Source organism: Canis aureus, chromosome 19 (genome assembly GCF_053574225.1).
Source record: "Canis aureus isolate CA01 chromosome 19, VMU_Caureus_v.1.0, whole genome shotgun sequence".
In the NCBI taxonomy this organism is placed as follows: domain Eukaryota; kingdom Metazoa; phylum Chordata; class Mammalia; order Carnivora; family Canidae; genus Canis; species Canis aureus.
In genome coordinates, this window is record NC_135629.1 from 6,923,950 (window position 1) to 7,172,141 (window position 248,192).

The window sequence follows — 248,192 nt, forward strand, 5'->3', positions numbered from 1 at the left end:
AGAAAGTAGGAAGTCAGGGAGAGGCACGGGAGAGGGAAAGGAGGAGAAGGAGTGCTCCCTCCCTGAGCACCTACCGCGTGCCAGGGCCTGTACTTTCCTGTTTCATTTCCTTCCAATAAGCTCTTATGGCGAGTCTTCCTACTCCTGCACCACCTGAGGAAGAGGCCAAGAACCCACCCCATGAGGGCAGGGCTGGGATATGATCTCCTACTTGCCTGACTTCAGAGCCCCGGCCCACCCCTCTGTGCAGGGGAGAGATGAAGGGTTGGGTTTATCAAGGAAAAAGTGTGTGTTCTCAGCAACTCTACAGTGGGAATCTGATGGAAGGAAGGCAGAAAACAGGGGCTCCTGTTGGGGGTGGGTGGTCAGCCCTGAGGTGTGCAGTCTGACACCAGGAGAAGGCCGGCAGAGGTTAGCCAAGGAAGTGGTGGGAAGGGCTGTGCACTGGGCATGCCCCAAGGCAGGTGGACCACCTCAGTTGCTGCATGTGAGGCTGCCTAGGCAGGGGCAGGGCGCCTTTTATTTCGGGGCTCTGTAGCTGAGGAGCTGGCCTAGGAAAGGGATGTGGTTCTGGACAGTGGGAAGAGGTGGTCCAGGTACCGGAGGCCATTGCCTGAGGCCTAGCCCTTAGAGTCCTGGGTGGCTAGTGTCCTGGTGAAGGTCACACTGAGTTGGGGACTGGGGTAGGTAAGTATATGTGGAGTGTGAAGGATGGAGAAGGTGGGAGGGCTGTGGGACAGAATGTTGAGCCTCCTCTCCTTCTGTCTTTTTTTTTTTTTTTAATTTACTTGACAGAGTGATTGAGCACAGCAGGGGGAGAAGCAGGCTCCCCACTGAGTAGGGAGCCCCACGCCGGGATGGATGCTAGGACCTTGGGATTACAACCGAAACCAAAGGCAGATGCTTAACTGACTGAGCCACCCAGGCACCCCTCCTTTCTGTCTCTTATTTCCCCAGTCTGTCTGTCTGTCTCTCTCTCTCTCTTTTTTTTAAGATTTTATTTATTTATTCATGAGAGACACAGACAGAGAGAGAGAGAGAGAGAGAGAGAGAGGCAGAGACACAGGCAGAGGGAAAAGCAAGCTCCCTGTGGGGAGCCTGATGCGGGACTTGATCCCAAGACTCCAGGATCACGACTGGTGCCAAAGGCAGACGCTCAACCACTGAGCCACCCGGGTGCCCCTATTCCCCATTCTCTTATTTATTTATTTCATTTAAATTCAATTTGCCAACCCAGTGCTCATGTCATCACTTGCCCTCCTTGGTTGCCTGTCACTTGGTTACCCTATCCCCCCTTCCACTTCTGCAACCCTTTGTTTCCTAGAGTTAGGAGTCTCTCATGGTTTGTCTCAACCTCCATTTCCAGTGTGGACCATTTCATTCCTCCTCCAGGCTTGTTTTTGTTTTGTTTTAATTAAATTTTTGGGGATGGCCAGGTAGCTCAGTGGTTGAGTGTCTGCCTTTGGTTCAGGTCATGATCCCAGGGTCCTGGGATTGAGTCCTGAATCTGGCTCCCTGCAGGGTGCCTGTTTCTCCCTCTGCCTGTGTCTCTACCTCTCTCTTGGTATCTCTCCTGAATAAATAAAATCTTTTAAAAAAAATAAAAATAAATTAAATCTTTGAGTGGGTAAGGCCTTCACATGGTTCTGCAACTAAAAATTATTAAATGTTTAGGAAAAGGAAAAAAGAAAAAAGCTAAATGAATACAAATAAGATATAAAAATGTTTAAAAATTAAAAAGGAAAGAAAACAAAAGAAACAGAAAAGAAAAAAGTAAATAAAAATTATAAAAGGTAAGGCAATGCAAACTATTTTCCCCTCCTATACTCCATATGCCCAGCTTCCACCTTCCCCTTTTCCTGTGATCACCATTAGTAACATTTTGTGTGTCCTTCAGACTTAATTTAAGCAAATGTTTTTCTTCCTTTTCCCAAAAAGTAGCATACTGTTCACACTGTTTTGTCCCTTGGTTGGTTTTCTTTTTTCCTTCAACAGTATTTCTTGGCTATCTTTCTGTATCAGTACAGAGAGAGTTCAGAAGAGTTCAGAGTACAGTAAGAGAGTTCATCTTTCACCTAACTGCATGACATTTCTTTGTTTAGATTGCAAGCAATGCAGCAAGGAATAACCTTGTACATACATCATCTCACACACAAGTGTATCTGGAGGATACATTCCCAGGAGACTTTCTTTGACAAAAAGTATACACATTTATAATTTTGATATTACGAACTTGACTTCCATAGAGATTGTTCCAGTGTGTAAGCCTTAAGTAATTTTTGAGAGAGCCCAGGTATTAATTTTGACTTAGTTTCCAAGATGACTGCACTAGTCTTTCCTGTATATGACACAACATGTATTCTGGTTGACACCCCACTAGCTAGCCCCTTAATCACTTCCCCACCTCCATTAAGGACTGCCTCATTATGGCTTAAGAGAGACTGACCCTACGGGAGGCGTCTTTTACCCCTCCAAACCTCCCCTTTACCATTCTCTTCTGCCTCCAACTGAGAACTGCTTGCTGTTTCCCAACTTTTCTGCAAAGTCACATCTCGATGCCTTTGCCCATGTTGTTCCCACCTCCTTCCCACCTTTCTCAGTCTGGAAAATTCTGACTCTTCCTTTAAGACTTAGCTGAAGTGTTGCCTCTGGGGAGGCCTCTGACAGACCAGTCACTCCCTCCCTTCTCTGGTGTGGTACCACATAACTCCGGTCAGCTTGCCCTTAGAGCACATTTGGATCACCAGGTGGGGTAACTGTTTGTTTACAAGGCTCTGTCTCTCCAAGCACCCAGCCCAGGTCAGGCCCACACTTCAAACTCCTCTGTAACTAAAATTAAACTCACTGGAGAGGCAGGGTGGCATGGAAAGACATGGAAGTTGTGGGAGTCAGACTGGGTATGACTCTGTCCTTTGTCCTCTTCCCACCTCGCCCTCCCTCATTCTCTGTGCTCTGACCACACTGGCCCACACTCCTTTCCCACTTGATGGTCTTTCACGTGCTCTTCCTCTGGTTTTCTCATCCTTTATTGCCTAGCTTAAGTCTTACTCCCTAAGAGAGGCCTTCCATGGCTGCTGAGCCTAAAAGCACACCCTTTTCCTATTCTATCATTCTCTAATCATTTCCTGTTTTTTTTATTATTTATTTATTTATTTATTTATTTATTTATTTATTTATTTATTTATTTATTTATGATAGACACAGAGAGAGGCAGAGACACAGGCGGAGGGAGAAGCAGGCTCCATGCAGGGAGGCCGACATGGGACTCAATCCCGGGTCTCCAGGATCAGGTCCTGGGCTGAAGGTGGCGCTAAACCGCTGAGCCACCAGGGCTGCTCTGATCCTAGTTCTTAAGTCAGTTTATCAGTTTGCCACATGTCCTCTCCCTCTAGACCTTCAAGTCATTGAGGGCAAAGACCTTGGATTATTCACTGCCATAGGTCCAGGGCTAATACAGGACCTGGCACATGTTAGGCACAACAGAAATCTTTATCAACTGAATGATGAATGAATGAACCAACGAACAAGTCCAAATCCCTTCTCCATCACTTCCCAGCTTTGTCCTTGGATTAATTACTCTCTCAGAAGGGTTCCTCATTTGAAGATCAGACATTTCAGGTAGTAATGTTTACTGGCAATTGTATAAAATGCCTGATAAATGAAAAGCCTCCATAAATGGTAGCTATCACTTTTTTTTTTCTTCACCTGAAAAATTAATCTTTTTTTTGTCAGGTTTAAAGACTTATTATACATCTTTTGTTGTTGCTGTTTTTGTTTATTTTTTAAATGCATCTTTACAAAGAATTTTTTATTGAGGTGTAACAAATGTATAGAAAGAACACATATCAATTTCTACACACACACACACACACACACACACACACACACATATACACACCCAGGTAACCACCTCCTAAATTAAGTAGAACATTCCAACACCCAGGTAAGTTTCCATATTAGCCTCCCCCAACCAATGACTCCTGTTCTTTCCTCTTCTGTTTGAGATCACGGCATGACCATTCTTCCTTCAAACTATTTCCTCTTTCTTTTCTAAAAATCTAGCTCTTTTGATCTTTCCTACCACCAAACCAGAGGTTTTTAGAAGACATAAAAGCCAGTGGGGTGCAAGATGATGCCTGCAATTCTACTCTTAGGTATATGCCTGAAAGAAAATGGGTACTCCAACAGTCTATGTATATGCACGCTCTCAGCAATACTATTATTCACAATAGTCTAAAGATGGAAACAGCCCAAATGCCCATCAACCAATTGTGGTATATACTTATGGTGGAATATTATTTAGTCATAAAAATGAAGTACTGATACATGCTGCCACATGGATGAACCTTGAAGACCTAAGTAAAAAGAACTAGACACAAATGGTCATATCTTGTATGATTCCATTTATATCAAATATCCAGAAAAGATAAATCCTCAGTTATAGAATGCATCTTCATGGTTCTCAGGGACTGGGTGGGAATGGGATGGGAAGAAACTGCTTAATGGGTAGTCGGTTTTACTTCAGAGTGATGGAAATATTTTGTAATTGGAAGCGATTAAATGCTACTGATTTGTTCACTTTAAAATGGTTATGTTTGTGTTTTGCCTTGACAAACTATTTTTGAAAAAATTGAAATAGCTACTCTTGTCAGCTGAGAGGTGTGAGTGAAGCACAGGCTCCCTAAGCTTTCTCAGCTGTGAAGTGCTGGGCAAACACCAGCTGGGGGCTACTGAAGGAAAAAATGGCCCCAGGGGTCAGCAAGTGTGTGTGGTTTTGCTGCTCTACTCTACATAGTAATATTATGAGAAGAGATAGCTATAATAATTACAGCTAACACTTCTATGTTTAATATAAGCCAGGCACTGTTCCAAATGCCTTATATCTTAAACTCACAAAATCCTTGTAACTCTTAAGAGGTGGATACTATTATACTTTCTTTACAGATGTGAAAACTGAAGAACCAAGGTTTATTTTTCTAAAAATTTTTAAAAGATTCTATTTATTCATTCATGAGAGACACACAGAGAGAGAGGCAGAGACACAGGCAGAGGGAGAAGCAGGCTTCACGCAGGGAGCCGGATGCAGGACTCGATCCCAGGACTCCAGGATCATGTCCTGAGCCAAAGGCAGAGGGTCAACCACTGAGTGCCGCAGGCGCCCCAGGAACCGAGGTTTAAATCTATCTGAGTCACAGATGGGGGAAGCAGCAGTCCAAATTCGAAACCAGGCAATCAGACTCCAGGTACTCAAGGTCTCATCCCCCTGGCTCTGGGCTCAGTGCTTTCCAAACTTTATTTCACTTAATCCTGTGAGGTAGACATATTACTCTTAAAAAACAAAAAAAAACAACCAACCAACCACTCTCATGGACCTTCTATATTCAATGCCCTCTGCTCTTTCCTCTGTATTTATTCTCCTGTCGGTCCTCACGGAGTTGTCTTTATCTCACATCGCTTCACCTTCATTTTTCTATACACTGCACGTTATTACTATTTGAATTTATTATTTTTACTTTCGGTCTCTGTTATAAACTAGAAGGTAGGGCTTCTGATTGTGGCTTTCCCAATACCCAGAACAATGTGTGGTATACAACAGGCTCTCATAGAACATTTAAACAAATGAACGTTGCACACGGCATTGGGTAGTTTCGTGTGCCTGTGTTGGAACGAGTAAGAACGTAGCATACAAAACGTTCTACTCACAAAAAAAAAAAAAAAAAGTAATGTTTTGGATTAAAAAAAAAAAATCCGTGCATAGATCCTGCTCCTTCCTTTCTTTCATTTTTCAGAGATCCATTTGAGAGAGAGCACAAGCTGGGGGGAGAGTAGACTCCCGGCGGCGCAGGGCGCCCCAGGCGAGGCTCCATTCCGGGACTCCGGGATCCCGACCTGAGCCCGGGGGGGGGGTGGGGGGGGGCGCCCCGCCCCATCCCCCGCCCCTGCCCCCCGCGCTGCGGATGTAGCGCTGCTTAGTTATTCCACTCAATTAACTCACATCTTTTCCAGTGTCGTGTCTAATGCAAACAATAGGGCAACACACATCTTAGCACATGCCTGCGTGTGCCATGGGTACACAGGTCTCTAAAATTAGCATCTTAGAAAAGCGAAGTTGCTAGAAACTGAGGCTCAGACAACTCCTCTGGTCGGGATGCCTGGCGGGCTCCGAGCATGGGACTCCGGATCGCGGAGACTCGCGTTCGCCTCCCACGCAGGCTGTCGGGATTACTTACTTATATAAAGAAACTTAAAAAAAAAAAAAAAAAAAAAAAAAAAGGAGAGACGTTCCTCTCGCCACGACGCCTCTCGCCCTCCGGGGAGTCCAAACCCCGGCCCTTCCCGGCCTCCTACCCCCTCTCCCGGGCGCCGGCCACCACCGCTCCCACCGCCTCCACGGCCCCGAAATGGCGACGGGCGACAGCGCGAGGCCACGCCCCCCGGGAGGCGGGGCCCGCGTTCAGGCTAGAGTGATAGATGCCCGAGCCAAGTGTGCCGTCCGCGGCCAGGCCGGCTCGCGCAGAAGCAGAAAGCCGGTGGCGCCGCAGGTCGGGAGGAGGAGCGCCGAATGCAGGGCTTCTTTGCCGGGGCCGCCCGAGAGGCTCTTCGTCGCGGGCGTTGGGGCCGCCATCTTAGATGGCGGGAGTGAGACGAGGGCGAGCGTGAGACGGGAAGGCTCTCCTGCCGCTCTCCTTGGGCCCGGAAGAGGGCCAGCTGGCCCGGCTTTGGGGCGTGTGCCCCGAGGCGCGGAGCGCGAGTGCGACGATGCGGGGACTGCCCGGGGCCCCGTCCCCTGGGCTGGGGACGCGCCGAATGTGACCGCCTCCCGCTCCCTCACCCGCCGCGGGGAGGAGGAGCGGACCAGACGCCGCCGCCGGACGACGGGACACGGAGGCGGCTCGGCTCCTTCAGGTGGGCGGCAGGGCCGGGCCCTGGGTGCCGGGGGAGCCAGGCGGCGGGGCCGAGGGGGCAGAGTTCCGCGGCGTCCAGGCCTGGGCCGCGCTGATGGAGCTTCCCCGCGGCTGCCGGGGGAGCGCCGGGCCAGGCCGCTGTCACCCCGGGTGGCGCTGGGCGGGCGGGCGCCCTGGGGCCCGGTGTCATGGCCGGCGAGCCGACTTTCCACATCCCCACTCCAATTTCCTTGTGTTTCGGGGAGACGTGCTAGCGCCACCCTGTACTCGGTGCACATTCCTTCTATTTTGGCCATGGGAGAAGTCCGCCCCAGAATTGCCCTGTTATAGGTGTTGTCATTCGGAGGGACTAATTCCTTTTTCTTCTGGGCGCGGAGGGGGTCGCGGTCGCGCATCTGGTCCGAGGCCGTCCCTCAAGTGACACCCTTGCAGGGGGGACGAGAAGAATCGGGGACGAGAGGAGGAGGTGGGTCAGTGCCCCACCAACAAAGGCATAGGGGGCTTTGCCCTGGGTTTGGGGACTCTGTGGGTCACTGATGAAAGGTTTGGAATGCGTATCTTGAGGTTTGGCCCTGGGATGCTTTGGAACGAAGATCCAGCGCTGTCTTTTGTGTAAAGTGAGATCCGCCAGGGCGCTTCGGTTCTGCAGCTGCAGAGGTTTTGCAGAGCTAGTCGATGCCCAGAAAGAGTTTGGACATCAGGAGCGGAGAGGCGGCTGTGTTCATTCATTGTTCTCCTTCCAGGGCCCTGGGTGTGCCCTCTGGTATTCATTTCTCCGGTGGGAAGCGTGTTAGAAGCCCCTCTGTCTGCTTGGGATGTGACCGGGTTCTAGAGGGTCTAATCCAAGGGACGAATTCAGCTCACGTTCATGGAGTATTTCTGCTTGCCTCGTCCTCTGTGGGCTGAGTGGAGGGAACCTGCTCGTCTTTCTTTCCCAAGGCGTGAAAACAATGCACTGTGATAAGGATGGACTTACCGAGCGTAGTGGGAGTTTGGAACTGCTAGTTTTGCCTGGGGGAGTCGAGGAAGCCTGAACACTGGAGGGAACTTTTGCGGCCAGTTTTGGACTGACTGATGAGTAAATGCTTACCAGGTGAGGAGGCGGGGAGCGCAGTCTAAGCTGAGGGAGCCGCTGGTACAGAGGCACAGACACGCAAGAGTTGGGATGACTTTGGGGCGCAGCAAGTCATCTAGGGCTCAGGAAGGAAGCGGTGAGGGAGGAAGGTCTAAAAGAAAGGTTGTAAAGGGTCTTTGTTGGAGAGAGTGAACTAGTTGATTTAATTTGGATTATTTTAAATGAATATTCTAATTTTTTCATGGTGATGACTCATTTTCCTCTTGTCTTGATGTTGAAGCTGGTAGAAATTGAAAAGATTTACTTTGTTAAACTCATTTAAGAACATTTTTGATAAGCGCTTTATGTCAGATGTTTTGCGCTTACACAGCGGTGAATCAACTGATCTTCATATTCTTAGGTGTTCTAGTAAAAGATTTTTCTAAGGTTTTACTTGCTCACCAAAATGTTGACTTTATGCATGTAGTGCACGCTGCTAATACTGTATTTTAAATGGCCGTTGGCAATAAAAACCACACTCCCCAGTCATGTAGGAATTGGGAGATTATGTGAAACAGTTGAAAGTATTTTTAATTTATTAAGTATGTTGTATATAGTAAACTTGCTTTGCAATGATTCCGTGGTTTGCAATTTTGTTATAAAGTCATTAGCTCTATAAGCATAATTTACCCCAAATCGTTGTATTGTTGTGATTAATGCATATGCTAAAGTGCATTTATTTTGGTCTTAACAGACTTCAGTTAGCAGTTCCTGAGTTTTTCTTGGGTTGTGATGATTATATGCCACTGAAGAACGCTAAAATACTTTTGGCTTGTCTTCATCCTTATCACTTCATGGGCTGTGCTGTTTAAAATGCAACAGAAACATTTGACCCAATTGAACACTGGATACTTGGGAAAATAAACCTGTTAGTGTTTCTGCTGGAAAAGCTTATCTTTTAGGTATGTGGTGTTTGTGATTAAAAATTGTAATGGGGTTGCTTAGCCTTGTTAAAACTTTTGTCAGTAGTTGAAAAGTGTAAGCTTTCAAAGTAGGCTTGAGTGAAATACATTTGAATATATTTTGTGGGATTTGGTTTAGCAGAAGAAAACAGGAAAACAGACTAAGCTGGTTATTTATGATGAAAAGTATCTAAAAGATGAAATGGAGAATGGAACATCACGTATTGTATTACAACTGCTCTGAAACTAGTTGTGTTTAGTTTAAAACATGCCATTTGTGAAATCCAAAGTAGATGGTTTGCTCAGAACATTAAACATCAACTTCTTGGAAGTTAAATTTGACTTTTCCAGAAGTACTAGGTTACTTATTAAATGGAAAATACAGTTAATAACTCTAAATTACTATTTCAGGTATTTTGTTAGTAGTAGATTATAGTATATTTTAATTTCAGATAAAACTGTTAGTAACCTGCCTAAAAATAGAAAAATGTTACATGAGGGAGGGCTTTTGTTTGCATGTTAGGAACATAATAGGCCATACATAATAATCCTGGTCTTGGGAGGAGCTTGTTAGCCAAACAGCATGCCTTAATGTTGACTTGCAGAAGAGAATTTTAAATATTGCTTTTGAAAGGCAGTGGACTGTGTGACAGTAGGGGGTTTATGAAACCACAAAATCAAGCTTGCAAAGGTTTTTTATTTTTCAAATTGTATAGGTCATGGAAGTCATTTCTTTAAAACTATAGTTGGAAAATTGTTCACTTTGACTAAATTAATTGGAAAACTAAGGAACAGTAGGTTTATTTAGGATAAAGTTATATAGAGTTTGAAGTTGTCATACTTTGTGTGTATGTGTTTATGTGTATGGACGGTTAAGAATTCCTATTTGCTAAACTGATTAGGTGCTAAATGTAACGCTGGATTTTTTTTTTTTTTTTAAAGATTTTATTTATTTATTCATAAGAGACACAGAGACAGAGACATAGGTAAAGACCTGCAGGGAACCTGATGTGGGACTGGATCCCAGGACCTGGGAGCCAAAGGCAGATGCTCAACCACTGAGCCACCCAGGTGTCCCAATACTAGATGTTTGTGTTACACTTTAGTTGGTATTTCTGGTGTAGGGCTTAACTACCTTGCCTGTCATCTCTCATTATGGTAATGGCTGGGTATTTTATCCTTGCCTTAAAAGGTGGAATAAAAATACCTTACTTTCATATTAAGATTTTCATCTTTTATTTTTCAGTGGTTGAATCATTTCATCCCTCCATTTCTCCCAGAATACTTGTGTAGCTTTCAATGATTTTAGTGGGTAGCTACAGATCTTTTAGCCTTTTTTCTAAAATTGCTTCTAAAATCTCAGTTTAGGGATCCCTGGGTGGCGCAGCGGTTTGGCGCCTGCCTTTGGCCCAGGGCGCGATCCTGGAGACCCGGGATCGAATCCCACATCAGGCTCCCGGTGCATGGAGCCTGCTTCTCCCTCTGCCTGTGTCTCTGCCCCTCTCTCTCTCTCTGTGACTATCATAAATAAATAAAAATTTAAAAAAAATTAAAAAAAAAATAAAATCTCAGTTTAACGGAGGAAAATGTCAAGTGGGTGTTGTTTCTTTGTTATTGGTTTTGGCCCAGGCTATCTGAAGTCTCTTTGGCAAATCACTCACAAAGTGTGTTAATTGCTTCACATTCCAATCAGTGTACATAGTTTTTCTTGAGGAACACTTGACACATAGTTTTATTTTTAGATCAGATTCTAAGGGATCTTAAGGGGTGAGGATTAACAATCCTAAAGCTAGTTTCGAATTTGAAAATCCTTGTGATTTTGAAATTGTTGGCATTTTTGGTTAATGAATGGGAAGCAGTAGGCAACAATAATCAATGTTTTAAGGGACCCAGTGTGTTTAAATGCTGGTGAGACCTTGTAGACTTTACTGGTGGACTTGCCTCACTTTTATCTGTTCCTCTTCTTTCTACCTGTTGGATTCCATTTATTGTCATATAGTAACAAGCATAAGTACATTTTTACTGTTGGAATCAAGGTCTTCTATTTTCTTCCATCCTGCTACAGAAAGCAAAAGTAGAAAAAAAAAAAAAGAAAGCAAAAATAGTCTGATTTCTTTGAAGCTACTAGGCAACACATTTGGACAGTTTAGTTTTTTCCATCCGTGTACATTGCTGATGGAAGAGTCAGGCTAGTTAACATTTAACTATGTTAATATGTCTGTAAAATTATGAGTTTTTATTTCTCATTTCTTTCTTTTTTTTTTTTTTAAGATTTTATTTATTCATGAGAGACACAGAGAGAGAGAGAGAGAGGCAGAGACACAGGCAGAGGGAGAAGCAGACTGCATGCAGGGAGCCCGATGTGGGACTCGATTCCAGAACTCCAGATCACGCCCTGAGCCAACGACAAATCCTCAACCACTGAGCCACCCAGGTGTCCCGTGAGCAGGTTACTTAAAGACACTAGCTGTGTATCTTTCAGTAAAGTCTTAGATGGCAAGTAGGTTCAGGCTAGTATGCTTGGTACAGGGTGAACGAAGCAAGTTCCTGCCTTCAAAGACCTTATCTAATGAGGAGAAATTGACACAATTTCCTTACTTTTATCTGTTCCTCTTTTAAGAGCTGTTTTGAACACTATCTTCTAAATATCATCTGATCTTTTTCTCCTTTTCTCATTATTTTGTTTCCTCCCTCGAGCCCCACCTTAAAGCTTCACTTTGCATTTATTTTTCGTATAGCCTTTATCATGTAATCATTTGTGAGTTTACCATCCTGTTGATTGTAAACTGAAATTAATGCTTTCTACTCCATATGCAGTTCCTTCCTATTTATTGATATTTGTAAAATACTTTCCCTTTGAGAGGCTGAGGGACCAGGCTTGTGTGCGTCAGTGAAAGTGTTGAGTCTATATTCCAACACTTAGTATTAAGACTAAGTTTTATAAGACCTTTTATTTAAACTTAAATGTTTTCTTTTTTGGTATTATGCACTATAGATTTTATATGTATATATTGTGATGCCTATTAAAGTATTTGTTTACTCCTTTTCCTAGAAGATTGTATCTTAGTCACTTTTGACTACCAAGAGTTTAGCATAATGGCTTACACCTGATTGCAGCCAAGCTGTTGAATGTAAGATGCTAAAGAGTATTTATTGAATTTAATTTTTTGTGTAGGTACCCTACAATTCTGGCTAGTTCCTTAAAAGTAGGGCATATCTTATTCTTGTTTATAAATCTCCAATTCTTAAAACTTTGTCTTGATTATATAACAATTATTAACTAACTGAATGAGTGGAGATTCAGAGGTTAATCACCTGTGGACTTAGTTCCTTCCTACTGTTCATCACAAATACACAGATGCTTACTATTAAGAGGATATGCTTACTAACTTAGCACTTTGTTGTGTGTGTTTTTTAAAGATTTTATTTATTTATTCATGATAGACACACACAGAGGCAGAGACACAGGCAGAGGGAGAAGCAGGGTCCATGCAGGGAGCCCGATGCGGGACCCGATCCCGGGACCCCAGACTCATGCCCTGGGCCGAAGGCAGGTGTTAAACTGCTGAGCTACCCAGGGATACCCCAACTTAGAAGAACTTTGTAACTTAGGATATCTTTTGAACAAGTTATCTTGCTTAGCTTCCCCTTCTTTTTTTTTTTTTTTTTTTAAGATTTATTTATTCATTCATTCAGAGAGAGCAAAGAGAGAGGCAGAGACACAGGCAGAGGGAGAAGCAGGCTCCATGCAGGGAGCCCGATGCGGGACTCGATCCTGGGTCTCCAGGATCACACCCCGGGCTGCAGGTGGCGCTAAACTGCTGCGCCACCGGGGCTGCCCTTAGCTTCCCCTTCTATAGGGCATTATTTGTAGACTGCTCTGGGTTCTCACTGCTAGCTCCTTGAGGACTTTTGCCTTCTTTAACAGCTCCCTGCTTCATTGGCTCAAGCACTCTTGTCATGCTGGCTATTTCCTTCTGCATTCATAGGCTTTATACATGGAAGAGAATTTTAACCAGAGAGAATGTGAGGGGATATGTGATATTCTACCTTCCTTCAAGTTAGTCTGGACTGGAATTAGAGTGCAATTGTGAATTCTGAATCGTGAGAGTAGAGATCATGACCTTCATGATTCGTATTTAGCTGACCATATGAAATGGGCCCCTTAGGCTTTTTGGGGGGAGTGTGGGCAGGTAAACTATACATAAAATTTACCATTTTAACAATATTTGAGTATACTGTTCATTGGCAGTAAGTACATTCACGGCATTGTGCAACCATCACCACTCTATTTCCGCAATATTTTCATCATCCCAGGCAGAATCCTGTACCCCTTGAATGGAACTCCAATCCTTCTCATTTATTTCTGGTAAATTCTACTTTCTCTCTATGAATTTGCCTATTCCAAGTACCTCACATAAGGGAAAATCATACAGAATTTGTGATATTGCATCGGGCTTATTTTACTTAATGTGTTTCCAAGGTCCATCCATTTTGTAACATATATCAAAACTTAATTCCTTTTTATGAATGAATAATATTCCTGTGGGTGTGAGTGTGTGTAAAATATTTTGTTTATCCATTCATCTGATGGATTTTTGGGTTGCTTCTACCTTTGGCTGTTGTGAATAATTCTATGAATATTGGTTTACAAGTATCTTTTTGAGTCTCTACATTCAATTCTTGAGTGTATGCCTTGGCGTAGAATTGGTGTATCATATAATAAATTGGTTTTAACTCTTTGAGGAACTGCCAAACTATTTTCCACAGCAACTGCATCATTTTACATTTCCACCAATAATACATGAGGGTTCTAGTTTTTTCACATTCTTTTTTTTTTTAATTTTTATTTATATATGATAGTCACAGAGAGAGAGAGAGAGAGAGAGAGAGGCAGAGACACAGGCAGAGGGAGAAGCAGACTCCATGATCCCGGGTCTCTAGGATCGTGCCCTGGGCCACGCCAAACCGCTGCGCCACCCAGGGATCCCGTTTTTTCACATTCTTGTCAACACTTGCTATTTTCCATATTTTGATAACTATCCTAATGGATGTGAAGTGGTGCTAGGCTTTTTTCTTACTGCTAATTAAATCTAATGAGCAAACAAGAGACTTAAAAGTTGGCTATATTTGCATCTTTTTTTTTTTACCCTTATAAATGTATTTGTACATAATGTTCTTTAAATAGATATCACACAACTAGTGACTCATCTTTTTTTGAAAAGAATAAACCTTTTTTAAAAGATTTTTATTTATTTATTCACGAGAGACACAAGAGAGAAGCAGAGACGTAGGCAGAGGGAGAAGCAGACTCCCTGTGGGTAGCCTGATGGAGGACTCACAATTCCCAGGACCCTGAGATCCTGCCCTGAGCCGAATACAGACGTTTAACTGCTGAGCCAACCAGGCGTCCTAGTGCAGTTACCTTCTTAATACCTTATATCCTTTAATCGAAAATGTTTTCTGTGAATCAGTGAAAGATGATTTCAGTTAATCCTGTGTGAAAAGATTTATTAAGTGGAAGAAAAGATTGGATACATATGTCCACAAATGTTGGCAAGGGCCATCTATAGGTTGTTATTTTTTGTATTTTTTCATATTTTTCAGACCCTCCCCCCCATGAACATGCATTATGTAAATAGTGAGGGGTTTTTTTTTTATTTTTTTTTTAGATTTATATATTTTTTAGAGCACTTATGTGTGAGCACAGGGTGGGAGGGGTAGAGGGAGAGAGAGAATCAGCAGCAGACTGCTTGCTGAGTACAGGGCCCCACGTGGCGCTCAATTCCAGGACTCTGAGATCATGACCTGAGCCAAAAATCAGGGGTTGGCTGCTTAACAGACTGAGCCACGAGATGCCACTGTGATTAGTGTATCTTTTAAGAAACTAATTGGAAAATATAAATTGTCATTAAAAGAGTATGTATTATGTACATATGACATCTGTACAGGATTATAAGCATGAAGAAAATACCAATAATAATAGATTGTTAACATAGGTTACTTGGTGGGGTTAGATGGGGGAAGATAGGGAAGGGTAAAGCAAAGACGGGATTTTAAAAACATGTAGGTGCTATAGAAAAAAAAAAAGCAGAGTAAGAGTTTTAGAGGGTATTGAGAATGGGGAGGAGTGCTATTTATATAGTGTTTGCAAATCATTAAATATGAAGATTTAAAATAAAAAGAAAAGTTGTATAAAAAGTAAAAGACTAGGGGATCCCTGGGTGGCTCAGCGGTTTAGCACCTGCCTTTTTGGCCCAGGGTGTGATCCTGGAGTCCCGGGTTCAAGTCCCACGTCGGGCTCCTGGCATGGAGCCTGCTTCTCTCTCTCCTCCTGTGTCTCTGCCTCTCTCTCTCTCTCTTTATGTCTATCATAAATAAATAAATTAATTAAAAAAAAAAAAGTAAAAGACTACACTATTCTTCATCAGACTTGTTTCCAAGCTTTTCCTGTACTCTTATTCCCTGGATATGCTTTGGCTTTTGTTTTACCTCTGTATCCTCTGTTAAAATGTTACCCCTTCTAGTTCAAGTACTATAATGAAGTCATCCTTGACTGTCCACCTCTTTCTTCACTCAAGCTAGAAGTGACCTTTCCACACTTCAATTTCAGAATTTTCTTAAGGGGCACCTGGATAGCACAGTGGCTTGAGTGATCTGCTGTTGGTTTTGGCTTAGGTTGTGATCCTCAGGATCCTGAAATTGAGTTCAGAGAGGAGTCTGCTTCACATTCCCTCTCCCTCAGCCCCTCCTGCTCATGCTATCAAAGAAATCTTAAAAAAACAAAACAAAACAAGCTCACCCCCCTCCCAAAAGGCTGCCACATTTTGTTGTAGAGGAGTGCCTGTTACCCTGAAAGTTCTTAGCACAATGCCTAGCATATAGTCAGTCTTTGGTAAATGATGGTTCTTTTCTTCTACATTAAAAACTTCTGGAAGGCAAGGGGCAATGTCTTTCTGAATTTTATATTCTTCAAAGCTGCTAATAGTTGAAAGTAGATTCTTAGAAATTGTTGAATGAATAGTGCTCCTTATTCTTTTTTTTCTCTCAGTTCTGTACCTGGTTGCAGTATATAGAAGCATCTGATTCCTTCGATTATATATTAATATTTTTATTTGGTAGATGGTGATTTAGTAATCATGAAAAAGGGTTAGGATAAATATTGTAATTATATCTTTTCTCCATTAGTATTTTATTCAGATATTTGAACACCTAATTTTATGTAAGATGTACTATACTGGATGATGGAGTATGACAAGATGTAGCAAATACACATAGTTCTTTTCCTTAAGGCATTCATACTTTGGTATATAATTACATAGGTTACATTTTCACATTTTGTTTTTTTAATCCTTGTTTTCCAAGTAGTTGGGTATAATTTAGAGCTTTAATGAATTAATGGTCTAATTACGGGGGAAACTTGTGCGCATGTCCTTTTTTTTTTTTTTAAGATTTTGTTTATTTTTTCATAAGAGACACACACAGAGAGAGGCACAGACACAAGCAGAGGGAGAAGCAGCAGGACTCGATCCTGGGTCCCCAGGACCACACCCTGGGCTGAAGGTGGCGCTAAACCCCTGGGCCACCCGGACTGCCCACATATCCTTGTTTTAAGAAAATTATTCTTGAAAAGTTGGTTTAAAATATACTGAAAAGGGATCCCTGGGTGGCGCAGCGGTTTGGCGCCTGCCTTTGGCCCAGGGCGCGATCCTGGAGACCCGGGATCGAATCCCACATCGGGCTCCCAGTGCATGGAGCCTGCTTCTCCCTCTGCCTCTGTCTCTGCCTCTCTTTCTCTCTCTGTGACTATCATAACTAAATAAAAATTAAAAAAAAAAAATATACTGAAAAAAAAATACTATCAATTTTTACAGGTGCCGCCTTATAATTCTTTTTTTTAAAATTTTTAAAATTTTTAAATTTATTTATGACAGTCACACACACAGAGAGAGAGAGAGAGAGGCAGAGACACAGGCAGAGGGAGAAGCAGACTCCATGCACCGGGAGCCCGACATGGGATTCAATCCCGGGTCTCTAGGATCGAGCCCTGGTCCAAAGGCAGGCGCCAAACCGCTGCGCCACCCAGGGATCCCCCACCTTATAATTCTTAAAAGCTCTTCAAGCAAGGAAGGTGGATACCTTTGGCAGTACCACTGAAGACTAAGGAAATCTTTATTATATGAGAGCCATTGACTCTGGAAGGAATTATAGGAGATTTGACTGACTCAGATGGTTACTTCTTGAAATTGTTCTGCCAAGTTGTAAACCTAAAGGAATACCTCCCATCTCCAGGACAAATTCCAGTGTCTGCCTGTGCCAGTTTGCAGAATAGTGGATTTATTTATTTTTTGTTTCATGTCTCTTTTTGAAAGATTTTATTTATTCATGAGAGAGAGAGGCAGAGACATAGGCAGAGGTAGAAGGAGGCTTCCTGCAGGGAGCCTGATGCAGGACTTGATTCCATGACCCGGGGATCACGACCTGAGCCAAAGGCAGATGCTCAACCACTGAGCCACTGATGCGTCCCTATATTTTATATCTTTATTCTTGAGGAAGGCAAAATGCTATCTTTTCAGTTACCTGTTGATTATGCAAGATTTGCCACTAAAATTCATGCTTTTTATGTGGACTATAGGGTTGCCTGGCTGGCTTGGTTGGTAGAGCATGCAACACTTGACCTTGGGGTTGTGCGTTAAGCCCCACATTGGGCATAGAGCTTCAATTTCAAAAAAATTATAAATAAATAATTTAGTGGTACAAGGTTAATTAAGTCTGTGTGTCCAGGTATTAGGGTAAAATATCTGGGTGCTTTTTGTTTCCCTTCCTTTCCCTTTGACTATGCAGCCATCTTATTACCTCATTATTACATGGCCATCAGAATGATCATCCTTAAACCAGATTTTATTTGTGCATTGTATATTTTGGTACTTTTGTTAATGGTGTACTTTGTAAATGAGTGTGTTCATTTTAGAATTAGCAGTCACTGTCTAAATAAAGAAAGTGACAGGTTTGGAGATGAGAAGTAAAACTTGGGCTTAAAAAGTGTTAAATACAAAGTGACTTAAATAAAAAATAATGAAAAACTGATTTGTAGCAAGAGTTAAAAATGAAATTGTTCCCAGAGGTCTTTTACTGTGGGGCTGATTGCTTTAACATATTGTTTTGAGCTAGCTGATTTTTAACTTGTATTTTTATCCCAATTACTTTTTAAAAAGTTAGAGTCTTTTCTAAATTTGGGCAGCCCTGGCTTGGTAACTTTTAGAAGGGTAAAGTGTCACATTTCCTCATGTGCCTTTATGCTGCCCAGTCATCTGATGAAGTTGCCAGTTTGTGGTCAGAAATTGAGAAAGAGGAGTGAGGAAACTCAAAATATTGACACACACACCACCTTGCAGTGCATCAAAGTGCCCTTTTGGACTGGTTGGAAAACTGTAACCTAAGCCTTTTCCAAACTAGACATATGATTATTTCCTAGCTTGGATGAGATGACATTTGAGTTTTTAAGTGTTTGAGCATGTCTGTCAGCAGAAACTTTGTGTGAGGGTGATTTTTTTTCAGCGTTGTGTGACCAATTGAATTAAAACAACACTCAAGGAAGCTTGGGGAAATCATGAAAAAAAAATTGATCACCTGATCTCTCAGGTGGAGCAAGACTGGACTGAAGAAAGGAGTGAACTTAAGGGAAAATGAATAGTGAAGTTGCGTTATAAGCACTTTAAAATATGAGTATTCAATTATGTTTTCACTCTGCCAAAAAAAATTAAAAGTTTTTTTAATACTGCAGGCAATTTCAGCCACCATTACTCATACTGAGTATATGTTGTGAGATTTTGATTGCATTTGAAAAAAGTGTTCTATTCTTTTGTTATTTTCAATTCTCACAATCTTTTAGTTTGTGGTGCAGTAACTTTCTAAAGATACATTAAAAAAAAAAAGCTATTATAAATAATAGCTTACCTTAGTAGGCTACTACCTGCTGTGTTCTTTTAAGAGCTGACCTTAATTCATTTAATCTTCCAACAGTCTGATGATATAGGTAAAATATGATCTTTAAAGAGGAAGAAAGACATGGAGTAAATACTCTAAATATAGGCCATCTACTTAAGGAGAGATTAAAGGGATTTTCTAGGGTAATTTTGATTCTATCCTAAACCCTCTTTTCACTCTAGAATTTAACCCCTATGTATGATGCAGACTTAGTGTTTTTGTTAGAATTCTGGGAATGCCTTCAACTTCATAATTTCCTTTATGATCCATGGTAGTTTTATTTCCTTCTTACAGGCCTTATACTATTGACCCCGCCTAATCCCCATATTTCTTTTTAAACTAAATTCTGAAGGTAACTGAAGGCAGGGATCCAAGTTTTTTGTTTTTTTAATTTAAAGATCTTATTTATTTATTCATGAGAGACCTAGACAGAGACACACCCAGGCAGAGAGAGAACCAGGCTCCAGGCAGGGAGCCCGACAACAAGGCGGGACTCGATCCCAGGGCTCCAGGACCACGCCCTGGGCTGAAGGCAGGCGCCAAACCGCTGAGCCACCCAGGGATCCCCTGGGATCCAAGTTTTAAACTGATTTGCCTCTCCCAAGCCCTCATTTTTCATAGAACCCTCAGAGATAGCCCCTTTGAAGAGTTTTTTTTTTATCAACTTTCAGTGACTTAAGTGGAAATACTTACTTCCATTATTTTTTTTTTCTCTGTAAGATGATAGTCATTTGGTGTAATACTTTATATGTGAGAACTTTTCTTCGATATTTGATTTAGGGATTTAGTTTAATACTAAATCAAAAAATTCTTTCTAAAATGTTTTCACTAATCAATGTTTCATAAACTTTTAAGAAACATCGTTATCACTTGTTTATGTGTAAAGTGTATCCAGTATATGCAAGCACTTCGGGTGAGGATTGTGAGCCTACATGGAAGCCTTTAAAACTTGGAGTGATTAGAGGTACTCCCTTGATGTTTTATCTTAAACATTTAACATTTAATGGAGGGACTTCTCTTTTTGAAAGTTTTCTCTGCAAATTTTGCTAATTCTTATGAGAGTGTTTAGAATGCTTGGAATTTTAGAAGTGTCTGGGTGGCTCAGTCAGTTGAGTTTCTGACTCTTGATTTTGGCTCAGGTCATGATCTGAGGGTCAGGAGATGAAGATTGAGCCCCAGGTCAGCTTCCATGCTGGATGTGCAGACTGCTTCAGATTCTTCTCTCTCTCCTCCTGCCCTTCCCCCTGCTCGTACTCTCTTTCTCTCAATAAATAAATAAATGTATAAAATCTTAAAAAAAAAAAGATGCTTGGAATTTTATATGATAGATAATGCTATTAGTCTTTAAAAATTATGAACTACTTTATTTCTTTGTTACCGTTTTTCCTACTTTAAATTCCCAGTCTATTTTCTTTCTTTCTTTTTTTTTTTTTTTAAAGATTTTATTTATTTATTCATAGACAGAGAGAGAGAGGCAGAGACACAGGCAGAGGGAGAAGCAGGCTCCATGCAGGAAGCCGGATGTGGGACTCCATCCCTGGTCTCCAGGATCACACCCCAGGCTGTAGGCGGCGCCAAACCGCTGCACCACCGGGGCTGCCCCCCCCCAGTCTATTTTCTAATTTTATGATTTATCAGAAATGATACTTAAGTGTTAGATACTTGAATTAGTTTACTAGTTAAAATATAAACTGACACATAGTGTTAATAGAGCTACTGTTACCCATATTTTACTTAAAGAGCAGTGAGTTAGGATATTTTATATTTTTCTTAAGCATTAAGTCACTATAAGTTATGCATGGCATTTGGCTTATTTTCTCTTTGATATTAAATCTTATTTGTCCTATCCTGGCAAAGAAAAAATAACCTTTTGAGGAAATGATAAATCGAAGCAGAGACTATTTTCCAATAAGTGGTATTGGTTAATTGTAAGTAATTTAGCAGTGTGTTGATGTCATGTACAAGTCCAAGATAGACTAATGGGTAAAGTATCCAGAATTGCCCCATGCAAGCTCTACATAGGATTTCTGGGAATATAGAGACATGTTGCAAAGCACAAATGAATAAGATAGTGTATAGTTAATGTTTTTTTTTATTTTTTTTATTTTTTTAAGATTTTATTTATTTGAGAGAGTGATAGAGCAAGCATGAACAAGGTGTTTGGGGGATGGGCAGAGGGAGAGGGAGAAGCAGACTCCCCTTTGAGCAGGGAGCTGATGCAGGGCTTGATCCCAGAACCCTGGGATCATGACCTGAGCCAAAGGCAGATGCTTAACCACCTGAGCCACCCAGGCACCCCTATAGTTAATGTTATTCTAGTAACGTGAAAGCTAAACAAACCTTTCATAGTTAGTTGATCTGTACTTTGGACCTTGGGGTTTAATATTTGAGTACAGTATACCATAGTGGTTAAGAGCTTTAGGTTTTCAATTTAGAAAAACCTAGGCTGGAGGTTTAAAGGCTATTGGGCAGAGTTCTTGATTATTATAATCAGTAGAACCACCATTGCTTGTATAATGAGTGATAATGGATAACATTTTCTATCTCAGGCTAACACTATGTGCTTCTCATATATTATTTAACATTAGCATGTTATAAAACATGCCAAGTAGAGGGGAAAGAAATACAAGTAAATCTTAAATTTAGATGTCAGTGAGTAACAGGCTATTTAAAAATATAGACATCTCAAAAAATAAATAAATAAATAAATAAATAAATAAATAAATAAATAAATAAATAAAGGTGGGACGCCTGGGTGGCTTGGTGTTTGAGCATCTGCCTTTGGCTCAGGGCGTTAAATTCTTTCAAAAAACCAATAAATAAATTGTGTTATATAAGGCATGGTATGTATTTTCCTGTCTTCCACATACAGATCTGATGTATTCTTTTTTATTTATGTTTTTAAAGATTTCATTTATTTATTCATGAGAGACACAGAGAGAGAGGGAGAGGGAGAGTGAGAAGCAGGCTCCATGCAAGGAGCCTGATGTGGGACTTGATCCCGGAACTCCGGGATCATGCCCTGAGCTGAAGGCAGGCACTCAACTGCTGAGCCACCCACGCGTCCCTGATGCGTTCTTTATAAACAATATTTATTTCAAAGTAGTAGTATAGTAACATCAAGTATTTTTTTGATTTTATTTTTTTAATTTTTTAGAGATTTTATTTATTTGAGGGGGGCGGGGTCTGCGTCAAGGGTGTGTGCACCAAGAGTGTGTGCACATGAGTCGAGGAGGGGCGGAGGGAGAAGGAGAAGGAGAAGCAGACTCCCTGCTGAGCAGGGAGCCCAACACAACACAGGGCTCAATCCCAGGACCTTGAGATAATGACCTGAGCTGAAGGTGGACACTTAACAGACTGAGAGCCACCCAGGCACCCCTAAGTATTTTTTATTTTTTAAGTCAGTGTATTGTAATAGAGCTGTAATTTACAATCTGAGGATTTGCAGTTTTGTTTTGCTTCTTTTAATTGTGACTAAACCTTTTGAATTTCACATTTTCTTCATCTAAAAAAGAGATAGGAATAGTACCTGCCTTAGCCTAATTCGAACAATCCTGTGAGGTAATGGAGAGGAGAGCTGAATAAACCGTGAAGCTTATAAAATTTTAAGTTCTCTTTACTGAAAGAGACTTTCTGAAATCAGTCTCAACCATGTAGAATGCATTGCTATATTCTCAGAAATTAGCTTTTAGATAAATTGCTAAGTTCTTAAAACCTTATTTAACACCAGCATGCTGGCTACCTTGAGTATATTTGCTTTACCAATTTAATATTTTTAAGTGAAATGTAAGATAGTATTTGAAGAACTCAAAAATGAGATTTTTTCAGAGTGTCTGATTATGGAAGAATATTTAAAAACCGGTGAAGTTTTTACATTGTTTGGGGGTGTGTATGTGTTCTTAGAAAGGCAGTAGTAAGATTTATTTGTCACATTGTCTTGGCTGAGGTAGGGAAAAGGTAAAACAAAGTCAGCCTTAACCCCAAGTTTGCCCAACTGCTTCTTGACCCTTAGGGAGAAGTTTAGGACTTTTTGACTTTTTTTAAAAAAAGATTTTATTTGGGCAGCCCCGGTGGCTCAGAGATAGCTCAGAGGTTTAGCGTGCCTTCAGTCCAGGGTGTGATCCTGGAGACCTGGGATCAAGTCCCACGTCGGGCTCCCTGCACCTGCATGGAGCCTGCTTCTCCCTCTGCCTGTGTCTCTGCACCCCCCCCCTTTTCTCTCATGAATAAATAAATAAAATCTTTAAAAAAAAAAAGATTTGAGATAGAGCAAGAAAGAGTGAGCTGGGGGAGGGGCAGTGGGAGAGGGAGAAGCGGACTCCCCGCTGAGCAGAGCCCTACTGGATCTCAGGACCCTGGAATCCTGATTTGAGCCAAAGGCAGATGCTTAACCACCTGAGCCACCCAGGCACCCTGTCTTTTTGATTCTTGTATGCTGAATTCCTCAAAAGCTTCCTGGTTTAATCAGGATTGTTAAAATTTATTTTTCTTAACCATGGTTCGAAGGAATGTAACCCAATCTTTCAGGAGAGGAATTGTGATAAGATAATCAATGAGAGGTGTTCAGTGAGTGCTCTAGTTTCTATCTCCAGAAGTTGGTAGAGTAGCATTTCCAGACAAACATTTATGCCTCAGATTAAGCTTTAAGGTGGGAGATGGACCTTGAAGCAGAAGACTCAAAACACAATTATACCTGAAGTACTGGTAGTTGCATTTTCATAATTGTAGTCTTTTCATACTTGACTGTCCTGAGGCTACTTAAAAGTACTTAGTATGTGTGCTGCTTTCTGATAATTTTTTTTTTGCTTTCTGATAATCTTGTGCCTTAAACATAGTCTTGTTTTCAGAACATTTTTTATACCATTTGCTATACTCAAAATGCAAAAATGAGACTTCCCAGGGCTTTTGAACAGTTTATTTTGTTTTCTAACTTATGTTTTATTAATCTTTCACAATTTATTCATTTTTGGAAAAGCCTCTGAATGCAGCAATTCACTGAAATTATTGCTGGAGCTGGGCCACAGGGTGAGAAAGCTGAAATGAATGTGTTGAGTTTAAAATGCCTTTATCACAACCTGGTGTTCTCCTGAATTATGAGCATCAGAATGTATTATACAAATAGTTTTTCTAAGATCACTTCTCAACAGCTTATTAGGAGTTGTACTAGGAAATAATTTGATGTCTTTAACATTTTTCACATAGGTGGCCCTTAGATTTACTACTCTCTTATATTTTGTTTGATCCTTAACATGTTTACATATCCAGAATGTTTGTTACCTGCTGTAACCGGTTTCTCAGCTACATGGTGCTTTGATAGATTGAGGCATGAGGATTGTGGGAACGTTTCTCAGAATTCTGCAGACTCTTGGGACGCCTGGGTGCCTCAGTGGTTGAGTGTCTGCCTTCAGCTCAGGTCGTGATCCCGGGGTCCTAGGATCAAGTCCTGCATCAGGCTCCCTTTTGGGAGACTGCTTCTCCCTCTGCCTGTGTCTCTGCCTCTCTCTGTGTATCTCTCATGAATAAATAAGTAAAATCTAAAAAACAAACAAACAAACAAACTTAAAAAAACTCTGCCGACTCTCTGGAAATATAGTACTGCTTTTTGCCTTCCCCAACAAAACTGAAGAAGAGTGGGGTTTGAGTGGTATGTACTATGCTCTTAGTACCCATTTGATTTGTTGCTTGAGGACAGAAGTGCATGGGGAGAATTTATACCTCACCTTACCATTTAGATATTTAAATAGTTAATCTTACTTTTGGAAAGTGTCGAGATAAAAATCATTGGGCAACCAAGAGAGGTTTCTGCTTGGCATATAGTAGAAAACCTATTGGCTGTACTGGTGTGTGTTCATGGAAATCCTCAGGAATATATTCCTGATTAAAAAAAAATATGAATTTATTGTAAGAGTTGAGTTGTTCTTAATATTCCTGTATTTTTTTTTAACCATTCAGGAAGGAGTTTGAGAAAGTTATGTTGAGCCATAGAAATCAACTAGTTAGTTCTGGCTGATCAAACTGTTGATATTCAACAGTCCCTTGTTTTTATTCATTGAAAAATTGGTTTATCCTTTTACTAAAATGGAGAAGAATTATTCTTAGGGCTCCTATTATGGCCTATGGTATTTGAGCCATAGCAAATACAGAGAAAATAATGACTACTATCCAATTATAGAATCATTTGCAAGCATAATGTGAAAATGTAGCAGCTTCCTCAAACTTTAGCTTTTGCATGTTTTGGAAATTGTTTTTTTCTCCTTAATTTTACTGACCATCTAGGGGGATCCCTGGGTGGCTCAGCGGTTTAGCACCTGCCTTTGGCCCAGGGCATGGTCCTGGAGTCTTGGGATCAAGTCCCATATCAGGCTCCCTGCATGGAGCCTGCTTCTCCCTCTGCCTGTGTCTCTGCCTCTCTCCCTCGCTTTCTGAATAAATAAATAAAATCTTAAAAAAAAAAAAAGTTTTTTTACTGACCATCTGGTTGGATTTGTGGTTGATAACATATATGAAGAACATGTTAACATCCAAGAATCTAAACTTTAACTAGTATTGTATGATTATGCTTAAGAAAGCATTCTTGTTTTGGGATATATACTCGGTATACTTGGGGATTGTCATATTTTTTTTTTAAGCTGAACTCTTCCCATTCCCTCATATGAAACCCTTCTCTTTCTAGACATTGTTGCATTCTACGTGATCTTATGCATGTTTAAAAACACATTTCTACATTTCTTTAGTAGGGGCACTGTGGTTTAACACCACTTTTTATTTTCAGTGGTGTATATTTAGGACAAATTGGATATGTGTGTAGGTGGAAAATGTTTATAGTTTGTGTGACGGAGCAGGTGAACAAGAATGGTACTTGGTTTAATTTTTAAAATAAAACAGCTGTGAAGGGAAATGCCAAACAACACTAGTAAATCAAACTTTGTAAATAACTCCAGCATTGTAGAATTCCATAATGGCTTCCATTGGGTGTTAACAGCTGGTTTGTCTATTTGGAATCTGTATGCTGAACTCTTATATGACTTTAGCTGACTGCCAGTCAGCGGTTGTACTGCGCATATCCTACAGTTGAAGAATTCCACAATTGCCAGTGTTCTAGTCCTAGAGTGTAGCCCCTCAGCATAGTGTGGTTCATAAATGACTGCACTGATGATTTCTTTGAGAACTCTGTACTTGGTTGGACTCAGTTGCCAGCATTTGTTATTCAGGAATTGAGGCCAGCAAAGTCTGTATAGGTCATCTCATTGTAGATGTAGAAACTTATTTATGGGCTGGGTTGCATAGTTTAGATTTAAACTCTGGTAAGGCAAAATTATGTAACTTATTTTATGGTTTTATCCTTAATTGAAACAAAGAACATCTTCCTTAGAACTATGTGGATTAAATGAAATAGTGGACACTTGTATACATGCTCGGGGCCTAATTCATAGTAGTTGCCTGGAGGATGCTGGATTTTGTTTTTCTTTATCAACTCTTTTTTATGTCTCATATTACACTTTTTGGAAATTTTGTTTCCCTGGTCCTCATGACAGATGTGTTCCAGAGAAGCAGCTGAACAAGAAAACTTCTGGTATTATGTCCCCTGCCTGGTCATGAGGCTTTAGTCTTCCATATATCATCCCCTGAGATTTGCTGGAGTACAGAGCCAACAAGGATTTAAGAAGATCCATGTTGCTTGCTTGTTTGTCATGGGTGGATGTTATATGAACAGTGGCAATATTTGAGAAGCTTGAAGTTAAATGTATTACCTGAATTTTGATTGTACCTTTTTTGTTTTTAAGATTTTGTTCATTTATTTGAGAGAGAGAGCGCGTCGGTGCACGAGTGAGCTTGTGCAGGCTCATGCCAGAGCATCAGCAGGGGGAGCGGCAGGAGGAGAGGGAGAAGCAGACTCCCTGCTGAGTAGGGAGCCTGATGTGGGGCTCAATCCCAGGACCCTGAGATCACAACCTGAGCTGAAGACAGATGCTTAACTGGCTGAGCCACCCAGGTGCCTCTTGGTTGTACCATTTAAGAGTATGCCCAGTAGGCTAATTTAAGGATTATTTCTCTAAGTTCCCTCCTTTAATCCCTTGATTTCAGTAATTGTCACCTGTAAACTACAGAAGTAGACACCTATTCGTTTCTATCCCCCTCCCCCTTCATGGTAACTGTATCTCATATTTTTCTGTGAGGAAACCCTAATTCCTTGTTACATAGCCATTCAGTTTTTATTTATTTATTTTTTATTTATTTATGATAGAGAGAGAGAGAGAGAGAGAGGCAGAGACATAGGCAGAGGGAGAAGCAGGCTCCATGCACCGGGAGCCCGACGTGGGATTCGATCCCGGGTCTCCAGGATCACGCCCTGGGCCAAAGGCAGGCACTAAACCACTGCGCCACCCAGGGATCCCAGTTAGTTTGTTTTTAAAGATTTATTTATTCATTTGAGAAAGAGAGCACACTCATTGCAAGAGTGTGCAAGTGGGGGGGAGGAGCAGAGGGGAGAGAATCTTGAGCAGACTCTGTGGAGTCTGATGCAGGACTCATCACCAGATACCATGACCTGAGCTGAAACCAAGAGTCGGATGGATGCTTTAACTGACTGAGGCACTCAGGTGTCCCACAGCCATTCAGTTTTAATGACATTGACCTTATCCTTAGCTTTTTAGAGGAGAGTTTGATTAGCTTAAAGCAATCAGTAAAGCCCCGCTATTTGGACATAATGATTTGCTCACAGTGACTCACTGAAGGTCAATGAGATGTGAAGTCACGTTTGGGGGTTGCTTAATCCTAAGGGTTTCCCTTTTTTTTTTTTTTTAAAGATTTTATTTATTCATGAGAGACACACAGAGAGGGAGAGAGGGAGAGAGAGAGAGAGAGAGAGAGAGAGAGGCGCAGAGACACAGGCAGAGGGAGAAGCAAGCTCCATGCAGAGAGCCTGACGTGAGACTCTATCCTGGATCTCCAGGATCACACTCTGGGCTGAAGGCGGCGCTAAACTGCTGAGCCACCTGGGCTGCTCCCCTAAGGGCTTCCTTGAGAAATGCTGTTTACCTCCCAGACTTAGATGAGAATGCATGTAGCTCTTAGAATCTGCTTGAAGTTACTAATACTTATGGCTTGGGTTGGGGGATTGCTAGCCTTAGAACAAAACAAACACCAAAGAAGGCAGAGAAGAGAAAGCAGAGGAAATCAGATCTTTAGTGTTATCATTGGGTCATTGGACCAAGCTTTCCTGAAGCCATTATACCTTTGGTCTTGTTATGTTAGTTAAATGACCCAGTAAGTTATTTTTATGTATCCAGTTTGAGTTAGTTTTCTATTACTTATAGCCTCAAAACTTTTATTTATTTTTTAAAGATTTTATTTATTCATGAGAGACAGAGAGAGAAAGAGAGGGAGAGGCAGAGACACAGGCAGAGGGAGAAGCAGGCTGATGTGGGACTTGATCCTGGGTCTCCAGGATCACACCCCGGGCTGAAGGCGGCGCTAAACTGCTAAGCCACCGGGGCTGCCCCCGCATCAAAACTTTTAAATAATAGCACCCAGCTTACTCCTAAACCACCTGTAATTCATTTCAAGTATCTGGGAGCCCATACTTAGGAAGGAGCATGGTGCCAGGTGAGTTAAATTTGTCAGCACATACTGGTTGAGCTGCTCATCCATTCATTCTGTTGTAAGTTTGAGTCCTACTCTGTGTCAGACCTCATGCAAGTTGAGGGAGCTGAAGATTCCTTGCCCTTAGGGAACTGGCAGTTTAGAAGAGGCAAGCCCTATAGGACATTCAGGTAATAAATGTCTTTTTCTTGAAATAAGCTTCTCCCAACCATTGTTTTAATTTTCTTTGTTTTAGATTATGCTACTTGGTCTCTTTTGTATCTCTTTATTGTAATATTTCTACCTTATAGTAGAGTGTATAGTTTTACTCCAGTTACTTAATAAATATGTATCCCCCATCTCATTTGTTAGTCTCCATAAAAATATAATGGGTAAATATACAAATGTACTTGAACTGTTAACGTGTTTACTGGCATATAAAACAGCAAATCAGAAATGAGCAAAGGAAGAGCTGGTCAGAGGGTTTCTAAATTGCTGCTAATCCTTATTCTGGTGATAACTCAGTTCCTTATGGATCATGCATTGCTTTCAAATGTCGATAGAAGCTAAGGATACTCCCTAGAAAGATGTAAATGCACACATGCACAAGATTCCGTATTCAGTTTTTGGGAGTTCTTGAATTCAATAAAACTCTCAGAAGTTGAAGGTCTCAGGTTAACCTCCATACCTGCCACTAAATGATGCTCTAGTTTTTTTGTTTTTTATTAAAGATTTTATTTATTCATTCGAGAGAGAGCGAGACAGAGAGAGGCTCCATGCAGGGAGCCCGACGTGGTACTCGATCCTGGGTCTCCAGGATCACACCCTGGGCCAAAGGCGGCGCTAAACTACTGAGCTGCCCGGGCTGACCAGATGCTCTAGGTTTTTTTTTTATTTTTTTTTTATTTTTTTTAAAGATTTCACTTATTTATTCATGACAGGCAGAGAGGCAGAGACACAGGCAGAGGGAGAGAAGCAGGCTCCACCCAGGGAGCCTGACACGGGACTTGATCCCAGGTCCCCAGGATCACACCCGGGCCAAAGGTGGCGCCAAACCGCTGGGTTACCAGGGCTGCCCAATGCTCTAGTTTTTAAGCTTGCTAGTGAGTATAATACATGAACTCCTTCCACCCCAACTAAGTTCAGCTTCCTACCTAAAAAATTTGTAATAGGAGAGTTCCACAATTTTTGCTCACTTTCAGAATTCTCTGTACTAGACACTAAGCTAGGTACTTTGCATACATTATCTTATTTATTTGTCACTGTGATTTGGTACTGTCTGTACTATTACTGTTTTAATTTTATAGCTGAGGAACTTGAGACCCAGGTAGTTTAAAAGTAAGTCGCTTAAGTTTAGACAAGCCTGTTAAGTAGTGAAGTTGGATTTCAAACCCAGTACCTTTCTTCTTTCCACTAACTGTACTGGTTCTTAAGTAATTGTTAGTGCTTAGTTTGGTCCCCAGAATGTAGTAAGCAATCAGGTGGTTGCTGCTGCTGCTGTTCATTTATTTAGCAAATATTTTTTTGGGTGACTGCTCTTCATATCTTTACTTCTTAAGGATAGAAATGGTTTTTTCTCAGGACTCTTAGATGCAAGGAACAGAAACCTTTTCAAATTAGATTAAATATAATAGTGAATCTTGTTGTGGGTGGATACTGATGTTTGGGGCAAGAAAAGTTGCAGGATGTGAGAGAGTGGAGTCAGGAAATAGAAAGTTCAGAAACCCATATGGTCCTTACTGAATTACTACAGACCTGCTTTTTTTGCTTTTTAGGTAACGGTTTTATTGAGGTATCATTCACTTACCATGTATTTCACCCATTTAAAGTATAAAATTGAGTGTTTTGGGGGGGTATATTAACAGAGTTGTACACTAATACCACAGTCAAATTTAGAACATTTCCATCACCCCCCAAAAAGAAAGTCCTTAGGTATAACCCTCCAAACCTTTCTATCTCAGCCAGCCCTAGACAACCACTAATCTACTTGGTATCTCTATAGGTTTACTTGTTCTGGGCATTCATAGGAGTGGAATTATGTATTATGGATTTTTGTGATTAGCGTATTTCATCATCCATGTTGAGACATGTATCAGTACTTCATTCCTTTTTATGACTAAGTGATATTGCATCATTTGGATATTCATTCCTCAGTTGATTGGGTGTTTTTGATATTAGGAATAATGCTTCTAATGAACGTTCTAGTATTCTAAGGTTCTAATAGCCTACAAGTACAACCTAAAGGCCTGTAATACTAATCTGTAGAAAAGAGAGAAGCCTGATGTTTTTTATTGCTTTGGACAGTTTGGAAAGAATTTTATTAGGTTTTATTTGGAAATACTGAAAGTAACGGGATACTTTTTTTTTTTTCTTTAAACATTGGAGTCCCCAGGGGTTGCGAGACTCTAAGCTAGGAGTAGAATTTACCTCATCTTAATATAAGATGAAATCACAAAGTCCAGGAAGTGTATGGGCTTCCCCAGTGCTTCCAGATTTAGTATCAGTGACTTTAATAGTTTTTTGATCTGTAATAATTAACATGCTATTTTTTTTAAATGACAGTAGATTTAGGTAACTATAGACATTCTTTTCTTAAAAACAGTTTATCGTGGGGCACCTGGCTGGCTCAGTGGTTGAGCATCTGCCTTCGGTTCAGATCGTGATCCCACGGCTTTGGGATTGAGTAATGCATCAGACTCCTTGAGGAGAGCCTGCGTCTCCCTCTGCCTATGTCTCTGCTTCTCTCTGTCTCTTTCATGAATAAATAAAATCATAAAAAAACAAAAAACCTTTCTGTGGTAAAATATACGTTATGTAAATTTATTCCTTTAACCATTTTATGGCATTAAGTACTGTTTTGGACCTGCATGAACCAACATCATATCTTTTAGCTTCTGAGTTTACGTGTTTTCAGTTCAGAGGACCATTCATTCTATCTAGTCTCTCGATTTCATATCAACTCCCTAGCCTGGATTCTTGCTGCATTCAGTTGTAGTGTGGGATCTAGAGGGACAGGGTCATGAATATGAACTTAGAAACATTGCTGCTCTGGGCTTATTCCTGTGGATGAAGGAAGTTCTCAAAAGAGGAGTGTGGGGTTGTGAAACAACATGGAGTTGTCCAGCATGCTTTTCACTAATGGAGGCAGTAATTCAGGGTAGAAAAGCTGTGGAACACTTGTAAAATACAGTGAAATAGAGCCTTGCAGTATATCCATGGTTGAGGTAGGAGGAAGAATAGAAGCCAGCAAAACAGATGGAAGAGGTACAGTTGGAGACAGAAGAAATCCCTGGAAGTGCAGTATAATGGAAGTCTGTCTCTGCCTTTAAATTTTCTTTTTTTATTGAAGTATAGTTGACATACAATCTTACCTTATTTTCAGGTGTACAGCATAGTGATTATATGTTTTGCTATGTTCAACACAAGTGTAGCTACCATCTGTCACCATACAATGCTATTAAAACACCATTGAGCATATTCCTGTGTTGTACCTTTTATCCTCATGACTTACTCATTTCACAACTGGAATGAAAGTCTCTTCAGGAGGAAGGCAGAAGGAGCATTAGGCTGAGAAAAACCTCCAGATGTGATTGCTAGGACTTTATTGATGATTAGACTTACTTAAAAGCCTGACAAAGGGGCACCTGAGTGGCTCAGTGGTTGATCATCTGCCTTTGTCTCAGGTCTTGATCCCCAGGTTCTAGGATCGAGTCCCGTATCGGTCTCCCCGCAGGCAGCCTGCTTCTCCCTCTGCCTGTGTCTCCGCCTCTCTCTCTGTGTCTTTCATGAATAAATAAATAAAATCACTAAAAAAGCATGACAGATAAGTAATGGCAAAGTAAAGACTTGTTTATTTACAGAACACATTGCCTGTTTTAGACAAAGATGTTCAACAAAACTAATCAGAGAAATGTGAATCAAAACCACAATGAGATTATCACCCCACTGGCAGAATGGCTATTATCAAAAAGACATGAATTAACAAGTGTAGGTGAGGATCTGGAGAGAAGGGAGCCCTCATATATTGTTGGTGGGAATGTAAATTAGTACAGCCACTATGGAAACTAGTATGGAAGTTCTTTAAAAAAATTAAGATGGGGTGCCTGAGTGGCTCAGTCGATTGAGCATCTGCTTTTGGCTCAGGTCATGATCCTGGGGTCTTGGGATGAGTCCCTACCATAGAGTTCTCTGCTCAGTAGGGAGCTTTCTTTCTCTCTTCCTCTGCCCCTACCCACCTCCTCCCCTCCGTCGTTCTCTTTTGCTATCTCTCTCTCTCAAATAAGATCTTTAAAAAATTTTTTTAAAGTAAAGATAGAACTGCCAAATGATTCAGCAGTACCTCTTCTGGGTATTTATCTGAAGAAAATGAAAACACTAATTTGAAAAGACCTGCTCTCCAATGTTTTAGCATTATTTACATAGTAGCTAAGATACGGAAGCAGTGTAAGTGTCCATCAGATTAATAGATAAAGATGTGGCAAATAGATGGAGGGGATTAAAAGGTACAAACTTCCAGTTATACATAAGACATGGGATATAATGTATGGCATAGGAAATATAGTGATATTGTAGAAACTATGGATGGTGACAGACTGTAAGTAGACTTACACAGTGATCATTTCATAATGTATATAAATAATTACTATGGTGTATACCTGAAATTAATATAATATTGTATGTCAAATATATTTCAATAAACAAAAAATGTATTGCCTTTGCTATTAGTGTTTTCACTGACTTCACTCAGGTACTACCTTCCTTTACTAGGACAGAGAATCACCTATTACTTAATATTTAAAAGTATATATTTATTTATTCATGAGAGACAGAGGCTGAGGCAGAGACACAGGCAGAGGGAGAAGTAGGCTCCATGCAGGGAGCCCAATGTGGGACTGGATCCTGGGACCCTGGGCATATGCCCTGAGTAGAAGGCAGATGCTCAACTGCTGAGCCACCCAGGCGTCCCACTTATTTAATATTTTATTTTAAATAGTTTATGTTTAAAAATTAAGTACATTTATTTACTTATTTATTTTAAGAAGATTTAATTTATTTATTCATGAGAGAAAGAGAGTGGCAGACATAGGCAGAGGGAGAAGCAGGCTCCCTGCAGGGAGCATGATGTGGGACTTGATCCCAGAGACCTGAGCAAAAGCAGACACTCAACCACTGAGCCACTCAGGCGTCCCAGTATATTTATTTTTTAAAGGAAACTTTATTTTTTTTTTTAAGATTTTAAAATTTATTCATTTGAGAAAGAGAGACGAGAGCACAGGGAGAGGGAGAAACAGACCCTGCTAAGCAGGGAGCCCCATGTGAGGCTTGATCCTAGGATCTGGAGATCATGACCTGAGCCGAAGACGGATGCTGGCCATCTGAGCCACCCAGGTGCTGCATTAAAGGAAACTTTAAAACATTATCATATGTAGAAAACCTGTATAGGCATTTCTGTCACAATGCGATAAATGTTCCTGAAAATCCACACATTTTGTTGAATCATACAACAAAAATAACAGGGCTCATGAGTAAAATGAGGACAGACTACTTATACTTAACATCTGTTCAGTTTAAGACTCCTAATATAATGTAATATAAATTCTAACATAAATATTAGTATAGTTCAAAAGAGTTTAAATTCTTAATAAATATATAACATAGTAAATATAGAACTTTGAATTTTTTTTAAAGATTTTATTAATTTATTCATGAGAGACACAGAGAGAGAAAGGCAGAGATGCAGGCAGAGCGAGAAGCAGGCTCCAAGCAGGGAGCCTGACGCGATCCCGGGTCTCCAGGATCAGGCCATGGGCTGAAGGTGGCACTAAACCGCTGAGCCCCCCAGGCTGCCCTGAAAGTATTTTTTAAAGAACTTTAACTTTTAAAAAGGTGAAAGTAGTTTGATACTGTTGAGTTACAGAGTTAAGGGCAGAATAATAATGTTATCCTGAAATGCGGAAGAAAAGCAGGTGCCAGCTTCTTTGCTGGAAATGTAGCGATGTATTGAGGGTGGATGGATGTGACTCAGTATGGCATGTTATTTCTTTTTTGCAAAAATGGAGAGAACCATGCTAAAATTCATGATTCAGGGGCTCCTGGGTGGCTCAGTTGATTAAGCCTCTGCCTTCGGCTCAGGTCATGATGGCTCAGGTCATGATCCTGGGGTTCTGGGACCCATCCAGCCTGGCCTTGCCGGCTTCCTCAACAGGGAGTCTGCTGCTCCCTCTGCCCCTCCTCACTGCGCACACTCGCACTTTCTCTTTCTCTCCTCCCTTTCTCTTGCTGTCTCAAATACAAACATACATAAATAAAATCTTAAAAAAAAATACACGGTTCAAAATACATAGTTAAAATGAACCCAAAAGGAGCTGCCTGGAGAATAGGAATTACATGTAGTACTAGATTGCTTTGCTGCTGTTTTAGTGAGACAACACTATTAATTTTTAGTTAGATATTATGGTCTGTCAATGGCTTTGAGTTGAAAATCTTTTTTTTTAAATTCCTTTTTATTAAAAAAAAAGATTAGGAAGAAGTATTAAAGATAGCAAACTGAGACTTCTCCCTTAACATGATCTTTATCTGTGTTATTTTATGTCCTGTCCACAAATTTCCTAAAATTATTTTGTAAGCCAAGAATAATATATAGGCCATGCCTTGGGAAACCCTATGCTGTTAAGACCTTTTCATTGATATTGTTTAACTATATAGAGTATCGCAAGATCCAGCACAGGTCTCACTACTTTCTCTATAAGAATATACTTAAAGGGGCATAGGATCATGTAAAACTTTAAAAATGTGAGCTTTCCTGCTACCTTCTCTATAAATTCTCCAAAGAAAAGAAAAAGCCATCCTATGGATAAGTGCTGTTGGTGGTAGTTAGAGGTTGCTAATCATGTAGTTATGGCTTTTTTGTCTTTGATGCAAAATTGTTATCTAGGGATTTCCCTCTGGTGGCCTCCTGGCAATTCTGTTTGCTTCTTTCCTGTGTGGATGCCATTTCCTAAGATCTCAACTTTTTCTCTTTGTTGGTTTACTTTTATTCATCTAACATTCCTTTTTTTTTTTTTTTAAACTTTATTTATTCATGAGAGACACACACAGAGAGAGAGAGGCAGAGACACAGGCAGAGGGAGAAGCAGGCTCCATGCAGGGAGCCTGACGTGGGACTGGATCCCCATCCTGGGTCTCCAGGATCAGGCCCTGGGCTGAAGGCGGTGCTAAACCGCTGAGCCACCTGGGCTGCGCCCCGCCGCCCCCCCCCCCCCCCCCCCCCGCTTTTTTAAAAGTCATCTAACAAACTCCTTGAGAAAAAGATCGTGAAGAGTAAACATTTTGTAATTTTGAATGTCTGAAAATAGCTCTCTCTCTTCTACCTTTTATTGGTAGTTTGCTGATTATTCTATGTTGGAAATCATTTTCCTTTAGAATTTAGAAGACTTTGCTATGTTATGTCTAATAGTGTTGGGAAATTTGAAGCCATTCTTTTTTTTTTTTTTTTTTTTTTCTTTTTTTGAAAGATTTTATTTTTAGGGTGCTTTGGGTGGCTTTTTCTGTTAAGCATCTGCCTTCGGCTCAGGTCATGATCTTAGGGTCCTAGGATCCTGGGATTGGGGCCCCACATCAGCAGGGAGCTTGCTTCTCCCTCTCCCTCTGCTGTTGCCCCTTCCTTTGCTGTCACACACTCTCTCTAGTAAATAAAGAAAATCTTTAAAAAAAAAAAAAAGTTTTATTTTTAAGTCTGCACTCAATGTGGGGGTCGAACCCACGATCCAAAAGATCATGAGTCACAGGCTCCACTGACTGAGCCAGCCAGGTGCTCCTGAAGTCATTCTTACTCCTGGTTCTTTGTATTTTTTTTCTCTAGAAGTTTATAGAATTCTCTGGTCTCCTATTGTAAAAGTTAATGTAGTAGGCATTTAATAGGCTCTCTTCTGATAGCTCAAGTCATTCAGTTGTGTTTTTTTTTCTCTGTTTTGGTCCTTTTCATCAGTGGTAGAGGCTTTCCTGAAATGTCTGGTAATCCTTAGTAGTCCGTATTTTTACTTTTAAAAGGATAGGATTAAAGAGCTGATTGGAATCTTTGAGTACAGTGGGTGGGCTCAAGGCTTTTTGACTTTGGGCTTTATTGTAAGGTAGGGAAACTCCTATCACTTTCATTGAGCCTGGTTGCCCAGCTCTGAAGAAGCTGTTGGTCTCTGCATTCAGTTAGCATTGTTTTTAGAATGGTGTGCATGCTTTTTCACCTGCACCTGGCTTTCTGTTTTACCTTTTCCAGGAATGAAGACCTGGGCCATCTTATTAGAAGGGTTTCAGAGAGCTCTTTGGGGACTAGGCTTTGAGTTCTACTTCTCTTTGAAGGAGTATAAAAATCACAAAATAATCTCACTCAAAACTTAACTTGTTGATGGAAAGCTGACCTAGAATGAAATTCTTACAAATTGTACGCCTACTGATGTTGGCCTTTATCAGTCTGGATCTTTACCCTTTCTAAACTTTTAGAAGCTATTGTCACTTCTAAGAACTTGAAGTAGCATCACAACCCCCCTTTTCTGGGTTAAACCTCCCCCTACCAAAAATAAAAAAGAAAACAGAGTGGCCAGTTACTTCAGAAAATGAACCTATCTTAAAAACAAAGTCACTCAAGGCCAATTTTAAAATATTAAAAATATGACAGTAGCACCCTCATATGTAATTTTTTTTTTACTGAGTAATTCCATGCCTAGGGTGTTAGGCAAGATGCCTCTTATCTGAAGGTGTTTATTTCATGTTCTCTGTTAGGACAAATCACACTGTTGTTTGTAATTTTGTAAGATGGGTTCTGATTTCAGAGATTTTAAAATTTGAAAAAATATGTGACTTAATAATAGTAAGAATTACATCCACAATGGAGTATCATTACAGAAATAATGATGGAATATTTAAAATTAAGTTGGAAAGAGAATAATGTAGCACAGAATTTGGATCGAAAATGCAGTTGTGCATATGGATGGATGAGGATTAAGACCCAACTAGCGAAGGCAACATTGCTAAATAGCAAAAGGTTCATAGCTCAGATAGCAGGGCTGCTGCCTTCATATGAATTAGGAGAATCCCCTTCCTCTAGATTGATGCTGAGTATTGGGCACATTGCTTATCAAATGAAGCATGCGCTGAATTTCTACTTTCATTTCCTATGCTGGGTGTGCTTGTGTAAGGCAGAAGCTATAAACAGTTATCACTTACTATCTGTAAGGTACAATGCTTAGTGCTTACAAACATTGGACAATTTTCATAACAACTCTGTGAAGTAAGTGTTGTTATCTTCTTTCGCAGTTAATTCTTCAGGTCAGGCATCTTCTGAACTCCATAATTATGTACCTGCTGCTTGTGTAGCTAATTCGCAGTATAGCAGCTAGAGTTAGTCCTTTTATTAACATCTAAGACAGATTGTGTGTCTTCTCTGCTCCGAAGGCTTCCCATTTCACTCAGGAAAAGGTAAAGTCTTGACAGTGACACACAAGGCAATATGTTATCTGCTTTGTCCCCCTCCCCTCAACTGTACTTTGACTTCACTGAATTTTATGATCTCTTTGCTGTTCTTTGTGCACAGGACACTCCTGCATTAGAGTTTTCTCTGGCTGTTCCTTGTGTCTTGAATGTTCTCTGAGCTATCTGCAAGTCAAACTCCCTGACTTCCAAGTCTTGGCTCAGCTGTTACCTCCTCATTGAGGCCGCTCTGACAATATAAATTGCAACTTCCCTTTATTCCCCCAGCAGCGATTATAACCCATTATCATATAATTTACCATGTGTGTTTCTGCTGGAAGATGTACTTCTAATACCAGGGATCTTTGTCTCTCATTCATGAGGTAACCTAAGCATCTAGAACAGCAATCTAGTTAGTAGTGAGTGTTCAGTAATGTTTATTGCATGAATGATTGAGTGAAAATGGTGTGGGAGAAGTTAAGCATTTTGGCAAAAGTCTGCATAGCTAATAAAGGTGGAGGTAGATTTTTAAAAAATTATTTATTTGAGAGAGTGAGCATGAGAGAGCACAAGCCTGGGGGAGGGGCAGAAAAGGAGAAGGGGAAGCCAGCATGGGGCTTGATCCCAGGACTCTGGGACCATGACCTGAGCTGAAGGCAGACACCCAACTGACTGAGCCACCCAGGCACCCCAGTGGAGGTAGATTTTGAAGTGGTATTTGTGTGTTGTGTTTCTACTGTTAGAAGATAATATCCAGGGCAGCCCTGGTGGCGCAGCGGTTTAGCGCCGCCTGCAGCCCTGGGTGTGATCCTGGAGACCCAGGATCGAGTCCCATGTTGGGCTCCCTGCGTGCAGCCTGCTTCTCTCTGCCTGTGTCTCTGCCTCTCTTTCGCTCTCTCTGAATAAATAAATAAATAAATCTTAAAAAAAAATAGAAGATAATATCCAAAGAGTGTGTGTTAAGATGAATAAGATTATGGATAACTTTTTTCTTTTATCCTCCCTCCCCAAATTTAATTTCTATTATGTCCTATTTTAAATGAAAGTATAATTAAAAAATAAGTTACCTGAGTAGAAGGAAAAAGCCAGCTATCAGGAAGCTAAGAGCAGGCAGCCACAAAGTTGAAATCTGGTACCACATCTGAGAAAGAGCTTGTCTCACAAATCCACTGATCTTATCTGCCTTAAGAATAAAGAATGATGGTGTGATAAAGTCCTGGTAAAAGTTGTGAGTGCTTTTGACCTTAGATATTTTGTGAGTAACCATAGACAATTTCATTTAACCTTTTTGGCCCTTCAAAATCAGGATAATAGTCTTGCTTAGAAGAGTTGTTGGGAGGATTAAATATGGTATGTGAAGAACTGATACTTATGTACATATTGATATGTAAAGAGCTCAATATTATTATACATAATTTCTCAGTAGTGTTGTACACACTGAAATGTAAAGAACTCAATAGCTATTAGCCAGTGTCATTATTATTTCTATTGCTGCTACTTATTTGGTACAGGATTTTTAGAAATTTTAGAAATATTTGATGTGTGTATCTTGTTGTCTAGTGAGTTTTGGCACATGGTAGAGAGCAAACTAATATTGTTCAGACAGCTATACAGGCTTTGTTAAACTTGTTTTTTGTGGATACTTGTTTGGGGTTCTAATTCTATATCTTAAAATTAGCCATTGTTTCCTTAATAATTTACATAAATTTTAGATTCTATAACTACCATCCATTGGTTTTGAAGTCTTGGTTGAGTAACTCCAGTGGGTCAGGTGTCCTACTAAGTTCTAGGAGAGCAAAGTAGAATTAAGAAGGCATGTACTGTATCTTTAAGGAGCTTACAGGTAGGGACGCCTGGGTGGCTTAGGGTTTGAGCCTCTGCCTTCACGCTCGGGGCGTGATCCTGGGGTCCTGGGATCGAGTCCCGCATCGGGCTCCCTGCATGGAGCCTGCTTTTTCTTCTGCCTGTGTCTCTGCCTCTCTCTCTCTGTGTCTCTCATGAATAAATAAATAAAATCGTTTTTTTTTTTTTTTAAAGGAGCTTACAGGTAGATATGTAGGCAGATAATGTAAGTAAGTATAATACAAGGTGGGAAGTGCTCTTAATACATATGTACATAATATGACTATGAAAAAGTAGAGAGTAGTAAATGCTTTATGAATAGGGAGCCAAGAAGGGAGGCTTTATGAGGGAGAATTTCAGGTGCTTTGCCTAAAGAACATTATAGAGGACCCAAAGCCTCAATAGGAGCATACACAATTCTGAGGACTGCCTTCAAAGAGACCTCTGGAAACCAAGCAGGGAGCCTGATGTGGGGCTCGATCCCAGGACCCTGAGATCATGACCTGTGTTGTGTCAAAGGCAGATGGCTTAACCCACTGAGCCACCCAGGTGCCTCAAGACTGCAATCTCTGAAACCATCCAGAAGAGACTTTTTTTTTAATTAAAGTTGCAAGACTAAATGAGTATAATCTTTTGTTGTGTGCACTTTGGAGAAGGATATAAACTGGGGAAGGAATCTAAGTAAGTTCATTGAAATAGTTAACACCACACTCTCATTTGGTATTTTCTTTGAAAGCAGAAAAGAACATCATCTCAGCAGGCAGGAAATAGAAGGCCTCGTGGCAACAAAGATCGTTATAAGAAATGATCAGCGGAAAAAAAAAAAAAGAAATGATCAGCGAGAAAGAGGAAGGCCTATTTTTAGAGATGAATATTAGAAATTTAATACTTAATTTAGTAAATAAGACTATATATAGTGTAAGAACCATGGGTATATACTTTCCATGCCTTAAAGATGGTGTATTATTGGGGTGCCTGAGTGGCTCAGTTGGTTAAATGCCTGAGTTGGTTTCCACTCAGATCATGATCCTAGGGTTGTGAAATTGAAGCCTGCATTGGGCTCCACTCTCAGCATGGAATCTGTTTGAGATTCTCTCTCCCTCTGCCCCTCTCCCCTCTAAAAAATGGCGTATTAATTAAAATCTAGTAAACCATGTAACCCAGTTAGCATTGGAGAAGTCTCAGATTATTCAGTGTATACATTATTAAAGTAGATATCTTCATAGTAAATTTGAATGATAAATAATGACACAAAATAACTGTACCTGAGGAAAGATTGAGAGTTACATTACATAGCAATGTAATACAGGAATATGGGAAGAATTGCATAAAGTAGGAGATACTACTATTTCTAAATGTAATGAAAGGTAGAATTAGCACACATAGAGAGTTCATTGGAAGGGCTAAGAAAGACACTTTAGGACTAGATGGATCCTTAAAAAAGTGATCATTCAAGTGTAAGAAGATGTATTTTGTATGGGTTACTGCATTTGGAAAGATTGATGTAAGGTCTCCTAGGGATTCTGAACTTTCAGACTTAGTGGTTTACACTAAACAGTACTTAAATTTTTTTTTATTAAAGTAATTGCTGCACCCCACATGGAGCTTGAATGCACAACCCTGAGATCAAGAGTCACCCACTCCTCTGACTGAGCCAGCCAGGCACCCCAAAATGTACATTTTTAGAATGTGTGTGTATCTGAATCAAAGATTCTCAAAAATGTAAAAAAAAAAAGTAATACATTCTGTTCTATCTTATTTTTGAAGAAAGCTGGTTAAACTCACCAAAATGATTTCCTGACAACTAATGGAATATATCCCATAGTTTTAAAAAGTACTAAGTTACACTCTTGAAAGAAACGGACTTGAGTTTATGAGGTCTCTTTTCTGAACAGTCTGGCTGTTAAAGTGCTGATTTTTGGGGTGCCTGTCTGGGTCAGTCAGAGCATGTGACTTTTGATCTTGGGGTTGTGAGTTGGCTGTAGAGATTAGAGATTACTTAAAAAGTTAAAAAAAAACACGATACTGATTCTGTCCCTTTTTGAAACCATATTGGTACTATATTAGTTATACCCCAAAAGGGGCTCAGCCTGCTTCACTAAACAAGTGTTTAAGGTCAGGGAACTTTTGTGATAAAAAAACTTCTATTTTGGGGATCCCTGGGTGGCTCAGTGGTCTAGCGCCTGCCTTTGTTCCAGACGTGGTCCTGGAGTCCTGGGATCAAGTCCCACATGGAGCCTGCTTCTCCCTCTGTCTCTGTCTCTGTCTCTCTGTCTCTCATGAATGAATAAATAAAATATTTAAAAAAAGAAAAAAGCTTCTATTTTGTACATATGAAGAGAGTTATCTAAAAAAACTTATTTTAAAATTAGATTCCATATAAACTTGTTACCAAATGATCTTCAAATCGTGTACTTAACAACCCTCTTTTAAACAATATACTTTTATATAAGAGTTGAAAAGACTGGATAAATACCAAGAAATACATTATGAGCAATTTTAATTTATCTTTTTTTTTTAAAAAAGATTTATTTATGTATTCATGATAGAGAAAGAGAGAGAGGCAGAGACACAGGAGGAGGAGAAGCAGGCTCCATGCTGGGAGCCCGACGTGGGACTTGATCCCGGGACTCCAGGACTGCGCCCTGGGCCAAAGGCAGGCGCCAAACTGCTGAGCCACCCAGGGATCCCCAATTTATCTTTTTTTTTTGATGTTTACTTTTGACACTACACAACATGTGTAGTCTTTTATTATTTTTTTAGTTAATTTATTTTAGAGGGAGGGAGGGAGAGAGAGGGAGAGAGAAGGAATCTCCCCAGACTCCCTGGTCAGTGAGGAGCCAGATGTGGAGCTTGATCTCACAACCCCGAGATCACGACCTAAGGCAAAATCAAGAGTCAGATGCTCAACCGACTGAACCATCCAGGTGCCCTTATAGTTCTTTTTTTTTTTTTTTTCTTATCGTTCTTTAAAGTATTTTTTAAAAGATTTTATTCATTTATTCATGAGAGACACACAGAGAGAGAGGGGCAAAGAGGGAGAAGCAGACTCCTCATGGGGAGCCCGATGTGGGACTTGATCCCTGGACCTGGGATCATGCCCTGAATCAAAAGCAGAGGTTCAACCACTGAGTGACCCAGGCGTCCCTTTTTAAAGTATTTAAAAAATTTATTGCTGGCAGACACATGACATTGGCTCTGTTCTTTTTATTTTTTTTTATTTATTTATTTATTTTTTTTTTTAGATAAAGTCTTTTTTTTTTTTTAATTTACTTATGATAGTCACAGAGAGAGAGAGAGAGAGGGCAGAGACATAGGCAGAGGGAGAAGCAGACTCCATGCACCGGGAGCCTGACGTGGGATTCGATCCTGGGTCTCCAGGATCACGCCCTGGGCCAAAGCAGGTGCTGAACCGCTGCGCCACCCAGGGATCCCTGGCTCTGTTCTTATTATGGAAAATAATTTACCATTTTAGCAGTGAAACCCAATAGTTTTTTCCCCCCTTTACGTGTGAAAGTGTATAAAATACTCCCTATTTAAAACTTCAAAAATTTCTTTTTAAAAAGTCTTCTCAGACAAAACAAAGTAGGATTTTTTAATAACTTTTTAAAAAATATTTATTTATTCATGAGAGACACAGAGGCAGAGACACAGGCAGAGGGAGAAGTAGGCTCCATGCAGGAAGCCCAATGTGGGATTCGATCCCTGGACTCCAGGATCACACCCTGAGCTGAAGGCAGACGCCCAACTGCTGAGCCACCCAGGCATCCCTTTTATAACTTTTCATAGTGTTTTTTCTTAGGGAAAAATAAGTCTGGTTAAATATTCTTTATTTTTAAAATTTAAAAATTTTTAGTTGACGTGTAATTGACTAATAGTTTCAGCTGTACAACATACTGAATGGGCATTTATATACATTACAAAATGTTTACCATGGTAAGTGTAGTTCTAATCTGTCACCATACAGTTATTACAGTATTATTGACTATATTCCCTAGTGCTGTACTTTTCATCCCTGTGACTTGTTTTATAACTGGAAGTTTGTACTTAATCTCTTTCACGTATTTGGCCCATTCTACCACTCCCCTCTCCTTTGGAAACCACCAGGCTGTTTTCTGTATGTAGAGTCTGTTTCTGTGTTTTGTTTTTTAGATTACACATTTAAGTGAAATCATACGGTATTTGTCTTTCTTTGATTTATTTCATTTAACCTACTACCCTCTAGGTCCATCCATGCATCCATGTTGTCATAAATGGCTGAGTGTAGTATTCATGTAGGGTGTGTGTGTGTTTGTACACCACATCTTGATCCTTTCATCTGTCGGTGGACACTTAGGTTGCTTCCATATCTTGGCTGCTGTAAATAATGCTACAGTGAATATAGGGGTGCAATATCTTTTTATATTCATCTTTTTGTTTTCTTTGGATAAATACCCAGAAGTGAAATTACTGGATCATGTGGATCATCATCTATTTTTACTTTTTTTAGGAACTCCCATATTGTTTTACATCGTGGCTGCACCAGTTTACATTTCCAACAACAGTTGCACAAGGGTTCTCTTTCCTCACAGTCTCACCAATATATGTATATTTCCTCACAGTCTCACCTATATATATATAAATAATTAGAAATGTCTTCAAGTCCTCTGCCCATTTTTAAATCAGATTATTTGAGGCTTTTTTTTTTTTTTTTTGTATTTGAGGCTTTTTTTGGTGTTGAGTTCTTTGAATTCTTTATGTATTTTGGGTATTGACCGCTTATTGGATATGTTATTTGCAAATATCTTCTCCCATTTAGTAGGTTGCCTTTCATTTTGTTGATAGTTTCCTTCGCTATGCAAACACTTTTTAGTTTTGTTTTTTTTTTATGGTGAAAAAATTTATATTTAGATTTATAGCCGGCTGGACTCAGTTTAGGTGATCCCAGTTTTGTTGGCAACATCCAAAGCATCATAGTCAGGAGCCAGTCGAGCATATGCTTTCTTCTCTCCCTCAGGCCTGATCAAGGTGTTGACCTTGGCCACATCAATGTCATAGAGCTTCTTCACAGCCTGTTTGATCTGGTGCTTATTGGCCTTGACGTCCACAGTGAACACAAGTGTGTTGTTTTCTATTTTCTTCATGGCTGACTCAGTAGTTAAGGGGAACTTGATGATGGCATAGTGATCAAGCTTGTTTCTTCTGGGGGCGCTCTTTCGAGGATATTTGGGCTGCCTTTGGAGACACAGGGTCTTGGGTCTTGGGTCCTTGGAATGTAGGTGACTGTGCACGCCTTTCAGCACCGCTTTCTTAGATTTCAAAGCCTTTGCTTTGGCTTCTGCTTTGGGAGGGGCAGGGGCTTCCTTCTTCGCCTTCGGTGCTATCTTTGTGAAAGGGCAAACACTTTTTAGTTTGACGTGATCCCAATTGTTTAATTTTGCTTTTGTTGCCCTTGCCTAAGAAGACAGATCCAAAAAATATTGCTAAGACCAATGTCCAAGAATTTACTGCCTATGTTTTCTTTTAAGAATTTTATAGTTTCAGGGCTTATATTTAGGTCTTTAATCCAATTTGGGTTTGTGTGTGTGTGTTGTAAGAAAATTTCACTCCAGTTTTCCCACCACTACTTATTGAAAAGACTCTTCACTATTGTATATTCTTGCCTCCTTTGTCGTAGATTGATTGCCGGTATAACTGGGGGTTTATTTCTGGGTGTTCTATTCTGTTCCATTGGTGTCTGTTTTTGTGTTAGTTTCATACTGTTTTGATTATTATAGCTTTGTAGTATGATTTAAAATCCATCTTTTTCTTTCTCAAGATTGCTTTGGCTATTTGGAATCTTTTGTGGTTTTATATAAATTATAGGATTATTTGTTTTATTCTGTGAGAAATGCTGTTGATACTTTGTTAGGAATTGCATTGAATCTTTAGATTGTTTTGGGGAATATGGGCATTTTAACAATATTCTTCCAATTTATGAGCATGGTATATTTTTTCATTTATTAATTGGCTTCATTTTCTTTCTTCAGTGTCTTACAGTTTTTAGGGTACAGATCTTTCACCACCTTGATTAAATTTATTCCTTGATATTTTGTTCTTAAATTTTTTTTTTTTTTTTTTTTTTTAAGATTTATTCATTAGAGAGAGAGCAAGGGAGGGAGGGCGAGAATTCTATGGAGTCTCCCCTCTGGACATGGAGCCCAATGCAGGGCTTGATCCCAGTACCCTGAGACCATGATCTAATCTGAAACCAGAAATCAGATGTTCAGCCGACTGAACTACCTAGGTGCAACACTGGATATTTTATTCTTTTTAATGCAATTGTAAATGGGATTATTTTCCTAATTTCTCTTTCTGCTAGCTTGTTATTAACGTATTGAACAGCAGATTTTTGTATAATGATTTTGTACTGAATTCATTTTAAGTTTTTTTTTTTTTGAGGGGGGGAGTGGTCTTCAGGGTTTTCTATATATAGTATCATGTCATTTGCAAATAGTGATAATTTCACTTCTTCCTTGACAATTTTGTCACTTTTATTTCTTGTCTGATTGGTGTGGCTAGGACTTGCAGTGCTATGTTGAATAAAAAGTGGTTATAGTGGACATCCTTGTCTTGTTCCTCATCTTACAGGAAAAACTTTTAGCTTTTTGCTGTTGAGTATCATCTTAGTGGTGGGTGTTATATATGGTCTTATTATGTTAAGGTTTATTTCCTCTGTATCCACTTTATCGAGAGTTTTTATTTTTAATCATGAATGGATGCTGAGTTTTGTTAAATGCCTTTTCTGTATATATTGACATGATTATATGATTTTTCTTTTAAAGATTTTATTTATTCATGAGAGACACAGAGAGTAGAGAGAGAGAGACACAGGCAGAGGGAGAAGCAGGCTCCATGCTGGGAGCCCAACATGGAACTTGATTCCGGGTCTCCAAGATCACACCCTGGGCTGAAGGGGGCGCTAAACCACTGAGCCACCCGGGCTGCCCTGATTATATGATTTTTATCATTGACTTACTAATGTGGTGTATCAGATAGTTGCAGATATTGAACCATCCTTGTATCCCTAAAGTAAATTCCACTTGATCACTTGAATGATCCTTTTAATGTCTTGTTCAATTTGATTTGCTAATATTTTATTATTTTATAGCCATGTTTATTGGGGATATTGGCCTGTAGTTATCTTCTTTTTTTTTTTTTTTTTTTTGGTAGTGACTTTGGTTTTGGTATCAGGGTATGCTGGCTTCATAGAATGAATTTCTTAAAAGCATTCCTTTCTCTTCAGTTTTTTGAAATAGTTTGAAAGGGATAGGTATTAAGCCTTTAAATGTTTGGTAGAATCTGAGGCACCTGGGTGGTGCGGTTTGAGTGACTCTTGATTTTGGCTCAGGTTGTTATCTCAGGATTGTGAGACTAAGCTCTGCGTTGGGCTCGGAGCTGAACACAGAATCTGCTTTAGATTCTCTGTCCCTTTCCGTTTGCTCCTCTTTCTCATGTGTGCGAGCTCTCTCTCCCTCAAATAAATATATCTTTTTTTTTTTTTAAGAAAAAGATATATAGTAGAATTTACCTGTGAAGGCCTGGGTCCTGAACTTTTTGTTTTTTAGGAGTTTTTTAAATTATTGATTTCATTACTAGAAATGGTCTATTCAGATTTTCTGCTTCTTCCTGATTTGGTTTTCTAAGTTCATGTATTTCTAGGAATTTATCCATTTCTTCTAGGTTGTCAAATTTATTGGTATATAATTTTTCATAATCTCTACATCTTTTCTATTTTTGGGGGGGAGTCTCAGTTTATTTCTGCTCTTTATTATTTCCTTCTTTCTACTAACTTTGGACTCTTATTTTTCTAGTTTCCTTAGGTGTGTGTAAGATAGGATTGTGATTTTTCTTGTTTCTTGAGATAAGCCTGTATTGCTATAAACATCCTGCTAGCACTGCTTTTGCTGTGTCCCATAGATTTTGGAACATTGGCTTTCTACTTTCATTTGTCAATTTTTTTTGTTGATTCATTGGTTTGTTGTGCCCAAGATTGTGAATCCGAGAAACCACCAAGGAGCCCGCACCGATGCAAGCGCACAAGGGTTTATTAGCAAGCTCGAGCTTGGGTCCAAGTATACCCGACACAGCGGAGCAGGGACTTGAACTCCAAAGTGGGTTACAGCTGGGTTTTTTATAGTCTGGTCTAGGGGATTTTCAGAAGGGGTGGAGGAATTTCTCAAGTTCTGTTTACATTCTGATATGGGGCTTAAGGGCATTGAGCTCTGTTCTCATTCTAATATGGGACTTTCTACCAGGGGCGTGGGCTCTGTTGTCTTTCTGATATGGGATTCTCTGCCCAGGGCAATTCTGAGCTCTGTTGTCTTTCTGATATGGGATTCCCTGCCAAGGACATTGAGGACATTCTGCAGTTTTTCCTGTAAAGTTCAGCTCTTATTCACAGGGGCCTAAGATGGCTGTACTTGTGCTAATGCTAAACTTTAGGTGGGATGGCCTTAATTTTTCTCGGCCTCCACAGGTTGTTTAGTAGCATATTGTGTAGCCTCCACATGTTTGTGTGTTTTTTCCTGTAAATGATTGCTAGTTTCATTCCTTTGTGGTCAGAAAAGATGTTTGATAGGATTTCAGTCTTCTTAAATTTATTGATACTTGTTTTGTGGCCTACCGTGGGATCTATCCTGGAGAATGTTCCATGTGCATTTGAAAAGAATGTACACTCTGCTGTTGGATGGAATTTTCTGTATATACACATGTTAAGTCCATCTGGTAATGTGTCATTTAAAGCTACTGTTTCCTTATTGATTTTTGGTCTGTATGCTCTATAATTGATGTAAATGGGATGTTAAAGTCCCTTACTATTATTGGATTACTGTCAATCCTCCCTCCCTCCTTTCCATAAACTCTGTGCCCAACATGGAGCCTGAACTCACAACCCTGAGATCAGGAGTTGCATGCTCTGCTAACTGAGCTAGCCAGGTACCCCTGTCAACTTCTTTCTTTATGTTTGTTAATATTTGCTTTAAGTATTTAGGTGCTCCTATGTTGGGTGCATAAATATTTACAATTGTTATGTCCTCTTGTTGGATTGATCCCTTTATCATTATGTAATGCCATTCTTTTTTTTTTTTTTTAAGACTTTATTTATTCACGAGAGACACACACACAGAGAGAGAGAGAGGCAGAGACAAAGGCAGAGGGAGAAGCAGGCTGGCTCCATGCAGGAGGCCTGAAGCGGGACTCGATCCTGGGTTCCCAGGATCAGGCCCTGGGCTGAAGGCAGTGCAGAACCGCTGAGCCACCCAGCCTGCCCTGTAATGCCCTTCTTTGTCTTGTTACAGTCTTTTGTTTCAAAGATTATTTTGTCTGATACATGTTGCTGCTCCTCCCTTTTTTCATTTCTATTTGCATAAAATATCCATTTTTACCATTCACTTTCAGTCTGTATTTTTAGGTCTGAAGTGAGTGTCTTCTAGGCATTATATAGCTGGTTTTTTGTTTTTTGTTATTTTAATCCATCCATTCATTCATTCATTCATTCATTCACCTTATGTCTTTTGACTAGGGTGTTTAGGTCATTTACATTTATAATTATTGGTATGTATATACTTATTGCCATTTTGTTCATTGTTTTCCTGTTGTGTAGTTCTGTTCCTTTTTCCTTCTCTTCCTCTCTTTTCTTGTGACTTGGCGACTTTTTTAGTGTTATGCTTGAAACCCTTTCTCTTAATTTTTTTGTATCAGAGGTTTTGGCTTGTGGTTATCATAAGGTCCATATATAATGTCTTTTGTATATAGCAGTTTCTTTTAAGTTGATGGTCACTTAAGTTCATACGTTCTAAAAACACTGCCATTTGTATTCTTTCCATTTTTTTTTTTTAAGATTTTATTTATTATGAGAGACAGAGAGAGAGAGAGAGAGAGGAGGAGAGAGAGAGGCAGAAACACAGGCAGAGGGAGAAGCAGGCTCCATGCAGGGAGCCCAACACGGTACTTGATCCCAGGTCTCCAGGATCAGGCTCTGGGCCAAAGGCGGGCGCTAAACCACTGAGCCACCCGGGCTGCCCTGTTTTTTGTTTTTTGTTTTTTTTTTTATTAATGTATTTATTTATTTGAGAATGAACGAAAACAATTGGGAAGGGCAACGGGAGAAGGAGAGAGAATCTCTAGCAGACTCCGTGTTAAGCACAGATCCTGGCATGGGGCTTGATCTCACAAATCTGAGATCAGAACCTGAGCTGACACACCAGGAGTTGGATGCTTAACCAACTGGGCCACCCAGGCACCCCCTCCCTCCATGTTTTATGAATATTATGTCATACTTTACATCTTTTTATTTTGTCTGTCCTTTAACTGATTATTGTAGATATAAATGATTTTTTTTGTCTTTTAATCTTTATACTAGCTTTATAAGTGATTGATTTATCTTTATCTTTACTATGTTGACTTTTAGCAGTGAAAATTTTCTTTCTCTCTTTTTAAAAAGTTTTGTTTATTCATGAGAGACACAGAGAGAGAGAGGCAGAGAGACATAGGCAGAGTGAGAAGCAGGGTCCCTGTGGGGATCCTGATGTGGGACTCAATCCCAGGGCCCTGGGACCATGACCTGAGCCAAAGGTAGATGCTCAACCACTGAGCCACCCAGGTGCCCCAGGATAGGAAAGTTTTTATTGTAGGCTCCACACCCAGCATGGAGCCCAATGTAGGGGTTGAATTCACAACCCTGAGATTGAGACCTGAACCAAGATTAAGAGAGTCAGAGACTTAACCAACTGAGCCAGCCACCCAGGCACTCCCGGGATGGGGAAATTTTTAGTTGTTACTTCTTCAGATAAGTTTTCTGCTCCCTTCCCTCTCTCTTCTCCTCTGGGACCCCTAATGTTATTACAGTTGAAATTGTTTCAGAGTTCTTTTAACCTATCTTCATTAAGAAAATTTTTCCTCCTTTTTTGCTATTTAGTTTAGTGATCCTGCTACTCTGTCTCCAGATTAATGATCTGTATTTCTGCATCCTCTGATCTGCTGTTGATCTCCTCTAGTGTATTTTTCATTTATTGTATTCTTCAGCTCTGATTGGTTCTTTTTATATATTTTCTCTTTGTTGAAGTTCTCACTGAGTTCATCCACTCTTCTCTCAAGTCTTTATAACCATTACTTTGTTTCATTTAGTTTTTTTTTTTTTTCTGAGGTTTTATCTTATTCTTTGATTTGGAACATTTTCTTCCATCCCCTTATTTTGTCTGAGTCTCTGTGTTTCTGTGTATTAGAGAGGTCAGCTGTATCTCTTGGTCTTCAAAATAGTGGCTTTAAGTAAAAGGTGACTTGTGGATCCTAGTAGCTCAGTCTTGCCTGGTTACCGCAACCAGGTGTTTCATGGGTGTCTCATGTGTGGCCTTCATGTTACAACTGGGCTGTGACTGCTCTAGGCATGTTAATGGTTGGTTCTAGTCCCCAGCTCGGCTGGCTGCAGTGACTGGGTGTGATAACTGTGTCCTACCCTGGTTGGTAGGACTGGCCCCTGGCACAGCTGGCTGTTGCAGGCATGCTGGTAGGAGGGGCACTAGTCCTGTCTGGAGCTGCCCCACTGGGTGTGGTAGGCCAGTAATTGTTTTAGGGTATTGCTGGTCTCCACTGAGGGTGTCCACTGGGTGTGGCAGGGTGGGAGCAGCTTTGGAGTGATGGGGCCGGTCCATTGGGAAGTGCTGGAGCAGGTGACTGTTGGTAACAAGATGGAAAGAGAGTGTCAGGACTAGTTCCCACCAGTTAGGCTGAAGGAAGGCAAAAAAAAAAAAAAAAAATGCCCACCAGCCCTTTCCTTCCTGAAGAAAGTTCCTACAGATCCTGCCCCTTTAGCACACACCCTAAAATTAGTCAATAAATCTCCTTCACATATAATCCAGATGCTTTTCAAACTGCTGCCTTTGTGTTGGGTCTTGGAGTGACTGATAAAGTATGCTGGCCATTTAAGCCAAATGTCATGGGGGCTTGTCTTGTTGATAAAGATCTGGGGTAAGAGTTGCCTTATGTAGGGCTAGTTTGGTTTGCTCCCCAGGGAAGACCTGTGTGCCTGTGAAATCCATCCTATTTGTGAGTCAACGACACTGGGGGTTTCAGAGGTTCGCAGGGTCTCTGCCTCTCTTAACCTTTTCAATATGGCCCTTTAAAATATATCTTTAACTGTGAAAATACTACTTTGCTAGTCTTTGGGTGGTTTTCAGAGGGAGTTGCACTTACGTAGTTGTAGCCTTGATGTGTCTTTAGGAGCAGGTGAGCTCAGAATCCTCTTGGAGCAGGTGAGCTCAGAATCCTCTTACCTCACTGTTTTCCTGAGCTTCCCTGGATAAATATTCTTTAAATTATACCTTTAACCAGTGTGTTTGGGTAGCCATCCTTTCCTGGGAGGTCTTGTTTTTGTAAACTAGTCTTACTTTAAATGGTTTCTAGTGTAACTATCATGAATAAATAAATAAAATCTTTAAAAAAAATGGTTTCTAGTTTTATGGCTTTGGCTCTGAAGTGGTTTGGTTTATTGACATTACAAATAATGCTGCAGTAAGTATTCCTTAATAGTGCTAGGTATTTCTGTAGTGCTGGCTGTTCTGTTCCCCCTGTAGGATAGATTGTCAGATGGTATAGAAATTCAATATTTAAACAGCTCAGAGACACTATTAGATAGACTGTTGCGGTTTACATTCTTATCAGCAAGTAGGAGAGGTAGATTTCCTCAAATGCCTGTGATGGGTATTTTCATTTTCAGTCTTCTAAATTTTATGAATCTGATGCTAAAAATATTATTTTGCTTTTCAAAATTTGCAGTTCTCTACTACGTATGTATATATACACATAAACACATATGTGTTTCTATTCTGTGAATAGATAAACACATACATGTGTTTCTATTCTGTGAATTTAATTCTCAGTTTTTCCTGTGACACTGTTCATGTTTTTTGTTAATTTTTAGGAGTTCTTTGTATATTAGGAGTAGTAATCCTTTATATATAGAGAGAGGTAGCTTTTGAAAAATGGATTTCTTCCAACATAGTGAATTTCTCCATTCATCAGAGAAAGCATTTGTTTTGAAACTTTTCTTTGGAATAGTGAAAGATTTCACATTTAGAATCTCATTTCTTTGGGCTCTCTAGTTTTAGTATGTCTCTAGGTATGTATTATGAGTGTATATGGTTTTTTTTTTTTTTTAAGATTTTATTCATGAGAGACAGAGAGAGAGAGAGAGAGAGAGAGAGAGAGGCTGAGACACAGGCAGAGGGAGAAGTAGGCTCCATGCAGGGAGCCTGACTTGGGGCTGGATCGCGGGACTCCAGGATCAGGCCCTGGGCTGAAGGCAGCACTAAACCACTGAACCACCTGGGCTGCCCCGTGAGTGTATGTGTTTTTTTAGCTGAGATTTGGTCAACATATCAGAAGGAGAGATCAGAATATTAGCTAGGTTTGCATTTATGTTACAGTTGTATATTTTTTCAAAGATTTTGAGAGTGAGAGCACAAGCAGGGAGACGTGATAGAGGGAGAAGCAGGCTTCCTGCTGAGCAGGGAGCCGGAAGTGGGGCTTGATCCAGGGCCCTGAAATCATGACATGAGCCAAAGGCAGACATTTAACTGACTGAGCCACCCAGGTGCCCCATTTATATTTATTTGAGAGTAGAATCAATGGGATTTCTGAATGTCTCCAGTTAAGACAAGCGTGTTGATGCTGAATGGCTTTTAGAAACTGACTTTTTCTTGTTTTCAGATGTGTGCCCTTTAGTAAATTGATTAAGGAAAACCTTAGAATAGAACTTCTATAATGAACAGATTAATGGTATATCCATCATCCTTGGGGCAGTTGGTAGGGCCCTTGGTCTTCCTAGCCTGTCTGCTGATCTCAGCATTCCTTACAAATATGGTTCATCATTGTGTATGAGTGACATGATAAAGGTTGGAAAACATTGACTTAACATGCTTCTTAGCCTAGTAAGTGGTCTTAGAAAAATAAAATAATGAAAGAATTTAAGTGGGTTTGCTTTGATCACTTTTAATGAAGTTATTGTAGTATGTTCTATACTAAGCACCAGCACTATTTTGTAAGTGCCTTCAAGACTTAAAATTCATCATTAAATAAGTATGCTCTTGGATTTAGGCCGCATTTAAGCCTTGTAAGTGGGTTCTTTAGCTAGTAGTTTATAGTACAGTCTCTACACCCCCTCCCCCAATTAAATACAGTACGCTGCTTACTGCAGTTCGTCATCTGCTGAATGGTAGATATTTTTTAAAGATGTACCACTAAATGGAGATTTAACTAACATTTACTAGTTCTGACAGGTCTATTCTATTAAAAAATTAAAATCAATCAAGCAGTTTATCTTTTAAAAAGTAAGAGTGGGGGGGGGCACCTGGGTGGGTCAGTTGGTTGAGTGTCTAGCTCTTGATTTTTGGTTCAGGTCAAGATCTCAGGGTCCTGGGAATTGAGCTCTGTGTCCAGCCCCACACTTTGTGGGGAGTCTGCTTGAGGACTCTCTCCCTCTCCCTCTGTCCCTCTTCCTGCTCATGGATGTGTGTGTGCTCTTTCTCAGTAAAGCTTTAAAAAAATTGTTTTGCAGCAGTATTCTGGTTTCTAACCTAATTCATTTAATAAGTATTTGAGTGCCCTCAGGTTCTAAGTACTATATTAAGGACTAAGAATACAGTAGTGAACAGGATTCGGCAGTGTCAAAATCAAAAGCATCTCTAAAGTGATCTTTTAGGTGAAGGCCTTAATAATGGGAAAGGCCTTCCAGGTGGAGGGAACAAGAAGTTCAAAAGTCCTGAAACTTTCAGCTTGACATGTTTGTTCAGAAAGGAGTAGTTTAGCTTATATTCTGAGTCTTAATTGGGGAAGAATATGTTGAGCTGCATCTTTAAGATAGATTGCTCTGGTTGCTCTGTATCTCTAGATGAAGGGAATCATATCATTTCAGGCTAATGGGATGCTCAGATGAGCCCTCTTCATCTTTTTCTGTCATCTGGTTCTAAACTTCATCTCTTCCTTCTTTTAGTTGGGGGAAAAAAGATCTAGGGAAATGAGGTGCCCCTAAAAAGTGACCTTATGGTAGTGAAAGGATGCCTCTAAAAAGTGACTTGATGGTAACGAATGAATAGAATTAGGAGTGTGAAGGGCCTCGGGTTTAGGTGCCAGAGGAGGTAGAAGGCAGTATGCCATGGTCCTGCCACTTGAAAGCTATGGTATCTTGTCCTACCTCTGTCCCTTACACAAATAAAAGACTTTATAGACGTTACTGTTGTAATAGTAAAACACGAACAGAAAGTAGGATTTAATATATAGAAAATAAAAATTCCTCACAATCCTGCTGAATTAATCACTGATCTAATCTAATCTAATTCTAATCTAATTCTAGATTTTCTCACCTCTTTATGATTCTGCATTTTTCTTTTTCCTAGATTAATACAAAAGAGGTTCAAACTATATTTTTCATTTTTTGTTTTGTCTTGGATAGCTTTTTTCCATCTGCACATATAGAGTACTTCATTTATCACATAGACATTAGTATTTAATTCCCTATTAGGTATTTGGTCTTCCCCCAGTTTTTCAAGGATATGAACCGTGCTATAATGAAGATGCTTGTACATGTAGCTTTTCTCTTTTTTAAGTTTTTATTTAAATTCCAGTTTTTATTTAACTTACAGTGTAATACTAGTTTCAGGTGTACAATTTAGTAGTTCAAGATGTATATACATCACGAGGTACTCAAAACAATAAGTATACTCCTTACTCCCCATCACCTATTTCACCCATCCCCCTGCCCACCTGTCCTCTGGTGACACTCAATCACTTTGTTCTCTGTAGTTGAGAGTCTCTGTCTTGGTTTGCACCCTACCCTTTTTTTCCTCTATATTTGTTTGTATATATCATTATACACTTGCCTTATACTTCTGTAGGTTAAATTCATAGAGTGCAATTGAATTACGAGGTCAGTCTTTAAATTTTCTCATCTATAAAGTGGAGATGTAAGTCTTACCTAGAGTGTTTTTCTCTAAGGATTATTTTGGATAATATGAGTGGGTTGTATGCAGTATATACTTCCTCATAATATTAGGCACATAGTAAATGGTAGGTACTATTAATAAGACAAAGCAAGTTTCTAAGGGAAGAAGGTATGAGAAGGATGGGATTTCCTGTCAACCTTACCATTTTCTAAAGAAGGAGAATAAACCTCACTTCTGCATGATTACTGACTCCCAGTCAATACCACAGTATGGTGTGTCCTGACTGTACAGTATCTGACTTTATCATCATTGTGTGACTGTTGTGGACTTCTATTGCAGTTTTCTTGTTCCCCACTTAAAACATTTGATTATTTTTTGGCTAGGTGTCTCTGCTTACTCCTGTTTATAAGTTCATTTTTGTACCAAAACTGAACTGTGAATGTTATGGAAAACTCATGGACTTTAAATTTAAATATACATAGAATCTGGTTATTTTATGTATGTATATTTAGATATACATAGAATCTGGTTATTTTACGTATTTTATGTATTTTGAGTTCTTGGACAAGTGTGATTTCTTTGTACCTTATTTGTTTAAAGGGTGAGTGGAGGATGGGATTTAAACTCTAGTTAAAAAAAAAAAACTCTAGTTATACACATTAAATGAGATCATTTATATATCAAGTTGTTTAATACACATCCTAGAAATAATTTACCTTCCTTTAAGCAGAAAATTGTGGCTTACAGTTCTTTTTTTCTTTTAATTTCACTTCTCATCGTACTTAACATGTTACTCATACCCAAGGGTAGTCACTTGCACTTAATATACAGTAACTAAAGAAGAAGAGAAATGTAATTTAAAAAATATTAGACTAGAAGTCAGGAGACCTGGGCCCATGTTCCAGGTTGGCTTTTAAATGGTAGTATAACCCTTGATGAATCTTGATTTCTAGTCCCTATTTTGCTCATTTTTGAGTTGTCTATGAAATATTTTTATAGAAATATATGAATATAGAAGTTTTCTGACTTAAGCAGAGAATGTCACTTAAGAGAAAGTCCACATACTATTTTCTAATTATATATTATATCGTTGAATTGGTTGCTTTTGTTCTAGATTAAGTTTTTTTTCTTTTTTTGAACAGGTTTAAGTGTTGTGTAAGCTGCATCAATGGAGCACATACAGGGGGCCTGGAAGACGATCAGCAATGGTTTTGGATTCAAAGACACAGTGTTTGATGGCCCCAGCTGCATCTCCCCTACAATAGTTCAGCCGTTTGGCTTTCAGCGCCGGGCGTCAGATGATGGCAAACTTACGGACTCGTCTAAGACAAGCAACACTATCCGTGTTTTCTTGCCAAACAAGCAAAGAACAGTGGTATGTAAACATTCCTCTCAGAAAATTTTGCTGTCCATCTACCTATAAAAAACATTTTGGATAATTTTATTCACCTTGTAGATGGGCAAAATCTTCACTGTCATTTAGGTCTTTATTAATTGGATTTCCAGTTGCAGATTTTATTGCTTTATATTGCTGTATTCCTTTTTTTTTTTTTTTTTTAAAGATTTTATTTATTTATTCATGATAGTCACACAGAGAGAGAGAGAGGCAGAGACACAGGCAGAGGGAGAAGCAGGCTCCATGCAGGGAGCCCGACGTGGGACTCGATCCCGGGTCTCCAGGATCGTGCCCCGGGCCAAAGGCAGGTGCCAAACCGCTGCGCCACCCAGGGATCCCTATATTGCTGTATTCCTTTCACACTCCCAACTTTCGTCTCACTCCTTGGCCTTTTATTATTATTCCTGCTTGGAAGTCATCTTATCTGCCACTTCATTCAAACAATTTGTACATTTTTATGAGGGTTTTCTTGATTTTTCTTTTGAAAAGCTCCCTTAAACCTTTCCAGCTAATTTTATGTATGTATGTATTATGGATATTAAAATGCCCACTAAATTTTTTTTGATGTTATAGTCAAGTATACAGAAGAAAATAAAATTACCTAGAAAAAATGTTGGTAAATTTTGTAGGCCCCAGGCAAAGCTGGAGTGCAGGTAGCTTAGAAAGTACAGCACCTTAGAAACTGCCACTTGGTTTTCTGACGCAGAATCCCAACTTTTCCAAGAAATTACTGCTCAAAATAGTTTCTTACTATCCCAGTGGAAAAAAACTCACCTGGTTAAAACAGGAAAGTAAAGTTGTGCTAACTTTGTTTGGTGGGACATTTCAGAAAACCTTAGTTCAAAACTTTCATGCCTCCTCCTTTCCAGCCCCTATTTGAGTAAAATCAGCGTATTGTGTTTTTTTCTTTGTACCTGGATGAGACAAAGTTCTGAGGTTGGGAAGTCCAGTCCAGAATTTTTTCTTTGTTTCTGACAGTTCTACTCTCTCCCCAGTTTACTTAATAAAATCCTTTATACTACTTTTTTGAACTTCAGGACCCTGCCAGTTGTAGTGTTGTATAGTCATGTGCATTTTGAACTGAAGGCAAACATAAGAGGTATTTAAAGTTTGAGTACATTTATTTTTGTTTCCCTTCCTAAAAAAAAGTTTAATGGCAAAATAAACAGTAATCTCCTTATTTCAACAGTGGCCTTTCATTTGCAAGGTGATTTTGCCTATTGTTACTCATTAATTTTCTTTAACCTTAAATGGAGCCCAGATGGGAAGTGTGAATGTAACGGGAAGCTGAAGGCAGGCTGAAGACCACAGGAAGTTAGTGTACCTGTCTCTCTGATTCTTTACTACCACGTTGCCTAGAAGAATGAAAAACTTTGTTTGGCATAATGATTATGTGTATGGACCTCTAATACAACCAGACCCCAATTTAAATCCCTATATTGCCTTCTATTAGCTGTATCATCTAGACAAGTTACATAATATTTTGAGCCTCTTTTTGCTGACCTTAATGAAATGAGGCTCATGCTAACTAAGTACAATAGCTAATTTATAAGTAAAATGGTAGCTATGATTATTTGAGTTTTTTCTACATCTGTGTAGCTTTCGACAGCTTTCAGTTGAGCACAGCTGGTAGTTTGGAACCAGTGATTTAGAGGCTTGACTCCTCTTACAGCTTATGAGAAGGCTCTAGCAGATAAAGTTAGTTTCTCCTATTCCTTTGATCAGAGATGGACCATTGCTCTCTGGAAGAACCATATTCTTTCAGCAGGCATCCATCTTTAGGGAAGCATAGGAGGTAGGAGTCCCTTGCTGGCCAGCAGGTTGAGTTAGTATTTTCTAATCATCCTTAGGTTGCTTCACTGCTTGGAACCCAGAATGACTCATAATCACTTAGTGGGTTCCAGAAATTAGTCAGATTTAACTGAATTCAACATGTGTCCACGGAGAGTTGTAGAGAGGAAAGTGACCAAAAGGATATGTATATTATTTAAATAGTTGTAGATGTATAATTGGTAGTTGATTGAAAAACCTTGTCATTTATTTTGTACATATGTGTACAAATATGTACACTGCCTACTTATTGGGTGGGTGCTTAGACCACAGCTGAGGACCATTAATGACCATTAGAATCAGGGGATCCCTGGGTGGCGCAGCGGTTTGGCGCCTGCCTTTGGCCCAGGGCGCGATCCTGGAGACCCGGGATCGAATCCCACGTCGGGCTCCCGGTGCATGGAGCCTGCTTCTCCCTCTGCCTGTGTCTCTGCCTCTCTCTCTCTCTCTCTCTCTCTCTCTCTCTCTATCATAAATAAATAAAAATTTTAAAAAATGACCATTAGAATCACCTGACACAGGTTAAAATATAGATTCTTGGGCTTCATTCAAAATCAGGTGAAGCAGAATCCTTGGATGTATTGGAGTGGGGAGGCTGGGAATCTATATTTTCATAAGCTCCTTGGATGATTCTAATGCCAGCCACATTTGTGAACCCCACTGAATTGGAGGATATTTATTTAAAGAACTGTCTAACTCTTAGAGTCTGTGACTTTTTTTTTTTTGGTACAGATTTTATGTATTTATTCATGAGACACACAGTGAGGGGCAGAAACACAGGCAGAGGGAGAAGTAGGCTCCTCGCAGGGAGCCTGATTTGGGACTCCGTCCCTGGAGTGGGATCACGCTGTGAGCCAAAGGCAGACACTCAACCACTTGAGCATCTGGGCGTCCTTAGAGTCTGTGACTTTTAATGAAGATTAATGGTATAACACAGCACTATAGTTTTCAAGGCCCTGTTGCACAGTATTTGATGCAAGTAATGATTTGGTTAGTGTGTATGTATTCCTTTTCATTGTCCTCATTCTTGATGTCTTGTCTTCATAGTTCAGATTCATATATCTCACTTAGTTTTGTTTCTGAAAAGCAAGAAGTTAATGGATCTGAGAGTATAACTGCTTCAAGAAATCTAAAATAAAGTTGCCATGGAACATTTTAAATACTTCAGACTTTTAAAATGGATCCAAACATACACTCACCTCCTCTGGATTGGCCACTGTCAGCTGTCACACTTTCACTGAGCACAGGAACTCTACTGTGGGCAATTCACAAGCCCTGCAAATCTATATTCTGTTCTCCTACTGGCCGTACTGACTCTAGTTGCCTCACTTTTAATTAACTTTATTGCCTTTGAAAACAAAATGTATGAGGGGCTCCTGGGTGGTTGAGTTGGTTGAGAGGCCAACTCTTGATTTTGGCTCAGGTCAAAATGATGTTGATGTTGTGGGATCGAGTCCTGTGTTGGGCTCTGTGCAAGGTGTGGAGCCTGCTTGGGATTTTCTTTCTCCCTCTTCCTTTTCCCCTCCCTTTCCACCCCCCCCCCCCCTTTTGCGTGCTCTCTCTCTCTCTCTCTCCAAAAAATAAAAGAAAAACAAAATGAATGGGGCTTTTATAAAAACTTTTAAAGTCTTAGTCGAAATTTTATATAGCTGCTATTATTAGCACCCTGACTACTCACACTTACACTGGGTCTCTGAGTACCTGCCTAGCTTTTGAAGATTGGGTATGGAAGAGTGTGGAAGGACATACACTGAGGCTACCTGGAATGGTGTGCACATTTATTTAAATTAGTAGTGTTTGTTTTTGTAGCAGGGCAGGAGCTCTGTTTCCTCTCCTTGCTTGCCCTTACAGTTGTGAAGTGTGTATGAAATGGAATTTTTGTCAGGAAGATAAATCATCTTGTTTCAAACAGGTTGAAATACAAGTTTTCGTCAGAAAAACTCTTGTTTGCTTATAGATTAGATTGGTTTATTTTCCTTTCTGGTGGATGTTCATGCTTGCATGTACATTTCAGCAAGTTTTTTTTTTTTAAAGAGATTTTATTTATTTATTTATTTATTAATGAGAGACACAGAGAGGCAGAAACGTAGGCAGAGGGAGAAGCAGGCTCCCCTCAGGGAGCCCGATGTGGGACTTGATCTGAGCTGAAAGCAGAGCTTAATTGCTGAGCTATCCAGGTGTCCCTCAGCAAATTAAAATAGAGTTGTGTGAAGGGAAGTTTGATCATTTTATCTCTCTCAGCCACTCTCTTGATGTTAATAGCTAGAGATATATCTTTTCAGACTCATACAATATATATAAATATATATAGGTTTCCTGCCCTTTGAATAATCTCTTTGTATTATTCTGAAAAATATTTTCTCATAATTAACATATGGGCACCCCTCCCTCTAGGTCATTGTAAATAATATAGTAGTGACATACACACATATTCTAGGCTTTATCCAAGCCTATTGGACATTAGGCTTTTACCTATTATTGGACATTCCAGCTATTTTCTGTGTGCATTTATATTTACCATTACAAATAATGCTGTCATAAATCTGCATATATCTTTATAGACTGGTACATTTATTTCTTTGCTCACCAAGGGATGTGCAGCTGTTGTTGGTTCTAAAGATGGTCTTTTGTTTGTAGGTCAATGTGCGAAATGGAATGAGTTTGCATGATTGCCTTATGAAAGCACTCAAGGTGAGAGGCCTGCAGCCAGAGTGCTGTGCTGTGTTCAGACTTCTCCATGAACATAAAGGGTAAGAACTTAAAAGTCAACTCTTTTTTCATACAAGTAAGGAAGCTGATGACTTCAAATAATAATAGTTCTTTTTTTAAAAAGTATACTAGTTTCCTATAGAATATTATGTATTTATATTCCCTTGTGCATAGACAACTCAGAAAATTAAAATATTAAGAACTTGAAATTATTGTTTAAACATTGCATTGAGAAAAAGAATACATATTAGGTGTTGATAATATTCCATAAATGGAAGCAGTAGTGTCAGGTAATGTTTTCTTTAGAGTAAAAAATTTTTCTGTTTCCTGGAATGCAGTGGACAGAATGGGTACTCAGAAAGTGTTTGCATTATTATTTATAGTTAAAGAATCTTATCCTCAAGAGAGTAATAACTCTTATATAATTCATTTATTTAAAAGTTTTTACCTAAGTTATCTCTCCATTCATTGTGGGGCCTTGATCTCAGGACCTTGAGATCAAGAGTTGCATGCTTTTCTGACTGAGCCAGCCAGGTGCACCTCATTCATTCATTTATTTATTATATGGTTAATGCTTACTGAGTCCCTGCAATTTGGCAGACATAGGACTAAAAGATGCAGGAGAATTTCTGCTTCAAGGAAGATCCATAGTTAATCTTATTTCTAATGGTGGTGGCAAGATAGAAGCATCCCATCAAAGGCTAGGAGCAATATTCCATAGCTTCTATTATCCATTATTATCCCCCTGAATTTGGGGGGAGTAATCTCTTGGAAAATGCTAGTTTCTTCTTTCTTCTTGGAAAATGCTAGTTCTGCTACTGATCTCCAGCTTGCATTTTTTCTGTTTCAAGGAGTTCTCCAGTTTGAGGGAATAGTCTAGGAAATGAGTCAACTCAAAGGGGCCAATTTAGATTCCGCTATACTACTCCCTCTATCTTAGGAAGCAGTTTGTTGAAGTGTAGATCTTTGAAGCAGCAGATGTCAGCATTATCTGGGTTTAGGCCCCAGGTTGGTCCCAAGCTAATCTCTAGTGCCTATTAAAGACTAGAGGGATTCTGGGACAGTGAGGGGCTGTCCACTCTCCTCTAAGGCCACACTGGTGTAGAGGTGCCTTAGCTTTTCTCTTAGACAGATGGAACCTGAAGACTGATGGAAACACAGAGCTGCCCCTCTCTCTCTTCATTAGGGCAAAACATGATCTTGGAGTCCTTGTATAGGGAATTATATTAAGGAATGAGTTATTTGCTATGGATAACCAAAAAAATGGCTGGAATAGGCTTCTGGTAGGCAAAGGGAGAAGTTTGAATGTGTATGTGTGTGTTCTCTCCCTACCTGAGGATATTCTTCCTTCATTCAGGAAGTGGGCCTGATGAATTAACTACATAAGACATGAGAAAAGAGCATTTTTTTTTTAAAGCTAATTTTTAATTCATTGTATCTTTTTCTATGTTGTTTAGGCACAGATTGCTAGGTTGAAGTCTATTGAAGAGTAAATATTGCTATTACAGCAGTATTTATACCCCCTTTAGGATTTTAGAATTTTTATAGGATTTCAGTGTCACAAAGCCCAACTTACTGCATATTTACTTTATCATGAGATTGTTATTGTTCATCTTTTTATACTTTTTTTTTAAAAGAAAAAGAGTATGACACATCATACCAAAATCAAGAGTCAAGACACATAATGGACTGAGCCACTTAGGGGCCCCATTATAGTTCATTATTTTAAAAGAAACTTTATTCTGAGAGCATAAGCTTTGAAGTCCACCTGAGCTGGGTTCCAGCCTTTACACTCACTGTATGGTCTTAAGCAAGTTATTTTCTTAGGGTCCCCATTCTCTCATTTTTAAATAAGATGGGGATAATCGTACTTTGTAGGTTTGTCATATGAATTAAATAAGATAGTGTTGTATGGGATTTTTATGTTTATGTAGTATGAGGTAAATGGTAGCCATCATTACTATTGGCCTTGAACTCTTACCTTGTTTAAACATTTCCTTTTTATTTTACGTTTAAAAAAAAAAAATCCCCTTCAGTAAGAAAGCACGCTTAGATTGGAATACTGATGCCGCTTCGTTGATTGGAGAAGAACTTCAAGTAGATTTCCTGGATCATGTTCCCCTTACAACACACAACTTTGTAAGTAGCAGAGCTCTTTTTGTGGCATCACAAAAAGTTGTTGGATGCTTTGGCTGGTATAGTAGCACTTTCTTGGGGGTACTAGGCATATGTATTGTTGGATTGTTTAAAGCTGTCATTATGCCATTGTTTACAGTGAGACAATTTAGGTTTAATTAGGCATGAATTTTACAAATGTCAGACATTAACTACCTTCCTTCCTTCCTTCCTCTTTATTTATTTATTTATCTATTTATTTATTTATTTATTTTTTACAATTCTTCACATAAGACCTCTTGGAAACCAAGAAGGAAATTACTTTGTCTTTTGTAGTCTTTCCTTTTTTTCAACAGAATTTATACCTGTGTTCCTGTTCCAGGCTCGGAAGACCTTCCTGAAGCTTGCCTTCTGTGACATCTGTCAGAAGTTCCTGCTAAATGGATTTCGTTGTCAGACTTGTGGCTACAAATTTCATGAGCACTGTAGCACCAAAGTACCTACTATGTGTGTGGACTGGAGTAATATCAGACAACTCTTGTAAGGCACCATTCTTATTTCAAGGAATATAAGTAGTATAAACTCTTTTGAAGGTGCTTATTGTATATTTGGCTGACAAGTGTGGGTTTTAGACTTACTAAATGAATTATCGTGAACTGGCAACCATCAACTTTAGAAACATGACAGTTCTGAAACTAATGAGTTTTAGTGTGGTATCACTTCTAAAACAAGCAGGTAGGACTGTTAACAAATAGAGATTGACTACTGTGATTCAATAAGCAAAGAACGAAAGGATATGAAAACCAAGACTTTTGGCTTTTCTCTCTCAGTATCATCTATTAGATTGTTAGTAGACACTACTCTTTATTTTGTTGAATATGTTAAACAGACCTTTGTTATTGAGAAGGAGCAGAAAGCATAGTTGGTGCTATTTTCTTCACCTCAAATTGGAGAAAACATTAGTTTTAAAGTGATATAAATGTAAAACCTCAAAAGATACTTGTTTTTAGTAAGGTTTAAATTGAAAATACATGTTCCAAATTGCCTTTTAAGGACTGTTAATGGGGGTATGAAAAGTCAGTTTTATCTCTTTTTGAGAGTACTAGAAAAATAAAGGGAGTGTTGTCATTAAATTGCAGTGGGAATGCCTTTTCTGCTTTCATGTTTGTCACATTGCTTTTGTTCCTCTGACCTAAGTGGCACAAACTAGGAATTAGCAGGCATGAGTGAGAATCTCAGCCTTACCATTAATAAACTGTAACCACCACTAAGCCTCAGTCCACCCATCTGGAGAAAAAGAGTATTAGCTTCCTTGCAGGGTTCCCTTGAGGATTAACTGGGGTAGCTAACCTGTGAAATTTCTGAGCACAAGTGCTCATGTCATGGAAAAAAGATGCCCGTTGATGCTAATATCATTTTTCCTCTTATTTATGATGTTTGGTTCTGAATGACACTTATTTTCCATATTCAGTCTTCTCATTGTGTGTTTCCAAGAAAGAATATTTCCAGAAAAGTTCAATGTGATTTACGTTATCATGTGCCCTATAGTAGTATTGTTAAAACACATTATTTGATATAACTGGATATTGGCCCAGTGCTTTTTAGAAATGCTCACTGGATCCTATATGTTCATTGGCAGGTCAGTGTTGTTAACATTTTGTACTCATTCAAACCCAGATATTTGGGTAGTCTAAAATGGCTGAGGAAGATGAGACTAGAAAATGTTCACTTTGAGTAACTGTTAGCAAAAGTTGCAAGGCAAGCCAGTCTGACTCTAAAATTACTGTAATTCTAATAAACCTACTTTCCTCTGATTTCATGTAGATTGTTTCCAAATTCTACTATTGGTGATAGTGGGGTCCCAGCACTGCCTTCTTTGACAATGCGTCGGATGCGAGAGTCGGTTTCCCGGATGCCTGTTAGGTAATTTTTTTGGTTACAGCTTTTCTTTGGAAAAAACTATGTTGGGGTGGGTGGGACTGAAAGTCTGAATCCAAAAGACCAGAGTGCCTTTGTATCCCCTTCTCTTCCCTTGTGAGCCCCTCATTACTTCTCTGGAACTTACTATTGGTGCTAGAGCAAAATGTGGTCCTGTAGCCTTTACGTTCTGGAAAGTGACTCTGACTGCAGTTTTCTTCTGTTATCATAGCCTGTCCTTTAGTAGCTCATCCCATTTTAAAACCTTCAGATTTTGCCTCCTTCAGGATGGTAGCAAATTGAGCGTCAAGGGAAGGGTCCCAAAACTATCTACAGTGATCCAATAAAAATGAAACTTCTGACTGAAATGCTAATCATGGCCTTGCATTGCCAAAACCATGGTATTTAATAGACTGTGATCCCTAAGAAGAATCTAATTAGATCTTTAATATAAATATCCTTTCTAACGTGCCTGTGAGTTTATGAGAGACATATTTTCCCCTCCCCTCCCCTCCCCTCTTTTATTTATTTATTTATGAGAGAGGGCAAAGACATGGGCAGAGGCAGAAGCAGGCTCTCTGCAGGGAGCCTGATGTGGGACTTGATTCCAGGACCCTGGAATCACGACCTGAGCCAAAGGCAGACACTCACCACTGAGCCAGCCAGGTGCCCCCATGGCTTTATTCTGTTCTCCACTTTTATTTTTATTTATTTATTTTTTTTATTTATTTTTTTTTAAATTTTTTTTTTTTATTTATTTATGATAGTCACAGAGAGAGAGAGAGAGAGAGAGGCAGAGACACAGGCAGAGGGAGAAGCAGGCTCCATGCACCGGAAGCCCGACATGGGATTCGATCCCGGGGCCTCCAGGATCGTGCCCTGGGCCAAAGGCAGGCGCTAAACCGCTGCGCCACCCAGGGATCCCTGTTCTCCACTTTTAAAGTCAGAGCTTTGTTGAGTTCACTTGTCTTGTTCAGTGTTACACATGAATTTGGAACCCAGAATAAAATCTACATTTTTGTCAGAATATCTGTCTTTACTGTATTTGAATAACATTTAATAACCTTTTAAAAACTACCATGGAGGGATGCCTGGATGCCTCAGTGGTTGAGGATCTGCCTGTGGCTCAGGGCAGATCCTGGAGTACCAGGATTGAGTTCCACGTCGGGCTCCCTGCATGAAGCCTGCCTCTGCCTCTCTCTCTCTCTCTCTCTCATTCATTCATACATACATACATACATAAATAAGTAAATAAATAAGTATCTTAAAAAAATAACTACCATGGAAATTGCTAAAGGCAGCATATCTTAGAACAAGGACTGGGTATACATTTGTGTAGGACTTATTTTTCTTGATAATTTGAAAAGCAAGTCTGACCAAAAATTGTACATGCTTCTGAAGATTTCATACTAGAAGACAAGCTTCTGAAGGCTTCAACATTCAGTTACCTGAAAAGGCAATTTTTCAAGGCAGTAGAACAATTTCTCATAGAAAAACTAGCATTTTATTCCTTAAATTTGTGTATGGTGTTACTTGAATCTGAACAAAACTCAAAATAATCTGTAGAGTCAATAATGAAAATGTTTTACTCACTGCATGTTCCCAGTGTGGTTGATGGTGGAATGGGGTTGGCTGGAAGAGACCAGTGATTATTTCACAGTTGGGCATTAGCATCCTGAAAACTGAAGTCACATTACCTGACTTTGAGAGCCTGTTGAGTAGGGAGATGGTGCATAGTGGCTAAAATGCTGACATTTTTGCAGAGATGCTCAGTAGTCTGTCTTAAATCTAAGACTCTTCCTTCAAGCTCTCTAAATCAGTCTGTAAACTGGGCAGGTGCTAACTAGCTTGGGAGATGGTGGCATGGTTGGCACATATTAACCTGTTCTTCCTAGAGATGGTCTAAAAATTTGGTGTATTCTGTAGAGGGGATTTATTAAAAAGAAGGCATCTTAAAAATGTATTGTTTTCATGTGAATTCCCAGCGGATGTATTATTTCCTTTTCAGAAATTGGCATGCAGGGGCGTCTGGGTGGCTCAGTCGGTTAAGCATCTGCCTTTGGCTCAGGTTGTGATCTCAGGGTCCTGGGATTGAGCCCCAGGTTGGGCTCCATGGGGAGTTTGCTTTTCCCTCTGCTCCTCCTCCCACTCTCTCAAATAATACATAAAATCTTTAAAAAGCAAAACAAAAAATGGCATGCAAAAGCACCTAGATATAAGAAAATTTTAAATGGTGCCTGTTGAAAGAAAGGAACATTTTGTCCAAGGTTTTAGTACAAGTAGAATTTGCCCCTGAGTGTCTTACTGAAGTAAGTAGCTGAAAGACTTTACCAGTGGGGAGGCCAGAGTGTCATTCACAGAGTTTTCTTTCTCCTCATCTAGTTCCCAGCACAGATACTCCACACCCCATGCCTTCACATTCAACTCCTCCAGCCCCTCCTCTGAAGGTTCCCTCTCCCAGAGGCAGAGGTCGACATCCACACCTAATGTCCACATGGTCAGCACCACTCTGCCTGTGGATAGCAGGATGATCGAGGTAATGGGGCCCCTTGCGGGTGGTGAGGAGTATCAATTGGTTATTGAGGTGGGGTTGACTGTTGTGTCAGAGTTTTGGGTTTCAAACCTGATAAAGAATGTAGCTGTACTTTCTCAGGACCCTGGGCTTTGTGAATTTATCTTTTAACCACTACTTATGTAGACAGGCTAAATAATCCAATTGTGAGGTATATATCATTCAAGTGGAAAACTAAGATTTTCTGAAGAAATGTTAACATTTGAACTCATTCTTCCCATTTTAGATTTGAATAGGACTTGAGTAAACTAGTGAATTAGCTATATAAAGAGTAGTTTCATTTTGATGTGGGAAAGAAAATAATAGTGATAGAGAACTACAAACACTGTGAGAGACTCTTTATTTAAAAGGGCGGAGTCATTGGATTACTAAACCGGTTATTTAGGGAGATGTAAAAGTCTCCAAAGGTAGTGTTTTCAAACTGCTTTTTCTTTTCTTGGCTTTTTGGTGTGTTCTATTTGTTTGGTTTGCTTTCTAATTCATCTTTAATAACAACTGAATACACTTAAAATACTTCCTTTGTTCTTTATTCTTCTTTATTTCTCATTGCTTTGGACTAGAATAACAGCCTGAATGCTTCTCCCAGGGCGTGGTCCAGACGATTTTGTTTGAGGGGAAGAGTAGGTATTCTTCTTCATGCCTTTGCTTTCTTGTAAATTAACAGGATTGCTAAGACTGTCAGACAGTAGCCTATCAAAATTGAAACAGTCACTAAGTTAAATTTTATATTTCTTGCCAAACTTGTTTTCCTGTTTCTTTTTTGACAATAGAGTATATAGGAGTTTTTGGGTTTTTTTTTTAATACTGTATGTGGGATTGCTGACAGGTGAAATGAGTTTCTCGACATTTTGAGGCCAAGTGCATTAAAATAAAAAAAAATTAATTCCAGCTAAAGACTAATGCTAGATTTATTTAGTTGATGCTCAGAGCATCACTATTGTATTTATACCTCATTTAGAAACCTGGTGTGTCCATTTGGTTGATATGCCCTGAAAAATCTTTTGCTAAAAGCATATCAGAGACCAGTGTGTTCTCTCTGCATTATGAATTGTTCCTTGAAAAACCTTAGGGACACCTGCCACTTTGGGTACAACTGTACCTAATTTAGACCTTGAATTACTTTCCATATGCTTGTCCTACAGCTCAGAAGTGGCAGGGACTCAATAAAAATGTTGGCTTCTGAATGTGGGGCCTGAACTGGCCCATTTGGAGGGCACTTTTAATATCACAAGATTATTGTGAGGAGATCGTGTGTATGCAAGCTATGAATTTTGTTATTTCTATTCTATCACGATTAGCCCCAATAATAAAATGATATACTAGTGACTTCTGTTATAACAATGATTTCTGTGTAAACACTCTAATTAAAAGTGAAAATTCTTGAATTTTTGTTAAAAAATAGCATTATTGTGTTAATTCTCTCTATACGTCAGAGGTAGAGCAAATTTTGATTCCTTTTTTTAAATCACCTGATTCAGGCTTTTTAAAGTATACATTCTTTATTTAAACCATTTGTAGTTCTCTCTAATATTTAGATTCCAAGATGTTTGAAAATTTCCTTTTGGATAAATCCAGCTGTAGAAATTAGCACAAAATAAAATATGAGGTATATAATGGATACAGGGAAGAAAATTACTGTGACATTAAAAAAAAAAATCTAGTGCATGGGAATATGATTCTGGTCAGTAAAAATATATTGTGACATTCTTTGACTAAAAACAAAAAAATAGATTAGTTGAATAATAAAGCTTTAGCTGGTGAATATTCTTTTGAAGTTCAGGTTACTTTTGGCCAGTGTTTTGCACACCTGGCAGTCATCTGTCTACTTAAAATCAGATTCCTGGGCTTCCCTCTTCTGTCCCAGAAATACATAATCCTGGTTGAGGGGAGGAGGAGACTGTATTCTTAAACACCTCTCCAAGTGATTCTGAAAGACTGGTCAGGTTTGGGAACCCCAGATCCAGGCTCTATTGCTTGGGTGGGGCTGCCAGAGATTGGGGGAGGGGTAGCTTCATTTATGATTCCTTTTATCTTGTAAAAATGTTAATTGAGTAGAAACATTCCATTAATAGTTGGGTGAAAAACTTTTCTTGTCTTTCCTGTGGCTACACAAAGAAAAAAGAGTTGGGGTTCCCAGAAAAATACCCTTTTGACAATATGGAGGAGGCCAAATGGTTTTATATAATAATTATTTATATATTCCAAGTGAGGATTTATAAAATGAGTATTTAGGTCTATGGAAGGCCTTGTGATTTGAACTGCTCTACCCAAACAGTTTTAATAAGTTCTAAAGGTAGCCTTGGACTTTTCACCTAAGTAGAATTTAACTAATTTCAGAGCTTACCCATGTGGTAAATGAGCTCAGGGCTGAGGTCCATGGGTGATGGTTTCTGGTTCTGCCACTTACTGGCTGTGTGATCCTGGCCAAGTCTCTTTATCTGTTTATATGTGTTTTCTTATATATAAAACATAGGTTTTGGACTAAGGGATTTATGGTTCTTCCAGTGTTTCCTGATTTTAGGCTTGGATACAGTTACGTTGTCATGGTACTTATTACCCTTATCAAATCCAGCTTCTGGTCAGTGTGCCCTGAACTCCTAGATAGAAGAATAAGAGTGAACTTGCCACCTAATCCCCAGGTTTTGTTTTGTTGTGGTTTTTTTTTTTTTTTTTTTTTTTTTTTTTTTTTTTTTGCCTCAGTAGAGCAAGGTCCCCTAATCATTGGAAAGATCTCAGCTGATAGTAACTTTGCTAACATTCCTGCATGAATATCACTTTGCTATATGCATTGCTTTCTTCTGAGAAAAAGAATGTGGTATATGAAAAGCTAACATCAATTCTAATAATTGATGATAATCTTGGAGATAATTGGCCACTGACATTTGGTAAATTTAATCAAAGGAAAGTTAGAGTATATACTTAGACCTTTTGTATTTTAGAGTTTTTATAATTTACTTTGTTCCTGCAAGTTCTCCCCCCACCCCCTTTCCTTCCCCCAGAGGACATCTTTTCTGGTGCAGAAATTGACCAGCTTTCCTTTTTTGTTTCAGGATGCAATTCGAAGCCACAGTGAATCAGGTACTTGTCCGAAGTTACTTAGCAAATAATAATGAGCTTTTTCTCTTTATGCTGTGTATCTTCTGTTGGCTTATCCACGTGTGGATTCTGTTTGTCTTGTCTATTAAGCCTCACCTTCAGCCTTGTCCAGCAGCCCTAACAATCTGAGCCCAACCGGCTGGTCACAGCCCAAAACCCCTGTGCCAGCACAGAGAGAGCGGGCACCAGGATCTGGGACCCAGGAGAAAAACAAAATTGTGAGTATGGCTTACAGTATCTCCTGCCTGGAGGTTTTACTAAGGATTTTACTAGGATTTACTAAGAAAAACCTGGTTAGAAACGAGAATACTTTTAATTGGGGGGGGGGCTCTAATAAAAAAACATTTAATGAAGGATATTATAAATGTCAGCACCGTTTTTGGCATGCTTGCATTGGAGAATTTGTTGGCTTGCTGTAAGGCAGAGCACAACTAAAAAAAATTTTTTTTCTTCGAAATATCGGAAATACAGTTAGTGTCCATCTTTAAAAGATGGAGGAATGGGTGGATTTGGGTTGCTCTTTTCTTTGACACCCTTCCTAAACAGAGCTTTACCATTCCATGGAGTATGTTAATGATCTCTGCTGGTTTCAGAGGCCTCGTGGACAGAGAGATTCAAGCTATTACTGGGAAATTGAAGCCAGTGAAGTGATGCTCTCCACTCGGATTGGGTCAGGCTCCTTTGGAACAGTGTATAAGGGCAAGTGGCACGGTACGTTTGGGGCACTCCCTCTACCACAAGGCCCAGAGAGGGCGAAGAAGGGGATACAATTCACTGTGGGTGCAGCTCACTGTGGCGCTCTCCAGGGACACTTGATTGCATCTGAAGATTGAACTCTTAGTATCTCAGTGATATTTCATAGCATTCTTTTTAGATTCAGTGATGCTATAATTGATATGATAGGGTTTCTAGGATAATTAGAAATTGATGAACAAGAGTTGAGCCTTAGAGTCAAGTTTCAGGAACTGATTAAATACAGGCTACATGATGGACATGCTTTCAGGTTCCTTAGTTGAGCAAGATTCTGCTGCTGTGAGGCGGGCATGGATTCTAGAAACAAAATTGGAAAGAACCTTAGAGATTTGCATGCAGAAAACTGAGGTTCCAAAAGGGGAACTAACATACATGCCTATGGTCAAAAAGCTGGGCTCAGGAAGGCCAGGAGTCTCCTGAAGCAGGGTTTCTTTGCCCTGCTCTGGGTTGGAGGAGGGGGGGATCCCCATCAAGCAGGGAACCCATATACTTCATTCTTGAATCTATGTGGAGTGTTAGTGTTCTTATTGTAATGGAAACATTTTGTCACTTGGAAGAAATGTACTATTTTAATATCCATGGCCATAGCTTGTATATTTTGGCAACACACTTAACATTTCTTCCTCAGATTTTTAATGCCTCTGGCTTTAGGATGTTAGCAAATATAGGGAGTATTTTTTTGAAAATACTACGTTTCCCAAAAGGCATCCTTCTAAATTCACATTTTAATGAAGAAAAAAAAAAACAAAAAAACCCTAAAGTGCCTACATACTATGTTTCTAGTTTGGATGGTATCATGCTTATCTTTATACATACAGGGGCAGAGATTGAGAGAAGTTAAGATCATCACATGAACAGAGCATTAAAATCAAGGTGTTGAAAACTGAGAAACACCTCCAGTCTTCTGAGTACCTTAATGTTAATTAATATATATGGTTTGCAAATTTAATTAATCATCTCATAAACTTGTTCTTTAAGGAGACTGGCATGGGACTTTTTGATTCCTTTTCCTTTGAAAATTGCATCCGGTATACTACTGGCCTTCCTCCTGGGTCAGAGAGAATTTATGCTATTGCAGAATATTTCCCAAATAGATAATTAGGGATGCCTGGGTGTTTCAGCAGTTGAGTGTCTGCCTTACTTAGGCTCAGGGTGTGATCCTGGAGTCCCAGGATCAAGTCCCACATCGGGCTCCCTGCATGGAGCCCACTTCTCCCATGTGTCTCTGTCCTCTGCCCCCCGCCTTGTGTCTCTCATGAATAAATAAATAAATAATCTTTATATATATATATATTTTTTAAATTTTTATTTATTTATGATAGTCACATAGAGAGAGCGAGAGAGGCAGAGACACAGGCAGAGGGAGAAACAGGCTCCATGCACCGGGAGCCTGACGTGGGATTCGATCCCGGGTCTCCAGGATCGCGCCCTGGGCCAAAGGCAGGCGCCAAACCGCTGCGCCACCCAGGGATCCCATCTTTATATATTTTACTACTGAAGTATAGTTGACCTACAATGTTCTGTAGTTTCATGTGTACAACATAGTAATTTGATAATCCTATACATAATGCTCAGCACACTAAGTATAGCTATCATCTCTCTGTCACCATATAGTGTTACCATGATCTTATTGACTATATTCCCAATGCTGTGGCTTACTTATTTTATAACTGGAGTTTGTACCTCTTAATATCCATCCCCTGTTAGGCTGTTCTCCTACTCCCCTCTGGCACTGCCAGTTCTCTGTATTATGCCTTTTTGTTGTTGTTGTTCACTTCTTTTTATTTTTTTAGATGCCACATGTAAGTGAAATCATGTGGTATTGGTCTTTCTCAGATTTATTTCACTTAGCATAATACCTTCTCGGTCCATACATGTCATTTAAAATGGCAAGACCCCCCCCCTTTTTATGGCTGAATAATATTCCTCTCTCTCTCTCTCTGTGTGTGTGTGTATATCTCAATCTCACATCTTCACTCATCTATGGATGAACACTTAAGTTGCTTCCATATCTTGGTTATTGTAAAAAATGTTGCTATGAATGTGTGGGTGTAGATATCTTTTCTGAATTAGTGTTTTTGTCTTCTTTGGGTAAATACCTAGTAGTTATAATTACTGGATCTTATGATAGTTCTATTTTTAATCTTTTAAGGAACTTCTGTACTGTTTTCCACAGTGGCCACACCAATTTACATTCCTATAAACAGGGCACAAGGGTTCCTTTTATTCCATATCTTTTCCAACTCTTGTTATTTGTCTTTTTAATTTTAGCCATTCTGACGAGTGTGAGGTGATATTCCATTGTAGTTTTGATCTACGTTTCCCTGATAATTAGTGATAGAGCACCTTTTCATGTATCTGTTGGCCTTCTATGTATCTTTGGAGAAATGCTTCTGTATAGCCTCTGTCCGTTTTAAAATCAGATTGTCTTTTTGGTGTTGAGTTGTGTGAGTTCTTCATATTATTTTGGATATTAACCCCTTATCATATAAACCATTTGCAAATACCTTCTTCCATTTGGTAGATTTTCTTTTTGTTTTGTGGATAGTTTCTTTTGCCTTGCAAAAGCTTTTATTTTGGTATAGTCCCATGGAAGAACAGAATTTTATGGGATAGAGTGCTTGTATCTGAGACAAGGCTATTAGTCATTGTAGGAGGTAGAGGAGTGAATATTGCTTTTAATGCTTTCATTAGGAGTACTTAAGCATTTTTTAAAAAGATACATTTTAGAGGGGGGGAGGAGCAGAGGAAGAGGGAAAGAGAATCTCCAGCAGACTCCCTGCTCAGTGCAGAGCCTCACATAGGGCTTGATCCCAAGACCCTGAAGTCATGACCTGAGTCAGATGCTTAACCAGCTGAGCCACCCAGGCTCCCCTGCACTTAGTAATTTTTATACTACGTTTTTAAAGCATCAGCTGAAAGCCAATAGATATAATTAAGTTGTACTCTCAACTTGAAGCTGCTGCTTCTTGAGGAATTCATAATTTTTCAAAGCATTGGTTATATTTGCCACAGTACTACCTATGAGCTTATGTTTTCTCTCAATTCTGTAAGCTTTTGTTGGACTATTGTAAGGGGATGTATTTGTTATAGTGTTACTTCCATAAAGACTTGTTAGAATGTAGATCACATGTCTAATACCTTTAAGATTCTAGTTTCTTCTAAGTTAAATGTTTCAAAAGTCAGAGGAGCAAGAAGCAATGGACTTTTGTGTCTGCCCCTCAGAAAGCAAGCCAGTGGTCTGTCTATAAATGAATAAAACAAGAGGTCCAGGGAAACCATAATTTCTGGATTGTTTGTGCTATACTACTTTGTGTGTTGGGGGTATGTGTGTGTGTGTAGTTGCTGCTTTTCTGGTTCCTGTATACAATATAATATTCAGTTTCTTAAAAGTTACAGTTGTTATTTTTCAAAATTTTGGTTCTGCCTGGGAGCTGTGAAAGTAGAATCTCAGAGCAGTCAAGATGGGGACCTCAGATCCATGAACTAAAGCTCACTTACTTGGTGTAAGGAAACTGACCTTGGGCTCACACACAGAGCATAAGTTTGGGATCTGATTTGCCAACCTCTGCAAATGATAGACAGCACATTACAAGGGATGCAGACAGTAGTACTGATGGTAGCCAGGACTGTGACTGATGGCATGAGGAGAAGGTAGTGAACCCCTTGGTCTTGAGCCACTTAGTGTTGAGGCCCCCAGCCTGGTGGAACCCACATCTAAGTCCCCATCCCAGCCTAATGCTGAGGTTTATAACTTTTGAGTCAGAAGAGTGAGAGTGGTGTTCATTCTGTTCTCTTCTAGGAAGCAAGGATATACCTAACAGGTTTTAAATAACCCTAAATGTTTAAAACAGGAAATGGGTGTTTAAAAAAAGGTAAAAAATTCCAAATTTACCAACTGATAAAGCTCTTTCTTCTCCAGTGGTAGCTGACTGAGATATCAACTTAAAATCTTATTAAAAACATGATAATCCATAGGAATGTGTCTTTAGTTATTTGTACTACATTTGCCTCTGACTTTACAATCAAGGGAAAATAAGAAGTTCTGGTGTCATGAAAAGTAACTACTTCTGGGGCACCTAGGTGGCTCAGTGGTTGAGTGTCTGCCCTCAGCTTAGGTCATGATCCTGGGGTCCTGAGATTGAGTCCCTCATCGGGCTTCCTTGAGGGAGCCTGCTTCTCCCTCTGCCTATGTCTCTTTCTCTGATGTCTCATAAAAATCTTAAAAGCAACTACTTCCTGCAGTTTTTACCTATCCTCTATAACATGTTTCCTGGCCATTTACATCTGTCATTATATTACTTGCTAAAAGAAGTAAGTACCATCCCTCTTATGTTGTAAGATTGCTAGCCATAAAGGTGTGTGGATAATTCCAGAAGGAAAAGAAATGTTAATACTGGACAATTTTCTGGTCATCTTAGAAACATGCCCAAAAGAAGAGATTAGCAATAAGCAGTATTACTGGATGGAGTGCTGGAGAGGTGAACTTGAAAGGTGTACTTGGCCCTGAGGACTGCCAGGGCAGGTTGGAGAGCAGCCTTTGTGTGAGGCCCAGACCTGATTGTGTACGCTTGGGGGCCTTCTGTTGGGCACTGTGTCTCAGCTTCCCTGCCAGAAACTGACTCCTGACCTGTGCTGCGAGCAACTGGGGCCCTAGTATTGCGTGTCGGCAGCAGTCCCCGTTGCCTACTCCAGAGCTCCAAAAGAGCTTGTCAGTTCATAATATGCCTTGCTGACTGTTGCACCTTAGGATTCATTCGTTTCTTTATCTGGTGTTTCCTGAACATTCTTCTAATACCAAGCATTCTTATAGGGGCTACAAGTGAAGCAGTGAACAAAACAGATAAAAATTCTTTCTCTTAATGGAGTTTCTATTCTGGTGGGAACAGTAACCAAGCAAAGTAAAGTAAAAACTGTGTTATAAGTGCTAAAGAGAAAAAAAAAAATGGAGGAAAGCAGGTAGGGAGTGGCAGGCTCTGTGCACCGTTTCTGGTAGAAGTTAGTAGGGAGGGACTCTGCTGAGGAAGTAGCACTTGCATGATGCTCAGGTGTGGGCACATACCCAGGGAAGCAGCAACGGGGCTATGAATTGGGCTACTCACCTGACCTGTTTGAGGACCTCAAGGAGGCTAATAGTGAGGTCCAGGAATGGAGAGTTGTAGGGTTCCTTAAAGACTTTGGATATCAGTGGGTCTCAGACTGTGCAAGACCTTCAAGAGTCTTGGTGAGCCTTGGCCTGAAATTCAGAATATTGGGGAGCTTGTTACCCAAGAACTCGTTCTTCTTTGAGGCAGTCCTACCAGTACAAAACTGTTCTTTTTTTTTTTTTTTAATTTTTAATTTTTATTTTATTTATTCATAGAGACAGAGAGAGGGAGAGAGAGAGAGAGAGAGGCAGAGACACAGACACAGGCAGAGGGAGAAGCAGGCTCCATGCAGGGAGCCCGACATGGGACTCGATCCTGGGTCTCCAGGATCACGCCCTGGGCTGCAGGCGGCGCTAAACCGCTGCGCCACCGGGGCTGCCCCTACAAAACTGTTCTTTACAGGTATTGAAATCCATTTTCCTAGCAGATTGAATCCCTATTAATGCAGTGCTTGGACTATTTGCATGAAAGTGAAGGAATGCTATAGTTTACAGTCTCTGGGTTTCAGTCAGAAATTGCATATAATCTGTTCTTTTAACTCTTCACTGTGAGCTGTCAGGCAGGATGGGGCCTTGTAGGTGCCATAGGGGCCCTGTCTTTGGTTCGACCCTGTTGAGTCTTCTCACCAGTGACCTGCATGAAGGCATAGGTGTAGCAGAGACTTCTGCAGAGCCATAGTGCAGATTTGAGTAACAGGGTTTAGAAAGATGAGAGGATTTGAACTGGCTTTGGTGATGGAACAGACTGTATGAACTCTGAACAGGGATAAGAAGTCCTGCTCACTGTGCCAAAAAGTAGAGGCTGGAGGTGGAGGATGTTCATCTGACTGCAAGGTCAGAGTGAGTCACTATAAGTGGGCTTTGGCTGCTGGTGAACCTTCTGAGCTCTGAGGTTACATTATGATCAGGTCTAAAATGGGTGAAACAGAAGGCAAGTTCAGTGACAACTGGAGAGCGCCCCAGGGAGAGCTGTAAAAAAGAGGGAGACCTTGCAAAACTAGGCTTGTGAACTAGGAAGGTCCCAAGGAGCAACCCCCTCCTGAGGGCCTATCCAGCATCTCTCCAAGCCTTCCTCTACCCACCCTGGCCTATCCCTTTAAAGCCCTGCCTAGTGCCTGGGGCACCACTATTGTCATCTCCTGGCCCCGCCACTCAGTTGACTGCCATGGCAGATCAGCCTACCTTCCTGGGGTTTCTTTTTTTCTTTTTTAAAGATTTTATTTATTCATGAGAGGGACAGAGAGAGAGAGAGGTAGAGACACAGAGGGGAGAAGCAGGCTCCATGCAGGGAGCCCGACATGGGACTCGATCCCAGGTCTCCAGGATCACACCCTGGGCTGAAGGCAGTGCTAAACCGCTGGACCACCGGGACTGCCCCTACCTGGGGTTTCTTGCCTACTACCCCCCTCACTGTTGCCTGTATGTTGTCTGCAGATGCAGGGCTCTTGGGGCAAGACTTTTCCCTGGCCTTTGTCCTAGTCTGCAGGGGCCCGGGTCGCAAACTAGAGTTCCCCCAACCTAGCTCCTGTTTCTTTCATCCCCTTTACCTTACCTTTGTTCCTGGTGTATCTAGTTTGGAACAGCTTGTCCCATTTAGTTAAGTCCTTCCCTTGGCTTCTATCCCATTTGTTTCAGAAAACCTTTCTACGTCCTCCCTCAGACACATCTACTGTCCTCTGTCCCTTGCCCCCAGCATTCTACCTTGGCTCAGACTGCTCCAGAATGAGCAATTCTGCAGAAGACTCTTACCCTCTTCCTCAGTCATCAGGAACCTTGGGCCGGGGTGGGGGGGTGGCAAATGGTTTACCAGCTCCATCTTCCTGGATAGTAGGCAGCCCTGACCGTAGCATGTATCTCTTCCATCCAAAGTCAGCAGCACCTTCAGAGGCAGCCCTGGGCCCTCAGTAAATCCGTGTGCTGGTGAATTGCATGAACTCCTGCTATTAAGTGGGGACTTTAGCTTGCGATGATAAAACCAGAGATCCCAGGGCAGCAGTTTGGGACCTGTCATAAGAACCATCTCTTTACCAGTTGGCACTCAAGGGCACTGCCGAAGGGACGTGTTTGATGAGTGGAAGGATTCCGTTACCTCCAAGTTGTCATCAGCTAGCTCCTACTTTGTTTGATCCTCAGAAGTCTGTGTTTTAGTAAAATTCATTTCCCTAGAGAATTTGAGGTCCTTATAGAGCTTCATGTAATTTATTATAATTACTATTATAAATTTAGCATAGAAACACTTCGGAAAGTGGCTTCTAAATCTAGTGGCTTCTAGCACCATAGAGTAGAATCCATCTCTGGATGTTTCTAAGGCTATGTAATAGGCTAACAGTGTGCAATCTGTTGTCAGTATGGAAGTTAGAAGGGCAGCCGTTGGAGTTAGACTGGGGTTCTGATCCAGGCTCTAGCACTTATGGTTTTTGGCTGCATGACCTTGGACGTGACTGAGCTTCTGTGTTGCCTGTGAAATTAGGGTAACAGTATTTACATCATAGGGCAGCTATGAGGACTGAAGGTGATAATGCCTGTGAGGGCACCCGCTGTGCCAGGGCACAGTAGGCAAGCAGTGTGAATCACGAGGATTACTTCTTTGTAGTATTAAAGGCAAAGAAGCTTAATTTCAATATTATCTTTGAATTCGCACAAGGCATGGCCTCAGGTCTCATTAAAATGTGGTTGCTGAGTTTGGCATCAGCTACTTGCTAAATGGCCTGTCTCCTGGCCCCGAAGACCAAGTGTTTGCTGGCCCACTCCACACCTGCCTGCCAGCGCCACACTGTCACAGTCCTGCGTTTGACCCGTCACACGTGACTTCACGGCTGGGGAGGCCAGGCTTGATAGGAAGAGTTGAAACCAAACCTGTTCAAGGCTTGTGTGGTGGTATTTAAAGGATAGTAGTAGTGGCTTTTCTCAGCCACTTGTGTAATTTAGAAATTTGCGTGTTCCATTTGTGTGGTACATGTTATCTGAATAAGTGATTCACTCTGTCTTTTTCAAAACTAGGGTATATGAAAAATAACAAAGTAAGGTCATTCAACTGATTGCACTGACTACAAACTAATTTGCAGGAGATGTCGCGGTAAAAATCCTAAAGGTTGTTGACCCCACACCAGAGCAGTTCCAGGCCTTCAGGAACGAGGTGGCTGTCCTTCGGTAAGTAGGAAGCTGGCCTTTCCAGCCTCCCTGGAGCAGCAGGGGATGGGTGTGGGTGCTGGTCTGTGAGCCAGAGGAAGTGGGCTGCACAACCTGTGGACTGGTCTCTGTGGGCCCGTGGCTGGGGACTGGTGCTTAGCAAATGTTTGCTGCAGAGTCCTATGGTTGAAACTCCTTCCTCAGGAGGGAAAGGGAGTGGGAGGTTTCTTTCCAGCTTACATGGTTGTCCCACCTCTAGAAGAGCCGCCTTTGAGGAGCACCTACTCTTCCACTCCTGCAGGTATCTGGGCTCACTATACTCAACAACAGCCCAGGGTCTTCTTGGGGTTTTGGTTTGAGATAGGGAGAAATGGGTTCTATTTTCACATTTATTCCTAAGAGTTCTTTTTATGGCTAGTTTCCCTTACTCTGGACTTCAAAACCTTCAGCTTTTAAGTCCTTGAGTTGTTATTTAGACTTGTAGGAATAAGGTGAATAATGATGGATTTCACAGATGAAGGGACCTGTGGCTCCCATGGGAGGAATCGTAGTGTTCATTGGAGAGAATGTCTTCTCTCTAAAGGCCAGCACTGCGGTGAATAATGGTAGGGCCCTTTGTCGTAACACCAACTCGATTATCAGCAGTCTTGCGCATTTGCTTTGCCATCCACCCAGATCATAAGCATGGTGGCGTGTCAAGGACACAACGGGATCCTGCATCAGTGGGAAAGCAGAGTAGATCTGTCTTCTGCAGCAACTGAAGATTCACAGCCCTTTTTCTCCTCCCTCCTCCAGCAAAACACGGCACGTGAACATCCTGCTCTTCATGGGATACATGACGAAGGACAACCTGGCAATTGTGACCCAGTGGTGCGAGGGCAGCAGCCTCTATAAACACTTGCATGTCCAGGAGACTAAGTTCCAGATGTTCCAGTTGATTGACATCGCCCGCCAGACTGCTCAGGGAATGGAGTGAGTAGATAGATGGCTTGTGGACTAGAGAGTCTGGGGTTCAGGTATCAACCTGCCCTATATTGGGATCTGGGCTAAGTGGTTTCTGTGCTGTTGTTTCACATCTGGAAAGTAAGCCTCTGGGGTGGGCCAAAGGAGTGAGAACTCCAGGTTCCTCACCCAAGCTGAGGCCACCTGCCTTGGGGCTCAGATTCAGGTTCAAGCCACTGCCCTCAGAATTCACCCAGACACCCAAGAGCATAGTTGTGGGCTCAGAACCCTCTGCTTGGACAGCCGTGGCACTGCCCTCTGCAGGTGGGTGTGCTCTGAGGCATGGCCCCCAGCAGGTGTGCTTGTTCCACAGGAGGGTCTGAGCAGATGTTTTTGGAGAATTCATTTTCCTTTTGGAGAATGCTTAAAAGTCATCCCTAGTAGCTGTAGGTAACACTACCTCTTTTGAGTCTTTTGCTTGAACACATTTCTCTGTGTAGGGGTGTGGTGGTGGTGTGTGTATGTGTGTGTCAAGGTCCTTTTTACATGGAACAGCAGCAACTCCTCATAGCCCCAGATGTCTGGAGGCATAAGCTAAAGCTGCGCTTGCCAGTACTATGTAAAATCTCACATTCTACTTAAAAATTCATATGAGATTTATGTACTACACATTTTAAGAAATAACTAGTCAGAATTACTTTTTAAAAAATGGATATAATCCACATATTGTAAAATTCACCCCTCAAATGTGTACAAGTCAGTGGTTTTTAGTACATCACAGAGTTGTACAGATGTTCCCACTATCTAATTTTAGAAGATTAGTCAAGATGAGGTTGGGACATATGGGTGGCTCAGTCGGTTGAGCATCTGACTCTTGGTTTTAGCTCAGGTCATGACCTCAGGGTCACGGGATTGAGCCCTGCATCAGGCTCTGTGCTCAGCATGGAGTGTTTATCCCCGTTTCCCTCCCTCCATCCCCACTTGCTCACTCTCTTAAATAAATAGATGGAAAGAACCATGAGGTCTTTTGTGTCTGGCTTGATTTAGCATAACGGTGTTGAGCAGCTCATCCGTGCTGTATGTAGCACGGGTCAGTACCTCACTCTCTTCTCTAGCCGAGTAATACTGTTATATGGGTAGGCCACCCTTCATCTCTGCATTCATTAGCTGATGGACATTTGGGTTGTCAATTACTTTGAGTAGAAGTGATGTTTAAATCACTGTGGACTCACCTCCAGATAAGGTGCGATGTGGCCTAGCCTGCTTCAGTGCCCACCTGGTCCCCACCTTTAGTTCCTCGCCAGGTGACAGGCTTTCAGGTGGCTTCCTTCCTAGCTGTAATTTGAAGCACTTTCTACCCATGTCCCTCAGACTGTTTTTAATAGATTTATTTTCCTTCACAGCTATTTGCATGCAAAGAACATCATCCACAGAGACATGAAATCCAACAGTATCCTTTGATGGTTGTTTCATTGGACTGCTCAGTTCTAAATATAGAAAAACAGAAGGGAGACTTTAAAGTTTATCCCAGCAAAAAAGTGACTTTCGAAAGATTTCCACAAGAGTAGGGTTGAGATACATGTTTGGGTCATGCTAGAAAGTTTTATTATACTACTCGTTACTAAATTTAACTTAGAGGGATGGGGCTTTTGTCTTCCATGTTTATTTCTAGCACATAGATACTGTGTATCTGGTCAGAAGGTAGCTGCAGGCCAGATGTTGCGATTGTCAAAGCAACTACTAAAAACTGTCTTTTTTGAATGTACAGAAATGGTTTCTTTGGTCACTGTCAGAACCAGCCCGTCGCCTTTCTGAGACTTACTGTGTTCCTATAGAAGGGGAATGAACACTGGAGTTTTCATGCTGTAGGGCAGGAAGCATAACCTGGGAACATCTGCCTCCCCCCTGCAGCCTTTCTCTTGTAGAGGAGTGTAAGTGGCATTATAGCCTCACTCTGCTGCTTGGCCAGTGAGAGGGCAGCAGCCTCTGAGTCGGATTGTACGATGTGGCTATTTGGGCAACGTGTCTGAGGCACGGGGTACCTTTTAGTGATAAGTTTTTGGGAGCGACACGTAAGCCATCATGAGAGCAGACCCCGCAGATTTTGAAGGAGGTATTGGGCATTGGCAGATCCCAAGTCGGCCTTAAACTGCCTGACTTCTTTATCCAGAAATGAGGTGAGTTTGGTCCTGGTTGGAAGTCCCCAAGTGGTACCTATTAGGACAGCATGCAGTGCTCAGTGAGGGACTTGCTGTTTTGTTCTTCACGTTTCAGTCATTTGAGGGCACAAAGCAGGCAGAAACAAATATAAGCAAGCCATCACAGGCCAGGCCTGGCTCCAAGGTGCAGCAGATGGCAGCCCATGCTCTTAGAAATCTTGGGGTTTGGGGATCCCTGGGTGGCTCAGCGGTTTGGCGCCTGCCTTCGGCCTGGGGCGTGATCCTGGAGTCCCGGGATCGAGTCCCACGTCGGGCTCCCTGCATGGAGCCTGCTTCTCCCTCTGCCTGTGTCTCTGCTTCTCTCTATATATATCTCTCATGAATAAGTAAATCTTTAAAAAAAAAAAAAAAGAAAGAAATCTTGGGAGTTTAAGGCACCTAGGTCCTATGGGAAGGTCAGGCCAGCAATCTAGCACCTAGATATGGAAACAGGGAGAAGCAGCACAGGGAAACTGCCTTATTTTTGCCTGGAGCCAAATAATCTGGTGCCCTGAAACAATTGCTGTGTGCTTCCTAGAAGGACTATTTCAGAGGCATTTTCTAAAACTAGAAATTCAAGCAAATCAGTGCAGAAAAGGCTGGAGACTGATGGGGGACAGAGAGATGCTGTGCTCTTTAACACCTTTGGGAAGTGTTTCAAAATTAACTTGACCATTCTTTTGAAACCAGAGTCCTTAACAAGCATTGAGATATATTTCTCCATGAAGGCCTGACGGTAAAAATCGGAGATTTTGGTTTGGCAACAGTAAAGTCGCGCTGGAGCGGTTCTCAGCAGGTTGAACAACCCACTGGCTCTATCCTGTGGATGGTAAGGAGGCGACACTCATACTAGCAGGGTGCAGGGCCAAAGGGGTGCCCTGGATGGAGGTCTATGTGCAAACTTACCGAATTCCTTGCCATTTCCCCGAAGTCCAGATACCTCAGGGAGGCAGCCTGAGGCAAATTTGGGTTTCCCAGAAGCTAGTGATCAGAACCATGCAGAGGCATAGGTGCTGAGTCCCCGTGACGAGGCTTCCTGAGCTTGTGTTAATCTGACCTGAGGGGGGAAGGACTCTCCTACCCAGGGGGAGGGACAGCTTGGTGCCTAGATGTTTGTGGGGCTCAGATGGTGAGGACTGAATGTGTTTTGTTGCGTAGGCCCCCGAGGTGATCCGAATGCAGGATAATAATCCATTCAGCTTCCAGTCCGACGTCTACTCCTACGGCATTGTGCTCTATGAGCTCATGACGGGGGAGCTCCCTTACTCCCACATCAATAACCGTGATCAGGTATGGGCCCTGGTGCTGGCCGGTGGGACCGGGCTGCGGGAGCCCCTGGGCCTCCTGCCGGCTTGAGCAGCAGGAGGGTTAGAAATTGCTGCTGTCACTCTTGTCCTCCTCCCCGCCCTGTTTCCTTCCTCCCAGATCATCTTCATGGTGGGCCGAGGGTACGCCTCCCCAGACCTCAGTAAGCTATATAAGAACTGCCCCAAAGCAATGAAGAGGCTGGTAGCCGACTGTGTGAAAAAGGTGAAGGAAGAGAGGCCGCTTTTTCCCCAGGTAAGACTTGGCTCAGGTGCCCAGCAACAGATTCGAGTAGGACTTCCTAATGAGAGGAACGTAGGGGTGGGCTCGCCAGCTCGGCCAGGCGGTGCAGGTGGGGTGGGCAGGGCCTTTGTTTGGGCTCCTCCCTCTGTGACACCAAGGCCACCTCCTGACACTGCATTTCAGATCCTGTCTTCCATCGAGCTGCTCCAGCACTCTCTGCCGAAGATCAACAGGAGCGCTTCTGAGCCGTCCCTGCATCGGGCGGCCCACACTGAGGACATCAACGCCTGCACGCTGACCACGTCCCCCAGACTGCCTGTCTTCTAGCTGACTTTGCACCTGCACTCAGGCCACCAGGGGAGGAAGGGCAGTCGGCAGGCACCACCTTTCTGCTCCCTTTCCATGGAGGCAGAGAGCTCATTTTCAGAGAAGCTGCTGCTAAGGACCTTCTAGACTACTCACAGGGCCTTAACTTCATGTTGCCTTCTTTTCTACCCTTCCTGGCCCTGGGAGAAGGAAGCCATTCGAAACGCCGGTTTGTCCTGCTCCCTTTCCCTGCATCCCCCGTTCTCTTGAGCCGATGCACCCATAGCTGCCAGATGGCAGTATGTGATCTGGGGCCCCAGCTGTTGGCTGAGTATTTTTAGGGCAAGGAAAAGCACTCAGAGGGGAAACGAAGGTAGCAGACAGACCAGCCCTGATATGGACACGTGGACCGTGGGTATCAGCCCTCGGAGGAAGGCTTATCATGGGAAGGACGGTTCTTCAGAGATAGCGGTGTGGCGTCAAACAGGTAGTTTTGCACATAACACACCAAACGGCCCAGTACAGGACTGTCGAGAGACCACGGCCGCCTGAAGGAGCCTGTGTTGGTACTAATGGACCTTGAATTTGGGGACACTCCTTGGAGGTCTCCAGCGCAGTGGGACGGTTTTCCAGAAGAGGCGAGTGGCCCGCCCCTCCCAGTCTCCGCCCTCAGGGAGCAGTCCTCCATCGTGCTGAATCTGTCTTCCAGGAGCTGCCCCTGTGGGGCGGGGTTGCCGGGCCAGCCTTTCTCTTCAGCCACATCTTGTGTATGCAAGGAAGCCAGGAATACAGGTTTTCTTGATGATTTGGGTTTTAATTTTGTTTTTATTGCGCCGGACAAAATACAGTTATCTGATGGTTCTTCAATTATGTTATTTTAATAAAATAAATTAAATGTAGGTTTAATGGCTGTTTCTTCCTTTTACTGAGCTCATAGCTTGAGCTCTCCCATTTGCTCATCCCTCCTGGAGCAAGAACTCAAGCAGCAGGAAATGGGCCCAGAGCCTCTGCTGGGAAGGAATCTAAGCCTTTGTGCTGTCACCCTCACTAAAGACAACTATAAAAATTACGCAAGCACTCTAAACTCAGGTAAGAATAGACCTTTTTCTACCCACACTTTAATGCATTTTATAAAATATTTGGTATCTATAACTGTTTATAAAAATAGATTAATTCAGGCTTGGGGTGGGTTTGTTTTGATTCACAAAGTTATTATGTTCCTTCAGTTAAAGTCACAAGACAGATGACTTGTTTTCAGGAGCACTGCCACCAGGTCATAGAAACTTTGTTGGGTGCTGTTAACTTTTTACAGAATTTCAAATCAAAGCCAAGCTTTACAGGTCGAATACATGGCTTTGAGTAGGGGCCACACATTGAGAGCATGTGTGTGCCGAACCCAGTAAAATGACCCTTGGGGCCTGAGCCCCAGGAAAGCCCACAGGTGACAGTCGGGGATGTGTTTCTTTTTGTGGAGCATGCGGCCCCACGACACCAACCAGAAATGAGGGGCTAGGCCTCTGCTTTGCTGCCCTACACTTGCTGCTACTCCAAGCACCCCCACCCTTGCAGGGAAGGTTTTTACTAGTTTATTGAACACACAGACGACAAGACTCCTGCTCTGATTTGGGACACAAGAACACGCTACAGGTTTTATGCTAAGGTGTGCAGTGCCCACATTAAGTTGATTTATACAGAGCTTTTCGAGAAACAGATTTTGACTACACACTATTTAGGTACAGGAGGGAAATCCACTATAGAGGAATCGTCTTACAGGGGTGAAGAATCCTTTGTTGTCAAGAAAAATCTGCTTTAAGGGCAGTTACAAGGTGACTGTTTCTAGGGAGCTAAAGCTCACGAAGGACAGGAGCCAGGCTGCTTTTAAAAGCAATCAATCAAAACTCTGGCTGGTTAGCTGGTCCCCTCGAGGAGCTTGGGGTGCACTAAAGAGATCAACTATAAAAGTAGCAATTCCATATACGTGTTGGGTTATTTTATATCCTCACTCCTCCCACGGCTGTAGTAATGGAGAGGGGATGAGACCGAGTAAGTACAACTCCCTCCAACCCAAGCATCGCGCCACCTCAGGTTGCAGTAAAGGAAGCTCTGCACGCTCTAGCTTGGGGAATGCTCGGCCGGCAGAGCCAAGGTGCAGGGGAACCCATCTACTCCTTAGGGTTCTGACGACTCCACTCCAGAGAGGTGCATGAAGAGGTCCCCGAGCTCTGTCATGTCGACATCTTCAGTGCTGGGCACATGCTGGCTTTCTCGATTCTCGATGAAATCCCAGAGCCGCACTGAATTAAAGAACTGCGGAAACAGCCAGCAAACATGCCTGATGTTACTAATGGCGACACGAAGGCCGGACAGTTTATTTTTCATTGGCTTGCCCCATTCCTGCTGCCCAGGCAATCAGAAGGAGCTAGGAGCAGCACCTGGACATGCCACCAGGTAAGTGTCCTTGACCGAGATGTCAGAGTCCTTACCCTCACGGTGCCCTCAGAACTGAGCTGCTTCCGGGGCTTCTCAGGCTCTGCCAGCCGCCCGTCAGGGTAAGCGTGGCGGTAAAGGCATTTGCTTCCAAATGGGCAGGTCCCCTTGCCTTGCTCAAAGTATTTACAAGCTTTTTTTCTGAAAAACAGAAAGGAAACGTCAAAAGGATATTGGGAGAACCTGGGGCCCGGGAGAACCAAGGCCGCCTTCCATCCCTGCCTGCGATGCTGGAGCTAGATGAGCCTTATTTTATTGGTGGGGAAGTTGAGGCTCAGTGAAGTTGGGACGCTGATTCCCAATCTGCCACTGTGATAGGCAGCCGCACACAGAACATAACCTGCACAGGGACCCCAGTATTTTGAGCTCCCAGTGCTCCTCCACAAAGGCCTTCAGGGGAGTACAGGCCTGACGGCTCCTCTGGGCCAGCTGTCTGGGCTCTATGCTCCTAAAGCCTCAGCTAGAAGTCGCAGCAGGAGCCCCACCCAGGGACATTTCCCTTCCTCCTGGCCAGCAGTGATGTCAGGGGTGAGGGAGACTTGACTTAGGCACAGAAAAGCCAGGACTATTAGCTGCCCAAAGTTACATGTCTCATTCCAATTTTATTTGGTCTTCACCTTCTAGATCTAGAGCAGGGCTTCTTAACTCCGTATGTTGACTATGGGCCCCTTTCTTGGAACAGTGTTTTTAAATGGATAAAATAAAACACACGGTAAAAAAAATTAACTTTCTGCTGTTTTATAGACCGATCTTCACATTCCATTCATAGATCTCTATGTTAAGAGCCCCTGCTCCTGAGGAAAAATACAACCAACTAGAAAATTACCATTTCTTGCTTAAATGAAATTTGACTTCTACGATCATACATGATCCCATGGTGGAGACACCCAAGTAGGCAAGAGGGCATCTGGGAGTGCCAAGGAAGGGAAGTGGCGCAGCAGAAAGGGCAGACCGCTACCAGGGGTAGCTGGGGTACGTGACCATGGCAGACAAGGATGGGGATCTTCAGTGTTGGTCTATCTTCTCAGACAAGGGGATGGCAGAGACCGGTGACGAGGACCTCTGAGACCCCAGAGCAGCATAGAGAAAGCTCCCCAACAACCATCCACTGAGGGAAACAGCACGGTGCTAGCTGGGGGCCCGTACCTGCCACGGCCCCCACCCTAGCGGCTCAGAGTAAACCTTCAAATGACTGCTCAAGCAGCCAGTTCTCACCAGGTCGCTAGACACTGGATTTAATAAACCCAACAGGTTGAAAAAAATCACTCTCTAGTCCTGCCCCCCCCCAAATAACTCTTCCTCCTTCCCCAGCCTTACCTGGTCACCAAGGATAAAAGCCTCTAGTGCACGCAGACTGCCTCTTTGTTCTCAGTTCTCCTATCCAATTGTTACCCCTGCTTACAGAGCCCGTTCCCAGTCACCCCGTCCCTCCTGTCCCCACTGCCACAGTCTTTTTTTTAAGATTTTATTTATTTATTCATGAGAGACACAGAGACAGAGGCAGAAACACAGGCAGAGGGAGAAGCAGGCTCCATGCAGGGAGCCTGACGTGGGAATCAATCCTGGGTCTCCAGGATCACACCCTAGGCCGAAGGCGGCACTAAACCGCTGAGCCACCCAGGCTGCCCTGCCACAGTCATTTCTTAACTGGCCTCCTTCCCATCAGGTTCTGGTCTTCACACTACGACTGAGGAGTGTGCCAGTGTGTCACTTGGTCTGTCCCCTTAGATCTCACTCCAGTCTGTCTCTGGACATCCTTCCACACACACCTCTTTTAACCCCAGGGCCACTTGCACTGCTCCCCAAATGCAGCATTTGTATCCCTCCCTCTCACATAGATCGTTGTTCATGCTTCATGGCTCAGCTTCCCATACTGCTTTCTCTGATGCTCCCAGAGGGATCCAAGTGCTCTCTCTGTTGTGACGTGTGGCTTGGGCCTCTCATAAAGAATTGTCACCAGAAAACATGTATCACAATTGCCATTTTGCAATTTCCCATGAAATTATCTTACTAATCTATACTCTATGTCCCCCACTGTGCTTAGCTTGAGGGTGCCTAGCCTCTACTAGGTGCCCATTAAATGTGTGAAATTCATAACACCATCATCAATGAAAACTAAGGCCAGGAAAGACCTAAACAGAAATAACAAGAATTTCCAGACCATTCCAGCATAGCTGCTTCCTACAGGTTGGCCCGGCTGCCTTGCCACTCCTGCCCTCTGGTGGACAGATAACTTCACATGGGCAGGGACACTGGTAAACCAGGAAAGTATTAAGCCTTTAGTTAATAGGCAATCTGAAAGTGACATATGGTATCCTTTAGTAGTACTGCCAAGCACCCTTCTACCAGCCCCGACCCTCCTGCAGATAACTAGCAACAGAAATTTTTAAAAGACCTGAAGGCACTGGAGAATGAACAATAGCAGAAGGGCTGGAAGAACAGGATGGCAAGAAGGGAGTTCTAGCTTTTGGCCCACAGCAAGCCGAAGTCAGGTGTCTAAACTAGAGGAGCAAATCTAGTCTCCCTGGCCCGAAGGACCAACAGAGGTGGGAGGAAATCACCCACTGGAAAGCGAGGAAGCAATCCTGCTCAGAGAAGGGCGGGAGTGGGAGGACTCCAGATACTATGTATTAATTCAGCCCAATGGCTGACTGGGACATCAGTACAGCAGAGGCTCATAGCAACTTAGTGGAGGATAAGAAACCAAACAGATTAGAACTGCTGCCCAAGACCTGGAACTTAAACACTTTTACCTGCATATAAAAGCATCAATGCTTTATTGTTTAAGAGAATCCAGGATTTCTACCATCCAGGTTAACATTGGCAGTGTTTAGGCTATGATCCCAATCATTCAACATATGAATAATCAGGAAAACATGACCTAGAAATGAACTTCTAGATGACAAGGAGTTCAGCTACTCTTGGAGAAGATGAACAGTGAGGTGGAAAAAATTTGAAAGAAATTAACAGGGCCCAATGCCTGTGGGGCAGTAGCAAAAAGTCTAGTACATGTTATTAAGAGTCCCAGCAGAGGAGTACCTGGGCAGCTCAGTCGGTTAAACCTCTGCCTTTGGCTCAGGTCATGATCCCAGGGTCCTGGGATGGAGACCAGCAGCAAGTCAGACTTTCTGCTCAGCAGGGAGTCTGCTTCTCTGCCTCTGCCATGCCTTGTGCTCTGGGTCAAATGCTCTCTGCCTCTGCCATGGCTTGTGCTCTGGGTCAAATGAATAAATAAAGTGGGGGTGGGGGAGCAAGAGAAGAAAAAACAGGGCAGGAGAAAAATTTGATGGTCAAAATGATAAAATCTTATGGATTCAGAGAAAACCACTCCCAGGCAAAAGAGCAAACTGCTGATAACCAAGATAAAGAGACAATCTTGAAAGCAACCCCAGAAAAATGACATATTACAATCTGAATTACCACTAACTTCTCAGAAACTAGAGGCCAGAATATAGTGGAACAACATTTGCAAAATACTAAAAGAAAATAAAGAAACAAACTATTTAACCCAGAATTGTACTGAAAAAGGAGACAAAGATGTAAACAGGACCAATCTGACCAAAATATTCAATGAAAATATCCTTTAAGGATGAAAAGAAAAGCTCTTTCTGCTAAAAAGAAAACTACGACTTCATCACCACATCAACAAATGCTGAAGGCAGTTCTTGAGGCTTAAGGTAAAATTATATACCAAATCAAAGAGCACTGGAAGTAGTATCTCAGTAAATATAAAAAACTTTTATTTTTCTCTTAAATACATAAGCTTTCAAAGGCAAAAATCATAGTATTACCTTGCTGGGTTCTAATGTATGTAAATATTACATCCATACCTTATAATAGTAAAGTTGCAAGATACAAGATCAATATATAAAAAATCAGTTGCCACTATAGACTAACAATGAACTACCAGAAAGAGAAATTAAGAAAACAACCTCATCTATAATTGCACGAAAAAGAATAAAATACTTAGGACTAAATTAAGCAGAAGTGAAACTGACTTGTATGCTTAAGACAAGATGAAAGAAATGAAAGGCATAAGTAAATGGTAAGTATCCCATGCTTAAGGACTAGAAGAATGCTGTTAAGATGTCTACACTCCCCAATGCAATCTCCAGATTGAAAACAATCCTATCAAAATTCCAAAGGCATTTTTCTCAGAAATAGGACAAACAACTCCAAAATTTGTATAGTGCCACAAAAGACCCCAAACAGCCAAAGCTGTTTCTGTTGTTTTCCTGAGAAACAACAACAAAGCTGGAGACAGCCCATTTCCTGATTTCAAGCTGTACTACAAAGCTATAGTAATCCAAACAATTACAGTACTAGCAGAAAAACAGACACACATATCAGTGGAACAGAACAGAGGGCCCAGAAATAAGCCCACGCAGATAAGGTCAATTTATCTTGACCCTGACAAAGGAGCCAGGGACATTGAATGAGGAAGAAACAACCTGTCCAATAAAGGATGTTGGGGAAACTGGACCACTGTCTTCTACTATACACAAAAATCAGCTCAAAATTGATTGAAGACTTGAATGTAAGCCCCGAAACAATAAAAACTCCTAGAAGACAACAAAGACGGTAAGCTCCTGGACATTGGTCTTGGTGATGCTTTGTGGATTTGCCACTAAATACAAAGGCAACAAAAGCAAAAATAAACAATTGGGACTACATCAAACTAAGAAGTTTCTGCACAGCAAAGGAAACCAAACAAAATGAAAAAGCAATCTGCTAAATGGGAGAAAATATTTGCAAATCATCTATCTGGATAAGGGGGTAATATCCAATATATTTAAAGAACTCATATAAGAGCAAAAAACAGGGACGCCTGGGTGGCTCAGCGGTTGGGCACGTCTGCCTTTAGCCCAGGGCATGATCCTGGAGTCCTGGGATTGAGTCCCACATCGGGATCCCTGGGAGGAGCCTGCTTCTCCCTCTGCCTATGTCTCTGCCTCTGTGTCTCTCATGAGAAAATACATTAAAAAATCTAAAAAAAAAAAAAAAAAAAAAAAAACCCACCACCACATTCCACCTAAAGATGGGCAGAGGAACCAAACAGACATTTTCCCAAAGAAGACATCAAAATGTCTAACAGACACATGACAATGTGCTCAACATCACAAAAAATCATGGAAATGCAAATCACAACCACAATGAGCTAACACTTCATGCCTGTTAGATATCTACACTTCCATATTTGCTGTAACATTAATCATAACAGCCAAGACATGGAAACGACCCAAGTGTCTGTCAACAGATGAATGGATAAAGAAGATATGGAATATACATGCAATGGAATAGTATTCAGCCTTGGCAAAGAAGGAAATCTTGTCACTTGTGACAACATGGATGGACTTTGAGGGCATTATGCTAAGTGAAATAAGCCAGACAGAGAAAAACAAATGCTGTATGAGATCACTTACATGTGGAATCTAAAAACAAACCCAAACACACACAGTCAAACTCACGTAGTAAAAAAGGAGTTCCCGGAGAGGCCAAGAGGTGGGGTTAATAAGGAAAAAGTTGATAAAAGGATACAAACTTTCACCTATATGAATAAAGATCTCATGTGAAACATGGTGACTATAGTTAACACTGTTTATAAAACTGAAATTTGCTAATAAGAGAGTAGAACTTGGAAGGTTTTCTACACACACACACACACACACACACACACACACACAGTAATGGATGTGTTAATTAACTAGATGGGAGTATCCTCCCACAATGTTGATCAAATCACCATGACACTTTAAATATCTTACAATTTTATTTGTTAGTTAGAACTCAAAGCTGAAATTTCAAAAATTACATTATTACCTTGTGGGGTTCAAAGGTATGTAAATATAATGCATCTGCCAGGCAGGCACCGGGATCATGTCTAAAGTCAAAGTACTTACCCCATTCCCTGTTTGAAAGCTTCAATCAACTCATTCTTTTTATTCTGATCTTCTACCCAATACACACTTGGAATTACAAACTCTGATATCACACGGCATTCTGGACAAGACCTGAAATTACAATCAAGGTTAGTATGGGAGAGATGAAGTTACAAATCCTGTGTACACTGAACCAGCAAACTCCTTGCTCAAATACATGACCACTCCAGATGTTTCCTAACCAAAAATTCCAAAAGGTGCAATCATAATCACCTAAGAACCTTCTTTACTGTTTTCTTTTTCAAGTTTTATTTAAATTCCACTTAGTTAACATATAGTATAATATTAGTTTAGGTGTAGAACCTTATTTACTGCTAAAAACATGTTCTTCTCAACAATAAGAGGACAACCCAATTTGGGGCACCTGGCTGGCTCAGTCAGTGGAAGAAGCAACTCCCGATCTCAGGGCTGTGAGTTTAAGCCCCACCTTTTGTAAAGTGATTACTTAAAAATAAAATCTTTAGGGGCACCTGGTTGGCTTAGTTGGTTAAATGTCTGCCTTTGGCTCAGGTCATGATCCCAAGGTTCTGGGATCAAGCCCCACATTGGGTTCCCTATTCAGCGGGGAGCCTGCTTCTCCCTCTCCCTCTGCTGCTCCCCCTGCTTGTGCTTATTCTCTGTCAAATAAATCTTTTTAAAAAATTAAAAAAAATCTTTAAAACAAACCCAATTGTAAAATGGGCAGGAGATTTAAGTAGGCCATTTCTCCAAAATGGCCAAAAAATATAGAAAAAGATGCTCAAGATCATTAGTTAGCAGGGAAATCCAAGATACCACTTCAAACCTGACAGGATGGCTAAAATCAGAAATAGAGTAACAAGAGTTGCTGAGTGTGGGGAGCAGCTGGTCCCTTCCTGTGTTGATGGTGTGGCCGCTGTGGAAAGCAGCCCAGCACTTCCTTAAAATGCTGAATAGTTACCGTATGGCCCAACAATCCCACTCCTAGGTATCTACCCAAAAGAAATAAAAACCGTCCACACAACAACTTGTCCATGAGTATTCACAGTAGCATTATTCACAATAACCAAAAGAAGGAAACAATCCAAATGCCTGTCAACTGATGACAAAATAAAATATGGGTATCTACACGAGGCCATGTTATTTGGCTAGGACCAGGAACAAGGCACCAGCACACACATGGCAGATGAGTGAACTCCAAGGGTAGTATGCCAAGGGAAAGAAGCTGGACAAAGAAAGGCTACATACTATATGACTCCATTTCCAATCAGCATCCAAACAGGCAAAGCTGGAGGGCAGAAAGTAGAGGAGGGGCTGCCAGGGGCTGGAAGCAGCAGGGAGGAAATGGGCAGTGAAGGCAAACAGAGGTTTCTTTTTGGGAGGATAAAAATGTAAAATGAGACTGAAGTAATGGTTGCACAACTGTGAAAATACTAAAAACCACTGAACTACACACTTTTATCTCAATAAAGCTATTTTACCACACAAACATGTGACTCTGGGCACATTACTTGACTTCACTCTACCACAGTTTCCTTATCTGTAAATGAGAATGATCACTGGGTCTGAGAGAATTAGAAGCTAATTTACGTGAAGAGTTTCTAACAGTACACAGCACACATTAACTCTTCAGTATGAGTAAGCTCTTCCCCTGTCCCTCTGCAAAATTTAAGACTCCTGTGTTGTTATATGTCAGATATCTCAATAAAGCCAGGGGAAAAAAGAAGCTTGTGCTGGCTCCATGGAGCACATCCTATGTATCATACACTACGTAAAATGTGTTAGATGCATTATTCCATTTAATCCTCAAACAATCCTATTTTATAGATGAAAAAAAAAAAATAAAGGCTGAAAATATAAAAGGCAATCAGCCTAAGGGACAGCCACTACTAACTGCTGGTGTTGGAGCCAAAAGGCCAGTGCCATTAACACTTTCTCACACAGATGATCCCTGCCGAGTGGCCCCAATCACCCTGACAGTTGGCAGGAGCTGTTACCCATATTTTAAAGGAAAAGGCACATATTTTAAAAAAGAAGGCTACTTGACATGCCTAGGCTCCTGCAGTTAGGGGCTAGGACTCACTAGTTATTTTCACACTGGAGGCCAAGGGAGAAATTAAGAGTAGATAGAAGAAGGCCCCAAATCTAACTCCCCAGGTCCCACACCTAAGACCCCTAGTTGGACTTACTTAATGATTGGGTTCTCAAACTGCTTGGCACATCTCCACTGCCGGATGCAGGACAAGCAGTACGTGTGATTGCAGTTGGAGAGAATCCCAAATCTCCTCTCAGAAGCAGATGCCTTCTCAAGGACCACTTCCATGCAGATACTGCATACTTTATCCTGACTTGCTTGGAAGGCAAAGGCCTTTTCCATCTCGTGTTCGAATGTCGACATGCAGATCTGAAGTACAGAGAGAAAGGAGGGCAACGCTATTAGGCTGCTGGGGAGAGGCAAGAGCCAGGGAGCAACGGTGGCCACACTGCCACACCCAAGATCAGGAAGGCACGCACACCATGAATGCCTGAGGTGGAGCCCAGCAGCCCCTGGCTTCAAGACACAAAGCTCTCTCAGACCACAAAAAGAACTTCAAACATCACCTGCCCAGCCTCTTGTTTTCCTAGCATGCTATGGTCACCGCCAGTTTAGAGGACCAGCCTGGGATCAGAGTTCACAGAGCCTAGGACCCCCATTTCCAGGCTTTTCTGGGGCATTGTCTTCCCACTCTGATTTATACCAGTATCAGAAATGCTGAACAATCCTTAACTTAAAACACTAGGATGGTCGTTCAGAGTCAGAGGTAAGCAGCACCACTTCTCAAGAGAACAAGTCATTGGGCAGCCCGGGTGGCTCAGCGGTTTAGCACCGCCTTCAGCCCAGGGCATGATCCTGGAGACCCAGGATGGAGTCCCACATCGGGCTCCCTGTATGGAGCCTGCTTCTCCCTCTGCCTGTGTCTCTGCCTCTCTCTGTGTGTGTCTCTCTTGAATAGATAAATAAAATCTTAAAAAAAAAAAAAAAAGAACAAGCCATTTAATGAATGTATTCATTCAGTAAGTAGTTGCTGAATACCCCCCATGTGAGGCACTGTGTATCAGGCATGAGAGTCAATGCAGAGTCTGAAGCCCCAGGTTCTGCCCTGGGAAGCTCATGGTGGACACGGATGGGAGATAAACCAATACGTGCAGCACAAAAACCTCAGCACACCTGGGCGCAGAGGAAAGCTCTAATTTCGTGCTCTCCTGAACACCCCTAGGAAGGCAGTGGGAAGGAACAGACTCAGCCCTCAACACCCCATGGCCTGCTCACCGTCATAAGCTCTAACACTGTAGCTATGGGCTCCTTTCTATCTCTCTTACCCATCTTCACACTGAGCCTAGTGTGAGGCAGAGCCTCCAGAAATATTGCGGACCTGATGACCTGAAAGGTCCCTTCCAATACTTGGCTCCTCAAATTCTCCAGAACTCAGCCAGGCTGAACCTCAAGCATGAGGATATGTAAACATACGGAGGATGTGTATGTAATGCATCTCTCCTCTTTTATACACATACCCACCCATCCATCCATACTCTTGAGTTAGATTTGTTCTCTGAACTTTGCATTGCTTTGTTTCTGGTGCCTCTTCCCTTTTCCTTCATTCTAAATAATTAAAAACGGTCAAAATGACAACAGGGAAAAGGACTTGAAAATAGGGTTATGGGGTGCATGGGTGGTTCAGTTGGTTAAGCATCTGCCTTTGGCTCAGATCACGATCCTGGGGTCCTGGAATCAAACCCCACATGGGGCTCCCTGCTCAGTGGGGAGTTTGCTTCTTCCTCCTCCCCTGCCCTCCCCCTGGCTTGTGGTCTCTCACTCTGTCAAATAAATAAAATCTTTAAAAAAAAATAGGATTATAAATATGCCAGGTACATATTGCAGGTATTATTGGCAGAGGGATGCTTATAGGAACACCAACAATTTTGTCACTTAGTGTGTTTCAAATTTCTTAAAAATAAGTTCATGCAAAGGCTTGCAATTTTACCTTCTCATGAGCTTTCCTTTGCTCTGGGTCGAAGGGATGCAGGACTCGTAACCTACAGATTTCACACACTTCCCCATGCAGGTAGACACAAGCATCCCCAAACCGGCACTCCCCAGCAGCTGCATAGGGGCACAGCTGCTGTTCACTGCTGTAGGAGCTGCTGGCTTCTAAATCATCAAGGCCACTCCTGATCGCATCGAGGTAGGAATGCGGCTTCATTTCTGGGCTGTTCTGGAGATCACTGCAGCCTCCTGAATTACTCACCACACTTGGGCAAGTCTTTTCTTCAGCCATGCCAGAGAGATCTTAATACAAAACATAATAACACACACACAAGTGAAAACTGGCCCAAACTTTCTGGTAAGCAGTTAGTCAAAACCTAACAAATTAAGTAACCCTGACCTTGGGAATTCCACTCTTTGGATCATACAGAAAAAAAAACAGGCCAAGAGGGAAAAATAGAAGGAACAGTATAATGTTTATAATGATATTATTATGATTTTTTTTTTAAAAAAAAGGAAAAAACATAATTGGCAATACAGGAAATTAGCAAAACGGACCACGATCTATTTAAATGAAAGAACTATAAAGTTTCTATTTAAAAATGACAAATATGGAAATGTCAACCCATGGACCAGTTAACACTAAAAAATTAGTAATAATTTTTTTTAAACACCAAAATATACGTCAATGGGGATTTAGAATGAAGTCAATAAAATACAGCATTTTCCTTTATATTAGAAGTTATCTATCATTTTACAGTAAGCTAGAATGAAAATTTAGTGAGTCTTTGGGTCCTGAGGCCAGTGTGGAACTCCTCTATGGCATTCCCACCTCACACACTTCTGGCCTTTTTAGAAAGGACATTGGACTAGAACAATTACTTGTTTGCTTAGGATGGAATCTACCTATCTTATGTCACACAATTCCAAGAACCAGAAATCCTTTTACTCGTTGAGGACTAGCCAATAAAAATAACTTTTATGATTTGTAGTCCTACCACCTCCTCCCCAAACCCCGGTCCAAGGTACAAACCACTCCCGAAACCCCAATATTATCAGAGTTGCAACCTAAAATACCAAATACTGGCTAAGCATAATAACTAAGACTTTGAACTGACCTAGAAATAAAACAGTGAAACATGTACTTTATCAAAATATGTAGCTTTGAAATGAGCAGCCGGGTGCTTCTCAGAATTGGGGAAGCACCCCATGGCAGCCACACACTGACAAAAAGTCACTCTGTAGCTCTTGCCAGGCCAAATTTGGCAGTGACCCAGCCTGTAGGCCCAACGCATCACCTGCATGCTCAGCAGCCAAATGAAGCTGTTCTCAGGACAGTTCTGGGGTCTACACTTGAACAGCTGGGAGGGAGACTAGGTTAGGAGCCCTCTGACAAGGGAGGGCCAGAAAGAAGCATCACGAGCAAACAACACTGCTTTTCAAAAAGAGGCAATGAAATGACTCTGCTCACTCACTTCGGTCTCTAAGTACTAATGTTCTCTTCTCACGTTTCCCAGGCTCGTGTAAGTTAGTTTTCACAATAGATGCAGTGAGGTCGGAAGCAGAGTGAGGACTATGGAAACCCGGGGAGGACACACCGTGAGGCATGGTGCCCACAGCACCACCAGCTGCAGCAGAAGGCCTCGTGTGATCATATCTAAACAAAACACACAGAAAATGCATTATGGACACAGCACCTGCGCATGCCTCCCACACTTCTAGACGTGGACCATCTTTTCTTCTGTTCCATTTGTGGAGGTGGAAAATGAGAATCTTTTCCCACATGTTAAATGATAAAAGGCTTATCAATTGGTAAGAAATGCCTGGTGATTCTAAGAGAGTAGTAGGTACACTGCTGTCTATCATGTACACTTAAGTGTCCTAGGGGGATGTGAGTGGGACAGGCAAAATATCCCAGAACACAGAGAAATCCTGAGAATTCCAGCCAGATGTTGAAGTGAAATCTCTCCAAGCCAGTGTTCTTCTGGCAGAAGTCCCTGAAAAGTTAATGATGGCCAATGTAATAGCTGGAGACCAGTCTTCCTGGACTCTCCGGGGTACCCACTGGCATGGCAGGGCCAACTTCTACACCCTCCAGTCAGCACAGGAAAGAACATATAAGCTCTTCAGTATAAAAGCACCTGATCAGGTTTCTGGAATGTTTTCCTGTTTAGAATTTACAAAATTTCCCTACAGACACTGAGTGGGAAAAAGGCAGACTCTGTATGCATATAAATGTTCACTGCAGGGGCACTCACAGCAAAAAAAAAAAGAAAAAAAAAAAACCTGGAAACCACTTAACTTTCTTTCTTTCTTTCTTTTCTTTTTTTTTTTTTTTTTTTTTTAAGATTTTATTTATTTATTCATGAGAGACGGGGTGGGGGACACACGACATAGGCAGAGGGAGAAACAGGCTCCATGCAGGGAACTCGATGTGGGACTTGATCCCTGAACTCCAGGACCACGCCCTGAGCTGAAAGCAGAGCTTAACTGCTGAGCTATCCAGGCATCCCTATCACTTAACTTTCTGAGAGAGGAATAGTTAATAAGATGATGGCATGTTAACATCATGAAACATAAAATTACAAGTAGGAAATAAAGTAGCAGCTTAGGTAAAAGCTTGTGACATGTTAAGTGGGGGAAAAGGCAAGATATATATACTGTGGGTGCAATTTTTAAAAGTCTCATTAAGAAAAAAAGAAAATCTCATAAGAATAAGGCCTGAAAAGTGATTTTGAAAAATTAAAATTATGGTAATGAAACTTATATTTCAAAATGATCTGCTGTACTTTTTATTGTTAAATTACTTTCAAATTAAAATTTGCCTGGATGGCTCAGTTGGTTATGCAACTGAATCTTGATTTTGGCTCAGGTCATGATATCAGGGTCATGAGATTGAGCCCGAGTCAGGCTCTACGCTGGACATGGAGGCTGTTTAGGAATCTCTTCCTCCCCCTCTGCCCCTTACCCCTCTACACTCTCTCTCTAAAAAAAAAACTTAAAAAAAAAAAAAAATTCCCCTCATCGACACCCATGCTCCAAATGAAGGATCTGAGTTTCTGATAATATTTAATTTGATAGGACAGTTGGAAGCAGCTGTAGATCTTGCCTGCATCGAGTCCCATAGGCGCAGTAACCCTTCTGATAGTATTTGCAGATGGTGGATGGCTTGCTGTTTGCCAAGTCATGTGAAAACAGGCACTGGTTTCCTTCCCGACAGACACCATGCATAAAATACCTGGAGAGGCAAGCGGAGGCATAAAACTTTTAGAGACATTTTGCTTTACAAAATTACCATATTCTTGAATCTAGCATACAAATGCTTATTATATATGTATTATGTATCAAGGCTCTATTAGGCCCTGGAGATAAACATATTTCCTTGATTCTAAAACAGTGATGGGTGGCTCAGTGCTTTAGCGCCACCTTCGGCCCAGGACCTGATCCTGGGGACCCGGGATCGAGTCCCACGTCGGGCTCCCTACATGGAGCCTGCTTCTCCCTCTGCCTGGGTCTCTGCCTCTCTCCCTCTGTGTCTCTCATGAATAAATAAATAAAATCTTTAAAAAATAAAAATAAAACATAATAGTGATTTTTGATGCACCACAACTAATTCAATGACCGTTTTCTGGAAGAAAAATAATGCCATAAATTTGTTTTAAGATATACCCTCTTGATTTGAGATGTTACATATGTAAATGTGAGACTCAAAACTGAGAGAATACTCTGAAAAACTGTTCTCTCTGTTCTCATGGAGTTTAAAGGGTATGGCTGTATATGGATCAGAGACCTGGGCCCAAGATCCAGCAAGTCACAAAACAAACCTCACTACCTTCATCCATAAAATGAAAATAACACTATCTACTTTACTGGGTTGTAGCAAGGATCAAATTAGAAAATGCAGCACAAAAGATACATATATAAGAATGTTCCACTGCAATGTCTAGTACAGGTTCTCATGAAATAACTGGGAGGTTTTATAATTCTGTCCAGCGAGAGTACAGAGACCTGGCTGAAAACTCAGAGCAAACAGTAGAGTGATCTCAAAGGCACATGCCTTGGTACTAGGTGTAAAGAGACCGAACGAGGATTTTAGACCCGCCCTAACAAAGCTTAAAAGCAAGTTTCAAAAGGACAGAGCTGATAGCGAATAACTGTCAGCCAAAACATACTTTAACATCTTTGAAGGAAGACAATAAAATACAAATGCTCAAAAACATTCACACTGGCATCCAGTAAAAAAATAAGCAGCTATGCCAAAAGCAGACAAATGTGACCCATGACCAGGAGAAAAATTAGTAAGTTATAGGAATGACAGATGATGGAATCAGTAGATAGGACTTTAAAAACAGCTACTATAAATATGTTCAATTATGCTGAGTATGAAGAGAATTAGAAAATATAAACCAAATGGAACTTTCAGAAATGAAAAGTGCAATATCTGAAATGAAGATTTCACTAGACACACTTACTGTAAATTAGACAGGATGAAAGAAAATCTCAGAAGACCTGAAGACACAGCAATAGAAACTATTCAAACTGAAGAGGAGAGGAAAAAAAAAGAACAGATTTTTGCTTTTAGCTGTGAAGGAGCATAGAACCTGCCCTCCAATGTAAAAAAGCTAGCTAACAGAACAAAATATATGAAACAAGTGCAACAAGGGAAAGCCTGGCTTTCTTCTGGGAGGCGTACCCTGGATCTCAGTGCAAGGAGGTGAGTCCTGAGCAGAGCACAGCAGTCTTGCTGGGCTGAAGAGACAGAGAATAGAGTTCAAGGAGTTGGAGGGAAGCTCTTTAAAGAGCTTGTAAATAGTGATACACACATGAAGCTGACTTTTGATAAGCCTGTCTGGGTAATTCAATGGGGGAAAAGAATAATATTTTCAAATACAAAAGATGGACATAGTACCTACATGGAAAAAAAAAAAAAGGAAGTTCAAATATTATGTGTCTGCTGATGTGACCCAATATGAATTAAGTATACAACATAGCCTGTGATACATTCTAGCCAAAAACATTGAACTCGAATCCAACAAAACTCCAGATCTAACTCCTACAAAACTCCAGATCTAACTCCTACTTTATAGGAAATACAGGTGATTGGGAACAAGCTCAAAGCCATAAGGAGAAAGCAACCAGATAAATATAAAAAGAAGAGGTGGTATGGACCAGGGGTTTCTTTAACAAGTGTCATGGAAGGTAGGCAAGGGGAACAGGACTCTGAAAAAAAGATTGGTGTTTTTTTAGACTTAAATTTACCATTATGACTCAACAATTTCACTCCTATTTACTCAAGAAAAATAAAAACATACATTCATACAAATACTTGTAAATGGATGTTCGTAGAAGTATCATTCATAATGGCCAGAAAGTGACAAGTTACATAATTCCTTCAACTGGTGAATGGGTAAGTAAAACATAATATATCCATAAAATGGGGTATTATTTGGCAATAGAAAGGAATGAAGTACTGATGTGTGCTGTAACACAGACAAACCTCAAACACATTAAGCGAAATGACCCAGACACAAAATACCACATTTTGAGTGATTCCATTTAAATACAGGATCAAAAAAAGGGGCAGAGGCACCTGGCTGGCTCAGTCAGTAGAGCACACGACTCTTGATCTTGGGGTCATGGGTTCAAGCCCCAAGGTGGGTATAGAGCTTACACTAAAAAGGCAGGGGTGGGGGTGGGGGGACAAATCCGTAGGAACAAAAAGTAGATAAATGGTTCCCTAGGTTGGGAGAAGGGGTAATGAGGAATGAATGACTGCGAATGAGCACAAGAGGTCATTTTGGGGGTGATGAAAATGTTCTTAAATTTAATTATGGTATTGCACAACTTTAACTTGACGAAAAATCTTTGGCTTGTATGCTTAAAATGAGCAAATTTTGTAGTATGTAAATTCTACTTTCATAAAGCTGTTGAGAAAAATTTAGGGGTGCCTGGGTGGCTCACTCGTTAAGTGTCCAACTTGATTTCAGCTCAGGTCATGATCTCAGGGTTGTGAGATCAAGCCCCACTGGCTCCGAGCTCATCAGGGAGTCTTTTTCTCTCTCTCTCTCTCTGCCCTCCTCTTGCTAGTGTGAGCTCTCTCTTTAATGAATAAATCTTAAAAAAAAAAAAAAAAAAAATTAAAAAGGAAGGAGCTGGGATCCCTGGGTGGCGCAGTGGTTTGGCGCCTGCCTTTGGCCCAGGGCGCGATCCTGGAGACCCGGGGTCGAATCCCACGTCGGGCTCCCGGTGCATGGAGCCTGCTTCTCCCTCTGCCTGTGTCTCTGCCTCTCTCTCTCTCTCTGTGTGTGACTATCATGAATAAATAAATTTAAAAAGAAAAAAATTAAAAAAAAAAAAAGGAAGGAGCTGTGCTAGGTTAGTAGAAATTACATAAAGTATGTAATAACCAGATGCAATATTTAGTCTAGGATTATGATTTTTTTTAAGATTTTATTTATTTATTCATAAGAGACAGAGAGAGAGAGAGAGAGAGAAAAAGAGAGGCAGAGACAAAGGCAGAGGGAGAAGCAGGCTCCATGCAGGGAGCCCGAGGTGGGACTCCATCCCAAGACTCCAGGATCACACCCTGAGCTGAAGGCAGATGCACCCAACTACTGAGCTATCCAGGTGTCCCTTAGTCTAGGATTATATCTTGGTTTGAACAAACCAGATATAAAGGCATTTTTGGGGATCCCTGGGTGGCGCAGCGGTTTGGCACCTGCCTTTGGTCCAGGGCGTGATCCTGGAGACCCGGGATCGAATCCCACATCGGGCTCCCGGTGCATGGAGCCTGCTTCTCCCTTTGCCTGTGTCTCTGCCTCTCTCTCTCTCTCTGTGACTATCATAAATAAATAAAAAATTAAAAAAAAAAAATAAAGGCATTTTTGGAACAAATCAGGGTGAACTGGGTATTAGGTAAAATGACATGGGAAGTTGAAGATTAACTGGAAGAAGGAGATTATAAAACACCATTTACAGTAAAATGGTGCAGTCACTATGGAAAACAGTATAGTGGTTCCTCAAAGAATTAAAAATAGAATTATCATATGACCCAGCAATTCCACTTTCGGATACAAAAAAAAACCCCAAAAGCAAGGACTCAAGTATTTGTATACCCATATTCCTAGCAGCATTATTCCAGTAGCCAGAAGGAAGGAACAATCCAAGTGTCTATCGATGGATTAATGGAGAAATAAAATGTAGCACATACATACAATGAATTATTATTCTGCTTTATAAAGGAAGGAAACTGACACATTCTACAGCATGATGAATTTTGAGGACACTGTGCTAAGTAAAATAAGTCAGACACCAAAGGACATATACTGTATGATCCCACTTACATGAGATGAGGTTCCTATAATAGTTAGATTCCCAGAGACAGAAGCAGCATGGTGGCTGCCAGGGGCTGGGATGAGGAGGGATGGGGAGTGGGGAGTTAGTGTTTAATGGGGACAGAGTTTCAGCTTGAAAAGATGAAAAAGTTCTGGAGACGGATGGTAGTGATGGTTCCACAACAGTGTGAATATATTTAATACTCCTGAATTGTACACTTAAAAATGGTTAAGATGATAAACTCATGTATATTTTACCACAATTAAAAATTTTGAAAATAACACACAGTACATTCTCATTTTGGAAAAATCAATTTTTAAAAATACACATACATACATGAGTTTTAAAAATCTACAAATATATAATTGCACATTATGAGAGGCAATCCTTATGAGTAAGGTATATAGTAATTTTATTTTTGCAGAGCTGTATTTTTTAAATTTATTTATTTATTTATTTATTTATTTATTTATTTATTTATTTATTTATTTATTTAACAGACAGACAGAGCATAAGTGGGGACAGAGGGAGAAGCAGACTCCCTGCTGAGCAGGGAGCCCAATGTGGGGATTGGATCTCAAAACCCTGGGATCATGACTTGAGCCACAGGCAGATGCTTAACCAACTGAGCTACTCAGGCGCCCCGCTGATGTGTACATTTCTAACATTTCCACCATGAACGTACACTGCTTTTATAATAAATGGTTATTTTAGTTTAAAAAAAATAAATACATACTGGTGAGGGTAAAAAGGTAAATAAAAATGCATAGTTCAGTATCTATCTCACAATAGGTACCCCCAAAAGTTCGGCTGTTATTAAGGTGCAGTAAAGCACAATGACAATTAAGCTGACAGTTACAAAAGTGACCTGTGCCTTATCACAAAGCATGCAGATTGCTGAGGAAACACATACCATGAACTGAGACAGGGCAACATCCCAGAGGATGTCAGGCTGAAGCACAGTCTGCAAAGTAGTGGGGGTACCAATGGGAGAGAGGAAAGAGAAGATAGCAAGAAAAATGCACAGAAGGGAGGCTGTGAGGGGCTGCAAACAGGCCTGTCGAGAGACAAGGCTGGAATATCATTTAATTGTGCTTCAAGTTACCCTGGTGTCAGGGGAAATTCTGATGAGTGCATCTGAAAATGAGAGATAACAAAAGGGCCTGGAGTCAAGTCAACTTAGGAAATGGCACAGTCTAATCTTCTCAGAGATTTACAACAGACAGTAGCAGAGGAAAGGTTCTAAGCATCCTGTCGTACAGAAAACTGTCCACAAGCTTTATTTATTGTGCTTTACAGATACTGCATTTTATAAACTGAAGGTTTGTTGCAACACACATGTTTACACACATGTCTCTGTGTCACATTTTGGTAATTCTTGCAATACTTTAAGCTTTTTCATTATTATTATATTTGTTATGGTGATCTGTAATCCATTATCTTTGATGTTACTATTGTAATTGTTTTGGGGTACCATGAACCATGTCCATATAAGATGGAGAATTTAATCAATAAATGTATGTGTTCTGACTGCTACACCACTCTCTCCCTCTCCTTGGGTGGCTCCCCATTCCCTGACACACAATATTGAAATCAGGCCAATAATCCTACAGTGGCCTCTAACTGTTTGAGTGAAACAAAGAGTCACACGTCTCTCACTTTACATTAAAAGCCAAGTATGTATGATTCATATTAGTGAGGAAGGTATGTCAAAAACTGAGACCAAAAGCTAAGCCTCTTGCACCAAACAGTTAGCCAAGTGGTGGATGCAAAAGAAAAGTTCTTGAAGGAAATTAAAAGTGCTACTTCAGTGAAAATACAAATGATAAGAAAGTGTGACAACCTGGGCAGCCTGGGTGGCTCAGCAATTTAGCGCTGCCTTCAGCCCAGGGTGTGATCCTGGAGACCTGGGATGGAGTCCCACATCAGGTTCCCAGCATGGAGCCTGCTTCTCCCTCTGCCTGTGTCTCTGCCTCTGTGTGTGTGTGTGTGTCTCATGAATAAATAAATAAAATCTTTAAAAAAAAAAAGAAAAGTGTGACAACCTAAATGCTAATTTGGAGAAGGTTTTAGTGGTCTGGAGAGAGGACAACACAACCCACCAGCACTTAATGCCAAAGCCTAATGGAGAGCAAGGTCCAAACTCTCTTTAATTCTGTAAAGACTGAGACAGGTGAGCAAGCTGCAGAAAAGAAGTCTGAAGCTAGTAGACATGGTTCATGAGGGTTAAGGAAGAAGCCATCTTCATAACATAAAAGTGCAAAGCGAAGTACCAAGTGCTGATATAGAAGCTGCAGCAAATCATCCAGATCTAGCTGAGATCATTAAATGAAGGTGTCTATACTACTTCCAATGCAGATGAAACAGCCAGCCTTCTGTTGGAAGACGACGACATCTAGGACTTTCATAGCTACAGAAGAGAAGTCAATGCCTAGCTTCAAAGCTTCAAAGGACAGGCTGACTCTCTTGTTAGAACCTAATACAGCTGGTGACTTTAAGTTGAAGCCAGTGCTCAATTTACTATTTGAAAGTCCCAGTGCCCTTAGGAATTATGCTAAATCTCCTCTGCCTGTGCTCTATAAATGAAACAGCAAAGCCCGAATGACAACACATCTGTTTACTATGTGGTCTATGGTTTCAGTCTATTGTTGAGACCTACTGCTCAGAAAAAAACGATTCCTTTCAAAATACTATTGCTTACTGACAAAGAACCTGGTCACCCAAGAATTTTAGTGGGAGATGTGTAAGATTAATGTTGTTTTCATGCCTGCTACAACATCCATTCTGCAGCCCAGGGGTCAGGGAGTGATTTCAACTTTCAATTCTAAGAAATACATTATGTAAATCTGTAACGGCCATCTGCCATAGACAGTGACTCCTCTGATGAATCTGAGCAGAGTCCATTGAGAACCTTCCAGTAATGATGCCCCATTCTAGATTCCATTAACAACATTTGTGATTTATGAGAAGTCAAAGTATCAACATTAATAGGAATCTGGAAGAAGCTGATTCTGACTCTCACGGAGAACTTCAAGGGGCTCAGGACTTCCCTGGAGGGAACAACTGCAGACGTGACAAGAGCAAAAGACCTATAATCAGAGGTAGACCATGAAGACGTGACTGAACTGCTGTGACCTCATGATAAAACTAGAATGGATGAGGAGTTGCTTCTTATGGATGAGCAAAGAAAGTGGTTTTGTGACATCTCCTTGGTGAAGATGCTTAAAAACTGCTGAAATGACAAAAAAGATTTACAATATGACATAAAGTTAGTTGATAAAGTAGCAGAGTTTGAGAGGATGGACTCCAATTTTTAAAGAAGTTCTACTGCAGGTGAAATGCTATCAAACAGCATCACATGCTACAGAAAAATTGTTTATGAAAAAGAGGTCAGTGTGGCAGACCTCGTTGTCTTCTTTTAAGAAACTGCTGCAGCCACGCCAGCCTTTAGCAACTACTATGGCGATCAGTCAGTAGTCATCAGCATTGAGGCAACACTGTCCACTAGCAAAAAGATTACAACTCGCTGAAAGCTCAGATGATGGTTAGAATTTAGCAAGAAAGTATTTTCAAATTAAGTTATGTGCATGGTTTTAGATATAATGCTATTGCACACTTAACAGACTACAGTATAAACATAACTTTTATAATGCACTGGGAAACCAAAAAGTTCATTTGATTCACTTTATTGCAAAATTTGCTATATTGCATTGGCCTGGTACTGAACATGCACTATTTCTGAAGCATGCCTACATGGTTATTACACATACCCTTCCCCAGGCTTTTTTCAGAAAAAGCCACTTGAGTTGCAGGGTGGAAGACAGATTTGGAGAGGGCTGAAAATGAAGGGGAGGAGACTGTTAGGAGGTTGCTTTGTAAAGGAGCTTTATCTGTGAACCCATGTTTTAACTTATTTTCAAAAGACTTTTATGGAAAATTTCAAACATATACAGAAATAAACTAAAGGGCAGAATGAACTCTCAAGACGTCCCAGGCTGAGGCTCAAAGAGGAGAGATGACTTACATACAGAAGGTCAAACTGCTAGGGAAGGGACCCCAACTCTGGTCTTCCCAGATAGCTCTGAGCTTCTCCCACCACAGCTGACTTCCCTGTCACTCTGCCTTTGCCCTTAGTGTGGCTCCTGTCAAAACACTGTACCCCATCTTTCACTGCACTGAACTGTTATAAGCCGCCTTCCTTCATGGACCAGACTTCTCACCCTCCAGGCTACTGTGCACTTTCCCTTCTTCAATGCAGAAGACTGACTAGTGGCAGCCATACACTATGGTGCTTCCCAGTTGGAGGCCTTTGACCCAAGAGGGCTAGTGCTCTTAAACACACAGTTGGGAACATCTGGTCTCTAATGAAGAAACATGGGAACAACTTCAGAAAGGCGTATCTGGAACATAACTAAATGCAAATGAACATAGAAAGCCTAAACCTAACCAATTACATGGCTCTGCCTATTGGAAATAGGCTTGGCAACAGAAGGCAGGCAATGGTCTCTAAGGTAAGTCAGAAAGGCTCAAGAGGCCCAGACTGCCCTTTCCAGAGGAAGGATGCCAGAGAACACAAATGACAATTCATGCTGCACATCAGCTTCTGTGATGGCCCTGGAGGCTGCCTCAGCTGGAGGCCACAAGATTTGAAGACCTTCAAACCCTCCTTACTCATTAAACATAATTCCAATTTTCCTCACCTGTTCATCTGCCCAAAAGCAGAGAAAGTATTGACAAGGTCCACCTAACAGTTTCTTTTCTCTAAGGAAAATTAGAAAAGGGTATCTAGTTTTTAGGTTTCTCTTGAGTTAAGCTAGCAGAGCCACCTCTAAGTACATTAAGAGAATCAAATTTCTGAACCTACAAAGATGGGAACAGGACCCTGCAACTTAGTGACTATACAGAGGTGCCATCCCATGGCGTTCTTCCTAGGTGATCAGCTAGGTTTTTCTCAGCAACACTCCGTCAGGGTCTTCCACGAGATCAGAGGCTATACAGTAACTTGTTTTAAGGCAGCTGCAGGTGAACTTGGAAAAAAAAAAAAAAAAACACACAGCATAGAACCTGACAAATTATACAAAAGAGTATTTTTTTATTAGAAAGGAACTTAAAAAAATAAGGCCTATATCAAAAGGATTTTTTATTCACAGTACCGACTTTAGTGCACAGGAAAGAGTTAACCAGCAGGTCTGAGCCTGCTATCCTTAGAAAAGCCTATTTACAAACTGGCCTCTGCCTAGTATCTGCAACTTGACTGGTAAAATGTCTGCTACATGGTTAGAAAATTTCCCTAAGTGATAAGAATGGCTCACTGTGCTTAAACTCTACAATGTGGTTTATGCTGAACATCTGCTTTCCTTCTGGGAATCTGGAATTTTGGTAGATCCTAGGCAGAGAGTGACCAGCCTAGGCACTGAATCTCTGCACATGTTGCTGCATTTTTGTTGTTGGGGGAAGAGTATGTTGGGTGACCTTTTATGGGAAGGAGTGAAGGCAGGATGTCTGAGCACAGGTTCCTCCAGATGCTTGCTACCTGTGCCTTTTTCCCATATGATCTAGCCCTGACTTCTTGCGATACCACTGTAGTAAATCTAAGCGTTCAGTACAATTATATGTGCTGAGTCCTGTGGAGTCTTTCTAGCCAATCTCTGGATGGAGGGGTGGTCTTGTGGAACCTGGACACAAAAGTACATTACACTTTAAAGAGTTTAACAATTCTTTTGAGAAATGCTATAAAACTGCATTATTTCAGTAGTCCTTAAATATGGCAATTTGTGAAGCTATAGAAGTTAAAAAAAATTCAGCACCAAGAGCCAACTCTGAATGACAAAGAGGGATCAGGATTAGTAAACTTATAAATACTGGAAGAGAACAGGCTCAAAGTGGCTATATGAACAGCTCCACAAAAGTAAGATCTAATAAATACTTCATTATAGTTTATTTTAGGGAAACTAAACAAGAAGAGTTCCTTAAAAAGGGGGGGGGGGTGAGTGGAGGTAGGAGACAACTAGAGGTTCTTTACCAAATACTATTTGTTAACCAGGCATGAAAGAGGACAGATTCTTAGCGGTGATCCTACAAGGGTGCCTGTTATAATTCTACGGCCTCCCAGAAGTCCTTTTCAGACAACCTGCCTTTCAAACTCTACTATCTTTCTCATTAAGAAAACAAATATATATATATATAAAAAAGAAAAGAAAACAAATATATAACCATCAACTAGAGCTTCTAGTTAGTTTTGTCACCTATAAACTGGTGACTTCATGCAAGTGATTAATCACTTCTGTAAATGATTAAGCTGAGATTTAAACAGCTTCAAAAATAACCTCTAGACCACCATCAGTGCCTTCAAGAAAGGGGAGCATGAAACAAGCGTTATGTAAGAGATGAAGCCAGCCCAGTCCTATTTTTGTAGCATATGTCATCATTTCCACTCCCCAGTGACAAACACAAAACTAGCTTGAACATATCCTGCTTGTCCTTTGCGGCAGCTTGTCAACTGCTTAGAGCTATCCCTCCCCATCTATGTTATATTAAGCTTAATCCAGGCCTATTTCATATTGTACCCTGTAATGAACTTCTTAACAGCTCAATCTTCCTGATGGTCAAGCCATCCCTTATATCTTTCTAGAAGACAGAGACATGAATTGGGGTGGGGAGTGGGGGGCAGGTAGTATGAGGGGAAGTGTATTGCAGAGTAGGAATATTTCTGGGGGACATTCCAAAAGGGTGTGTTATACTGGGTGACCCCAAAGGGCCGTTTCAGACAGTGTGGCTATTATATGTTGCAAAGGACACTGGGTTCACTTTAAGCCACAGAACCACTAGCAGCTCAAACTGCAGCTGAGGGCTGAGTCAAACAAAATCAATCTAGTTTCTTACCTTTCAACAGTGCTTAACTCTAGCAAAAACGCTTCTGCAAATTGTATCTGACTATATGGGTAATTTGCATTCTCATTCTCAGTGTCACTTTTCTTTACATATTTTCAGACTTAAATTCTATGGCTGTACTGCATGCAGATCTACTGAGGGGGAAAAGGGTTAATGCTGGGCCCAGTGGTAGACCTGAAATAAATATGAGAGGTAAGGCTGAGGTACAGTGTAGTGGTTAACACTCTGAAATCAGAGAACTTGCTATGTGACCTCAAGCAAGTTATTTAAATTTTCAATTTTCCCATCCATAATATAATAATTGTACTTCATAGACTGCTGTCACAGACTACTCTAAAGTTTGGCTGAGACAATGCATGCAAGTGCTTAGCCTACTACACCAAAAGTATGCTCATCTGTTGTTACTGTCTAATCGGTTAACCAACCCTGCTCGTTAGGTATTACCTTGTTCATTTTACAGATGAGGAAGTTGTGGCACAGGTGGTACCAGGATCAGAATCCAGAACTGCCCAACTCCAGAACTCAAGCTCTTCTACCACTTACTAGCTGATAGGGTCCTTTATGTCTTGTGACTTCCAAAGAATTAAAAGCTCTAAGCTTGATGCTCCTAAGGAAACAAATCCTACATCTTCACCTAGTGATGATAAGACAAAAGGACCTCTAGCACAAGAGGAAGAAAAGAAAGTGTTACTAAGCTATCATAAAGGCCTGCATCAGGGCTTTGAAAACAGATTGGAAGACTCGGGGAAGTAGTCAGCAAGAAGAACCAGCAAAAAATAATCGCCAACTTGAGATCTGGGTTAGAATGACATGCTGAGAAATCGAGAGAACAGACTGACAGCACAACTGTGTAAGCAGCCACTCTTGCCATTCCACGCAATAAACATATGAAATGTCTTTGTCATTAAACTTGCAAAACCTAGCGTTTCGTATCTAACTATTGGAGAGACATCTGTGTATCAGAATAGAAGCAAAACTATAACATTTTGTGCTATTTTTTTTTTTAATTTATTTATGATAGTCACAGAGAGAGAGAGAGAGAGAGGCAGAGACACAGGCAGAGGGAGAAGCAGGCTCCCATGCACCGGGAGTCTGATGTGGGATTCAATCCCGGGTCTCCAGGATTGTGCCCTGGGCCAAAGGCAGGCGCCAAACCGCTGCGCCACCCAGGATCCCTGTGCTGCTATTAATATTAAGTATGTACATCACATCCCGCAGCCAGGAAAACAAGCAAAAAACACTGCACCCTCAGATAAATCAGAAACATCTGAGCACCCCATTAAAATCCAGTCCCCAAAATAAACTGTATCTTGAACATTTCCTTTGAGTTATCAATGTCTGGAGATAAGACTTTAGTGAAAAAGATCATAGAGTAAGAAGCTTTTCCACCATGAAATACTAATATAAACTTGATATTCTAGGTAATATTGCTGTTTTTTCATTTAAATGTGTTCTGTGGGGATGCCTGGGTGGCTCAGCGTTGAGCACCTGCCTCTGGCCCACGGCGGGATCCTGGAATCCCGGGATCAAGTTCCATATCAGGCTCCCTGCATGGAGCCTGCTTCTCTCTCTGCCTATGTCTCTGCCTCTCATGAATAAGTAAGTAAAATCTTAAAAAAAAAAAAAAAAAAAAAAAAAGTGTTTTTCAGCTCAGGTCGTGATCTCGGCATCCAGGGATCCAGCGCCATGTTGGATCTCAGCAAGGAGTCTGCTCCAGATTCTCTCCCTCAGCCCTTTCCCCAGCTTGTGCACATGGGTACTCTCTCTCAAATAAATCAGTCTTAAAAAAAAAAAAAAAAAGTGTTCTGTTTTTTATTTAGTGAGGCAATCCTTGTGAAATTTGACTCCTTCACACCCTTTTGCAAGTAAACTTCTTTTACTTTCTATGGTTTTGCACACATTTTCCTTTCATATGCACATGTGAAGAGCTTTAAAAATTCCTGCAGTGAAGAAACTTTGGCAACTCCCAAATTTATTTGGAGGCCATCCAGTCAAAGTATAGACACTGATGCCACACGTTGGCCACTTAGAAGCTGAATGACCTGGAGCAATCACTTCAGTGCTGAGCCTCAGTTTCACAATCTGTGGAACAGTGAGGATTACTGGGTTACACGTGAAATGGCTGGAGCACTCAGTACATTGTACGGGCCCCACCAAACAACAGTACTTAAACAGAAGTAATGATCCCTTTGCAACATTCCAACCCAATCTTGACTTTATGTGCAACAACATCCTGCAGGAGTCCCCCTTTTTGGGAACCACTGATTTAAAAGTTTTCAGGTTACGCCATCTCCCAATGCAGAAAGAGAAAGCCAAAATGATCCTGATTTAAGTTTTTGTTTCTGCATTTAGATATGAAGTCTCAAGTCCTTCTGAACATAAGATTTATTGTCTGTAAAACTAGATAGCACACAAGAGTTGAGATTCACTTATAAAGCATCACCAAAATGTGTGCTCTTCTTTTGTGGACACATTTTAAGAGGAGTAACCAGAATTTACTATACAATTACTCAGAACACTTGCTTCATACAAATAAAAATGATCACACACACACACACACAAAGATCACACGTAGGTCTTCACAAAAGATCTTCTAGCACAAAAATAACCTAGTGAGGGGGATCCCTGGGTGGCTCAGTGGTTGCGCTGCCGTCGGCTCAGGGCATGAACCTGGAGACCCGGGATCGAGTCCCACATCGGGCTCCCTGCGTGGAGCCTGCTTCTCCCTCTGCCTGTGTCTCTGCCTCTGTGTGTGTCTCTCATGAACAAATAATTTTTTTAAAATTTTCAACCCCCCCCTAAATAAAGTATTAAAAAAAAAAAAACCTAGTGAAATTACTTTCTATAGACACTAAGTGCAAATTCCTGACAACTGCTTCCTATAGGCCACCGGGGCTTTGGATAAACTGAACAGTTAATATATGCTAATACTAACAGAGAACTTTCTACATAGTCCCTTCTCAATTATTCATGCTAATCAAGAGAAGTAACCACATAGATGATAAACTGTTTATTACATAATCAAACCATACGACTGGGGTTTTGGGGGGGGGAGGGGCAATGTTTCCCACACAGGTTTTACCGAAACCGATTAATTGTTAAAATAAAACGTGTACTCTCCAAGTAGCATCAGTTCCGTAAGACTAGGAACCCAGTAGGGAGGAGCCACAGGTTCGCGAGGGACGGGGGTGTTACACAACCAGGCTCTTATTGCCTCGCAGCAGTCACGGTGCGGCCTCCGGCTCTGGATTTTCTACCGCCTGCATCCGTCGTCGCGGTATTTCTCCTCGTCAATGGCTGTCTCGCTAAGAGTATCGCTTAATTTCTTTCCGTCTGGACGTCCTGCACTGTAAAGGGGCATCCTATCTGCCCGGCAGCCGTGCCAAGTGCGGCGACAACGCGTACCGAGCACCTGGAAACAGGCTCGCAACGAACGCCACCCGCCATGATCATCTCCCGCACCGAATCCTCGCTTGCCGACTCCCCGCACGAGCAGGCGGCACCGGAGTTCCAAAACCTCCCGGGGAACAAGCCCACCTCGGGCCCCAGCTCCTTCGGGGCCCTTGGTCATCGGTCGACGACCACTCCCTGCGCGGCGTCCCCGTCTGCAAACGGCCACTGAGCTTCCCCTTCCCCGGCCCCCATCTCCCCTTCCCGCTGAACTCCAAGCCCCGGAGCCCCGCCCCCGCGCCCGCGCCCGCCCCCGCCGCGGGCCCCAGCGCCGCGCACGCCCCGCCGGCCCCCAGGCCCCCCGGCCCCCAGGCCCCCGCGCCCGCGCCGCCCGCGGATCTCCGCCCCAACACGCCGCCCCCCGCAGGCCGGCCGCCCGGGTCCCGCCGCAGCGCGCCGCGACCCGCTGGGCAACTTGGCGAGAATCCGCTCCAGCCTCAGTTTCCCTGGCGGGGAAGCGGGGTGCGCTGGCTGCCCAAGGCCGCCCAAGGCCCGGCGCGGAGCGGGGGGCTGTGCCGAGCGGGCGAGGGGAAGCCAAGGGGCCCGGCCGCCCCCGGCGCCGCGCACTGACCTGCAAGTGACCTGCTTGGTGCTCATGGTGGTCGGGCGTGAGGGCCCCCGCGTCCCAGCCTCGTCCAGCGCTCGCCGCCGTCGCCGCCTCGGCGTCGGCCCTGCCCATCCCGCGCGGCCGCGTCACGCCGGCGCGCGCCGCCCCTCCCGTGTGGCACCGTGTAGCGCCGGCGGGAAACCTGGTCGCCGTCATAATTGGTTCCGCCTGGGGGGCTGAGGCCCGGCCGGCCCCGCAGCCCCGCGCTCGGGGTCGGGCGTTTCCGAGGCCCCCGGGCGGCGCCTGCCTGGCGGGCACCCGAGTCCCCGCAGTCTTTATCCCTGTGGGGGTCCCTACGCGCCGCCCCGGTCGGGTCCTCACGGACGCCTCACTCCTCTCCCGCCTCTCCCAGACCTGCGAATCCAAACTTGCAGCCTTGAGCCCGTTTCTCAGGCTCGCCCCCGCTGCTCCCCGCAGACCTCGCCTCCCCCTTAAGGAATTCCGTGGCTCGCTCGCAGTTTGATCTTTTCCAAGGTCTCCCACTCCCAAGTTTTAGTTCATTTTACACCCCCCCCCCCGCCCCCGGCATTCTTCTGCTGTTCGTCTTCCATTTCCTATGGTGGATACCCAAAAAGCTACGTGGGACCTTCCCTCTGCTCCTCTACATCCTTTAGGTCTGCTCCACCCCTCCCTCCCGTGCGCCAGCTCGGCGTCCCCCGTCTCCCGGTTCCACCGCAAGCAGCCATCCCTTCTAGCCTAGGCCCAGGAGGTCACACAGCCTCTTACCTGGTTGTCCTGCTTCTGCTCCCGCCCTCTTCCAATAGGTTTTTGCTCAAGACGTATTTATATTTTTCTTGTAACAAGACGTATTTTTAAAATAAATTAATCATGAGAGACACACACACATACACACAGAGAAGCAGAAACACAGGCAGAGGGAGAACCAGGCTCCCTGCAAGAAGCCTGGTGCAGGCCTCGATCCCAGGACCCCGGGATCAGGACCTGAGCTGAAGGCAGATGCGCAACGACTGAGCCACCCAGACGTCCCCAAAACGTATTTTTAAAACATTAAATAGGATCGTGTCACTGAGCTCCTTTAACCCTTTCAATGGTTTCCCATTGCTTTAAAAAAAAATTCCTTTAAAAATTTTTAAACGTTGAGATAGAACAGTATAAAATGCGCAAAACACACGTATGCCTAGATTTTTTCACATGTGTATACACTCATAAATTCATCAGATCAAAATGAAGAACATTGTCTATACCGCAGAGGGCTCACTTACGTGCTTTCTCAGTCAATACCTCCCAAAGGTAACTGCTTGTTTTCACCTTTGTCAACACCACTAGTTTCAATTGATCTTGATCTTGATATAAATGGTATCATTCAATATGCAGTCTTTTGTCTTTTTATTTATTTATTTATTTGAGAAAGAGTGAGTGAGAGAAACCATGTGAGCAAACAAGCCAGAGAAGAGGCAAAGGAGAGGGAGAGGTCTCCCCGCTGAGCTGCGAGCCCCATGTGGAGCTTAATCCCAAGACCCTGGGATCTTGACCTGAGCCAAAGGCGATGTTTAACCAACTGAACCACCTAGACACCCCTTTTGCCTGTCTACTTTTTGGCCAACATCATGTCTATGAGATCTGTGTTGTTGTATATAGTTGTATATTATTCTTTCTTTCACTTTGCTGTAAAAATATTAAATCTTCCAATGAATGAGCATGATATATACTTCCACTTACTTAAAACTTGAAATTGTCTTAGAAATTTAGGAAGCATATTGCAAAATTCAGTGTGCAGGTCTTCAATGACTTTTATTAGATTTATTCCTAGGTATCTGGATGAGTTTTTTGATGCTATTTTATTAAAAGATTTTATTTAGGGCAGCCCTGGTGGCGCAGCGGTTTAGTGCCGCCTGCAGCCCAGGGCGTGATCCTGGAGACCCTGGATCAAGTCCCACGTCAGGCTCCCTGCATGGAGCCTGCTTCTCCCTCTGCCTGTGTCTCTGCCTCTCTCTCTCTCTGTCTCTATGAATAAATTTTTAAAAAAATCTAAAAAATAAAAAATAAATAAAAGATTTTACTTATTTGAGAGAGAGAGAGAGATAGGAAGAGAGAGAGCAGGAGCCAGGAGTAAAGGGAGAAAAGGGAGCAGTAGCAGGCTTTCCTCAGTGGGGAGCCTGCTACTGGCTTGATCCCAGGAGACCTGGATCATGACTTGAGCTGAAGGGAGACACTTAACCAACTAAGCCACCCAGGCAACCCTTTTGTGCTATTTTAAATGCTTTTTAAAAAAAGTCCTAATTGTTTGTTGCTTGCCCCATGCCAAATTCATATATTAATTCTAGCATGTTGTTTGTGCATTGTTTTGGATTTTCTACACACACAATCATGCCATCAGCAAAGAATGACAGTTTTCAATCTTTATATCTTGTATTTTTTTTCTTGCCTTAGGGCACTATTGAGAACCTTCGGTGTAACCTTAAATAGAAGTGGTAATAGTCGATATCGTTCTCTTGTTCCTGAATTCTGGGAAAGTTTTTAATATTTCACCATTAATTAAAATGGTAGCCCAAGAGTTTTTGAAGTCATTTTCAAATTAAGGAAGTTATTTCTCTTTCAAGTTTTCTTAGAGTTTTTTTTTTTTTTAATTATGAATGTGTCTTTCTTTTAAATCAAAATCGTTTTTTTTTTCGGGCAGCCCCGGTGGCCCAGTGGTTTAGCACCACCTTAACCCCGGGGGTGTGATCCTGGGGACCAGGGATCGAGTCCCACGTCGGGCTCCCTGCATGGAGCCTGCTTCTTCCTCTGCCTGTATCTCTGCTTCTCTGTGTCTGTCGTGAATAAATAAATAAAATATTTAAAAAAAATTTTTAAATCTTTTTTCCCCATCTATTGAGAAAACCATATTGTTTTATCATTTCTTCTGTGTTAAATTATATTGACCAATATTTAAATATTAAACCAACCTTGAATTCCTAAGACAAACCCCACTTGCCATATTATTCTTTCTATAAATCATGAGATGTTATTTGTTAATATTGTGTTTAGGAGGTTTTTTTTAAAGATTTTATTCATTTATTCATGAGAGGCAGAGTTATAGTTAGAGGGAGAAGCAGACTCCCCTGGGGAGCCTGATGGACTCAATCCCAGGACCCTGGAATCACAGCCTGAGCCAAAGGCAGATGCTCAACCACGGAGCCACCCAGGTGCCACCAATACTGTGTTTAGGAGTTCTGCATCCTTTTTTTGAGAGATATTGGTCTGTAGTGTTCCTTTCTAGTAATGTCCATGTCAGGTCTCAGTATTTGAAATATGCATAAAATGAATTCAGTGGCCTCTCTCTTCTCTTATCTCTGGAGAAGTCTGTGTAATATAGGTATTAATTTTTTCCTTAAATATTTGGAAGAGGGACGCCTGGTGGCTCAGTGGTTGAGTATCTGCCTTGGGCTCAGGGTGTGATCCTGGAGTCCCAGATCGAGTCCCACATTGGGCTCCCTGCGAGGAGTCTGCTTCTCCCTCTGCCTATGTCTCTGCCTTCTCTGTGTCTCTCATGAATAAATAAATAAAATCTTTAAAAAAAATAAAATGGAGAATTAAAAAAAAAAGTATTTGGAAGGATTTACCACTGAAACCATCTCAACCCGCAGTTTATAGGACAATATTTGATTAAAGATTTAATTGCTGTATTAAAAAAAAAATTGCTGTATTACATATAGGACTCCAGATTTTCTCTCTGTGTGGCAGGTTTGGAAAGCTCCTCTGCCCAAACTAATCAGTCCATTTCATCTAAGTTGTTGAATTTATTTTCATGGAGTTGTTCATATCTTTTAAAAAAAATGTCCATTAGATCTATAATAATGTCTCCTTTTCACTATTGATACTAATATTAATGTTTTATCTCTTTTTAAAAATCAGACTAGATGTTTATCAATTTTTATTAATCTTTTCAATGAACATCTTTTAGGCTTGCTCATTTTCACTACTGTAAATGTGTCTTCTATTTCACTGATTTCTGCTTATATCTTTACTATTTCCTTTTCCCGTGTTCTTTGCAGCCAAATTGCTCATTTTAGTATACGTGCTGCCGAAGCAAGCACAAATTGCTCATTTTCTATCTTCTTGAGATGGAAGCTTAGATTACAAATTTTCTTTTTTTTTTTTAAGATTTATTTGTTTATTAGAGAGAGAGAGAGAGAGAGCACACAGAGGGAGAGAGGAAAAAGCAGATTCCTCACTGAGCAGGGAGCCAGATGTGGGGCTTGATCCCAGGACCCTGCAGTCATGACCTGAGCTGAAGGTAGATGCTGAACGAACTGAGCCACCCAGGTGCCCCTAGATTACAAATTTTCAAAAGTTCTTTTTTATGTATTTAAAGCTATACTATTCCCTCTAAGCAGCTTTTAGTTGTATTCCACGAGTTTTTATGTCATATTTTCCTTACCATTTAGTTCAAAATATCTCCTTATTCCCATTGTTATTTATTCTTTGACCTATAAGTTATTTAGAAGTGTGTTGCTTAATTTCTAAACTACTGAGGATTTTCTAGTCATCTTCTTCTTATTGATTAATTTTCATTTCTAGTATAATCCCGCTGTAGAATTGTCTATTCTTTTAGTTTAGCTGACATTTGATTTATATATTTTGAAGCTTTGTTTTTAGGTTCAAACAAATGTAAGATTGCTAAATTTTCTGTTTGCCAACACATATGACTAAGAAATGTCCCTCTTTGTGCTAGTTGCATATGCGAATCAGGATGGTGCTACATCAGTATTTACTACACTACTGTATGTGTAAGACACGTGTATGAAAGGTACTTCTTTCTTTCTTTTTTTTTTTTTTGAAAGGTATTTCTAAGAATGCTAGTAATTTCTTTCATCAGGATGGTGTTTTCAGTGAAAGAATGTGTTGATCACACTGTAATGTATGTAATACACTGTGTAAAGACATATATAAAAGATGTTCCTGAGAATGCTAGTTTAAAAAGGAAATGTCTAGAAGTGTACTTTGTCTGATATTAACACAATCGTATCAACTTTCTTTCAGACACTGTTTGTGTGGTATACCTTTTTCCATACTTTTATTTTCAACTTACTGGGTGTTTTTATATCTACACTGTATTTCTTATAAATGGCATATAGTTGATTAATTTTCCAGTATTTGTTTTTGAATTAGATTATTTAGCCTACGTACATTATATCTAATAGAGTTGGATTTAAATCTACCATCTTGTTATTAATTTTCCATTTATATGATTTGTTTTTTGTTCCTTATTCTTCCTTTCTTGTATTCCTTTGGATTAAGTATTTTCCATTATTCTACACTTTTCTTCATTGGTTACACACTTTTAAGCATACATTTAAAAAATTATCTATAGGGGATCTCTGATGGCTCAGCGGTTGAGCGACTGCCTTTGGCTCAGAGTGTGGTCCTGGAGTTCTGGGATTGAGTCCCGCATCGGGCTCCCTGCATGGAGCCTGCTTCTCCCTCTGTCTGTGTTTCTGCCTCTCTCTCTCTCTGTCTCTCTGTCTCTTATGAATAAATAAATTAAATTTAAAATTAAAAATTATCTATATTTAAGTATACATTAAAAAATGCCTGGCTGGTTCAGTCGGTAGAGCATGTGACTCTTGATCTTTGAGTAGTGAGTTTGAACCCCACATTGGGTATGGAGATTACTTAAATAAATAAGTGAACTTTAAAAAATTATTCTTTAGTGATTACCCTGGACATCACAATATGTATCTAAGACTTACTAGAGTCCACTTTAAATTAGTACCATTACCAGTTCCTAAACAATGCAAAAACCCTACAACAGCTTGTCTGCATTTACTCTTCTCCCCACTTTTGTGCTACTGTTGTCATAATGTTTTATGTCTGCATATGTTTGAACACAACAACATATTGTAATAAATGTTTTAAAATTTGGTATTCTTCATTCCTTTCAATCATTTTATGTTTCCATTTAGATTCGGTTCTTTTTTTTCAGCCAGAAGAACTCTTTTAGTATTTCTTATACTGAAGATCTCCCAAGAATTAATTTTCTTAGCTTTTATTACTTGAGAAAATATTCTCCAAACTTTAAAATATTCTTTTAATTTTAAAAATTTTAGATTTACAGAAAGTTGTGAAGATAGTATAGACTTCCCATATACTTCACAACGTTTCTCCTATTATTAGTATCTTAGTATATATGTCATCATTAATGAAACCATATTAATACATTATTAACTAAAGTCTACACTTTATGCAAAAGTCCTTACTTTACACCTTTTTCTATTCCAGGATCCCATCCAGGATACTACATTGCCTCTAGTAATGTTTCCTTAGGCTCCTCTTGGCTGTGACAATTTCTGAAGTTCTCCTAGTGTTTGATGACCATGACAGTTTTGAAGAGTTCTGGTAAGATATTTTGTATAATATCTCTCCATTGGGATTTGTCTGATACTTTTCTCATGATTAGACTGGAATTACAGGTTTTGGAATGAAGAAGCTGGACCTAAAATGCCATTCTTAACACATCATATAAAGGGTATATACTGGGGCACCTGGGTGGCACAGTTAGTTAAACATCTAACTCTTGGTTTTGGCTTGGGTCATGATCTCAGGGTCCTGGGATTGAGCCCCACATCAGGCTCCATGCTCATTGTGGAGTTTGCTTGAGATTCTCTCTCTCCCTCTGACCCTCCCACTTATGCTCTCTTTCTCTAAAATAAATAAACAAATTTTTTTTAAGATTTTGTTTATTTATTCATGACAGACAAAGAGAGAGAGAGGCAGAGACATAGGCAGAGGAGCCCGATGTGGGACTTGATCCCAGGACTCCGGGATCATGACCTGACCAAAGGTAGATGTTCAACTGCTGAACTACCCATGTGTCCCTAAATAAACAAAATCTTAAAAAATATATAGAGTACATATGACCAAGATGATTATCACTACTGATGTCAACCTTGGTCACCTGGATGAGGTAGTATTTGTCAGGTTTTTAACTAAAGTTTCCTTATTTCCATACTGTCCTCTTTCAAAGGAAGTCACTACGCACAGCCCACATTTAGGCAGTGGGGGTGTTATACTCCACCTCCTTGACAGTGGAGTAAATTCATAGATTATGTGGAGTTTTTCTGCATGGAAGATCTGCCTATTACTCCCATATTTATTTAGTAATTTATGTATTACAATATGGACTGTGGATATTTATCTTAAATTTTGGCTTATAACCTAATACTAATTTATTTACTTTATTGTTCAAATTGTCCTGTTTCTGTCCACTGGGAGCTTTTTCACTTGGCTCCTGAAAATACTACCTTAATTGTAAGCTTATTCTCTTTTGAGGACTTTAGCACTATCTGGGACTAAAAAAAGATGTTCTGGGCTCATCTTGTATATTACTTACTTCAATTCTAGAATTAGCCATTGCTTCAAGGAAGCCAAGTTACTTCTTTTGGAGAATGTTATTAGAAACCAAGATCCAGGTGCTATCATTGTTTCTCAGTCATCTTAGCTGACAAAGCAAACAAATATATGTATGTGTGTGTACTAATTCATGTACCCATTTTTAAAAAAGATTTTATTTATTTATTCATGAGAGACACACACAGAGAGAGGCAGAGACATAGGCAGAAAGAGAAGTAGGCTCCATGCAGAAAGCCTGATGCAGGACTCAATCTCGGACCCCGGGGATCATGCCCTGAGCTGAAGGCAGATGCTTAACCACTGAGCCAGCTAGGCATCCCTCCATTTTGTTTTTGAAGGATATTTTTCCTGGATATATAGCTTTAGGGTGATACTTTCTCCCCTAAACTTTAAAATGCCATTTCCTGGTCTTCTGGCTTCAATTTTTTTCTGTTATAAGCCATTCATCAATCTTATATTTACATCCCTGAATGTAAAGTGTTCCTTTTCTCTGGATGCTTTTCAGAAATGTTAAGAAATTCTAGAATAGCAAATAGCAACAAATAGGGAATGGGGAGAATTTAACTTCCAGAGTTGTCACGTTATATTATTTAAAATGTCCAGTTTTGGGCAGCCCCAGTGGCTCAGTGGTTTAGCGCGGCCTGCAGCCTGGGGCATGATCCTGGAGACCCTGGATGGAGTCCCGTGTCGGGCTCCCTGAATGGAGCCTGCTTCTCTCTCTGCCTGTGTCTCTGCCTCTCTCTCTCTCTCTCTCTCTCTCTCGCTGTGTCTCTCATGAATAAATAAATAAAATCTTTAAAAGATGTCCAGTTGTCAGGTACCTGGGTGACTCAGTAGGTTAAGCATCTGCCTTTGGCTTAGGGTCCTGGGATCAAATCCCACATTGGGTTCCCTGCTCAGCAGGAAGTCTGCTTCTCCCTCTCCTCCTCCCCACTGCTCAATCTCTTTCTGTCTCTCAAATAAATTAAAATCTTAAAATTTTTTTTTATAAATTTAAATGTCCAGTTGTCAACAAAAATTACAAAACATTCAAAGAAACGAGAAAATATGGAAATCAACGGAAACTATCCCTGGGTAGCCTGGGTGGCTCAGTGGTTTAGTTCCGCCTTCAGCCCAGGGTGTGATCCTGGAGACCCCAGATCAAGTCCCACAGCGGGCTCCCTGTGTGGAGCCTGCTTCTCCCTCTGCCTGTGTCTCTGATTCTCTCTGTGTGTGTCTCTCATGAGTAAATAAATAAAATCTTAAAGAAAAGAAAATATTTTAGGAAAAGAAACTATCCCTGAAGAACCCCAGAACTTGCATTTACTTAACAAAGATTTAAAAGTCAGCTATTTTAAATATATTCAAAGAACTATAAAGGAATCATGTCTAAGGAACTACAGGGAAGTATGAGAATGATTTCTCATCAAATAGAAAATTTCAATAAAAAGACAGAAAGTATAAAAAAGAACTAAGAAATTTTGAAGTTGTAAAGTACAATTACTGAAAAGGAAATTTTACTACAGGAGCTTAACAGTAAATATGGGCAAACAGAAAAAGAATCAGTGAACCTGGAATATGAGTGAATTGAGTTTATCTAGTCTGAGGAACATAATGAAAAAAAAGTAAATAAAAATGAATAGATTCAATGGGTATAAATGTTCATACACCTATAAAATAGGTGTATGATAAAATTTATACAAGATGAATAAGTTTTAGATATCTGCAGTACAGCACAGTGATGATAGTTAACAATAATGTATTGTACACTTAAAATTTGTTTAAGGTAGCAAATATCATAGTAAGTATTCTAAACACAAAACAACACAACAACCAAAAACCAAAAAGGAACAAGGAAACTTGTCAGTGATGGCTATAACTATTACCTTGATTGTGGTGATGGTTTCATGGGCATATACATATGTTCAAATTAATCAAATTATATATATTAGATGTGTGCACGTTTTGTGTTTCAACCATACTTCAATAAAGCTGTTAAAAAAAAAGCAAAGACTCAGAGAGCTCTGGAACATTCAAGCATACCAACATCTGGGAGTCCCAAAGAGAGGAGAAAGAGAGAAAGAGGCATGGAGAATATTTGAAGAAATAATGACAAGAAAACTTCCCCCATTTAATGAAAAATATTAATCTACACATCCAAGAAGCTCAATAAACTCCAAATAGGAAAAACTCAAAGAGATCCACATGTAGACACATCATAGTAAAACTGATGAAAGACAAAGAATTTTGAAAGTAGCAAAAGAGAAGTAACTAATCATGTACAAGGGATTCTTAACAAAATTAACAGCTGATTTCTCATCAGAAAGCAGAGAAGCCATATGGCATGGAAAGACATATTCAAAGATCTGAAGGAGAAAGATTATCAACAAAGATTTCTATATCCGGCAAAACTATCCTTCAAAAATGAAAGAGAACATAAGAACTTCCCAGATAAACAAAACTGCAAGAATTCTTCACTTGAAAACATGCCCTACAAGAAATACTAAGAAGAGTCTTTCAGGCTTAAGTGAAAAGATACTACATAGTAACTTCAATTCACATGAATAAATAAAGAGAAGAAATAAAGATAACTACATAGAAAAAAGTAAAAGCTAACATAAATGCATTCTTTGTAACTTAAAAAAAAATATCCTCTCTGTTTTGAAAGACAACTGCATAAAGAATTATAAATCTGTGTTGATGGGCACATATATATAAAGATATAACTTGTATGACAACAAAGGATGGGGAAGGGAATGGTGCAATACAGAAGCAACGTTTTTGTATGCTACTGAAATTAAGTTGGTATTAACCTGACCTATATTGTTATAATTTGTTAATTGTAATTTCCAGAGAAACCAACTGAGAAAATAAATTTCAAAATATACAGTAAAAGAAATAACAAGGGAAATAAAATGGCACACTAGAAAATATATACATTCCACACAAAAGACAATAGTAATGGAGGAACAGAGGAACAAAAAAAGACACAAGACATATTGAACACAAAGAACAGACATAAATCTTATCTCATCAGTAACTAGATTAAATGTAAATGGATTAAAGTCTTCAATGGAAAGGTAGAAGTTGGCAGAATGGCAGATAACAACTATGATCTGAGTACATGCTGTTTACAAGAAACCTGCCTTATATTTAAGAGTACAAATATATTGAAAACAAAAGGATGGTGCAGATAGACAATATAGAGATATCAAAAGAGAAATGGCATGGCTAGACTAATATTAGATAAAATAGGTGTATGATAAAATTTTTACTAGAGAGAAAAAAAGGTTTTAGAATGATAAAGTGTCAATGGGTTAATTAATATAACAATTATAAATATATATGTTCCCAAGACAAAAGCAGCAAAAAATTCACAGAATGGAGGGAAAAATAGTTCAACAATATTTAAAGACTTCAAATGTTCCATCTTCAATAATTGATAGAAAAACTATATGAAAGATAAATAGAATATAGGAATAACACTATAAACCAACTAGCCTTAATGAATATCTATAGAACCTCCAACCAACAAAAATAGAATACACATTCTTTTGAAGCGCACAAGGAACAGTTTCCAGGATGGGCCATATATTAGGCTATAAGACAACTCTCAATAAATGTGAAAGGATTGAAATCATACAAAACATTTTCTCAGATGGCCATGAGATAAAATTACAAATCAATTATAGAAGAAAATTTGGAAAATTCACAGGAATATGGAAACTAAACAACACACTCCAAAATAATCAATGGTTCAAGTAAGAAATTGCATGGGGAATTAGAAAATATTTTGAGATGAATGAAAATAAAAATGCAACATATCAAAACATAGAACATGCATTGAAAGCAGTGCTTAGAGGGCAATTTGTAGCTGCAAATGCCTATGTTAAAGATAAAAAAGGAAACATGAAAAGACTCTCAACATCACTTATCATCAGGGAAATGCAAATCAAAATTACAATGAGATATCACCTCACACCTGTCAGAATGGCTAAAATCAACAACATAAGAAACAATACATGTTGGCGAGGGTGTGGAGAAAGGGGAAACCTCTTGTCCTATTGGTGGGAATGCAAACTGGTGCAGCAACTCTGGATAACAGTATGGACATTCCTCAAAAAGTTAAAGAAACTACCCTATAACCAGCAATTGCACTACTAGGTATTTACCCAAAGAGCACAAAAATACTAATTCTAAGGGATATATGCATGTTTATAGCAGCATTATCTACAATAGGCTAATTATGGGCAGCCCAAGAGTCCATCTATTGATGAAGGATAAAGAAGATGTGGTATGTATATATACAATGGGATATTACTCAGCCATAAAAAGGATGAAATCTTGCCATTTGCAACGAGGTGGATGGAGCCAGTTTTATGCTAAGCAAAATAAGTCAGCCAGGAAAAGACAAATACCATATGATTTCATTCCAATGTGGAATTTAAGAAACAAGACAAATGAACAAAAGGAAGAGAGAGAGATACAAAGAGACTCTTATTTTTTTAAGATTTTATTTATTGAAAGAGACTCTTAACTATAGAAAACAAACTGAGGGTTATTAGAAGGGAGGTGGGTGAGGAGATGAGTTAAATAAGTGATGGGGATTAAGGACTGCAGTTGTGATAAGCACTGGTGATGTACGGAAGTGTTGAATCACTATATTGTATACCTGAAACTAATATTGTACAGTATGTTAATTACCTAGAATTTTTTAAAGATTTTTTTATTTATTCATAGAGACAGAGAGAAAGAGAGAGAGAGAGAGAGAGAGAAAGGCAGAGACACGATAAGCAGGCAGAGAGCCTGACGTGCCTGATAAGCAGGCAGAGAGCCTGACGTGGGACTCGATCCAGGGTCTCCAGGATCACGCCCTGAACTGCAGGCGGCACTAAACCGCTGCGCCACCGGGGCTGCCCACTACCTAGAATTTAAATAAAAACTTAAAAAAGAGAAATAATTCAAGTCAATAATGTAATGTTATAATGTAAGATACTAGAAGAGGAAACTAAACATAAAAAAGCAGAAGTAAGAAAATAATAAAGATCTGTGCATAAAGAAATAGAGTATAAAGACACAATAGAGAAAATTGATCAAACAAAAACTTAATTCTTTGAAGAAATCAACAAAATTAACAAACTAGTTAGAATGACAAAGAAAGAATTAGAGAAAAGATTGGTCCAAGATGGCAGAGGAGTAGATCTCAGTTCTGTCTGTTCCCAGGAACTCAGCGAGATAGCTATCAAATCATTCCGAACACACCTACAAACTCAACCAAAGACCTAAGGAAAAAAACTGTTGCAACTATACAAATAGAAAAGCGACCACTTTCTGGTGGAAGGTGTGCAGAAGTGAATCCAAGGTGATATATGGGAAAATAAACCAGAGTGGAGGGGAGCCTCTGGCAGCCAGCACTAAAAAATGACTTAGCAGCAGAGCACAAAATCAGAACTTTTAAAAGTCTGCTCCAATGGGGGATGTCTCTGCCTGAAAAGGTGCTCAGGTGGCAAAGCGGGGCAGGATCCTAGGTATGACAGGATGGTCTCAAGATCCCCCGGGTCACAGGAACACCAGGGGTGCCTGAAAGTGGCAGGGTTCCCAGGCACCGGATTGAGGAAGCTGGCTGCAATCAGTGTTGCCATATACCAAGAATCATGGCACAGTCGGGCAACAGCCCAGCAAGTGGCAGAACTGCCATGAGTCCCCCTTCCTTCCACTCGGAGGAGCAGTATGGGTGTGCGCTGTTGGGCTGGAGAGACTGGGGACCTCAAAACAGCCGACCCCAGGCCAGCAACCTCCCAATAAGGCCGCCTTGCCGCCCTACCCTAACTTAGCACACAAAGACCTGTAACCCTTGCCCCAACTGGAATGCCGCCCTACCCCCATCTTCCCCGCCAACACCACCTTACCTCCCTACCCTAACTTAGCTTACAAAGACCTGTAACCCTTACCCTAATTGGAATGCCATCCTGCCCCCATCTTCCCGCGGAAAACTCTATAGACCCCCCCTGCGGTTTGCCTGGGCGCGACTTCCCTGACTCAACCCCCTCCGAGTCACGAGTCATGGAACCTCACCCGGGAGCGCTGCCCATTAAAGCATTCTGGAACCTACTGCCTGGCCCTGCCTTTTTTTTTTTTTTTTTTTTTTTAAATTTCTCCGCCGTTCATTTGGGAAAAACCTAACATGCGCCACATGATTTCGCTGGGTTTGAAGACTTGAAATGGAATCGCATGCCTGAGATAGGAACGCTCAGTCTGGGTAAGTACAGAGTGCAGATGGATAAGTACTGAGTGCAGACGGATACCAGGGAGACAGAAGTGATTGACTGCTTTTCCCCAAAGGCGCACTGAGGAGTGGGGACCCAAACCTTCAGCTTCGTTGCTGGAGATTGGGAGGCCACCATTTTCATTCTCATCCTCTAAAGCAGCACTGAAAATGCTCTGGGAACAAAAGCCACATGGAGCAATATTTGGAGGTTAAAGAGCATCCTATTAAGGAATGAATGGATCAACCAGAAGATTAAAGGATAATTTTTAAAAATCACGGAAACAAATGAAAATGAAAACACAACTGTTCAAAACCTTTGGAATGAAACAAAGGCAGTCCTAAGAGGGAAATATATAGCAATACAAGCCTTTCTCAAGAAACAAGAAAGGTCTCAAATACACACCCTAAACTTACATCTAAAGGAGCTGGAGAAAGAACAGCAAATAAATCCTAAACCCAGCAGAAGAGAATTAATAAAGATTAGAGCAGAAATCAATGGAATAGAAACCAAAAGAACAGTAGAACAGATCAATGAAACTAGGAACTGGTTCTTTGAAGGAATTACGATTGATTAACCCCTGTCCAGATTTATCAAAAAGAAAAGAGAAAGGACCCAAATAAATAAAATCATTAGTGAAAGAGGAGAGGTCACCACCAACACCGGAGATATACAATCATAAGAACTTATTATGAGCAACTGTATGCCAACAAATTAGGCAGTCTGAAAGAAATGGATATGCTCTTAGAGATGTATAAACTATCAGAACTGAGAGAAGAAATAGAAAACCTGAACAGAATCATAACCAGCGTGGAAATTGAAGCAGTAATCAAAAATCTCCTAACAAACAAAAGTCCAGAGTTGGATGGCTTCCCAGGGGATTTCTACCAAACTTTTTTTTCCATGTTTTAAAACTTTATTTGCATATTAAAAATTGTGCATTCCAATAATTAAAATCATTTGAACAAAAAAATGGCACTCTGATTAAACTGCATTTTAACAGCCTGCAAGATACCTTGGGCCAGCTTGGTTTTTTACTCTAGATCTCACTGTCCTCCCACCCAGCTTCTTCCTTCACCAACATGCAAGTTCTTTTCCTTCCCTGCCAGCCAGCCAGTCAGGCAGATGGGAAAGGCAGGTGCCTTTGTTGTCAGTAGTTCTCCATTCTTTGATGTGAAAAGGGGCAGCACAGTCATTTAAACTTGATCCAACCACTTTGCATCTTACAAAGTTAAACAGCTAAAAGAAGTAAAATAAGAAGGCAATGCTTGTGGAATGTACAGTGCATATTGGCGGCGCACGCCTCATTACGATTCACCTGCTTGCTTCTCCTGTTCCATTGTTTCTTTCGAAGGCAGTGGATTTTTCTCTTGCGTTTCTGTCTTCTTCAATTTCGACTTATTGAATTTCTCAATCTCAGCCATATCGGGTTTGTCAGACATGGTTGCAGAGGAAGCAGAGCGAGGCGCACGAGCAAGCTGGAGAGAGGAAAGGGATCCGGTCTGTGCTGTGGCCGCTGCCAAATTCTACCAAACATTTAAAGAAGAATTAATACGTATTCTTCTGAAGCTGTTCCCAAAAAAATGGAAATGGAAGGAAAACTTCCAAACTCATTCTATGAGGCCAGCATTACCTCGGTCTAAAAACTAGCGAAAGACCCCACCAAAAAGGAGAATTACAGAGCAGTATCCATGATGAACATGGATGCAAAAATTCTCCACCAAGATACTAGCCAATATATTTCCAACAGTACATTGAAAGGATTATTCGCTATAACTAAGTGGGATTTATATCTGGGATGCAAAGGTGGTTCAACATCTGCAACATCTAATATGATACACTATATTAATAAAAGAAAGGACAAGAACCACGTGATCCTCTCAATAGACGTAGAAAAAAGCATTTGATAAAGTATAGCATCTTTTCTTGATTAAAATTCTTCACACTGTAGGGATAGAGGGAACATACCTCAATATCATAAAAGCCATATGTGAAAAACCCATAGCAAATATCATTCTCGGGATGCCAGGGTGGCTCAGCGGTTGCGCGTCTGCCTTTGGCTCAAGTTGTGATCCCGGAGTCTCTGGATGAGTCCCACATCAGGCTTTGTGTGTGGAGCCTGCTTCTCCCTCTGTCTGTGTCTCTGCCTCTCTGTGTGTGTGTCTCTTATGAATAAATGAATAAAATCTTTTTAAAAATATCATTCTCAATGGGGAAAAACAGATCTTTTCCCCTAAAGTCAGGAACACAGCGAGGATGTCTACTATCACCTCTGTTGTTCAACATAGTACTAGTAGTCCTAGCCTCAGCCATCAGACAACAAAAATAAAAAGCATCCAAATCAGCAATGAAGAAGTCAAACTCTCACTCTTTGCAGATGACATGATACTCTATGTGGGAAACCCAAAAGACTCCACCCCCAAAATTGCTAGAACTCATACATGGCTGAAAAAAGAGAAATTAAGGAATTGATTCCATTTACAATTGCACCAAAAGCCATAAGATACCTAGGAATAAACCTAACCAAAGAGGGAAAGGATCTGTACGCAGAAAACTATAGAACACTCATGAAATAAATTGAGGAAGATACAAAGAAAAGGAAAACCATTCCATGCTCATGGATTGGAAGAACAAATATTGTTAAAATGTCTATGCTACCTAAAGCAATATATACATTCAATGCAATCCCTATCAAAATACCAGCATCTTTGTTCACAGAGCTAGAACAAAGAATCCTAAAATTTGTATGGAACCATAAAAGACCCAGAAGAGCCAAAGGAATATTGAAAAAGAAAACCAAAAGTCTGGTGGCATTACAATCCCAGACTTCGAGATCTATTACAAAGTGCTAATCATCAAGATAGTATGGTACTGGCACAAAAATAGACATATAGATCAATGGAACTGAATAGGAAACCCAGAAATGGACCCTCAACTCTATGGAAAAATCCATATCCAATGAAAAAAGTCTCTTAAACAAATGGTGTTGGGAAAATTGGACAACCACATGCAGAAGAATGAAACTGGATCACTTTCTTTCCTTTTTTTTTTCTTTAAAGATTTTATTTATTTATTCATGAGACACACACACACACACACACAGAGGGGCAGAGACACAGGCAGAGGGAGAAGCAGGCTCCATGCAGGGAGCCTGATGTGAGACTCGATCCCGGGACTCCAGGACCACGCCTTGGGCCAATGGCAGGCGCTAAATCAATGAGCCACCCAGGGAATCCCTGGATTACTTTATTACACAAGTAAATAAACTCAAAATGGATGTAATAAACAAAACAAACTAAAAATGGATGAAACACCTAAATGTGAGACAGGAATCCATCAAAATCCTAGAAGAGAACACAGGCAACAACCCTTTGACCTTGGCTGCAGCAGCTTCTTGCTAGACATGTCTCCAAAGGCAAGGGAAACAAAGGCAAAATGAACTATTGGGACTTCATCAAGATAAAAGGCTTTTGCACAGTGAAGGAAACAGTTGACAAAATCAAAAGACAGCCAACAGAATGGGAGAAGATATGTGCAAAAGTCTTATTAGATAAAAGGCTAGTATCCAAAACCTAAAAAGAATTTATCAAACTCAGCACCCAAAGAACAAATAATTCAATCAAGAAATGGGCAGAAGACATGAACAGACATTTCTTCAAAGAAGACACGAACGGCCAACAGATACATGAAAAAATGCTCAACATCTACTAGGCATCAGGGAAATATAAATTAAAACCACAATGAGATACTATCACACACTGGTCAGAATGGCAAAAATTAACCACTCAGGAAATGACAGATGTTAGTGAGGATGTGGAGGAAGGGGAACTCACTTACCCTGTTGGTGAGAATGCAAGCTGGTACAGTCACTTTGGAAAAGAGTGTGGAGATTCCTCAAAAAGTTGAAAATAGAGCTCTCCTACAACCCAGCAATGGCACTATTAGGGATTTATCCCAAAGTTACAAATGTAGTAATCAGAAGGGGAATCTGCACCCCAATGTTTATAGCAGCAATGCCCACAATAGCCAAACTATGGAAAGAGCCCAGATCTCCATTGACAGATGAATGGATAAATAAGTGGTTTATATGTACAATGGAATACTACTCAGCCACCAAAGAAATGAAATCTCACCATTTGCAATGATGTGGATGGAACTAGAGGGTATTATGCTAAATGAAATAAGTTAATCAGAGAAAGACAGTTATCATGTGATCTCACTCATACATGGAATTTAAGAAACAAAACAGAGGATCATAGAGGAAGAAAGGAAAAAATAAAACAAGATGAAATCAGAGAGGGAGACAAACCACAGGAGGCTCTTAATCATAGGAAACAAAACTGAGGGCTGCTGGAGGGGATGGGGGTGGGGAATAGGGTAACTGAGTGATGGACAGTAAGGAGGGCATGGGATGTAATGAGCACTGGGTGTTAATAGAAGATTGATGAATCACTGATCTCTACCTCTGAAACTAGTAATAACTATATGTTAATTGAATTGAAAGAAAGAAAAAAAGCAAGAAAGCAAGAGAAAGAATGAAAGAAAAAGAAAAACATAGAGAAGATTCAAATTATTAACAACAGACATGAACAAGGGGATCTTACCACCAACCTTACAAAAATAAAGAAGTTATAAGTTAATATTTTGAGCATTTGTATGCCAACAAATTAGATAACTTAGATGAAATAGACAAATTTCTAGAGAGACACAAACTAGTGAAACTGAATCTAGAAGAAATATAAAGGGACACCTGGGTGGCTCAGTCGGTTAAGCATCTGGCTCTTGATTTTATCACAGGTTGTGATCTCAGGGTTGTGAGATTGAGTCCTGTGTCAGGCTCTGTGCTGGGCAGGGAGTCTGCTTGGGATTTTCTCTCTTCCTCTTTCTCTCCCTCCTCTCCTGTTGCTCGTGCATGCTTTCTCTCCCTCTTAAATAAAATAAAATTAATGTGAAAGACTAACATTAAAAAAATAGAAAATATGAATAGACCATTAACAAGTAAAGAGACTGAATTAATAACAACAACAACAAAAAACTTCCCACAAAGAAGCCCAAAACCAATAGCTTAACTGGTGAATTTCACTGAACATTTATTTTATTTTTTAAAAGATTTTATTTATTTATTTATTTATTTATTTATTTATTTATTTATTTATTTATTTAAGACAGATCACAGAGGGAGAGGGAGAAGCAGACTCTGCTGAACAGGAAACCACACCAAGGCTTCTGATCCCAGGACCCTGTGATCATGACCTGAGATAAAGGCAGATGCTTAACCATCTGAGCCACTCAGGCACCCCTTTACTGAACATTTAAATAAGAATTAACATTAATCTTTTACAAATAAAACAAAATGGAAAAAGAAATACTTCCCAACTCATTCTTTGAGGCCAGTACTACCATGGTATTAAGCCAGACAAAGAAAACTATAGATTAATGTACTTTTAATTTTATTTTTAAATATTTTATTTATTTATTTATGAGAGACACAGAGAGAGAGGCAGAGACACAGGCAGAGGGCGAAGCAGGTTCCCTGTGGGGAGCCCCATGTAGAACTCGATATCAGGACCCTGGGGTCACGCCCTGAGCCAAAGGCAGACACTTAACTGCTGAGCCACCCAAGTGTCCCAAGATTAATATACTTTAATAATAAAAACATAAAAATTCTCAACAAAATACCAGCAAACCAAATCCAGCAGCATAAATAAAGGATTATACACCATGATCATGCGGGACTTATCTCAGGAATGCAAGATTGGTTCAACATACGAAAATATATACATGTAGGGGTGCCTCCTGAGCCACCCAGGTGCCCCTAAGTGGATAAAGTCTTTTTTTTTAATTTTTATTTATTTATGATAGTCACAGAGAGAGAGAGAGAGGCACAGAGACACAGGCAGAGAGAAGCAGGCTCCATGCACCGGGAGCCCGACGTGGGATTCGATCCCGGGTCTCCAGGATCGCGCCCTGGGCCAAAGGCAGGCGCCAAACCACTGCGCCACCCAGGGATCCCGAATAAAGTCTTTTAAAAAATCTATCAGGGTGCCAGGGTGGCCCAGTTGATTAAGCATCTGCCTTCAGCTCATGTCTTGATCCCAGGGTCCTGGGATCAAGCCCTGGGTTGGGCTCCTTGGGAGCCTGCTTTTTTTTTTTTTTTTTTTTTCTGCAATAGAACTTTTATTAAACATATGGATTTTGTATGAAATCGAAATAACCTCTTTCTCCCCTTTGCCCTCATGAGGTCACGACTCTAGAACTTCATGTTCATAAAAGCACACTTTTGGCAGCAGTCATGACAAGGTGAAGGAAAGTGCGATTCTGAAAATAACACCATATAGCCAACCAAAGGGGGGAACAAAACCAGGCAAAGGTTAGTGGGTTTTTTGGCTAGCTCCCTGCTGAAGGCCCTAGTTCTGCTCATCTTCTTTCAACAGGGAATGGTACAGGAGTAGAAACTCCTGAGTATTCTTTAAGTAATACCGCCCAACTCTCTTGGTAGCATGTCTCTCCCTCCCACTTCCATCTGTCCTGATGTTGTAAATGGCTGATTCGTAACTTTAAGAAAGTCCACCTAGGTTTATATTCTTGTCAACTGCCCAAAACTGAGCTTCATAAAAACAAAAATAAAAACAAAGAGCCAGAGCACTAAGTTTCAAAAGGATGTTAAATGAGACCCTTTCTAGATGAAACCTACTCCCTAGAAGTCAACTGACCAAACATATGCACAGTTGGAGACAACAGATTATGAAATCTGGTCCAGCACTCAATTAGACCCAGTTAGTCTGCATCTGTGGATTTAAGATGATCATTGTCCACAGTGGAATAGATGTGGCCCTCGTTGCTAAGAAAATCCACAGCTTGCTTTATTGAGGCTACAGACATGTGTTGAAGCTGGTTCTTGAGATCCTGAAAGTTTAATCCTTCAGGTCTTGGACAAGCCTTAATCAAATTCAGCACCTGGCTTTGGGCCACAGTGAGGCCATTTGCTGGCATGGAGCTATTCCCACCAAAGTTCCCTGTTTCACCCATTCCTGGATTGCTGATAGGTGCTCTCCCTGCTGGGGGCTGGCTGTTAGATTTGCTCAGGATCATGTGTGCATTGACAACTTCCAGAATATGTGTGGTAAACTCATCATATCCTCCAGAGGCATGATCTAAAGGCTACAAGGCTTTTTTTTTGTTCTGAAAAGATCACAGATGGCCAGCCAGTTTCACATACGTCTCTGGAGGAACCACTGTGTTTTCACTGCTGGCATCATCTGTGTCAACCCACTGGCGGACATCCATGGGTTCAGCTGTCCTGTCATCTATTTTGTATACAATGTTGGTTGGGGTCTTCTCTGCATGTCTGATTATACCCACAATAGTGACTTGTGAAATCTCAACATTCCCAATTTTGAACATTTCATCAACCACAACCACTTTCTCTACTCTTTGTTTCTATGAGTTTGACTTTTTTTTTTTTTAAGATTTCATATATAAGTGATAACATGTAGTATTTGTCTTTTTCTGTCTGGCTTATTTTACTTAGCATAATGCCTTCGAGGTCCATCCATGTTATTACAAATGAGATGTCCTTCTTTCTCTTTCTCATGGCTGAAAAATATTCCACTGTATATCTATACACCACATCTTCTGTATCCATTTATCTGTTGATTGACACTTCAGATGTCTCTATAACTTGCCTATTGTAAATAATGCTGCAATGAACATGGCAGTGAAGATAATACTTTGATATCCTGTTTTTATTTCCTTTGGCTATATATCTAGAAGTGGGATTCCTTGATCATATGGTAGTTGTATTTTTAATTTCTGGAGGAACCTCCATACTGTTTTTCATGGTTGCTGTACCAACCTACACAAGGATTCCCTTTTTCTACATCTTTTTGAACACTCATCTCTTGTCTTTCTGATCACAGCCATTCTAACAGGTGTGAAGTGATATCTCACTGTGGTTTTGATTTGCATTTCCCTGATGATTAGTTATGTTAAGGGACTTATCAAGTATCTATTGGCCATTTGCATGTCTTCTTGTGGGAGCATGTCTATTGAGTTCTTCAGCCTGTTTTTAAATTGGATTGTTTGGTGGTTTTTTTGTTTGTTTGTTTTTGTTTTCTATTGAGTTGTAGGAGTTCTTATATACTCTGGATATTAACCTCTTATTAGATATATGATTTGCAAATACTCTCTCCCATTCTGTATGTTGCTTTTCAATTGATTTTTGGAAAGGGTGCCAAGACTGTTCAGCAGAGAAACTCCTAAACATATTAGCTGGATTTCAACCCAATGCAGTTTTTATTCTAGTCAAAGCTTATATTGTCACATTTTGGCCTCTTCAGTTGGCTTCTGAGTCCTTTTCACATGAATCTACTAGTCTCTGATGATTTTCTTGCTACCTAGTCCGTGAAGATGTTCCAGGTTCATCTCAAACCTTTCCTGAACCCAGGCCTGGAATCAACCATTTCTCTAAGAAGCTCTGATTTCTTTCTTTCAGTGGGAAATGGTATTTCAAGAGTACAGTCTGCCCACTAAGGATATTTACTGGTTATTTATCCACCTTTTCAGTGAGCAGAGCAGGGTAAAAAAAAGTACACACTCGCATGTACACATGTGTACACATGAAGATAAAAGTACACACTCGCATGTACACATGTGTACACATGAAGATAAAATACGTCATGAGTTCATACTGTTATTCCTAATTCAAATTCAGGACTACAGGGTTTTTATTTATCCTCTTCTACATTACATTTGCACCTTTTTCACACTTAAAATTTTCCTTCTGAGCTTCAACTAGAATAAAAAGTGCAAGTGGGTTGAAATCCAGCTAATATGTCTAGGAGTTCATTAAGTGACATTAGGCTAAAACAGATATGAAACCAACTGGGCACTTTCTGAGTATGTCAGAGATGTCCTCATTATCTTGACATGTGCATAAAGAATCAGGCATATAGCCAATCCTTCCAGTATGCCTGTGCCACAGTGTAAGAGTTGAGGGGAAGTGTCTCCATATACTATTATTCCAGATAATGTATGAAAACAACATGATAGACTTAGAATATCATCACTGTACCCATGCCAGTGAATGAATGGATCTCTAAGCACTGAGAATAATGGGGCCTAACATAAAAAAAGAGTGAGGAGCAGATCTGATGTACCTCTGATGAGAGAACATGTTACCACTCACAGTCTTGCCAAGAGGATTGGATCTAAGTCTCTGGGTCCAGCTGCAAATTTAAAGGATGTACAGAGGGCACAGCAGTGTGTTGAACTGAACCCCGAGTAAGCAGATAGCAACAGACTGTGGGAGATGCTACAGGTCCAATGATTTGGATGCTTCATAGATATAAGAAAAATTAAGGGAAGGAGAAGGAGACAGAACTTAAAACACACAACAAAAGTGTTTAAATGAGCAAGATTAAACCATAGTATCTACGGATGCACACTTGGATGATGAAACCAAAATAAAGCACAAGGAATGATTACTCGAGTGGGATAGGGGTCACTTTTGGAGGAAGAAGAGGGATGAACATAAGAGGGGCCTCTGAGATGGCTAGGAAAATTTTCGTTCTTGACTTGAGTGATACTTACAAGGGGTTCACAGTAAAATAATTCACTAAACCATACATTTGTTTTATGTAATCATCTGTATCTATGTTTTATTTTTACCATAAGAAGATTTTTAGGAATAGAGAAAATAAGGTTAAAAAAAGGATTTAAGATGCCTGTGTTTTATTTTTTTTATTTACTTAAGATTTTATTTATTTATTCATGGGAAACACAGAGAGAGGCAGAGACATAGGCAGAGGAAGAAGCAAGCTTCCCGTGGGGAGCCTGTTGTGGGACTCGATCCCAGGACCCTGGAATCATGCCCTGAGCCAAAGGCAGATGCTCAACCACTGAGCCACCCAGGTGCCCCTTTTAAATGTTTTTAAATTTAGTTTTAAGTAATCTCTACACCCAACACAGGGCTCAAACTCACAACCCCAAGATCAAGGGTCATAGGCTGTACCAACTGAGCCAGCTAGGTGGCTGAAGATGCCTGTGTGTGTGTGTGTGTGTGTGTGTTTTAATAAAAGAGAATGCTAGTGTATTAAAAATGTTTATCAAGGCATGATGCCTCACTTCCTTTTCATAAGATTAAAAATGCCTCTGGGGCGCACCTAGTGGCTCAGTGGTTGAGCATCTGCCTTTGGCTCAGGTCGTGATCCCAGGACCCTGGGATCAAGTCCCACATCAGACTCCCTGCGGGGAGCCTGCTTCTCCTTCTGCCTGTGTCTCTGCCTCTCTCTCTGTGTTTCTCATGAATAGATCAATAAAATCTTAAAAAAAAAAACAAAACCCATACCTCTTGGTATTGGTGTCACGAAGATGAATATATTCTCAGTTGAAAATAACTTGGGTCACTCAAATAATCAAACAATAGCTGCGTGGTTTATATTAATAATGAACAATCTCAGACCTTGGTTACCCAGGCTGGGCATTTAGCTATAGCCTGTCTGCCTTTACTGTAACAGAAGAAGGTGGTTGAAATGATTTCTAAGGTTTTTTCTAGTTCTATGAGTCTGATGATCATTTTCTTTTCTTTTCTTTTTTAAAGATTTTATTTATCAATTCACAAGAGACACACACAGAGAGAGGCAGAGACACAGGCAGAGGGAGAAGCAGGCTCCACGTAGTGGGACCGACGTGGGACTCAATCCAGGGACTCCAGGATGACGCCGTAAGCTGAAGGCAGCACTAAACCACTGAGCCACCTGGGCTGCCCTGATGATCATTTTCATATTAATACTTAACACACATTTTTCTATATTTCACCACACTGTAATTTATTTAAATGCATGCTGTGAAACACTTTTCTGAAGTAATTATACCTGCCATGATACCCACAGGTCTTCCCGTTACTCTTGGCTTTCTCTGGAACTATAGGCATCAATAGGGGATTAGTTAAATAAAGCATGCATGGTACAGGGGTGCCTGTCTGGCTCAGTCAAAAGCACATATAAGGGACGCAGTGGTTGAGTGTTTGCCTTTGGCTCAGGGCGTGATCCCAGGGTCCTGGGATTAAGTCCCACATCAGGCTCCCCATGGGGAATCTGCTTCTCCCTCTGCCTATGTCTCTGCCTCTTTCTGTGTCTCTCTCATGAATAAATAAATAAAATCTTAAAAAGAAACGTATACAACTCTTGATTTCAGGGTTGTGAGTTTGAGCCCCATGTTGAGTGTCGTGATTACTTAAAAAAAAAAAAAAGTGTGGTGCAACCAAACTATGGATTCCTAGGCAATCATCTGAAAGGATGAGCTGGACCTATAGTCCTAATATTGTAGAAAAATTTCCAAGATGAGAGAAATAAACACATTTCAAACCAGTAAATGGTGATTTCAGTTTACTGATACCACGACACTGGGATTTGAAAAATTATGTGGAAATATTCATTTACCTTACCATTAGTTTTCTCAGGGAACAGGATTTGGTGAGTGGGAAAATTTTATGGAGGAACTGGGGACATGACTTTTTTTTCTGACCTTTTTTGCAGTTTCTGAAAATTATTTTAAAATTGAGCATGTAGTGAAAAGTCCAGTTTGATGAATTTCCACAAACTGAATACTCTAATACACTCAACCCCTTGATAATAAATCAGAGCAGCCCCAGACCACAGAAACTGCCTCCTGCGCTCTCCCTCCCACCCTCACCTAGAGCAACCACTATCCTTATTTCTAACTGTGTTGTTAATTTTTTATGAGCAACATTACTTCTGCAATATGAAACATCAAAAGAAAATAGCCTCCAAGGATTTCATGTATTTATCCAACAACAAAACAACATTACCTATTCTAGAAACACAGAAATAAATGTGGGTCCTAACTTCAAGAAGTTCACAGACTAATGACTAATCAAATATCAGAACCCTAGTAAAAGCAGGAATCCACTCCTGCCAGTACAAGGCAACACTCAAGGAAGCGAAGGAAGGTTTCATAGAAAAGTAGTGCTTAAAGGATGAGTAGGAGCTGTGTGTTGGTGGTTGCAAAGTGTGGAAGGCTGGGAAGAAACTTTGTAAGGGAGCACAGATGAAAACTAGCTCTTTAAAACACCAGTTTATGGGGCGGTCTGGTTACTGGTTAATCCTCTTGGGTTTGGCTTCTGAAGCCGTCAATCAGAATGACATCATTGTTGATCGGGTTACTCGGGAGGCGTACATTTGCTAGCCAGGGAAAGAGGAAAAGGAAGTCTTGGGAAACGGCTCCTGGTTGCCCAGGATAGGAAAACCATGCAGCGTATAGAGGCTGGAAAGCCATTAATTAAATTCAACCACTGTAAGAAATACATCTACAGCTTCAGTGTGCCCCAGTGCTGCCCCCTTTGCCAGCAGGTCATGGGCTCGAGGAAGCTGGAGGAAGCACCTGTCAGCATCTGCAATCCGTTTACCAACGGGCATCAAGAAAAATGTTCATTCCTCCTTAGACCAACTCAAGGGACGTTTCTTAGGTACAGTGTTTTTCTGAGTGTTATATTAAGTGATTCTGTAAACTTTTCCTTCTGTGTTGTAGCCACTAAAACTTTTTCTTTAAAGATTTATTTATTTTAGAGAGAGAGAGAGAGAGCGCGAGCGCAGGTTGGGGGGTGGACGGCTGCGGGGAGGGACAGAGGGAGAAGGAAAGAGAGAATTTCCAGCAGACTCCCTGCCGAGCCGCAGAGCCCATTGCGGGGCAGACCGGCAGACACAGCCCCATGAGATCCCATGACTCTGAGTGGAAACCAAGAATTGGACGCTTAGCCCATCAAGCTACCCAGACACCCCGAAAACTTTTTCTAATGTGTGCTACACAGTGTGAGGTTTGGTGGATAATCTTGCCAGTGTTTGGGCATTAAATCCTAAAATGTAGGTCTCTTTATTTCATAAAGATAGATGGTGTACGTACTTTCCTAGAGTGAGAAGTGCAAGACTATATGAATAAGGGAAGGTCAAACCTGCTTATACAATCTTAAGAGAGGAAAACTGATAGCTTGGAGATTTTTTTTACCTATAAATTTTGTGCTAAGAGGCTAACTGGGAAAATGACCCAGTAGTTACTCTAATCAAAATAATTTCTTTACTGCGAGTTAGTCTGTAACTTCTGTGACAAAGAGGTACAATGTACAAAGCCTGAAGAAAGACTATGTATAGACTATTCTGCATGGGGATGAATTAAATTGCAGACCAGAGGGGGTCTACCTCAGTTGTGGATACCACCTGACTTTAAGAAAGATTTCAGTAATCAAAAGAAAGGACTGTGCCTCCTGTGGAGTTTACAAATGGAATTAGAAGTGGCCCAGTGTGAGCCAGGTGTGAGAGCATGGGACACTACGGAATGATGGCATGTGCTTTAGGAAGTATGGTCATAAGCATCATTGTGACCTAGTGCTGAGACCTCCTGGCCTCTTTGAAATCTACCCTCTCAATTCCGATGTACCCTCAAGAGCACTGGTTTGGAATAAGACAATTGGAGTTGTCTATTCACTTCTCTGCTTACTAACTTCCTTAATTGATTTTCTTCCTGTCTTTACATGGGTGAAATGAACCAAAGTGTGCAGGGTACCTCATGCCTGACCCTCCCTGGATGACGCAGGGTGCAGAGAGAACAGTGCCACAAAGCCCCCAATTCCTCTCCCAGTTCAGCTCCAGCCCACCCAGAGTCTCTGTTCCTCATCTGCAAAATGAGGGTACTGCTGACCTTGCAGTGTGGTGAGGTTCAGTGGTAAGGGAGAAAAACCTGGCCCAGGCACCAGTCATGATGTTGAGCCAACATTATCCTTTCCATCCTATTCTTATACTCAGTTCAGAACGCAACTGGCAGAAACTTTATTTCTCTCATATGAATGATGAAGCCCAAAATGTTTGGTAAGAGCCCTTCATTCATACTGACTTGGAGTATTACCTGCTGGATCCCAAAAGCTTTTGAATGAAGTGATTACAATTCAGAATTTATTCCCCATAACTTTGGTTCATTCAACAATCCTTACTTAGCAGCTCTGTGTGAGAAATGCTAGGGATGGCACTGTGATGGAGCCACAGCCCTGCTCTCTAGAACATGATAGGCTTTCAGGTTGTCCCCTAATAAGCATTTATTTATTCTATGATGTGGTAGCAATACTGATGGGCCTGGCCTTGTGTGGTGATGTTGAAACAGGTTGTATGCCCTGGCATCCTCCCATCCCCTTAGGCCGGGATCTGCAGAACCCTAAGTAGTCCCCTGCCCACCAGACCTTCTGAGGCCAAATTCCAAACTGTTCCTTTCCCTTTCATCCAAATTCCAAAACCTCAGGACGGACTCCCACAACTCACCTTGAGACAGTTTCACCTACTTTGTAAGAGAGAACCTGCAATAACCCAAAGGAATCACTGAGGTTCTCATCAAACTGGGTTAAGATCTCTTAGGGCTGCCACATAGGGTTGTGTAGGTTGTGGACTGCATAAAGCTGCCTGGCCAAGGTGGTTTTGGGTCTTGAAACTCAGTCTGCACTACACTTGCCAAGCCAAACACTCTGGGCAGAACTGCATCTGCAGGAAGAAGGGGCACTTTTTCTTAACTTATACAAAGGTGTTGTATGGGACAGGAATGGCCCTGATGCTATGACATGTTTCTGTGACATTCTATATTTTGCTCCCTATTTTGCTCACTTAGCTATTAAAAACTTGTTAAACTAAGTCTTCTGCGGAAATGAGCAAACTCCAAGAGGGTACAGACTCGTCAGTCTTATTTCCTGTTGTGCCACTAGCCCTTCACTTCAAAGGCCCACAGTTTATACCCTAGTAAACATCTGTGCAGGACTGGGAAACCAATGAAGGACAGGGGGAGGGAAGGAACACCTGGGATTCAGGCAAGAGACAAAGTGCAGTGTTGTGCTCAGCAGTGATCTTTGGGTAGATCACACAGTAAGTGCAGTGTTGCACAGTCAGACCTGTAGTTTTGCTCAGTTTCATTCTCAGCCTCTGAACCCATGGGGTCTCAAAACACTCAGAGTGGCTGCAACAAGATGGCCAGGGGGATCACACTGAAGGTGGGACCGCTGTTTGTGTTCTTGGTCATTTTAAAGCTTGGAACTGCTTGCTTTCATGAGGAACCTGCAGTATGATGAAGGAGCTTCATCCTTTAATGATTACCTCTGATTTATTCGACATCTGTATGTGGCAGGCACTCAACAGGCATTTTATTCATCCAACCAGCTTGCTGGTGGGGGTGGGGGTGGGGGTGGTGTTTATGATGTTCCCATTTTACAGATGAGGAAACTGAGATTAGAGAGAAAAAATGACTCGCTAGGAAGTGATGGCCTGGAATTGTATATGAAGGTTAAATCATATGGAGTCACAGATTTATTTATTTTATTTTTTATTTTTAAAAGATTTTATTTATTTATTCATGAGAGACACAGAAAAAGAGGCAGAGACACAGGCAGAGGGAGAAGCAGGCTCCATGCGGGGAACCCTAGGACGTAGGACTCCATCCCAGGTCTCCAGGATCACGCCCTGGGCTGAAGGTGGCGCTAAACTGCTAGCCACCCGGGCTGCCCAAGGAGTCACAGATTTAATGAACGGTCTCAGGTAAAGAGTAATTTCAGGAAACAAGGGCTGTCTAGGAAAAGTGGGTGTGGCAGCGGGCTACAAAGACCAAAAGACACAACTTTAGTTTTGATGGTAGAGGTCCACTGAGATGCACTCAGGATCCTTTCCCCAGTCAGCCTGATGAACAGGCTGTAACCTCACCTATAAGAAGGAAAGAATGAGGAGCTCCTTCAACAACTGACCTTCAGGTGTGCCCCTCTGCTGGGGAGCCGAGAGTTAAGCTGACTCTATGCTCCAGCAAGGCTGGCCTCCCAGCACACACGACTTTTTGAAATGGCAGGGGACGGAGAAGGGGGGCAAGAAAATCCAGGTAGGGGATCAGGGGAGTATTTTCTACCTCAAAGGTACTCTTGGCTCAACCAGTTTTTGGTTTGGACTCTTCACGTTTCTTTCAGGGAGTATGATGGAAGGTCTGATCTTCACGTTGGAATAACCAACACAAATGGTGAGTGCACTGTCACTGCCTTTCTCTCTCTCTCTCTCTCTTTTTTTTTTTTTTTTAAGTGAAAAAGTCCCCACAATACCTAGTTAGGGGAGAGTGGTGTTTCCAGAGAAAAAGTGATGATGACAACATTTATTTAGGGAATTCCTCTTTTCCCTGGGTTCTCCTACCACACTAAATGGTGGGCAATGCTACTCTGCAAAAGAGAAATACTTGACAGCAACTTAGCACTGATAATACTAAGTATTTCAAAGCTCTTTAATGTTTTCTCAGCCAAGAGTATCGCAAGTCTGATTTCTTTTCTTTTTTTTTTTTTAAGGTTTTATTTATTTATTCATGAGAGATACAGAAAGAGAGGCAGAGACACAGGCAGAGGGAGAAGCAGGCTTCCCTGCAGGGAGCCCGATGAGCGACTCAATCCCAGGACCCCGGGATCATGCCCTGAGTCTAAAGGTAGACTCTCAACTACTGAGCTACCCAGGCGTCCTGTTTTGTTGGGTTTTTAAGAAATGAACAAACAGAAGTCTGGAGAGGTTGTAGTATCCATGATTTCTTGTGTTGGAACCAGAATCTGGACCCAGCCCACTGCCACTGGGGTCTCTAGGGACTGCGCATGGGTCTCAGGGATATATCAGAGGATAGAGCACCTGAGCATGTGGTGGGGCCCACTGTTGTACACTTTAAAAAAAAGTGTACATTTAAACAAAGCAGTTCCTTTAGCCACAGTTAGCTCTGAGGGTACAGCCTGGAAGCCCCGAAACCAGAACATTTGGTCTGCAGGCAGAGGGCCTGGCACCCCAGTCACAGGGAGGTGTGGGCCTGGGGGTTAGAGCAAGGCTGGGCAGGGGGAGGCTGTGATCACAGGCCTCCCAGGTGAAGTCTGAATTCGGCCTTTCTGTATCCACTCAAGGCAGGAGAAACTGACCAGTGAACAGAAACCCAGGACTAGGTTTTTGGACTCACATTTACCCACATGAGTTGTCAAATTTATGACCCATTATCTCAGTGGAAATTACTGCTGATTTAAGGAAACAAGATAGACCCACTTGTACCCAGAAAACTTTTGGAGAGGATGATCCTTGGCTCAATTATTGTCTCCATTTCCCGGGGGCAACTTCATGGTGCTAAAGAGCAGGGGGAGCAAGAACTGGGCTTCCCTGAAAGAAATGATTTACTGAGGGCAGGGAAGGCAGGGGCTCCAATACCCCTGACCCTTCCAGACTCTAGGCAAGACTCCATCTAAATCTGTCAGGTGAGTGGCTGCCTCCCCTGCTTGATCCTGGAGGGGAGTCCAGGGCCTCTCGTGATCTCTTAATGTTTGACAGTAATCAGAACGTACAATCTGGAGAACTTTATGTAAAGTTACTACAGTGGCTACTCTCATTTTCTGACCTCCTCTTATCACAGAGGTGCATTTTCCATTAAACTTCAGCATGACTCTAGTTTTCGTTGCAGGAATTGTGTATAATTACACCATATACGGTGTCCAGCGAGATGAAGCAGGATGGGAGCAGAGTGTGAGCATCCCATTACTGCAGCCTGGCATGTTTGGACTGATGGATCAGTGGGACAAGTACCTGGAAGACTTCTCCAGCACCGGGGCCTGGCTGCCCCAGAGGTATGGGGCTGCAGAGACTACCTGTTCCTTGGCCTTTGTTCACCACACGGGTGTGACCCCAGCTCAGAGCACTCTTAAGCCGTGTTTAGTTCATATTGATCCTGTACCAAGATGGTAGTACCTGTAACAAAGTTGAAACAGGGGTTGAATTACTTTGGGTTTTCTGCAGAGGTGAGCCAGAAAATATTTACACAACAGAGTCACAGTATTTTAAGAACTGAACTGAAAGGACAGCTTACTACTCTAGCTATTTGATTAGATATTTTTACATACTTAACATTTAATATGTACAGCAAAGGCCATTATTATATTCCCTTAAAATTTTTAAAAGATGTTTAAAATGTAAAAATACCTAACATTTTTTTTTTGATTTAGCAATTTTGAAATTTCTCAATTTCTTGCTTCCTCAACACTTTTGATATATAGTATACTTGTGGACCTAATCATTTTGAGGCTTCCTTACAATAGGTTTAGACACTGGGATACCCTAAAACTTAGAAATGGAATTCCATTTCTAGAATGTCAGTTCCCCTGTTGGCAGTTTCTGTACAACTTGTCACGGCTCTGAATGTCTAGGCGAGTCCACTCCTATCCTACTTAAGTCGCAGATAGAAATAGCCCAAGCTGCCAAGTATCCCTTAGAACTGCACCCCTGGGAGCTCTGTCGTCAAGGGGGCCGGCATAGCCAATGTGCTAAGAGCCCGATTTCAACTCTGCAAGTCCCTTGGCAGCTTGATGGCCTGTGCTCGAGCAGTTTTAAGCATAAGCCTTCCCTTCTCAACATCCTTGTTTTGTAAGGTATCAAGAAGACCATCACAACTGCTACAGTTACACCCTCACATTCATTAACTGCATTCTGACCACAGAAGGCAAGCAGCAACTGGACAAAGGTGAGTTCACGGAGAAGTATGTAGTTCCAAGGACCAGGAAGGCCTCCAAGTACATCACACTCTACCGGGCGATAGAGGAGCGTGGCTTCTACGTGACCGACCACCCTGATGAAGAGACCAACTCTCCTGAGGGGAGTGGTTTGTGTTGAGTGAAGGACAGCATCTTTAGTGGCTACAAGGGATTTCTACGTGTGTTCAGTTGTGGTTAAACACAGTGTTAACAGCTTTCTTTTAAGCATATTTCTACTTACTGCAGCATAAGTATTTATGGAATTAATAAAAATTGCCCTGGGTTTTAAAACTTATATGCATTACAACTAAATTATCCTCATAATGGTTTAGTTTTTAAAAACTGAGGTTCCTTGTTACAGCATAAAGTGGCAGCATCTTTTATTCACAGAACAATGAAAATTATTCCTATAATTAAAGTCGAACAAATTCACCTTTCCATGTGAACCCAGAAAGTGGGGATTTGTAGAAAGGTGAGAGAAACACTATTTATTTAGATTTTATTTATTTATTTGAGAGAGAAAGGAGAGAGACAGGGAGGGAGAGGGAGAAGCTGACTCCCTGCTGAGCACAGACCAGATGTGGGGCTGGAGCCCAGGACCCTGAGATCAGGACCTGAGCCCAAGGCAGACATTCAACCTACTGAGCCACCTAGGCGCCCCACCATGTGCTTTTTAAATAAAAACAATCAGGGGAATTCATAAATTGTGTCTCAAGGGTGCCTGAGTGGCTCATTCGGTTAAGTGTCTGCCTTGGGCTCGGGTCATGCTCTCAGGGTCCTGGGCTCTAGCCCTACATCAGGCGCCCTGGTCAGTGAGGAGCTGGCTTCTCCCACTGCCTCTGCCTCTGCCCCTGCCCCCATCTTGTATGCTCTCTCTCAAATAAATATCTAAAAAAATTTAAAAAATAAAAGGCACATTGTAACCTTTTGACAGTAATAGTGAAAGAAGGAAAAAAGAAAAGATGTGAGGGAGGGAGGAAGGGAAAGAAAAAGAAAAAGAAAGAAAGAAAGAAAGTCAGTAAGTTTCAGAATCTAAGTTAGGAAATGGGCTCCACTTCCTTTCTGAGACTATATGCAAAGTGGATGGCAATTCCTTAAGTTAATCTGCTTCCATCTCATTTTACCTGACCTGACTTGAGGAGCCTGGGGTGTTGAGTTGACCAAGGCTAAGTACATCCCCTGCCTACTGTATTTGTTTATTTTTTAAACTATTTATTTAATTTCTACAGCCAGCACGGGGCTCAAACTCATAACTCTGAGATCAAGAGCTGCATGCTCTTCTGACTGAGCCAGCCTGCGCCCCTGCCCTGGCTACTTTATTATTTTTTTTATTTTTTTTATGAAACAAAGTATTCTTATTGGTGTTCAATTTACCAACATACAGAATAACACCCAGTGCTCATCCCGTCAAGTGCCCCCCTCAGTGCCCATCACCCATTCACCGCCACCCCCCTCCCTCCTCCCCTTCCACCACCCCTAGTTCGTTTCCCAGAGTTAGGAGTCTTTATGTTCTGTCTCCCTTTCTGATCTTTCCCATACATTTCTTCTCCCTTCCCTTATATTCCCTTTCACTATTATTTATATTCCCCAAATGAATGAGAACATATGTTTGTCCTTCTCCGATTGACTTCACTCAGCATAATACCCTCCAGTTCCATCTATGTTGAAGCAAATGGTGGGTATTTGTCATTTCTAATGGCTGAGGAATATTCCATTGTATACATAAACCACATCTTCTTTATCCATTCATCTTTCGATGGACACCGAGGCTCCTTCCACAATTTGGCTATTGTGGACATTGCTGCTAGAAACATCGGGGTGCAGGTGTCCCGGCGTTTCATTGCATCTGTATCTTTGGGGTAAATCCCCAACAGTGCAACTGCTGGGTCGTAGGGCAGGTCTATTTTTAACTCTTTGAGGAACCTCCACAGTTTTCCAGAGTGGCTGCACCAGTTCACATTCCCACCAACAGTGTAAGAGGGTTCCCTTTTCTCCGCATCATTTTCCCCATTCTCACTGGTGTGAGGTGGTATCTCATTGTGGTTTTGATTTGTATTTCCCTGATGGCAAGTGATGCAGAGCATTTTCTCATGTGCATGTTGGCCATGTCTATGTCTTCCTCTGTGAGATTTCTCTTCATGTCTTTTGCCCATTTCATGATTGGATTGTTTGTTTCTTTGGTGTTGAGTTTAATAAGTTCTTTATAGATCTTGGAAACTAGCCCTTTATCTGATACGTCATTTGCAAATATCTTCTCCCATTCTGTAGGTTGTCTTTTAGTTTTGTTGACTGTATCCTTTGCTGTGCAGGACTGTATCCTGATGAAGTCCCAATAGTTCATTTTTGCTTTTGTTTCTTTTGCCTTCGTGGATGTATCTTGCAAGAAGTTACTGTGGCTGAGTTCACAAAGGGTGTTGCCTGTGTTCTCTTCTAGGATTTTGATGGACTCTTGTCTCACATTTAGAACTTTCATCCATTTTGAGTTTATCTTTGTGTATGGTGAAAGAGAGTGGTCTAGTTTCATTCTTCTGCATGTGGATGTCCAATTTTCCCAGCACCATCTATTGAAGAGACTGTCTTTCTTCCAGTGGATAGTCTTTCCTCCTTTATCGAATATTAGTTGGCCATAAAGTTCAGGGTCCACTTCTGAGCACAGAGTGCTCTGGGCTCTCTATTCTGTTCCATTGATCTATGTGTCTGTTTTTGTGCCAGTACCACACTGTCTTGATGACCACAGCTTTGTAGTACAACCTGAAATCTGGCATTGTGATGCCCCCAGATATGGTTTTCTTTTTTAAAATTCCCCTGGCTATTTGGGGTCTTTTCTGATTCCACAGAAATCTTAAAATAATTTGTTCTAACTCTCTGAAGAAAGTCCATGGTATTTTGATAGGGATTGCATTAAACGTGTATATTGCTCTGGGTAACATTGACATTTTCACAATATTAATTCTGCCAATCCATGAGCATGGAATATTTTTCCATCTCTTTGTGTCATCCTCAGTTTCTTTTAGAAGTGTTCTATAGTTTTTAGGGTATAGATCTTTTACCTCTTTGGTTAGGTTTATTCCTAGGTATCTTATGCTTTTGGGTGCGATTGTAAATGGGATTGACTCCTTAATTTCTCTTTCTTCAGTCTCATTGTTAGTGTATAGAAATGCCACTGATTTCTGGGCATTGATTTTGTATCCTGCCACGCTACCAAATTGCTGTATGAGTTCTAGCAATCTTGGGGTGGAGGCTTTTGGGTTTTCTATGTAGAGTATCATGTCATCGGCAAAGAGGGAGAGTTTGACTTCTCCTTTGCCAATTTGAATAACTTTAATGTCTTTTTGTTGTCTGATTGCTGAGGCTAGGACTTCCAGTACTATGTTGAACAGCAGTGGTGAGAGTGGACATCCCTGTCTTGTTCCTGATCTTAGGGGAAAGGCTCCCAGTGCTTCCCCATTGAGAATGATATTTGCTGTGGGCTTTTCGTAGATGGCTTTTAAGATGTCGAGGAATGTTCCCTCTATCCCGACACTCTGAAGAGTTTTGATCAGGAATGGATGCTGTATTTTGTCAAATGCTTTCTCTGCATCTAATGAGAGGATCATATGGTTCTTGGTTTTTCTCTTTCTGATATGATGAATCACACTGATTGTTTTACGAGTGTTGAACCAGCCTTGTGTCCCAGGGATAAATCCTACTTGGTTATGGTGAATAATTTTCTTAATGTGCTGTTGGATCCTATTGGCTAGTATCTTGTTGAGAATTTTTGCATCCATGTTCATCAGGGATATTGGTCTGTAATTCTCCTTTTTGGTGGGGTCTTTGTCTGGTTTTGGAATTAAGGTGATGCTGGCCTCATAGAACGAATTTGGAAGTACTCCATCTCTTTCTACCTTTCCAAACAGCTTTAGTAGAATAGGTATGGTTTCTTCTTTAAATGTTTGATAGAATTCCCCTGGGAAGCCATCTGGCCCTGGACTCTTGTGTCTTGGGAGGTTTTTGATGACTGCTTCAATTTCCTCCCTGGTTATTGGCCTGTTCAGGTTTTCTATTTCTTCCTGTTCCAGTTTTGGTAGTTTGTGGCTTTCTAGGAATGCATCCATTTCTTCTAGATTGCCTAATTTATTGGCGTATAGCTGTTCATAATATGTTTTTAAAATCGTTTGTATTTCCTTGGTGTTGGTAGTGATCTCTCCTTTCTCATTCATGATTTTATTAATGTGAGTCTTCTCTCTCTTCTTTTTAATAAGGCTGGCTAATGGCTGACTTATTAATTCTTTCAAAGAACCAACTCCTGGTTCTGTTGATCTGTTCCACAGTTCTTCTGGTCTCGATTTCGTTGAGTTCTGCTCGAATCTTTATTAAGTCTCTTCTTCTGCTGGGTATAGGATCTACTTGCTGTTTTTTTTCTAGCTCCTTTATGTGTAAGGTTAGCTTTTGTATTTGAGTTCTTTCCAGTTTTTGAATGGATGCTTGTATTGTATTTCCCCCTCAGGACTGCTTTTGCTGCATCCCAAAGATTTTGAATGGTTGTATCTTCATTCTCATTAGTTTCCATGAATCTTTTTAATTCTTCCTTAATTTCCTGGTTGACCCTTTCATCTTTTAGCAGGATGGTCCTTAACCTCCACGTGTTTGAGGTCCTTCCAAACTTCTTGTTGTGATTTAGTTCTAATTTCAAGGCATTATGGTCTGAGAATATGCAGGGGACGATCCCAATCTTTTGGTATCGGTTCAGACCCGATTTGTGACCCAGTATGTGGTCTATTCTGGAGAAAGTTCCATGTGCACTTGAGAAGAATGTGTATTCAGTTGAGTTTGGATGTAAAGTTCTGTAGATATCTGTGAAATCCATCTGGTCCAGTGTATCATTTAAAGCTCTCGTTTCTTTGGAGATGTTGTGCTTAGAAGACCTACCGAGTATAGAAAGAGCTAGATTGAAGTCACCAAGTATAAGTGTATTAATATCTAAGTATTTCTTCACTTTGGTTATTAATTGATATATTTGGCAGCTCCCACATTCGGGGCATATATATTGAGGATTGTTAAGTCCTCTTGTTGGATAGATCCTTTAAGTATGATATAGTGTCCCTCTTCATCTCTCACTACAGTCTTCGGGGTAAATTTTAGTTTATCTGATATAAGGATGGCTACCCCTGCTTTCTTTTGAGGACCATTAGAATGATAAATGGTTCTCCAACCTTTTATTTTCAGGCTGTAGGTGTCCTTCTGTCTAAAATGAGTCTCTTGTAGACAGCAAATAGATGGGTCCTGCTTTTTTATCCAGTCTGAAACCCTGCGCCTTTTGATGGGGTCACTAAGCCCGTTCACGTTCAGAGTTACTATTGAAAGATCTGAGTTTAGTGTCATCATATCTATTCAGTACTTGTTTTTGTGGATTGTTCCACTGAACTTCTTCTTAAAGGGGAATTTTAAGAGTCCCCCTTAAAATTTCTTGCAGAGCTGGTTTGGAGGTCACCTATTCTTTTAGTTGCTGCCTGTCTTGGAAGCTCTTTATCTCTCCTTCCATTTTGAATGAGAGCCTTGCTGGATAAAGTATTCTTGGTTGCATGTTCTTCTCATTTAGGACCCTGAATATATCCTGCCAGCCCTTTCTGGCCTGCCAGGTCTCTGTGGAGAGGTCTGCTGTTACCCTAATATTCCTCCCCATAAAAGTCAGGGATTTCTTGTCTCTTGCTGCTTTAAGGATCTTCTCTTTATCTTTGGAATTTGCAAGCTTAACTATTAAATGTCGAGGTGTTGAACGGTTTTTATTGATTTTAGGGGGGGATCTCTCTATTTCCTGGATCTGAATGCCTGTTTCCCTTCCCAGGTTAGGAAAGTTTTCAGCTATGATTTGTTCAAATACATATTCTGGCCCTCTGTCCCTTTCAGTGCCCTCAGGAACCCCAATTAAATGTAGGTTTTTCTTCCTCAGGCTGTCGTTTATTTCCCTTAATCTATCTTCATGGTCTTTTGTCTCTTTTTTCCTCAGTTTCCCTCTTTGCCATCAACTTGTCTTCTATGTCACTCACTCGTTCTTCCACCTCGTTAACCCTCGTCGTTAGGACTTCTAGTTTGGATTGCATCTCATTCAATTGATTTTTATTTCTGCCTGATTGGATCTAAATTCTGCAGTCATGAAGTCTCTTGAGTCCTTTATGCTTTTTTCTAGAGCCACCAGTAGCTGTATAATAGTGCTTCTGAATTGGCTTTCTGACATTGAATTGTAATCCAGATTTTGTAACTGTGTGGGAGAGAGGACTGTTTCTGATTCTTTCTTTTGAGGTGAGGTTTTCCTTCTAGTCATTTTGCTCAGTGCAGAGTGGCCAAAAACAAGTTGTATTGGGAAAAGGAGAAAAAGAGAGAGAGAAAAAAGGAAAGAAAAGAGAAAAAAAGAAAAAAGGAAGAAAAAAGGAAAAAAGAGAAGAAAAAAAGAAAAAGAAAGAAAGGAAAAAAAGGGGTGGGGGAAGCAAACAAATCAAAAAGCAAAAACAAATAAACACAAACAAACAAACAAACAAAAAAACCACGGGGGGGTATCTTCTGATTCTGTATACTTTAAGTCCCTTGGCTTCCCCTGGAAGTTGTCAGTCAGTCTAGCTGGTCTTCTGGGGGAGGGGCCGGTTGTGATTTTCAGGTGTTAGCACTTGGGGGAGCTGCTGTGCCCCTGCCTGGTGCAGGGCTCAGTGGGGGTTGTTTACCCCGTGAGGCCGCAGGAGGAACAGCCCCAGTGGCGGGGCAGCTCTGGAAACCTGGATTCAGCTCCGGCAGGAACTCCGTCTGCAGGGCCTGGAGGCTCCGGGCGGGGCCGCTGATCTGCTCAGCTCGGGGCAGGAGCGTCCTCGCTGTCCTGGGCCCTCCCGGCCTCTGCCTGTCCCGGGGGAGGCCGGATCCTGGGCTGTGTCCCGGCGCCCTGTGCTCCGGGGCCTGCGCTGGTGGATTCGCGCTCCCGCCCCGCAGCCCCCTCCGCGGAGCCGCCCCCGAGCTGCTCCGGGTCCCGCCGAGCGCGCTGCAGCCCTTAGGGAGCTCGGCGCACTCTCCTGGGCGCGCAGTTGCTGTTACTGTCCCGGGGAACCCGAGGGCATCCTCGCCCTCCTGGGTCCTGCTCCAACTCCCCGCGAGCCCCTTTCCGCCCGGGAAGGTCGGTGCAGCTCCTGCGTCTCCGGGACGGGGCTCTCCTGTCCTGGGGACACTCGCCCCGGCCTCAGCCCGGCTCCTCGCGGGGCCCCTCCCCCTTGGAGGCCTTTCGTTTCTTTCTTTTTCCCCGTCTTCCTACCTTGATAGAAGCGCGAACTCTTCTCACTGTAGCGTTCCAGCTGTTCTCTCTTTAAATCTCAGGCCGAATTCGTAGATTTTCAGGATGATTTGAAGGTTATCTAGGTAATTTGGTGGGGACAGGTGATTTGGGGACCCTACTCTTCAGCCATCTTGCCCCCGTGGCTACTTTAAATGCAGAATTCAGTAAGAACACAATGAAAGGTCGACTTCTTTCTTTAATATCTCCAGGGGGAGGAAGGGGACAACTGGGATGAGTAATTATAAAGAAATGAGGTGGCTTTTAACAACCACATCAGAATTTGTATATCCAAATGATCACTGAGCTTTAAATAGCCAAAGAGCAAAACATTTCATCATTCCTCTCTGGAAACTGCCTCCAGAATTCACTTTGTTTTTGCCCAAATGTGATATACTAGCATACCTAATCTTACTCCCCAGCTACGGCACCACATAAATGAGGTCTAATTTCAAAAACCGAATCCATCTTGAAGGAACCAATAATTCATTAATTTATTCATAAAAGACACTTAGAAGACTTGCTACAGACTCTTAAAGCCTGTTTCCAAAGAAACATTTGGGTAACATTTCAGCACTTGGTAACTTCAGTGGAAAAAAAGATACATGGCATCTAATCTGTTTGCATCTATAAGTTCAGGTACTTTAAAGAAAAAGGAAACTTCCCACCCAGACTATGATACCACTCTAAACAGAATCATGACTACTATTCTGTGGTGTTCAAGAAATCATAAAGATATCACAGGGTAAAGATGAAAAAATGCTGAGTTTGGGGAATATTCCAATTTGTCCCTATTCTCTTAACACACTATTTTAGGACTCTACTTTTCCTGTCTAGTTTAAAAAAAATTATTTAAATTCAATTTGCCAACATATATATATAACATCCAGTGCTCATCTCAACCTAATTGTTTACCCCATTATTGATAATCAGAGCAGCTGCATTTAATGAGTATCATCAAGGATTCCACACTTGAATAAACTTCTTAATCTTTCTTCCCTTTTAATCCTTAAGACCACCTTGTGAGGTAGGTACTAGCAATGTGCCCATTTTACAGAAGAAAAGGGAAACTGAGGAAATGACTTGCCCAAAGTCACACAGTGGGAACATCAGAGATCAGACCTAGGTTTGACAGCAGGGGCCCTGCCCTTAACCCCTGGGCCACCTGGCAACCTGAAAGCAACCAATGGTACCTGGGATGTGCTGCAAGTGGGTCACTGATTTGCCATCATCAGAGAAGATAAAGGAGAAAATAAAGATTTTGCTTGCATTGCCATTCAAATATGGAAAGGAAATAATGTCATAAAACTCAGATAAAATAAAACTGGTTAATATCAGAAACGTCAATTTCATGCTTTCTCGGGGTTATACCCCTTGATTTTCAAACAAACCTTTGATGGTCCCCAGCCCCTAAGGCTGGGGGTGACAACAGCAGTATTCAGGCTATTTCTTCTTTCACATCAGGAGGCTACAGATTTCCCTCCTAAAATTCACAGTACCACCCTACAAACTCTAACCCACACTGAAATAACACCAATAGATGGCAATGTTGCTCAGTTTTGCAGAATTATGACCCTAGCAGCCTCCCATTAAGTTTCTTTCATCATACCAGCTAAATGCTAACTGAAGGATGAGGAGATTCAGCATTGGCACCAGCTTGTGAGGTAGAAGGGTTCTCCCTGCAACCCCCAGAACGCGCCTCTTCAGCTCATCTTCTGGTGTAGACCACGTGCCTCTTCAGCTCATCTTCTGGTGTAGCCCTGGGCACCGTCTAGTCCTTACCAACACTCACGCAATGACAGCCTGCTGGGCTCCTTTGCACTGCAAGGTCACAAAGTTTGCCTCAATGTTACCACTTTGAAAGTCTATAATGATCCACCCAAAGCATCTTCCCAAAGCCTTTAGAGCATGCATGAAATACTCTTACCACCAGGAAAAACCAGTAAACATTACTTACACACACACACACACACACACACACACACACACACACAATGGCCTATCTGGCTCCCTTTGCACAGGAGGTACTTTACTACCTCAACTCTCCCCATCTCTAGGGCGGTCTTCACTACTTCACCTCAAACTATTTTTCTGTCACCTCCCTTTCCTCCACTGTGTCACCAACCAGGGCATAAACGTTGGCTTTGCGTTTCCTAGAGAAAACAATTATGGCAGTGCTTACACTTTTGGTTTCTCTGAAAGAAAAAAAGTATACCTGCTGTGTGCCAGACTTTCATGGGTCATTTCGTTTGCAAAACACACTCAGCAGGTAGTATTTATCCCCATTCCACAGGTGAGCAAACTAAGATTCAGAGGCAGGGCTCCCCAGGTCACCACTGTTTCCCTAGTGAGGACTTGAAATTTGGACTCAGGTTTTTCTGATTCTACTTTTGCCACTTTAAAGTTAGAAGAGGGGCAATGGGGTTGCTGTCAGTTAAGCATCCGACTCTTGATTGTGGTTCAGGTCATCATCTCAGGGTTGTGGGATTGAGCCCCATGTTGAGCTCTGTGCTCAGCAGGGGGTTTGCTTCTCTCTCACCACCACCACCCACTTCTAAAATAAATTTTTTAAGAAGGATTTTATTTATTTGACAGTGAGAGAGAGAGAGAGAGCACAAGTAGGGGGAGCAGCAGAGGGAGAGGGAGAAACAGGCTCTCTGCTAAGCAGGGAGCCCAACACAGGACTCCATCCCAGGATCCTGGGATCATGACCTGAGCCCAAGGCAGACACTCAACCAGCTGAGCCACCCAGGTGCTCAATAAATAAATCTTAAAAAAATAAATGTTAGGAATAAGAATATCTACCTGTGTAATATTCTTTCTGAAAATGTAAAGATTCTAAAATCTTAAATCTGGGCAGCCCGGGTGGCTCAGCTGTTTAGTGCCACCTTCAATCCAGGACATGATTCTGGAGACCCGGGATCTGGCCCCGCTGCATGGAGCCTGCTTCTCCCTCTGCCTGTGTCTCTACCTGTGTGTGTGTATGTGTGTCTCATGAATAAATAAAATCTGTAAAAAAATAAAATAAAATAAAAAATAAAATCTTAAATCCTTGCAACCTTTCACCTAAAAAAATAGTGAATTATATTTTAATGAATTACTTTGAAATAAAATATACTTAGTTTTAAGTATATATATATATATATAATATATATATATATTAGTTTAACAGTTTTACAAGTGTGCTTTTTCATATGTATTCCTAAGGCATCTCTGTATCTCATAAAATAGCAGAAAGACTAAGTTTTTTTCAGCTCATATATAAGAAAGCAAAGATGTAAAATAAACTGAGGGGTTTATTTTTTATTTTTAAAGATTTATTTTAGAGAGACACACAGTGATAGCACAAGTGGGGGATGGGCATAGGGAGAGAAACTCAAGCAGACTCCCTGCTGAGTGCAGAGCCCCATAAGGGGCTAGATCCCACAACCCATGAGATCACAACCTGAGCCAAAATCAAGAGTTGGACGCCTAACAGACTGAGCTACCCAGGTGCCCCAAATTGAGGGGTTTAAATATCTCTCCATTTTAGAAATGGACTATAGAAGCTAACATTCATGTAATCATATTTTTTAAAATTCTGAATTCAGTTGGTAAAATCATAAATGGGAGGGGGGTAGTAGGGAAAAGATACCTCATTTCTTTTTAACCCAAGTACTCTATGAGAAGGGGAAAACTAAGTTAAAAATCACATTCAAGTAAATAGTAACTTAAAGTGAAAATACTTTAATAATAAGGGCAAAAAAAACCCCAACCAAAATAAAAATTTTATTCCACAAATAACAATGATTTTTCAGACTTGTAGACTATGCTCAAAAATGAAGCAAAGCCTAACCAGTCCCACCCTGGTAAACCTGCTTAAAACCATTTCCCATTCTTGTTGGTTTAATCCCTGTCAGATGTAACATTATTAATTGATTACTTTCTAGAACTGAATCTCCTTATAGGAGAATTTAGTATAGTAGAGGCACAGATGTCACTATTTCTCCTGTTTGGGAACGAGAGAAAACATCAGCCTCTATGAAGCTCAGAGAATCAACATAAAATAATCAATTGTACAAATAACTATTTAAACAGATGAGAGTAGGTATGGTGATTTTTTTTAAAGACTTTATTTATTCATGAGAAACACAGAGAGGAGAGAGAAGCAGAGAGACAGGCAGAGGGAGAAGCAGGCTCCACGCAGGGAGCCTGATGCGGAACTCGATCCTGGGTCTCCAGGATCACACCCTGGGCTGAAGGCGGCACTAAACTGCTGAGCCACCTGGGCTGCCCGGTATGGTGGTTTTTATGACATGAATGCTTCCTCTTGCCCCCTGAGATGAATCAGAATAGCTGGAAAGGACTGAAAAGTCCATCACAAGCCAGGCACTGTGCTAATAAGCATCCTGTAAGGGCCAAACCACTTAATCCTCCAGCAAACCTCTGGGCACCATATTATTTTTTACTTTTGTTTCCATCGAGGTGAGATTCTTACTACATAAACCCATCTTAAAGCAAAATATTCAGGGGCATTTAGTATATTCAGAATTGTGCAACCACCACCGCTCTGAAACATTACCCCTAAAGGAGACTCTGTACCCACTCAGCAGTTGCTTCCGAGTCTTCCTTCCCCCTGCTCCTGGTACCCACCAATCTGTGTTCTCTATGGATTTACCTATTCTGGATATATGCCTGGAATCAAACAATATGTGGCATTTTATGTCTGGCTTCTTTTGCTTGGCATGTAGCCGGGATTCATCCATGCTGCATGTGCCAGCACTTCCTTCCTTTTTGTAGCTGAATGGTATTCCATTGTATATGTATGCTGATAACATTAATTCCATTTTCTAGATGAGGAAACAGGTTAAGATACCACAGCTAGTAAGTGGGAGGTGGGATGCAAACCTGTGTCTGACTCTAAACCAAGGAGGCCTTAGCCATCCTGTCCTCCAGCCAAGGCCAATGAAAGAGACCAAGCAATTGCTGAAACTTGATTCCAAAACCAGAGTCTGACAGTTTAAAAATCCTGAAAACTATAAGCCACCTGAGGAGGTGGTGCCTTAAAGGCTGCGCACGTGTGCAATGCAGAACCATCTATCGGTGCCCCACTGCGGCCAGAGCTGGGCCCACACCTCCCAAGGGTGACTGTCCAGTTCTAGCCTCGGTTCTTCAGAAGGTAGGATGAAGGTAATGCAGCTCTGTGATGACAGAAAAGCCCCTCCGGCACACAGAAGACCCTTGGTGAAGGTCCTCTCAGCTCTCCCACTTTCTGTGCACAAACAATGCCTGCATGTTATTGGATGGGCCTAACTTCCACAAACGCATTTCATTCTCAGCCCAGACTTAGCTCTGAGTATAAATAAATTGACACTGTGTCTTCTTGGTCTTTTGCCAGTCTGGTGGGTTTGAGTCACTCCTGGGAAGAGAGGGGAAACTCCGTCACATGTCAAGTGCTTTTTGAGTTCTACTCCTTTATCCACACAATGATGTAATTATTATCAGCAACCCAATTTTAGAGATAGGAAAATTGAAGCTTAAAAGGACAATTGCCCAAGGTCACGTAACCACTGAAAGGCAGAGCTGAGATTTGACTGGTTCCTTTCTAGAAGGCTCATTCCATTACCTAGACTTTAATAAAATTATCTCTGGGGAGACCAATTAAAAGTTAAGAACCACACAATGCTCCCAGGTTTGCAAGTGGGATCCACAGATGGTCCTCACAGAATCTGTGAACCTACTGAAGACCTATGTAAGAATCATATACATGAACATGTTCCTGGTGGGGACCTCAGGTTGCACCCCAAACCTGGGGGGGGGGGAGCACCACCCAGGTGTACCAGCAAATACCTGGCCCTGCCTGGTGTCCTGGTCTTTTTTTTAAAGTTTACTTTTATAGAGTGAATGGCATGGGGTAGGGGGATGGGAGGTAGGGTGAGGGGTGGGCAGAGGGAGAGAGATCCTTAAGCAGACTCCACACTGAGTGCAGGGCTTGATCCCATGACCCTGAGATCATGGCCTGAGCCAAAACCAAGAGTCTGATGCTTAATGGACTGTGCCACCATGGTGCTCCCAGCCTTCCTAACCTTTACTCAGACAGGCCCTAACAGGGCTGTATTTCTGATTTCACATGCTTTTCTAGGCTGGTGTCACTTTAGCTGTGGAGATCATGTAAAGGCTGAACACAGGATCAAGAGCTCTCGAGTCAAGTCTTCCACTTGCACTTTGTGGTGGTGCTGTGTTGGCCACGTCTGAGACTCAAACCTTTGTCCTGTGGAGGGGTCCCATTATTTGAAGTCAAAAGTCTATTGTAGGATAAGTAAGAACACAGGTGTCTGCCCCATCTTAACCCCCACTATCTGAATATATACTCTAAGAATTTGCAAAAAAAGTGGTACTCCGTATTGGCTATCTAAAATAAAAAATAAGGAGTCTGTGAAGTCTGCAGCAAAATCACCTAAGTTATGTCTGGACCACACAACATGCCATGGTCTAAGCTGACTGCCTAATGCTTGTGCTAGATGTGTTGCATACTGTCACGACATTTCCCCCACTTTATTATGTAAAAGTGTCTCCCATAGGAGTGGAAAAGCCCATGAAGAAAGTAGGGGAGTTTTAAAGTTCTAGGAAATTCCTTAAAAAAAAAAAATGTGATTATGTATTGAGAAAGGTGATCATATAAAAGATACAATCTTGGCTAAGCATATGTTCCCTTTTTGTGTGTATGGTTTTTTGCACTGGTGACAAAATATAACCTGCAAAAAAGTGTTGGTTCCACAATTTCATGGTATTCTTGAGTGTGGCATGCTACTTTATAAAGCCAGTGAAATTCTTGTATGATGGGTGCATAGCCAGTCCACGTGATGCCACTAAGCACAGGATGGTATAGTGTGCAGCTTAGATGCCTTTGGAAAGCTGGAAAATGATGGAGGAGAAGGAGGATGTGGTGAAGAATTCCAGTTTTAAAGTAAGCTTGGAAGGTTCAGGATTTAAGACCCATGTAAAACACTTTGAAGAAAGAGTGAAACAACTTCTGTTCTCACTGAAGTGGCAGCAGCTTCCCCATTGAACCACAGCCTGAGGTGGTTTTATCACAGACCAAACTTCTAGTCTTGCTGAACCTGAGCATTTTTTTTTTTTTTAAGATTTATATTTATTTGAGAGAGAAAGAGAAATAGAGCAAGCAAGCACACAGAGGGAGAAGCAGCAGATTCCTGCTGAGCAGGGAGCCCAACACGGGGCTTGATCCCAGGACCCCGGGATCATGACCTAAGCCAAAGGCAGCCACTTAACTGACCGAGCCACCCAGGCACCCCGAACCTGAGCTTTAAAAAAAACCCCAAACACACACACACACACACACACACACACACACACACACACCATCTGTTACCTTTATTTCAGAAGGTAAGAAAAAAGTTCTAGGACATAATGCATCTAAAGCTAAGCTAATACTGCTTTTAGTTGGTAACTGAGGCTTATGTCAACCAAAACCTTTGGCGATACATCATTCTAGAACCCCAGGGCCCTTGGGTAATGCTGAAGAGTGCATGGCTTGCTACATGATGCTCAGACTGTGTATATGAAGGAAAATATTTCATACAAGGCCTTTCTAAAGATGATGCTTTTGGACATCCTTCTAGAGCTTTCAGTTAGCAATAATATCTGTGCAGTCTTATGGCTTTTCTACATCTTTATTTTAGCCTTTACATGAAGGAAGTCACCATAACCTTGAAGGCACATTAGCTGATGATAAGGTATGTGATGTGAAGGGCTCCCAGGAGGACGGTACTTTGATGAAGGATTCATGGAAGAATTTTTTTTTTTTTTTTTTTTTTTTTTAAACCATCAAGGGATATATGCACTGATCAGGCTTGGGGAGAAAAGTGTAACCACCAATGATAAATGAAACGGGGAAAAGATACGGCTCCTGAAATTTTTGTTGACTTTCAGGGTTTTAAGAAAGTGATGCTTCAAAGCAAAGTCTTTTACTTTGCTAAGGAGCCTGGAGAAAGCAAAGCCGGTAGTAAAAACATTGAACTAAAGAGCAAAAGGAGTTAGTACTAAGAAGCAGTAATGGATGGTCATTATTGGTCTGGGGCAGGGGGACGACCTCCCCTATTTGAATGCCAAATCTTTAAAATGTAGACCATGCAGGTATATGAGGATTCTGTTGCGAGAGCAGGATCATGGTGTGAACAGAGGCACCGCGTGAACACACACAACTATAAGCAGAATCTCGGGCTGCTGGGAGCCCCAGGACCACGTGTCAGAGGAATGCACACAGATACCCGTCTCCTAGTCATCTCTTAGCTTCCAGCTCTTACCTTCCACTTTTGGGGTATTCAGTACCAAGGAGAAGACTGTCTGCCAGTGTCCTGAATTTGGACACTGGACGAATCTCAGACATTTGTCTCCCTCACACCATCACTGGCATCCCCCCTACTTATCTGCCCCTCCATCACTGCCACTTCCCAAACCTTCACTGGTATGCAAGCAAATTGAAAAAGGCTTGGTTAATTGTGTTTTACTAAATGCTAATTGAATTATGTATCTTCATACATTATTTCACTATTTTTTTATTTTGTAACAAGTTCAGTGAGGCAAGATGCGATTTTTATCTAATACTGTACAATATTGTTGTGTACAATACACAAACATGTCCATCAGTGAGTTTACTGAAAGTTAAAGATTAGGTTTTAAAGGCTTTCTGACATGGAAATCCTTGATAGACATTAAACGAATTTTTAAGTGTTTGAGTAATTGGTTCAAGTTCTTAGATACGAGGAGACACATTATTTGTTCCATTTAACATAATGGATCAATGGGGTCTTACAAATCCCCAAGTCTCCTCTCTGACACACTCTCAGGAACAGACTGGAGGTGAGTAACAAAAGATGCATGCACATAAAAGTGTTTGGGAAACTGTACCGTGCCACACGAATGTAAACTACTGCCACTTTCAGGTAAAATTGGAGAGTAACAGGATTTCCCTGTTGCTGGAAGAATCCTCTTGTGACTCATCTAGTCCAACCTTCATACTGGAATGAATGAGGACACAGGTCCATAGACGAGAAGCTCGGGATCAGTCAGAGTCAGTGACTGACCCAAGGACGGATTCTGAAGGCCAGCACAGGGCTTTTTTGTCTCCTGGGTAATTTTATCTTATAAAATACTAATCACTTTTTGGTGCTGGGAGTGGCATGCCCTTTAAAAGTTTTCAATTATCAGACAGCTATAGAAGAGGACTCTTTACCTCACACTGAACTTGGCTTACTGTAGGAGACTCAATAGTATTTGCTGGTAAATCATAGTTCTGAGGTTGGACTGTTAAAGTTCATCTTGGTCACTCCTCTCTCTTGAAGAAACCCAGCGGCTTAGAATCACCTCCTGTAACCAAAGAAAATAAAAAGGTGATTAAAAGTTTCAAAAACAGAAATGAAAGAACATGCTAGGCATGTGAGATCACAGCAATGTTTCACAGAGAATTGTCTATATAATGAGGACACCTGCTCCCATTCCTTGTCACTGAAACACCAGGGGGAAAGGTGAAGGCAGCAATAGACACCTCACATGCAAATACTGTCTACCATAATCACACCAGATTTTATTTTTAAAGATTTTTTAAGATTTTATTTATTTATTCATGAGAGACACAGATAGAGAGAAAGAGAGAGGCAGAGACATAGGCAGAGGGAGAAACAGGCTCCACACAGGAAACCTGACCCGGGACTAGATCCCAGGTCTCCAGGATCACGCCCTGGGCTGAAGGCGGCGCTAAACCACTGACTCACCTGGGCTGCCCTGACACCAGATTTTAAAATCTAAACGTGCCTTTGCATTAGTATTCCACTAGCAGGTTTCAGGAACAGGAGTACCAGTGTGAAAGCTAGCATTTAACATCAGATCCAGGTCTGAGATGGCGCTGGTATATCTGGGCCAGTGCTGAGAAGGGAGAAGTGCGTCTGGGCAGGCATCCTATGAACAGCTAACCTAGTGGGCACAAGCAGGACAAACTGCATGGATGAGGCACTGGGGCCGGGGAGGCCGACAGGCAAGGCTACAGTGGGACAGAGCAGTGGGAACAAGGAGGGAGGGTACAGTGTCAGAGACAACATCGATGACCTGCTGAATATGGGGGAAGAGTCACAGATGGGGCCAGGGGTAGAAACAGTAATTGATGCTGGGAGACAGTGTGGCAGTCCTGCCAGAGAAAGACCCGCCAGGAAGATTCCCCAAAAGCCAGACAAGTTCAAGGAGGGACTGAGCAGTGACACCTGAGTTTCTGGGAATGAGACCTGGGAGAGGCCTGGCCAGGAGGTGCCAGTGTCTGTGAGAGCAGTGTCACCTGAAGGGTGGGGACTGAGGCCAGAGGACATGGCAGGCAGAGCAGCAGCAGGAATTAAGGGGGCGTGAGAGTGGGCTCAGCAGGGAGAGGGCCTGAGGGGCTCCCTGTTATCAAGGCTACATGGTTTTCATTTCTTTTCTTGGGACCACATATTCCAGAGGACCCAATGTGGTGGACAGATCTTTGCAATACCATGAGTTTGTTTCTGAGTTCACCTACCTGAACTTTGATTTGTTTCATACATTCTGGTGACTCCATCTCTTTGTCAGTCATGGTAGAGGGTTTAATCAAATAGCACAGCATGAGTTCCTATTGAGAAATGAAGAATAAGCTCCACATCCTATACAATATAAATTTGGGTGTGTCAGTAGGAAATGCAGACAGACTCCATTTCCTCCCACCATGTGCTCCTGGAAACTCACAAACCACCTTGGTTTCCTCCTAGAAACATGACTGGGCCTGAGATATAGACTAAGGACCTGTCATTTAGTTACTGTTAACATGGCAAGAGAATGTAAATAAAACAAATATATGGATTATAAACACAGTATTTAACATATTAAATATATGCATAAGTCCCAGCAAATGGGTATAAAAATACTAGAAACAGTTTAGACTCCCTATTTCTAAAAGACAGAGGTGCTTTTTACAGGCCAAACCTAAGCAACTTAATCTGTACTCAAGGCAGCTGCCACCTGGCCTCTGCTGGACCTTCTGGCCTCCCCTCCTACAGCGCCTCCAGCAGCACTGGAGCAGAGTCAGAGGGGGTTCGCAATCTGTGTTCAGTTAGCAAATTACTGAGTAAAAGAGAACACACAAAGCTTTCATCCTTAGTAGTCCTGGTATGAGATGAAATTTCTCTCCTATCTCGATGGCAGCAGAATATAGCGGAACACAAATCAGGCAGTCAGATGACTCTGGGTTTGAATCCCAATTCTGTATATAAGCTGCAAGATCTTGGGTTCATCACTCAACATCTCTGATTCCTCACCCTCAGGGATGAAGATAACAACAGGGTGGTGAGAAAACATGCACTGTTTTTTTTTTTTTTTTTTAAGATTTTCATTTATTTATTTATTCATTCGAGACATAGAGAGGGAGAGAGAGGCAGAGACACAGGCAGAGGGAGAAGCAGGCTCCTTGCAGGGAGCCCGATGTGGGACTCGATCCCGGGTCTCCAGGATCAGGCCCTGGGCTGAAGGAGGCACTAAACCGCTGAGCCACCCAGGCTGCCCACATGTACTGTTTTTAGTTATAAATATTAATATTCTTCCTTTTTCTTCAAGAAATCTGCTAGCTTTGAAAAGAAACTTATCAATGCTCTGACTCCCCTGCGAATGTGTGTGACTGAATTTTTAGCATGTGCTGATGGCACCCCTGGCAGGCAGGCAATGCCCCCCTACATCAATTACTATAGGAAATTCTGAAGTTTAAGTCCTGGAGCTCAGCACCAGTGAGTGGTGGCAGGGAATACGAGAGGAGGCCAGCTTCTCACCTCATCTTTTAGAACCTTGCTGGCAGGAACACTGAAGTTCCAACAGATGACTTTTATGATTTTACTATATTTAAGAAAAAATAAATCCAACCATTTAAGTGACACATGAATGTCAAAGCTGATGTTGTTACCTTGGAGACGTTAACTGAAACCCTGCTCAAGGCAGCCAGGGACCTCCAACTGAAGGGTCTGCGAAGAGAGCCCTCAAAATGGTCGTCGACTAACTCGATGATGACAGAGTAACTGGAAGACACATAGGGGGCATTGTAAAAGCAAAAGGCATGAAATCAACCTCTTTAAAGAGTAATGCTTGTTCTATCAAGAATGAAGATACAGAAAATAAAAATGCAACATCTAATCTTAAATTCCCCTGCAGTGTTATTGTGGAAAAGTATTAATGAAAAACTCTCACTTTACATTACAAACTTTCAGGCTCATCTCAGCACTGACAAGGAAAGAATACAAATATTTCTCCCAATAAGAAAGCCGTGAATTCATTCAACTATTTAGATAACACTCACTGATATTAAGATGAACAATCAACTGCATAGATGAACTCAATGTATAACACTACAACACGTTATCGTAACCTATTTATTATTTTACATATAGTACAACAGTGTTAGTGTCGAAGGCACAGATATAGAGCATTTACTCCTAAGAGGTGAAGAACAACATGATTATAACTATTTCTATGGCAGTGAAAATTACATTGGAGGTCAGAAGTTTCCTCCTGTCCCTTTAAGCTATTAACTTATTTAAAAATCATTCCAAACCTTGCATGGTAAAATGGAGGGCCTTTTCGATACAACACTGTAAAGAAAAAGAAAGAAAATGTATAACCATTTGAAATCAAAATCTTATTACTGACATTTTCTCTTCTCCAAAGAGACATAAATACCCAATTATCTGTATATGGGTAGTTTGCAATATATCTTGTAGTCTATCTTAAAACTCAAACTGTTTTTTTTCCTCCTGGAACAAAATGCAATTAACAAAGCAACTCTATGATTGGGGCCCTGGCATTCTCATCTCACCCTCACCCCACAAATGAAATCCAAATTTGAATATAAGCAATTTTGGTCTCACCTCGTCTTATACTCTACAGAGTGAGAATGTGAAATTATGTCAAACATGTTAAGTTCGTATAACATGGACCAGCGTTTTGCTATTACTTTTTTTTTTTTTGCTATTAATTTCAAATTGACCTAATTCTAAGTGTCTGAGGTACTCTGGCCAGGTACAAGTTGATTGAGTCTTGGTGCTAGAGAGGAATAAGAATCATGACTATTTTTAAGAAATAGTCAAAGTCAAGTGGAGAAGACAGTCACATAACCATACATACGAGTTGGAGATCAGTCTGCCCTACTAATTCATTCTACGGACGTCAAAAGCCAGTGTCCATGAGAGTCTGAGGCAGGGACTCTGTCATGCGGACTCTGGAACTTCATAGGGAACCTTTCAGAGGCACAAAGTCCATGGCGAGGAGTGGCTGTTTATCAAACCTACTCCCTCTCTTTCTAGGCACATGGCTAGATTGTGTCTCTCAAACAGCCAGGTTGGCCCATAAAACCCTGCCACGTACCAAGGCTATATTTACTTCTTTTTGAAGATGACCTTGAAAACCACTTGGTGAAGACCACAGAGCCACAGGGAAGAGCCTGGGCTCCTGAGGCACCTTGGAAGTTGATCTGCTCACCACTCAGAAACACCAGTTTTGGCTTTCACATGAAAAATTAACTTCTGTGGTTAAGACTCTGAGGTATGGGGCTTATATGTAACTATGGCTATAAAAATTACTTTTACTAATGCACAATTACATCTGTAAGCTTATAGCAGTCCCCAGTGCAAAATCCATGCAAAAAAGCTTCTTATCCTTTGAGGAATTGACAGAATTTTCCTTTTGGGCCATATCAGTACTGTAGCTAATCACATTTTCCTTAGGTTCAGCAAGCTCAGAGCTACCTTGATAGCATGAGTTAGTAACTCTGTAGGATCCCATGGACAATAGAGCAACCCTTCACCTAGACTACACTTTCTAGAGTCACGTTTCCTTCTTATTATTCTATTTCCTATTTAAATTATATTTAAAGGATTTGGCAAGTCAGCTCAAATTCACTGTGCCAGGGCACAAATTTTAGTAAATACCCCAACATACAATCCTCAACTTTCTGAGATATGGTATAGTGGAAGGAAACCACGTACTGGAATGAACTTGAATTCAGGAATTTTGTTTTCTGGCTGGTTTCTGCCACTCATGGTTGTGTGACTTCAAGTAAGTTACTAACATCTCTGAGCCTCAGTTTCCAACAGTACAAAATGAAAACGAGGGGGAAATTGAGATCTTTTCTAGCACTAAATACCATTATTTGTGACCAGGCACACATGTCTAATGTGCATCTGGAACACTGAAACATTACATAATTTGAAAGCAGCTCCTCCCAAGTTGGGTCCTTTTGGATGATTGATGATGGTGGTATAGCTTAGAAGTTAAAAGCACCAGACAGACCCAAGTTCAAGTATTATCAGTATCAAGACCACATGAAGATGCCCTATGTTTCAATCTCCTTATTAGGAAATCTGGGGGTAGTCATTGAAGGGAGAGGGGCTGACACAGTGACTGGCATAAAATGAAGGTTCAACATGTTACCTAGGATAGTAATCATAACGATGAGAGTGTATTCAGAGGGGAAAATAAAATCGTTTTACAAGAGTGCCTCTCAAGCAGAAAGATGAAAACTTCAGAAGTCTAAGAAATCCTGGGCTTTCAGAAATAAAGTCTGGAAGAATGGGGAAAAGAAGAGAAAGCTCCTTCTTATAAATGAATGCCAGCTATGGCATGTAGAAGGAATGAAAGAATTAGTAAATGATTACTGCAATAATTAATTCGGGCAGCCATTATAATTACTGGGGACCCAGGTATGCAGTCTCATCCTGCGTATTACTTGTTAATTACAAAAGGAAATATGCAATTTTATAACAGACATGTGACACTGGTCACTTTAGCCAAGTGATCAAACTTAGTGTCATTAAGAGTGGGACAGCCTGACATTAAGTACCTCCTGATGGGGCATGATACATACAACTATGTGAGCCAAAGAATGTGAGCTGGAGTCTAATCATGAGGAAACAACTGAACATATCTAGAATGTGGGATATCCTCCAGGAATCTTCAAAAAAATTTGATGCCCTGAAAAACAAGGTAGAGAAACTGTTTTCAATTAAAAAAAAAAAAAAAAAAGCTAAAAAGGCTATAGTGAGCCATAATCTGTGAATGTGGCCTTATTTGGAAAAGGCTCTTTAGGGTAGCCTGGGTGGCTCAGCAGTTTGGTGCCACCTTCAGCCCAGGGCATGATCCTGGAGACCCAGGATCGAGTCCCACATCGGGCTCCTTGCATGGAGCCTGCCTCTCCCTCTGCCTGTGTCTCTGCCTCTCTCTCTCTCCTCTCTCTCTCATGAATAAATAAATAAAAATCTTAAAAAAAAAAAAAAAAAGGAAAAGGCTTTTTGCAGAGACTGGAATGATGCAACCATAAGCCAAAGGACATCCAGTGCCACTCGCAGCTGAGGAGACAAGGGATTGATGTCCCCTACTGCCTCTGGAGGGAGCACAGCCCAGTGGACTTCTGGCACCCTGAGCTGTGATAAAACGAATTTCCCATGTTTTAAGCCCACTAAGCTTGTGGTAATTTCTTATGGCAGCCCTAGGAAAGTAAAAGAGAAACCTACAATGCCAGATGTAATAAATCAATAGTGACTAGAATCTGTATTGAAAAAACCACCACAAAACTCCCATAGCTGCAAAAGACATTTTGGGGACAATAGATGGAAATTTAAATTTTCTGGCATTTTAATGATATTGAAAGTTCTGATTTCTCTCAGGGATTATATGGTTTTATAGTGATGTAGAAGAATGTCCCTATTCTTATGAGTTGCATGCAAAAGCTGCGCGTGCAGATGTGGAAAATGTTAACAAAAACATTTAAGAAGTTTGACTGGAAAAATAAGCCAAGCGAGTGAACTAGTTGTCAGCCTCTGGGGCTGGGTGCCACTGCTGGCGATGACTCCTTTGGGCTCCAGGAACCCTGTACCCTGTTGGCTTCTAATGGCCCCCATCACTCCACTTGTCTTTCAACTTCTAATTCGCAGGCAGCTGTGAAATTACACGACCAAACTCAGTCAATGCAAATCCAAAATTGGGATTGTGTGGGAAGGAGGCTTAGGAGTAATTAGATCTTAAGTCACATCAACCAGTAGCTGCATGTGTCAGAACAAAATATACAGCTGGAGTTGGTCTTTAGCTTTCAGGCTGGCAATGGTGGTTTGGTGTGGTGGAAGTACATCGAGCTTGGACTCAGAGCTAACCTCTGCACTTACTTGCTGTGGGACCCTCGGCAGCTTCCTTGACCCTTCTAAACCATAATTTCCCCAACATACTATAAAAGGAAGTGAATACCATGTGACTCACAGGAGTATTAAGATTAAACAAGATGAGGGAAAAAAGGCACCAAGGCTAGGTGCCAGGGCAACATAAAAGCCAGCAGATGAAGGAGCTTTTGGGTGGGGAATATAAGGAAAGGCTCCCACTTGGTTTTTAATCTGGTTTTCACTAGTGGGTGATCAAGGTCAAGTAGCTTGACAGCTGCACTCAATTTGAGATCCATATCACTTGTCCCAAGCACTGCTCCTGCAAATGAAATGTGATTGACAAGATTTATTCAAGGGAAGAGTTTCCCTGATAAGATGTGAATTTCATAATGGCCCTTTGTCATAAGTCATTACTTCTATAAGCAGAAACAATGGTTAAGAGAGGATGTCCTGGGCTTAACCTGTGTTGGCAGTTCTAGGGTATGTGTGATTAGGTCACCAACCTTCAAAATTAAAATAATATTGTTAAAAAATTGCAGGCACCAAGCAGCTATGCCCAGAGAACAGGAAAATTTAGGGAAGCTATTCCTTTTTTTTTTTTTTTTTTTTTAAAGATTTTATTTTTAAGTAATCTCTATGCCTAGTGTGGAGCTTCAACTCCCAATCCCGAGATCAAGAGTTGCATGCTCTACCAACTGAGCCAGCCAGGTGCCCCAGGGAGCTGTTCGTTTTATCCCAGGCTTGTGAACCCCTGCTAAAGCAGGAAATGTGAAGACACCCTTCGTGTTGCTGCTGGGCCAGAGATCTGGTCCCACATTAATTATACAAGCAGCCTGAAGTACATGATATGATCCAGCTGTGGGCAAAGGCCTCCAGGGAGTTGGGCAATAACACTTGCTTTTTTTCTTTAAAAAAAAAAAAAAAATCTGTCCTTTCAACCTTCCCTATAAGGCAGTTGTTTTTTTTTTTTTAAATAAATATTTTATTTATTTGAAAGAGAGCGAGAACATGAGCAGGGGAGGGACAGAGGAGGAGGGAGAAACAGCCTCCCCTCAGAGCAGAGTCCGCTACAGTGCTCCATCCCAGGACCCTGAGATCATGACCTGAGCTGAAGGCAGATGCTTAGTGGACTGAGCCACCCAGGTGGCCCAGACGGTTTGTTTTAAAACGACTCTTCATCAACAATATGGGATATATTGAAAATACCTGAGATAAGTTATGCTTAGAAGGTACTCCACAAAGGCCCCTTTCCCTTGTAACTTTTATTTTTTTGTAAAGAAGATGGTGTTACTCATGATAAGCAAATGGAAACTTAGAGAGATGATGTAACTTGCCTGCGGTCACACAGTAAAGAGGTAGAGTTGGCCATGAACTTAAAGAGCTCTCTTCACTAGCCCCATGCCACCTCTGAAAGTATCCCTACAGCCTTGTTGACTGGAAAATTCTAACTCAAGTTTCACCCATACAATGAGAAAGCTGAAGACGACCTGCCAAGTGTTTGCACCAAGTGGCTATTCTTACAGGAGTATGAAAAGGAGAACACGGCAGGAAGCCAATGAAGGAAAATGAAACAGGCACATAACTTATTTAAACATGGTGAACTGTGGCCAACACAATTCTGTATAAACCTAACAAACTAATTTCAAGCTAATCCTGATCATTTGTGTGCTAACCCTGAGTTAGGATATCTGAACCTGAAATCCAGGCATGGAAGAAACAAAAGAAACCATTTATCTCAGAGGGATAGGAAACCCTTAACCTTTATTTTGGATTCCTGGCACCCTTCCCACTGGAGAATCTAATGAAAGGCATGGACTCTTGACCCAGAAAAACACACCAATCTACAAACACCATATTTTATGGGGTCTCCTGAAGACTATCCTAAGATTCCAGGATAAGTGCAATTTTAGAGCATTTAGATTTAAAATATTGAATTGGCTTTCTTTGGGTATTAAAAAGGCTCAAAACACATGAAACAATCACATGATACAGCTCACAAGACCTCAAGGGCCATGACTCCTTAGAGGACTTCTCAAATATCTTGACATTTTTGAGCCTCACAAACAATTCTGAAAACATCCAGGAAGCACCTTCACTTAGCAGATGTGGAAAATGAGTTTGAGGGACTTAGTAGTGACACTAGTGCTGGAAGGGACCCCAGGGTCTCTGTCCACTCACCCGGGCCTGTGGCTTTGAGAGTTCTTTACATAATGACAACTCCACATTTATATGTGAAGACTCTCCTGTGCTCTAGAATCATCTATCTTCATAATATCTCCACTGGACCTACTTAATATGTCCCAAATACGAATCCTAAGTATGTAGGCATTATTCCCAATTCCTCTTAAATGAAATTCTCACATCCATTCTGTCTCCAGGGCTGGTTTGACTCATTTTTCCTAACTAAGTCTCTCTGCTTCCATTTTTGTCTCCTGCCCCACCCTGTAGTCTATTAGTAACAGAGCAGACAGAGGGTCCTATTCATTTTAAGTCACTTCTTTGCTCAAAATCCTCAAGACTTCCAATCACCAGAATAACAAACAGGTCCTACACAATCTGCATCAGCCTAAGTTGCAGACATCACCTCATGTTACTCTCCCTCTGGGATTTAAAAGTTCTCGACATACCATCTTTATGCAGTTCCTGAGATTTCCTTACTTCAGGGCTTCTATGCTTGCTGTTCTCTTTGTGCCTCCTCTGTTCTTCACTCTTCCTTGGGATCTTCAAGTTCTGGATCCCTGTCTTCATGTTGTTCCTGCCTCAGGGCTTTTGCACTTACTGTTCACTTTGTGCCTACCCTGGTCTTCCCCAGATTCTCAAGTGACCTGTTCCCTCACTGTGGTCACATTTTTGCTTGTGGTCACATCTTTTCAAAGTCTTTTCCTAACTTTCTTCACTCTCTATCCCTTTCCTGTTTTATTTTTCTCAGTATTTAATAGTCCCTGAAATTACATTATGTATTTACTTGTTTGCTTACTCATCTTCCCAGCCAGAATGTAAGCAGCTGCACTGAGGCAGCTTTGTATTTGTCTCATTCACCTCTGTATTACTGGCACCTAAGAAGACCTGGCCCGCAGAAGACTCTCAGTAATTATCTGTTGAATGAAGTGCTCGTCTGGTCCAGAATTCTCTCTTTACGATAAGAATAGGCAGTTTCCAAGAGTTTCCAGAATTCAAACCTCAGCTCTCTTAAGTTGCTGGCCCTGGAAACTATTAGGGGAAAATGACCCATTCTCCAAAAACTGCAATCTTCCCATCAGAAAACTAGGAATAATAAAGAGTATCCTTTGCACAGGACTGCTTTAGGGATTAAATGATATAATGAATTTTAAAATGCTTGACACATAGTAAGTGCTCAACAAAGGATAGCAGTGATTATCATATTATTATAGGATTATTCTCATTTTCAGATGAGACAATTGAGTCCTAGCAGGTAAGGGACTGCCTTATATCACATGATAACATGGCTAATGAGAGGAGGGGGGTGGGGGCCATAAAACTCTTTTCTCAGATTACAGAGCAGATGAGAGGAAAAACCTTAATATGTAGAGCTACAGGCTTCTGTCTCTGGGCTTTCTCCTCAGATTTCCTTTTCACTCTTTCTGGACAAACCCTCTAGCCCAACCCAAATATTTTTATTTAAGCCAAAAGGAAGACATCTTAGAAAAAAATCAGCAACAGCACATATTACCAATTCAAGTTTTCACCCTGGGATCTGTTGCAGATGCTGGTTCTCACACCTACCGTGTCAAGAACTACTTACGTAAATCTGTCCCATACTTAAGTCCCACTTTGGGCACCCAGCCCTTGCTTCGGAAGTAATGGTATGCCATGTATGTAGTCCTGAATGTGGGCTGAACTACAGTGAAAGCTTTCCAGAGCTTCATGATTGTTAAGGGCTCCTAATGTTAGTGAAAGGAAAAAAAGGCATTATTATGCATGCATTCGCTCATCATTCAGCCAGTGACCTGACATCCATACTAAGTGTGGAGCCGAAGCAGTAAACATACACAGTACTATGACAGAGGGACTTAACAGAGGATCTAAACCTGTGCTGTCTGGTGTGGCAGCATCAGACACGGGCCAGAAGGGAGATGTGCTCCAGGTGGAAAATACACACTGAATTTCAAAGACTTGGCAGGAAAACAGGAATGATACATTGAAATAAATAAACTATGTAAATAATATGACTTTTTCTTTTAACCCCTTTCATGTAGCTACCAGAAAATTTAAAATGATACCCATGGTTCCTGTCTGAGGCTTATCTATCAGACAGCATGACTCTGGACAAGGCTGCCCTGTAACAGTAACATCGGAGATGAGGAGGAAGTAGCCAAGTGGAAGGGGGTGGTGGAGGGAACTGAAAGCAGTGGGGTGAGGCAGAGAAATGAGTGCATGCCAGGGTGCTCAAGTGTGACAAGTCCACCAAAGTCAGAGGGCAGTGCGTTTCAAACATTTCACAGACCCAAGAGAGTAGCTACTGTATGGCAGGTCACATTCAGAAAAACCAAAACATAATTTTGTAAAAGCTTAAAAAAAAAAAGCCCCATTTTAGTCTTTGAAACTGGAAAATTTATCTCAGGGCACAAATGAATAGTCCAACTCCATATGTTTCTAATGGAGGAAGTGAAGAGATTGAGAGTGGCCTGGTTCAGAGAACATTCGATTCGATTCTCTGGTTGGGTTAGGGCTCAGTCAATGAGACTTGCTCAGTTTGTCACAGCCCAAGATTTTAACCCATAAATATGAGCTAGAGGTTTGTTTGTTTGTTTCTTTCTTTCTTCTTCTTTTTTTTTTGGTTGTTCCTAAAATAGAAACTCCATACACATGTGGCCTTTAAATCCCAAACTAAGGTAACACTCTCCGCCCCTGTAATAAGCAATAGTCTTGTGGGAAAGGCCAAACTTCCACTTTGGAGAGCCCATCATGTTTCAGAGGCTCAGGAGTCTAGGTGGCAGTGAAATATTCTGATGAATTTCAGCTAAGGCCTAAGAGAAGAGACAAGGAGAGCTAAGAATGGCCATCATCTGGGAAAATGAGTCACCCATCAGCCGACAGCTATTTTCAAACCACTGGAATACTCATGAAAATAATTTATATAATTAGAATTTGATGAATGATAGATAAAATTATGTACTCACAAGAACAGAACAAAATATCCTTTCTCTGTTCTATTTATTGTTCTGCTTAACTTTTTCTTTTTAATTTCATTTCAGTTATTTTGAATAGGTATTATATTCACATGATCCAAGTTCACAAAGCATAAAAATGTACAGTGAAGTTTCCCCTTCCACCTGTGTGCCCAGCCCCCTTGATGCCTCTACGAGAAGGTAACCAATGATATTGGCTTCTTGTGGGACTTTGTTCTAAGGGCAGCAGGCTACAGTACAGAATCACAGGCTTTGGAGATACCCTGACACCAGACTAGCTGTGTGACCTCGGGTGAGTTACTTACTTCCCCTGAGCCTCAGTTACCTTAACTGTAGAATTCTTACCAGGCAGAGTTAAGGTTTAGAAGTATTGCTTGTAAGGTACCCAATCACAACCTTTACCAAAGTAGGTGCTGAACATGGCAGTTTTAATTTTTAGTACTGTCCTAACACAGATTTCCTGATCATTCTCTAAGATACTACTCTTCTCCTAGTCTCCGGGATTGAAATAAATCTGAAAGAGTCAAAGCTGGCTTCTGCCTTAATGATCCCAATTAGGGAGCACCTGGGTGGCTTAGTTGTTTAAGTGTCATGACTTGATTTTGGCTCAGGTCACAATCTCAGGGTCATGAGATTGAGCCCTGCATCAGGCTCTGCACTCAGAAAGGAGTCTGCTTGGATTCTCTCTGCCTTTCCTTTTCCCCTTCCCCCACTCGTGCATGCTCTCATAAATAAATAAATAAATAAATAAATAAATAAATAAATAAATAAATAAAAGATTTTACAAAAAAAAAAAAAAAAGCCTAAATTTGGGGATCTTACCCAAAGCCTAAACCCAGAGAAAAAATTCAATTCAGTTTTATTCAGTGAAAGTAGGTGCATCTGTATTACAGTAATAGGAAAATTACTACAACCTGCTTTTAATACCAGGAAACTTTTAAGTGGATTATATCTAAATATAACATCTTACCTTCTCATAATAAATACTCAGACATCCTAGAGCATAGACCAGGAAAAAGGCCTAAAAACAGAGCAAGCAGAAATGTGCATTAGAAACTGTCCCACGTTCTTGAGAAGTTATTTTACATATTGATTTCTTTTTGCCTTAAGTACAAATTAAATCATCTTCAAAATGGCCACAAATTTTTAATATAAATGGTTCATGCAAATTTCAAGGATTAGAAAAAATCTAAGAAAATATGAAAGTCACAAATTGGTTAAAAATCAGTAAAAAACAAAGCATTTGTACGATATTTTCCATGTATTTTCCTCCTTAAAAACCATCTACCTAAACTGAAAAATGATTAAACAGCTGTAATAATAGAAAGCTTACCTCATTAGATTTTCCTCTGTAAAATTAAATAATCTATTAAACGGAGAAAAAAAACTTACAGAAAGAAATATACAGAAATCTGCAAAAAAGTAGGCCTTGCAGATTTGGCTTGTAAAACAGGAGTTTCTCAGTCACCCTTGCTGTAAAGTGACTTCCTATTAAGTAATCCCTATCTTCCCATGAACTTCACCACACAGTAATGTGTTTTACTTGCATGGTGGAAGCAGGAGGAAAAGCAAGGAAAGTCAGCTATAGTTGAGTAAAATGAAAATAAAAATTGCTTTTCCCTCCAAAAAGTTTATTTATTTAGTAATCTCTACACACACTGTGAGGTTCGAATTCCTGACCCTGAGATCAAGAGTCACATACTCTACCAACTGAGCAAGCCAGGTGCCCCAAATGCTGTCTGATAAAAGACAGACAATGCTAAACATTGATACCACTAAACAGACCCTGTTCTTCATTCTACTTGTAGAGGGGGACAGGGTTGTTTACACCTGACTAGACTTATGCAAGATTGGTGTGCCAGTGGCTAAACCATGGCTATTAGTAAAACTGGAGTACTTACTTTACAAATAGGACAAAAGATTATAACCAAATGAAAAACATTCTGCTGCTCCTGCCGCCTGGCACAGATGAGGTGATAGAGATGTAGTCCCCTGTTCTGCGCTTGCACGTTTCTGTTCAACAGCACGGTACTGACAAACAGTGTTTAGCTTGCCCTGTTTACTTAGCTTGCTTCCTCACTGCCCCAGCACACATAGGAACAAACAACAAGAAGATTTAAGAGAGCACAGGCTATGGAGCTGTAGGTGGTTTCAAGCAGCGACAAGGTTCACTAAGGAAACATTCTCATGATCCCCAGGAATTGCCTGAATCCACCCACTGTTACTTTCTCCTGGCTAGCTGATGGCACTTCTCTTCACAGGAGCAGTTCTCAAAGAAAGGTCTGGGGATCCTGGAGTTCCCAACACTCTTTCAGAAGATCTCCAGGTCAAAACTACTTTGTGATAATAATGCATTATTTGCCTTGTTCCTGCTCGTTCTCTCGAGGTTTGAAGACATGTGGTATCACAACAGAATGAATACAGAAGTAGATGTGGGCAGCCAGCTGACTTCTAGAAAGCCAGACCTTAAAGTGACTGGCAGAAATGAAAAACAGTGCCATTCTTCTCACTGAATTTATTCTGTTTTGAAAGAATATAGTTTTCATAAAATTTTATTTATGTTAACGTATAATGGATTTCACGTCATTATCTTAAAATGAATTAACGAACAAATATTTAAAATTTTGTTTTAATTGACAATTTGGTAAACAGTGACAGATATACTCCACATAAAGAGGTTCCTTGGGGTCTCTTTAATCATTCTTAAGAGAGTAAAGTGGTTCAAGAACTACAACTTTAGTTTCACTCAGATCTAATCCTAGAGTTTCTCTGAAGATACAGGTGGTCACCTGAAGGTCCCGCTTCTCTGGGTCCCAGCCACCACCCCCTGCCTGGACTTCTCGAAAGCTTTTCTGCTCCATGCATTCTCACAGCAGCCAGAGCCATCTTTTTCACATGTGAAGGTCATGTGGCTCCCATGATTAAAACCCTCCAAAAGGCTTTACTACACTTTGCTTCCTACCGCCTCCCACTCCGTGAGATCTGACCACCACTCTTGCTGGCCATGTTGGCTCCATGTCTGCTCCTGAACACACGAAGCTCATTCATCTTCCTTCACCCTTGTAATGGCTATGCCCGTATCTGGCAAGGTCTTCCCTTCCACCCTCTTAAAGCAACCCCCAACCCAATCATCTTCTTTAGAACAGTTTTGTCTGAAAAGATCTTTCTTACATGTGTCTCTCCAACTCAAATGTAAACTCTGTGAGAGCAGACACTCTGTCTGCAGTTTTGCTGGCCTGGGAGGGGATCCAGCACATGGTGATTGCTCAGTGCTTGTGCCGAATCAACCCTGAGTTTAGGAAACTGCCAGAGTCACTGAGAGTAGGTTTCTGCCGGTCTGGCTCTCCAGCTCCTTTCTCCTCACATGGATGCTCTATGCCCCCATGGCCCCTTTTACCTACTGGTAACCGCTTTCCCAGGTGCCCTACAATCTTATTTTGCTTTTGTCTTCCTGTGGCACACTACTTATTAATGCAGAGTACACTGTTTCTTGGATGCACACAGTGGCCAGAAGGTGCCACGGAGGAGGAAAACTTGGGTCCTCAAGGAGCCAAGTGATTCCCCTGTCGGCTCTCCCAGCTGTCACTTCTTGGTTCAGAATGGTGCGACAGTGAGAATTCTGGGATGTGGTAGAGCTGGGCTGAAATCTTCACTAACAGGCCCGTAGAAGTGTCACTTAAGCTCTCCTACCTCATCTACAAAATGAGGATGAAAATGCCTTATTAAAGATTTAATGGGATTAAATCTCATAAAAAATTTAAAGGCTATGTGAAGCACCTAACTGCTCCATTCATTTTAGTTTTCCCTCCTTTTTAAAAAATCATTTAGATATTATAGCCTGGAAAAGTTCAATCCTCTCCTTGCCAAACAAAAGACTCCTTCCTGTTGTCTGTTAGAATTTAAGTTCTTTAAAAACTTTCCATTATCAGTAAATGAATGCTTCTCTAAAAACTGATGAAACCAATGCCTCATTAATATATATTGGCCTAAAATAAATGCCTTTTATTAATGCACACAAACTGCTCTTAGGCATTTATTACAGATGGAATGAATCTTAACTGAGTTGGCTGTATTTAGAATTAAATCATCAGAAGACGGGGGAAGTCTGGGAAGGTGGGTGATTATGTCCCTTGAGATCTCATTAGTAAGTTTTTACTATCAAAGCAAAAAAGAGGGAAGAGTTTAATGATGGTTTTAATGTCATGTCACTAAATCTAGTTTGGTCCCAAAGCATTATAATGGAAAAACAGTTCTCAGTAACAGATCTCTAAGTCAGCTGTGGTTATTATCATTCCCAAGCACCCGAGAGAACTGCTCTGAATCACCACAGAAGGGCCGTCCATGTTCCTGATGGACATTTATGGAAAAACACTAAACTGTACAACTGGTACACCAAACATGGGTGATTGAGAGGAAATCTGCCAAAACAGACCTGAGAGGCAGAGGTAGGTTTAATCACACACTCCCTGAAAACTGCAACACCTCTCTGGAATAACCTCAAGAACAAGCAGCTTCCAAGAATGCAGAGCAATCTCACCTACCTCCCATTACTCTTGTCTTTCTTCAGGGAGTGTTTGGGAGAGAGCAGCAGACAGCAGCACCTTTTCTTGTTGGTAAAAAGCATCACATGGAACACAACTGGTCACCTACTGTAACAGTAAGGTTGACACCCAATGCTCGCTCTCTGCCCATGGCTGCTGCCTCCCAGAGTTGAGACAATGGCCAGCTCCTCCTGGCGTCAGCCCTCCATCCCACCCTCCTACTGGTGTAGCTCCGGCACCTGCCCTTCCCTGACACAGCTTCCTGCAGTGCCGCAGTGCCTCCATGACCAGGTCAGACCCCTGGTAGATACCAGTAGACATGCCTTCCATGATCTAGTCCTCCTGTGTTGCCATCCAGGACCAACCTACATGAAAGATCCTATGCTGCCCAGAGATAGCCAACTGGCTATCTCCTATTTATCTTTGACCATTCACAGATATCACCGACTCTGTAAAGTCTTTTCTGTTAGCTTGCAACCCTTTGGACCACCCGCCCCAACAGTTTCTGTGCAAATCCCACATCTTGTATGCATCCATTTAATAAATATTATTATTTGTTAAGCACCTGATAGATGTCAGGCGTTGGGTACAAGGATACTAGAGGAGAATACTGGCACAGTCCACAGACCACATTGGATGTAATTATTTCTGGGCTATCTTTAGGACCGGAGCCATATTCTGTTTATTTCGGTATTGTGAGTACCTAGCCCAGTGCCCGGCACATAGTAAGTACCCAGGGAACACTGGTGTAAATACTGATTGCAAAAGAAAATGTTCCAATTGGCTACTAAATAGCTTTTACAAGTAATTTAATAATGATGATAACGACAAGAAAAGCAGGCACTAACACTTATTGAACATTTACTATACATCAGGCACTGTGCTGAGCCCATTACACATAAGTTCCCAGAACATCTTTGAGCAAGGTATGACATAACTCTCATTTAGAGAGAAGAAATCAAGGGCCGGAGAGCCCAAGCACCTAGAGAATGGGTATCTACCGTGCTGTCCAGCATAACTTCCTGTGATGTCAGTGCTCTACACCTGTGCTGTCCAGTACAGCCACCACTGTCCATATGCGGCTGCTGAGTGTTTGAAATGCGGCTGCTACAACTGAGAAACAGAATTTTGAATTTTGCTCAATTGTATTTTAAATTAAATAGTCACATGTGGCTACCGGCTACTATCTTTGATGACAGATTCAGCTGTCTCATTTGTAAAATGAGGTAAAGTAAATAATTCCAGACATCCTTTCCTAGTCCAACAGTCTGTTCTTTGTACATGTGGCCTCATGGCAAGGAAGGAGGTACAGGCAAGGAAATCCAGAGACACAACTACTTTTCTGTGGACACGTCCAAAATATTGCCAATGTGGATGCAGTCAACAAGCACTTCCTGGGACCCACATGTACACTGGGAATGGTGCTAAACACTGCAGGAGCCACCCATGACAGGCAGGAGCACCTCTGGAGAAGGAGCATGAGGAAGGGGTGCGATTCTCAAGGGCAGAAAGGACATTTCTGTGTATCATATAAACATAAGCAAAGGAGGAGGGGCTGACACATGAACACGGGACAGAAGAACTCTAAATCAGAGGGAAAATTTATGATGCAGTTTTAGAAAGTCACTTTTAGCCAACTTTTGGGAATGCTGCTGTTGCACTGAGAGAACATGTATGATTAATTTGGCAGAAGGAAATATCTGGAATCCACTTATGTAATTAGCAGTCATGACATGACTTGAAGCATGCATCATAGCTTTAAAAGCTGGTGACAGGGAGCCCTGGTGGCTCAGTGGTTTAGCGCCGCCTTCAGCCCAGGCCTGATCCTGGAGACCCGGGATCGAGTCCCACATCGGGCTCCCTGCATGGAGCCTGCTTCTCCCTCTGCCTGTGTCTCTGCCTCTCTCTCTGTGTGTCTCTCATGAATAAATAGATAAAATCTTAAAAAAAAAAAAAAAAAAAAAAAAGCTGGTGACATCCATGAATATACTAAAAACCATGAACTATATACTTTAAATGGGTGAGTGGTATGGTATATAAACCATGATACAGGAAGGCTCCCCCTAAAATCTTAGGCTTGATGAAATGAAGGCTAAGAAGTGTAATTTAGGCAGGCCTGCTTTGGAAGTTGCCTATGGTCATTTCAATACCAATTTGTAATGTTCAGTTACTAAATACTCACTTACTAAAATACATAGAGAACTCATTTACAACTGGACCACCTTATAGGTTGCCTGGGCCCTGAGACCACAGGCTGAGAAGGTAACATGCAGGAAACATACCTCTTCTAGGCTGAGTTGCAAATACTCCAAGATCCTATATGGATTTCTTCTGCATACTAATCTCTTTTTGGGTGCCAACTGCAAAGAAATAAAATACATACAGAACCAATGGAAGCGCTACACGTTACACAGAGCAGACTGCATTTTAAAACACACATTTTTCTTATAAATTTCCCAGATTCACATTTATTGGATTAATACTGTTAAAAACGTATTTTTTTATAATTATGTGGAAACAGAAGTTTTAGTTTCTACTATCAACATTTTCTTTCTGTTCCCCATGAATTTTTCCCCACAGTTGTGATCCTTTTGTTGGTGGAATTTATATACTTCTTTTCACCCTCTTGCATCTAACAAGTGTGGGCCTAGGTTCTTCATTAGGGCTTCATAAACCCCAATCTAAAGGCTAGACACTATTTCTTCAAACTCATGTTTCACATACTACTTGACCATTAGATTTTCTCATTTTTAGCTATTGCAGATAATTCTAGGGCAACTGTCTCTGACTGAACATCCCTCAGTGGAGTGGCTCCTGATCCTGCCTGTGCTCCCGTGCTGACTTTCATATTGGAGACCTTTCCACTACAGCTCTATTTAAGACTATGTGCAATTACCACAGCATTTCTTTTTCTCCCACCCAAGAGAAAGAATATTATTTCTTAAATATTTTATTTATTTGAGAGAAAGGGGGGGGGGGCACACACATGTATGCATAACCAGGGAACCTGATCGTGAGGCTCAATCCCAGGACCCTGAGATCGTGACCTGAGGCAAAGGCAGATGCTTAAGTGACTGAATCACCCAGATGCTGCGGGAAAGAATACCATTGTACCTGCTTTAATTTACACATTTTTAAAAAGTTAAGTTATTCACAAACTTAGAGGTTTTAGTAGAAATAGACCTCACAACTATGGAGCTGGGAGCCAGCATCCACTGGTTCCCTCTGAGGGTCTCACCACCTCTCACATATCCTGGGCACTTAATATGAGCCTGTTACCAGTTCTGAGTAAGGAACATCCTGGTTAGGCCACATCTGCTAGGGGCCAGAAACAGATGGCTCTGGAGGAAGCGACTAATTTTCTTCAGTTTATCCTTGAACGATGCAAAGATCAGGGGCACCACAGAAAATCTGTGTATAACTTTTGACTCCCCCAAAACTTTACTAATAAGCCTACTGTTGACCAGAAGCCTTACCAATAATAGAAACAGCTAATTATCACGTATTTTATATAAGTATTAAATGCTATATTCTTACAATAAAGCTAGAGAAAAAATACTAAGAAAATCATACGGCAGAGAAAACACATTTACAGTATTGTACTATTTGCTAAAAAAAAAAAAAAAAGACAAATTAATGTATAAGTGGACCCATTCAGCTTGAACTCATGTTGTTCAAGGGTTGGCTATACTTACTTCTTCATTTGGGGCACATTCCTGCTCGCTCACATCATACACATCTTCCTCCACCAGCACGTACTCATCACCAGGCCCTCTCTTTCTGGCACAGAGATCTGCTTGCTGGCTCCCGTCCCCAGGCTGAGTGTCCCCAGGTGTGGGGAGGAGACCATCATCTTTGCCACAGTGAATTTGAGGCAGAGGGCAGTGTTGCAGTGTGGCACCCTCTACCACAGATTCATCCAGGCCATCTGGAGTGGGTGGGTCAGGCCCAGAGCCCTGCTGCTGGTGGTCTGATGGCTTGCTGGGACCCTCCATGCCAACAGACTTACCCGAGTCCCCATTCATCATGGAAAGTTCCTCTCTATCTGTGGTACCTTCCATTTTGGAAACTGTTCCAGAGTTCAGCTCGTCATGCCGCTGACCTTCTTCATTCCTTTTTATACCAGAATGCTCAAGTGGTTTTGTGTAATCCTGGAGGATTTTACGCACTGTACTCTCATCCTGCCCCTGTCTTTGCATGAGCTTTGTGGCCCATTCTACACTATGCTGATACCTGCAAAATGAAAATACTGTCAGCAACACTTGACTTTTAATATTCAAAAGAAAACAGAGCTTGCAGAAAAGATGGGTAGGTAGTATGCCAAAATGTTTATAGCAGTTTTTCTCAGTAGTGGGCTATATGTATATGCTTTTGTTATACTTTTATGTGTTTTCTGACTGTTCTACAATAAGCATGTTTGTTACTTTTGTGTTTGTTATTAGAGCTTCACTTAACCTTAATTTGAAAAAAAAAAAAAAACCAACTTTGACCCTGGTTTGACAAAGTACGAATATTTATATAATTTAAAACAGATGGGCCAAATGATTTAGGTAAACACAAAGATAATATGGCCATCCTTTGTCAGGACTTCTTTTACATTATTCTCAATTTTGGATATCACATTTTCAAAAAAATATCCCATTCATAACATAAAGAGCCTTTGTTCAGTATTGGAATGAAAAATGAGAATTTCAGCCAACATTTTTCACAGTAACTACTAAGGTCTCCACTGCATATGGCAAGAAATGATTATGTGCTATAATATTGCCAAGCATCCGAGCAGAAAGGGCCTTTTCTCATAATAATTTTCAAAATATAGTTTGATGAGGAATATTTGCTTTGCTCTTCAAATACAAAGGCATGACTTCTCAAGTTACAAAAAGTCACAAGACAATAGATGTCACCATGTGACAATGCCACTGGAACACGCCTCCACGCAGTGTCAGGCTACCATACTGGAAATCTCTTCAGTGCAAGAGCTAAAGGCAATGTGAAACTCAAGCACTTTTTGCCTCTACCTACAGCTGTTAGCTTTGACAGCATGGTTTGTGGGAAGACAGATAATTTTACTCCTCATCTTGAGTATTTTGCTTTGTATGTGGGTGACTGAATATGTCATAGTTTATAAACTGCAACATCTCACATGCAATTGAATGAGGCGGCTGGCCTCTGCTATATTTAAGATTTGTGGTTGCTTAACCCTGATTCCTCAGAAGAATCTCCAAGCTGGCCACAGCCTGTCTATCCTACATAAGGATGAGCACACCTTCCTATATATTTGGAATTGTATCTTAGATTTAAAGAGTAAAACCTAGCAAGGCTACTCTCACACCTGACTGTATGCATGAATGTGTATTGCACATTTCAGGTTCAGCCTGACTCTGTCACTTGTGATGTGACAAAGCCAATGATTTAACTTCTTTGTGCTTTCCCCCAACCATAAGATGAGTACATTAAGATTATTACTGCATGAAGGGGTTATTACCTTAATAATCACAATAAAAAATGGAGCTGCTCAGAATGGCAGGGTGTCTCCTTGCCTGTATGAAAAGTATGGCCACTGTTGCATACATTTAAAAGAACTTTCATTTGAGGGTGACTGGGTGGCTCAGGGGTTGAGCATCTGCCTTTGGCTCAGGTTGTGATCCTTGGGGTCCTAGGATCAAGTCCTGCGTCAGGTTCCCCGCAAGGAGCCTGCTTCTCCCTCTGCTTATGTCTCTGCCTCTCTGTGTCTCTCATAAATAAATAAAATCTTGAAAAAGAAAAAAACTTTTATTTGAGAGATTGAAAAACAATCTTTGCTCTTCATACCACCTACACACTGGTTTTCCAGGCTTCATGGATCTATGAATCTCCTTTATTTGAACACAAATTTTTATGTCAATATGTACCTTTCCAGAGAAGGGATCCACAACTTTCATCAAATTCCTTGACTCGGGATGCCAGGGTGGCTCAGCGGTTTGGCGCCTGCCTTCAGCCCAGGGCATGATCCTGGAGTCCCAGGATTGAGTACCGTATCGGGCTCCCTGCATAGAGCCTGCTTCTCCCTCTGCCTGTGTCTCTGCCTCTCTCTCTGTGTCTTTCATGAATAAATAAATAAAATCTTTAAAAAAAAATTCCTTGACTCAAAATATGTGAAAGAACCACTGAATGAAAGGTTCAACAATTATCCCTTTAAGCAAAAGATCTGAGAGAGAGAAAGAGCCCACACAGGCCACTGCTTTACTCTGCAACAGGGCAGTCAAGGCAGATAGGAGTTCAAACTCTCATTTCACCAGGTTATTATATTAGCTACACAACCCTTGTTAAGGCTCAGTTCCTCATCTGTAAACCAGGAGTAACCATACTAACTTCAAGGAGTTGTTATAAGGATTAAAGGAGACAATACGTGGACAATGCTCAGCACATAGAAAGTACTCGATAAATATTTGTCACTTATATGATTATGGGCTTTTTAGGTGGAGACTTAAAAGATCATTTTGACTTATACATATTACATTAAAAAATACAAATAACATTTTTAATGAATGGAAATGTACACTTTAATTAACTGCTCTTTGAGAACGGGGGCAGCCTTGTGGGGATGAGTGCTGCACCAGATCTGGGTTCTGGAGTTGGCTCTTCTGTGAGATTCTGAGCTAAATCACTTAGCATCACCATCTCTTTTTGCTCTTCTGCAAGAGGCCAGATGTTCATTTTATGGAAGCTCAAACCATAGCTGCAAAAGCATGTGAAGAAAGCCTCTGAGCAGGACTCATAATGAAAACAGCCAGATACACAAATGACTGAGACATATGGCATATGAGTCACAGAGCAGGTGTCTTCTCATTGGCTGGCAATGCCTTAAAAGGCCAAGTCCTGCTGCGATTAACCACAGACACTGCTGGAGAAGCAGCAGGAAGAGAAAAGTGAAAAGTAAAAGTCAGGAAACATAAGGCAGAGAGTGGCAGGAGGAAAAGGTGGTGGCTATGATTAGAAGCAGCAGTGAGACTGGTGAAAAGAAGACCCACTTCAGGGCCACCAGATTACAGAACGGTGTACCATCTGAATACGCCTGTTTCTTCTGTTTCTATGCCCCTGAACATACCTCCTCCCCTTGCATGGTGAACACCTTTCTCTATCACCTACTGATTAATGCCTATTTATCATTGGAAACTCACAGCAAAACAGTTTTGGGTCAGTTGGCTTTGGTCCAAGTACTGCTCTTGTGCAAGTTACATAACCTCTCGGGCTGCATTTTCTCACCTGTCAACTAACCACCTTTAGGGGTGAGATGAGGACTTTAGGAGATAATCCTGTTATTAGTACAGGACCTTGTACATGGGATATGTCCAATAAATGCCAGCATGTACAACCATGTTATTGTTCTCACTATGTGTCAATTCCTTGGAGGCTCTGGAGCTGAACTGCCTGGTCTGAGAGGAAATAATTTTGGATAAGCCACTTCTAGGTTCCTCATGTATGAGATAGAAATGACTACACCTACCTCAAAGGGTTCTTGAGAAGATGAACTGAGATGATCAGGTAAAGAACATAGACTAGTAACTAGTACTGTTGGACCAACCAGTACTGTTGGCTATGATGATGATATCAGCAATATCTCACTATAATATTTATTACCAAAGAGTGCAATTATTTACTCCTCTTCCTCCTCCATTAGACTGTAAATCCCTCGAGAAAAGAGATGAAATCTTTTCCTCTTCTTGTATCTGCAGCATGTACCCAATGCTTGACACACAGGCACCTGCAGTAGATGTTGGCTGAATAAAGGACTACAAATAGGAGGGGAGACTACCTCCCTCATGGGTGGCCCTTCAAGGACACAACCTACATGCATCACATAGGGCGTCACTTGAAGGTCCTGATGCTCACCCCCAGAAAATATTACATGGAAATTTCTCATCATCTAAGGACAACTACTGTTGGAAAAAGGCCAGAGTGAATTCACTTAAGAAAGGGATCAGAGTTTCAGAGGGAATAGTAGAGAAATAATTATAACATGTACTTAAGCTGGAGAATTAACCTGAAAAATGAGCCCATTTCTTTCAACATTTAACAATTTAGATTGTGACTGCAATTATTATGGCCAAATAATTAATCAAGTATTGACTAGGGGGGCATAATTTTCTGACAGAACTGTCAGGTATGGTTACATCCTAACCCCTGGCACCTTTGAATGTAAACTTCTCTGGAAACAGGGTCTTTGCAGATGTAACTAAATTAAGATGAAATCATACTGATTCGTTTCCTTGTTGGAAGAAGAGGGAAATGTGGACAGAGGCACACAGGTATGCACAAGGGGGACCTCCATGTGATGACAGGAAGAGCCAGGAAAGATGCAGCTACAAGCCAAGGAAGGCCAAAGATTGTTGGCTACCACCAGAAGCTAAGACAGGGAAGATGGAAGGATCCTCTCCTAGAACCTTCTGAGGGAGCACCGCCCTGCTGACACCTTGATTTTGGACTTCTAGTCTCCAGAAGTATGAGAATAAATTTCTGCTCTTTTAAGCTATGGTATCCCTGGGGAACTAATAACAAAGATCAATAAAATGCTTGCAATATTATTACTGTAGAACTTACAAAGGGATAACCGCAAGCAGGTGATAATCTTCCCCTATCCAGAACCTCACATACTCAAGACTGGCTTGACATCAAGTCATGTCCACTGCCAGCTGGATCAGGGTTCAGTTCTGAGGGGCAGGCTTCTGTGGTTTCTGAGTCCTGGTGTAGACTGCAGCTTTACTTCAGCTCCTCCTGGGATGTGGGCTTAGCAGGTCCCCCCCACACCCCCACATCCAGCCTGCAGGTATAGCCAGAGCAGCCACTGAGATCTCCCTGGTGTCACTGCCCCTGGCCACTTCTCTGGCCACGGGAGCAAAGAGGAGCTGTCAGATTCTGCCAGTATGTGCTAGAAACAAGATGAAAAACCATGTGGGCTTCAATATTTTTAGAAGGTTTAGAGAAGAGTTGCAACTTAAGCTGCCCCCCAGGACAAGGAGGATTTTATTTATTTATTTAAAAGATTTAAATTCTTTATTCACGAGAGACACACAGAAAGAGGCAGAGACACAGGCAGAGGGAGAAGCAGGCTCCATTCAGGGAGCCCAACGTGGGACTCGATCCTGGGTCTCCAGGATAATGCCCTGGGCTGAAGGCAGATGCTCAACCACTGAGCCACCCAGGTGTCCTGACAATGAGGATTTAAATGCATGAATGTTTAGTCCACAAAATCCTACCAAGGGACCGCTAAGTGTTGGGGCTGCAAAGAATCAGGCATGGTCCCTGCTCTCCAGGAACTGACAGTCTAGTATGATGGGCGGCACGGTGAGGGGCGCCAAGGCAGACTGTGTGGGAACCAGAAGAACGACCCCAACCAAGGGAGGGTAATGGTAATGAGAAAACCTCCAGGAGAGTGACATGTAAGCTGGATCGTGGGATGGGCAGCAACAGCCAGGCAGTGTGTGTGCTTCAGGAGAGAGGGAGAAAAGTTCTGGGAAATAGGAAGAATGCAAAGAAAGGAAGGATTTGTGACCGTATGAGTGGATGAGGAAGAGCCTCTGCAAAAGCCTTTCTCTCACCCTTCAAGTGTAGAGGGAGGAAAGAAGACTGGGCAGGAGGCCAGTTTTAGATCTATGCGTAAGCACTTTAGCACTTAAAGACATACACATTACAGGGTAATTGTATTTTGGAAGGAATTCAAGTGGCAAAGGATTTGACCTAGGATTATTTAAAAAATAAACAGTACATTTCAAATGATTTGATCCACATAAAATTCAGACATAATTTTCAAGGACAAATCTACTATCAAAAAAAAAAAGGTGTGCATTATCACATTGGAAAAGGTTATCTACAAACAGATCTGATTTAAGCCATAATTAAGCCAAGGTCACCATGACTTACTTTGTCGACGTGATTATAGGCATGTCTGTCTTCATATCTGTAACAATAAAGAAGTTCTGTTCAGACAAATTTTCCTTAAAGGGAAAAAACCCACTGAAAATCCAGAAAAGACAAAGAAATTTCAAGAATCACAAAATCACACATCTTAGAAGGCTGACTGATCCTGCCCAACTAGCAAGGGCGTGCTTTATATGCCATTACTTCACGAACCTACCCCCTGAACCCATCAGAAGGCAATGTTGACTGATCTCAGTACTCTTGCTATGCCCAGATGTGACCCTGAAAATCGTTCTCAATCTAACACTGTAGCATGGCAGCAATGGCATGCAAGAGGAAACCCCTCTGCCACCTCTGAATGTACATGCCCTCAACTTTCAGATGAGAATGTTGAGGCATTTTATCCCCATTTTTCCGTGCTCCATAAGGCATCTTTTTTTTTTTTTTTTAAAGATTTTATTTATTTATTCATGAGAGACACACACAGAGAGGCAGAGACATAGGCAGAGGGAGAAGCAGACTCCCTGGACAGCCCAATGTGGGACTCGATCCCAGGACTCTGGGGTCACAACCTGAGCCACCCAGGTGTCCTTTCTTAAGACATCGTTAGTGAAAGCACCCCACATGTACCCACAATTTCATGGCAGTGTTGGTTCTGGGTGTGGACCTGGGAGGTCTGGGCATCTGGCTGGTTGAACCTTTCCACCTACAATGTTATTTATTTACTGATCATTTGATTGTGTAGGTTCACCCTCTCTGACTCTGCCTTTGGGCAACTCCTTTCTCCTTACCCAAACTCAGCTTTCTTCCCAGCACATTAAAGGCTTAGAATAGATGATCATCAGCTTTAAAAACCCTAAAAGTTCAAAGATTTCTACCTCCTCAGGAATTTGTCAGTTTTCTCTGTCATGACCTCCCTCCCTCTGGTAATTTAACAAAAATGATAATTTAGCTAGTTTTACTGACAGCCGTCTTTGTGCCAAGCACTGGATACAGAAGTAATAAAGTAAATCCCTTCTTCTAGAGACACTCAGTCTAGTTGGGCAGATAGATCAGAAATGACTGATTCTAACCCAAGCTGATATATGACCAAGTAAAGGGTTATGAAAGGACTAGCTAGCTTTGCCTGAAAGGCTTAGTAAAAAACATCATGGAAGAGGAGAAGTTGAGCAGGGCTCTGAAGAATGAATGAGTTCACCAGGCAGACCAGGGGAAAACAGGCAGGGGAAGCCATGGAAAGGCTGAGAGAGAGTAAATCCATGGCAGGTTCATGGAATGGCAAGCAGCCCAAGGTGGCTATAGTGCCAATAAGTAGAAGAAAGTGGATAGAGAAGGTGGAAGATGAGGCTGAAGCCAGAATTTTGAAGAACATCCTAAAATGGACATTTGAGATTTACTTCTTCAGGGCAGTCCACAAGTTAAATTTCTATTTCCTTGGCATAAATTCATTTCCTTCAAATTTTTGTTATTCTCCAAAATTTAGTTACTATACAGATAAGGAAAAGATTCTCAATTGTTAAGATCAATATACTATTTGAAATCTTTCTGTTTCTGACCAAATATTAGTAACTGATAAAGCTGGTGGTAGGGGTCAACATGCTATTTTTTTTCCACTCTTTTTGAAACATGCATTACAAAAAAATTTTCAGACATACAAAAGTAAAGAGAATAGTATAATAAATTCCCATGTTGCCATCCCTCAACTTTAACAACTCATGGCCAATCTTGCTTTCTCTGTTCTTCTGCTCACTCCCCTCGTCCCCAGATGATTTTGAAAAAGATCCCTCACATTCTATCACAGCATCGCTAAGTAGTTAATTATGTATTTCTTTAAAGACTCTTCTTTAAAAATATAAAAAACAGTTGTCTAAAAAATGGGGCGGGGGAGTGCCTGGTTGGCTCAGTTGGTAGAGCATGCAACTCTTCATCTTGGGGTTGTGAGTTTAAGTTTCACATTGGACATAGAGCTTACCTAAAAGAAATTATTAACCCCCCAAAAAAGAAATTGTGATACCCTTATCACTTTTAAAAATTAATTCCTTAGCCTCATCCAAACCTATGCATTGTCTGAATTTTTTTCTTTTTTGGAAAGTCTGACTCAAAATCTATATAAGGCTCTTATATTACAACTGATTGATACATCTGAAGTTGATTAATATTTGTTTCCCCACCATGATTTTCTTCCCTGTAATTCATTTATTGAAGCAACGGGTTTCTGTCCTATACAACTGCCTCCTGGTCTGCCCTCAGAACTGCTTGTGGATGGTCCAAGAAGGGCTTGTACCAAGTACTGTCTCACTCTATGTTACTCTACGAGTCTCACCTAGCACACTGCTTAGTTCAGCTCACCTTATTTTCACAGCCATATTTTCATGGAGAAGAAAGCCAGAGATAAATAGCTAAGAAGTATGGGATCTATTTCCATTCTGGTACAAAGGACTTATCTTGTAAGTCCTCACTACTTTTAAGCAGCACTGGCTTAATACATTCTTTGACCTTGTTTCCTGTAAATTGGTGCAACTATAGGCTTGATCAGATTCAGGCTCAATATTCTGGGCAGCCTACTTCATGGGTGGTACTGTGTGTTTCCAAGACAAAAAAAATGTTGTCTCTTTGTATGTTATCAACACCATTGGTGAACAATGCTTTATCAGAGGACTCAAGATGGTGACATTCTTATTATTCCTTCTTAGTTTATTAGCAGGAATCTATAAAGAGGAGTCCCTCACTATTCAGTTTACCCCGAGAACCAGTTCATGTTTACCAATTTCCAAAATGGTGATCCTCCACAGGTAAACCAGGAATTTCTTCTGGCATATATCAGCATGAACCAGGATAAATATCCCTTTCAGGGATATTATTACCAATGACTGGATTTTTATTTTTTTTATTTTTTTTTATTTTAAGGGAGAGAGAATCAGAGTTGGACACTTAACTGACTGAGCCGTCTGGGCGCCCCTATATTATTATTCTTATTGATGCTCAAATGTTTCCATCTTTGGCCTGCATATCTTCTTTTGAAATAAGCCTAGCAGTTTTTGATAAGCTCCTTTGCTTTCTGATATAGATGTTTCATGTGAAAATCTTGGCTCTCAACCATACCAACATAATTAATCATTTGTTTTTCACACAATATACATACCACAGTCTCAGAATAACAGTACCAATGGTAACACCTATAAAATAATGGCTGAAAGCAATGTGAAGATTATTTTGCCATTCTTCCTTTGAGTATAGGGCAGATTGCACTGATGGCCCCAATTCTTCAGGTCTTCCATCTGCCAAACACCTTGATGTTAGACCAGTTGGAATAATAGCAAACCCTGTAATCAGAGGCCTGAAAAGCAGTGGCACACTGGGGCTTGCTTGTGACCCTCCACCAAAACCATGAGAACATAACTGGGCTAGCCTGCCAAAGATAAAACACATGGTGCCCTCCCACCCCTCATCCCAGTTGATACACATGATGCCCCCCATCCCTCACCCCAGTTGATAAACATTGTGTCCCCTGCCCCTCATCCCAGCTGAGACCATCCTAGACCAGCCATTTGACAACCAGACAGTAGTGAGTCCAGTGAGTCCAGCTAGACCCATTATTGGACTAGTTCCATTAGAGCAGTCAGCTGATCTCCATAACCCAGATGGATGAGCACATCCAGCCAAGATCAGCAGACCTACCTAGCAAACTTGTGAACAATTTGGTTGCTGCTGAAAGCCACTGGTTGGTTAAACAACACTGCGCCAGGAGATAACTGACACAGTCTATTCTATTAGGATTGAATCTGAAGCCCACCTGGGTGGCTCAGTGGATGAGCATCTGCCTTTGGCTCAGGTCATGATCCCAGAGTCCTGGGGTCAAGTGCTGCTTTGGGCCCCCCCCAGAGAGTCTACTTCTTCCTCTCCCTCCGTCTCTGCCTCTGTGTGTCTCTCATGAATAAATAAAATCTTTAAAAAAATAAAAAGGACAGATTACCTCAATTTACCATGTTTACAGTCATTCAAAATAGTTTTCCTCTGTGGCTATACTGCCAACCTGATACGTAAGTTCCGTTTTTTAAATTACTTTTTAAAATTTAACTTTGTTTTGCAATCATGTAATATATTTACAAGGTTCCAAAGTCAAATCTATAAAGTCTTACCTCTTTCTCCATCCTGTTCCGCCCTCCCCCATAGGCATTAAAAAGAATCTATGGTTTATCCTAAAGTTTCAAAAATATATTTATATCCCCCCACCTTCAGATAAACCATGGCACACTACATAGATTCTGCCTTACTGTGCTTTCTTCGCTTAGAAATACATCCCAGTGATCCCTCATTCTTAGCTCAGCTCCATGGTACTTCATTATATGAATGCAGTACAGTTTAATCGACTAATCCTCTCCTAATGGACATTTGGGTTGTTTCCAGTCTTTTATTTATTTATTTATTTTTAATTTTTTAAAATTTATTTATGATAGTCACACACACAGAGAGAGAGAGAGAGGCAGAGACACAGGCAGAGGGAGAAGCAGGCTCCATGCACCGGGAGCCCGACGTGGGATTCGATCCCGGGTCTCCAGGATCGCGCCCTGGGCCAAAGGCAGGCGCCAAACCGCTGCGCCACCCAGGGATCCCCCTTTTCCAGTCTTTTAATATAAGAAACAGTGTTGCAATGAATAGCTATTCTTTTCATATTTTTGCCAGTGTATCTGAAAGATAAATTTCTAGAAATGGAACTGCTGGGTTGAAAGTAAATGCATGTACTGGGACAACTGAATATCCATGGACAAAACACTGAAGCTAGACCCCTACCTTATATCACATACAAAAATTAACTTAAAATGGATCAGAGATCTAAATTTAAGAGTTGAAACTGTAAAACTCTTAGAAGAAAACACAGGGGTAAATCTGTATCAGCTTGGATTTGGCAATGGCTTCCTAAATATGATACTAAAACCATAGATAACAAAAGAAAAAAATAGATAAACTGGACTTGATTAATATTAAAAACTTTTACCACTTCACACTAAGATGGCTATCATAAACAAATGAATAAATCCAAAATCAGAAACCAGCAAGTGGAGAAATTGGAAACTTTGTGCACTACTGGTAGGAATGTAACACGGGGCCGCCGGAGTTGTGGAAAACAGTTTGACATTTCCTAAAGAAATTAAAACAGAATTATCGTACGATCCAGCAAGTCCACTCGTAGGTAAATACCTAAGAGAAATGAAAATATACGTCCACACAATTACTTGTATATGAACGTTCACAGCAGCACTCTTCATAACAGCCCCAAAATGGGAACAACCCAAATGTCCATCGTTGGATGAATGGATAAAAAAAACATGGTATATCCATAAAACGGGATATTACTCAGGATGAAATTTGGATGCATGCCACAACACGGATGACCCTTGAAAACGTCCGAAGTGGAAGACACAAAAGGCTTCACAATGTATGATTCCACTTACATGAAATATCTAGAATGGGCAACCTTATAAGCACAGAAAACATATTAAAGTGACCAGGGGTTGGCGGGGGAGGAGGATTGATGGGGGAAAAAAAGCAAATCTATACATAATTTTGCTCGGCATTGCTAAATTCCCCTCTGTAACAGTTGTACCATCTGCATTCCCATCCGTATTAAATGGAGAGTATTTCTCTGGACCTCCCCAAGGAGACTACTGTCAAACTTTTGGATTCTTGCCAATCTGATTGCTAAAATAGTATCTTAGTGCAGTTTTAATTTGTATTTTTTTCTTACAAAAATCCTAAGGATGTTTTAGTCTGCTGGCATTGGTTATGCAATCACCATGAGACTTCCACAGACTAATACATGAAGGTAAAATATTTTTAAGTTAAATATGGCAAGTCAAGCAAGTAAGAACTACACACATTAGCTAATGTTTTATCAAATTCATTATTACGGTTATCTTTATAAATTCTAATTCTAGGGCAGCCCCAGTGGCTCAGTGGTTTAGCGCCGCCTTCAGCCCAGGGCGTGATCCTGGAGACCCGGGATCGAGTCCCACGTTGGGCTCCCTGCATGGAGCCTGCTTCTCCCTCTGCCTGTGTCTCTGCCTCTCTCTGTGTGTCTCTTATGAATAAACAAAATCTTTAAAAAAAATAAAAATAAATAAATTCTAATTCTAGAAATAAAAAATGTAAAACTTATTTGCATATGGTACCTTCTGCATGCATAGTACTCTGCTAGTCAACGTTCAACAACAGAAAAGCCTGAATAATACTTTTGATGACTCCAGAAATTAGATAGAACGTGTTTTCACCAAACATCAGAACCCTATTCTGGTTGCTAGTTTTAGGAGTAAAATCGTCATTGTGCATGTTACTTCAAGTCTAGAGAATTTTCCTATAACATTTTCAAGAATTTTCCTATGTAATCTGAAATGTAAGATCAAAGATGAAAGAATATAATTTGCCAAAAGGACAGAATGAGGTACAAGGTTACCTTTCCACTTAGCAACGAGCTTAGGATCTGAAATTGTGAAGTTTGGACGGCTTCTAGACAGGATACCTTTTCCAAAATAACCCTTCCAGGAAAAGAGAAAACAAAGTTAGTTCATGTTTAGTTGCCAATTTTTTAGCTGAGGGAAAACAACTATTTGAGTTAACAACAGATTTGTTCTATTTTTCATAGGTTTACATTTTCCCTCTGATTACTTAATGATTACTAACGAAGATCTTAGCATTCATCTCTGATTGTTTGAAGAGTTCTAGTAAGTTTTCAGTATACCTTAAGTGCCTTGTAACTAAGCTCAAGGCAATGGGACAGGTAGAGGCAGGGCCTTAGCCTAGACCCCCATCACCAGGATCAATGCCACATGCTGTATTCCACCTTGAGAAACTGGCTACAACATATATATTTTATATAAAGTGTCTAGAAAGGCACATTTTAGAGAGGAAGTGGATCAGCGGGTGACATGGGCTGGAAGTGGGAACAGGGATTAAGTGCAATGGTACTTGCATTCCCTGCTGGGAATCCCCCATACTGGACCATGATGGTGTTGCACAACTCTATGAATTTATTACAATCACTGAATTGCACATTTACAATGGGTGAATTTTATGACGCTAAATTATACATCAATAAAGCTATTTAAAAAATGCCCCAGTTGGAGCACTTGGCTGGCTCAGTTGATATAGCATGTGACTCTTGATCTCGAGGTTGTGAGTTCGAGCCCCATGCTGGGGGTAGAGATTACTTTAAAAAAAAAAAAAAAAAAAAAAAATATATATATATATATATATATATATATATATATAAAGTAATGAACTGGCTATGGACCAAAAAATAAAATAAAATAAAATAAAAAAAGCAAGCTATCAATCTCAACCTGAATCTATCATTGGTGGAAAACAGCAAAAACTGGAAATTGTCCTTATCTAAGAAGAGGTCGCCAAACAGATGAGAGCACAGATAACAAGTCAGAGTATATGCTGAAGCCTCATCTGTCCCTGAGCCAGAACAATATGCCATTCTGTGTTTATCTCTGGAGATGGAATGGGAGTGGGGAGTTTTTACCCATTACATTTCTGTAAATTGCTTGGCATATTTATGAATATGCATGGTTTCTGTAACTTAAAAACAAGAAAGGCCAATGCACTGATTGCAGTTTATTGTTGAAATGTGGGTTCATGGGTTGGGGAGCCTTCCTCATCAGTATATGGCTTCAGGGCACCTGATTCAAATTGTGTAGTTCCTCTCCTACATGGGATTGAATGGCAATAAAAGAATATGGGTCGATTATGGTCTGATTTTGGGAGTGAATGGGAGGAAACAAAAAGGATACCCTGGCTCAAGACTGTCAGGAAGTAGCCATGCCAAAGCCGCCAGTACTTACTTTCCCATAGAGCTGCTCCATATCTTCTGTGTTCCTCACAATTACATTGTTGTTTATCATCTCTGCTGTGAACACTTTGAAATCTTGCTTAGGCCCACAGTCTTGACCAAAAGGGATGGGCAGTGGAGACTCAAAACTCTCATATACTCTTCTTTTCCGCTTTGGGGCACGGAAAACTGCTTCTGCCATTTCTCAGGGGTAACTGTTTTTTAAAGAGTATAATAAGGAGAAAGAAACAGATAGCCAATCCATAACTATATTGATCAAAAACAGGGGTGCATTTATCTCTAGGCTCAGAAAATTTTGTGGTCTGTGGGAAAAATAAAATATTTAAAAGCAGTGAACTAGAAGAAAGAGTAATGAGAACATTTTGTACAAGCACTACTAATCCATCACCTAAAATATCTCAATTCTCACAACCATGCCCAAGAAGTCAGTGGCAATATTTCTAACTAGAGTGGACAAGACTGAGGCCTAGTGTCATGCCCAAAGTCATCATGCCATGCAAAAGTCTATGGACAGCAAGCACAATAGGATTCCTATTAGGATTACTCCCATTCTTTCACTCAAACAACAGGCATTTACTGAGTACCTACTAGGACCTTTTGATAATCAGAGATGCTGGGGATATAAAGATAAGGCCAAAAGAGACATTGTCCTCATAGAATTAAATCTATTCAGTATTTCCTTTTCCAAAAAAGGACTTTAATATATATTCTAAAGGTCATTCATCTTCCCATGTTTAAGGTAAATTAATAACAACAATGACAGAAACAGTTACCATTTCAGGTCTGTTATGTACCACCACATACTAGTGGTGAAGAGCAGGAACTCTAAAGCCAGAGTGCCAGGACTGGAATTAGTTTTACTATGTCCTGTGTGATGCTGGGCAAAAGCTGCTTAATCTCTCTATGCTTTGGTTTCCTTATCTACAAAATAAGGATAAAAACAGACTCTACCTTAGAGTTAAGACCCCCCATAAAGGGCCTAGAAGAGTACCTGGTACATAATGAGCATCATGTGTGTATTTGCTTTAATTATTATTATGGGGTGAGCACTACCAACTCTTGTTTACAGGTGAGGAAAATAGGTTCAAGTTAGAGAGACTTTGTAAAAGGCCCCTTGGGATGATCCCAGGTCTGCTGAATTCCAAAGCCTCCACTCTTCTCCCTGGGTTCTGCTGCAAGGCAGCATCTGACCCACTTTGTCTGAAGGCCCACTATTTCTCAAGGTTAGGAGCTAAAGGATTCTGGATAATTATGGGATTACTTAGTGTGCACTCAGCACCCTGAGGAAGTAAAGGAAGCCAAAGCCAGTACCTCTCCCTTCCAGGCCTTATATTCAATCTGAGGAGACAAAACAAGCACATAACACATACGAAAGCAAACTGAAGGTACCACAACAGGCTGCAATTCCATAATGGCTAAAGGAAGGAAATGAAGTTGAGTGCATTGTGCGATAAAGAAACAAAGCCCCAGCAGATACATCTAACTTAGGAAAACTCAACCACATGCAAGGGGGAGAAAATGTACACAGTGCAAGAGTCTGGGCCAGGCACTCCACTCTTCCAACAGACACCCCAGGATGAGAAGGGAGACTTGAATCTGCTGCTCCTTCGTCCCGGGTTCAATTTAAGCTGACAGCAGATCTGGTGTTTGAAGATACAGTGGAGCCATATTACACGTTTCATCTACATGGATCCAGAAAATGAAGTAAGACTGCTTATTAAAATGCCTCCTGCACTTAATACCAGCATCTATTGGGCAATGGATGTCACCAAGCCTGAAACAGCCAGTGACAATGGCCAAATCTGAGGAAGGTAAGTGGTTGTATGGGTTTATGACCATTAAAAAGAAATAAAATACCTTGCCTTGCCCATTGTGTGATACCTTTATCTGCCCTCTCAAAGAAACGGAGGAATTAGATGAGGACAAAGGAAAACACAGACCAAGGAAGAGTTATAGAAATTGATAAATCAAGTACAAAGATAACTATGAAAAAGAAGAATCAGCAAGTTGGAACCTTCATAGACTTGACTAAGTATGCTAAGCAGCAAAACACTAGAATTTAATTTTTAAGTAAGATCCCTCAAGGGAATTACATACTGAGCATGACTCATATATACATTATAAATATATACACACACACACTGCTGTAAAGCATTCCTAACAAAACCACGTATGTTGCACATTAACGAACAATTAAGAGATTTTCTTCCAAGAGCATTTTAGCTAAACTGTCATTTGCCAACTTATCCTTCAATCTAAGCCAATGATTGCATTTAGTATTCAACAGAAGAAACAGCAATTTATTCTAACACTTGATGCCGTGTCAGCTTTTTTGAGGCAGATGTTGCAATCTAGTGAAAAACTTTCTAGGCATTTCCAGGAACAAGTTGGACTTTTATGAGATTTTTCACTTTTATAACTTAACTTCTGGTTAGGATTTAACTTGTATATGCTACATTTGGAATTTTAAGAAAAGAGAAAATGTTAAATGGCTAACTTCAAGAACTTCCAATTAAATTATCTCAAACAAGTGACAATGAAGTTATATTTTAATTTGCCTAGTTTGGAATTTTCCCTCAGACTGATGCTATACTCTTAAAAATACCAAGAATGAGCTAGGACACTTGATGTCAAGAACTTTGTACTTCAACCTGTATGTGTGTGACAGAAAGGTTCCTGCCACAAAACATTGTTTTCCATTAAACCTCAAAGTCTGTGATCTGGTGTTACTTTTGCCCATGTGGCAGAACAGGCTTCAAGAATTTGGCTGATAGGTGGGGCAAGATGGCGGAAGAGTAGGGTCCCCAAGTCACCTGTCCCCACCAAATTACCAAGAATTTGGCTGATAGGCCTCCAATATATGCAAACCTGCCATCATTATCATGTGACCTTGCACAACCCACTTAAGCTCTCTGAGCCCTGTTTCTTCATCTTCAAATTGAACAGCACTGGAAAAGTCTGGAAGTCACTCAGATGTTAAATGCAAAATACCCATATAATTCCAGTCCTTGGTACAGATACAAGAAAACTGAAAACATGTTCATGCAAAAATCTGTACCTGAATGTTTACAGTAGTATGATTTATAATAGTTAAAAAAAGCAGTAACAAACCAAATGTCCATCAACAGATGAATGGATTAAAAAAATTGTGATGTATCCATATAGAATGGATTATCAGCAACAAAGGAAGTGTTGATATATGCTACAGTGTGTATGAAGCTTGAAAGCATTAAGTGAAAGCAGTCACAAAAGACCACATATTGTATAAGACCGTTAATATATGAAAAGTCCACAACAGCAAATCCATAGAGACACAAAGTAGATTAGTGACTGCCAGCTGCTGAATGAAGGGAGAAACGCGGAGTGACTGCTAATAGGTATGGATTTTTTTTTTTTTTTGAGGGTGATGAAAATGTTTTAAAACCAGAGTGCAGTGATGATGTGATGGCTGACCAACTCTGTGAATATACTAACATTACTGAATTGTACATTTTACAAGGGTGAGCTTTTTTTAGATTGATTTTATTCATTCATTCATTCATTCATGAGAGACACAGAGAGAGAGAAAAGCAGGGACATAAGCAGAGGGAGAAGCAGGCTCCATGCAGGAAGCCTGATGTGGGACTTGATCCCAGGACACTGGGATCATGCCCTGAGCCAAAGGCAGACTCTCAACCACTGAGCCACCCAGGGGTCCCCTACAAGGGTGAGTTTTATGTATGTGTAACGGTCTCTCAATAAAGCTGTTATTTTAAAAATTCAGTAGGACAAACCAAACGATCTTGTTTCATGGTTTTGTGAAGGAGTTGTCTTGTACTAAACTTGAAAGGCAAAGAGGGGAGAAAGGAATGAATTCACTATTCTCCATATCTGCAGTAGGCATTTACGACACGTTTCTTTAGTGCCATGATAGGAGAACAGCATAATGTCAAGGTATGGCATGAGTAAATTGAGAAGAGGTAATCATCATCCATGGGTACAACATGCTAGGCACTGACTGTGCTATATGGTACACAGATGGGTACTGGCATCCTCTTTCACAAACAAGGAAGAGAGGGCCAGTTATTTGCCCAAAGCTCCACTGTACAGAGACACAGCATTGCAAGAAGTCTGGCCTAAAAGACCACCCATGTCTGAAGCACACACACAGATGTGTAGGTATGACTGAGCCAGTTGTCAAGGGGTTTGGAACATGAAAGCTGGTTTAGACTTGGAGTTGATGCAGAGACTCTCAAGCAGGGAACACGACTGAAATAAGATTAATTAACCTGGGGTGGTATACAACAGTGGCTCTCAAGCTTGGCTGCCCTTAGAATCACCTGGGGGAAATCTCAAAACTCCTAACGCTCAGAACTTACCTGCAATTACATCAGAAATTCTGGGGTGGGACCCAGGTGATCTTAACATGTAGTCACACAGCTGTCAACTACTGGTGACAGAATAGCCGATTCAAACTCACTCCCAACAGCTCCCTAGGGGCCGAGTGCTATGCACCTGTAAAGGATGTAGCTTTTCCTTTCCCAAACGCTGGGGGCGGGGGCGGGGGCGGGGGGCGGCGGCATACTTGCCTCCAAATACAAGTAGCATTAGGTCCATTTACTTTACTATGAAAAATAGGGCTTGGGCAGCCGGGTGGCTCAGCGGTTTAGCGCCGCCTTCAGCCCAGGGCGTGATCCTGGAGACCCGGGATCGAGTCCCACGTCGGGCTTCCTGCGTGGAACCTGCTTCTCCCTCTGCCTGTGTCTCTCTCTCTCTCTCTCTGTGCCTCTCATGAATAAATACAATCTTAAAAAAGAAAAAAAAAAGGGCTTATGTTTCCCTTGAACACACAAGCTAACACCGTTCAGGTGCTCAGCAAACGTTTATTCCAAGCAAAACAAAAACGGGAGAGGGAACTCCATTTAGTTTTCCGACCCCCTGGAAGGACCTTGCCAAACAAACCTGGTTAACACCTCCTACTCAGTAAAGCTCACCTTCTCCCAATTAAAAAATGTTTGAAGCTCCAACCGTGTACCTCCTGGGCTATGGGAGGCAAGGATGAAAGGGACAAGGCGAACAATCCAGCCCCTGGGGAGTTTTCAAGTTAGGACGTGAGACTAAGCCACATAAACAAAACCTAAACCCCTTGAAGGCTGTTGTGAGGATGAAGGGGGTAACTGCGAAGGCGCCTCGTACCGGGCCTGCCGTGTGCAAGGTGTTGGCCAGACGGGGGCTGCGACCGCCACCCATGACCGCACGCAAGCCAGAGTGTGCAGGGCCCACCCAAGTGCCGACTCCCCGTCTTAATTCACCCCTCTGCAGACTTCCTCGAGGGCCCCCCGCCCCCCAGCAACCGCACCAGCGGCTGAGGCTCCCCTGGGGCAGAGAGGGTGTCCGATACACCTGGACGTCCCCGGCCCCCAGTACTGGACGTGGCCACGTCCAGTTCCTCAGAAAGAACGAAAAGCAGCACAAAGGGCTACAGGTGCTCGCAGAAGAGGGGGTTGATTCGGGCGCGACCAGGAAGCCTGGCTCCCCGCCCGGCCCACTCTGGGGTGGCTGTGCCACGCGGGGGAAGGCTACACGCCTTTCTCGCTTCCGGGGGGGGGTTCCGAGAAGGCGACGACTCTTCTCGCAGCAGAACCCCCACCTCGAGCCGCCGCCACGGCGCTCAGCGCCTCGGGACGCCGCGGGCAGCCCAGCCCGCGCCTTACCTTTCTCGGCCCCACGCGCTTGTCGTTACCTCGGCAACGCCGGCCGGAGGGCGGAGACCGCTGCCGTCAAGCAGTGCGGCCGCAAAGCCGGGCCGAATGCGCAGCCGCGGAGCCCGCGGGAGCGCCCGCCGGGTGTTTGCGGAGAGCGCCTGCGCAGGCCCTGGAGGCGCGTTTTCTGTTCCTCCATTTCACCCTTCTCCGCGTGTAAGCGAGTTCCCTTTCCTGTCCTCCCCTGGAATAGACAGATGCTGCTTTCGTTTAATCCCCACAGCGGCCTCGCAAGATTCGTTTAACATGTGACATCCTCAGTTATTGTCCGATGTCAGCTAGTTGGGAGGTGGTGGAAATGGGACTAGCCCAGGCACGGAGACCCCCGCGGTGGGGGTGGGGCAGGATGGGACCCGGAGGGCACCGGATCTCACTGAAGAGAGCGGGCGTGTGCGCGGCACTGACGGCGCCCTCGGCTTTCGCGGTGTGGATGCCTCGGCCGCAGCGCGCCCGGAACCTGCCCGCCAGCGCCCCCTCGCAGACGCCTGAGTAAAAGCCACTGTGCGCCCTGGCTGCCCCGCGGGGGTGAAGGACGACCGCCGGGAGTCAGGCTGCGTTGAAGTCCCCAGCCCCTGTCCCTGCCCTTTTTGAGCTTTGGTTTCCTCTGTGGAGAAGTGGGTCCTTAGAACTACGCCGGATGCGCAAAATAAAAGGGTGTGGGAAAGCGTTACAAGTTAATCCTGACCTGGTTATTCTAAAGGAGGTCTGCTAGGGGGTTCGATGTATACTTTTCCCATTACGAGTCCCAGGGTCCCCAGCACACATACCACACGTGCTGGGCAGGTGGGGAAGGTGGGTGACAGGGAAGGGTGGCAAATAATGCCAGAGAGATTCATGGGGCTTGATGGGATGGCTTTGAAATCTTTGAAATCCGAGCCTTTTTCAAATTTCTCTGGTCTCCAGGACTTCACGCACACTTGCCTTGGCCCGGGCCATCCTCCTCTCCTTGGTTTGCAGCAGTAATTCCTGCCCCCCGCCCCTGGGCCTCAGCTCATATAGCTCTTCCTTCAAGAGACTTCCTCTTGCCTCCCTAGGCAGTCTTGGGTGGCTTTCCTCTGTTTCTGCAATAGTTGGGTGTACCCTGTGTTGTCCCCGTTTCCTGGTCCCTTCTTTTTTTTTTTTTTAAGATTTTATTTATTTATTCATAAGAGAGAGAGAGAGAGGCAGAGACACAGGCAGAGGGAGAAGCAGGCTCCATGCAGGGACTCGATCCCAGGACCCCGGGGTCACAACCAGGTCTCCAGGATCAGGCCCAGGGCGGAAGGCGGTAGTACACCGCTGAGCCACCCTGGCTGCCCTCCTGGTCCCTTCTTAACCTGAGGGCTTCAGTGGATGGTCTACCTGCACAGGCCTTAACTGCTGGGCTTAGAGTTCAGACTTTGATTTAGATAAATCAAAATGAGTATATTTCCCTGGTTAGAGTGTTGCAAAAAAAAAAAAAAAAAAGAATTTCAGCAAGGTTCACAGACTAGTGGCATCAGGATGAATGGGGCAGGGAAGAGAGAGCTGGCAGGAGGCTGCAATATTGTAGCAGAACATGCCAATTTAGGAAATACTGGTTTTAGAATGAGAGGGTTTTAACAATGAAGGGGAACCCAGAGGCTGTCCAATTCAATTTCCTTATTTAACTGATAAGAAAAAAGGTTCAGAGGCACTGTGGGTTACCAGAAGTAGCAGAGCAAGTCTGAGGTGAGGCAGAGACTACAGCCAGGGCTCCCAAACCGCTCAGCTTGGTTCTCTACTTTCAAGGGTTTGGGATTCCCCCATAATGAGATCTCAGGTGGTATCTTTGGGAGCCCTATCCCCACAGAGGGTCCAGAGTGAAAACTACCAAGTAAGATATTCTTCCCCCAAGATTTTATCCTCAATCTGTTTTTTAAACCTTCTGTCACCATCATTTTCAAACACAAAAGTAGAATATTCTAATAAATTACCACTTCCACAGTCTTTAACCTTTGCTATCTTGTTTCTTTTATACTCTCCATATGTATACCTTTATCCCACTGCTGGAATATTTTAAAGTAATCCTAGGGATCCCTGGGTGGCGCAGCGGTTTAGCGCCTGCCTTTGGCCCGGGGCGCGATCCTGGAGATCCAGGATCCGGTCCCACGTCGGGCTCCGGGTGCATGGAGCCTGCTTCTCCCTCTGCCTATGTCTCTGCCTCTCTCTCTCTCTCTCTCTCTGTGACTATCATAAATAAAAATTAAAAAAAAAATAAAGCAATCCTAAACATCATTTGATTTCACTCATATTTCAGTGTGTATCTCTAATAGATAAATATTTAAATTTTATAGTGAAAATGTTATTTAAATTTTACAGTGCTATAGTGAAACCCTGAACACCATACTAGTGAATACTAAATCATCACTCATGGAAAATACGGGGCTAGGTTCCTGCCAGACTCTGGTCACAATATGTTTTATCAACTGATGAGTACATAACCTTACTTTCTGTTTAAAGACACTTTATTTAATATCTCTTGTTGATTCATTAATATTGAACTAGTGGCCAACAGCCCTGTAACTCATGCCTAATGAAGCTTATCTAACATGGGTATTTTCTCTAAGTCACATCACAGCCTTCTTGGCTTAGAAACGCTAGACAGCACTACAGCACTCTGCTTGGTGTCCATTTTAAGCAGTGACATCAGCAAAAAGCACAAAAATGAGAAAAACGTGGTACTAAGGAAACCACCCAAAGCAAATTTGTTTAAAGTATGAAAGCTGGAATAGGAAGAGCTCAACTGTTGACTTCAGCTGGGAACTTGCATACTGGGAGACTCAAATTTTTCTCCACTCTATGCATGTGCATGTCTGTGAATGACTAAGTGCTGTCAATATTGATTTTGGCATGACAAATAAGTGTTAGCCAGTAGGTGAATTTGCAAACGTGGAATCTGCCAATTTGTATGTGTGTATATATTTATATATATACATATCCCCAATATCATTAGCACATCTAACAAATGAACAATAATGCTTAATATCATTTATCTGTGAAATATTATACAGAACCTCTATGTAATATTTGGAATATAAAATCACTTATCTAAATTCAAGTTCAGGCAGGTGTCCTGTATGTAATCTGACCAAGCAAACAATGATTTATTGGGTGTTTATATGTGCTGGTCACTTTGCCTTTGCCTCCTGTTTTATTTAATTCTCACCACAGTCCTGTGAGGTAGGTGTTCTCACCTCTATTTCACAGTTGAGTTTCCCTCTCTCTTCCAAGTTCTCAGAGCTGGTCAGTAGTGGAGGCCAGATAAGGATTCAGATCCACGGGACTGCAGGGCTTGGGATCATTTTAATTAATTTATACGACATGAAGAGGGCAGTACATTGACAACACACAGCTTTAAATATGGAAATACAAAAATAACGGCAAGTGTTTGTTGGTAGGAGGTCCGTGGAGACCAGGATGGGTTGAAGGGCCCGCAGAGCCTGGAAAGAGAGTTAGCTTCAGGAGAGTGGCGAGGAGAAGGGAGACAGTAGGCTGGGGCACAGGGCAGGCCTGTGTACCAGGCAGGTGTGGGTTTTGAGGTTCTGGTGGGGAGGAGCTGGGCCGGGCCGGGCAGGAGGTCGCCGCCAACGATAAGGCCCGATAGGCAGGGCGGGCCCGATTGTGCCGGCGCTCGAATTCCAGGCTTGGCATTTGGACTTTACCCTGCAGACAATGGGGAGCCACCGGCGTTTCTGAGCAGGGCAGGGCAGCCCCAGCTGTCGCCCCATTGTTTTTCCCAGACGGGGCTGAACTCTGCAGTATTTCAGTGAACCCACTAGATGGAGATATTTTAGCAAATTTAAACCACCCAGTCTTTCCTGGACACCAATTTCCAAGGAGAAAAAGCAAACATTGGGACCCTGCAAAACTTCCACATGTTGACACACAGCATCCTCGAGGTAAAATGCAAGGGATGTGAAGCAAAAATCAAACCAGGGACAGTCCTACTGTGAAGGCCTGCTAGTGAGATGAGACCTCAGGCCATCTCACAGCTTTGAAGGAGAAAGGGTCCTGGATGAACGGGAGGGGGCACAGCATAACAAGTGCCCTCCATTTATTATCTAGCACTTGAGGCAGGTGTTATGTCATTGCACAGGCAGGGAAACCAAGATGCTGTGAGGTACATCTGCTCAATTATTTAAGGAGCCAACACCAGGCCAGGCCAAAACCAGGGATAAGAGTTGACAGCCTATGGTACTGTGGATTGTGCACGCCTCTTAGGTGCTAGATCACTGGGCCCAGGGTCCCTTGTGCAAAGGGTTGGACATTGCCTTTGATTCTTCTTTGGTTGCTAGAAAAATCTTTAACATGAACGATGATACTGTTTTGCACGATTCCAGCTGCTTTTTAGGAGAGTCTCAATTCTCTCACAACAAGCCACTGAGTTAGGGATTATCACAGTATATTATCACAGTATAATATCACAGTGATATTAAAGTATCACCTACTTTATAGGTAAGAAAACAGATTCAGAGAGGTGATTTGTCCAAGGTCACACAGGGAGGAAGCACCAGAGAGGGAAATGGATCCCAAGTATGTCCATTCCTGTCCTGTTTTTAGCAGTCAAGCACATTCCACATCTGGGGAAATTTCTTAGAGAATCTGGGGCACCTGTGTTCTTTTTTTTTTTTTTTTAAATCAAGACATGATGGTTTGCAATTTAAAAAGGGAGGGGTAGGGAATATCTGAAATGACCATCCTTAGAGGAAAGGACATGTAAAGTGTGGTGGAATACTATGCAGCAGTTCAAAGGAATGTTGAACTAGCTCTTTTTTTTTTTTTTTTTTTTTGAACAAGCTCTTATATACATATCAACATGGATAGATTTCAAAAACGTGTTTGGCGATAAAAGGCAAGATGCAGAACAATGTGAGTCCTATGATACCGTTTACTTAAAACACACCCCAAACAATATCAAGTACTGGATGTACGTATAGGTACACTGAACTATTTTAAAATAAAAGGAGGGGGTGCCTGGGTGGCCTACCAGTTAAGTGTCTGCCTTCGGCTCAGGTCATGATCTCAGGGTCCTGGGATTGAGCCCTACATGTGGGGCTCCATGCTCAACAGGGAGTCTGCTTCTCCCTCTCCCTCTGCCCCACCCCCCACCCCTGGCTCATATTCTCTCTTTCTCAAATAAATAAATAAAATATTTAAAATAACAGGGAGGATGTGCACCAAATTCATTAGTTATCTGTGGAACTTGAGTAGTAGATAAAGAGACATTAGCTTTATGTTTTGTTTCTTAAAAAAAAAAAAAAAACTAGAAGCAAATATAGGGGTGGAAATATAGGTGATTTTTAAATTATTTGTTGTATTCCTTCATCGATTTTAGTTTTTGCAGAAAGAGATGCTTCAGGTAAATAAATAAATACAAATTTAGAAAACCACAAAATCAGAGTAATTTTCCTATTTAGCATCAACAATTTGATGATGGCAGTTGCCAGCACTCTGGGTCTGAGAGGAACATAGGAGAAAGGGATCCGAGGAAGTTGCAGACAGGCTCTGACCCTGGGATGAACAGGCCTAGGCTCTGTTACAGGAATGTGGCTGGTGGGGTCCAATGCAGCAGCATTTTCAGTATAAGAGCCCATCCTGGCATCCTATAAGTGGCCCCACCATGCTGTGACTGCTGTCCCTGCCAAGGAGAAGCTAGTGCCATGTGAGCTGGTGGGAACTACACAAGGAGGACAGAGAGGAGCAGGAGGGGGTGCAGGGGCCTTGACTGGAAATGGCCACACCCTCTGCATTCTCTCTCTCCTTCCTTTTCCTTTGGTTATTTTCTGTGACTTCATGGTTACAGACCATTTCTTAATGTGTGTCCTTGAGGGGGTCACACCCACTCTCCAGCACCAGGTGCTCCAACCACAAATGAAGGGTAATTCTCTCTTTGCCCATCTGCTGGGGCTGAGGTGACAGGCATGTAGAGTCATGAGTGGCAATGTTCTTTGCAAACTATCCATCACTACAAACAAATAGAATTCTCTTTTTTCATCTTCCTTTACATTTGTATGTTGCACAAAATAATATGAGATATATTTATGAAGCCTAGCTAGTACTTTCCTTACATTGGTTCATTTCCCCATTCATTTATTCCTCTTAACATGCCTATTAGGAAACACTCCTCCCCATTTTGAAGATAAGGAAAGTGAGTCAGAGAGGTTAAGTAATTTATCCAAGGTAACTCAGCTAAGTGACAAAGGTAGGATTTAAATCCAGGTCTACCTGACTGCAGGGCCTCTGTGCTATATTGATATTACATGCTTTATGGTTTCATAAAAGGTCTCTTATCCTAAAAAGGAGGTACAGGCAACATTTGGTGATTTTCTTCTTTTTCATAAAACCCATCTTTGTTTCAGGTTGCTTTTGTCTTGTGTGTGACCCCTTACAGGTGCCCACTCTGAGCTCAGGATCATCATTTCTGTGGTGGCTAAAAAACTCTCTACTCTGCTCATAGGAGACAGGGGAGAAGAGGCCCACTATGGCCCAAACCTGGCTTCCCTGCTCTCCTGGGTATGTCAGCCTCAGATGTCAAAAGGCCTGAATTCCAGGCAAACCAGGAATAATGCCCCAGTCATCAAGTTTGAAACCAAAATTCAGCAAAGACATGTATTTGCTGCCAGAAAGCAAATTACTTTTTCTTTTCTTTCTCATTTTTTTGCCCAAACAAAACATCCTCTTATGAAATATGTCCAATTTGCAATATTTACTTTCCCTTTATTTAATAACAGGAAAGGGTTTGCAGGACTTTTGTTGATTTTTGCATTTCTTATTAAAATTCTTAAGGGGGTTTTGGGGGAACTTAATCAGCAAAAAAGGAGGAGGAAAAAAAAATCTCATCTGCATTCCACAGGCCTTATTAATGGAGGAAACTTGCTGTTTGTTTAAGAGCACTTTCTGATGGGAGAAGGCAAATTGTCACGTGTTCCACAGCCTTCCTGTGAATCTTTTTCTTGACTGTGCTTCCTTCTCAGCTGTTTCCAAGGGTCTGAATACCTTGTTTCAAGCTTTCTGCCCAAGAAAACGGAGCTGGGTTAATGCCCCACACTGCCAGGCTGGGAGGGAAGCTAATCAAACACCCCTGCAGCCCAGTTGGCTGCACCCACAGTCTCATTTCACCTTGAATCAGCCTTCCTGGCAGCCCTTAGCTGGCAGATGAGGAAACTAAGGCTAAGAAGGATTGAGTCTCTTGTCCAAGCTCCCTTTCCATGTAGCTTACATTCCTTGGGAGTAAAGCAGGACGTCTAGTATTCACGGAGTCCTTTGTCCAACTGAGTCCTCACAGCAACTCTCTGGGATAGCTGAACAATCTTCAACTTCCAAAGCTCAGAGAGGTGAAGTGACTTGTGAAAGGTCACACAGCTGGAGGGTTGCAGAGCTGAGATCTCAACTGTTCTCTGCCAGACTCTCGCATCCATGTTTATTTCACTTAACTACATCGCTTCTTTGGGGCCAAGGCAGCATAATGTTTCTTGTAAGGAAATACAATGCTCCCCCAAAGTTAAAACTCCCTCCCCCGGAGAGGTTTTAGTGCTGCCTTCCTTGGTTGCAGAACTAGACTTTAAGGACTTTGTTCTTTTATTTTCATTCTACTAGAAATACTTACATACATTATATATTACGTACAATATATACAATGTATATTATACAATGTATGTATATTACATACATTATATAATTATGTTTATTTCTAAAATAGTGCCTGTACAGAGGTAGTCTTCATAAAATACTTGTAGCTATAGACAAGTTCCAGTGCTCTCCTTCCTCAGAGAAAGGAAGTGAGGACTAGAAGAAGAAGGAATTTGCCCAAGGCCCCACAGGGTAGGAACCAGAGCTGGGACCTCCCGATTCTCTCTGCACGGTCTACACAGAACACAAATGAGTCTACGAGATCTTCTTGTTCATTCAACCCTACTATGTGGGACACCATGCTGGAGGTTAGGACACCCAGACGAACCAAGCTTGATATTTGCTGTCAGGCTCCTCCTCATGGTCTGGCAGGGGAGGACACTTGGAAAAGTTACAGTTTTGTGAATGTGGTAAATGCCACAATTAAGGATTTCAAGAAGGAAGCGGTTCAGGAAAGACTCTAGGGAGGAGTGGATATTTGTGCTGGGCCTTAAACAGGGAGGAGTTGGCCAAGTTGGGGAGGGCATCCCAGGTAGAAGGCCCTGCCCAAGCAAAGGCCTGGAGGTGTGAACACACATGGCATATTCAGGAGCCATCCAGCAGTCTGCTGGGGAAAAGCAGCAAGCCTAGAAGGGAAAGTTGGGGCCAGGCTCTGAAGGACTTTGAATGCCATCCTTAGGAATTTGGAGTTTATCCCACAAGTGGTGGGCACATGGAAGGGTGGAAGGAGGGGAGTGGCTCTGTCAGATTTATTTCAGGAGGGTCACTCCTGAGGCCTGGGGTCGAGGAGGGGAAAGAGGGTGGGGGCCACCAGGAAGGAGACTAGTGTGCCTCTAAGGTCAGAGAAACCCAGGCCTTGCCCACCTAAAATCCTCTGTCTCCTTTCCCCCTCAAACAACATCTCTCCTGTCCTTCCTGCTCTAGGCATCCTCCAGACCATACACCTAGCTGGAGCCCCTCTCTCTCTAGGGCTTCCAGTTTTTATTATTTGGGCTATGCTATTCTCCCCTTCCCTTCCACTCTGAGCCCTCTAGCTGTGAACCTTAACTTTGCGGAAGTCAGAGAACTCCAGGAGAGTCTAAGGAAGAGCTTGAAAGAGGCACAAGTATATAAATGTTCCACACGTAGAAGGAGTAGACTCATCAAAGCTGCTTTCACTTATAGAAGGGGGGCGGCAGTTCTAAAACAACAAGACGGGGGGAGGACACCCCAAAAGCCATCAGCTACACTTTGTAAATCCCCAGGAAATGAAAAGATGGTCCAAGGAGGTAAAAGGATTAGGGATGAAGGTTGCCTTGAGAGTTCAAGCATACGACCAAGGAGGGATCCTGGGCCAGAGGAAACCTTAAATGAATGTAGTAACATTACTAAAGAAAGGAATGTCCATCTGCAGAAGAGCTGGGCAGCCAGGGAGGCAGAGGGAAGAGAAAGAGAGAGGATGCTGTGGTCAGGGATCCCTTGGACCCCAGCAGTAGGTCTAGTTTGCTCTGATGCCTTAAATCCTGGAATTCCATAACCAACCCCTCCCTCTTTCTCATTCTGTGCTCACCAAGCATCTTCTGATTAGAATTTGGCATCCTGAGGAGTGTGCCTACAGGGAGCTGGTGTGATGGCTAGAGGACACGTGTATCCGGTCCCCTTGGCAGTTACATTTCTCGTTGTAAATTAGTAAATTGGGAACAGACAATTCACAGAAGAAGCAATACAAATGACTAATAAGCACATGAAAAAAATGTTCATCCTCACCAGTATTCAAAGAAATGTAAATTCAAACCAAAACCGAGATTGTTTTCTACCCATTAAATTAGAAAGGATTTCTTTTTTTTTTTTTTTTTTTTTTTTTTTAGTGAATACATATTGCTGGGAAAGAGGAGCACCCTCGTGCGCTACCTGCTGGGGTGGGCGAGTCTTCTTGCATATGTTCAATCTCATCTGCCTGGAAAGCATGACCGGAGGGGTCTCTTTGTGATCTGTTCACCACATGTTTACTGAGCACCTATTATGTGCCAGGCTAATGAGGTACTGTGTGGGGCAGGAGTCACATAGAAGTCTCATCCCAAATGCTAAATTATCTCAAAACAGGAGAGAGGCTGGAGGCCATTCCCCAGGTGGGCTGGAAAAGGAGGAGATGGAAGGGAAGGTGAGAGGAAGAATCAGCTAACCTTCACTTCTCTTCCTCCCACCATCCAACTCTCTCTGAAGTTCCAGGTCAGGCTGAGGCTCTTGGTAGAACACCAGGCAAGTCCTGGAGCCACGGTTTTCAACCTGTGTCCATTTCCAGAGACTGATTTGGTTGGGCTGGGATGGGCCTAGCCACAGTATTCTAAAAAGTATCCCCAGTATTTCAAATGTGCAGCCCTGGTTGAGAACCACTCGAGAGAACAGGGAATGAGAAATACACACAAGTCCTGGTAAAGAGGGTAGGTTTTAGGGTCTGTGTCACAACCTGGGTCACCTCCAGAAGGACGCTTCCTCTCTTCAAGCCTCAGTTCTCTTCTCTGTAAACCTGAGATCGAATGTCTGCCACGTGTTGACATGAGAATGCAACGAGGCGGTACGTATGAAGTGCTTGCCAGGGCTTACTGATATGCATGCTCATGATTATTTGTGATCAGCCATATACCATCAGAGGCTGAGATAAAGCAGGAACAAGGACACAGGGCTCCCAAGGCTTCTGAAAATGGCACAGGAAAAAAACCTTCCAACTGAAACAGCTCTGACTGTCCACTTGAGTTCTGTCTGGTGATTTGGGAGATGATCCCCACGGCTTTCCCTGAACTGCAGGAATTATGTCTGGTTCAAGCTGACTGTGCAGATGGGGCAACAATGCGCCATTCTAGCCCAAGAATTATAACATGGAAGGATGGCGCTCAGCGGCGTCAGGACTGAGCTGATTAGACAAAGCCAAGTTTGCTGGTCTGCCTTCTGTGAAGATAGCAATTGAGAGCCCCAGGCCACCAGACCTAACTCTGCCACCACTTACATTCACTTGGGTGAATGACTTTACCTCCCTGAGCCTCCGTTTCCTCTTTAACCTGGGGATAATTCTAGTCTTTGCCCCAACTGGCCATGAGGGGGATGAAATGGGTTAATGTGGGTAAAGCTCTGAGCCTGAGATCTGGTATATGTTAAGGTCTTGATGAATGGCCACCATATGGGCCTCTCCCCAGCCAAGAACAGTCCTTCCCACAATAGTCTGATTCCCTTGTGGCCCTTACCTCCCCCCACCACCTCCCTGCACATAGGGCTTGGGGGTATAATTGCTTATGTGTGTGTCTTATCGAGGGCCTGGCCTGATTCACCCTCTTCCTTCGGTTCTTTGGTTCACTGTTACATTCAACCACTGTTCAGGGAACATGTGTGCAACTGAACTAACCTCTCTGCTTTCCCAGATGAGAAAGCTGGGGCTCACAGAGGGTGGGGTGCGGAGGGGAGAGGCCGGGGGTCGCTGAGGTCACACACTGGGTGCAGGGACCTGAGGCTTGGCTCACTGGGAAAGGATACTCAAAGGGGGTACCCATGGGCAGAGGGGGTGAGACCTTCCATGATCTCACTGGGCAGTGAACTTTAGCGGGGGTAGTAGAGGGAAAGATGACCATAGACACCCCTGGGGACTCTCACCAGAGGTCAGTGAGGCTTTGCAGGTGGCAGGAGAACCAGGGCAAGCAAGGGGAGGGGGAGGGGCCGAGTAAGTAAAATTCACACTGTTACGGGTAGGGTGACTCATTTGTGCCAATAGGCTGGTGAGACATAGAGAAACTCCCGGTACAGGAAGATCAGATGGGATAACGAATTTGAAAGTTCTTTGAAAATGGTAAATCAATCTAAGAGCAGGGGCTCTGGCTTCAAATAGACCTGGATTCAAAGCCTGCTTCTGGAATTTACCTATGACCTTGGGCAAGTGGCTTAACCTCTTGGAGCTTCAGTGTGCTCAGCCACAAGGAGGGGGTGAGAGTAGTGACTGCCTCAGTGGGCTGCTCTGAGGATTCAGTGACAGAATGTGGATAATGCCTGGCACAGAGTCTGGCATGTGGCCATCCATGGGCAGCTGCAGTAATGGTGAGGAAGAAGCTGGGCCCTTTCCTGGGGTGTCCTGAGAGTGTCCTTCCTCACGGTGTCTTCCTGTCTGGTTCCTACCCACCTTCCAGCCTTGCTGGTTCCCTGAGACAGAAAGACCATCTTCCTTCTCCACATTCTCATGACTTTTTTTTTTATCTAAGCCTTCCTTGTAGCATTCCTCAGAGTAGGCCCCACATTCATTGCTACCTAATGAGCATGCCTGATAAGGCTCAGTGGCTAGGGTCTTACTTGTTCCTGCCCACTGTGCCAGCACACAGCCTCCACCCTGTCCAGAGAGGCATCAGTGAGCAGTGGGATGGCCAGGAAGCAAGAACAGCAGCTGGGTGGCAACTGTCCTGGTCCTGATACCAGAACAGTGTATGTCATTTGCACTAATGAAGTACAGAGGAGAAAGGAATTTGTAAATACATTTTTAACAATTCTGCAGACTTCTTTTGATTGATCCAATTGAGTTCTTTTTTTTTTTTTTTTTTTTTTTTTATGAATACAGTTTCTTGTTTGTTTTGTTTTTAGGCCCTGATAGATTAAATGAATGAGAACTTCCCATCTAACCTACAGTTTGATAAATCCACCTAGAGTCATACAAGGAAAGTTGGCCCGATTGTAGAAAGCCCTATTGCTGGGCATCAGCAAAGGCCAAAAGAGATAAAAAGAAGAAGCATCCACTCTCAAAAGATTGGAGAATTCAAGAGCTGGCACTTGTGAGTCATGATCCCCCTGACCCCTACTCCCCGACCCCCCGCCACATTTTATAGGTGAGCCACAGGTTGCTCACCTATAAAATGGGGAAAGCAGAGCTCACTTTGCAAGGACATGGAGAGGTTTGATTTTGATGATAATGTGCACAGATCTCTCTCAGTACCTGGCAGGTAGTGGGTGCCCAGTGACGCCAGCTACTTTTACTCTTATTACTTGGCAATGACATGAACTTATTTTTTGGACTTCTTACCTGACATTTAAAACTAATTGTATGTGGGCATCCCGGGTAGCTCAGTGGTTTAGAGCCTGCCTTCAGCCCAGGGTGTGGTCCTGGGGACCCGGGATTGAGTCCCACATGGGGCTCCCTGCATGGAGCCTGCTTCTCCCTCTGCCTGTGTCTGCCTCTTTCTCTCTGTCTCTCATGAATAAATAAATAAAATCTTTTAAAAACAAAAACAAAAACTACTTGTATGTAAGAAAATGAACTGTATCTATCACTAAGAGAGTGAGCCCAGCCCAATACCTCTTAACTGGATAAACCTTTCGAGATTTTGATCTTGAGTCTCTGTTAAATGGGCATAGAGCAGAGGGAAGATGCTGTGGGAGATCAGAGAAGAATTGGGCAGGGCAGGATCTCCGGGACCTCAATGCATGGCTGCCAGGGTTTTCTTTGGTAAGAAAGTCCAGGGATTACTTTGACAACTGAACCTATGCTTTGTCCATTACTGATGACCTTGGAAACCAACCAACCAACCAAGAAATAAAATCATTCATCTTCGCAATATTCATTGAGCTGAGAAGACCTTCCTTCCTTCCTCCCTCCCTCCTTCCGCTGAGCCTCCCTTTCTCCCTCACATCCTCTCCATCGGTGTGAAGCCCCTCTTCTGCCCAGCAATTTCCCCCATCTAACTCTTCAGGACAGAAATGCCTGTGGGGTTTCTCTGCCCTTCCTCTTGCCTGTCGCTCCCTCATGCCCCTGCTCTGCAGCCAGTGTGGCTGGCTCCAGTGTCACAGGGCTGAATAGCCTGGCTCTGACTCCCTGGGCCCGCCCCACGCTCTGCCTTCTCCAGATGCAGGCACGGTAGGAGTAGGTAACACTTCAGGCCCTTCCTGCTTTGCCACTGTAATCCCAATGAGGTCACCTGTGGGTCTGGGGCCTGACCCACCGGGGTTCCATTCCCCACTCCGCCACTTACTGCTGGGTGGCCTTGAGCAAGGTATGCAGTCACCAGTGGCTACACAGAGGGCTAATACTGGACATCCCCTTTAGGGTCAGGATTAAAGGTGTTACATACTAAAGGTTTATACTTGTGCCAGCAGAGAGTAAGCAACTTCACAAGTGCTTCCTACTATTGCTATTATGCAAAAGAGGGAACAGCAGCCCTTCAGACCCATCTCACACTGACTGTGGGGCCCTGTCCTAGAGTTCACTCTCTGCCAGTTCATAAATGCAGCAACCCTATTATCCAGCATCGTGGCATCTCATGGTGAAACACATTAGTGAAAGGGTGAGGTACAGTGGCTTCTAGAGGAGCTCAGTTGAGGTCAGGGCCATGTCCCTCCCCCGCTGGATATCCAAGGGTCTCCTGACCTGGTGTAGAGATGAACGCATCAAGCCAAACAGATTGTGTAGTCAGTAAACCCTGTGCGCCTAAGAGAGGACTGGCGAGCACGTGTCCAGCCTACAGGCAAAGAGATCCAATGAGGTTTTTGATGGTGCCAGCCAAACAAGATCCCACAGCTGGATCCAATCTGCAGGTCTAATTATGGCACTCCTCCCACTGAGTGACTGCTTGCTTTGGGCTTGAGTCATGGTTCTCATCATCACGTGTATGTATGTGTGCATGGAACAGCTTTATGGAGATAAAATTCACATACTGTGCAATCTGTCCTTTTAAAGTATGCAATTGCTTTTTTCCTACTATAGTCACAGAGTTGTACAGGCATCACCACAGTCAATTTTAGGACATCTTCAGCACCCCCAAAACAAATGCCCTACCCATTAGTAGTCGTTCCTCTTTTCTTTCTCTGTCTAGCCCCTGGCAACCACTAGTCTACTTTCTCTATAGATTTGCCTATTCTGGACATTTCCTATAAATGAAATCTTACAATATGTGGTCTTCACTCTCTTCTTTCACTTGGCATAATGTTTTCAAGGTTGATCCATGTTATAACACCTATCAGTAGTCATTCCTTTTTTTTTTATGGCCAAATAATATTCCACAATATGGCCAGAACACATTTTGTTGAACCATTTATCTGTTGATGGACTTTTTGGTGGTTTCCACCTTTTGGCTTACATGAATAATGCTTCTCTGAACATTCATGTACAGGTAGGTGCTTGAGTAGATACAAGTTTTCATTTCACTTTTGAAAGCACCCAGGGGGTGCCTGGGTCAGTTAAGCCACTGACTCTTGATTTCACCTTGGGTCATGATCTCTGGGTCCTGAAATTGAGCCCTGTATTGGGCGAGCCCAGAGTTGGGCTCCACACCCTGTAACCCATGTATGCTCCATGCTCAGTATGGAGTTTGCTTGAGATTCTCTCTCTCCCTCTCCTTCTGCCCCTCCCTCTGCTCACACAGGCTCTCTCTCTCTCTCTCAATTAATAAATAAAATCTTAAAAAAAAAAAAAGGAAAGTCCCTAGGAGTGGATGGCTGGCTTACATGGTAAAGTGTATATTTACCCTTATTGTAAATAGGTGCTGTACTACATCATTTTGCATTCCCATGAGAAGTGCAGGAGAGTTCTAGCTGTTCCACAGTCTCTCCAACATTTGCTAAGGTCAGTCTTTTTAGTTTTAGTCATTCTCATGGAGGAATAGGAGTTTTGATTTGCATCTCCCTGTCCTCACTCTGAACCGCTGCAGTTAGCTCCCTGGCCTGCCATGTTCTCCCTTGGGGTGAACAAAGACAAATAGGTATTGGTAGGAGAAAAAACTGGGCGAAGAAAAGAAAGAATATTTGAGCAGGTGGGAGGGGAGCCGGACAGGGGCAGAGCAGAGCGCTGACTTAGCTGTTTGCAGGTTGCCTATCTTTGTTTTCCTAACACATTGGAATCTCCTGGCTACTGGTCTTTGATTTCCTTTAATTAGCCTTCCCCACTGACAGAGACAGGTCAAGATTTCTAGGAAGTGCTCCAGACAACTCTGCCTGACAGACCTACATCCCTAGGCATTCATTCCTTAGGGCTGAAATGCATTCTATTTCTCATCATCTGAGCTGACTTAGGGGCTGGCAAAGCGATTGTACTTCTGGTGAGTTGAATTTTCATTCCCTGCTTTGCCTCCAACACAAAAGAAGTGTATTATTTACAAAATATCTCTGTCACCTAGAAAATATCTCCCTGGGAAGAATTAAACAGTTACACATTAAAACCTTTTAGAAATGCAGGCACGCATCAGCTGCCATGAGTACACCAGCACTGCAGACCTGTTTGGCATCTATGTGGTAGAAAAACAAGCTACGAAAGCTTCTAGGCAAAGTTGGCTCACTTGAAGGACATTTTATTGTAAATCTCAGCACTCTCAGAGATTCCTTAAATAGCAATAGCCATGCTGGAGAAGGAAATTTCTTAAATGTGGTGAGGAAATTTTAAGAGTTGGGGAAAAAAGTACTCAGAAATAAATTCCTAACCTACTAAGCTTGTGCTCCAAACAAGCAGGACAGAGATTTATAAAGAAGTAAATTATAAGACGGCATGATGGCTATTATGACAGAGAGATGGACAGGGCACAGAGAGCAACTGTTTGGAAGATGGGTTAAGACTATCTGACAGGATAGGGACATTGAAGTTGGGCTTTGAAGGATGAATAGAAGTTTGTTAGAAGATAACAGGAAAGGGATCCCTGGGTGGCGCAGCGGTTTGGCGCCTGCCTTCGGCCCAGGGCGCGATCCTGGAGACCGGGGATCGAATCCCACGTCGGGCTCCCGGTGCATGGAGCCTGCTTCTCCCTCTGCCTGTGTCTCTGCCTCTCTCTCTCTCTGTGACTATCATAAATAAATAAAAATTTAAAAAAAAAAAAAAGAAGATAACAGGAAGGACAACCTACCAGTGAGAAGAGCATGCATAAGACACTAAGATATGAAACCATGGTAGGATCAGGAAACTGTAGGTCCTTAAGTGAGTCTAAGGCATAGGGTGGGTAAGAGAAATGGTAGGAGAGAAGCTGGTAAGCTCAGCAGAGAAACTTGAGGGCCAAAATAAGGAGTTTGGACCTCATCCATTGCTGGGTTTTGGTCGTAATATGTTCTTGAAAGAGCACCTGGTCATGACAAGGGGGAATGGATGGAGAGAGCAGGGCTAGGAGTGATCTCACCAGGGCCTCAGTATCAGGTGATGTGATGTGCTAACACCGTGCTGTGTCCCTGGGATTGGAAGTCATCTGGCAGTATTCCCAGGGGAGGCTAGGGACGATCAGGGCCTGAAAGGAGGGTACAAACCCTTCCCAGTGGTCACCCAACTCATTCCCCACAACCAGAGGGGGATGTTGATCCTCTTCTCCCTCAGGGCAGATCTTGGACACCACGTGTCGTTCTTAATCTAGGATGGGAAGATCGCCAAGGCCCAGCTGGGACTGGAACAACCCAGACGCTCGAGGTTCCATCTCCTTGGTACTTGAACCTATCACGATCCCTTGTCCTAAGCCTTGTTGTCAACCCAGCTCCCCTCACAGCTATGTCATACCCTGGGAGTCAGGCGGGTCAGGACTGGTCAGACCCTTGGCTTTTCCAGAGTTAGAAATTGAGGTACGTGTGAGGCCCAGGCTTATGAAGGCTCCCAGGACTAGGAAAGGGTAGGGTCAAGACTTGAATGAGGGTATTCAGATTCCCCAGTCACTTTTCTAGGCTAGCTTCTCACAGAGGGTCAGGAAAGCAAACACCATGCCATGTGGCAAACATGTATTTTCTTACTTTAATTCTCAGGACTCTTCCCATTTTGCAGATGAGAAACTGAAGCTCCAAACAAGCAAGAGACCTGTCCATCTGATGTCTCAAAGATACACCAAGCTGCCTTCTCCAATCTGAAAACAGAGTTGGATCAAGGTCTCTTTCTACACTGGCGACAGTCAAGCCTGCTTTGCTAAGCAAGGACTGATGAAGACACAGGCCTCTGGAGACCCCAGTGTTTTCTGCCTTGGCATGGTAAATGACTTGCAAAATAGCGCGGCATTAAGAGAGGTTTTTGCAACAGAGCTCTTGTGACAAGGTGAAGAGGCCATAATGCTCCGGGACTTGTGCTTCTTTTTTTAAAAAAAAATAACCATTTTTCTCTTTCTGACAAATAATTCAGATCCCAGGCGGCAGAGCAGCCAGGGGAAGTTGCCCCTCCCCCCAGCAGCACCCACTTCCTCCGGGGCCCAGGAGAGAGTGGGCCTGCTTTCTCCCGCCGCTGCTCTCTGAGCCGGCCCCAGGTACAGGAGTTTGTTTTATGGATGGGTCTGTCGTGAGTCAGTATGATAATGTTTCCTGTGAGAACTTTATTTCCCTGCATTGTTTGCAAAGTCTGTGTGTGTGTCTGAGCACGTACTCCAGTCCCTGCCTTGGTTGTAAGACACCCCTGCGGGGGGTGGTAGGGGCCCAAGGAGACCAGACATGGGTTGTCCCCATCCCCTCTGGTGACAGGGAGAGGTGGGGGTGACTCACATGCTTAGGTCTTGCCAACAGCCTGTGATGGTCTGGCTTCTCTGCCGAAAGCCACTTCAATCAGTCGGCTCTTGCTGGCACCCAGTGTGGGCCCGGGCCACACTGGCGGCACCCACCCATGGCTGTCTGGGATGCTTCTGAATTAGGGCAGGAGATGACCCTCTCACTCAGATTTTAGCTCGTTGGTTTGCAGGTGGGGAAACCCAGGGAAGTTACATGATGTGTCTAAGCTGAACCGACCACTGGGGAGGCACGTGGTACAGCAGTAAGGCAGGGTCCTTGCAGCTCCCTGGTCCTAGGTTCAAATCCTGATTCTGCCACTGGTCACTGGGCAGGTCACTTCATCAATCTCAGTTGCTTTGACTGGCAAATGGTGTTAATCATGCTCAGCTTGTAGACCAGCTGCAAGCATTAAGTCAGAAAACAGAAACAGAGCAGGTGCCACAGAAGGAGTTTGGAGAGTAGTCTTTCTTTCCCCATTTCCTCTGAAATACAAGAGGGAGCTGGTTGCCGTAGCAAGTGCTACACAGCAAATGCCCCCGGGGAAGACACCAAGGAGGCATCAAGGCACCTGGTTTGTAACAGTGATCCTCAGACCACTTTGTCAAAGCCACTGAACTCCTGAGCTTTCCAGAACAGAGAGGAAATGGCCCTGGTGCTAAGAGATGGCTATCAGCAGTAGTCAGTAGCTTAGCCAAGAGTGTTAATAGAAGAAAAAAGAAGAAACTATAAGTTGTTCCAACTCTCTTTAATATCTTAGCCCACTGCCCACTGGCTTCTCTGACCCCTGCCCACCATGGCATTCAGGAGTAGCCCCACATCTGTGGTTCTGTGCTCACCTGCCTTGGTGGCATATCTATTAATTCCTTCAACTCTCATTTCCATCTTTTCCTGTTATGGAACTTTCTGGTGGACATTTTTTTTCCTACGGATTTTATTTTTAAGTAATCTCTACATCTAACATGGGGCTCAAACCCACAACCCTGAGATCAAGAGTTGCACACCCTACCGACTGAGCCAGCCAGGTGCTCCAGAGACTGTTGTTTTGATCTGCCCAGCATTTACCTCCTCTTCTTCTATTTTTAAAAATACCTTATTTATTCATGAGAGACACAGAGACAGAGACATAGGCAGAGGGAGAAGCAGACTCCCTTTGGGGAGCCTGATGTGAGACTCGATCCCAGGACCCTGGGATCATGACCTGAGCCATAGGCTCAACCACTGAGCCACCCAGGTGCCCCATACCCCCTCTTCTAGAATCAGAACGCAAGATTGGTTTTGAGCCCCTCCCACAGCCCTCTCACTAAACACAGTCTTTATGGACTGTTAATACCAGTGCCCAACAATTTTTGGCTAAAGGAGGACATCTGATCCCAGCCAAGCCAATCACATGTCCTTCTCCTGGGTTCTGAATCTCAAGGGAGGATAACACAGGGACTGAACATGGTTAGAGTTGCCTCATCCCACAGAGGTTTCCTAAAGAGATGAGCCAGGTTTGCTGCCTGGACCCAGGGAATTGCTTTTGACCCATCCGTTCCATGGTGTGATCTGTGGACTCTCATCCCCATACCTTCCCAGTCAATTTCGTTTGCCCTAAAGTTACAGCTGTAACTTGCAACTGATGCATCCTCAGTAATACACAGAGTGCATACAGTAGCCCCCTTACCCCGGGGTGGGGGTATGTTCCAAGACCCTCCATGGATGCCTGAAACTGCAGGTGGTACCAAACCCTACACATGTAATGTTTTTCTCCTAAGTATACCTACCTATGAGAAAGTTTCATTTATAAATTAGGCACAGTGAGAGATTAACAGCAACAATAATAAAATAGAACAAATATAACAATATACTGTAGTTAAGGTTATGTGATGGTGTCTCTCAAAAGACCTCACTGTACTGTCCTCACCCTTGTTCTTGTGATGATGTGAGATGATAAAAGGCCCACGTGATGAGACGAAGCCAGGGGAATGACGTAGGCACCATGATACAGCGCTAGGCCACTTCTGATCTGATGATATATGTCAGAAGCAGCATTGTCTGCTTCAGGAGCATGCTTGACCGTGGGTAGCTGAAATCATGGAAAATGAAACTGCGGATAAGGGGGGATGACTGTATATATACATTGATATCTCACCTTCTCGGCTTGTCTCACGAGCAGGGACTGAGCCATTTATTCATTCACTCATTTATTTATTCAGCGAACCATGACCAGATTCCTACTTTGTTCGAGGTCTGGCAGGAAATTGGGTGTTTGGAAATGAAAACACAGTTCCTGCCTCCAAGAAGCTTGAAGTCTGAAAATGTACAAGTTACTCCTCAGCCCACCATTCATGGAATAATGCTTGTTGGGCACCTATGGTGGGCCAGGTGCTGTGCTGCGGCCTGGGTGACAATGGAGAGGATGGGATCCCTGTCCACACATCACCATGGCAATCTGCACAAATCAGGTGCTCCAAATAAACTCAGGATTCCAGAAGGTCAGAGTCTGAGGTCATCCAGAATCCACACAGCCTACCAGTTTTTGAACAATCTTGTTGGGTACTGGGGACTGAGTATTGCGGTTTCATAAAATATTTTAATTTTTTTTTACAGCTTTATTGAGGTATAATTTACATGCTGTAAAATTCACCCATGGAAAGTGTACAATTCAAGGCTTTTTAGAGAATCTATGTTGTGCAACCATCACCACAATCCAGTTTTAGAATGTTCCCATCACCCTGTCAAGTTCTTTCATGCCTGTTTGCAGTCAATCCTGGCTTGAAGAATTCTATTTTTTAAAAAAGCCGCAGGAAACTTTGAGAACCAGTCATCTATTCTATCCCACTTTCTCTACTGATGGTTAAACCAAGGCCCAGAGAAGAGAAAGGACCCTGTTGAGGACATGTAGTGAGCCAGCAGCATTGCTGAGATTCGACTCCAGAGTGACTTGACTTCAAAGCCAGGGGAGGCACTGTCAATAGTGGTTAAAGGTCCCGGAACCGTGCAGTTTTAGCTCACATCCTGGCGCCACCATTTATCTGCTGTGTGACTATGGGCAAGTTGCTCAACCACTCTGGGCCTCAGCTTCTTCACTGGCTCCTGTGCTGCAGAACAGTACCTACCTGAGAGGGGTGTGTGGATTCCACGAGATCGTGTCTATGAAGGCACTTAGCGCAGTGCAGGATGTACACAGTTCTTGGGGAAAGTTGGCTAATAATGATCATTTCACCACATCACTGTCTCCCAATTTCCCCTCAGAAATTTGGAAGTGAAAAAGACAGTGATGAAACAAAACCAGTCCAAGCCCCAAATGGAAATGCATGTACAGAGGCAGCTTTCTAAGAACGTGGTGCAACACCCCACCCTGGGGCATCATCACCCTGCTTGGTGGATGGAGCAACTGCTGGGGGGCGTTGCTCAAGCTGCCCGGGACCCTGCGGGGAGACGCAGCGGTGGCCGTTCCTTCCTCCCCAGTTTCAGCATTGCCCAACAGGCCCACAACAGACACATTTCATCAGCGTCCAGGGAGCCTGGCTCCCTTCCCGCTCCCACCCTGAGGGGCCAGATGTGTGATTCTGGCGCCGGTTCAGGAGGGGCCAGGCCCCGCCCACGCCCCGCCCACGCCCCGCCCCAGCCGCGCCGCCGCCCTGCCGCAGGCTTCGAGCTGCGCGGGGCCGGGGCAGGGCACCCAGGAAGGAAGGGGACTCAGCACGGCGCCGCAGGCTTTGTGTGTGTTATCTCTGTCAGCCCAAGAAGGAAGCTATGAATATCATACCCCATGACAGCTGAGGAAACCGAAATTCGGAGAATGGGTGGGGGTGGTTCACCCAGGTAGGGCGCTTCCCACAAACACTGGGTGCCCCGGGAGGTGGGATTAGGTCCAGGTAATGCTGCTTCTACGAAGCCCAGTGGGGCGTTTTGTTTTGCTTTTTTGTTTTGTTTTTGTTTTTAGCACACAAACATTAGACATACTTCAGACACCGGGGAAAGAGTTCTGCCTTTGAAACTGAGCATATCTGACTTTGGGCGAGTTGCTTAACCTAAGACTTCATTTGGGGGAAAACACCGCCTAGTTTGCTAGGTTGCCATGGTGATTAGACAGCCTGTATGTAAAAAGCACCTAGCATGGTTTACTGAGCTGCTCCTGAGTACAGGGCCTGGAGGACACCAACCCTAAGAAGTTCCCGTGTATGTGACAGGAGACAAAATCCTATGGTAATCGAAGTCCTATTTTGGGGGGAATATTTTATTTATTTGCTATTTTAGAGAGAGAGACAGAATGGGAGTATGCCAGTGGGAGGAGGAACAGAAAGGGCAGGCGATGGAGGGGGAAAGAATCTCCAGCAGACTGTGCACTGAGCATGAAACCAAGGCAGGGAGGGCTCCATCCCACCACCCTGAGATCATGACCTGAGCTGAAACCGAGAGTCAGATGCTTAACTGACTGAGCCACCCAGGAGCCCCATCCGAGCTCCATTTTGATGAAGATTAGAATGAAAGAACTATGGCATAAACTAAGGATGGAGCCAGGAAGCATTCTGGCTTTGAATGGTGGATAGATTGTTGACAGCTGGGGAAGGCTGGAAGTCAGGATGGGGGAAGAGGAGGTGGGAGGTGAGGCTGGAAGAGCTCACTAAAGTCAGACCCTGAGGATCTTGAATGGTGGAGATTTTCAACTTTATCATGTAGGTCATAGGGAGCCATTGAAGGTGTTTGAGCAAGGGCATGTCCTGACCAGGGACCCTGATCTGCTGGCAGCTGAACTAGTGTTGACAGGAAAAGGGCTCTCTTTGGGGGCCCTTCCCTGGGCTCCCTAACTCAATGAGTGTGAATGCCGACTGCCTGCCATGTGTGAGGCACCTGTTGAATTTAGAAATGACCTCAATATATGTACCACTTTCATAAAGTAGTGACTCAGCCACCAGAGAGCAGGTGATAATTTGGTGAGCAGGGAGCATTGCTGAAACCTGATGTGAATGAGAGGCACCAGCCCCCAGCAAAGAACAAAGTACCGCAGGACAGTCAGGTAAACAGTGGAGGTCACCAGTTGGGCCATTGGTTTGGGGCAAATAGCTCCAGAGTAGCTGCTCTGCTGGCGTTCATGATGATGGCATTGGCAGTGAGAGCAAGTCACTGATGGTCTGGACACCTGTTTGCCAAGGCACAGAATTGCTCGTGTTAGTACTGCCATGAATAAATAAGCAATGAGCATAAAATAAGGTGATAGAAACAGTTCCTCCCTCTGGGTCCTCCTCGGCTCTCCAGCACAGCCTGAATCATGCTCCAGCCAAGCCAGACCAATTGGGGGAAGCCACAGGCGAGGCTGGGGGCAACAATGGCCACTCTTTTGCCATTGGGGTCACTGGGTTAGCCATCATCCACCCACCCATTGTCCACTTTTATTTCCAGACACTCCAAGAACCCCCTCCTCTTTCTGCCTGCTCTTGGGCCACCTTGATATTGTTGCCACTAACCAGGAAAATGGCCACCAGCCTGGGGCTTCCCTAGCCTCCAGATGATCCTGAAGCTTCTGCTGGGTTTCCCTATTGTTCCGTTGCAGCCATAAATACCAGGTTTACCCCTAAGCTTGGGCTAACTTGCTGCTTTGGGTCTACAAACCCCTCCTAGGAGGAGCCTCTGTGTTGCACTGGTGGAGATCAGGTTTGGAGATAGATGTCTTCTGCGCAGCTTCATACCTCTCAGGCAAGAGCCACTCCTGCTTGGCCCCAGGTACCCCCAAGGCACAGATGCAGACCTCAACCTTGTGGTACTTGAAGACCAGCCACATCTGGCTGGCTACACAGCGGTGGCCTGAGTCACCCCATCCAGGGTGATGATCCAGGGTCCTGAAGCTTCAGGAGTTCAAAAGAAGGTGAGGCCACGGAGGGCTGGGATGACCAGGGAAGGGAACCGAGAAGGAGAAAGAGAAGTGCTTGAAAATAAGATGAAGAGAGGGAAAGGAAAAGATGACAATAGCCTGCACTTGCTTTTTTGTGTGATGTAGGCGTACACTTTGGACAGGAGAGCTTGTTGGCACGTTAACTTCTGACTTGTTCTTATTGATGCCAGAGTCTCCAGGAAAAAGAGAGGTAGCATCTCCATTCCTCCACATTGGCTTTCTTGCCGAGAATTAACCAGCCGTTTCCCCACCGAGGCCAGTGCTCTCAGAGTCAATGGCGTTGGATGGTTCTGGATGAGGAGGGGTTCAAGGGTCAGAGGGAACAGAAGTGGGAAGGAGAGGGCTGTGTCCACTGAAACTGGGGCGGTGGGCCAAGGGGTGGCCTGGACATAGCTGAGCTGCGGGTGGGTGTGCAGGCACGGAGGCCATGGGGGCAGATGCTGGAGTCGTGTCCAAGGGACCCTGGCTTGGCCTGCAGGGATGGAGCTGCCTGTCTCTGAGAGGCCAGGGAGGACTGCAGATGCAACCACGAGAGATTGGGATTGAGAGGCCCTTCCTTGACTTTCCAGGTTGCCCTACCCAGAAAACATACTCATTCAATTTAGAAAGAAAATATATTTACTTTTAAACTCAAATGCTGTGGAATGATTTCTTTCTCTTTTTTTTAATTTAAAGATTTTTATTTCTTTATTTGAGAAAGAGTGAGAGAGAGAAATCAGGAGTAAGGGGAGGCACAGAGGGAGTGGGAGAAGCAGGCTCCCTGCTGAGCATGGAGCCCGATGTGGGACTCTACCCCAGGACCCTGGGATCATGACCTGAGCCCAAGGAAGACGCTCAGCCGACTGAACCACCCAGATGCTCACTACGGAACAATTTCATACCTCATTCTACAGGGACAGAAAAATTGATTGAGAGGAAACCAAATATTGGCAGTGGTGGGTTCAGTTCACTTTTGTCCTTGTGCCGTTCTTGATTTGTACTTTGTCTGCGATAGATAGGAACTGTTTTTGTCATAACACCATTTTTAAGACAATGGAGCAGGTTTCCAAACAGCATTTTGGTTAAAAAAGAAAAAAAAAAGTACATAAACGTACATACGTGTGTGTCTACTTAGACTGGAAGCCCAGGGGTTTGGTAATGGCACTTTTCCATTGTCTCTCAATGGTCAGGTTGCAGCTAATTCTTAGCTTCCCGTTTTTCATTTGGAAATGAATATTTGAAATAAGAATTTCACTCTCTATTGACTATTTTTTCCATGATAAAATGAACCATATAGTAAAGAAAAAGAAATATTTTCTAAAAGGGAGATAGGAAGTCCCACCCCCAAGCTCCTAGTTCCTGTGGGACAAATGAAAAGGACACTGGGCTGGGGGACGTGATGCGGAGGCGGCTGAGGCTGAGTTGAGGACAGTCCCCACAGGAGCCTGTGTTGAGCAATGAGGCTGGGCTGGGCAGGGAGGGAGGGAGGGGCTGGATTCCAAAGGCTGTCCATCAAATCCTTGTCCATCCTCACAGCAGCATTTGCATCATACTTTGGTAAAAGTGCCCTGATCTACCCCTGCAGAGTATAGCCCCCGCTTCTAAATGGCAGGCATTGGGTCCCAGTTGTGCTGGGCCCTGGGAGGCAGAGATGAATGTCAGAGGTTTGGTGGAAGGAGCATGAGCTCTGAGTTATCAGTTCCACCGCTGAGTCTGTGTAGCCTTCAGCAAGTTACTTAGCAGCTCTGGGCTTCAGCTCATTTCTCCGTAAGGATAAGGAGAAAGCCACCTCCCCTAAAGGGGTCAAATGGGGTAACAGCCTAGGCAAAGCCCCCGGCATGGAGACTGGCATATCATAGATGCTCGATACAAGTTCTGCTCCTCTGTCCTTTTCTTGGGTGTCCTGCAACTTCCCTACTCAGAGCCAGAGAAGCAGGCAGACACAAGAGTATTTACACAACAGTAATCATGAAGGCCAACACTAATGATGATGGTGCTGCCATTTGTCAAGCATATATTTTGTGTCAACCTGTGTGCTAAGAACATTAACAGCATTCTCATAATAACCTTGAGAAGACATTCCTGTTTTACAGAGAAGGATGTTGAGGGTCAAGGACACTGAGTAATTTGTCCAAGGCCGTGTGTGCAGTTAGAAAGTGACAGACGTAGACTTGACTTTAGATCTATCTTGCTCTTGACCACAAACCTGTATTCTTTTCCAAACTGATAAATGCCAACCCGGAGGTCCGTCCAGGGCATTAAAGGAATACAGAAGTGAGAACATGGTGATGGGGACCAGCAAAACCCAGGGTGGCTTCTCAGAGGGGGAGACATTTGTACAGTTGGGAGCTCATCAGGCTCCCTGTTTGGCAGATGCAAAGGTTAAGAAGAAGGTGACTATCCCTGAATGGGGTTTCCAGGCTTGTGTGGAACTCAAGGTCTTGGTTATGGGGTCCCTGATTCCCCATCTGCCTTTTAGGACAGTGGCCCAAATTGATTTAAAGACACCCAGCGGGTTGAGTATTTCCCGAGTGCTTATAGGGTACTCCAGAGTCACCAGCTCCTCGAACTGAGCAACTTGGAGCACAGAGATTCCTACTCCATGCTAGGTTCTGGAAAATGGAGACTCACACAGGCCAAGGGATTTTCCCCAAAGCCATAGACCTTGAAGTGGCAGATCAGGACTTGGATGCAGGTCTGGTCAGTCACCTAAAGCCCCAGCTTTAACCCCTGGTCGACCCTGCAAATCCAGACGCTCCCTGCAACAGAGATCCTGTGGTGAACACACAGAACTGGCCTCCCACTGGCCATGAGCCTCGGTGCAGAGAGTCCAGCCTTAGAACGGGGGTGCCAGACCAGGCTGGGGGTTCAGAGAGTCATACAGACCTGAGTTCAAGTTCTGACATGAGCACTTAATGACTCTGTGACTTTGGGTGCCATTGCCTCTCTCTGGGCCTCAGTTTCCTGATTTATAAAAGGGAGTGATGATACTGCCCCCATCCCGGGAATGCTGTGAAAATAAGAAATAATGTTTACCCAGTGCCCTGGCCTGTGGCTGCCACTCGAGAGATACCCAAGAAAAGCTTGTTGTCTTTGTATCTATGGAGTCCAGCATTGTTTATCGGGGCTTCTGACTGGCAAACCCTTGACCCACACCATTGCATAACACTGGTCCTGATCATATGAGCCTTTGCACCAGAGCTCAGATCCCCTGAGTCCCCATGGCCTTATCCTAAGATGCCGAGCTCCTTGCGTGTGGCAATAATCGTCTCACGTGGCAGCCGCCCTTCCTGCAATGAGTGTGGAGGCAGCCAAAAGCCCGGTGGTGTCGCCACCCTGTGCTCCATCCCCGAGTAGGGGCCGCTTTGCTTGGGGATTGCTAAACATGACCCCGTGTCCCGGGCACCATCCAGAGAGCTCATGCCATGGCTGGAGGGGCCGGAGATAGACCCGGACTCGGGAGCCCACCGGTGGTAGGGGCACAGATGTCCGACTCCACCGTCTCTTCCATTTGCCCATTTTCTACCCTGCAAGACCACCACCTGAAGGTCAGAGAGACCGGGTTTGAATCCAGGCTCTGCTGCTTCTTAGCTACGTGACTGTATATAGCGTACTTTCCTTCCCCAACCCCATCTGTAAAATGGGATTCATCATTCCTATAGTTCAGGGTTGCTGTAAAGATGTAATGGGGGTCAAAGTCCCAGCAGAAGGCCTGGCCCCAAATGGATGCTGAATATGACTACCAGTGGCTTCAGAATCAGCCCAAGGTCACTCAGCCTTTCAGCTAGAGGCTCAGGGCAAGCTGCAGAGAGTGGGGTCTTCCTGCCTCAAACTTCCAACTAACAAGGAACTTCCCTTGTAGGGTCAGAATAGGGACTCGGCTGGCTCTCTGCTTGCTAGTGAGGTGTCTGGACACTCCTGGGCCATTCTTTGCCATCTGAGCCTATTCAGTTTATGGTTCTCTTCAGCCCTAGCTTGGGCTGGCTTCTCCTTATTCAATCTGTATTTTAACTTTCTAAAAACAATATAAGCTCTCCAGGGGCAGGGCAGGCCTTGCACAGGGTTAAGGCACAGTCAATACTCACCAATCACTAACCAAGTTACCTGTATGTGTCAGGCTCTGTACTAACATCGGGGTGGTAACCAGCCTCCAGGATGCCTCCCAGGATTCTAGCCTCTTAGTACCCACACCTTTGTGTAGTCCCCTCCCACAGTGAACACAGCTGAGTTGTATGACCAATAGGGTCTTGTAAGAAATGACAAAATTGACTTCCAAGCCTAGGTCATAAAAGTGCAGTGTGGATTCCACATTTCACTCTGGAGGAACCAACTGTCTTGTTGTGAGGACACTCAAGTGGGGGTTGTGGGGCTACTTGTCAAGGAACTGAGGCCTCCTGCCAATGTCATGTGAGTGGGCCATCTTGGAAGCAGATTCCACTGCCCCAGTGAAGCCTTTGGATGATACAGCTCCAGCTGACATCTCATGCAACCCCATGAAACACTCTGAGCCAAAACCTTTCAGCTAAGTGGCCTCCAAATTTCTGACTCACAGACACTGTATGAGATAACCAATGATTATCATTGTTTTGGGCCATCAGATTTTGGGATAATTTGTTATGCAGCAGTAGATAACTGATACAGAGTATAAAATGACATATTCTCTATATAAAATGATTATACTGAGGTATAATCAACCACTCATTCCCTTTTCTGAGGGCTTCTGACTTACCCACAGCCCCTAGTGCCCAAAACATGGCGTATTGTCCTGCATGGATGTTTTCCCAACTATGGTTTACTGACCCTCTCTTTCAGGAACACCTGTCATGTTTGCCCATAATGTAGATTGTTGAGCTCCACACGAGACCTATTTGGCAGGTGCATGTGCCTCTGGTGCCCATGCCACATGGCAGGCCCACTTCTGATGTCATCCACAGATGTGGTGGTGATGGTTTTGTGCATGCTCAGCCTCACTTTGGGCTGTCAAGAGTCACATGTCTGGTATGGGCAGCACATCTTTTCACATCCTGTCCAGGACTTTCTGCAAAGTTGTGGAAGCCCACACATAAACAAAGTCAGGATGCCCCTGGGGGCAATCCTTGACTAGTGGGGATGGGAACTGTCTTTCTGGCATGTATTCTTGGAGTATTTATTCATAGAGAGAGCAGTGACCTCAGCAATGCACACCTATATTGGTTTTTCCTCCTTCCCTGTCTTGTTCTCCTCATTTTCTCACTACTGCTTCCTGCAATCCCCTCCCCCAGTTACCACCAGCACTGGCACTCATGCTCCTGTCTTGAGCTCAGGTGAATGTATTTTGAGACATAATGAGAGTCTGTGAAGTGGATCCCAGGAAACTGCATTTATGAAGGTTTTCTGGGTGATTCTCAAGTACGTTTAGTGTTCAGAACACTGTTTGATGTAGATTTTCCTAGTGTGGCGACCAAGTGCTCCATTTCCAAGAGTTATTGAATTGTCAGATGTGCTGGACACCTTCCATCTACCCCTCTAGATCCATGTCCACCTTTGTCCTGGATACCTGGCACCCTGAATGGCTGGCATCAACAGGCATCCTCACAGGTTCCTAGCAGGTTTCAGTTTAAGGGGACACATTCAGGAGCCCCAAAGGGAAAGAGACAGAAAGAGAAAGAGAGAGTTAGGGCATATTCCCTGATTCCCTCTCTGTGCGGTCTCCATGAGCTGGCTACCTTTTTGGACCAAGGTCACCATTTCTGTGAGGCTGTCTCTTTCAGCTTGCTCTCCCTCCAGGTTTTGGTGACAGCTCTTTGTCACTGTGGCTAGCCCCAGGTTCTGCTCTATCCCTGTAGTTTCTTTACACTCTGCCTACTTATTTGTAAACAATCCTTTTATTAAACTCTCATCAAATTTCCCGATCTGAGTGTGCCAGCTATTTCCTGGTGGGATCCTGACACAATTGTCATGCACCACGCCTTGTGGTGGTGGAATAAATTACGTTTTCCTCCCAAAACCGTAGAGGTTGCAAAGCATCTGCTCCTCCAGGATCCATTTCCTTTTCCCTGACTTCTGTTTGGAAATAGTCTCACCTCCCAACAGCTTCTGGGATGGGTGGGCCACAGAGATACGTTCATTGGCTTTCTGCATCTCCCTGGACTCAGTGTTTGGGCAGATGGCATGTCATGTGACCTGGACTGGTCCAATCAGGCTGAAGTTCTGGCAGGTGCTACCTGAGAAGACCAGGAGTTCCTGATCCCGGGGGCTGCCACCTGAGTGCCCCGGGCTTCAGATGTCAGTCCTCACCCTGGGCAGAGGTGCAGTGTGGGAAATTGGCTCCCTCCTTTCTCTGCCAGCTTAAAAACTCTGTGCTCTGGGTCAAATGACTTAGCAATTCCGTGCTTTGGTTGCCTTTTAAAAGGGGGCATAGGAGTTTAACAAGTGTCTAGTGGATTCTTTTAAGACAAACCCAGAGGACTCATGAAAATAAAATAAGATAAAAACAGAGAGTGAGACAAACCATAAGAGACTCTTAACTCTGGGGAACAAACTGAGGGTGGCTGGAGGGGAGGTGGGGAGGGGAATGGGGTATCTGGGTGATGGGCATTAAGGAGGGCACCTGCTGTGATGAGCACTGGGTGTTATGTGCAACTGATGAATCCCTATATTCTACCCTGAAATTAATAATATACATATGTTAACTAACTAGAATTTAAATAACCACCCCACCCCACCCCCAATTGATGAAAAGAACTTGGAACAGAGATTTTATTAAAGCAGCTTTTAGGCTTTACCCAGAGGCCTTTTCTTTCCTAGGACTTCTTTCCTGGGGTAGGTCAATGGAGCTGGAGAGATTTACCTGACAGCCTGCTGCTGTGCTCAGAATTGCCCCCCGCTGAAGGCTCTGTTATTCAATCAGGCTCCTCCACACCAATTCGGGCTTCTTTCCCTTGCTGGCAAGGAGTGGCTTTCTATGACTTCCTTCCCCTAGCTCACCTGAAGTGCTCAGGAATGTCTGAATCACCCACATAAATTATAACCCAAACCCAATTCTCCCCTATTTCCAAGAAGAGAGGGAGCTGGGTCCTGGGAGGCATCCCGCGGGGAGGTGGCTTTAATGGCTGGCTTGCTGGCTGGAGTGGAGGAGCTCTGCGCTGCCCTGCTGCTGTCCTTCTGGCCTAATCTGTCCTCCAAAGCCTGTGAGTCCTTGCTGCAGAGATGCCCTCAGCACCCTTTGCAAACAACCATCTGGTCATAGCCAGGCCTGAAACATCAGGGAAGCAGGACAAGGAAAGGTGAAGGACCGTGCCCAGCACAACATTCCCCTGGTGTCTGAAACACGCCCTCATCAGTGCTGCACTTTCTGGGGCTCACCACAGCTCTGTTCAGATTTCCCTTGAAAAAATGCGAATGCTGGAAAAATAAAAGGCCCTTAGGATCTGGATTCTGCCTCATTTCCCACTCTCCTTTCCTAGAGCCATGTCCCATCCCCAAGGACAACTTGGGGTTTCCAGAACCAGGCCCGGCTCCCTTGTATCTATGTACCTGTACCTATACCTTCATCTGGACTACTTGCGTGCTTTCTCCACCTGATGTACTCCTTTGCACTTCTACGATTCAGCGTAGCTGCCTCCTCCATCCCTCACACCGAGTGAGGGGCTCTCACTGTGTTCCCCTAGCATCCTGAGCCATATCTGTCATTGTCCTCATCACTCTGACTGGTCACCCTTGGTTTACTTGTCTGCCTCTCTCACTAGCCAGTGTCCTGGATGTGGGGCCCAGGACTACATCACTCCCAGCATCCTCAGCACCCAGGTCTAGCAGACAGCAGGGGCTCAGGGTGTTATGATGGGTAAATGCCACTGACCCAAGTGGCTACTGTCATTACGAACCAGGTGTCCTAGTTTGGGCTTCCCTACAAGCAGTGCCTAAGCGAGGATCTGAGTGTGAGCGGCTTATTGGGGAGGTGATGAGAACACCATCAGGAACCTGGGAGAGAAGTCAATCAAGAGGAGTGTGTTTATAAGCTGGATCCTAATCCCGCTGGACACCTCTGGCGGTATAGACTATATGTGACCTGGGGCGTGAGGGAGCTGGGGTGTTTGTCCCCAGTTGCTGTCGGCCCTAGAGTGGGGCTGCTGTTGGAGAACACTGGGACCATGGCAGATCCAATCAGGCAAAGAAGGCAGAGGCTGGTGGCTGGAGCTGACTTCTTGCACTCAAGCGGGAAGGGCGAGGGGAGGGGAGGATGTCCACCCTTGCATCCTGCCACCGCAGTGCTCCCCCTTCCACCCCTCACCCCACACACTGCTTGAGGCCAGTGACTGTCCCGTTCGTCTTGATGTCCCCAGTGTTCAATGGTGCGTGGCTCACAGAAGAATGCTTGGTGGTGTTGAATGAATGAATGCATAAATGAGTGAGTGATTAAAAACGGTGGCTATCAGGTTAGCAGATTTCTTCCTCCCTGGAAGGAGAAACGAGGGGTCTGAAGGTGCCTGGGAGCCCAGAGAGATTGGGTTCGGCAGGAGCGGAAGGGGGGCGGTCACTGGGGATGGGGGGACTGCCCCACAGCACTGAGGCCAGGAGGCCAGGGGGGAGAAAGCCCATCTCACGTGTTTCATGGGGTTGGGAAGCTCCCCTGGCTTGGGCCTTGCTGCTGTGGGGATCGTTTCCGCCCCGGGCCTGTGGGGTTGCGTGACTCCAGGAATGCTGGGCCCAGGGCGTGGAGGCGAGCAAACGCCATTAGCCCTATCAGTGATCTCCCGGTACAGATATGGAAGTTTGAGGAGGCCCGGCTGGCTCTGCCCGACTGTAAAGAGACCTGATTGAGGCGGGTCACGGGGAGGTGGCGGTGATTAAGGGGGGTTGAGTCCTATGGACTTCCTGCCCAGCAGGTAGTGGCGACCCAGGGAGTGCGAGGATGGGATATTAGTCATCGTGTAAACCCTCTCTGAGCTCATAAAACCTGGGCAGAGCGTTGGCGCAGGAACCTCCACCAGCCCCAGCGGAGAAAGGCCGCGTCCCTAGGGTGGAACCGGTGCGCTGGGCTTATCTTCCTAGTGTGGGGCCGAAGCTGTGGCTTCAGTCTTGGGAGTCCTGCCCTGGGGCCTGCCTGGCGGGGGGGCCGGTGCACACAACAGCTCTTTCAAGGTCACCACAACTCAGCGGCCCCAGGATTTCTAGTTTATAGTGTTTGCGAAGCACCTTCTCCCACTGTCTCATCCATCCTCCAAACAGCCTCGCCGCATCTGTAAAAGCGGTTATAACCTCCATTTCATTGATGAGAATACTGAGGTCCCAAGGTTTCAGGCCTGAAAAATACAGGACTGGAAAGGAAGAAAACCCAGGGAGTCAGACTGGGGAGCGCTGAAATTCAAACACAGCAAGTCTGCCTCTTGGCTCTGGCTAAGGCCCAGGGGTGCGGGTTGGGGTGAGGCAAGGGTGGGGGCGGGGTGTTTCCTAGGCTGGGAGCTGGAGGCAGGCACCTGCAGGGAGAAAATCAAAGAGTGAAAGGACTCTGGCCCTGAGCCCTGCCATCTGTCTGGGCCACTGCTTCCTGATAACAAAACTCTCTCTAGAAGCAGAGACAGGAGCTCAGGAGAATTTTTTGCTGAGTTACTGGAGAGAATAACGTCCCAGGAAGGAGTCAGAACAAGGCACATGTCTTCAATGGTATGTGTGCTTCTGTGTGTGGAGCGATGGGCCCGAAACACCCACCGAGGCCCCGTTGATGTGGGTCTCTAAGCCCCAATTCCTGGTGGTGACAGTGAAATGGAGAGGACAGGATTCATGTCTAATGGTCACTGTGTAGGAGAGAGAAGATGACATATGTCCTTGCCCGTGGGAGGCCCTTAAGAACTGGGAGCTGGGGATCCCTGGGTGGTGCAGCGGTTTGGCGCCTGCCTTTGGCCCAGGGCGCGATCCTGGAGACCCGGGATCGAATCCCACATCAGGCTCCCTGCATGGAGCCTGCTTCTCCCTCTGCCTGTGTCTCTGTATCTCTCTCTCTCTCTCTGTGACTATCATGAATAAATAAATAAAATCTTTAAAAAAAGAAAAAAAGAACTGGGAGCTGAATGGGATCCTATTTCTCCAACAGCCCCTAGCACGTAGGACGCACTCAGCATTTAGGGAGCCAATGGATAAAAAGAAAATAGAGAAAGTGAAACCTCCTTTTGACCTCTGTGGGGAAACAGGGCTTAGAGAGGCAATTTCTGGAATACTTGTTGGTCTTCTCCTTGATGGTCGCTGTCCTGTGACTGTCCTCACCCTCTTGTGCTGCCCTCCCAGTGCTCCTCCAGCCCACCTCACCTCTCAGCAGCAGATGCCCATCTATCTAACAGGTAACTAGACCCCCTCCTGGACGTCCATTGGTTTCCCACCCTGAGTATTTCTATATTCCTTCAGATAAACCCCCACCTCAATAAAGAGAATGTCACGTCACCCAGGTCAAGCCCTGAGAACCACCCTGGAGTGCTCCCCTCCTCCCCCAACATTAAGCAGGCCCTGGACTATTCCTCCAACCCCCTTGATGCCTTCTCCTTGCTCAAGGCACCTTCACCTCTTGCCTGCAAGACAGCCAGAGCCTCCTAGAGGTCTTCCCACCTCCGCATCAAGTCCTATCTCCTTGCTGGCTAACAAAGCAAATATATCTGATTTGCCAACTTCCCTGCTTAAAATCTTCCATGGCTCTCTACTCCCCCCAGGATAAAGTTCTAACCCTTTCGTCCATTAGTATAGGCCCCAGCCTAATTTGATTCCATCCAGTTCAGCCATCTCTCAACTCCCCAACTCCCCGGCACCCTTCTGTTCCAGCCACACCAAAATACTCATCCTGCCTAACATGCCATGTGCCTTTAAACATGAGCCCCTTGCCTGGACACCCTTCCATGTCTGCCTGGCCAACCCTTATAAACTTCTCAGTCCATCTCAAATGTCACCTCCTCCATGAAGCCTACCCTTACCCCCACCCAGGGTTAAACCTCTCCTGTACTTCCACATAGAGCTCAGATTCTCTGGGAAATTTATGATAACCTATTTTGACGTTGGATGGCAAGTGCAACATTTGGTCAGAAGAGCATGGCTGTCCCATTTAGCCCTGGCACACACAGTCCTCTATCCCAGCCTTTATCACAGTACAAAGATGGCAATGAATTTTTATTTGCTACGTCAAAGTGCCACATGAATTCAAATGTCACCTCTTTTTCCTCACAGTAACTTTATGATGTAAGTATGACCTTGCCCAGTTATAACAGAGGAATTAGAAAACCTTTCTAGTTCAAGGTCATGCTAATCCAAGGTCATATGCCCAGAAAGTGGCAGAGAAGGGCCTTTGAACCCACCTGCCTGCCTCTGAACCTTCTTCCTTCCACTTGTCAGGTGGCGTTGATTTTGCCAGCTTATATGCCTGTCTCTAGGAGAGAGTGAGTTCTTCGATGACTCGAATCATACCAGGTATATCTGAGTATCCCCAGAGCCGGAGACAGAGAATGTCAGTGAATGTTTGCTGACACTGAGCTCAAACCCGTTCCTCCGCACTCCTCCCAGGCCGACCACTAATGACCTTCTCCCCTTTATTTTGGCAGATTTCCTTTCTCTCAACCGTGCAGGGAGCAGGATTATGGGACTCCAAGTTTGATTATCAGCTATGAGATGTTGGGCAGGTAAATTCTTACCCTAAAGATACTGGGGCCTGGTCCCCTCAGAGTAGGGTACATGGCCTATTCTCAGGGGTACTTAAAGCCATGGAAAAACATATAACACCCCTCTGTGGAGAGCCTTTTTCTCCTTTAATTTTTCAGGTAGGGGAAATAAATTAAGTCATTTAACTTCTAAGCAATATTTTAAACATTAACTCAAAATTTTTAAAAATTTGGCATAAACTACAAAGTTTATGTTAACTTTTAGGATAAAACTTACATGGGCTGCTTTAGGCATGTAGCCTAAATATGAGGGAAAGATGTGGAAAGTACCTAATAAAATCGTGCAGGTTCCCCGCTACTAGGGCCCACGTGGGCTAGGGGCATAAAGAGATGCTGATATCAACCCTCCTTCTTGCCCTGCTCCCTTAGGTCTTCCATAGCTGGTTGAACACAATGAAAAGACTGTCTCGGGAGTGAGACGGAGCGGATTCTGAATCCTCGAGTGGAGAGTTACTGCTCTGTGAAGTCAGACTTAAAGTTCTGTTTCCCTTCAGTATCATGGGCTTCGAGATACCACCTACCGCTCCCTGCTGGCTATACCGCTTGCCCAGATTTGCCTTCCACCCATCTCTACCCTGCTCTGTGCCCTGGGATGGTGTCCATTGATTCTTTTGTTCCCTGGCTTCCAGTAGGATTGGGCCAAGGACTGGGAGGAGAGAGAGGAAGGGTATTTATCTTCCAGTTTGCTCTCTGCCGTGAGAATGTTCCTCACTTCCTTGGGCCACGGTTCTTGCGAGTTAGCCCTCTCCTGTGGCCACAGCTCTGTTGGCTTGGGGTGCCTGGGGGGCTCAGCCGTTTAGCGCCGCCTGCAGCCCACCCCAGGGCGTGACCCTGGAGACCCGGGATCGAGTCCCACATCAGGTTCCCTGCCTGGAGCCTGCTTCTCCCTCTGCCTGTGTCTCTGCCTCGCTCTGTGTGTCTCTCATGAATAAATACATAAAATCTTAAAACAAAACAAAACAGAAAAAACCCTTTTCCTCCCCTGGCCTCGGGGCCGTGGCTAGCCTGGGGTGGCCGGAGGCTCGCACCTCCCCATATTGGTTCCCATAGCCCTCCCCAAGGTTGTGGATCGCCCCCCGCCCCCTGCACTAAACTCTCCCCGGGGTCCCTTCGGAGTGTGCCACGTGCTCTGTGGGACCTTGCCCCGTAAACCACCTCCCTGGGTTTGCGGAGGACTAAGGGGCCATGAGGCAGTTTCTAAGTCAGGCTTGTATGATGTTTGAGAGGAGCGACGGCTGTCAAGCCCGACCGACCGAGTGGGGAGCCTGGGAGGGTGGAGGCCGCCCTGGGGAGGGCCTTGCCAGAAGGCGCAGCTCCCGCAGCCCGGCTTCCTGCCCCGGCAGCCGCTCCCGCCCCCCACGCCGAGCCCCGGGAGGCCTGGCGGCCGGCTTGGCCCGCGCTTCCCGGGCTCCGGGAGGCCGTCCTGGCTGCCTCCCCCCGGCTCGGAGCGCCAGCTCGCTGACTCGGCGCAACGCCCCTCGGCGGCCGGTGGGAACGAGCAGCCCCGGGGCCCCTCCCTGCGCCGGGAGGCAGCACCCCTCCGGCTGGCGCGGCTCCAGGCCCCGGGCGCTAGCGGCGCTGGCTGCGGTGGGCGGCCGCGGGGGGGGGGGTGCAGGGGCAGCGGGGACCACAGGGGCCTCGCCCTCCTTCCAGCCCCCCAGAGCTGACGCGCGGGGCAGAGCCTCTGCCGTGCAGATGAGGAACCCGAGGCCCCCAGAGCGGTTTCCCAAGGGCCGCCACAGGCCGCCGGCGGAACCCAGGCCACGCGGGACCGCCCCGCACAGGCCGGCGCCTCACGGTCTCCTCTCTGGGTGAGGACACGGGTGACCAACATCCCCAGGCCCGAGCGAGGGCCCAGCAGATGCTGCAAGGGGCTCCAGGACCTACCTCTGGTCCTCACAGCGACCCTACAAGGCAGGACCATCACAGACTAGAGGAAGAAGCTGAGGCCCGGAGTCGGAAGCGGCCTGCCCAAGGTTGCACAGCTAGTATGGGGCAGAGCCAAAGTTCCAACTGAAGTCTTGTATGCCATCAGCTGCAGCTCTGCCAACCAGCAACACTGTCTTTGCACCCAGCGGGTAGTAGAAAACAACCCTAAATAGGGTGGGCCTCGGGGCACCTGGGTGCCTCCTCAGTGGTTGAGCACCTGCCTTCCACTCAGGTCATGATGCCAGGGTCCTGGGATTGAGTCCCACATCAGGCTCCCCGTGGGACTCCCCGTCTCCCTCTGCCTGTGTCTCTGCCTCTCATGAATAAATAAATAAAATCTTTAAATAAATAAATAAATAAATAAATAAATAAATAAATAAATAAATAAATAAGGTGGGCCTCAGCAGGCCTGAGATCTAGGCTTAGCTTTGCCTCTACCTTTTATTTGTGTAAGCTTGGGCTAGCTCCTGTACCTCAACTGGGGCTCTCTTTCTTGTCTGAGAATAGCGGTGACCCAGCCTGCCCTGCTTGCTTCATGTGATATTTTGTAAGACATGCAGGGTGGGTGCAGTTATTCCCATTTTACAGAGAGAGAAACTGAGACGCGTTCCTTCATTCATGATGAATGAATCAGATGCCATTTGCTGAAGGATTTCTTTCTCTAGGCCAGGTTCTTTGTCCCCAGAGGGGAAGTGTGACTTGCTCAGGGCCACACACCTAGAAAGTAGCAGAGCCAAGCCTCGAGCTGACAGTGGATACTCTATTCTACACGCCACAGCCTCTAGGATTATGTAAAAGTGGCCACAGGATCACAGTTTTCCAACTCTTGCAGAAAGCCACTTGGATCCTCCTTGAGCACAGCCCATGGCACTAAATAGATCCCAGGAATGCTATTCTCCTGGGAACTTCTGGCCTGGAACATATTTACAAAACTCTAGAGGGGATGGAAATATCCCAACCCACTCCCTACAGACCCAAATTAGCAATTTTCTTATTCTTTATAACCCCTCCGGAGATGCAAACTATGTAATATTAGTCTAAAATTAGGACCATAAGTCACAAGAGAAAAGTCCCACTACTTTGGAGAAATGTTTTCTTAGCCTCATCCTGGCATTTTTTTTTTTTTTTTCTAAATCAGAACATGGCAGTTGTCTTTCATATAATTATTTTCTCCTAGTGCTTATGGACTGGAAGCAAAATGCTTTTGAGAGAATGTATTTTTTATTGTACTGCCAAATGTTGAAATCCAATCTCTTTACCTGGTTTCCCGTCTATTCAGGGAAGGCGCGGAATACTTGAACAGGAAGAGCCTGTTCTATGAGGCCAGGATGCCTTCTTGAGTGAGGGACACTTTAATAATAACAGTGGCCACGACGTTATCTGTAGCCAACACAGACTGACTGGTTAAGAGGTGCCAAGGAGCTGTGTGAAGTGTTTTATAGGCCCTATTACATTTAATCCTCACAATTACCTGTAAGATGGGTATTATTGTTCCATTTTACAGATGAGGGTAATTAAGAACTAAAGAGGTTCAGAGAGTGGCCAAAAGTCATATGGTTATAGGGCAAGTAGTGGTAGGGTTAGGAATTTAATTCAAACCCAGGCATCTCTAAAGTCCAAATTGAGATATTGTCTTCCATAACAGTGTCACATACTATGTGCCAGACACATACTGAATGACTCACATAATAATCTTTTGATCATTACAATAATCCCTCTAAGAACTTTGCCCCATTCTTTTTCCTTGTTCCACAGTGCAGAGACTCACACTAGCTCCAAGTTCGTCATGCACTTCGAGATTCTCATGTTAACCTGCTGATCCCACTAGTGGCCATGTCAGGGTTGATAAGAGTATGTATGAAATATAACACCTTTGAATAAATTAATCCTAGTAGACTCCTAGGGTCTTGGGCTTATCACTTAACTTCTTTGATTCTCAAGGTTCTCATCTGTCATTTGAATGGCTTAGCTCCTTTGAGCTTGAATTTTCTAGAATTCTATGACAAATGCAGGGCTGGCCTGGAAATGAGTGTAGGGCCTGAAAGTTTTGTTACATGGGGGTAGCGGTGACTTTGCCATCAAAGCAGAGGAACATTGTGGGTGAGGGGGATGTGAGGCCCCAGCTCCTAGGAGCATTAGGAAATGGACAGCAAGGAGGGAGGGAGCTGGGGACCTTGAGATGGAGCCAAAAGATTGAAGAGGACGAGGGGAGTCGGAACCTCTAGGGTGCAGGAACAAGCATGTGGTATGTGTGACCCCAGGGGCAGCAGATGGAAATCATCAAGGGGCTTGGAAGGGAGAGAGCCCCCCAACTCGTAAGGTAGTTGTTCAGGGGTTAGACAGCTGTTAGAAGCATTGCAGAGGGGATCTGACCTTTTAGAGAGCTGACTTCCCAACATGCAAACTTGATCATGTCCCTCTTCCACCTGGCACTATCCACTGGATCCCAGTTGCTTACAAATACAGTCCAAGGTAGCTCCCTTGTTAAAATCTGACGCTGACCTGGCCACATTCACTTCTCACCACCTCGGCTATGGTAAGCATATCTAACTTCTTGCTGCTTTCTGAACACATGATGTGCTTTTACTCTTCTGAGTCCACCCACATCCCCCATGAATTCTTTTTTCACACCTCTAGGCGATTCATCACTTTGGCTGAGCTTAATAATGCATCTGACTTCATCAACAGACTATGAGCCCCTTGAGGGCAGGGCCTAGTTCCCCTCCTCCTCATATGGTGGCATGGGGTCTGGAGCATGAGCTGAATACATGTTCACAAATGAGGTGGGATGAGATGACATCTGACAGTCTCAGTGCTAAAGATACTGCTATTTTAGTTCATTTCAATAAGCATTAAAATGGTTGGCCTTCCATATACAATCGCCTGGTGAGGACTGATACGCAGATAATAACAGTGCTAATAATGTGAATAGAGACAACAGCAGCCAGGGCTGGGAACCAGGATGTGGAGAGGACAGAGACAAATAGGGAGGCGGCTACCTAGTGAGGAACAGGCATCTTGGTCTGTCTCACAGCCCCAAACTGTTCCAGCGAGTGGGTGGGAAAGAGGGAAGAGAAGCAATGGGGGATGATCCTGCTGGCAACACACTTTGGTTCTTTTGGGATTTAGGACTGAAGTTGGCTTTCTTTAGAAGCCTCCACCCCTGATCCCCAGTGGGTATTTTGAAGGGAATAGTATCTAGGGGCCAATTTCCAACTCTTTCTCACCCTTGGCCCGCTATATCAGCACCACACAGTTAGTAGTGGATATCCAGCAAGTAGGGCCTGCCCATAATAAGGGTTTGCCTTCGTTAGCCTCTAGGGAGATGAGGAAAGTCACTGGAATCCAGTAGCAACCAAGTAGGCCTACCACAGAAGCCTAGTTCCCCCTCCTCCCTTCTTTCTTCAGTGGCACAGATGTGGCCATCCTCCTGGGTTCCAGAATTTGCAGTAGTGGCACTGGCTAGTGCATCCCAATTCTGTGAGTTCTTACTGCAGACCCCCTCCTCTTGTTCCTCACCCAAATTTTTAAAAAGAAGCCAGATACTCAAATCTGCCCAGTTTTTGATGGTAGCTACAGAACAACGGGGTGTGCAGATATGTGCTCCATGGACAGCGGGGAGCTGCAGATGGGGGTGGGCTTGGGGTGGGGGTGAGGAGCCAGGCCAGAGTCAAGGGCAGTGCTAGGGGTAGGGCTCTCACGGGAGCCCTGAATCACCCCCCTTTCTCTTTTTGGACTCTTGACCAAAGTTACTTTTCTTCCTATTTTTATTAACACAAATCCCTAAGTGTGTTTATGTCCGGAGAAAGCACTATGAATAACCGATGATACATTTGTTGATGAACTTGTGAATCATCCTGCGGGGGAAGGGAGACCAGAGAGAGGAGCAGGAGCTTTGGAGGCTGTATAAGATGTGTTGTAAAGTATTTAACAAATGACAGTCCAAACCACAGGGAAGAAGTCGGAGAGATGGGAACTTGCGAGCTGCCAGGGTTTAAAAGCTATTCAATGCTAACCATCGGTGCCAAAGAGCGGAGAAGGGCTCCCTCGTCCTGCGTTGGCAGCCACAGCGCGGAGAATGTGGGGAGGGTTTGGACGCTGGTGGGAGCAGAGCGCAGCAGCAGCGTGCTGAAAGACTTTTTGTTTGAGAAATCTTGTAAACAAGGGATCTCCTCTGAGGTGGAATCCTCACCTCGTCTACTGCTCACACACGTTCTTTCTTTTCTTTTTTTCCTTCAAGATCTCCTGGATGATAAACTCTCCACATGGAACAGTGGTGAGCCTCTAGTCAGTCATGGGGATGTTTCAGGATATCCTGATGTTTGGCATCAAGGGAAAAATTGCCATGTGATGGACCGAGTTTGTCACTCTCCCTCCTGGTGTTCTGTTAACACTTTGACAAGGACTTCAGTCGCTGGTCCCAAAAAGCTGTGGTTGCAGCTACTAAAGTTTTGAGCTGGGAAGTCGTGGCTCTTCAAGGGTTAGGGATCTTACATTTTTAGGGTTGTGGTCAGGACTCGCTTCTGTAACAGACTCTTTGGAGATGTTTATTTTTAGGTGAAGGATGAAAAGGTCTTTCCTGATGTTTTGGCCTGAAAGCCTCAAATGTGAAGTTATGTTCTTCTAAGTATCAGTGCCTTATTTATTTTTAAAGGTTTTATTTATTCATGAGTGAGAGAGAGAGAGAGAGAGAGAAAGGCAGAGACATAGGCAGAGGGAGAAGCAGGCTCCCCGCGGAACTCGATTCTAGGACCCTGGGACCATGACCCGAGCCAAAGGCAGACGCTCAACCACTGAGCCACCCAAATGCCCCAGTATCAGTGCGTTATTATAAAGAAAGATAAACTAAGGGAGGAGTACCAGGGAAATAATTTTGGTCAGTGGACATAACCATCCTGGAGGAGAAAGACTGCAGGAGAGTTTGTTTGTAAAGTACCCTTCGAAGTCATAGTATCATGAGTTCACGGATAGGCAACGCTAGTGAACTGGTGGTTCTGATCAGTGAATCTATTCACGTGCCAAGAAGGAAGGCCCTTTTAGTCAACATACCGTCTGCATGCTGGGGAGGCATGCCATCACCTAAATGATACAGATAATTAGCCTTTGAGGTTAGAAAAGCAAAAGATCTCTGGGCAACGGGGTCCCAAGGAGGATTATAGGAGTAATGATAGCAAAACTCATCCATGTCCATCAGAATTAGAATGTGGCTCTTCTCCCTCATTCATGTTTGGTTTTTGGTTTCTCTTGTTGGTGTTCTGTTTTGCTTTCCTGGAATGTCTTTTCTCCTACTATCTACCTATCCCAAATCCAGCACATTCTCTCAGGCCCACTTCAATGAATTTAGAGTCACACTCAACTAATCCAATCTTCATCAATCCTTACTTCCTTTGAACTCTTACACTACTTATGGAGTGTGAGCCATTTATTGGGCACATGATTATACTATTATAATCTATTTTTAAGAAAGAGGAATCTTTTCTCCTCAATTTAACTATAACTTCTTTTTGGCAGGTGCCAAATCTTCAAACACTTCTGTTACCCACAGCTTCTAGCAGTTGGTGCTTGCCACTGGGTGTATGGTGTATCCCTTGGCACCCTGTCAGTAGGTTGCTCATGTTGAGTGGAAATCTTGATGGGGGTTTGTGGAAGATGACAGGATTCTTGGTAGGTATAAGGCTATGCCCCAGACTTGCACATCTAGGGTAAGAAACACATGCTCTCAAAGGTTTTTGGTCCTGATGTTTTCCTTCTTTTCTTAGTTGT

At 42.6% G+C, this 248,192-nt stretch overlaps 6 protein-coding genes, 2 long non-coding RNA genes and 1 pseudogene across 18 annotated transcripts; 3 read left to right on the top strand and 6 right to left on the bottom strand.

Annotated features, from left to right (window-relative positions):
• Window positions 1–3,241: 3,241 nt before the first annotated feature.
• LOC144289548 (uncharacterized) lies at window positions 3,242–8,031 on the bottom strand. Its single transcript, XM_077857772.1, has 2 exons — window positions 5,996–8,031; window positions 3,242–5,307 (listed from the first exon to the last, which is right to left on the bottom strand). Exon 1 carries the CDS (start codon window positions 7,298–7,300, stop codon window positions 6,455–6,457), a length of 846 nt encoding a protein of 281 aa, XP_077713898.1. The 5' UTR covers window positions 7,301–8,031; the 3' UTR covers window positions 3,242–5,307; window positions 5,996–6,454.
• Window positions 6,543–86,306, top strand: RAF1 (Raf-1 proto-oncogene, serine/threonine kinase). 5 transcript variants are annotated; one of them, XM_077857765.1, is made up of 18 exons: window positions 6,543–6,906; window positions 56,893–57,125; window positions 61,614–61,726; window positions 63,722–63,824; window positions 64,183–64,340; window positions 65,625–65,723; window positions 68,100–68,253; window positions 68,850–68,909; window positions 71,340–71,367; window positions 71,476–71,603; window positions 71,979–72,096; window positions 80,350–80,434; window positions 81,209–81,385; window positions 82,759–82,805; window positions 84,264–84,382; window positions 84,712–84,843; window positions 84,979–85,113; window positions 85,285–86,306. In XM_077857765.1, the coding sequence occupies exons 2-18, from the start codon at window positions 56,919–56,921 to the stop codon at window positions 85,426–85,428; spliced, it is 2,007 nt and encodes a 668-aa protein (XP_077713891.1). In that variant the 5' UTR covers window positions 6,543–6,906; window positions 56,893–56,918; the 3' UTR covers window positions 85,429–86,306. The 5 variants fall into 5 exon arrangements, with proteins under 5 accessions (XP_077713891.1, XP_077713893.1, XP_077713892.1 ...); XM_077857766.1 differs by lacking the exon at window positions 6,543–6,906 and adding an exon at window positions 8,735–8,921; XM_077857767.1 differs by lacking the exon at window positions 68,850–68,909 and having other exon boundaries at window positions 6,546–6,906.
• Window positions 71,615–77,426, bottom strand: LOC144289549 (uncharacterized). The gene is made up of 2 exons (XR_013357396.1): window positions 77,241–77,426; window positions 71,615–72,435 (listed from the first exon to the last, which is right to left on the bottom strand). It is a non-coding gene; the product is annotated as an uncharacterized LOC144289549 (long non-coding RNA).
• On the bottom strand, window positions 86,201–116,216 carry MKRN2 (makorin ring finger protein 2). 2 transcript variants are annotated; one of them, XM_077857771.1, is made up of 9 exons: window positions 116,063–116,216; window positions 115,158–115,388; window positions 100,925–101,053; window positions 99,291–99,472; window positions 97,814–98,118; window positions 95,981–96,195; window positions 93,795–93,905; window positions 87,891–88,035; window positions 86,201–87,714 (listed from the first exon to the last, which is right to left on the bottom strand). In XM_077857771.1, exons 2-9 carry the CDS (start codon window positions 115,169–115,171, stop codon window positions 87,577–87,579), a joined length of 1,239 nt encoding a protein of 412 aa, XP_077713897.1. In that variant the 5' UTR covers window positions 115,172–115,388; window positions 116,063–116,216; the 3' UTR covers window positions 86,201–87,576. The 2 variants fall into 2 exon arrangements, with proteins under 2 accessions (XP_077713897.1, XP_077713896.1); XM_077857770.1 differs by lacking the exon at window positions 115,158–115,388 and having other exon boundaries at window positions 116,063–116,212.
• A 14,439-nt stretch (window positions 116,217–130,655) lies between these two features.
• On the bottom strand, window positions 130,656–131,222 carry LOC144289553 (thymosin beta-4-like). The gene is made up of 2 exons (XM_077857777.1): window positions 130,884–131,222; window positions 130,656–130,834 (listed from the first exon to the last, which is right to left on the bottom strand). Exon 1 carries the CDS (start codon window positions 131,136–131,138, stop codon window positions 131,004–131,006), a length of 135 nt encoding a protein of 44 aa, XP_077713903.1. The 5' UTR covers window positions 131,139–131,222; the 3' UTR covers window positions 130,656–130,834; window positions 130,884–131,003.
• A 5,115-nt stretch (window positions 131,223–136,337) lies between these two features.
• LOC144291082 (replication protein A 32 kDa subunit pseudogene) lies at window positions 136,338–137,594 on the bottom strand (annotated as a pseudogene).
• A 4,288-nt stretch (window positions 137,595–141,882) lies between these two features.
• MKRN2OS (MKRN2 opposite strand) lies at window positions 141,883–148,636 on the top strand. Its single transcript, XM_077857776.1, has 4 exons — window positions 141,883–142,183; window positions 145,694–145,743; window positions 147,196–147,358; window positions 148,157–148,636. Exons 1-4 carry the CDS (start codon window positions 141,966–141,968, stop codon window positions 148,395–148,397), a joined length of 672 nt encoding a protein of 223 aa, XP_077713902.1. The 5' UTR covers window positions 141,883–141,965; the 3' UTR covers window positions 148,398–148,636.
• TSEN2 (tRNA splicing endonuclease subunit 2) lies at window positions 145,766–205,026 on the bottom strand. 6 transcript variants are annotated; one of them, XR_013357399.1, is made up of 15 exons: window positions 204,870–204,993; window positions 203,745–203,961; window positions 199,169–199,370; window positions 197,776–197,857; window positions 191,328–191,364; window positions 185,123–185,660; window positions 183,710–183,787; window positions 177,857–177,907; window positions 175,500–175,638; window positions 168,145–168,181; window positions 167,500–167,611; window positions 166,093–166,182; window positions 164,782–164,915; window positions 157,156–157,367; window positions 145,766–147,479 (listed from the first exon to the last, which is right to left on the bottom strand). XR_013357399.1 is itself a non-coding variant. In XM_077857773.1 (13 exons), the coding sequence occupies exons 3-13, from the start codon at window positions 199,355–199,357 to the stop codon at window positions 164,856–164,858; spliced, it is 1,413 nt and encodes a 470-aa protein (XP_077713899.1). In that variant the 5' UTR covers window positions 199,358–199,370; window positions 203,745–203,961; window positions 204,870–204,992; the 3' UTR covers window positions 163,289–164,855. The 6 variants fall into 6 exon arrangements, 3 of the variants coding, with proteins under 3 accessions (XP_077713899.1, XP_077713900.1, XP_077713901.1); XR_013357398.1 differs by lacking the exon at window positions 157,156–157,367; XR_013357400.1 differs by lacking the exons at window positions 145,766–147,479; window positions 157,156–157,367 and adding an exon at window positions 159,701–160,944.
• A 33,271-nt stretch (window positions 205,027–238,297) lies between these two features.
• LOC144291160 (uncharacterized) lies at window positions 238,298–241,420 on the top strand. The gene is made up of 4 exons (XR_013358498.1): window positions 238,298–238,470; window positions 240,178–240,252; window positions 240,384–240,461; window positions 240,870–241,420. It is a non-coding gene; the product is annotated as an uncharacterized LOC144291160 (long non-coding RNA).
• The last annotated feature ends 6,772 nt before the right edge of the window (window positions 241,421–248,192 follow it).

What these genes read in the sequence shown, in the direction of transcription:
- LOC144289548 (XM_077857772.1), bottom strand. Translation starts at nt 7,300, where the DNA reads ATGCGCGACCGCGACCCCCTCCGCGCCCAGAAGAAAAAGGAATTAGTC.
- RAF1 (XM_077857765.1), top strand. Translation starts at nt 56,919, where the DNA reads ATGGAGCACATACAGGGGGCCTGGAAGACGATCAGCAATGGTTTTGGA. An exon ending in GTATAAGGGCAAGTGGCACG is followed by an intron (nt 72,097 to 80,349) that starts GTACGTTTGGGG and finishes ACTAATTTGCAG; the next exon opens with GAGATGTCGCGGTAAAAATC. An exon ending in CAGAGACATGAAATCCAACA is followed by an intron (nt 82,806 to 84,263) that starts GTATCCTTTGAT and finishes ACAAGCATTGAG; the next exon opens with ATATATTTCTCCATGAAGGC.
- MKRN2 (XM_077857770.1), bottom strand. Translation starts at nt 116,088, where the DNA reads ATGAGCACCAAGCAGGTCACTTGCAG. An exon ending in ATTAGTACTTAGAGACCGAA is followed by an intron (nt 98,119 to 99,290) that starts GTGAGTGAGCAG and finishes TTTTGTATTAAG; the next exon opens with ATCTCTCTGGCATGGCTGAA. An exon ending in AAAGGAAAGCTCATGAGAAG is followed by an intron (nt 96,196 to 97,813) that starts GTAAAATTGCAA and finishes TCTGTACTTCAG; the next exon opens with ATCTGCATGTCGACATTCGA.
- LOC144289553 (XM_077857777.1), bottom strand. Translation starts at nt 131,138, where the DNA reads ATGTCTGACAAACCCGATATGGCTGAGATTGAGAAATTCAATAAGTCG.
- MKRN2OS (XM_077857776.1), top strand. Translation starts at nt 141,966, where the DNA reads ATGCAGCGTATAGAGGCTGGAAAGCCATTAATTAAATTCAACCACTGT. An exon ending in TGGAATAACCAACACAAATG is followed by an intron (nt 145,744 to 147,195) that starts GTGAGTGCACTG and finishes TTTTCGTTGCAG; the next exon opens with GAATTGTGTATAATTACACC. An exon ending in GGGGCCTGGCTGCCCCAGAG is followed by an intron (nt 147,359 to 148,156) that starts GTATGGGGCTGC and finishes TTGTTTTGTAAG; the next exon opens with GTATCAAGAAGACCATCACA.
- TSEN2 (XM_077857774.1), bottom strand. Translation starts at nt 199,357, where the DNA reads ATGGCAGAAGCAGTTTTCCGTGCCCCAAAGCGGAAAAGAAGAGTATAT. An exon ending in TGGAGCAGCTCTATGGGAAA is followed by an intron (nt 197,858 to 199,168) that starts GTAAGTACTGGC and finishes TTTTCCTGGAAG; the next exon opens with GGTTATTTTGGAAAAGGTAT. An exon ending in TTTCAGTTAACGTCTCCAAG is followed by an intron (nt 166,183 to 167,499) that starts GTAACAACATCA and finishes ATTTCTCAATAG; the next exon opens with GAACTCATGCTGTGCTATTT.